Raw genomic sequence first — 288,358 nt, forward strand, 5'->3', positions numbered from 1 at the left:
TGCATAAAAGATGCAAACAAGATTTTAGATGACCTACTATATTATGAACCCCTTTCTGTGAATCCACTTACAGAAGATAAAAAGAACCTGATGGTCCTGCTGAAACAGGCCGAAGAGGACCAAGTTCGCTCTAAAAAAAGAGAGGGAATATATAACAGAGGACCACCCAAACACTGCATTTTTCTACCACCTACCAAAAGTTCACAAGGACATTACGAATCCACCAGGGAGACCCTTTATCTCTGGGATAATGTCACGGCTGAGGATGGGGGAAATCCTCAGCCGTGCGGTGATGGAAGATGTCCAGTCGCTACTCGCCAGGAACACAGAATTAGAGAGCAGGTCACCTCCTGTTGCGTCCCTAACGCTGACCCTGTCTCCTACCTGCATGGGCCGACCTTGATGGTAGGAGGACCCATGCGCAGGAACCTCGGATCCCTGACTTACCCTCCGACCGGTCCCTGGGCTAAGGAGCAGGGTAAGACAACCCACTCCTCCTAGGCACGGAGGAGCAGGAGTCTCACTGGCCAAGCAGCATGAAGAAGGGGGTACATAAACAGGACTATGGATAAGACAGGTGAACCAAACAGTTCCACACAAACCTGTCTCAGCCTTGCTGACTGGAACCCGTGCTAAGGAAAGGCTGTCCACACAGACAAAGGTAAACAGCACACACATGAAGACACACAGGGACCAGGACATCCATAGCTGCACAAAAACCAAAGACACAAGACATCAACAACACATCACGGTATTAGAACTTATGACCGGAAGGGTGGCCCTTACAAGAAGATGGAAATCACAGGAGGCTGCTACAGCAAAGCATGACTGAAGCAACCTCCTGAGCCATGCCAAAGTGAGAGGCTTTATAGGCCTAAGAGGCCACACCCAACGGTCAGACACACCCAGTGACATCACACACACTGGGAAGGGAGTTAACCCTTCCAGCACCACAGGAAAGGGAAAACACCAACTTAAAGGGAAAGTGTCCAACACAACAAACACACTGTGGTTGTTACCGCAGGCAACGACATGGGTGGCAACCGTGTCCTGGGAATCAGCCCCAAGGCCGGGACAGTGCCACCACATGTACACAACGACAAAGGTTGCCACGGGCAACCACAGTGCAGGAAAGGTGTCCGTGCACACCACACACTACACAGAGTGCACACAGACAAACGACAGTGCATACATACACGCACACAAACTCCAAAGGGACCGCACACATACCTGTTGTCCGCGGCAACCGCCCTTGAGGCAAACAACATCAAGCCTAAAGCTGCGGTTGAAACAACAACCCAAACCGCGGGCAACAGTATGCGGCTCCCAAGGAGTCACGGCCAAAACCGTGGCCGTGACAGATAAATTCATTAACCAGCAATCTTTCTCATTATGTGGACGTTTTCTTGCAAAAATACGTTATGAACCTTCCCTCTTACCTAAGAGACTCAGCACAACTTATCACTCTGTTGAAAGATATAAAATGGGAACCACAATATAGTTGGCTGACACTAGACGTGACAGACCTTTACTCCAATATTCCACACTTAGCAGGTATCAAAACTGCAAGTCATTACTTGGAAATCGACTGCCACCTTTCCCCTAAACATAAAAAGTTTATTTTGGATGCGATCCATTTTATCCTCTCACATAACGTGTTCTCATTTGAGGGAAAAATTTGCAGACAGCAGAAAGGGACCGCAATGGGGATGCGTTTCGCACCGAGCTTCACAAACCTGTACATGGGCCGTTTTGAAGATGAATTTGTCTACAACGACCACTGCTGGAAAGACAAGATCGTCTTTTATAAGCATTACATTGACGATCTGATCCTGATTTGGAAAGGCACCAATAAGGAGGCCCAGGCCTTTTTCTCTCTTACCTCAATACTAACACATGGAACCCCTCCTTTACAGCCAACGCGTCTGCATCATCTATCAAATATCTAGATCTGTCCTATACTCAGAAGACAAAACCATCAGGTCCAAGACATACTTCAAAAAGGTTGATGGTAAATAGCTGTCTCGACTAGAGAAGCGCCCACTACAAGAAATGGAAGGACAACATTCCATTTAGCCAGTTCAAAAGAATCAGAAGAAACTGTAGCGATAAGAGCGATTTTCTTTCCCAGAGTGAGATCTTACGTTCTAGATTAAAAAAAAAATATATACCCCAGAGGGATCATAGAAGACGCCTTTATGCGAGCAAGCAGCCAAAGCCAGGAGGAATGCCTGAACATCAAAGTGAAGGATAAACCTTTGGAAATGGAGAATACAAAAAAATACAAATCCTCTTTTATTACCACTTACAACACCAACCATGAGGCCCTAAGAACCATTCTAAAGAAACACTGGCACATACTAAAAAATTATTCGACCCTAAAAGAAATCATACCATCCAGACCACAGATTACCTTCAGGAGAGCAAAAACGCTATAGAATATTCTAGCACCAAGCAAACTGAAAAAGAAGTGTATTACAACCTCAACCAGTGTAAGATGCTACCCCAATTATGTTGGTAGTTACAAATGTAGCCATAATCTCTGCAAGTGTTGCACCAGCATTTCGAATCGAGTGCAGAACTTCAAGAGTAACATAACAGGAGAGGAATTTCCCATAAAAAGTTTTTTGAACTGCTCATCCTCATATATTGTTTATCTGCTGGAATGCGAATGTGTACTGCAGTATGTGGGCCTCACCATCCAGTCCCTCAGAGAGCGATTGAACAAACACCGGAGGAACATTATGCAGGAATACCTTAAGCACAGCATCTCTCAACATTTTCTCTCCACCCACAATAAGGATCCTTCCAAACTGACTATCACACCAATCGAATGTATCACTGAAACCTCCTCTGATACATTCAGAACGCTGCAAAAAAGAGAGATGTTCTGGATTTTCAAGCTACAGACCTTGGAACCCTATGGATTGAATGAGAGTCTAGAAAGCAAATGTTTCTGACACCCTCATACCATATCGAATACATCTTGGTCAACCCTCAACCCCGCCCCGCCTCGGACGCTCCTCCAATCAGCGTAGCTGGCTCCTCCCAACTACTCCTCCTTAAACAGTGCAGCAAGCGCCCGCTGAGTACAGTCAGCGTTCTCCACGTGTCGACGAAGAGCGCCCGTGCTAGCTATCCTGCTGACTAGCGTCCAGGTAACAACCTCTATCCATCTTATCTCTCCTACTCACCCGATCCACCAACAATAACCAGGTACCTAAGTCCAACCACTTATCAGTATCAGTTCCTTATATTCACACTTTTAATTTCACTAGTAACTGCATCTCAGAATCACAATCCCTCAGTATATTTCCATATTTTCATCCTTCTTCCCCCCAGGTAACACTTCTTCTAAAACAGTAAGATATTGGTCTGATATCCTGGGTATATATCCCTGTATGCTTTGGGCCTTCTCATTTGATTTTATACATTTATTAAAAAAATAATTATATATATATATATATATATATATATTAATACTCTCATTTATTATATAACCATTTCATTTATGTAAGGTTATTTGTTGACGATTATTATAAGTTTCTGTACCTTTGGAGCATATATTTATATTTATGTTTATATTTATTTTTATATACAGTGGATATAAAAAGTCTACACACCCCTGTTAAAATGTCAGGTTTCTGTGCTGTAAAAAAAATTAGACAAAGATAAATAATTTCAGAACTTTTTCCACCTTTAATGGGACCTATAAACTGTACCACTGTCACGAGAGTGTCAAGAGCCACGCCTGACTCCGTTATACCCGGGGTCAGGAAGTCGCAGCGGGTGGCTGCGCGCTCTATGTATAAAGATAGTGCTGTTTCTTAAAGGTAGCTTTCTGGGTTTGCCTTGCAACCCTTTTTGGCTCACTCAGGGATCCGTAGCTCCTTCTCCTCAGCTGTTTCTTGTCCAGCACTCCCAACCTCCTTATATTCCCCTCTCCCACTTCTCTGGTTGCCAGATATAGAGCTTCCTGCCTGGACTTCTATACTGACCCACTGGAGCTGTGTAGCTGAGATTCCTGGTTGTTCCAGAGCGTTACCCTCCGGATCCCTGTTGGGCTTCTGTTGTCTGCTGTTGTCGCCCACCTGGGATTATATGTTTTGTCTGTATTGTCTGTCCTCTCCTTGGTGTTTTCCTTTAGTGTTAGTGGTGCGGACTAGTGTTCCCACCGCCCTATTCACTACATAGGGCTCATCTTAGGGAAAGCCAGGGTTTAGGCACGTGATCGGCGTACGGGTGAGGAACCCATCTAGGGACGTCAGGGCAGTCAGGTGCCAGCCTCAAGGTGAGTTAGGGGTCACCACCTTTCCCTCTCCCTTGGACAGGGCCTTCCCTTTTCCCTCCCCTTGCGTCACGTATGTGATCGGCACGCCGGTCATGACAACCACTCAATTGAAAAACCAACTGAAATCTTTTAGGTGGAGGGAAGAAAACAAAAAAAACTAAAATAATGTGGTTGCATAAGTGTGCACACCCTCTTATAACTGGTGATGTAGCTGTGTTCATAATTAAGTAATCAAATTCAAAATCATGGTAAATAGGAGTCAGCATACACCTGCCATCATTTAAAGTGCCTCTGATTAACCCCAAATAAAGTTCAGCTGCTCTAGTTGGTCTTTCCTGAAATTTTCTTAGTCGCATCCCACAGCAAAAGCAATGGTCCACAGAGAGCTTCCAAAGCATCAGAGGGATCTCGTTGTTAAAAGGTATCAGTCAGGAGGAGGGTACAAAAGAATTTCCAAGGCATTAGATATACCATGGAACACAGTGAAGACAGTCATCATCAAGTGGAGAAAATATGGCACAACAGTGACATTACCAAGAACTGAAAGTCCCTCCAAAATTGATGAAAAGACGAGAAGAAAACTGGTCTGGGAGGCTACCAAGAGGCCTACAGCAACATTAAAGGAGCTGCAGGAATATCTGGCAAGTACTGGCTGTGTGGTACATGTGACAACAATCTCCCGTATTTTTCATTTGTCTGGGCTATGGGGTAGAGTGGCAAGACGAAAGCCTTTTCTTACGAAGAAAAACATCCAAGCCAGGCTACATTTTGAAAAAACACATCTGAAGTCTCCCAAAAGCATGTGGGAAAAGGAATTATGGTCTGATGAAACCAAGGTTGAACTTTTTGGCCATAATTCCAAAAGATATGTTTGGCGCAAAAACAACACTGCACATCACCAAAAGAACACCATACTGTAACAATCCTACAGGCTCACCTGAGTCAGAGGACCGCTGGCTGGAGGTAGGAGTGGAGCCCAGTGGCAAGGACCGCAGGCAGGTAGTAGGTAGGGACAAGCAGAAGAGTAGTCGGTAGGCAGGCGGTGGGTCAGGGCAGGCGGCAGTAAGCGTGGTCAGACAATCCGGATGGCAACGGTGGTAGCAGTTCAGTAGGTAGGGACAAGCAGAAGAGTAGTCGGTAGGCAATTCCTGGTCAGCAGTGGACTTTCAGTAGTAGCAGGAGCAGCAGATGAGGAGAAGCTTGATCAAGGCTCAGGAGCTCAATAATCAGCAAGCTAGAGTGCAAGGGGCTGGACTTATATAGGGAAGTACCAGGTGTGGGGAATCAAGGGTGATGAACAAGGCTTGGCAAGACTGAGGTTACAAAATAGGTTTCAGGGAGTAATGTCCAGAGAGGACGGTAGCCTAGTAAGCAGGGCTACCGCCTGGGATGTGGCTGGTCACGGGTTCGAATCCCGACAGTACTCCCCCCCTTCCAAGGTGACCTCCGGGCACCGCAGGGGCAGGCTTACCGGGGTGCCGTTGGTGGAACTCTTTTACCAGTCTGGGGGCGTGGACATTTTCTTCTGGCTCCCAGGAGTTATCCTCGGGAGGGTAACCCTCCCACCCAATTAGGTATTGTAGTCTTCCCCGGTGGATCCCGGAGTCGAGGATCTTTGCGACAACGTATTCTTCTTCACCCTGTACCCTCACGGGTGGTGGAGGGGGCGAGTGGCGGCCTGTGAAGGTGTTCTCCACGTATGGCTTGAGGAGTGAGCAATGGAAGACAGGGTGCACCCTAATGGAGTCCGGAAGGTCGAGCCGGAACGTGACCTCGTTGATTTGTGCGGTGATCCGAAACGGACCCATGTATCTTTGGGCCAACTTGGTGAGTTGGGTGATTGGTGCTATGACCTTGGAGAAGTTACGGATAAACTTCCGATAGAAGTTGGCGAAGCCAATGAATCTTTGTATCTCCTTCTCGTTTTTCGGAACGGGCCAGTTCATCACAGCTTGGACCTTCCCCGGGTCCATACTTAGGCCCTCTGGGGAGATGATGTATCCGAGGAACTGAGTGGTGGTTCGCTCAAACTCGCATTTCTCTAGCTTGATATAGAGAGAGTTCTGTCTGAGTCTCTGCAGTACCCTGCGGACGTGTTCGCGGTGCTGCTCGAGGTCTTCAGAGAAGATCAAGATGTCGTCCAGGTAAACGACTACAAACAGATCCAGCATGTCCCTGAGGACGTCGTTAATGAAGTGCTGGAAGGTGGCGGGAGCATTGCAGAGTCCGAAAGGCATGACCAGGTACTCGAAATGACCATAACGTGTCCGGAAGTCGGTCTTCCATTCGTCCCCAGGGCGGATTCGGACGAGGTTGTAGGCCCCTCGAAGGTCGAGTTTGGTGAAGATCTTCGCTTCCCGGAGTCTCTCAAGGAGTTCGGAAATCAGTGGGAGCGGGTACCGGTTTTTTACGGTTATGTCATTAAGCTTTCTGTAGTCTATGCAGGGACGCAGGGAGGAGTCTTTTTTCTCTACGAAGAAAAAGGGGGCTCCCGCGGGGGAGGTGGAGGGCCGGATGAACCCCTTCCTCAGGTCCTCGTCCAGGTACTCTTTCAGAGCCTTGAGTTCAGGCTCTGAGAGGGAGTAGATACTGCCAAAGGGTATTTCGGCCCCGGGCAACAGTTCTATAGGGCAGTCGTAGGGTCGTGTGGTGGCAGCTTGTCTGCGTTTTTCTTGTCGCAGACATCCTGGAACTTGCGGTATTGAGGGGGTAGCAGATCCTTGACGGATAGTTTTGAGATGGTGGTGTCTTCGGGTGGAAGGACGGGTTTGTGGGAGCAATTTAGCGTGCAGAACTCGGATGGGAATCGTATGCAGCGGGTTTCCCAGTCCACCGAGGGGTTGTGGGTGGCCAACCATGGGATGCCCAAGATCACTGGGAACTTCGGGGAGGCGATCAGAGAGAAGTGGATCTTTTCACGGTGATCTGGTTCTATGAGGAGTTGTAGTTCGGTGGTCTCGTGAGTGGCCGGCCCCGAGGAGAGTGGGGATCCGTCGACGGTTTCCAGGTCAACGGGGCTGCCTTCATTGTCGTGGAATGTTCTTTTCGTGGGCGAAGGTTAGGTCCATGAAGTTGCCTCCTGCCCCGGAGTCTAACATCGCTGAACAGGGGAGTTGTCGCCCCTCAATGTCGATGAGGATGGGGACGATGAAGTGGGATCCATGAGCCGCCGTGTTGTTATTTTCAGGGGCTGCTGGCGGGGTTGGAGTCTGTGGTTGCTCCTTTAGCTCCGTGACGGCAATAGTCTTTCGGATCTTATGAGGACATTTGATGGCAAAATGACCCGGCTCCCCACAGTAGAGGCAGAGGTTTTCGGCCAGCCTTCTCTCCTTCTCAGCTGTGGATAGAGACCTACGTAGAGCGTCGACCTGCATAGGTTCAGTTACTGACTGGGGGTCGCGCTGGGCGGTGGAAGAGAAGGAGTAAGTGGGTCTGTGGTCCGAGGACCAGAGTCTTTCTTTCTTCCTCTCGGAGAGTCTTTGATCTATCCGGATGCATAACTGAATGAAGTCATCCAGATCGTCCGGGGCCTCAACTCTGGCGAGTTCGTCCTTTATTAATTCTGACAGGCCTCGCCGGAATTGGCTTCTCTGTGCCGCTGGGTTCCAGGTGGTGTCCGTGACCCAACGGCAAAAACTCGGCGGTGTATTCGGCGACGGAGCGTCTCCCTTGCCGCAGACCATGTAGTCGCGCCTCGGCTGTCGCACAGCGGTTGGGGTCATCGAAGACTTGGCTCATGGCGGTGATGAAGTTGTTTAGGTTGTCCAGGAGCTGACTGTTAGTCTCCACGTATGGTGATGCCCATGCTAATGCTTCATCCGTCACGAGATTGACCACGAATAGCACCTTCTTTGAACAAGGCTTGGCAAGACAGAGGTTACAAAATAGGTTTCAGGGAGTAATGTCCAGAGAGGACGGTAGCCTAGTAAGCAGGGCTACCGCCTGGGATGTGGCTGGTCACGGGTTTGAATCCCGACACATACCCACAGTGAAGCATGGTGGTGACAGCATCATTCTTTGGGGCTGTTTTTCTTCAGCTGGAACTGGGTCCTTCGTTAAGCTAGAGGGAATTATGAACAGTTCCAAATACCAGTCAATATTGGCACAAAACCTTCAGGCTTCATGAGGAACTTCATCTTTCAGCATGACAACGACCCAAAGCATACATCCAAATCAACAAAGGAATGGCTTCACCAGAAGATTAAAGTTTTGGAATGGCCCAGCCAGAGCCCAGACCTGAATCCAATTGAAAATCTGTGGGGTGATCTGAAGAGGGCTGTGCACATGAGATGCCCTCGCAATCTAACAGATTTGGAGTGTTTTTGCAAAGAAGAGTGGGCAAATCTTGCCAAGTCAAAATGTGCCATGCTGATAAACTCATACCTAAAAAGACTGAGTGCTGTAATAAAATCAAAAGGTGCTTCAACAAAGTATTAGTTTAAGGGTGTGCACTTATGCAACCATATTATTTTATTTTTATATTTTTTCTTCCCTCTACCTAAAAGATTTCAGTCTGTTTTTCAATTGAGTTTTACAGTTTATAGGTCACATTAAAGGTGGAAAAGGTTCTGAAATGATTTATTTTTTTACAGCACGGAAACCTGACATTTTAACAGGGGTGTGTAGACTTTTTATATGAACTGTATATATATATATTTTATCGATACCAACACAATTTTTTTATGTATGTATAAAAAAGGCCCTCTTACGATAATTTATGATATATTTGTTCAGTTTTACCAACACCATCATGTTGCCACACTTTATACCATTTCTATATACAACTCACCTAAAGAATTATTAGGAACACCTGTTCTATTTCTCATTAATGCAATTATCTAGTCAACCAATCACATGGCAGTTGCTTCAATGCATTTAGGGGGGTGGTCCTGGTCAAGACAATCTCCTGAACTCCAAACTAAATGTCAGAATGGGAAAGAAAGGTGATTTAAGCAATTTTGAGCGTGGTATGGTTGTTGGTGCCAGACGGGCTGGTCTGAGTATTTCACAATCTGCTCAGTTACTGGGATTTTCACGCACAACCATTTCTAGGGTTTACAAAGAATGGTGTGAAAAGGGAAAAACATCCAGTATGCGGCAGTCCTGTGGGCAAAAATGCCTTGTGGATGCTAGAGGTCAGAGGAGAATGGGCCGACTGATTCAAGCTGATAGAAGAGCAACGTTGACTGAAATAACCACTCGTTACAACCGAGGTATGCAGCAAAGTATTTGTGAAGCCACAACACGCACAACCTTGAGGCGGATGGGCTACAACAGCAGAAGACCCCACCGGGTACCACTCATCTCCACTACAAATAGGAAAAAGAGGCTACAATTTGCACGAGCTCACCAAAATTGGACTGTTGAAGACTGGAAAAATGTTGCCTGGTCTGATGAGTCTCGATTTCTGTTGAGACATTCAAATGGTAGAGTCCGAATTTGGCGTAAACAGAATGAGAACATGTATCCATCCTCTGATGGCTACTTCCAGCAGGATAATGCACCATGTCACAAAGCTCGAATCATTTCAAATTGGTTTCTTGAACATGACAATGAGTTCACTGTACTAAAATGGCCCCCACAGTCACTAGGTCTCAACCCAATAGAGCATCTTTGGGATGTGGTGGAATGGGAGCTTCGTGCCCTGGATGTGCATCCCTCAAATCTCCATCAAGTGCAAGATGCTATTTTATCAATATGGGCCAATATTTCTAAAGAATGCTATCAGCACCTTGTTGAATCAATGCCACGTAGAATTAAGGCAGTTCTGAAGGCGAAGGGGGTCCAACACCGTATTAGTATGGTGTTCCTAATAATTCTTTAGGTGAGTGTATATATATATATATTATACTTTTTATATATATATATATATATATATATATATATCTCTATACCATATTTTATTTCCTTTTAGACTTGATAAAGGGGTCAGCGGTACCCCGAAACGCATTGTCATTGAATAAATTGAAATTTAACAACTGGTTGTGAAAGTGCGCCCTCTGTTGTCCACACTCTCAACTCATATGGTCCGACGTTTTTTATTTCAGTGGTCCGCACCTCCAAGAGTGAGAAGCGGCTACTTATGGGAGAGGTAAATTACCAACAAGCAAACACTTGAAGCAACGGGTGTAGCATTCACCAAAACACAGACACAATAAGATCCACAGTGAACTTGTCAATTTAACCCACGAGTTGCAAGTCTCTCCGATCTCCTGGTACCTGCCACGGGAACATCCGTGACACATGCAGAGCAAATAGAGCAATGAATAGGGAGATCTCTGGATCCATGTAAGGTACAGGGCTGCTTCTAACTTTGCTAGAAAGAGATTGTCATGTACTATAATATGTCTAATTTTCATTTTTTACATTAATCATGGGATAACCCCTCTACAAATCCAAACACTTCTACAGAACAACAGAATCTGTAGTGCTGGTGTAGCTTAAAAAGAATACATTATATATTATATTAGGAAATATCACATTTACTTTCCTGAACCATTGTGAACTCTAGGATCAACTAAAGCTCCAGAGCTTTGATACTTGAGAGACTTGAGGCATCTGCCACAGAGGACAGGAGGACTATAATTAACAGTAATTGGCTATTCATAGAGAATAAACTATATGGCAGAAAGAAAGTGCCTGTCAGCATCATTGAAAAACAGATTACCCTCAGTGAGTACCGTAATCAAGTAGATCTTAAGGGATCCAAAGGGTCACCACAGCTGTTAGATAAGATAAGCATCTTATTTTTTTAAAGGGTAACTGTCATTTTTTATTTTTTTTTGCTAGTTTATTAGAGCTAGGCATGTATACCCGAGTTAGTCTGTCAATGATTGTCAAAAGATCTGTAATTACCTTATAATAACAGCTTTCATTACTGTCCTCTGTCCCTTTCCACTGCTCCCTTAATAGACCGCTGCTAGGGCTTGTCTGTCCTCCTTTTAGTATAAACAGAAGACAAAGGGGCGGTCCTTCACACTGCATGCCTGCATTAGGCTTCAGAGTGAGGAGGTGTGTCTCTCAGTAATCTAATCTGATTGGCTGGCAGGGAGCTGCTGGCTACAGCAAGTGTGTATGGGAAGTGAGGGAAAGCAGTTTTGGCCTCAGAGAACTGGCAGAGGAGCCATCTTAAGAAGGTCCTTATATTGTAAATGTTTAAACAGCCGTAACTAGAAGGAAAAACTCAAGCAAAACAGTGGTATGTGAAGAAACTAAATATTGCTTTATGCATAATGCTGCTGTAGCAGTAACATATGCTAAAATAGATTTTTGAAAGTCCCCATTCCCTGTGCTGCTCCTGGTCCCCGCAACACTGATGCTGCTTCTCCCCGTGCCCGGATGAAAACATCCGGTGTCGGGGAGGGGGAGCAGCCAATGGCAGGTGGGGATGGGGACAAGGCTCCCTAGCATCACCCGCAATATTAGTCAGGCACGTCCCCATCTCCGCCTGGCATTGGCTGCTCTCCCCCGACACCGGATGTTTTTATCGGCGCATGGGGAGAAGAAGCAGCAGCGGTGTGGGGACTAGGAGCAGCGTAGGGAGCGGGTAGCCAGCGGGGGTAGTTTATGATATTGGATAACCCCTTTAAACCTCATTATTTTTGGATCTCACATATCTAGGTTCCTATTTTCTTTATAAATGTATTTTTATCATCACCATTCATTGTTATTATTAGAAAAGATAGTGTGGTAAGATGTACCGTAAAGTGCTGGAAGGGGTGTATATTTCACCCAGAATCCTCAGCTGGGTGAGGTAAATGAAATCCAGAAAGCTGCAGTGGTTTATAGCAAAGTAGTTTGCTGAGACAGGTTAGGTTTGATTCTGTTCTGGGCCGGATTTTATTGGACTGGTTGATAGGTGGAAGTGGGATCCACCAGTGCACACCCTTTTCTTTTGGCACAGCCATTTATCCTAGCCTGAAGTGATCTCAGGTGTGACTGCTGACCTGCTAGCTGTCTGAGCCTGATTACCCCGTGTAAACCTCGCTGTATTGGTGAGATAGAGGCGACCTGTCTAGGTAGAGCCCAGATGGGCAGGTGTTATTTTTATGTTTTTTTTGTGTTATGTGCTGCGGCTACAGCCAAGTGACTGTTAACTTGGATGTCACAAATTGAGTTTTGCAGAGGAACAAATAAAGAGCTATTTGGACTTTTAACCCCCTGAAGTCTGAAAGTCTGTCATTGTCGACCCCACCACAAGTCCACAATCCCTTACAATAGGTTTATTAGATTGTCATAAAGGTAAATTGATAACTTTATCTTCACATGTATGGTAGGCTTACAGAACACAAGTAAAATGCCTGACTATTTTTGCGGCTCTTGGGTTAATGCAAATTTACCATAAATAGATAGCAATAACGTGCAAGGTCTACTACAAGATGTGTGACACAGAGCATGTAATATGAGCAGGAAGCAGAATGCAAAGCTCAGGAGGTTACTTTACCTTGTGCTAATCTCATGGGAACTTTACTTACTGTTTGTGCAAACTTCAAAGAATATTTTATTCATAAACACAAGAAGCTTATGAAATATGCTAACACAATGATGACGTACTCATGTAGTCCTCATTGTAATGTTATAATGTAACATTGCATATCATATAGGCCTTCTGACAAAGTATTATATCCATAGCCATAGTGCAAAGAGATTAAAGGGGTTATCTGACTCTTTATAACTGATCACCTATCCTCTGGACCAGTTTAAAGGGTGAACTCCCATATAAATGAGAAGGTAGCATGCATGTCCGACGGCTGCTCCGTTCATTTCAATGGGCTCCATGGGGTATGGGGCCACTGTTCTCATGATCAATGGGGGTCCCACTAATCTAATAGCTTTATATAACTGGAATAACCCTTAGCAGACTTCAGGGCAAGTACCTTTTTTTGAACAAATTCTGGGTCTTTTGTTCTGTGGTCATAACAGGCTTTCTGATGTGCCTGAGCTCTTTGGAGGTTAGTCTTCAGAAACCCCATTAGCTCTTTAAGCTTCTCTCTAAATTTTAGAACTTACTTGGCCACAGGCACTTCATAGGTGGCAAATTTTCCATCCCAGTCTGCACGAACTAGCACTAGTGGTCCACAGACTCTATGACCATAGAGGAGTTGGAAAGGAGAGAACCCAGTGGATTCCTGTGGCACATCTTCATATGCAAACAGAAGATGTGGCAAATAACGCTCCCAGTCTTTATCCCAAGAATGCAGAAAGGTTCACAACTTGCTTTTCAGGGTACTACTGAATCTCTCACAGAGCCCATTTATCTTAGGGTGGTATACTGTAGTGTGTAACGATTTAAGCCCCCACCCTTTCCCAGAAGCTTGCAGAGGCTTGCATTCCCTGGTCAGTGAGAATCTCACTAGACAAGCCAACCAGAGAAAAATACTGAGCAGTGCATCTGCTGTTTTTTCTGCATCTATATAATGTCACTGCCTCTGGGTATCATATAGCATAATATACCACTGTAAAGATATATTGTTTCCCAGTCTTATTGGGTACAGCTAGTAGTCCTCTTATATTCACATCAGCTCTAAAAAAGCTAATTTATTATGGACATTGAGTGCATAGGACCTCTTAGATGGTTGCCTGGCTTCCCAACTCTGTGGAAGGAGTCCCAGTTGCAGCTTAACTCCTGTGACATCTTCCCCCAGAATCACCTTTCAGAACGTAACCCTTGAGTGAACTGTCCTTGTGGCCACGAACCCTTTGCCTTGCTTGACTTCTTTTGACTGAACACAAGGTAATTTCTGAGGACATCAGCAGGAAGTCCATCCATAACCACTCTTGGTAATCATGCCCGTTTCCCCAATCTCGTAGGATGTGAGCTACATAAATTGTTACTCTGGCATCACCTGCAACAATAATATAATATCCATCTTCTTATTTGGAATCACTTGCTCAGGTGGGACCAGATTGGAAAGTATGAATGTGGTGGTGGCCCTGGTATCAAGAAACCCCTCTGCGGTTTTGATTCCCACTACTACTGCGAACAAGTGATTTTGCCAAGTATCTTGAGCAGCCCTGCCAACTACTTATCTACTGTCATGAGACTTAATCCCATGGATATAGAGGGGACCAAGTGCTCACTGACATCCAGGGTCTCTGCTGGATGCTAAGATTGTTATCCTCCTGGCCACCTTCTAAGTTATTTTTGCTCGAAGCAAGCCACAGAGTGTCCCCCAGTGGCCTTGTCTTTGAGTGATAGATGGGGACATTGAACCTTGAAGTGACCATGTCTTCCACATCGGTAACACCTTTTTTCATGCCTAGTGTCCATAGATATTTTCTGCCTCTCTGGCATTGCTCAGTCCACAAACCAGTATTAATTCCTTGGCATCTGTAGGGCAGCTTTTCAGCAATTGCTCCAGTCCTCGGCAGTCTTAACTCCACAAGCCTCTTACCACCTATTTAGTTGGGTGAACATGTCTTGGTACAATCCAGTGACACTTTCACCTTGCTGACATTGTATGCTGCAGAATTTAATCCTGTAAGTCTCTGGGTGACAGAATAGTGATTTTAAAGTGTTTCCCTTACGTAATCATAGTTCTTTAGATGGTATTGAGCTATTTGATTATATGCATCCATTGTACTACTAGAAAGTTTACCTCATTGAATGCACCTCATCACGTAGGACAGGGATCAGCAACCTTCGGCACTCCAGCTGCTGTAAAACTACAACTCCCAGCATGCAAACATGCTCAGCTGTTCTTATAACTCATATAAAAGTGAATGGAGTATTCTGGGAGTTGTAGTATTCAGGTTGCTGATCCCTGACGTAGGATGTCTGCCAGAGTCGCTTTTGTGGCTCCAGGGCCCACAATTGGTCCTCTTTCCTCAGTCTCATCATACTGTGCTCAGCCATTCTCTTAAAGACACCCCTATCACTGCTACAAATCAAACAAAGCATGGATATGATCCAACATGCATTGCCTTAATGCACTGTGTTGCTGTGTGCCCAAGTTCCAGACATATAACAAAATCCTTAACAAAAAAATTGAATGGTTCCTTCGCTGTGGCTGATGATCCCACCACTGTCACCATAGAGGAACAGAAAAGGCTGTCAAGGCACACTACCAGACACCACCTTTTACTCACTTCTTGGCTGGGCCTATGCTTGCTTCTCCATGGGTCAATACAGAGGGATATCCCTAGACTACAGCAGGCTGTACAAAGATCAACACAGTACTCTGTTCTATGGGACCCCACCCTTACCTGCTGGGACTCCTACATATGCTGGAATATTCCCAATACAGCCAGGACGCCCGCCGATCAGCTGTTTGAAGAGGCTGCTGCACCCTGTGAGCATTTATGCCTCTTCCTAGGCCAGTGACGTCCCTGTACATTGGTCAAGTGTTCTAGGTGCAGCTCTTCCCTATTCAAGAGAAGATCATTGTTACTCTGTGGGGCACACAAAACGGGGACATTTTTCTGTGTAATTCACTATTACTGTCTGCAACACAACTTATGTTTGGGACACTACCCATTTGCCACCATTAGGTATGGGGCACTCTCTGAGACTAATGTTTTAAGGGTACTGTATGCATGTTAAACACTTTTTGGAAGGGTAATGATAGTTATGATAATATATCTAAAGTTGAGTAGTTAGGGACACTGTGCAACACAGCAGGTACAGCAATAGTTGAAAATAGGGCAGCAGAGGGCACAGAAGTGGGAGAAGCAACAGGTTGGGTAACTTGTGTAAATTGGAAAAAGATAGGGATCCTGCTGCAAACGTAAAGAGCAAAGGATGTCTGGGAAAGAATCTCTGCTGACAAAAGTCATGGCTTCAATATTTCTATCTGGTAGTCTAGGCCAAATGGAACAGATGGGAAACATGAATAACTACACTCAGAGAAGATGTCACCTGTGAGTCACTGAGATTCTTGGTAAAGTGCAGAGACCTGTATGGCCATAAGCTATTTCCTAAACAAATCGTGCAGGTCACACAGCTTTAGTGGTTACATCTATATGTATCAGTGGAGAAGTAGGAGTATAGTCCCTGCCGTCATTATTACCTCTACGCTGCGAGGTCGCGCAGCTTCTAAAATGCCCCCGCTCAGGGCCTCTGCAGGCCCGCTCACCACCACGGTCCCAGACTTCATGTAACAGTGTGTTCTTTTTTTCAAATTCTAGGGATGCCCAACCCGACAATGCACACAATTTTCACTGTTTGCATTGTCGTGGTGGGTGGCCGTAGAACTCAGAACAGCCATAAAAGCCATAGTGCCCACAGAGCTCTTAACATCCCAATGTTACCTACTGGTGCCTTCTTAGAGGCAAATGTGACAGTGTACTGTCTAAACCCCATGCACAGAGCCGGGTAGAAATGAGTGGGTAAAAGTCCAGTGTCTGGAGTCAGTAAGCTAGACTGAGCCCCAACCCATAACACTAACAATAACACCTAAACAAAACTCCTAAACCCTAACCATAACCCATAAAACCTAACCCCTAGTCATAACACTTAAACCCTAACCATAACCCCTAACCTAAATGAAGTGCTTAACCTATATATCTTAGAGCCATGTGACCATTGATGACATTGGACCAGTGATGTTACCCTCCTTTTACCCACTCCATTCTAGCTTCTGTTTAATTGTGTCTGTGATCAAGCCCCTTCCAACTCCAGTTCCTGCCCTCCAAGAATATCATCAGGAAATATTGTGAGCCGACAAAGCAGTATTTCCAGTGAAAGTGGGCGAGGGGAGTATGAGATTCCCAAGGGCCAAGCTAAGTTCTCATGTGGTTCAGAGAATTTTCATATTATAAACATGTAGGATACATTGTACTGTACAACATACAGTATAACCTGTACACAGTGCAGAGGTTATACTATATATTGTACGGCATGATGCAGGGGTTTTACTGCATATTGTACGGCATCGTGCAGGGGTTATACTGTATATTGTACAGCATGGTGCAGGGGATATACTGTATATTGTACGGCATGGTACAGGGGTTATACTGTATATTGTACAGCATGGTGCAGGGGTTATACTGTATATTGTACGGCATGGTGCAGGGGTTATACTGTATATTGTACAGCATGGTGTAGCTTCCATATATTCACTGTACAGTATACAGTAACCTCTGCACCATGCATACAATACAGTATAACCTCCCCAGCACCATGCTGTACAGTATACAGTATAATCCATTCACTATGCCATACAATGTATAGTATAACCCCTACATTGTGTAGAGGTTATACTGTACATTGTATGGCATGGTGTATGGATTATAATGTATATTATATAGCATGGTATAGGGGTTATACTGTATATTGTACGCTATGGTGTATTGATTATACTGTACAACATGGTGTAGTAGTTATACTGTATGATCTTTGACTGATATGACGATTATCTTATATTAGGTTTTCATATCACCCTGCTCAGCAGCTGCCAATGCTTGAGGGGACACTGCCTGCCGCCCACATGGGAGACAAAAGGACATCTGATACTCAGGCAGTGGGTTTTTTATTCATTAAATAGGTATTCTAGGTGTTTAATATTGATGACCTATCCTCAGAATAAGTCATCAATATCTGATCGATGGGGGTCCGACACCTGGTACCCCCGCAGATAACCTGTTTGAAGAAGTCGCAGAGGTCTAGTGAGTACACAGCCCCCTTCCAGCTTATCAAGCACAGCACCGTCCATTGGATAACAATTGTGCTTGGTATTGCAGCTCAGACCATTTCACTTGAATGGGACAGAGCCGCTCCTAACCCATGTGACTGATGAACATGACATCATTGGCCTAGGTAGGTTGCGGCCTCTTCAAGCAGCTGATCAGCGGGGGTGACGGGAGTCGCACGCCCACCAATTAGATATTGAGGGCCTATCCTGAGAATAGGCCATCAATATGTAAATCCCAGAAAACCACTTTAAAAGACTGATATCTATTTCAACATATGCTAACAAAAGTGATATTAATTAAATGAAACCCCTTTTCCTCCACTTAAAAAACTTCTCCTATGCCCTTGGTTTGAGACTCTTTTCTTCTTGTATCTGTGGGACTGACATTGCGCTTATTTGGCATGGTTGAACTACAAGTCTTAGCTGCTCTGTGGCCCCATTCACTGACGCTGCGTTATTGGGACAGTGCCAACTGCTACAATAACCAATAAATATATTGTTTAGGCTACTTTCACACTTGCGGTAGCCTTTTCCGTCAGGCTGCACATGCCGAGAGGCGGCCGGACCTCCGCCAGCATGGTGGACTTGCGGTAGCACGGATCCGCCTGCCGGAAAAGGCAAGTGTGAAAGCAGCCTTAGTTAGGTTGTTACATCTCATTGTCATGGCCAACAAATATATATATCCAATATATACAGGGGCGTAGCCATAGTAGAAGCAGAGGAAGTGGCTGCTACAGGGCCCGCCCAGGAGGAGCGCTGAAATATTTTATTGTCAGGGCCCCCTCTACAGTATTATACCATGACATTATATACAGTGACATGACATACAGTATATATGTGTAGGAAATGGATGGAGCAGCTGCCCGGCCTAGCTGTGAGGGTTGCATGGGAGGGGGGGTTGCTGAGAGGGTAGGAGGGGGACCCATTTAACAATTTGCAGTCAGTTCTAGTTATGTCACTGGATATATGCACTCATTTTTCACTAATAAGCGTCTCCACATTACCATTCCCATTTTTACTCATGTTCTACATTTGTCTATATTTAACCTTCTACAGTTGTGTTTTGTGGTAAGGTTCTGGCTCACTCACAAGAAACAGGAAGTGATTGCATTTAAAATAAACTCCATCATTTGCATTTGGACTTCAAAACATTTCTTGTCATCTGGTAAACCAGTGACTGTATCTGGCAAGTCACCATGTCTGCAGGACACCAAAACAGGAGACTCAAAGGTCACCAGAGGGTATAATACGGATAAAGGCACGTTAACATGGATGTAAAACGCAGCAGAAATTCATATAAATGCAGAATAAATTAATTACATGCCGATTTTCCCACGGATATCGCTGCAGATCATACCCGCTGCATTGCAAAGTGTGAAATCTGCAGCACAAATTTACAGGTCAATTTACAGTGAAGATTATTTTTATGAAGTTGATTACAGTTCTTAAAATGTACTGTACATGTGCAACAAATCTGCAATGGCAAATTCGCAGTGTTGACACCACATGTGAACATGCTCTGATTGTGATATCATTTTTTTTATTGTTTTGTGAGTTTATTCTGAAGCTATGCAAATACAATAGATGTTTGATAGGATCCATCAGCAATCTAATCTTGATAAGCAGGGGTGTAGTTATAGGGGTGCAGAAGTAGCAGACGCACGCAGATCTCTGCCACTGTACTCCCTGCTCTTTCTATGCTTAGGAGTCCCAAGGACGGTCATACTCAGTGATTGACAGCTGTCTTTGTATGCACAGTCATTCAGGGAAGGCTGTCAACCACTCCTAGGACTGTCAAGTGGACTCCTATGCGAAGAAAGAGTAATGATTTAAAGGGAACCTGACACATTAGCTGCCAGCAACATGTTATAAAGCAGGAGGAGCTGAGCAGATTGATATATAGTTTTATGAGAAAAGATTCAGTATAACCTATTCATTTAATTTGCCGCTAATTCTGGGCTTTGAAGGAGGCGGTCCTATCAGTGATTGACAGCTATCTTTGTACGCACAGTGACAGAGGAAGGACTGTCATCAATGATAGGGCTGTCTCCTTCAAAGCCCAGAATGAGCAGGAAATCACATGTATAAATGACATGTTTTACTGAATCTTTTCCCATAAACTATATATGAGCTCCTCCTGCTCTATAACAAGCTGCCTGTAGTTTGCATCACATTTTCATTGTTACAGGTTCCCTTTAAGGGCTCATGCACACAGCTCTAGTTTTGGTCCACATCCGATCTGCATTTTTTGTATCTGAAAAAATAGAACATGTCCTATTCCTGTCTACTTTGCGAAGGAAAGGACATTTTTGCAGGAGTAAAAAAAATAGTGTCATGCACATGGCCGGTATCCGTGTTTTTTGTGGACTGTAAAAATGGATATAGTTGTGCGCAGGAGGCCTTAATGAGTCAATTACAAGTTATACTGACTCTTACTTTAAGACTATGGGGGTCATTTATTAATCTGAAATACAGTTAGTTGCTCCGCAATCTGTGACTTTTTCCTGCTCATGCCACGTCTAAAAAAATGGGTGTGGCGTGGGCAGGGTAGGGGACGGTCCAACAGGCCCATCTCATTCATCATTTTCTATGCCTGTTTTAGGCGTAGAAAATGGCCAAAATTAAGACAGCAAGGAAGTTATGTAGAGGCTGGTGCCTCTTCATGACTTCAGCGATCCACCGCCAGCACTGGGGTTTTATTAAGTAATTATTAATAAATGACCCCCTATATATCTATTTGCTCCTTATTTGCTCAGCTCCTCCTGCTCTATACTATGTGGCATGTAGATCAAACACAATGCTTAATGTGGCAGGTTTCCGTTAAAGAGGATTTTAATATTGATTACCTATACTGAAGATTAATATTAAATGTAATACTTATATTAAATTTTGGAAATCTGATGTGTCACTTTATGTGGTAATAACTTTGGAAAACTTTTACTTATCCAAGCCATTATGAGAATGTTTTCTTGTGACACATTGTGGTTCGTAATAGTGGTAAAGTTGAGTCAATATAAATCACCTTTATATTTAAAAAAAAAAATCTAAATTTCCTGAAAATTTTGAAAAATTCACAATTTTCATAATCTGAATTTCTCTGCTTTTAAGGCAGATAGTCATACATTTCCCATATGTCTACTTTAGGTTGGCATCATTTTGTAAAAGTAATTTTATTTTTTAAAGGGGTATTCCCATCTTAGACAATGGGGGCATATCACTAGGATATGCCCCCATTATCTGATAGGTGCGGGTCCCACCGCTGGGACCCGCACCTATATCGAGAACAGAGCGGGGAGCGCTGTGGCTGGAGGACCCCAGATTTCCCGGGGTCCGTCCACCACCAAGCACTAATCTCCGCCTCTCCCATAGAAGTGAATGGGAGCGTGCCGCGCATGCATGGCCCATGCTCCCATTCATTTCTATGGGGCAGACGGCAATAGCCGAGCCAGCGCTCGGCTATTTTCGGCGGCCCCATAGAAATGAATGGAGAGCGGCTGTGCAAGCGCAGTGCGCTCTCTTTCACTTTCAGGGCTCCGTTCTAGATATAGGTGCGGGTCCCAGCGGTGAGACCCACACCTATAAGACAATGGGGGCATATCCTAGCGATATGCCCCCATTGTCTGAGATGAGAAAACCCTTTTAAGACATTAGAAGGCTTAGAATTTTAGAAGCAATTCTTAAAATGTTTATGAAAATTACCAAAACCCACTTTTTTAAGGACCAGTTCAGGTCTGAAGTCACTTTATGGGGCTTACATAGTAGGCACCACCCATAAATTACCCAATTTTAGAAAATACACCCCTCAAATTATTCAAAACTGATTTTACAAACTTTCTTAACCCTTTAGGTGTTTCACAAGAATGAAAGGAAAATGGAGCGGAAATTTCAAAATTTCACTTTTTTGGAAGATTTTCCATTTAAATCCATTATTTCCTGTAACAAAGCAAGGGTTAATGGCTAAACAAAACTCAATATCTATTACCCTGATTCTGCAGTTTACAGAAACATCCCACATGTGGTCGTAAACTGCTGTATGGGTACACAGCAGGACACAGAAAGACAGATTTTGCTAGACTGTTTTTTAGACACCATGTCCCAATTGAAGCCCCTCTGATGCACTCTACAGTAGAAACACCTAAAAAGTGACCCCCCTTTTGGAAACCACAGGATTTTATCGGTGCTACTTTGGGGTACATATGATTTTTGAGTGCTCGATATTATACTTTTTGTGAGGCAAGGTAACAAAAAAAAAAAGGCTGTTCTGGCACAGTTTTTATCTTTTGTATCTTACAATGTTCACCTGACAGGTTTGATCATGTGATATTTTTATAAAGGTTGTTATGGACGCGGCGATACCTAATATGTCAATTTTTTATTATTTTATTTCGGTTTTACACAATAAAATCATGTTTTTCTGTCTCAATTATGTGAAAGCTATATATTTTTTATTTTTTGGGTAATTGTCTCATGTAGGGGCTCATTTTTTGCGTAATGAGGTGAAAGTTTGATTGTTTCTATATTGGACTTTTTGATTATTGGCATTATCCTTTTTTATGTAAGATGACACAAAATAGCCTTTTTTGCATTTTTTTTTTACGGCATTCACCTTAGGGATTAAATCATGTGATATTTTTATAGAGCAGGTTGTTACAGACGCGGCAATACCTAATATGTCTATTTATTTTATTTTTTTTGGTTTTACACAATGAAAGCATTTTTTGAAAGTCATATTTTTTTATTTTTTGGCCAATTGTCTTATGTAGGGGCTAATTTTTTTTGGGATGAGGTGACTGGTACTAATTTGGGGTACATATGACTTTTTTGATAACTTTTTTTATAATATCTTGGGAAGTGAGGTAGGCAAAATTGCATTTCCATAATAGTTTTTCTTTTTTTTTATGGCATTCAACGTGCAGTAAAAGTAACATGATCTTTTTATAGATCAGGTCATTATGGACGTGGAGATACCAAACATGTGTAGTGCATTTTATTTTATTTTTTCATTTTTAACCGATTATAAATGTGTGGAGATAGGAAAAAGTTAGATTTTTTTTACTTTTTTCCCTTTTTTTAACGCTTTTTGTATCCAGACCAACCTGGTTCTTGAAGATCCAGTGGGTCTGATGACTGTACAATACATTGCAGTACACTGTATAGTGTACTGCAGTGTATTGTGAGTCACACTAAGACTGATCAGGCTCCTGCCTCTGTCAGGCTTAGATACCATGGCAAGCCGGGATGCCTGTGAAAGTGTCCGGTTGCCATGGTAACCATTGGGACGTTGCCAAAGCGCCGCAGCAGGCCAATGGGAGACAGAGGGACACTGCCACAGCAGGGCTGCAGCCCTCCCTCTGTAAACCCCTTAGGGACGCATGACGTACCGGTACGGCATGTTTCCCGAGTCCATAAGGACCCATAACGTACCGGTACATCATGGCTTTAAAATGCGATTGTGGCGCCGCGGGGGTTAATCGGAACGGGATGCCCGCTGAAATCATTCAGCGGGCATCCTGTCACAACGCCGGGGGGGTCATGTGACCCCCCGTATCGGTCGATCGCAGAAAACCGCAGGTCAATTCAGACCTGCAGTTTTCTGCATTTCCGGTCCATTTGGGTCTCCGGTGACCCGATGAACCGGAAAAAGACTGTGATCGGTGGTGTGATTACACACCACCAATCACAGTGCGAACATTTGGGAGAGGCGGTGCTGGCCGTGGTGCTGAATGCTGCTGTCCAGGGTGCTGATTGGTGCAGGGAGAGAGGCGCGAGATTCAAACTTCCAGCGCTCCTCTCTCCCCTCCTCTTCCTGTTCAGCACCTGCACCCTGCAGCACTGTCCTCACCAGGCTCCTGTGATCCCCCCCATCGGCACCCATCACCCTCCTGCACCCATCACCCTCCAGGTAGGTTAGGGTCAGTGAGGGAGAGGGACCGTTAGGCAGGGATAGAAGGGAAAAGTTAGTTAGGAAAAAAAATAAAAAAAACACTTTATCTAAACTTATTATTTTCTAGCTTTGAGACCCTAGACCCCCCCTGCCACTTGCCCCCCCCCCCCCCCACCACCACCAGCACTGACTGGCCGGCACTCTTAGCGTCTGGCCACTGTTAGCACATCGCCTGCCCCACCGCCCCACCGCTGATCAGCGTTGTACCGCTGATCAGCAACTTTGAACTTTTTTTTTTTTTTTTCTAACACTTTTTTGGGAGGACTTTTTAGTACGCGAACGCCCGTGCCCCAACACACACGCACATACAATAAAGTTTTATACGCACGCACATACACACGCACACACACATACCCATGGCCCGCCGGATGTTCTCGGTGGAGGAGGCATACACCCAGATTGCCTCCGACTCCGAGAGCCCCAGTAAGGATGAAGATGACCCCACGTTCCTCTTGTCATCCGCATCCTCCTCATCATCATCTGATGACGATGAGCCCCCAAGGCGGCGGAGACGCCGCCAGGCGGAGCCAGGGGCCCCACATGCTAGGGACCCTGTGGCCCACCCTAGTATAAGCCACCCTGGGGCTCGTACTGGTTTTTCCCGGCCCACCAAATAAGCCCACCGGAGCCCCCTGCTGGTGAACTTAGCTGGTGTCCCCCAGTGGATTTTGAGCCCGAGATTCCGGATTTTGTTGGCAATCCAGGAATCCTGATTCCCACAGTGGGGTTTACTGAAATGGACTTTAGTTTTTTTTTCAGTGACCCATTTGTGAATCTGATGGTGGAGCAGACTAACCTGTACGCCCAACAGTTCGTTGCTCAGCACCCGGGCTCCTTTTTGGCTAGACCCGGTGGCTGGACGCCGGTCAGTGCAGCCGAGATGAGAACATTTTGGGGCCTCGTGCTGCACATGGGTCTAGTGCAAAAACCCAGTGTCAGGCAATACTGGAGTGGGGATGTCCTCTACCAGACCCCACTCTACAGTATGGTCATGACACGTCCCCGGTTTGAGGCCATCCGGAAATGTCTGCATTATTCAGATAATGCAGCATGTCCCCCCCGAGGTGATCCTGCCTATGACCGTCTGTATAAGATACGGCCGGTCATCGATCACTTCGGGGCCAAATTTGAGCAGGCCTACGTACCTGGAAGGGAGGTCGCGGTTGATGAGTCTCTCGTTGCGTTCAAGGGGAGACTCAGTTTCCACCAATACATTCCCACTAAGTGGGCGAGGTATGGCGTGAAGCTGTACAAAATTTGTGAGAGTACCTCAGGGTACACTTACAAATTTCATGTGTACGAGGGGCGAGATTCCCGTATTCAACCCCCAGAATGTCCCCCCACTCTGTGTGTTAGCGGGAAACTAGTGTGGGACCTTATGTACCCACTGCTAGATAAGGGTTACCACTTGTACGTGGATAACTTTTATACTAGCATTCCCTTGTTCAGGTCCCTTACCGCCAGATCCACATTCGCTTGTGGGACCGTGCGGAAAAATCAGCGCGGCCTCCCTGCCCACCCCCTCCAGGTACCTATCCCCAGGGGTGAAACCCGTGCCCTTACTAGTGGAAACCTGTTGCTGGTCAGGTATAAGGACAAGAGGGATGTCCTTGTACTGTCCACAATCCACGGTAACAGCACCACCCCCGTCTCTGTGCGAGGTACCGCGGCAACGGTCCTCAAGCCCGATTGTGTCGTCGACTACAATCGGTATATGGGAGGAGTTGATCTCTCTGATCAAGTCCTCAAGCCATATAATGCCATGCGCAAAACCCGGGTATGGTACAAAAAAGTTGCGGTCTACTTGGTACAGGTTGCCTTGTACAACTCTTTTGTACTATCCCGAAGCGCTGGCAGCACAGGGACATTCCTCCAATTCTATGAGGCAGTCCTCAAGGACCTGATTTTTTCAGACCGGGAAAGAGCAGGCCGGAGTACCTTGGGAATTGGAGGCGCCCGGATCGTCCCTGGCCAACATTTTCCAGGTGTGGTCCCCCATACTGGAAAGAAGGGACGAACCCAAAAAAGATGCAGAGTGTGTCACAAGAGGGGGATACGGAAGGAAACCACCACTCAATGTGACACTTGCCCCGATCATCCGGGCCTCTGCGTTATCAATTGCTTCAGGGAGTATCACACTTCCATGGAGTACTAAATTTTTATAATCCCCAACAGTCCCCTAAAGAACATAAAAAACTACAGCTCTCTCAGACTTTGGAGACACGGAAACAATTTTTTTCCCCAAAAAATATTAGTTTTAGTGCAGGCATCCTCAAACTGCGGCCCTCCAGATGATGTAAAACTATAACTCCCAGCATGCCCAGACAACCTACAGCCATCAGCAGGGCATGGTGGGAATTGTAGTTTTACAACATCTGGAGGGCCGCAGTTTGAGGATGCCTGCTTAGTGTCTCTGTAGTGTCAGAGAGCCATACATATTGGGCATCGCCGTGTCCGTAAAAATCTTCTCTATAAAAATAACATGTAACCCCCCCCCGGATGAACAGCGTTTAAAAAAATAAAATAAATCGAATTTCTTACATTTTATGTCCATTTGCCATGAAGTCTTGTGGAAGACCTAAAGGGTTAACAAAGTTTGTAAAATCAGTTTTGAATACCTTGAGGGGTGTAGTTTCTAGAATGTGGTCATTTGTGGATGGTTTCTATTACGTAAGCCTCACAAAGTGACTTCAGACCTGAACTGGTCCATAAAAAGTGGGATTTGGAAAATTTCTGAAAAATTGAAAAATTTGTTTCTAAACTTCTAAGCTATGTAACATCCCCAAAAAATAAAATATCATTCCCAAAATGATACAAACATGAAGTAGACATATGGGGAATGTAAAGTCATCACAATTTTTGGCGGTATAACTATGTATTACAGAAGTAGAGAAACTGAAACTTTGAAATTTGCAAATTTTTCAAAATTTTTGGTAAATTTGGTATTTTTTGATGCAAAAAAATTTCCTTTTTTGACCCAATTTTAGCAGTGTCATGAAGTACAATATGTGACGAAAAAACAATCTCAGAACAGCCTTGGTAAGTAAAGGCATTTTAAAGTTATCAGCACTTAAAGTGACACTGGTCAGATTTGCAAAAAATGGCCAAGTCCTTAAGGTGAAATAGGGCTGAGTCCTTAAGGGGTTAAAGGATGCTATTTAGACATTACAATCTGTTGCCTGGTAACGTTGATTGAGGTATCCGCAACAAGCATTTTACTCATTCATGGAGCACATTTAGATGGGCAGATTATTGGGAACGCGTGGAACATCAGACCATATACTGTAAATCCAGCTTCAGTGTTTTCTGGTAAAGTACCCAGGACACTCTCATGGGGGCGCATTGTTTTAACTCAGTTATTTGTATTTTTTAAATGTAATAATAATATTTGGTATAATTTTTTTTAATATACTACAGTATAATCCAGAATAGAAAAAGACAGGAGGTTTACTTGTTAAGATAACAATTAATATTCTTTGTGGCACTGTGTTGTAAGGATATTTTTACATACATAATTAAGTACTGATTGGTTCTGTCCCCTTTAATTATTATGTCACCTTCTATATTCTGTGTAATGATATTTCTTGCAATTGTCACAAACTTCCCTGTCCGGGCTCCAGCAGCAAACTCTCCAACTTTGGCTTGACTGTGCCAGGAGAAACACGCTGCTAAGCCACGCCCCCTGGTGACAAGACAGCATCCTTAGCAACAGGATGCAATGTTCTTTCTCCCCACAGCGGGTGAGTGCTGGAGGAGACTAGTAGTGTGTTGATTGCTCAGCTGCTCTATTCCTGTGTGCTAGTGTTCTAACTAATGGAGCACCAAGTCATTATCTATAAAGTTCTGATCCTGGGACTCAGTGCTCTATTTAAACCCCTTCCTGGCCATGTAGTAGTGTCAGTGATAATCTCTGTGTTCCTGATTCCTGGTTCCTGTGCTTTTTGGACTGCTCACTCCTCTGACCCCGGCTTGTCTTCTGACCACTCTCTGTCTCTCGTTTGCCACTGCGTTTTCCGTCTTGTTCTGATCTTGGCTTGTCTTTTGACATCTCTCTGTCTCTCGTTTGGTACTGCATAGCCTATCTGGTTCTGATACATTTACAGACCACCCTGTTTTTGTGTTGTTTTTTCTATTGATGTTTGTTTGTCTCTGCACCTTAGTAGTATAGTGACTGTTGACCAGCTGTCTTACTACCTAGGGCTTGTACTGCAAGTAGGTAGGGAAAATCGGCTGGGTTCTAGGTCAGGGCTCACTGCTACCTACAGGCATTACAGTAATGTAGTGAGTTAAGGATAGTTAGATAACATAAAAAAAAAAAAACATTGTGCTGAGAAGGCCACATTCCTGAGTGATTACCTCAGAGACATGCGTGCTGCACACTGGACATCCTTAGGAGGAAGGGCTGAAAGGTATAAACCTGGTCCACAAAGACAGTTAATTGGAACTCCGCCGAGAACACCATCCAGGTGGGATGTTGTACAGTCACTATCCCTATCTCTTTTATGATTTTATGACCATAGGGTGTCAGTCATGTGCTACGACATAGCGACAGGAGCCCCCCCCACAATATTGTATTGTGTAGGCCATGTGATTGATTATTATTTTTCTGTATGTGATTTGTCTGTTTTACCTTAATTAAATCACACTTAGTAATTTTTTTTATCACTTTTCCTGTTTAGCCTATTTATTCTCAAATTGTTGAATTGAATTCACATTATAAAACAGGCACATACATGTAAAGCTTGGAAGAAAATGCTAATTAGGGTTTCTGACAATTGTTTCACCCTTTAAATTACAGAAAAATACAGCTTACCTAATCTTTTTTCCCCACAAATATAGTGGCACATAAAAGAACACCATTGGCCCTTTATCACCAATATTCAAAGCAAATACAGTACAAATCTAGAGGAAAAACTGGACATACATGTTAGATAGCTATTGGCTGAATGGTTGGAAATGCAAATTCCTCATCCATGTCTCCTCCAACATCTGCCGTTAGGTGAGAGTCAGGAAACTTCCATATACATTAGATGTTTGTCAGATCATCTATTATATAGACAGCTTAGGGAATCACAGATCTGACCAGTCACTTGTCAGCAAAGTCAGGATATCAAATAGAAGGTATTGTAATATCATCACAGAAAAAACTGAATTACCCCATAAAATTTAACCTTTAAAGGGAACCTGTCACCGGGATTTTGGGTATAGAGCTGAGGACGTGGGTTGCTAGATGGCCGCTAGCACATCTGCAATACCCAGTCCCCATAGCTCTGTGTGCTTTTATTGTGTAAAAAAAACGATTTGATACATATGCACATTAACCTGAGATGAGTCCTATATGTGAGATGAGTCAGGGACAGGACTCATCTCAGGTTAATTTGCATATGTATCAAATCGTTTTTTTTACACAATAAAGGCACACAGAGCTATGGGGACTGGGTATTGCGATGTGCTAGCGGCCATCTAGCAACCCATGTCCTCAGCTCTATACCCAAATTCCCGGTGACAGGTTCCCTTTAATTGTTGTTATAAAACTCCCAAAATGAAAACAACCCCCAGTAAAACACCCTACAGCAGTGATGGTGAACCTTTTAGAGACCGAGTGCCCAAACTGCAACCCTACCACCCACTTATTTATCGCAAAGTGCCAACACTGCAATGGCAATGAATACCAATATAGTATGTCTTCAATGTAATTTATCTATAATAACCTGCCTACATTCCATGCGCTGCCCGTGCCATTCATAGTGCGCCCTGCGCTGATGAATGGCAGGAAAAGTCTAAGGCATATTGGTACACCATAGACTTTTCCCAGGGCGCGGGTGCCCACAGAGAGGGCTCTGAGTGCCGCCTCTGGCACCCGTGCCATAGGTTCTCCACCACTGCCCTACAGTATCCCTACTCTTTCCCTGCCTAGGAGCGGAACTGCAGACCTGACGAGGGCGATCTCACTGTCTTCTTTGTTCTCCCTGTATTACTTTGATCTTACTTGGGTATCCGGGTAGAAGACATGGGGTCGTCTACAGGTGCAGGGAATGGTAAAAAAAAATATATAATCAGACTATGATGCTGATGCACAGTAGTTCAATCAGTCACTGTTAATACAGTAGAGGTTAGGTCAGTGGGACACTGTAGGAGATATTGAGATACCGTCTAACATTAAATCAAAGGCTATCACTAAGCCGAAACATTGCATCTGGGATAAATTCCAATTCTTTGGACGTGCTGTCTCCATTTTTTGTTTTTGTTTTTCCTCATTTTTAACATTAAATCAGTCATATGAGCGCCAGATCCTGTACATTGGTCAATAAGGATACTGTAGAAAATATGCTGTGATGGTATAGGCAGCTTAACATGCAGAGAACATGCAACTGGCATAATACATAACAAATGATACACAAATACAATATATTATAACATGTTACTGCCTTAAATCCTGTACAATATACTGTACAATAAAAAATAACAGATGTGTGTGTGAGAAAAAAGAGCTCTGCCTTTCTTCATAAATGGCACTGAGCTTCAATACTATTCTGTTGGTGCTTCCTCACATTGTGTTTTTATTTTTTGCCTAATCTACAGTGCTGCCCATAATTATTCATACACCAGGCAAATTTTGACTTAGTTACTTTTATTCAATCAGCAAGTAATTTTTTGACGGGAAATGACATACTGTAGGTGTCTCCCAAAAGATAATAAGACGATGTACAAGAGGCATTATTATGGGGAAAAAAAACATTTCTCAGCTTTTATTTACATTTGAGCAAAAAGTGTCCAGTTGGCGTAAAAAAGGAGAAGCCTTCAACCCAAAGAACACCATCCCCACTGTCAAACATGGTGGTGGGAACCTAATGCTTTGGGGGTGTTTTTCAGCCAATGGACCAGGGAACCTAATCACAGTAAATGGCACCATGAAAAAAGAGCAATACATGAGGATTCTCAACGACAACATCAGGCAGTCTGCAGAGAAACTTGGCCTTGGGCACCAGTGGACATTTCAGCATGACAATGACCCAAAACACACAGCAAAAGTGGTGAAGAAATGGTTAGCAGACAACGTTAACGTTTTGGAGTCCAGACTTGAATCCAATTGAGAATCTGTGGAGGGAGCTAATGATCAGGGTGATGGCAAGAAGACCCTCCAACCTGAAAGATTTGGAGTTCATTGCTAAAGATGAATGGGCAAAAATACCTGTGGAGACTTGCAAAAAGCTGGTCTGCAATTATGGGAAGCATTTGATTGCTGTAATAGCCAACAAAGGCTTTTCTATTCATTATTGAGAAGGGTAAATAATGTAAATAAAAGCTAAGAATTTTTTTTTCCCCCACAATAATGCATCTTGTACATCATCTTTATTATCTTTTGGGAGACACCTATGTCATTTCCCATCAAAATATTACTTGCTGGTTGATTAAAAGTAACTTTAAGTCAAAATTTGCCAGGGGTATGAATAATTATGGGCAGCACTGTATATGTGCATGCCATCTTTTTTGTACCTGCTTTGGGATTGCTAAACTTTTTAAATATGCATTCAACTTTATTGTTTCTAGTTCCATTTTGATGAGCTACAATACCAGAGACAGCCCATGGATGACAGTGGCACTGTTTCTGAGAAAAAGTGGAGTTATTTCTAATATCCAACCTCTTTAAATGTTATATTTTCCCATGTATTTATAGAAAATAGTTGAAACTAGTTGGTAGTATAAAAATAACAATTGTCTACTATCCCTTTTTCTATTCTCCATGCTTCAGGCTATAATAGCAGCTAATATATATTCGAAGTGTACCTGTATTTTCAGATAACTTTTCCAAATTCGCTGCCATATGAGTACATGAGTGATAGCACTCATTTTTCCCCTCTGAAGGCTACATCTATAATTCTCAGTCATCTCTGCGATGGTGTTTAGAGACTAGCTGGTATCATGTCTCCCCATAGACTACACACAGAGACAGGAGATTCTGCTTTTTCACTCAGATGCAGCATGATGAAATTTGATCTGAAAGCGAGAGAATGACCCAAACAATCTGTCTGAAAAGGTGGCGCAAATGGGAACATCTGAGGTTTCTATACTTTGTTCCAACATGCTCAAAAAAGGGTGGGGCTTAGCATAAAGAGGCCTAAAGGAGAAGAAAGTGAGTAGGGGGCAGGGCATTTTTGGCCATTTTGCACCAAAACTGCAGCACAATTCTGGTTTAAAAATCAGTTCCAAAATAAGCCAACCAATAGTTGGTATAGAGTCAGAGAAAAGTGTATATCCATGCACCAGATTTATCATCCAGCCTGAGCCTCTGTTATGAATGTGGTGCAGGTCTAGACAACCAGTCTAAGTTTACTCCATCTTTAGGGTTAGAAAATTTGGCTTAATGTTTATGAAGTGGGAGTAGAGGAAAAGAGCTGACATGAGGAGAATGGGACATTTTTCTGTGGTAAGATATACTGTATTGCAAAGTTTTTTATATTCACCTGTGCACCAAACCCAAGGGTATATTCAAACAACAGACTGTCTATGCAGAATTTGGAGAATATTCTGCAGTCATAATTTAAGTAATATTTATTAGGAAGATAGTGCATCTCTAGTACTCTGTTATTTGAGCCTTTGTGCTAAAATATATACAAATCCCTTAACCACATAAATCATCCTGTGTATTCTGAAGCTTCTCATTTCACATGTTCTTTTCTAAGATGTTATCATATTGAGTAAAAAGGATGACATTATAATGCTCCCTAGAAAATGCTTCTAAATTTCTGAAATGAAAGGCAGAAGTAGAGAAAAGAGAGGACTCCCAACCTTCAAATGAGTTAAACTGCCATGCTGTCCATTACATTCTTACTGGTACAAATAGAAAGATTATGCCAATTCAGTTGAGTCCTGCAGTCTGAATCGCACATTCTCAGCTAGAAAAACAGCAAGTTAAAGCTAATTTAATTCCAACCATAGGAGAGAAAAGTCAGCAATTGCTACCATACTGTTAAATTCAAGCTAGAAGCGTGGATCCTGAATGGTGTGCTAAACATGAATAATTATTGTCATCTGTGTTAAATGTCCAGCGAGATGTAATTAGGAGTAACATAAATGTAGTCAATCTACACAACTGACAACAATTTCAATCATATTTTCTCACCTGGAACCTCATTTGTTTTTTTCTGTTGCACAGATATCATCACATACTGATGTATAAGCCTCTTAACAGCTTTTATGAAATCCTTGAATCTATATAGGCCATGCTCATGTGCAGCATTTCAGGATTTTACAGCTAAGTTTCTATAGTTTAAAGATTTGAATTGTTAAAGAGATAGAAAGAATATGAATGCACTGTTAGTTTACAAAATTTAGCTATAACCGGAATTGGATTGTGAAGAGAGAAATATAAAGAAACATTTCGGCACACAAAAACTACCCTTAGTGAAATTAGCCATGATATGGGTGAATTTAGTATCATATTAATAAAGGCACCTTTGAATTTCATCTTTTTATAATCCAAATGTATTGTACTGTATCTGGAAAGTGGCTTGTTAAGATGCAACGTTGCAACATATTTATCTCCTGCTATGGCTGGCAATACACATTGACTTTGGATGCAACCAAAGATTGCTGTGAAGCTTTGCAGCTTCACAACATTATAGATGGTTGCACTGCTGGGGTAGTTGTCAAAGCAACTTACAAGTTGTGCTGCAACCCCATTCACTTCCATTATGTTGTTAGGCTGCTTTGCAACACAGCGAACTTTGATTATGCCAAAGTCGCTATATACAGTATCTCACAAAAGTGACCATACCCCTCACATTTTATTATATCTTTTCATGGGACACTTTAATACATTGTAAAGTAGTGTACAGCTGTATAACAGTGTAAATTTGGTGTGCCCTCAAAATAACTCAACACAGAGTCATTAATGTCTAAACCGCTGGCAACCAAATTGAGTACACCCCTAATTGAAAATGGCCAAATTGTGCCCAATTAGCCATTTTCCCTCTCCGGTGTCATGTGACTCATTAGTGTTACAAGGTCTCAGGTGTGAATGGGGAGCAGGTGTGTTAAATTTGGTGTTATCGCTCTCACACTCTCTCATACTGGTCACTGGAAGTTCAACATGGCACCTCATGGCAAAGCACTCTCTGAGGATCTGGAAAAAAGAATTGTTGCTATACATAAAGATGGCTTAGGCTATAAGAACATTGCCAACACCCTGAAACTGAGCTGCAGCACGGCGGCCAAGACCCAGGGGTGCACCACCAATGAAGCGAGGTGAGGAGATTGCCTCAAGCAGCACCAGGTAGGGGCAAGAGGGGGTAGCAGAAGGGGGATTATCTGTTTCTGCAGTACAGCATTGGGAAGCACAGTGGGAACAGTATGTGGCTCTGTATGTAATGTTTTCCAAGCATTTCTTTAGGGCTGGAGGGAAGGGGTTAGGTTAGGAAATTGGGGGGTTGGGTTTGCATTGGTTGGTTGGAATTGGGGGGGTTTGGGTTTCAGTTTTTGCTGCAGGTAGCAAAATGGCTAGGTGCACCCCTGCCAAGACCATACAGTGGTTTACCAAGACAGGTTCCACTCAGAACAGGCCTCGCCATGGTCGACCAAAGAAGTTGAGTGCAAGTGCTCAGCGTCATATCCAGAGGTTGTCTTTTCAAAATAAACGTATGAGTGCTGCCATCATTGCTTCAGAGGTTACACGGCTGGGGGGTCAGCCTGTCAGTGCTCAGACCATACGCCGCACACTGCATTAACTTGGTCTGCATGGCTGCCATCCTGTCACCGCCAGTTCTGTAAGAAGGTCTGGCAGACGTTCTTCTCTACCTCTTGTATGATGTTCTTTGTTTTGGTTTCACTTTCTCATCTCCTTTCCTTCTGCCAGGTGTCACTTATTTAGACTAATCGTCTTCCTTTATATTCCCTCCCATACTGCCTCACTTTGCGGTTTATACTACTTCATGGATGAATTGTTCACTGCTGGAGGCTGCTTCTGCTGTTTGCTCAGATAAGTCCTTTACTTTATTGTGTTTCCTTGCTGGCTTGATTCTAGGTGAACCTGACTCCGTCCGTATTAAGTGCAGGGAGCCGGTGGTCGTGTCCCCTCACTATTATAGGGTTTTCAGGTGTCACACAGACTTAGGTACGTGGGCATGCAATCGTCTACCATCGAGACCTTGCATGTGCATAGCAGTCAGGGAGAGCTCTTAGGGTTTTATAGGGCTCACCTAATAGCTCCTTAGTTTGGGATCAAGCCAGTCACTCGTTTATTCATAAGTTCCAGCTATCTGCAAACTTCACCCGTGACATTATAAACCGCCATAACCGTCTTAAGCATGGATCCGGTTTCAGCCTTGATTGACCGCATGCAAGGTCTTTAGCTGGAGGTAGCAGATCTCTGTAAAATTGTGTCTCAGTTTCAGGTGACCGGTTTTGCTGGCGATCATGGAGTTTGTTCCGAGCCTAAGATCTCGCTTCCGGATACGTTCTCCGGGGGTAGTGAGAATTTTGTTCGCTTTAGAGACTTGCAAACTCCATTTTCGCCTACTTCCCCATTCCTCTGGTGATGAGGAGCAGAGGGTGGGGATCATCTTCTTGCTGCTCAGGGATAACGCTCAGTCTTGGGCCTTTTCGCTGCCGGTGGGGGCACGGCCCCTCCGATCGGTGGATGAATTTTTTGTAGCCCTGGGTCAGATATATGATGACCTGGATCGTATTGCTCTGGCTGAATCTAAACTGCGTTTTTTATGCCAGGGTAAACACTCCGCAGAGATATATTGTTCTGAATTTCGGAGATGGGCAGCTGATACTGGTTGGAATGATGCTGCACTCCGAAGTCAATTTTGCCATGGTCTTTCGGAAAGATTGAAAGATGCATGAGAGACCAGCGTCGTTAGTCAGCCATGTCTCTAGCTGTTCGTATTGACAGGCGTCTTAGAGAGAGAGAGGAGACTACTCTTTCCTGTCATATTCAGCCTAAGGACAGTGGGGGTGTCTCATTCAGTGCGCAGGGGTCTCAGTCTGTCTCAATCCCCTCTGAGGAGGAGGCCATGCAGCTGGGTTTGCTTGCCTCTGATAGTAGAAGATTCAGCTCTCAGAGGAGGGTTTGTTTCTGTTGTGGGGGTATAAATCATTTAGCTAATGTTTGCCCCTCTAGGAGATTCATGAAGTTTTCTGAGGGTAATAAAAACAAAACAAAAAAAACCCTCTAAAACCTTTCCATTTGATACTATTGGCAAGGTTGATGCGGAAATTGAAGGTTTGCCGTTTGCTTGTAGTTCACGTTTTCTCCTACCTGCCAGGGTGGCGCTAGACAGCAAGAACATTGTTTGTGAGATTTTTGTAGATAGTGGAGCAGCTCTCAATCTCATTGATAATCAATTTGCAACAGCGCATGGTTTCCAGGTATGCACTTTGGAAAAGGATATACCTGTTTTTGCTATCGATTCCACTTCACTTTCTCAAAGATCGTTAAAGGGCATAGTTCACAATATCCGTTTGACTGTGGGTGACGCTCATGTTGAGGATATGTCATGTTTCGTCTTAAGCGGATTACCTACTCCTCTAGTGTTGGGGCTACCCTGGCTCACTAAATATAACCCCACCATTGATTGGCAAGCAAGGCAAATAAATGGTTGGAGTGAGTTTTGCAGAGAGAATTGCTTCACGGCATCTCTTTCAGAGGTTTCTACCAAGACTGTACCATCTTTTCCCTCTGAATTTTTGGATATGTTTTCCGAGAGTGGTGTCCAGGAGTTGCCCCCGCACTGGGAGTACGACTGCCCTATTAATCTCATCCCAGGAGCCAAGCTGCCAAAATCACGACTATACAATCTCTCCCAACCTGAAAGGGTCGCTATGCGTACTTATATCTCTGAGAGCCTGAGAAAGGGACACATCCGACCCTCGAAGTCACCTGTTGCCGCTGGTTTTTTTTTGTTAAGAAAAAAGATGCTTCTTTAAGACCATGTCTGGATTTCAGGGAGCTGAACCGTATCACGATTCGTGACCCATATCCGCTTCCTCTGATCCCGGACCTGTTTAACCAGATTGCTGGGGCTAAAGTTTTTTCTAAGTTGGATTTAAGAGGGGCATACAACCTAGTCAGGGTCAGGGAAGGGGACGAATGGAAGACTGCCTTCAATATCCCTGAGGGTCATTTCGAGAATTTGGTTATGCCCTTTGATTTGATGAATGCTCCGGCCGTCTTCCAACATTTTGTGAACAGCATTTTTTATCATTTAATGTGGAAATTTGTACTGATGTATCTAGATGACATTTAGATTTTTTCTCCTGATTTCAAGACTCATCGGGACCACCTATGTCAGGTCTTTCTGATTCTGCGGGAGAATAAATTGTACGACGCTAAACTGGAAAAATGTGTGTTTGCGGTTCCGGAGATTCAATTTCTTGGTTTTCTTCTCTCCGCTTCTGGTTTTCGGATGGACCCTGAGAAGGTCCGCGCTGTGCTTGATTGGGAGCTTCCTGAGAATCAGAAGGCGCTGATGCGGTTTTTGGGTTTTGCCGATTATTACAGAAAGTTCATTTTGAATTATTCCTCTGTTGTTAAGCCACTCACTGATATGACTAAAAAGGGAGTAGATTTTTCCTCGTGGTCGGTAGATGCGCTTAAAGCCTTTTCTAGTATTAAAGAGAGTTTTGCTTCCGCTCCCATTTTGGTACAACCTGATGTCTCTCTACCTTTTATTGTTGAGGTGGATGCTTCTGAAGTGGGTGTGGGTGCGGTCTTATCTCAGGGTCCCTCTCCTGCCAAATGGCGACCGTCTGCCTTTTTCTCAAGGAAACTATCCTCCGCAGAGAGAAATTACGATGTGGGAGATAGGGAAATGTTGGCCATCAAATTAGCTTTTGAGGAATGGCGCCATTGGTTAGAGGAAGCCAGACACCCTATTATTGTGTTTACCGACCATAAGAATCTGGCCTACTTGGAATCGGCCAAGCGTCTGAACCAGAGACAGGCCAGATGGTCTTTGTTCTTTTCTAGGTTTAATTTTGTTGTTACGTTCCGCCCTGGGATTAAAAATGTGAAGGCGGATGCCCTGTCACGTTGTTTTCTGGGAGGGGGGAACTTTGAAGACCCGGGTCCCATTTTGGCTGAAGGGGTGGTCGTCTCTGCTCTTTATCCTGATTTGGAGGTAGAGGTTCAGGCAGCCCAGGCAGAGGCTCCTGATCTTTGTCCTCCTGGGAGGTTGTTTGTGCCTCTCGCTTTACGACACAAGGTTTTTAAGGAGTACCACGATACTGTCCTTGCTGGGCACCCGGGGAGTAAAGCCACAGTGGATCTCATTGCTCGGAGATTCTGGTGGCCGGCTCTTCATAAGACGGTTGAGGATTTTGTGGCAGCCTGCGAGACCTGCGCTCATGCCAAGGTCCCTCATTCACGGCCATCGGGTTATCTCCTCCCGTTACCCATTCCTTCCCGTCCTTGGACGCATCTGTCCATGGACTTCATTACGGACCTACCTCGTTCCTCGGGGAAGACTGTGATTCTGGTGGTAGTGGACTATTTTAGCAAAATGGCACATTTCATTCCCTTTCCTGGGTTACCCAATGCTAAGACGCTGGCGCAAGCATTTGTTGATCATATTGTTAAATTGCATGGCATTCCTTCAGACATCGTTTCTGATAGGGGCACGCAATTTGTTTCCAGATTCTGGAAGGTCTTCTGTTCTCGCTTGGGGGTTCGGTTGTCGTTCTCTTCTGCTTTTCACCCGCAGTCGAATGGTCAGACCGAACGCGTCAATCAGAATCTGCGCTGTTTTGTGGCGGAGAATCAGGAGGATTGGTATTCTTTTTTGTTCCTTGCTGAGTTTGCTTTAAATAACCGTCGCCAGGAGTCCTCTGATAAGTCACAATTTTTTGGTGCATATGGGTTTCATCCGCAGTTTGGGACATTCTCTGGAGAGGGGTCTTCTGGTTTACCTGATGAGGAGAGATTTTCCTCGTCTTTGCCATTTATTTGGCAAAAGATTCAGGGTAATCTGAAGAGGATGAGTGAGAGATATAAGCGTGTGGCGGATAAGAGACGTGTGCCTGGTCCGGACCTGAATGTGGGTGATCTGGTGTGGTTGTCTGCAAAGAATATCAAACTGAAGGTTCCCTCCTGGAAGTTGGGTCCTAAGTTTATTGGGCCTTACAAGATCTTGTCCGTCATCAATCCCGTTGCCTTCCGTCTTGATCTTCCTCAGACTTGGAAGATCCATAATGTTTTTCACAAGTCCCTATTAAAACCTTATGTCCAACCCACTGTACCCTCCTCTTTGCCTCCTCCTCCGATTATTGTTGATGGTAATCTTGAATTTCAGGTCTCTAGGATTGTGGATTCTCGCATTATCCGCGGTTCTCTTCAGTACCTCGTTCATTGGGAGGGTTATGGTCCTGAGGAGAGGATGTGAGTCCCAGTGGCAGACATTAAGGCCACTCGTCTCATCAGGGCTTTCCATAGGTCTCATCCTGAGAAGGTGGGCTCTGAGTGTCCGGAGTCCACCCGTAGAGGGAGGGGTAGTGTCACCGCCAGTTCTGTGAGAAGGTCTGGCAGACGTTCTTCTCTACCTCTTGTATGATGTTCTTTGTTTTGGTTTCCCTTTCTCATCTCCTTTCCTTCTGCCAGGTGTCACTTATTTAGACTAATCGTCTTCCTTTATATTCCCTCCCATACTGCCTCACTTTACGGTTTATACTACTTCCTGGATGAAGTGTTCACTGCTGGAGGCTGCTTCTGCTGTTTGCTCAGATAAGTCCTTTACTTTATTGTGTTTTCGTGCTGGCTTGATTCTAGGTGACCCTGACTCCCTCCGTATTAAGTGCAGGGAGCCGGTGGTCGTGTCCCCTCACTATTATAGGGTTTTCAGGTGTCACTCAGTCTAGGTACGAGGGCATGCAATTTTCTATCATAAAGATCTTTGCATGGGCAAAGCAGTCAGGGAGAGCTCTAGGGGTTTTATAGGGCTCACCCATATGTTCCTTAGTTTGGGATCAAGTCAGTCGGATGTTTATTTATAACTTCCAGTTTTCTGCAACACCATCCGTGACATGGCCATGCAAAATATTGACACTGTGGGCACAATTTGGTGATTTTCACTTAGGGGTGTACTAACTTTTGTTGCCACCGGTTTAGACATTAACCTCTTGCGGACACAGGGCGTACCTGTACGTCCTGATGTCTGAGTCCTTAAGGTCCTGTGACCCCCCCCCCCCGTATCGGCGATCGCAGCAAACCGCAGGTCAATTCAGACCTGCGGTTTGCTGCGTTTCCGGGTCATTCTGGTCTCCGGTGACCCGATAACCCGGAATAGGATGGTGATCGGTGGTGTGATAATACACCACCAATCACCATCCTTAGATCCCGAGAGGTGGCGGTGACATCACCTCTCAGGATCGCTTCCTATTGGCTGGATGGGTGGGCGGGGGTTAACTACACCCAGTTCTGCTCTCCTCCTCCATATTGCTTCCGTGGAGAGAGGAGCGTCCGTCCACCTGAGCCCAGCACCTCTAGCACTTCCAGCACCTCCAGTACCCCCATGTGAGCCACTCAAAGTTCGCAGGGAAAGGTTAGATTAGGCAGGAATAGTTTTAGGGGGAAAAAAAAGTTTTATTTTTGGGCTTCACCCTGATCGGGTGACTGGGGTCCACAGCACACTCAGCTGTGCGACCCTAGACCTGCAGCTTGCCCCCCCACACATTTATTGGGGGCAAAGGCACTTTTTTTTCATTTTTTTTTTGTGCGTGCGCTTACTTTGGCCGCCCACTGTTAGCTCATCACTCACCCCACCGCTGATCAGCTTTGGACCGCTAATCAGCGAGTTTGAATCATTATTTTATTTTTTCAAATTTTTGAGGCTCTCATTTTTTTTATTTAGTTTTTTTTTTTTCTGTTAGGTTTAGGGTACTGAATGTGAACACCCGTTCCCCCACACACACACACGCACACTAAATAAAGTTTTACACACACACGCACACACGCACACACGCACGCACACACTCCCCTACGGCCCACCAGACGTTCTCGGCCGAGGAGGCATACACCCTGCTTGCCTCCGAATCCGAGAGCCCCAGTGATCACTTTTTGTGATGTAAAGTGACAAAAAAATGGCTTTTTTTGTCACCTTACATCACAAAAAGTACAGTCCTGATCAAAAGTTTAAGACCACTTGAAAAATGGCAAAAAATCATATTTAGCATGGCTGGATCTTAACAAGTTTCCAAGTAGAGCTTCAACATGCAACAAGAAGAAATGGGAGTGAGACAAAACATTTTTTGAGCATTCAATTTAATGAAAACAACGAATAAACTGAAACAGGCTGTTTTTCAGCTGATCCAAAGTTTAGGACCACATGCCTTTAAAATTCCAAATCTGTGCAAAGATGTGGATTCATTGTCATTTTCTGTCAGGTAGTCACACGTTGTGATGGCAAAGGCAAAAAACTCTCCCTTTTTGAACGTGGTCGGGTTGTTGAACTGCATAAGCAGGGTCTCTCACAGCGCGCCATCGCTGCTGAGGTGGGACGCAGTAAGACAGTCATTTGGAATTTCTTAAATGATCCTGAGGGTTATGGAACAAAAAAGTCAAGTGGAAGAACCAAAAAAATGTCCTCAGCACTGAGCCGGAGGATCCAATTGGCTGTCCGTCAAGACACTGGACGATCCTCGACTCAAATTAAGGCCCTTACTGGTGCTGACTGCAGCCCCATAACCATCAGACGGCATCTGAGACTGAAGGGCTTCAAAAACAAAAAACGTCTTCAAAGACCTCGTCTCCTTGAACGCCACAGAACTGCTCGTTTGGACATGGGATATTCAAAGGTGGAAGAAAGTTTTATTCTCTGATGAGAAAAAATGTAACCTTGATGGTCCTGATGGTTTCCAACGTTACTGGCATGACAAGCAGATTCCACCTGAGATGTTTTCTACGCGCCACAGTGGAGGGGGCGCCATAATGGTCTGGGGTGCTTTTTACTTCAGTGGAACAATGGAGCTTCAGGAAGTGCAGGGTTATGGGCTATGTCCAGATGTTGCAGAGAGCATTTATCATGACGGAGGGCCCTCGTCTGTGTGGTAACGACTGGGTTTTTCAACAGGACAAGGGACTTCTTCCAGGAGAACAACATCACTCTTTTGGCCCATCCTGCGTGTTCCCCTGATCTAAATCCAATTGAGAACCTTTGGGGATGGATGGCAAGGGAAGTTTACAAAAATGGACAACAGTTCCAGACAGTAGATGGCTTTCGTGCGGCCGTCTTCACCACTTGGAGAAATGTTTCCACTCGCCTCATGGAAACGCTTGCATCAAGCATGCCGAAACGAATTTTTGAAGTGATAAACAATAATGGCAGAGCTACTCGTTACTGAGTTCATGTTTGGAAGTTGGATTTCTGTTTTGGGGGGTTTATTTTTTTTTTGGAGATGTGGTCCTAAACTTTTGATTAGCTGAAAAACAGCCTGTTTCAGTTTATTCGTTGTTTTCATTAAATTGAATGCTCAAAAAAAGTTTTGTCTCACTCCCATTTCTTCTTGTTGCATGTTGAAGCTCTACTTGGAACCTTGTTAAGATCCAGCCATGCTAAATATTATTTTTTGCCATTTTTCAAGTGGTCTTAAACTGTTGATCAGGACTGTTTAATAGCAAGCGATCAAAAAGTCATATGCACCCCAAAATAGTGCCAATAAAACCGTCCTCTCATCCCGCAAAAAATGAGCCACTACTTAAGACAATAGGCTAAAAATAAAAAAAAACTGACTCTCAGACTATGAAGATACTAAAATGTTTTTTTTTTTGTTTAAAAAAGGATATTATAGTGTAAAACCTAAATAAATGTAAAACAGTAGACATATTAGGTATTGCCACGTCTGTAAGAATCTGCTCTATAAAAATAACATGACCTAACCCCTCAAATGAACACAGTCAAATTTTCAATTTTAAGCAATTTTTTCCGTTAACAAAGCAAGGGTTAACAGTCAAACAAAACTCTATATTTATTGCCCTGATTCTGTAGTTTTCAGAAACACGCCATATGTGGTCGTATAATGCTGTATGGCCAAACGGCAGGGTGCAGAAGGAAAGGAGCGCTATATGGTTTTTGGAACTCAGATTTTGCTGGACTGGTCTTTTGACACCATGTCCCATTTGAAGCCCCCCTGATGCACCCCTAGAGTAGAAACTCCATAAAAGTGACCCCATCTAATAAAATACACCCCTCAAGGTATTCAAAACTAATTTTACAAACTTTTTTAACCCTTTAGGTGTTCCACAAGAGCTATTGGCAAATGGAGATAACATTTCAGAATTTCAATTTTTTGTAACCTTGCCTCACAAAAATGTAATATAGAGCAACCAAAAATCAAAGGTAAAACCAACACTTGTTTCCCTATACTCACTGCGTAAGCGATCCAGTATCACCTTTAGCGGAACCAATCTTAAGATACATAGATCAAATTCAAAATAACAAATTATAACTCCATCACCAGTTGTAGTTCAAATAATAATCAATTTTATTGGTACTCACAGAGTTATAACCATTTCTGGCCTCACAGACATTAAGAACATTTAAAAATCCTAATCAGACTGCGGGTATATGACAATTAATGATACATTCATATAAAGTGCAAGTGCAACAGTATATATGGGAAAATATAATCAGTGCATACAAGTAATGTTCTCCTGTCCACATTGTGTAGTTACAGAATCAGACTTCCGATCCTGGATCCACCGGACATTAACATACATACTACCATAGTAAGGTAACATACACTGCTCAAAAAAATAAAGGGAACACAAAAATAACACATCCTAGATCTGAATTAATTAAATATTCTTCTGAAATACTTTGTTCTTTACATAGTTGAATGTGCTGACAACAAAATCACACAAAAGAAAAAAATGGAAATCAAATTTTTCAACCCATGGAGGTCTGTAGTTGGAGTCACACTCAAAATTAAAGTGGAAAAACACACTACAGGCTGATCCAACTTTGATGTAATGTCCTTAAAACAAGTCAAAATGAGGCTCAGTAATGTGTGTGGCCTCCACGTGCCTGTATGACCTCCCTACAACGCCTGTGCATGCTCCTGATGAGGTGGCGGACGGTCTCCTGAGGGATCTCCTCCCAGACCTGGACTAAAGCATCTGCCAACTCCTGGACAGTCTGTGGTGCAACGTGACGTTGGTGGATAGAGCGAGACATGATGTCCCAGATGTGCTCAATTGGATTCAGGTCTGGGGAACGGGCGGGCCAGTCCATAGCATCAATGCCTTCGTCTTGCAGGAACTGCTGACACACTCCAGCCACATGAGGTCTAGCATTGTCTTGCCTTAGGAGGAACCCAGGGCCAACCGCACCAGCATATGGTCTCACAAGGGGTCTGAGGATCTCATCTCGGTACCTAATGGCAGTCAGGCTACCTCTGGCGAGCACATGGAGGGCTGTGCGGCCCTCCAAAGAAATGCCACCCCACACCATTACTGACCTAATGCCAAACCGGTCATGCTGGAGGATGTTGCAGGCAGCAGAACGTTCTCCACGGCGTCTCCGGACTCTGTCACGTCTGTCACATGTGCTCAGTGTGAACCTGCTTTCATCTGTGAAGAGCACAGGGCGCCAGTGGCGAATTTGCCAATCTTGGTGTTTTCTGGCAAGTGCCAAACGTCCTGCACGGTGTTGGGCTGTAAGCACAACCCCCACCTGTGGACGTCGGGCCCTCATATCACCCTCATGGAGTCTGTTTCTGATCGTTTGAGCAGACACATGCACATTTGTGGCCTGATGGAGGTCATTTTGCAGGGCTCTGGCAGTGCTCCTCATGTTCCTCCTTGCACAAAGGCGGAGGTAGCGGTCCTGCTGCTGGGTTGTTGCCCTCCTACGGCCTCCTCCACGTCTCCTGATGTACTGGCCTGTCTCCTGGTAGCGCCTCCATGCTCTGGACACTACGCTGACAGACACAGCAAACCTTCTTGCCACAGCTCGCATTGATGTGCCATCCTGGATAAGCTGCACTACCTGAGCCACTTGTGTGGGTTGTAGACTCCGTCTCATGCTACCACTAGAGTGAAAGCACCGCCAGCATTCAAAAGTGACCAAAACATCAGCCAGGAAGCATAGGAACTGAGAAGTGGTCAGGTCACCACCTGCAGAACCACTCCTTTATTGGGGGTGTCTTGCTAATTGCCTATAATTTCCACCTGTTGTCTATCCCATTTGCACAACAGCATGTGAAATTGATTGTCACTCAGTGTTGCTTCCTAAGTGGACAGTTTGATTTCACAGAAGTGTGATTGACTTGGAGTTACATTGTGTTGTTTAAGTGTTCCCTTTATTTTTTTGAGCAGTGTATATCTAGCAGATAATCTAGCATACTGACCCAAAAATCTGCCACAACCCATCAGACTGTGCCCCGACGCGCGTTTCGCCGTCAGCTTTATCAAGGAGTAATGATATTGCGTACCTAGCCAGGTATATATGGCCACAAGAGTGGGCGGAGTTTAATACATTCAACCAATAAATGATGTTCAGACAAGTGATGGGACGGGCGATGTAAGTCCTCACCTGCATAAGTTTAAATTCCCGGTTTCGTATAATGTGGCGCACAAACCTCCACACACCGCTGGTGCCTGCATCCGCGGTCGCAGCGATGACGTAGGACGGCCGCGCTCCTTGGAGCACAGAGCGTCCCACAGAGCGTCCCACGTCAGAGCCCCGACAGCGCCAGCACCCTTTAGGTGTTCCACAAGAGCTATTGGCAAATGGAGATAACATTTCAGATTTTCAATTTTTTGTAACCTTGCCTCACAAAAATGTAATATAGAGCAACCAAAAATCATATGTACCCTAAAAATAGTCCCAACTAAACTGCCATCTTATCCTGTAGTTTCCAAAATGGGGTCACTTTTTTGGAGTTTCTACAATAGGGGTGCATCAGGGGTGCATCAGGGGGGCTTGCCAAAAAATTTTAATTATTAAATTTCATCTCCATTTGCCAATAACTCTTGTGGAACACCTAAACGGTTAACAAAGTTTATAAAATCAGTTTTGAATACCGTGAGGGGTGTAGTTTACAAAATGGGGTTACTTTTGTGGAGTTTCTACTCATGGGGTTCATTAGAGGGGCTTCAAATGGGACATGGTGTAAATAAACCAGTCCAGCAAAATCTGCCTTCCAGAAACCATATGTTGTTCCTTTCCTTCTGCACCATGCCGTGTGCTCGTACAGTAGTTTACGACCACATATGGGGTGTTTCTAAAAACTACAGAATCAGGGCAATAAATATTGAGTTTTGTTTGACTGTTAACCCTTGCTTTGTTACTGGAAAAAAATTGATTAAAATGGAAAATTTGGCCAAAAAATGTAAATTCTGAAATTTCATATCAATTTGCCAACAGGGATGGCCAGTTCGCAGTGTTCGCCAGCGAACACATGCGGACTGCCATCTTTAGTAAGGTTAGACTCACCCGGCCGGCGATGCACAGGTAAGCCCTTACCTGTGCCTGTGCTGCGAGCCGGTCTGAAATCAAATGCGCTCACCGGGAGCAGGCAGTTCCGAGAACAGCCCGATGAAGGCCCCCGGCGGCTGTTCTCGGAACTGCCTGCTCCCGTGAGCGCATTTAATTTCATACCAGCTCGCGGCACAGGTACAGGTAAGGGCTTACCTGTGCATCGCCGGCCGGGTGAGTCTAACCTTACTAAAGATGGCAGCCCGCATGTGTTCACTGGCGAACACTGCGAACTGGCCATCACTGTTTGCCAATAACTCTTGTGGAACACCTAAAAGGTTAACAAAGTTTGTAAAATCAGTTTTGAATACCTTGAGGGGTGTAGTTTCAAAAATAGGGTCACTTTTGTGGAGTTTCTACTCTAGGGGTTCATCAGGGGGGCTTCAAATGGGACATGGTGTAAATAAACCAGTCCAGCAAAATCTGCCTTCAAGAAACCATATGGTGTTCCTTTCCTTCTGCGCCCTGCCGTGTGCTCGTACAGTAGTTTATGACAACATATGGGGTGTTTCTATAAACTACAGAATCAGGGCAATAAATATTGAGTTTTGTTTGGCTATTAACCCTTGCTTTGTTACTGGAATTTTTTTGATTAAAATGGAAAATTTGCCAAAAAATTGAAATTATTAAATATATTTAATATTAAATTTCATCTCAATTTGCCAATAACTCTTGTGGTCACTTTTGTGAGATACTGTATATAACGACTTTGGAATAATCAAAGTTTGCTATGTTGCAAAGCAGCCTAACAACATAATGGAAGTGAATGGGGTTGCAGCACAACTTTTAAGTTGCTTTGACAACTACCCCAGCAGTGCAACCATCTATAATGTGGTGAAGCTGCAAAGCTTCACAGCAATCTTTGGTTGCATCCAAAGTCAATGTGTATTGCCAGCCATAGCAGGAGATACATATGTTGCAATGTTGCATCTTAACAAGCCACTTTCCAGATACAGTACAATACATTTGGATTATAAAAAGATTAAATTCAAAGGTGCCTTTATTAATATTAATATGATACTAAATACACCCATATCTTGGCTAATTTCACTAAGGGCAGTTTTTGTGTGCCTAAATGTTCCTTTATATTTCTCTCTTTACAGTGTATTAAAGTGTCATATCTTCAGTGTTGTCCCATGAAAAGATATAATAAAATATTTAAATATGTGAGCGGTGTATTTACTTTTGTAAGCTTTAGGCCTCTTCATCACATCAGTGAATCACGGATGTGTGCTATCTGTGTTGATTTTGATGTGTTTATTTAGAAGTCACTGATTTTTCCACTGCCCTACAGAGAACCATGGAGATATGTTCTACTTTGGTCCATGATGAGGACCAAAGATGTCCATTGAAGTCTATGGGTCCATAAAAACCACTGACACAATATGAATGGCATCCCTGTTCTGTCAGTTGTTTTAATGCATCATTGGTAGGAGATGCTCTTGAAACTAATTTTCAGCCTAGTAGTGCACGTCGAATACAGATGACATACAGAGGGGGAAAAATAGACACACAGACCAAACACTGATCCTTCAAGGACATCTTCAAGGGTGAACTGACCATCTTATCATGTATGTTATCACGGACACAGACTTGTGACAGAGGCCTTAAAGGGAGTCTGTCACCAGATTTTGACCTAATAGACCGCTTACATAGCGCTCTAGCATAGCAGTCTATGATTCTAATGGTACCTTTGATGTTTGCTTGTGAAGTTCCCCCAAGGCAAAAACGGACTTTTATTCATATGTAAATTAGGGCTCGCAAGTGCCCAGGGCGGCGCTCACCTCGTTGGAGCCCAGGCTGTTCTGCCTCTTTTCGTCATATCCCCGCCCCAGCCTCTTCCTCTGCCCGCCCCGCACTTCCTTTGCGTCCTCCTTCTCTGCAGCGAGATCCCGCGCCTGCGCTATCCATTGCTTGGCCGGGGCATGCGCACTGCGATGCCCATTGTGGGTGTCTCTGGTCCGCCTCCTCGCCGTTGTTTCTCGCCGTTGGCCGGCGCATGCGTAGTAGCTACTGTGATGCCGTGCCCACAATGGGCATCGCAGTGCGCATGCCCCGGCCAAGCAATGGATAGTGCAGGTGCGGGATCTCGCTGCAGAGAAGGAGGACGCAAAGGAAGAGCTAGGTGGGCAGAGGAAGAGGCTGGGGCAGGGATATGACGAAAAGAGGCAGAACAGCCTGGGCTCCAACGAGGTGAGCGCCGCCCTGGGCACTTGCGAGCCCTAATTTACATATGAATAAAAGTCCGTTTTTGCCTTGGGGGAACTTCACAAGCAAACATCAAAGGTACCATTAGAATCATAGACTGCTATGCTAGAGCGCTATGTAAGCGGTCTATAAGGTCACAATCTGGTGACAGACTCCCTTTAAGATGAAACTCTTTGTATTGTGGAAAAAATGTTTGTTAGTTCACACTTAATGCAATCTTTATGCATTGCAACAACCAAAGTCAGACCAGTACTTCTAAATATTGTGACAAAAAGGAGTTCCGGTGCACGCTATGCTTAATGGCTGGCCCTTTTGGACTAGAACTCCCACCCATCTGCCCAGGCCTTTTAATCAGAGTATAATATAGCTGGATTCTACATTATCCTGAAATTTTGTATGCCAAAAGCCCAGAAGAGGTAAGTCTGTTAGTGTAGGTCCCATCTGATTAAAATGTACACAAAAAACTTCTAATTTTCATATAGTAAGTTTAGCAGTAATGCAATTTATATTTTTTTCTTTTAATTGCCTTATTCTGACCCCTATAACTTTTCTGTAGTTGTATGTATGGAGCTGTGTGAGGACTCATTTTTTTGGTTGCGTCATCTGTACTTTTCATTGATACCATTTTGGGGTATGTATGACATTTTGATCACTTTTTATTAAATTTTTTGTGGAAGGTAAAGTGACAAAAAAAACGGGCATTTGGCCATTTTGACTTTTTTCTGTTTCGCCATTTGGCACATGGAATAAATATGTTAATATATTAATAGTATGGGCATTTTCAGACGCGGCGATGCCCATGATGTGTATTTTTTTTACATATTTTTAGTTACATTTTGGGTTTGATCTGAATTTTCATATATTTTTATTTTTTTTTATTTTTAGAAACATTTATTTTATTTTTTACACTCTTTTTACACTCTTCTCATAGATTTGACTCTTTTCAAGGCCTGGGCTGCAATGATTATGATGCTGGTTCTTAACAACCACTTACTTTTAGCTCATGAGTGACACACCGCTGAGATCAGCATTTCTGTCACTACTTTATACTGCCCTCAGTGAGGTCAGCATAAAGTTGATGACAGATTCCCTTTAATACATAGATACAAGTGATGACATTGCATTCCACAAAAAACACCAGACAAGGACTTAAAGAATCCATTCAAACAGAAGTGAATTAAAACCAATGTGATGCATAAAAAAACATATATGGGACATAATGTCAATAAAATTTCCTTACATATCACATTATAACCAACTAACCCCTTCTGGACATCTGCCGTACATATATATATGGCGTGCTGATCGGGTTGGTGAAGAAACTGCGCCTACTCGTTCAGCGGCAAGGGCATCTGCCGGCATCGGTGAAAACACAGATTACGATGCTTTAACCCCTTCTATGCCATGGTCAATGCTGCCCGCGGCCTGTATGGGGTTTGTGGAGGGAGGAGGCTCCCTCTCTGATCCCACTGGGTCCCTGCACTGCGGTGACAGGGACCCAATGGCTGCCATGACAGACCAATGCCTTCCACAGGCATCGGGGCCTGCCAGCTACGGAAGCCTATGAGACCAAACCCCCTGGCTGGTCTCTTAGGCACTGTAATACACTGACAGTCAATGCATTACATTATAGGATGTGTTGTAATGCATTGTAGAGGGGATCAGATCCCCAAAAGGCAAAAATAAAAAGTAAAAAAGGTAAAGAAAATTTAAAGATTCTAGCAAAAAAAAAGCACAATTTCTCCTCAAGCCATATACAATTTTTTAAAAAAAATACACATATGAGGCCATTTCCGTAATGACCAGCTCTATAAAAATATCACATGATCTACCCCATCAGATTGTCATAAAAAAAAATGGCACCAAAATAGCCATTTAAAAAAAAATCACTTTGCCTTACAAAAAGTGTAGTAGCGAGTGATTAAAAAGTACTATATACCCCAAAATAGTACCACTGAAAACATCACCTTATCCTGCAAAAAATCTCAGAAAATGGCAACACAAAAACGGATTTATTTTTTTCAAAAAAGCTTTTATTGTGTAAGAAAAAAAACAGACATATAAGTTATTGCCACGTTGGTAACAGCCAGCTGTATAATATCATGATCTACCCTGTGAGATGAATGCCATAAAAAAACTGTGTCAAAGAGGTAATACCAAGCGATCAAAAAGTACTATGTATCCCAAAATGGTACCAATGAAATATCAATATTGAGGTTTGTTTTGCTGTTAATCCTTGCTGCCTTACAGGGAAAAAATGGATTAAAATGTAAAACCTGCAGAAAAAGTAAAAATTTAGAAATTTTATTCTTGTGAAACATGTAAAGGGTTAACAAGGTTTGTAAAATCAGTTTTGCATAACCTGAGGTGTGTAGTTTCTAAAATGGGTAATTTATGGGTGGTTTGTACTATGTAAGCACCACAAAGTGACTTTTGGGGGGGGGGGGAGTGGATTTTGGAAATTCTCTTAAAAATGTGAAAAGTTGCTTCTAATTTTTTTAACGTCCAAGAATTTTTTTTTAAAATACAATGACACTTGCAAAATTATGCAAACATAATGTAGACATATGGGGAATGTTAATTAATAAGTATTTTATGAGGTATCACTATCTGTCTTAAAAGCAGAGAAATTCTAATTTAGAAAATAGCGTAATTTTCTACATTTTCTTTGTTTTTTTTATATATAAAGGTAATACATATCGACTCAAATTTACCTTTACCATAAAGTTCAATATGTTACAAAATACAATCTCAGAATGGCTGGGATAAGTAAAAGCATTCCAAAGTTATTAGCACATAAAGCGACAAATATGAGATTTGCAAAAATAGGCCTAGTCAGGAAGGTAAAAGCTGTCCAGGGGTCGAAGGGGTTAAAGTGGAATGGTAATTGATTTGCATAAAATAATAATAATATTATTATATCACCATATTTTATGCAACCCAGATGTAATAATAATATAAATCAATAATGTAGCATAATTTCTCGTTTTAAATTGAGGCCATAGGGTATGCGAGAGTGGCATGGAATGAGCCAGTAAGCCTCACGATTATGAAGCAACTGCTGTGTGTGTCACCACCTCGGGGGGGTTTGAAGACCCTCTCTAGGCCCATGAACTGCTTTAGTTGATCTATCATGTGCTTGAACAAAATGACCTGATGCATTAGATATATTCCTGTTTGAATTATTTTGTTTGGAAATATCATATAAATGTTCCAGGATTTTCTGGAGGTGGACCCTATGTAGCATTTCTGACTGTCCACACACACACGATCATGTATGTTATATATTCCGAATTACAACCAGGGCCGTCTTTGCCGCAGGGCAAAAGGGGCAGCTGCCCCGGGCCCAGTTGCTCATGGGGGCCCTGGCGGCTGGCCCAACTCGCGACTCTGACTCAGTCTCTATCTATATAATCTAATATGCAGAAGCGCTGCAAGCGCAGCACAGACAGTGTCTACTCATCACCAGTCACCACACAGATGTGACGTATAGACAACTTGAACTTACAGCGCCGAAGGCGAAGCACTTCGGCCCCCCGTCACTCACGTGGTAAAAGGGGGTGTGAGTGTCTTGTGTGAGTCATCACCGTCCGCAGCCTGGTGAAGCGCCACGGCGGAGCAGGCACCAGCAGGGACTAAGTCCCCGCCTCCGGTCCAGAGGCTAAAGGGATTGGCTGGCGGTGGTGAGTGAGTCACACACAGCCTCACGTGATGTGACCACTTACCAGATAAGAAGTCCAGACCAGTCTCAAGTAGTCGCTGACCTGACCTAGTGACCTACCTAATAGTACAGACTACACTGCCGCGCCAGGAGGGGAGGACAAGACTGAGGAGGAGGTAAGCAAAAAGCAGTGGCACGCTGCGCATAGGCATTATATATATATATATATATATATATATATATATATATATATATATATATATATATTGACTTTATTTTATATTTGAAGAAACCGGTCAGGACTCAGGTCACCAGATCCGACCATTCATAAATTTGTGGGGGATTATTATAGAGAGCCCCAGGCGACAAGGGCAGGGGTTGGGTTCTTCTCTCTGTCTGACTCTGCTGCTGAACTGTGGCCTGGGGCCATCACTTGCCACATTTACTAATCTTTGCTCAGGGGGGGCCCTCATGGTGTGGACTGGACTGGTCATTTTCACTAAGGAATAGTTTAACCATTTATGTGCAAAAGAGAAGATAAGAAGTCAGCTCCAATCAGATATCTGCACATAGACCAAGACTCTGGGTCTATGTGCAGATATCTGATTGGAGCTGACTTAGTGATCTCTTTTTTTCTTTTTTGCACATAAACGGTTAAACTATATTCCTTAGAAAAAATGACAAGTCCACACCATGAGGGCCCCCCCTGAGAAAAGATTAGTAAATGTGGCAGGTGGTGGCCCCAGGCCACAGTTCAGCAGACAGAGAGAACTCCTTTGTCTCCCATCTCTCTAATAATCCACCAGTAATTTAAATAACCCCATTAGTGGGGGATTATTATAGAGACGGGAGACAAAGGGGTTGGGTTCTCTCTGTCTGCTGAACTGTGGCCTGGGGCCACCACTTGCCACATTTACTAATCTTTGCTCAGGGGGGGCCCTCATGGTGTGGACTGGACTGGACTCTGGGTCTATGCAGATATCTGATTGGAGCTGACTTAGTGACCTCTTTTTTTCTCTTTTGCACATAAACGGTTAAACTATATTCCTTAGAAAAAATGACCAGTCCACACCATGTGGGTCTATATTTATGAGGGCCCCCCTGAGCAAAGATTAATAAATGTGGCCGGCCGGCCCCAGGCCACAGTTCAGCAGACAGAGAGAACCCAACTCGTTTAACCGTTTATGTTCAAAAGCGAAAAAAAGAGGTCACTAAGTCAGCTCCAATCAGATATCTCTGCACATGGACCAAGACTCTGGGTCTATGTGCAGATATCTGATTGGAGCTGACTTAGTGACCTCTTTTTTTCGCTTTTGAACATAAACGGTTAAACTATATTCCTTAGAAAAAAAATGACAAGTCCACACCATGAGGGCCCCCCCTGAGCAAAGGGTGACACCAGCCCTAGCAACGCCACTGCCTCTATCTGTAAGTCGCTGGAGTGCACGGCAGGCTCGCTATTCTGAAGGAAGTGGAACTGTGAACTGTCTGAACTCTGAACGGCTGTACAGTCGGTAGTGGCATGTGACACATGTGGCAATAATAATGTGTCTGGTAAAGACCTGTGTCATGTGTGATGTGCATCCCAATTATGCCATACATACGTGTACAGATACTGGTCCTGTACTCCTGCAGGGGTGTGGTGTGGACCACTCCTGAGACTGCATGTGCTTATGCCTCATGCACACGGCTGTTTGGGTCCGCATCCGTTGCTCCGTTCCTTGGCCCCGCCAAAAAAAATAGAACATGTCCTATTCTTGTCCGTTTTGCGGACAAGAATAGGCATGTCTACAATGGGATGCCCGTTCCGTTACGCAAATTGTGGAAGGCACACGTGCGGCTTATGTTTTTTGCGGACCGCAAAAAACGGCACAGTCGTGTGCATGAGGCCTTACAGTCCCTAAATAAATAATACTGCAGTGATTAGCAACCATACACTACTGCTGCTCAATGTGCACATATAATATGTTGTGGTGGAGGGCGTGATTGCATGCTAGGGTGTGGGAAGGCGGGATCCAGGGGGCCCAAGGAAATCCTTGCCCAGGGTCCAATCAATATTAAAGACGGCCCTGATTACAACTGATGTATGATTTGGGGGGTGGATAGTCTGTTACAACCTCCGGTTTACAGGCTGCCAGGCTTCCTAAAGGATAGCAGAGATGTTCTATGCAATGTGACTAATAAGCAATAGATTGAGGGCATGGTTTGGCGTACCTGCGATGTTTCTGCTCTATATGTATCTATACCACATGAAGTTGCTATGCAGGCCCTCACTTTTCAATTGCAAACATACAGGGATCATTTATTAAGACCGGCGTCTAATAACCCCTTGCGCTAGTGGTGGATCCGCTGAAGTTTGTAGAGGCACTGGCCTCTACATAACTTGGGTGCATCCACCACAGGTCTAAATGTAAGTTAGCTTTCTTGCTGTCTTAAATTTGGACCATTTTTTACACCTAAACCAGGCGAAGAAAATGATAAATGAGGCAGGCCTGCCAGCCCGTTCCCTTACCCGCCCACGCCAAGCCCCCTTTTTTAGATGTGTCGTGAGCGGTGAAAAGTCGCAGTTTGCAGTGCAAATAACCTTTGCACCTCAATCTGTGCCAGATAAATGTCAGAAAACTGAGTAAAAAACTAAGAGTAAATAACCCCCTAGTTCTTTTACACAACCCAGATTTATGTGAGGTTGCATTGTAGGTGGCTTCTTTATTATTAAATTATTTTTAGTTTGATGGGGTATTCTCTTTATAACAGGAGCGAGTGTCAATGGGGGCGAAATATTCACCCTCACTGACAAACCTCACTTTGGCTTTTTGGAAAGAATTGTTCCTTTACAACAGTGACAATCCATTTGGAGAGTGCATACTCTGGTATGGCAGATACCCATAGGCGTGCGCACGGGGTGTGCCGGGCGTGCCTGGGCACACCCTAATAGGTTCGTCACCTCCGTCTTTTATGCTTGCTGCTGCCGCCCGCCGCACTGTCAATTAATTTACAATACCTGGCTGTGGGCTGCCGGTGGGCGGCGGCTAGTATTCACATAGGGGGGCGGAGTCCCAGACCCGGCAGAGGCAGAGAGGGAACCGTACGGTGCGCGCTGTGCGGCGCAGGCTGAGTTGACGTCATGTCACGCTGCATCTGCGCGCCCCGTGTGCCTGCTAGCTGGTGAGGTGAGGGCATATTAAAAAAAAGAAGTATGTATCACCCCTGTCCCACAGTGCTACGCCTCCTCTGTTGTCCCCTGTATTAACCTGATACCCCTAAGTTATATAACATATCTGAGGGGTATCAGGGTATATTATACAGGGGGTAATATAACTAGGGGTATCAGGGTACATGAGGGGTAATATAACTGAGGAGGGCTAGGCTACTATCATACATTATACAGGGGTAATATAACTTATCTTACCTCTCACCCCTGTATTATGTCCCTCATAGCCCTCCTCAGTTATATTACCCCTGTATAATGTACCCTGATAGATACCCCTTAGTTATATTACCCCCAGTATAATGTCTCCTGATAGCCCTCCTAAGTTATATTACCCTGTATAATAATGTCCCCTGATACCCCTTAGTATTACCCCCTGTATAATGTCCATGATAGCCATCCTCCGTTATATTACCCCTGTATAACGTACCCTCATACCCCTCAGTTATATAATATAACTGAGGGGTATCAGGTTAAATTATACAGGGCGGGGTAATATAACTAAGGGGTATCAGTGTACATTATTATACAGGGGTAATATAACTAAGGGGAATCAGGGGACATTATTATACAGGGGTAATATAACTAAGGGGTATCAGGGAACATTATTATACAGGGGTAATATAACTGAGGAGGGCTATCAGGGGACATTATATAGGGGTAATATAACTTATATTACCCCTGTATAATGTCTTTGATAGCCCTCCTCAGTTATATTACACCTGTATAATGTCCTTGATAGCCCTCCTCAGTTATACTACCCCCTGTATAATTTACCGATACCCCTCAGTTATATTACCCCTTGTATAATGTCCCCTGATAGCCCTCCTCAGTCATATGTCATCCACAGGTCCCCCCATAACAGTGTGTCATCCACAGATCCCCCATAACAGTGTGTCATCCACAGATCCCCCATAACAATGTGTCATCCACAGATCCCCCATAACAATGTGTCATCCACAGATCCCCCATAACAGTACACCTGCGCACTGAGGAGAGACAGAAAGGAGGGGAAGATCCACAGAAGCAAGCAGAGGACGGCACAGCAGACGACTGAATAGCTTCTTTTGTAAGTAAATTATTTTATTATAGTGCTGAAACTGCTTTAAACTATAAAAAAAGTTTGAGAGTGTTTCTCTCTTTTTCAGGTCTGAAGCAATACCGAGGAAGAAAGGAAAACTCTTAAAAGCTTGTCTTTTAAGTATTAGGATAGTACAATAAAAAGGTATCCCTGCATACCGCAATACTCTTGTATTTAGTAATCTTATTTATATATACTTATTTCGTTTTTTTCAGTAGTATGATTAAGTGACTGTGGTATCTTATGTGCCCCCCCATATATTGTTCCTAGAGTCATCACTGCGCAGAGGCGGAGTCATGGCAACGCTAGGGTGGGGCCCGGCCTGTGTGTGTGTATATGATATATACAGGTGAAACTCGGAAAATTAGAATATCGTGCAAAAATCCATTTATTTCAGTAATGCAAATTAAAAGGAATTGCATTAATGCAGCTTAAAATTAGAATTTTGTGAAAAGGTTTAATATTCTAGGCTCAAAGTGTCACACTCTAGTCAGCTAATTAACCCATACCCCCTGAGCAAAGGGACCTGAGATTGTGACTCTGGGGTTTCATAAGCTGTAAGCCATAATCACCCAAATTATAACAAATAAAGGCTTGAAATATCTCACTTTGCATGTAATGAGTCTATCTCATATGTTAGTTTCACCTTTTAAGTTGCATTACTGAAATAAATTTACTTTGCACGATATTTTAATTTTTCGAGTTTCACCTGTATATATAGGCATACACACACACACACACACACACGTGCATGGGGCGTGTGTGTTTGTGCTTTAGGGTGCACACCCTAATGCAATAGGCTGTGCATGCCTATGCAGATACCTTGATGATCTGCTCTACGTGTGGAGTATTTGTAGAATATGTGTGGAGTGTTTGTAGAATATTTAAACAGCAATCCGTTTAATTTGCAATTCACCAACTATTATCATCCTACTGATGTCACGTTTTTAGATCTCAAATTAATGGTAGGGTGGGTGCGACAATTACGGTATATCCACCACCTTTCGCAAGCTAACAGCATGTAACATAGCCCTCCATGCTGACTGTTTCCACCCACAACATACTATTAAAGTAATACCTGCTAATTCGAGCCAAGAGAAACTGCAACTCATCACATGCATGTGAGGTGGAGACCAGTTACACCATTAGGAGATTATAAAAGTGGGGATATAAGAATTGGCAACTGTCAAGAGCCAGAAATATTGTAGCTAACAAGTCACAATCTGAATTATTACAAGAAAAATAAAGAAGATCGATGATATGAGGCCCACGGTAGTTTTACATTGTAATTTCATATTGATAGATGATGCTGTTGTGTATCATATTTTGAAAAAGGGCTATCAGGTGGTCTACAGACGCCAACCATCTCTTGGTAAATATCGTCTCACCCAGCCTATTCCCTCCCAGTAAAAGTCACAATAGATCTGTCATGTGGTTTAAACAGAAAGGTGTAGGGTCTGCCAGCTCTCAGAAATCCCACATAGGGTCCCCCTCGCCGCATCCTGGATATTTCCAACTAAAATCATTCAAACAGGAATATATCTAATGCATCAGGCCATTTTGTTCAAGCACATGACAGATCTACTAAAGCATCCAGAGTCATGGGCCTAGAGATGGTCTTCAAACCCCCCCGAGGTGGTGACTCACAGCAGTTGCTGCATAATCGTGAGGCTTACTGGATGTTTCCCTGCCACTCCCCGCATAACCCATGGTCTCAATTTAAAATAAGAAACTATGCTACATTATTGATTTCTATTATTATTACATCTGGGTTACATAGAATATGGTGATATAATAATAATATTTTATGCAAATCAATTACCATTCCACTTTAATGGATTATAATGTGATATGTCATATTATTGACATTATGTCTTTTATATGTTTTTATTTTCATCACATTGGTTTTAACTCCCTTCGATTTGTATGGATTCTTTAAGTCCTTGTCAGGTGTTTTTTGTGGAATGCAATGTCATCACTCGCATCTATGTATTAATTAATCTGATGATTGGTGAGGTATAGCTCCTATATGTACCCTGTTTTCCATGCATGTTATTCATGAGTAAGACTATATTCACATGACCGTATGAATGAGTCCGCATCCGTTCCGCAATTTTGCGGATCGGATGCGGACCCATTCATTTTTATGGGGCCGCAAAAGATGCGGACAGCACACAGTGAGCTGTCCGCATCTGTAGTTCTGTTCCGCAGCCCCGCAAAAAAAAAATATATAACATGTCCTATTCTTGTCTGCAATTGCGGACAAGAATAGGCATTTTCTATGATAGCGGCGGCATGTGCGGTCCGCAAACTGCGGAACGCACATGGGCCGGTATGTGTGTTTTGCGGATCCGCAAAACACCACGTTCATGTGAATGTAGCCTAAGACTGTGTGACAGTTGAAATACCTTTTAACACTTCAGTGCTGGATGACATTTTTACTGGATTACATCTTGCCGCCTGCACTGAACTTCTAATGTGATCAGCGTGCATCTGGTGTTTTACGGCCAACAAGCCTGAAGCAGCTTGCAGACTAGAAGATGTGTACATGTTGGGGCAGGGAGACAATGGCTCTCTGCTCCATCATAGTTTTAATGCAAAGACAGGTCCACTTTGCACCCAGCTGGTATCACAGGCTCCCTCATGTGCAATGATCCTCAACACTTGCCCAGATTTTCCTAGTGCTTATTCTGGGCCTGGGTCTATGGTAGTGGAGGGGTTAATGCCTGTTTGTCTTGTGGTCTACAGCAGTGTTTCTCAATGAACCTAAGCCAAGTACCTCCCAAGGCTATGATCATACACAGTGTTGTGCATTGACAACACAGTGTGAGAACATTGGGAATATTCCCCAGAGAAATTGCATGTAACCTCTGGTGTACATGAACCTTAGTCTGAGAACCTAACATCTAACATAGGAAAGGGGTATTACCCTTTCCTTGGTGATTATGGGCAGTTAAAGGGGTAATGCCTTTTTCCCTGTGGGCCTAAGGTAGTAGATAGGTTAAGGCCATTTCCTTGATAGTCTATGGTAGTGAAGGTGTTACTTGAGAAAAGCAGTGGCTTAAAAAGTAGAGTAACATCTCAAGACAGAAGTGTTAGGGTTTTTTCAGGATTTTGATATTAACCCCTTAGGGACACAGCTTTATTTCACCTTAAGGACCAGGCCATTTTTTGAAAATCTGACCAGTGTCACTTTATGTGGTGATAACTTTAAAACGCTTTGACTTATCCAGGCCATTCTGAGATTGTTTTTTCGTCACATATTGTACTTCATGACACTGGTAAAACTAAGTCAAAAAAATTCATTTTTATTTATAAAAAATACCAAATTTACCAAAATTTTTTTAAAAATTGCAAATTTCCAAGTTTCAATTTCTCTACTTCTATAATACATAGTAATACCTCCAAAAATAGTTATTACTTTACATTCCCCATATGTCTACTTCATGTTTGGATCAATTTGGGAATTATATTTTATTTTTGGGGGATGTTACAAGGCTTAGAAGTTTTGAAGCAAATCTTTAAATTTTTCAGAAATTTTCAAAAACCCACTTTTTAGGGACCAGTTCAGGTCTGAAGTCACTTTGTGAGGCTTACATAATAGAAACCACCCCTCAAGGTATTCAAAACTGATTTTACAAACGTTGTTAACCCTTTACGGTGTTCCACAAGAGTTAATGGCAAATGGTGATAAAATTTCAGAATTTAGATTTTTGGGCAAATTTTCCATTTTAATCCATTTTTTCCAGTAACAGAGCAAGGGTTAACAGCCATACAAAATGCTATATTTATTGCCCCAATTCTGTAGTTTGCAGAAACACCCCATATGTGGCCGTAAACTACTGTACGGGCACACAGTAGTGCGTAGAGGGAAAGGTGCGCCGTATGGTTTTTGGAAGGCAGATTTTGCTGGACTGTTTTTTTTACACCATGTCCCATTTGAAGCCCCCCTGATGCACCCCTAGAGTAGAAACTCCATAAAAGTGACCCCATCTAAGAAACTACACCCCTCAAGGTATTCAAAACTGATTTTACAAACGTCGTTAACCCTTTGTACGGGCACACAGCAGGGTGCAGAAGGAAAGGAATGCCATACGGTTTTGGAAGGCAGATTTTGCTGGACCGGTTTTTTTGACACCCTGTCCCATTTGAAGCCCCCCTGAGGCATCCCTAGAGTAGAAACTCCAAAAAAGTGACCCCATTTTAGAAACTACGGGATAGGGTGGCAGTATTGTTGGTACTAGTTTAGGGTACATATGATTTTTGGTTGCTCTATATTACACTTTTTGTGAGGCAAGGTAACAAGAAATAGCTGTTTTGGCACAGTTTTTATTTTTTGTTATTTACAACATTCATCTGACAGGTTAGATCATGTGATATTTTTATAGACCAGGTTGTCACGGATGCGGCGATACCTAATATGTATACAATTTTTTTATTTATGTAAGTTTTACACAATGATTTCATTTTTGAAAAAAAATCATGTTTTAGTGTCTCCATAGTCTGAGAGCCATAGTTTTTTCAGTTTTTGGGCGATTATCTTAAGTAGGGTCTCATTTTTTGCGGGATGAGATGATGGTTTTATTGGCACTATTTTGGGGTGTGTGTGACTTTTTGATCGCTTGCTATTACACTTTTTGTGATGTAAGGTGACAAAAAATAGCTTTTTTTACACCGTTTTTTTTTTTAACGGTATTCACCTGAGGGGTTAGGTTATGTGATATTTTTATAGAGCAGGTTATTACGGACGCGGCGATACCTAATATGTATACTTTTTTTTAATTTATGTAAGTTTTACACAATGATTTCATTTTTGAAACAAAAACAAAAAAATCATGTTTTAGTGTCTCCATATTCTGAGAGCCATAGTTTTTTCAGTTTTTGGGTGATTATCTTAGGTAGGGTCTCATTTTTTGTGGGATGAGGTGACGGTGATTGGTACTATTTTGGCGTACATACGACTTTTTTGATACCTTTTATTACCTTTTTTGGGAAGTAAGGTGGGCAAAATTTCAATTTCATCATAGTTTTTTATTTTTATGGCGTTCACCGTTCGGGTAAAGTAATGTGACCGTTTTATAGATCAGGTATTTACGGATGCGGTGATATCAAACATGTGTAGGGAATTTTTTTTTCATTTTTAATCAGTGATAAATGTGTTTTTTGATGTTTACTTTTTTTTTTGGGTGATGTGCAGTCCTGTCCCTGACTTATCTCACGTACAGGACACATCTCAGGTTAATTTGCATATGTATCAAATCGTTTTTTTTACACAATAAAAGCACACAGAGCTATGGGGACTGGGTATTGCGGATGTTCTAGCGGCCATCTAGCAGTCCATGTCCTCAGCTCTATACCCAAAATCCAGGTGACAGGTTCCCTTTAAAGATGTTGTGCGACATTGAAAAATTTGGCACAAATTGCAGCAGACTCCTTGAAAACTGACTTTCGAAATTCCCCTTATAATAAATCTTCCCCAAAATGTCTATTTCAATCGCAGTTAGCAATTATATAAAAGTAATATTTTGGAACACTCTTTCCTTGTTTCTCAATTTTAAGAAATTAAAGAAAAGCACTAAACCCTGCAGTTAGTACTTTTGTGACTGACCATAAAAAAAGGAGACGTATTCTTATAAGAGGTTAGGTGACACTCCAAGTTGTTGTTTTTTGTGGGTAGTAGGAGACGGTTTCCAGGCCGAGTAACAATAGTGCAAAATTACACTCCTGTACACAACCAGATTGCTTCAAGTGGCGTCATGTCTGTAGGGCAATAGCCCAGATCCTCACTGCGCCTTACAAACCAGGGCCACAGTGCCCACACATAGTGTGCCACAAGGGGCAATTGCTCCACTTCAGTCACTTCTACTGGGTTTTTGCCCTACTTAAATCTTCTCTTCTTCCCATCAGTGCGGCTCATCCATACTCTGAAGAAGGCAACCTGCCGAAAACGTTCAGTAATTTCATACTGGATACCCGCTTGATTAATAAATATAACACTTGAAGCAATCTAGTGGTGTACAGAACTTTAATTTTGCACTATTGACAAAAAAAGGTTGATGAAATCCCACTGAAATGTCACTCTTAGGCTACATGCACACGACCGTGGTGTGTTTTTTTGTCCGCAAATCGCGAATCCGCAAAACACGGATGGCGTCCGTGCGCATTCCGCAATTTGCGGAATGGCATGGACAGCCTTTAACCACCTCAGCCCCCATAGCTTAAACACCCTGAAAGACCAGGCCACTTTTTACACTTCTGACCTACACTACTTTGACCGTTTATTGCTCGGTCATGAAACTTACCACCCAAATGAATTTTACCTCCTTTTCTTCTCACTAATAGAGCTTTCATTTGGTGGTATTTCATTGCTGCTGACATTTTTACTTTTTTTGTTATTAATCGAAATTTAACGATTTTTTTGCAAAAAAATGACATTTTTCACTTTCACTTGTAAAATTTTGCAAAAAAAACGAGATCCATATATAAATTTTGCTCTAAATTTATTGTTCTACATGTCTTTGATAAAAAAAAATGTTTGGGTAAAAAAAAAAATGGTTTGGGTAAAAGTTATAGCGTTTACAAACTATGGTACAAAAATGTGAATTTCCGCTTTTTGAAGCAGCTCTGACTTTCTGAGCACCTGTCATGTTTCCTGAGGTTCTACAATGGCCAGACAGTACAAACACCCCACAAATGACCCCATTTCGGAAAGTAGACACCCTAAGGTATTCGCTGATGGGCATAGTGAGTTCATAGAACTTTTTATTTTTTGTCACAAGTTAGCGGAAAATGATGATTTTTTTTTTCTTTTTTTTTCTTACAAAGTCTCATATTCCACTAACTTGTGACAAAAAATAAAAACTTCCATGAACTCACTATGCCCATCAGCGAATACCTTGGGATGTCTTCTTTCCAAAATGGGGTCACTTGTGGGGTAGTTATACTGCCCTGGCATTCTAGGGGCCCAAATGTGTGGTAAGGAGTTTGAAATCAAATTCAGTAAAAAATGGCCGGTGAAATCCGAAAGGTGCTCGTTGGAATGTGGGCCCCTTTGCCCACCTAGGCTGCAAAAAAGTGTCACACATGTGGTATCTCCGTATTCAGGAGAAGTTGGGGAATGTCTTTTGGGGTGTCATTTTACATATACCCATGCTGGGTGAGATAAATATCTTGTTCAAATGCCAACTTTGTATAAAAAAAATGGTAAAAGTTGTCTTTTGCCAAGATATTTCTCTCACCCAGCATGGGTATATGTAAAATGACACCCCAAAACACATTCCCCAACTTCTCCTGAATACGGAGATACCAGATGTGTGACACTTTTTTGCAGCCTAGGTGGGCAAAGGGGCCCATATTCCAAAGAGCACCTTTCGGATTTCACTGGTTGCCCAGGGTTGCCCTTTCAATTTGGATTGTCGTGTCTGCGTGAATGGAGGAGAGCATGTAAACGTCACGCTTGTCTCTCCATTTCACCGCGAGCAGTTCTTCATTACACAAGGCAGCCCTCTCCCCCCTTGCAAGACGGGTGGTAACGAGCCGTTGGGGGAAGCCCACGCGACTAGTTCGCGCGGTGCCACAGGCGCAAATCCGTTCTAGAAACAAATGCCTAAAGAGGGCCACACTTGTGTAAAAATTGTCCACATAAAGATGGTACCCCTTGCCAAATAAGGGTGACACCAAGTCCCAGACTGTCTTCCCACTGCTCCCCAGGTAGTCAGGGCAACCGACCGGCTCCAGGGTCTGATCTTTTCCCTCATAGATCCGAAATTTGTGGGTATAGCCTGTGGCCCTTTCACAGAACTTATACAATTTGACCCCATACCGGGCACGCTTGCTTGGGATGTATTGTTTGAAGCCAAGGCGCCCGGTAAAATGTATTAGGGACTCGTCTACGCAGATGTTTTGCTCGGGGGTATACAAATCTGCAAATTTCTGGTTGAAATGGTCTATGAGGGGCCGAATTTTGTGGAGCCGGTCAAAAGCTGGGTGGCCTCTGGGACGGGAGGTGGTGTTGTCGCTAAAATGCAGAAAACGCAGGATGGTCTCAAATCGTGTCCTGGACATAGCAGCAGAGAACATGGGCATGTGATGAATTGGGTTCGTGGACCAATATGACCGCAATTCATGCTTTTTAGTTAGACCCATGTTGAGGAGAAGGCCCAGAAAAATTTTAAGTTCGGAAACTTGGACTGGTTTCCACCGGAAAGACTGGGCATAAGAGCTTCCCGGGTTGGCGGATATAAATTGTGTGGCATACCGATTTGTTTCTGCCACGACTAAGTCCAAGAGCTCCGCAGTCAAGAACAGCTCAAAAAATCCCAGGGCCGAACCGATATGAGCCGTCTCAACCCGAACTCCAGACTGGGCGGTGAAAGGGGGAACTAATGGTGCGGCTGAAGTTGGTGACTGCCAATCAGGGTTTGCCAGCACCTCAGGGATTCTAGGGGCTCTACGGGCCTGTCTGCGCGGTGGCTGCGACGGGGTAACTACTGCAAGTGCCACCGTACCAGCTTCAACTGCCCTTCTGGTGCTCGCCACGTCACCATGTTGTACGGCAGTGCTGGTACTAGGTCCAGGAAGGGCTGCGCTGCTGGTGTATGCCTCACCACGTGATCCGGCAGCGACAGCCCCACTCTGCTGCTCTTGAAACGGATCCTGCACAACCTGTGGTCTAGCGACACGGGGCCGGGTACGCCTGGTTCTATCAGGGACCTCCACCTCCTCATCCGAACTTTGGGTCAGAGAGCCACTGCTTTCTACAGGTTCATATTCTGACCCGCTAGATTCGTCAGATGAGGGTTCCCATTCCTCATCCGACTGGGTCAGAATCCTGTAGGCCTCTTCAGAAGAATACCCCCTGTTTGCCATTTGGACTGCTAAATTTAGGGGTATTCCCTGAGACTACCCAAGAAAAAAAGCAAACCTGTCTTACAAAGGGGAGGCTAGCGAAGTACCGGAGGCCGCTGCGGTTGATAAAAAATATCAAAACTGATTTTTTTTTATCGCCGCAGTGCGTGTAAAGTGATTGTGCAGTGATCAAAAAACAATTTTTTTTTTGTCACTGCGGCGGGGAAGGGTGTGGGTGAACGCACGTGTGGGCGACCGATCAGGCCTGATCGGGCAAACACTGCGTTTTGGGTGGAGGGCGAACTAAAGTGACACTAATACTATTATAGATCTGACCATGATCAGTTTTGATCACTTACAGATACTATAAAAGTACAAATGCTGATTAGCGATACGCTAATCAGCGAATCAGTGACTGCGGTGCGGTGGGCTGGGCGCTAACTGACGCTAAACTACCTAACCAAGGGGCCTAAACTATCCTAAAACCTAACAGCCAATACTAGCGGAAAAAAAAAGTGACAGTTTACACTGATCACTTTTTGTCTTTCACTAAGTGATTGACAGGGGGCGATCAAGGGGTTAATTTGGATGATGGGGGTGATGGAGGGTGATCTGGGGCTAAGGGTAGTGTTTGGTGGGTACACACAGTGAAGTCTGCTCCTCTACTGGATCCAACCGACGAAAAGGACCAGCAGAGGAGCAGAGAAGCCATATAACAGATCATATTTACTAATATGATCTGTTATCTGGCTTCTGATTTGATTTTTTGAAAATCGCCAGCCTGCCAGCCAATGATCGTGGCTGGCAGGCTGGTGACGAAATACTTCTTTAACTTTTGCCGGCCTGCGATGCGCATGCGCGGGCCGGCAATGCCCGAAATCTTGCGTCTCGCGAGAGGACGCACCGGCGCGTCCACCCAGAGAAACAGGACCGCCGCAAAGACGCAATCCTGCGTACGGCGGTCCTGAGGAGGTTAATATAACTGCCAATTCTTGTCTGCAAAGCGCGGACAAGAATAGGACGTTATATTTTTTTTGCGGGGCCATGGAACGGAGCAACGGATGCGGGAAGTGAATGGGTCCGCATCCGAGCCGCCAAAACTGCGGCTCGGATGCGGACAAAAACAACGGCCTTGTGCATGAGGCCTTAGCTTTATTTCAGAATGCATATCTACATAACAATGAGTAACTTTTCAGCCACATTGGGGGACTTTATCATTTAATTTGCAGCGGGTTTCTGCCATAAAAAAAAACTTGCTAATTTTGTTGCTCTCCCTTTTTGCACAAAAATTGGGGATTTTACACTGCTGTTGGTACTTTTGAGGAGTGAGTGGAAAACTGGGTGTAGTTAACACTGACTGCTATGTGTATGCCAGATACATCAATTGTGACTTTTTAAAAAGCCACAAAAAAGATGCAACATTGCTGCATTGTAGGGCTGGAGTAAAAAAAAAACATCTCCAGGCAAGTGTTATTTGTAAAAATGCACAAAATGTATCGATGTGCAACATTTGATAAAACTGTGCAAAAAATTAGATAAGCACTGACTTCAAATATTCCCCCCATCAGGGATGAGCAAAGAGAGATTCAGATGCAAGATCCTGCTCCTTTGGTTCCTCTTGCAGGAGCATTATGGAGTGCACGCTCTGTGTGTAACAAACTATCCTACATTCATGAACTTTTCATCTCTCAAAACCTTTCCTTTCTGGGTCTCACAGAAACATGTCTGACACCCTCTGACACCTCCTCCCCTGCTGCACTCTCTTATAGTGGGTTTCAATTCACTCACACCCCCTGCCCCGGCTGCAAACATGGTGGAGGAGTTGGTCTTCTCCTATCAGACACCTGCTCCTACAGCCCAACTCCACTGCCACCCTCCATTACGCTCACTTCATTTGAAATACTCTCTGTTCGCATCTACTCTCCCTCCAACCTTCAAGTAGCCGTCATTTACCGCCCCCCAGGCCCAGCCACCATCTTTCTTGACCACTTTAACACCTGGCTACTACACTTTCTTTCTGCTGACATCCCCACTATCATCATGGGTGACTTCAACATCCCTATTGACACCTGCCACTCGGCCGCCTCTAAACTCCTATCGCTGTCTTCCTCCTTCAGCCTATCACAGTGGTCTTCAGCTCCCACCCACAGAGATATTCACACTCTGGATCTTATCTTTACCCACCTCTGCTCCCTATCTAACCTTTCTAATTTGCCTCTCCCCCTATCTGACCACAACCTACTCACCTTCTCTTTATTGGTCTCTTCTACTGCTCCCCCGGTCCACACAGTAGCACACCCCCACAGGAACCTTAAACATCTCGACTTTCGCTTGCTTTCTGACTCTCTTCTCCCACTCTCTACCATCTGTTCCCTCCAAGACCCAGATGCTGCTACCACTCTATATAACACCACAATAAGTACAGCTCTGGACACTGTTCGCCCCCTCACACACAACAAAACCCGAAAAATTAACAGACAACCCTGGCACACCAACCTGACCAAAAAACTCAGACAAGCTTCCAGGGCTGCTGAGCGGCGATGGAAAAAATCCCATTCTAAAGATCATTTCACCGCATACAAGCAATCCCTCCCTTATATTCAAATCCTCACTCGCTGATGCAAAACAGGCCTACCTCTCATCTCTCATATCTTCCCTGTCTCACAGCCCTAAACAACTTTTTAACACTTTTAACTCCCTTCTCCGTCCCCAGCACCCCCACCCTCTCCTCTCTTCTAAGCTGAGGACTTTGCCAAATATTTCAAACAAAAGATAGTCAACATCAGAGAAAGCTTCACTACACAGTCCCCACAGACCCTCTACACAACTGCTCGGTCCTCTTCTCCTAAAACCCGCTTCTCCACCATTACAGAAGAAAAACTTTCCACTCTACTCTCCAAATCTCATCTGACCACCTGGGCACTTGACCCAATCTCATCCCACCTCATCCCTAACCTCACCACAGTGTTTATCCCAGCCCTAACTCATCTCTTCAACCTATCACTAACCTCTGGTGTCTTCCCCTCTGCTATTAAACATGCTACCATTACACCCATCCTCAAAAAGCCTTCACTTGACCCATCTTCCTTGTCCAGTTATCGCCCCATATCACTTCTTCCGTATGCCTCAAAGATACTTGAACAACATGTCCATTCTGAACTGTCCTCTCACCTCTCCTCCTGCTCCCTCTTTAACCGCCTACAATCTGGCTTCCGACCCCACCACTTGACTGAGACTGCCCTTACCAAAGTCACCAATGACCTACTAACAGCCAAAACCAAAAAACAATACTCTGTCCTCCTTCTCCTTGACATGTCCTCTGCCTTCGACACTGTTAACCACTCCCTTCTGTTGCAAACTCTCTCACTCTTGGCATCACTGACCTGGCCCTCTCCTGGATCACATCATACCTCACAGACCGGACGTTTAGCGTCTCACACTCCCGCACCACCTCCTCGTCTCATTCCCTCTCTGTTGGTGCCCCACAAGGCTCTGTCCTAGGATCCCTGCTCTTCTCTATCTACACTTTTGGCCTGGGACAGCTCATAGAGTCCCATGGCTTTTAGTATCACTCCTATGCTGACGACACACAAATCTACCTCTCTGGTCCAGACATCACCACCTTACTATCAAGAATCCCACAATGTCCATCTGCTATATCATCCTTCTTCACCTTTCGCTTTCTAAAACTTAACATGGATAAAACAGAATTCATCATCTTTCCCCCATCTTGCTCACCCCCCCCCCCCCCCCCCCAACAGACCTATCTATCACGATCAATGGCTGCATACTTTCCCCGGTCAACCAAGTCCGCTGCCTTGGAATGACCTTGGATTCTGCCCTTTCCTTCCGACCACACATCCAAGCCCTTTCCACCACCTGCCGCCTCCAACTCAAAAAACATCTCCCGCATCCGCGCTTTTCTTAACTTTGTTCTGTTTGGACCGCATGTCTGACGATTCCTGTTGCGGTTCTCTGCCTTTTGAACCAATTTTGGTTATGTTATTTATCTATCATCTCCTACAGCTTGCACATGCACTTTACTGTTTATTATACTCAGCTGTATAGATACAACTATACATCTAGAAAGAGCCACATTTGAGGGTTGATATTTTTGCCCTTTATTTATAATAGATAATATGCACTTGCACTTTTATATTTGATGCATTCATTTGCATTGTGGATACTCTTTTTAAGTGTATATTTTGTATAGGAGCGTCCTTATATACAGGCGCTTATACCTTTGGTCACTTACCTTATTACTCTGTCATACTGGATAAACTCTCCCAGGATTGTACTGCACTTTTTGCACTTGTTCGTCATCTCTTTGTATATGTTTTTAATTATATGCTCAATAAAATAATATTTTTTAGCTTAATAGTTCTCAGTGTTTCTTTATAGGTTATCTAGTTATCTTCTGAGTTAAGCTCTAGTTAGGGGCTTCATTGTTTTTCTACGCCATTCTTTATGTAACCTATTTCTGCACTAATTAGTGCAGCAACATGCAAGTCGCCCTGCAACCCTATTCAGTTCAATGGCTGCAGTGCTGCACAGCGATCCTTGGTTTCGCAAGTGTTGTGGATAACATCACTACAGGGAGTGCAGAATTATTAGGCAAGTTGTATTTTTGAGGATTAATTTTATTATTGAACAACAACCATGTTCTCAATGAACCCAAAAAACTCATTAATATCAAAGCTGAATATTTTTGGAAGTAGTTTTTAGTTTGTTTTTAGTTTTAGCTATTTTAGGGGGACATCTGTGTTTGCAGGTGACTATTACTGTGCATAATTATTAGGCAACTTAACAAAAAACAAATATATACCCATTTCAATTATTTATTTTTACCAGTGAAACCAATATAACATCTCAACATTCACAAATATACATTTCTGACATTCAAAAACAAAACAAAAACAAATCAGTTACCAATATAGCCACCTTTCTTTGCAAGGACACTCAAAAGCCTGCCATCCATGGATTCTGTCAGTGTTTTGATCTGTTCACCATCAACATTGCGTGCAGCAGCAACCACAGCCTCCCAGACACTGTTCAGAGAGGTGTACTGTTTTCCCTCCTTGTAAATCTCACATTTGATGATGGACCACAGGTTCTCAATGGGGTTCAGATCAGGTGAACAAGGAGGCCATGTCATTAGATTTTCTTCTTTTATACCCTTTCTTGCCAGCCACGCTGTGGAGTACTTGGACGCGTGTGATGGAGCATTGTCCTGCATGAAAATCATGTTTTTCTTGAAGGATGCAGACTTCTTCCTGTACCACTGCTTGAAGAAGGTGTCTTCCAGAAACTGGCAGTAGGACTGGGAGTTGAGCTTGACTCCATCCTCAACCCGAAAAGGCCCCACAAGCTCATCTTTGATGATACCAGCCCAAACCAGTACTCCACCTCTACCTTGCTGGCGTCTGAGTCGGACTGGAGCTCTCTGCCCTTTACCAATCCAGCCACGGGCCCATCCATCTGGCCCATCAAGACTCACTCTCATTTCATCAGTCCATAAAACCTTAGAAAAATCAGTCTTGAGATATTTCTTGGCCCAGTCTTGATGTTTCAGCTTGTGTGTCTTGTTCAGTGGTGGTCATCTTTCAGCCTTTCTTACCTTGGCCATGTCTCTGAGTATTGCACACCTTGTGCTTTTGGGCACTCCAGTGATGTTGCAGCTCTGAAATATGGCCAAACTGGTGGCAAGTGGCATCTTGGCAGCTGCACGCTTGACTTTTCTCAGTTCATGGGCAGTTATTTTGCGCCTTGGTTTTTCCACACGCTTCTTGCGACCCTGTTGACTATTTTGAATGAAACGCTTGATTATTCGATGATCACGCTTCAGAAGCTTTGCAATTTTAAGAGTGCTGCATCCCTCTGCAAGATATCTCACTATTTTTGACTTTTCTGAGCCTGTCAAGTCCTTCTTTTGACCCATTTTGCCAAAGGAAAGGAAGTTGCCTAATAATTATGCACACCTAATATAGGGTGTTGATGACATTAGACCACACCCCTTCTCATTACAGAGATGCACATCACCTAATATGCTTAATTGGTAGTAGGCTTTCGAGCCTATACAGCTTGGAGTAAGACAACATGCATAAAGAGGATGATGTGGTCAAAATACTCATTTGCCTAATAATTCTGCACGCAGTGTATGTATTCCCAGCCTTTGTTTGGCATAGCTAACCAATCTATTAATTACATGAACGGGCAATTATTTGAATGCCCACCATGTAATGCTAAATTTTCCATGCAATACCCCCTGCATCAAATTGTCCAGTCAGAAGTGGATACCCCTGGCAATAACATCTGATGGCAGGACCCTGGGTTCCTATTAAGGCTAGGGCAACATGGCAACATGAAATCTCAGGTTAGAAATGCTGCAAATGACAATGAGTTGTATAGTAACAATAGAAGTTGTGTGCAGTTATAACTTGACATGTAGCACTAGCCTCCATCTAACCAACTGTTACCTGAGCCACCACAATGCACTGTGCTGAGGGAACAGGAAACCATAGAATTCTGAATATATAAATTTATCTAATGGAGAAAAAACATCATTTAATTGTAAGTCAATTAACAAAAAGTAGAAAAAAAAACAACTATTTGCAAATGTCGATTTAAAGGGTTGTCCGGGTGTTTAATAATGATGACCTATCCTCAGAAATTCAGATTTTAGAAATAATGTAAGCCGTATATTGCATTATACTGTATTTTATGGAATATAAAGTATTTGTGTGAATCAGAGATTGAGACTGGTATGTGGGTGTAGCTCTGAAGGATATACACTTCATTAGTATGTATCTAGCTCCTTTGTCTTACTCTGATTCTCATAGATTTTGGAGTATACTGTATGTATGTAAGGTTTTCGGTTATTTTCTGTTAATTTATGTAACTATTTTTATTTTATTTGTCCTGGTATCATTTTATTATTCTGTTATATTGTAATATCTCAGATTTAATTATTTTTGAGATAGACACATTCCCCTCCAAGCCATTTTGGGGCAGTGTACTGTCTCTGTGGACGAGTTCCATTGGCATAGAAAGGGCAACAAATAATTGTCAACTATTCACTAAAACAAGAAGGTGTAGGGACTTGTCCAGTAGGTGATACAATAACCAGGTGGGCAGGAAGATGCTAGAAAATCCTAGAGATACAACATTCCAGCTGTTTCTATCTACCAATCAGAATAGGCCAAACCATATTCTAGAATAGGGCTGCAGTAAACGATTATTTTAGAAATCGAGTATTCCATCGATTATTTTTTATGATTAATCGAGTAATCTAATAAGAAAACATGAATTAATAGACGGTTTTCCTTTATAAAAACTTATTAGACCCCCTGCCATCAGTCCCCAACACCCTTCCCCCCTGTGCGATCAGCCCAAGCGCATCAGGTCCCCCCAGTGCCATCAGCTCCATTCCCCCAGTGCCTTCAGCTCTTCCTCACCCTAATGCCACCAGCTGCCCTCCTCAGTGTGATCAGCTGCCACCCCAGTGCCATCAGCTGTCACCCCAGTCCCACCAGCTGCCACCAGCTTTCCCCCTAGTGCCACCAGCTTGCCCCCTAGTGCCACCAGCTTGCCCCCCAGTGCCCCCAGTGTCAACTGCCACCAGCTTGCCCCCCAGTGCCACCAGCTTGCGCCACCAACTGCCCCCCAGTGCCACCAACTGCCCCCCAGTGCCACCATCTCCCCCTCCTAGCCATGGCCCCAGCGACAGTGCTTACCTTTCCTGTAGAGGCGCCGCTACACAGCTCCTCCATCTTCTTCTCTGCGTGCTGCATTGACGTCCTGACTTCACACAGCGTCGGGTCATAGTGCGCGCTTACGTGCACTATGACCTGACGATGTGTCAGGAAGAAAGTGTGGTGCGGGCCGGCGGGTGACCTCGGAGCGGTAAGTAATAGCAAGTGCTTCACTCCCGCTCTGTGGTCACATGACACAAACGAATCCTCGATGCAAAAAAACCAATTTGTGTCGAATTACTCATTAAATCGAGTAATCGTTTCAGCCCTATTCTAGAAGATTCTAGAACTGGCTTTTAAACATAGTTACATAGTTGATACGGTTGAAAAAAGACATAAGTCCATCAAGTTTAACCAAGGGATAGGTGGGGACTCGAAGCCCAGAAGGAAATGAAACTGTGATTTCTACACATTTTTATAAGCATTAATGTTGTTTACTTTTAAGAATTCATCTAAACCCTTTTTAAAACTGTCCACTGTTCCTGCTGTGACCATGTCCTGAGGAAGTCTATTCCACAGATTCACAGTTCTTACAGTAAAGAAGCCTAAGACGTCTCTTCTCAAGACTATTAATTCATTTCTTTTCATCTTTTTTTATAACTAAGACCCTCCATGCCCCTTATCAGTTTAGTTGCTCTCCTCTGTACTTTTCCAGCTGCAGTGCGTCCTTTTTATGGACTGGTGCTCAGAACGGAACTGCATATTCCAGATGAGGCTGTAACGCACCTAGTTGATCAGTTAGGATCTCAACTGCGGAAGCAATGGACATGCACTATTATCCCACTGCCCTTGTTCTTGGCTGTGGGATTCGCGGTTACTCAGTATGTACCCCAGGCGTCTCTCTCAGTCTTGGGCGGAGAGTTTGGGGTAACAAAATCATTTACTGCTATCCATCTATTTAGTATTACTGCTGGAGAGGAAGGTCTCCCAGTATTACAGGAGTCACAAGTTAGTATAAGCTTGTGCACAGTTCAGAGTTAGTATCTAGTATGCAATAGGTTCAGGGTTAGTATATAGCATGTCCTCAGTTTAGTATATTGTATGCCATAGGTTCAGAGCATGTCCACAGTTTAGTATATAGTATGCAGTAGGTTCAGAACATGTCCACAGTTTAGTATATAGTATGCAGTAGGTTCAGAGTTAGTATAGCATGTCCACAGTTTAGTATATAGTATGCAGTAGGTTCAGAGTTAGTATAGCATGTCCACAGTTTAGTATATAGTATGCAGTAGGTTCAGAGCATGTCCACAGTTTAGTATATAGTATGCAGTAGGTTCAGAGTTAGTATAGCATGTCCACAGTTTAGTATATAGTATGCAGTAGGTTCAGAGCATGTCCACAGTTTAGTATATAGTATGCAGTAGGTTCAGAGTTAGTATAGCATGTCCACAGTTTAGTATATAGTATGCAGTAGGTTCAGAGTTAGTATAGCATGTCCACAGTTTAGTATATAGTATGCAGTAGGTTCAGAGTTAGTATAGCATGTCCACAGTTTAGTATATAGTATGCAGTAGGTTCAGAGCATGTCCACAGTTTAGTATATAGTATGCAGTAGGTTCAGAGTTAGTATAGCATGTCCACAGTTTAGTATATAGTATGCAGTAGGTTCAGAGCATGTCCACAGTTTAGTATATAGTATGCAGTAGGTTCAGAGTTGGTTTGGGAGTATCGTCTCACACCAGTCAGGAACCACCCCACTCAGAGTTCCAGGACATTAATCAGAGCAGGTAACAGGCATATACTTGCGGTTAGTTGGTCCTGGCTAGGAAGCCAGCAGTGGGGAAGCCAGTAGCAAGAAGGTAGACAGTCCTTCACGCTGTTGTTAGGGATCCAGGTCTGGATATGTGGACAGAGTCCTCAGATGCAGTGGAGTTAGCAGGGTGCACACTCCATTAGTGGAACACCCTGCTTAGCACCTGTCTTCTATTTAAGGGCCGGACGGTAAGTGGGCGGAGTCACAGGAGGGCCCAGCAGCCACTGCGTTCCACGCTGGAGCGCAAGCCAGCGTAACAACACAGGCGGTCGCTGCGTTCCACGCTGGAACGCAAGCCAGCGTATCATCGCAGACGGCCGGTGCATTCCACGCTGGAGCACAAGTCAGCATATCGTCACAGGGAGCCGCTGTGATCCAGGCTGTACTGTTACAGAGGCCATACCGCTTTGTAAAGTGGTATTATTACATCCCTGCCCCGCGAGTCCATGCCTCGTTTAATGCATGACAATATCCTGGTAGCCTTAGAAGCCACTGATTGACATTGTATGCTGTTATTTAATCTACAATCTACAAGGAAACCAAATGTAGATTATTACTACCAAGATACATAACTTTACATTTATCCACATTAAACCTCATTTGCCAAGTTGATGCCCAATCACTCAGAGTGTTCAAGTCAGCTTGTAGTTTTTGGATATCTTCCATAGACTGCACAGTACTACATAGCTTAGTGTCATCTGCAAAAATAGAAACGGTGCTATTAATCCCATCCTCAATATCATTAATAAATAAATTCAATAATAGAGGACCCTGCACTGAATCTTGGGGTACAACACTTATAACCAGGGACTATTCAGAATAGGACACAGTTCCTCAGTTTTTAACCCAATTACAAACGATACTTTCTAAGCCTATAGACCTTACTTTACCCATTAAACATCTATGAGGGACAGTATCAAAAGCCTTTGCAAAATCCAAGAACACTACATCCACAGCCGCCCCTCTGTCCAGGCTACTACTCGACTCCTCATAAAAACTAATCAGGTTAGTTTGACAACATCTGTCTTTGGTAAACCCATGCTGGTTATCACTTATGATATTAACAGTCACATACTGCTGTATATAGTCCCTTAAGAGTCCTTCAAATATTTTTTCCCACAACAGAAGCTAAACTAACTGGTCTATAATTACCTGTGGAGGACCTAGATCCCTTTTTGAATATGGTGTGGGGGGTGTTTAGCTCTATCTCCAGGGTCTCAGTCACAGAATTCTCGCTGACAACCGTGTTGATTGTCCAAACAGTGCATTTATTTTTGACACCAGCACCAACAAACACGGTACAAAATGAAAACCTGCCCGTCGGGCTCTACCTAAACATATAACAAATCCCTGACTCACCTATACAGAGCGCAGTTCACACACTGTCTCTGGTGCGGCTTTCTGAGCCAGTAGTCTACCAGCCCCCAGGCTGTAGCACGGTCAGTCCAGACTATCTCCCAGCCTCATGGTCTCTCAGCCTTGTCTAGCTGAGACCACACTCACAGAGCCTCCAGCAGGACTGGGTTTCACAAAAACTTTGTCTCCTTCCCCAGACTGGGAGCCACACCCAAGTCCAGCAACAGGATTAAATACCATCCCTGGACATGGGCATATTCCAAAATCCTGGACTGGAGCATGGGGAACAGGCACCCACCCAACACATTGCCTGTTCCCAGTAAAAGCCCGCCCCGGATTAGCTGGAGCCAGCTAAGCTAACTGTCTTGGTGTCCACCAACTAACTTGGTGGCCACCTATATCTAGGGCCTTTACTCCACCAAGGCCGGGCCCCTTGGTGACATGCTCCTGGTGCACACAACACCCCTTTTTCATGCTTCCCCGGGACTTTACTGCACCCATCACTATTCACATTGCCACAATGGGCACCACATTTGCCTTACACCTGCCCTAGAGAATCTCAAAAAATTATTAACTGGGGCACAGCAATGACTGAACTGATTTCTTTGAGAACTTGGGTGTAATCCATCTGGACGTGGAGCCCTGTTCATATTTACCTTATTTAACTTAGACCATGGACCATATCTACAGTTAGGAATATATTGCTGGATGTACAGCCTTGGCACCACCGATATCAGCTCCTTTCTCTTCTTTTGTATATACAGAGCTAAAATACCAATTTTGCCTTTTCCTTTTTTTTTTTCCCTTATCTTTAATAAGTGACTACCTCCCTTTGCTCTTTTAAAATTCAGTGTTTTTGCTCTCCCAGCCAGAGTTTGTTTTGCTTCTTATAGTTCAGGGGGAATATAATTATATTGTGGTCACTATTAACAAGTGTTTCACGAACAGTAACATTTCCAACAAGCTCTGTATCATTAGAAATTACCAGATCCAAAGGTTCCAAGTGGTACCTTGGAACCGAACCTGAGTTCGGGAAATGTTTTTGTTACAGTAGAAATGGATTTATGAAGTTATTATGCAAAGTCTCACAAGACTTAGCAAAGTAATATCTTCGGCTCATCAGAGCCATTACATTCTAATACTGTACGGAGCTCCTGCTCCGTACAGTATTCAAAGTAATATGCGAATCGACTTCGGATGAAACATCCGAAGTCGATTCGCTCATCCCTAGCCACCACCTTTTCTATTAACCCTGTCTTTGCTAAATAGTGTAAAACCCTGAATATTAATAGCCCAGTCGTGAGAAGAGTCCAGCCATGTCTCAGCCACACAAACTACAGCTATTTGTTCCTCTAGTACCATAGACTCCATTTCCCCCATGTTGCTTGCTAGACTTCTGGCATTTGTGAACATCAATTTTAAATTACTATTTAAATTTCCCACATTCATTTCCCAGAAAGTGAATATCTGGGATTTTTTGGGGACCTTGGATGATATTGTTGGTTTGTGACAGCTCCATGTTACTTACTACCAGCTCTGTTTTTCATGGGTGTCCACAAAATCCCCACTGTCCCCTTCTATATCCCACTGTCTATCTACACTACCCACCCCTTATTAGTATGATCCCCCTCCCCCCAGATCCTAGTTCAAAAGCTCCTCCAGCTGTTTAACCATTCCCCCCCCCAGAGTAGCTGCACCCTCCCCATTAAGGTGCAGTCCATGCCTACTGTATAGCCTTTAGCCAACAGAGAAGCTAGCCCAGTTCTCCATGAACCCCAACCCTTTCTTTCTGCACCAGCCTTTGAGCTACTCTGTCTAGTGATGCTCATGGCACTGCTGGTTGTATTTCTGAAAACACCACCTTCTTTCCTAGTTTCCAAAAATCATTTTTAAGGGCCTTCCATCTCCCCTGACTTTGTTATTGGTGCCAATGTGTACCATGACCACCAGGTCTTCCCTAGCAATCTATCTATCCCAGGGATGCTCAACCTGCGGCCATCCAGCTGTTGCAAAACTGCAACTCCCAGCATGTCCCAATAGCTGTAGGCTGTCCAGGCATGCTGAGAGTTGTAGTTCTGCAACAGCTGGAGTGCCGCAGGTTTGGCATCCCTGATCTATCCGAACCGCAAGGTCAACAGGATTTTTTGTGAAATTAAGAGCTGTTCGTTATTCTGCAATAATGAACCCCTTTTTTACTAACATACCAGGACTGTGGGCCCCTGGCTCCCATGACATCTGCTTGGCAGCCCACGTGCGGACCATCAGGGGACAGAGAGAACCACTACTTCAGGTGAGCATCAGCTGTGTAACACAGAAGGCACCGAACAGGAGGGTCTTAATGCTCATTTTAATTTCTGTTAGGCTAGTGTCATGCCCCACTCTGACGATGTGCGGAGGTCGGCCAGGATTGCAGCAAAAGTTTAGTGTTTGTTTTGGAGTCGTGCTGGATCAGGTGCACTGGGTGGAGTCATTAGTTTAAATAGCTCCTCTGCCCAGTGCCATGAGCGGATTATATTCATTATTGTGATCTTGGAAGCTAGGAAGGAAGGTTGGCTGTCTGCTCCAGCTCAGGAAGATAAGTGTTGTTTCTAGTTGGTTGTTTTGTGTCATCTTTCCCATCCAGGTTCTGTGCGAGCAGGCTGCTCCTATTTCCCACTTCACCATCTCAGGGAATTCAGGGTTTTGTCAGCCCAGGCACGGGAACATCTCAGATCTACCTTCAAGATCTGTAGATGGGCTGAGCAGTGCAGAGAAAGAGGTCAGGGATTAGCTAGGAGGTGACCCTTCCCTGTCTCTCGCACAGAGCCTGGTTGGTTTGTTATCTGTCATACTGAGTGCACGCCCGCCGTGACATTATAATCCGCCATACTGTGACTGCCATCACTCAGCGCTTTTGTGATGGCGTCAATTGATGCACTGGTTGACCGCATGCAGGATTTATCCCTAGAGGTTGCGGATCTGCGTGGTACGGTCACACAGTGTCAGAGGTTTCTGGCATCAGGTACAGGTCAAATTGGTGGGGAGCCTAAAGTCGCTCTTCCCGACAGATTTACAGGGAGTACGGATGATTTTTTCCGCTTTAAAGAGTCATGCAAATTGTACTTTCGACTGCGTCCATTTTCATCAGGTAATGAGGATCAGAGGGTTGGTATCATCATGTCTCTGCTTAAAGGGGACGCTCAATCCTGGGCTTTTTCTCTGCCGCCCGGTTCTCTGGCTCTCCGGTCAGTGGAGGAATTTTTCCAAGCCCTGGGATTGATTTACGATGACCCAGATCGGGTCTCGATGGCAGAATCGAAATTGCGTAACTTACTGCAGGGTGAACATACTGCAGAGGGCTACTGTACAGAGTTTAGGAGGTGGGCTACTGAGTCGGGGTGGAACGACCCCGCGTTACGTAGTCAGTTTTGTCAGGGGTTATCTGAAAGGTTGAAGGATGCCCTGGCTTTTCATGAGTATCCGGATACTTTAGAGAATGCAATGTCTTTGGCTATACGGTTGGATAGACGTATCTGAGAGAGGGGTAAGGGTCCCTCCGTGCAGGAGATCCCTCCTGCGTGTGGTTTTGTTTCTTCTTCTGCCCAGGGTGATATTGCTTATAACTCTGGAGTAGCGGAGGAACCCATGCAATTGGGTCAGATTTCTTGCCATTCTGATAGTAGAGACTTTAGGAAATTGCACAAACTATGTTACTTTTGTGGAAAGAGGGGTCATTTTATTTTTTCTTGTCCTCATGTTAAATCACAGGTGGAAGAGAAAAGGAAAAAAGAAAAAAAAAAACTCCCTCACACTTGGTTGTATGAATGGTGTGGTGGAGCAGACAGGTATGCAAGCTCCCTGCAGTTCCCGTTTTCTCCTTTCAGCTATGGTGGCGCTAGAGTCAAAAAATGTGTTTGTTGATGTATTCCTTGATTGTGGTGCTGGGGTAAACCTAATTGACTTTCTTTTTCTTCAAGGCCTGGGACTAAGTACTTGCACGTTAGAGAACGAGATTCGTGTTTTTGCAATTGATTCTTCCCCTCTTTCTCAAAGGAGTCTCACTCACATTGTTCATGGTATTCATTTAAGGGTGGGTGATTCACATGCTGAAATTATTTCTTGTTTTGTCATGAAGGATTTGCCAGCTCCTATAGTTTTGGGGTTGCCATGGTTGATTAGACATAACCCAATTATAGACTGGCAAGCGAAACAAATCATTGGTTGGAGCGAGTTTTGTTCGGACAATTGTCTTGTCACATCTATTTCTGAAGTGTCCATTACGGCTTTACCTCCGTATCTCTTGGATTTTGTGGATGTTTTTTCGGAGGGTGGGGCTCAGGAATTGCCCCCTCATCGGGACTATGATTGTCCAGTTAATCTCATTCCTGGCGCCAAGTTGCCAAAGTCTCGGCTTCACAACCTCTCTCAACCCGAAAGAGAGGTCATGCGAAAGTATGTCGCCGAGAGTTTGGCAAAGGGTCATATTAGACCATCTAAGTCTCCAGTGGCAGTAGGTTTGTTCTTTGTGAAGAAAAAAGATGGATCACTGAGACCGTGTTTGGATTTCCGGGAGTTGAACCGTATTACAGTCCGGGATCCATATCCCCTGCCCTTGATCTCTGATCTTTTTGATCAGATTGTTGGAGCCAAGGTGTTCTCCAAGTTGGATTTGAGAGGAGCCTACAATCTGATCAGGATCAAGGAGGGGGATGAGTGGAAAACGGCCTTCAATATGCACGAGGGTCATTTTGAAAACCTGGTGATGACTTTTGGGTTGACGAACGCGCCAGCAGTATTTCAGCGATTCGTCAATGAAATTTTTCATCACTTGGTGGGGAGGTTCGTAGTAGTTTACCTGGATGACATTTTAATTTATTCTCCTGATCTGAAGACCCATCAGGATCATGTGAGACAGGCTTTGACGATCCTTCGGGAGCATAAGTTGTATGCCAAATTGGAGAAATGTTTGTTTGCGGTGCAAGAGCTTCCGTTCTTGGGATACATGCTTTCTGATTCGGGTTTTCGTATGGACCCCGAAAAGGTCCGGGCGGTTCTGGAGTGGGACCGACCAGAGAATCAGAAAGCTTTGATGCGGTTTTTGGGGTTTACAAATTATTATAGGAAATTTATTTCGAATTATTCTACCCTAGTAAAACCTCTTACTGATATGACCAAGAAGGGCGCCGATGTCTCTGTCTGGTCGGATGAGGCGTTGCAGGCCTTTTCGGCTGTTAAGGAGCGTTTTGCGTCCGCTCCCATTCTGGTGCAGCCGGATGTGTCTCAACCATTCGTAGTGGAGGTTGATGCATCAGAGGTGGGGGTTGGGGCGGTACTGTCACAGGGTTCATCTCCTGGCAAGTGGGTCCCGTGTGCCTTCTTCTCCAAGAAGCTCTCGGTTGCCGAGAGGAATTATGATGTTGGAGATAGAGAGTTGTTGGCTATCAAGTTAGCCTTTGAGGAATGGCGCCACTGGTTGGAGGGGGCGTCTCACCCCGTTACGGTGTATACTGACCATAAGAATTTGGCTTACCTGCAATCTGCCAAGCGTCTGAACCCTAGGCAGGCCAGATGGTCACTTTTTTTTACCAGGTTCAATTTCGTGGTTACCTTTCGCCCAGGGGTCAAGAACATCAAGGCTGATGCCTTGTCTCGCAGCTTCCCTGGGGGAGGTGATTCAGAAGATCCAGCGCCGATTTTGGCGGATGGAGTGGTGGTCTCCGCTCTGTACCCTGAATTGGAGATGGAGGTGTTGGGAGCTCAGGAGGGGGCTCCTGGTTCGTGTCCCCCAGGGAGGTTGTTTGTTCCTGAGGGCCTACGATACAAGGTGTTTAAGGAACATCACGATACTGTTCTCGCTGGACATCCTGGTGGTAAGTCCACCTGTGATCTGGTGTCCCGGAGGTTCTGGTGGCCAGGTTTGCGTAAGAGTATTGAGAATTACGTGGCAGCTTGTCGGTCGGTCTAAGGTTGCTCATACTCGACCGCCTGGTTCACTTCTTCCATTGTCTATTCCATCTCGTCCTTGGACACATTTGTCCATGGACTTTATTACGGACCTACCGAGTTCCTCCGGGAGAACAGTGATTTTGCTGGTAGTCGATCGTTTCAGTAAAATGGCTCACTTTATACCACTAACAAGTCTGCCTAACGCTAAGACTCTTGCGCAGATTTTTGTGGATAATATTGTTAAATTGCACGGTATTCCTTCGGATATTGTCTCTGATAGGAGCACGCAGTTAGTCTCCAGGTTTTGGAGGGCGTTCTGCTCTCGACTTGGCATTCAACTTTCTTTCTCGTCGGCTTTTCATCCACAGTCGAATGGTCAGACGGAGCGTACCAATCAAAACCTGGAGACCTACTTGAGATGCTTTGTGGCTGAGAATCAGGAGGACTGGTCCTCGTTCTTGCCCTTAGCAGAATTTGCATTGAATAACCGTAGGCAGGAGTCCACGGGTAAGTCGCCATTTTTTGGCGCATACGGTTTCCATCCTCAGTTTGGTACCTTTTCTGGGTCTGGTTCCTCCGGGATGCCAGAGGAGGAGAGATTCTCTTCTGCCTTATCCTCTATCTGGCGGGGGATTCAAGGGAATTTGGAGAGGATGGGTGAGAGGTATAAACGAATGGCTGACAGGAGACGTGTGACTGGTCCGGACCTGTGTGTGGGTGATTTGGTGTGGTTGTCCACTAGGAATATCAAGTTGAGAATGCCATCTTGGAAACTGAGTCCAAGATTTGTTGGTCCATATAAGATTTCTGCTGTGATAAATCCTGTGGCATTTCGACTTGATCTGCCGCAGACTTGGAGGATCCACGATGTCTTCCACAAGTCTTTACTAAAAAAATATGTTAAACCGGTGGTACCATCGCCATTGCCTCCTCCTCCTGTTCTGGTCGAGGGAAACTTGGAGTTCGAGATCTCCAGGATTCTCGACTCGAGAGTTCTGCGGGGTTCCCTCCAGTACCTGGTTCACTGGAGGGGATACGGTCCTGAGGAGAGGATGTGGGTTCCGGCGTCAGATGTCAACGCCAGCCGTCTGGTGAGGGCCTTTCATAGGTCCCATCCGGATAAGGTTGGTCCAGGGTGTCCGGAGGTCACCAGTAGAGGGGGGGAGTACTGTCATGCCCCACTCTGACGATGTGCGGAGGTCGGCCAGGATTGCAGCACGAGTTTAGTGTTTGTTTTGGAGTCGTGCTGGATCCGCCCCTCATCAGGTGCACTGGGGGGAGTCATTAGTTTAAATAGCTCCTCTGCCCAGTGCCCTGAGCGGATTATATTCATTATTGTGATCTTGGAAGCTAGGAAGGAAGGTTGGCTGTCTGCTCCAGCTCAGGAAGATAAGTGTTGTTTCTAGTTGGTTGTTTTGTGTCATCTTTCCCATCCAGGTTCTGTGCGAGCAGGCTGCTCCTATTTCCCACTTCACCATCTCAGGGAATTCAGGGTTTTGTCAGCCCAGGCACGGGGACATCTCAGATCTACCTTCAAGATCTGTAGATGGGCTGAGCAGCGCAGAGAAAGAGGTCAGGGATTAGCTAGGAGGTGACCCTTCCCTGTCTCTCGCCCAGAGCCTGGTTGGATTGTTATCTGTCATACTGAGTGCACGCCTGCCGTGACAGCTAGTGGTAGATGTGCCAATGTTATTACGAAGTGTGCGCCTCTTAATAATTATGGTACATTTCGGTGCCATCTGTGTGCCAGAACTGAAATCTATTCCAGCTAGGATCTGGTGTAGGTTTTACAAATAATTTTTGTTTTCTGCAATAAATTATAATAATTTTTCAAGCCTCGTAAGACTGGCTCTGCAAACTTCACTCTCCATGAAAAGTGGTGTGGAAATTGGCTCTGCTTGGCTTTCCAGCACACGGTGTGCAGAATCATAAAATGTATTTTAGATCCGTACTCTGCACATTGGGAAAGCGAAGCAGAGCCCATGAAACCCGAAGGTGCAGATCGTTCTGAGAACCGCTCCTGCATCTCTTTAGTTTCAGCAAAAGTTTAATCAAGGACAACTTAAAGGAGTTGTGCAGGCTATTTATATTGATGACCTATCCTCTGGATAAGTCATCAATACTGATTGGTGGGGTTTCGACAACCGGGACCACCGACGATGAGCTGTTTGAAGAGGAGGCGGTGTTCCATGCGAGAGCAGCCTCTTGTTTATTACACTGCCTGTTGTTTCGGAAGTTTTGCGGGTGCAGTGTAATGGCAAGTACTCACTCCATTCAATTGAATGGAGCGAGTACTTGTAATTACACTACGCCACCGCTGCAAGGGAGAAGACGTGCAGTGTAATGAAGAGAAAGCGGTGCTCACATGGAGGACTGCCTCCTTTTCAAACAGCTGATTGGCAGGATTGCTGGGTATCAGACCACCGCCGATCAGATATTGATAACTTATCCAGAGGATAGTTCAAAAATAGTCGATGGCAGCATATCCTTCAAGGGTTCTTTATTCACAAAGGATCCATAAAAATGTACAAAAATGCCAAAGAAAAATGCAACGTTTTGACTACATGGTAGTCTTTCTCATGCATGCTTCAGAAAGACTACCATGTAGTCGAAACGTTGCATTTTTCTTTGGCACTTTTGTACATTTTTATAGACCCTTTTAAGAAAGACTACCATGTAGTCGAAACGTTGCATTTTTCTTTGGCACTTTTTTACATTTTTATGGACCCTTTGTGAATAAAGAACCCTTGAAGGATGTGCTGCCATTGACTATTTTTGGAGTATCTAAGTAGCAACCATAGTAGATCTAAGGTTGCAGAGTGGCTGGTGCATTCCTGGGGAAGTCTATATGGTACGTTAGTGCTACTTTCCACTTGTGCTTTTTCTGTTATCCAGAGGATAGGTCATCAATATAAATGGCCTTCACAATTCCTGAGAGCATATACATTCTATCACAAGTGGTCCATAAGTGCAGATTTCAGCAATGTCTGCTGGCACACATTCTGTAGGGAGTGTCCTCTCGGAAGAGTTGCTCCCTGAACAGGACACATAGATTGAAGTCCATATGTGTAGTTGAGTAGGCAACCTTGCCTTTATAATACCTTTAAAGGGGCTTCCAGGATTAGAAAAACATGTCTGCTTTATACCAAAAACAGCATCACACCTGTCCACGGGTTGTTATTGCAGCTCATGCAAGATAAAGCGATCCAGCACTCTAGCTTTTTTATAAAATTCACAGGCGTTATTGAATAAAGCAGGAGCTAGAGTGCTGGATTGCTTTATCTTGCATGTTCACTAGCTGCTCTCTTGGTTTTCCGTGCACCTAGCAGTCTGTGTGAAGCAACAGAGGTGAGCTAAACTTTTCTTTAGAGCTTGTTATTGCAGATCAGCTCTACTGAAGTGAATAGGACTGAGATGTTATACCAAAACCTATGGACAGGTGTGGTGCTGTTTTTGAAGAAAACAGCCATATTTTCTAGTGCTGGAGAACCCATTTAAAAAGAACATTAAATTATATTAACATTAAAGGAGCTGCATGAATTTCAAAGGACAGCTAATCAAAAAATATACTGGAGGGCACCACCAACACAGGTACCGGAAAGGGTGATATCTGCATGCCTATATAGCAATAACTCTCAAATACAAGTATAGGTCAAAAATGTATGCACACCAATGAATAAAAAAAACGTAATTAGACTTACTGGTAATTCCATTTCCTTGAATCCACCATGACGGCCACAATGAGAGATGACCCTTGACCTCTGAGGGGGCAGGAATATACAGAGAGCGTTTAAATTGCCCCCACCCCTCTTCTCTCTCAGTGCTTTTACAAATTACCAAGGAAAGGAAGGGAATATACAGTCAGGTCCATAAATATTGGGACATCGACACAATTCTAACATTTTGGGCTCTATACACCACCACAATGGATTTGAAATGAAACGAACAAGATGTGCTTTATCTGCAGACTGTCAGCTTTAATTTGAGGGTATTTACATCCAAATCAGGTGAACAGTGTAGGAATTACAACAGTTTGCATATGTGCCTTCCAGTTGTTAAGGGACCAAAAGTAATGGGACATAATAATCATAAATCAAACTTTCACTTTTTAATACTTGGTTGCAAATCCTTTGCAGTCAATTACAGCCTGAAGTCTGGAACGGATAGACATCACCAGACGCTGGGTTTCATCCCTGGTGATGCTCTGCCAGGTCTCTACTGCAACTGTCTTCAGTTCCTGCTTGTTCTTGGGGCATTTTCCCTTCAGTTTTGTCTTCAGCAAGTGAAATGCATGCTCAATCGGATTCAGGTCAGGTGATTGACTTGGCCATTGCATAACATTCCACTTCTTTCCCTTAAAAAACTCTTTGGTTGCTTTTGCAGTATGCTTTGGGTCATTGTCCATCTGCACTGTGAAGCGCCGTCCAATGAGTTCTGAAGCATTTGGCTGAATATGAGCAGATAATATTGCCCGAAACACTTTAGAATTCATCCTGCTGCTTTTGTCAGCAGTCACATCATCAATAAATACAAGAGGACCAGTTCCATTAGCAGCCATACATGCCCACGCCATGACACTACCACCACCATGCTTCACTGATGAGGTGGTATGCTTAGGATCATGAGCAGTTCCTTTCCTTCTCCATACTCTTCTCTTCCCATCACTCTGGTACAAATTGATCTTGGTCTCATCTGTCCATAGGATGTTGTTCCAGAACTGTGAAGGCTTTTTTAGATGTCGTTTGGCAAACTAATCTGGCCTTCCTGTTTTTGAGGCTGACCAATGGTTTACATCTTGTGGTGAACCCTCTGTATTCACTCTGGTGAAGTCTTCTCTTGATTGTTGACTTTGACACACATATACCTACCTCCTGGAAAGTGTTCTTGATCTGGCCAACTGTTGTGAAGGGTGTTTTCTTCACCAGGGAAAGAATTCTTCGGTCATCCACCTCAGTCGTTTTCCGTGGTCTTCCGGGTCTTTTGGTGTTGCTGAGCTCACCAGTGTGTTCCTTCATTTTAATAATGTTTGAAACAGTTGTTTTGGCCATGCCTAATGTTTTTGCTATCTCTCTGATGGGTTTATTTTGTTTTTTCAGCCTAATGATGGCTTGCTTCACTGATAGTGACAGCTCTTTGGATCTCATCTTGAGACCTTTTATCTGCTCATTGTAATTGGGATAATGAGGGAATAACACACACATGGCCATGTAACAGCTGAAAAGGCAAATGTCCCATTACTTTTGGTCCTTTAACAAGTGGGATGCACATATGCAAACTGTTGTAATTCCTACACCGTTCACCTGATTTCGATGTAAATACCCTCAAATTAAAGCTGACAGTCTGCAGTTAAAGCACATCTTGTTCATTTAATTTCAAATACATTGTGGTGGTGTATAGAGCCAAAAATGTTAGAATTGTGTCGATGTCCCAATATTTATGGACCCGACTGTATATGGGCCATCATGGTGGATTCAAGGAAACTGAATTACCAGTAAGTCTAACTAGCAGCACTCAATGGTGGATCTGATCCATCGGGCTATCGATATCTTGGAAAGCTTCCTTCCTTTGTTTCTGCGTCCAAACTGAACTAAAAGGTTGTTGTCTTTCCTGAAATCCTTAGATGCTTCTAAATATTGTAAGATGGTGTTCCTTACATCAAGGATCTGTATCTTCCCTTTGACCTCGTCCTCTGGGGAGCTGGTAAGTGATGGTGAAACAATTTCCTGGTCACGGTGAAAATTTGATACCACCTTTGTGAGGAATCTTGGATCTAGCCTTAACACTATTCGGTCCTCAAAAATTCTAAGACAGGGATGCTCAACCTTCGGCCCTCCAGCTGTTGCAAAACTACAACTCCCAGCATTCCCTAATAGCTGTAAGCTGTGCAGGCATGCTGGGAATTGTAATTTTGTAACCGCTGTAGGGCCGCAGGTTGGGCATCCCTGTTCTAAGATATGGCTCTCTACACTCTGCCTGAATTTCACCTAACCGTCTAGCAGAAGTGATGGCTATCAAGAAGGCAGTTTTGAAGGACAGGTGTTTGATAGAGATTTCGAATAATGGGAAAAAGGGGGGTCTAGTTAACCCTTCTATTACTGTGTTAAGATCCCACTGAGGAATCCTAGACCTCAAGGTCGGTCTTAATCTAGAGGCAGCTTTAATGAATCTCCTTATCCATCTGTGTTCTGCAAGACTTGTATCGTAAAAGGTGCTCAAAGCCGATATTTGGACCTTAACCACCTCAGCCCCCCTAGCTTAAACACCCTTAATGACCAGGCCACTTTTTACACTTCTGACCTACACTACTTTAACCGTTTATTGCTCGGTCATGCAACTTACCACCCAAATGAATTTTACCTCCTTTTCTTCTCACTAATAGAGCTTTCATTTGGTGGTATTTCGTTGCTGCTGACATTTTTACTTTTTTTGTTATTAATCAAAATTTTACGATTTTTTTGCAAAAAAATGACATTTTTCACTTTCAGTTGTAAAATTTTGCAAAAAAAACGACATCCATATATAAATTTTTCTCAAAATTTATTGTTCTACATGTCTTTGATGAAAAAAAAATGTTTGGGTAAAAAAAAAAAAATGGTTTGGGTAAAAGTTATAGCGTTTACAAACTATGGTACAAAAATGTGAATTTCCGCTTTTTGAAGCAGCTCTGACTTTCTGAGCACCTGTCATGTTTCCTGAGGTTCTACAATGGCCAGACAGTACAAACACCCCACAAATGACAACATTTCGGAAAATAGACACCCTAAGGTATTCGCTGATGGGCATAGTGAGTTCATAGAACTTTTTATTTTTTGTCACAAGTTAGTGGAAAATGATGATTTTTTTTTTTTCTTACAGTCTCATATTCCACTAACTTGTGACAGAAAATAAAAACTTCTATGAACTCACTATGTTCATCAGCGAATACCTTGGGGTGTCTTCTTTCCAAAATGGGGTCACTTGTGGGGTAGTTATACTGCCCTGGCATTCTAGGGGCCCAAATGTGTAGTAAGTAGTTTGAAATCAAAATGTGTAAAAAATGGCGGGTGAAATCCGAAAGGTGCTCTTTGGAATGTGGGCCCCTTTGCCCACCTAGGCTGCAAAAAAGTGTCACACATCTGGTATCTCCGTACTCGGGAGAAGTTGGGCAATGTGTTTTGGGGTGTCATTTTACATATACCCATGCTGGGTGAGATAAATATCTTGGTCAAATGCCAACTTTGTATAAAAAAAATGGTAAAAGTTGTCTTTTGCCAAGATATTTCTCTCACCCAGCATGGGTATATGTAAAATGACACCCCAAAACACATTGCCCAACTTCTCCTGAGTACGGAGATACCACATGTGTGACACTTTTTTGCAGCCTAGGTGGGCAAAGGGGCCCACATTCCAAAGAGCACCTTTCGGATTTCACCCGCCATTTTTTACAAATTTTGATTTCAAACCACTTACCACACATTTGGGCCCCTAGAATGCCAGGGCAGTATAACTACCCCACAAGTGACCCCATTTTGGAAAGAAGACACCCCAAGGTATTCCGTGAGGGGCATGGCGAGTTCCTAGAATTTTTTTATTTTTTGTCACAAGTTAGCGGAAAATGAGACTTTGTAAGAAAAAAAATAAAATTAATCATTTTCCGCTAACTTGTGACAAAAAATTTAAAATTCTAGGAACTCGCCATGCCCCTCACGGAATGCCTTGGGGTGTCTTCTTTCCAAAATGGGGTCACTTGTGGGGTAGTTATACTGCCCTGGCATTCTAGGGGCCCTAATGTGTGGTAAGTAGGTAAATGACCTGTGAAATCCAAAAGGTGCTCTTTGGAATGTGGGCCCCTTTGCCCACCTAGGCAGCAAAAAAGTGTCACACATGTGGTATCGCCGTATTCAGGAGAAGTTGGGCAATGTGTTTTGGGGTGTCTTTTTACATATACTCATGCTGAGTGAGAGAAATATCTCGGCAAAAGACAACTTTTCCCATTTTTTATACAAAGTTGGCATTTGACCAAGATATTTATCTCACCCAGCATGGGTATATGTAAAATGACACCCCAAAACACATTGCCCAACTTCTCCTGAGTACGGCGGTACCAGATGTGTGACACTTTTTTGCAGCCTAGATGCGCAAAGGGGCCCACATTCATTTTATGAGGGCATTTTTAGACATTTGGATCCCAGACTTCTTCTCACGCTTTAGGGCCTCTAGAATGCCAGGGCAGTATAAATACCCCACATGTGACCCCATTTTGGAAAGAAGACACCCCAAGAAATTCAATGAGGGGCATGGCGAGTTCATAGAAATATTTTTTTTTGGCACAAGTTAGCGGAAATTTATTTTTTTCTCACAAAGTCTCCCTTTCCGCTAACTTGGGACAAAAATTTCAATCTTTCATGGACTCAATATGCCCCTCACGGAATACCTTGGGGTGTCTTTCCGAAATGGGGTCACATGTGGGGTATTTATACTGCCCTGGCATTCTAGGGGCCCTAAAGCGTGAGAAGAAGTCTGGAATATAAATGTCTAAACATTTTTACGCATTTGGATTCCGTGAGGGGTATGGTGGTGAGATTTTATTTTTTGACACAAGTTAGTGGAATATGAGACTTTGTAAGAAAAAAAATAATAATTTCCGCTAACTTGGGCCAAATAAATGTCTGAATGGAGCCTTACAGGGGGGTGATCAATGACAGTGGGGTGATCAATGACAGGGGGGTGATCAGGGAGTCTATATGGGGTGATCACCCCCGTCATTGATCACCCCCCTGTAAGGCTCCATTCAGACGTCCGTATGTGTTTTGCGGATCTGATCCATGTATCAGTGGATCCGTAAAAATCATACGGACGTCTGAATGGAGCCTTACAAGGGGGTGATCAATGACAGGGGGGTGATCAGGGAGTCTATATGGGGTGATCACCCCCCTGTAAGGTTCCATTCAGACGCCTGTATGTGTTTTGCGGATCCGATCCATGTATCCGTGGATCTGTAAAAAACATACGGACATCTGAATGCAGCCTTACAGGGGGGTGATCAATGACAGGGGGGTGATCAATGACAGGGGGGTGATCAGGGAGTCTATATGGGGTGATCACCCCCGTCATTGATCACTCCCCTGTAAGGCTCCATTCAGACGTCCGTATGTGTTTTGCGGATCCGATCCATGTATCAGTGGATCCGTAAAAATCATACGGACGTCTGAATGGAGCCTTACAGGGGGGTGATCAATGACAGGGGGGTGATCAGGGAGTCTATATGGGGTGATCAAGGGTGATCAGGGGTTAATAAGTGACAGGGGGGGGTGTAGTGTAGTGTGGTGTTTGGTGCTACATATTACTGAGCTACCTGTGTCCTCTGGTGGTCGATCCAAGCAAAAGGGACCACCAGAGGACCAGGTAGCAGGTATATTAGACGCTGTTATCAGAACAGCGTCTAATATACCTGTTAGGGGTTAAAAAAAATCGCATCTCCAGCCTGCCAGCGAACGATCGCCGCTGGCAGGCTGGAGATCCACTCGCTTACCTTCCGATCCTGTGAACGCGAGCGCCTGTGTGCGCGCGTTCACAGGAAATCTCGCGTCTCGCGAGAGGACGCGTATATGCGTCCAGGAGGAATGAATCAACCACCTCCAGGACGCGTCGCTGCGTTCGGCGGTCCGGAGGTGGTTAAGGATGCTAGGCCTCAGGCCCAGTTTTAACCCATTTTGCTAAAAATCTAGTATTCTATTAATGGGAGGAGAAGAGGTGTCCAGATGTTTTTCTCCTAGCCAGCTGCAGAATCTCTTCCAGACTTTAAGATAAATGGCTGATGTGACTCTTTTTCTACTTGCTTTAAGAGTAAGAATTACTCTGTCTGAAAGACCTTGTCTTCTGAGCGATTCACTCTCAGGATCCAGACAGCCAGATTGTAGATCTGAGGATCTGGATGACTTATTGGCCCCTGAGAAAGGATGTCTTCCTAGAGGGGTATTCTCCAAGGTTCTTCCAATGCCAACTGTCTCAGGGCTGAGAACCAGCTTCTCTTCGGCCAGTGAGGAGCTAATAAAATTACTGTTGATGTTTCCTTCTGTATTTTCTGTATTACGCGAGGAATCAGCAAAAAAGGTGGAAATGCGTAGACCAGGCCCTAGTTCCATCTTATTGACAGGGCATCCACGGTCCATGGTCTGTCTCTCTGATTTAACGAACAGAATTGATGGATATGAGCATTTTTCCTGGAGGCAAACAGGTTTATTTCTGGTAGTCCCCACCTGGAGATGATTTCCTGAAATATTTCCAGGTTTAATGTCCATTCTCCAGGATATAATGTCCTTTGGCTTAAAGGGATTCTGTCATTGCATTTTAGGCCTATAACCTAAACATATGGCCAGGTCCGTCCACATAGCATGAATCCGAAACTGTACTTATTAAATGTGCCTGTGGCTCTATTAGTACATAAAACAGGTTTTTATAACCTGTCATTCACCTACCTAAGGTGCCCAAGGGGACGTCGCTTCATACAGGGTGCCCGGCTGCAGCCATCTCCGTCTGGTGCCCAGCGCCGCCTTCCCACTAGAAACCACTAGGTAGGTGAATGACAGGTTATAAAAATGTTATGTTTTATGTGCTAATAGAGCCACAGGCACATTTAATAAGTACAGTTTCGGATTCATGCTATTTGGACGGACCTGGCCATATGTTTAGGTTATAGGCCTAAAATGTCATGACAGAATCCCTTTAAGAAGTCCGCCTCTAGGTTTTCTGACCCCTTTAGGTGGACCGTCGTTAAGGAGAGAACGTTCTTTTCTGCCCAGGAGAATATTCTTCTTGCTACTTCCACCAGCGGGTTGGATCTTGTGCCGCCCTGATGTTTCAGGTATGCCACCATTGTGATATTGTCCGAAAGGACTTCCAGATGTTTGTTTTTTAATAGTTCCTGAGCGTTTATGAGAGTCATAAGGACTGCATACAGTTCTCTGTAATTTAAAGATCTTTCCTTCATGCTGTCTGACTAGTCTCCCTGGAAAAACTGGCTGCCTACCTTTGCACCCCAACCTGAAGCGCTGGCGTCGGTTACGATCTGAACCTCTGGGATCCTGAGCCATTCTATACCCTGAAGCAGATTTTTCCCTTCTCTCCACCAGTCTAGGTCCATACTGACTGAAGGGGGCACCTGTATTATCCTGTCTAGGGATGACTGTTTTCTGTTCCATTTTTTTAAGATCCATGCCTGCATGACTCTTATGTGGGTCTGACTAGATGGAACTGAATTTATGCAGGAGGTTAAGTTCCCTAACAGGCTCATCGCCTTCCGAATGGAACACCTGTGAGTGTTCTAAAAGCGTCCTACCTTGTCTCTGAGGGCCTTTACTTTATCCTGGGGTAGATAGGTTCTCTGGGATACAGAATATAACTCTACACCTAGGAACCTTATTTTTGTAGATGGGGTGAGTGTGGATTTTTTAAGATTTATTACCCATCCCAGACTTGAAAGAGTACTTCTAAATTCTTCTGTGGCCCAGGAGGTTTCTTCTCTTGAGCTGCCAATTATTAGGAAGTCGTCCAGATATGGAATGATATTGTTTCCTTTCCTGCGTAGGAAAACGATCATCTCCACCACTAACTTGGTGAATGTTCTTGGACCAATGAGATACCGAAGGGGAGAGCTACATACTGAAAGTGGTGGAGGAATCCCCTGAGGTCTCTTACCGCAAACCTTAAATACTTCTGGGAGGCCTGATGAATCGGCATGTGATAGTAGGCGTCCTTTAGATCTACTGATGTCATAAAGGCACCTTTTGGAATCAGCGGAATTGTAGAGGCAATTGACTCCATTTTGAACCTCTTGTACACAATAGATCTGTTTAAAGGTTTTAGATTTATTATTGTGCAGTAGGTGTTGTCGGGTTTTTTGACTAAAAAGAGACTTGAGTAAAACCCCTTTCCCTTTTCGGAGTCTGGTACTTCTATGACTACCCCTGATGTGATTAAGTCTTGAATCCCCTGCCAGATCTTTGCTTGTATTCCCGTGTTGTGGGTTGTAACTAGTGTTGATCAAGCACCAAAGTGCTCAGGTGTTTGGGTCGAACACCTCAGGATGCTCGGGTGCTCTACCGAGCACCAGAGCACAATGGAAGTCAATGGGAGAACCCGAGCATTAAACCAGGCACCCCCTGCTCTGAAGAGGGGAGGAGGGTGTCTGGTTCATAGGAAAAGGTCAGAAATGGATGAAAACACCAAAATGGTTCGGGAACAGCATGGGGAGGATGTCTGGATGCATCTTGGACTCCCAGGTCGCTGCTGGGAACGATGTTGTCCGAGTAGTACGCCACTGTAAGATGCTCACCTGTCTCGCACTCCGGTGTGACCAAAAAGGGTCCTCGTGTAGCTGTGGGACAGGTTACGCGTGTCTCCACTGATACACCAGCTACGACCCCTTTGTGAACCAATGCGAGGATGCGTTCGCATGTGCGCTGGAGGGGAAGACCGCATGGCTTTCGGGGACAGCTTGGCTGGGCTAGTGGCAGTGCGCTGCGGCCGAGCTTGTCTCCAGTGCCTATTGCGGATTCCATTCCGGTGTCTGTCGACGTGCTCGCGCACTCTCGCAGAGCCTGTCGTGCATGCGCGTGTACGTTCGAAAACGGGTTCGCAAGGGGATACGCGGTTGCGGTTACGTGCTTCTTATGCGCTTCGCCGACCGGTGAAGGGAATAGCACCTGGCTGCAAGTTCAAAGTAGATTAGGGGGGCCGGCATTGGTCTAATTGACTAATGACCGACCAAAGCCTTGTACACAGGTGTAGGGCAGGATCATGACCTATGGGGAGTGGACACTTGGCACCCTGGGATTTGTTAGCAGGCACATAAAATGTGGCCTTCCAGGTCGGTCAGTGCCAACTGCTATCCTTTCTTATTCAGGTGCAGGTCAGTACTGCTAGCTAATGACTGAAGATTGCTGGGACTCCATCCATTCCAGTGGGACCCAGGACTTTCTGTGACGCATCCGTTTACCTGGCAAGTTGCACAGAGACTTATGCACGGATCAGGACTACTCCTGGCTTTCCTTCGTTTTTTGTTTGCCTGATATTTGCCCAGTGAAGTTTATCTGGACTTTGTTTATTTTGTTAATAAACCCCTTTGACTTCATCCTCACTGGTCTGTTTCGTTGGTGCCTTGCATTACAGCCACTTTTACAGACTGACAATAATACGCACAAAAAGATAAAATCGATTTTAGAGGAAAAATTGTTAGGAAACATTCTTTTCTGTATATTTACTTGTATATAAAGTGCAAGTGCTGCCAAAAATTACAAGGAAGAGGCACTCCGATACAACCTGTATATCACATAATGGAGGGCCTCATTCACATTGTGGTACAATTGTTCAGGTAGTGGGACTCCAACACTCATAAAGCCTATGCACTAAGTGAAAGGGCTGCCAAAAATTACAAGGAACTGGCACTCCAATACACCCTTTATTACACATAAAGGAGGGCATCATACATACCCTTGAAAAATTATGATTGATGGCCTGCTGGTGACCCACAAAAACATCTGCTGCAGAGCTGACAATCTAAAACATTAGGGGTGAGAGTTTGCTGCAGAGCTGACTCTCTAAAACATTAGGGGCAAGTGCCTGCTGATGATCTGAGCATCGAAAAAATTATGAGCGAGTGCCTGCTGCTGAGCTCACCATTGAAAAAATAATGGGCGAGTGCCTGCTGCTTAGCTACCCATTGAAAAAATTATGGGCGAGGGCCTGCTGGTGAGCTGACCCTGTAAAACATTATGGTTGAGGGCCTGCTGGTGAGCTGACCCTCAAAAACATTATATGCAAGGGCCTGCTGGTGAGCTGACCCTCTAAAAGATTGTAGGTGAAGGCCTGCTGTTGAGCTGACCCTTTAAAACATTATGGTTGAGGGCCTGCTGGTGAGCTGTCCCTCAAAAACATTATATGCGAGGGCCTGTAGGTGAGCTGACCCTCTACAACACTAGGAGCGAGGCCAGACTAATAAGCATGTTTATATGATGGAAGAGGAGGAGGAGGAGGAGGAGGAGGAGGAGGAGGAGGAGGAGGAGGAGAAAAGGAAGATTGAACCATTTGTGGTGTAAGGGATGCATGGGAATACAGTGTATTCAGTACATTATAAAAAAAACACATTTAAAGTGCCTTTATGTTCAGCCGCTTTCCTCTGGTGGAGTAGAGAAGTCAGGGGCAATCCAGGCCTTGTTAATTTTTTATAAGAGTCAACCTGTCAGCATTTTCAGTTGACAGGCGGATGTGCTTTTTAGTTATTATGCCCCGAGCAGCACTACCCGCTCTGACAAAACGCTGGCGGCAGGGCAGGCACAGAGGGATCACTGAGGACGCTGACACGGTCTGCTACGTACTCCTTCACCATCTTCCAAAATGTTTCCCTCCTTGTGACACTAGTCCGCGCATTAGGGTGAGGGTGCTGGCGCGTTGTCATGAAACTGTCCCAGGCTTTGGAGAGTGTTGCCCTGCCTCTGTTGGAACTGCTGTGTGTTCCCCTCGTCTCACCTCCTCGGTTGCCCGAGGAACTACGTACTCTGCTGCCAGCTTTATCAGCTGGACATTTTTGGAGGAATTTTTCCACAAGGACCTTCTGGTATTGCACCATTTTGCTCGTCCTCTCCACCACAGGAATGAGAGATGAGAAGTTCTCTTTGTAGCGGGGGTCGAGAAGGGTGAACAACCAGTAATCGCTGTTGTCCAAAATGCATAACACACATAAGTCACGGGAAAGGCAGCCCAACATAAAGTCAGCCATGTGTGCCAGAGTCCCAACAGGCAAGACTTCGCTGTCATCATCAGGAGGATGACTCTCAATCTCCTCATCCTTTTCCTTCTCTTCTGCCCATCCACGCTGAACAGATGGAATTAAACTTCCATGGGTACCACCCTCTGTAGCGGAGGCAACCGTCTCCTGCTCCTCATCATCCAATTTGCGCTGAGAAGATGAACTGAGGGTGAACTGGCTATCACCCTGTGTAATATCTTCCCCCATTTCCACCTCTTCCACATGCAAAGCGTCAGCCTTAATTGTGAGCAGCGAGCATTTGAGTAGACACAGAAGTGGGATGGATCGAAATAAAAAAAAAACAGGGGGTCTTGGCCTGCCAGACTTTGAGAAGTACCGAGATGCAGCGACCATATCCAGAATTCTAGAATGGAACATTAGACCAATAAGGAAACCATGGGTAGACCTGGAGGAGAGTTGTGCGTGTTGCCCGCTCAACCAGGTCACATGGAAGACTGCTTATAATAGTGATTTATACAAAGATACTAAAAGGTCTCCCTACACGTTCCATACACTTAAAATCTGGCAGGGAAAACAAAAAAGGCCAAAATAACGACTCCTGATCCTGGAAACCTTCCACTCCTCACATTAATACCCAAAAGACTTAGATCTATTAGGAATAAATTGCTAAACTGGAAATCAGGGAATGATACCACTTTGAAAGATGTTCTAACTGGGGAGAACCTTATGGACTGGGACTCATGTAAGAACTCGAATTTAATTCCTAAATTAACGAAAAAGGAACACTCAAAACTATACAAACATGTCTCAACACTAAATACTAAAGTTAATCAGCTTTCACACTTCAAAGGTATTACCAGACTGATATTGGCAAAAAGTCCTTCCCCTCATTGTATCTCCACCATTTACTCAATACTTAATGAAGGAAACCTCCCACCACCATATATTGACAGTTGGGTAAAAGAACTAGGTAAACCTTTCAACGAAAGGGAAAAGGAAATGATTTTGATCTCATCTATTCCTAAGGTCACTTCAGTGAGGTTACAAGAATCGCACTATAAGCTGTTATCTAGATGGTACAGAACACCGGTACTTTTAAATAGGATTAATAGCAACATACCTGCGAAATGTTGAAGGTGTGAGGGTCAAGAGGGTTCCCTTTCCCATATCTGGGTACAATGCGACAAAATTGTACCATTATGGGAGAAATTTAACCTTATTCTGTCCGAAATTTACAACTATCCTATTAAACTAGATAGAGAGATGATTTTACTAGGCCTGGCAAAACAAGATAACCGCATAATGAGAGATAGACTTTTCCCCTTTCTAGTTATTACCCTTAAAGCCCTAATACCTAAATACTGGATGAGTACCGACATCCCGACTATCAAAGAATGGCTCTCAGAAATCAACCTGATAAACAGCTTTGAAAGAATTAAATGGTCCGCTATAGGTAATTACAAAAAATACCTCGAAATTTGGTCAAAATGGAACAATTTCATTTCTTCAGAGAAAATTAATGTATACCTAGACTGACGGGGCAACGTTAGTAAAGGTTATTTGCTACCTGAAATTAATTTACATGTGACATTTTTCTTTGTTCTTTTTTTTGTTTTTTGTTACTGGCTTGTGTTCGTTAACATGCTCTTCCTTTCCCCCCTCCCTCCTACCTTCACCTATCCCTCCTTCATACCCCTTTCACCATGGATAAGCAGACAACATCCGTCATATTTCTAGTAGACGGAGGAATAAGAAGATCAGCACACAAGCCTACAAGTATTAAGAGCCTCCTTTGTATTTTAGCTGTTCATCTTGCCTTAAATACTGCCAAGCAGTTTAAAGCTTTATTGAATATTTGAATGAAAATCATTTTGTAAATCTTTACTCTGGATAACATGCTTCTCCATTGTTATGTTATTAAAACATTGTTCATGGGGAAAAAAAAAAATAATAATTTAAATAAACTTAAATTTATAAGAAGTGGGATGGTGACGCTGATAATAGCGTTATTGCCGCTCACCTTCTGTGTTGATTCCTCAAAGTTTCTTAAAACCTCACAGAGGTCAGACATCCATGCCCACTCCTTGCTTGTGAAGAGTGGAAGCTGACAGGAAAGGCGACGACCATGTTGCAGCTGGTATTCCACTACTGCCGTCTGCTGCTCACAAAGCCTGGCCAACATGTGGAACGTTGAGTTCAAGCGCGTGCTCACGTCGCACAACAGTCGGTGAGCTGGCAATTGTAAGCGCTGCTGCAGCGTTGACAGACCGGCGGAAGCTGTCGATGACTTGCGGAAATGGGCACACACGTGGCGCACCTTCAACAGTAGCTCTGGAAAATTGGGGTGGGTTTTGAGAAACTGCCGAACCACTAAGTTGAAGACGTGGGATAGGCATGGGATGTGTGCGAGCTTGCCGAGCTCCAAAGCTGTCACCAAGTTACGGACATTATCAGACACAACCATGCCTGGTTCTAGGTTGAGTGGCAAGAGCCACAGCTCAGTCTGGTCTCTTATCCCCTGCCACACCTAAGCAGATCAGCTTAAGCACGGCCTGTTGACGCTTCCCCACTGCAGTACTACACTGCTTCCAGCTACCGACTGATGGCTGACTGGTGATAATTCTGAGGTGAAAGTGGAGGAGGAGGCAGAGGAGGAGAAGTGGGGGTTGATGCCCACTAGCACTAGCATAGATGGTGGCAGAAACCCTGATGGAATTAGGGCCCGCAATCCTTGGCATCGGTAGCACCTGTGCTATCCGAGGGTACGACTCTCTCCCAGCCTCCACAACGTTCACCCAGTGTGCCGTCAGGGAAATGTAGGGTCCCTGGCCGAAAGCACTTGTCCATGTCTCAGTGGTTAAGTGGACCTTCCCAGTAACTGCATTGGTCAGGGCACGGGTGATGTTAAGGGACACATGCTGGTGTAAGGGGGCATGGCACACCATGAAAAATAGTGGTGGCTGGGGAACGAGGGATGGCCGCCGACATCATGCGGAAGGCCTTGTCCACAAGCCTAAATGGCAACATTAATTAAATTAAACACTTTCCAGTAATTGTGAAAGTTAGTGCTATGGCCTGTGGGTGGGTGGCTGGGTATTTGCCCTTGCGTTCAAATGCCTGGGGTAAGGACATTTTTACGCTGCGCTGGGACACGGGAGTGGATGAGGTCGCTGATGGTGCTTGCGAAGGTCTAGGTGCAGGTTTGGAGGCATCCAGGCCTGCGCCTTCGAAAGGGGATTGGCCAGCACGTAACACAGGGGAAGAGGAGGCAGTGGTGTGACCCGCAGACACAGATTGTCGACCCAGGCGTTCGGCCCACCTATTACGGTGCTTTGATGCTATGTGGCGGATCATGCTGGTGGTGGTGAGGTTGCTAGTGTTCACGCCCCCTGCTCATTTTTGTATGGCACAGGTTGCAAATTACAATTCTTTTGTTGTCCACACTTTCCTCAAAAAAGCGCCAGACTGAGGAACACCTACCCCTTGGCAAGGGAGATTTCTGCAAGGGTTTGCTCCGGGGAACAGTTGCAGGCCTGTCTGGTGTGGCCCGCCTTCTGCCTTTTGCCACCCCACTGCCTCTTCCAGTCTATTGCGGTACTGCAGGTCCCTCCCCCACTGTACTGATGTCATCGCTCGGCTTGGGTCAGGGACTTCATCATCCACCACCTCCTCTTCCACTTCTTCACTCTGCTCATCCTCCTGACTTGTTGACCTAACAACCTCAGTTATTGACAACTGTGTCTCATCCTCATCATCAACCTTTTGAGACACTAATTGCCGTTGACCTATTGGCAACTGTGTCTCATCATCATCATCCACCTCGTGAAACACTAATTACCGTTACCCACCGTCATCTACTTGTGACTGTGGATGCTCAAGAGTTTGGGAATCATGGCATAAGATCTCATGTCACTCTTCAAGCTGGCTTGTCGAGAGGCCCAAATGAAGGAATGGCGCTGAAGAGAGCTCCTCGGAATATCCGAGTGTGGGATCACTTGTTTGGCAAGACTCTCCATGGTGGGAGGAAGGAGGATCAGGGTAAGAATTTGTTACCGCCAGCTCTCTGAGAGGCTCTGGCAGACATTCTTTTGTACCTCTTGCATGATGTTCTTTGTTTTGGTTTCACTTTGTCATCTCTTTTCCTTCTCCCAGCTGTCATCTATTTGCACTGATTGCCTCCCTTTATATTCCCTCCCATACTGCCTCACTTTGCGGTTTATACTACTTCCTGGATTGTGTTCACTGCTAGATGCTGCAACTGCTGGTTCCTCAGATAAGTCTTTTCCTTTATTTGTGTTTCCGTTCTGGCTTGATTCTAGGTGACCCTGACTCCCTCCGTATTAAGTGCAGGGAGCCGATGGTCGTGTCCCCTCACTATTATAGGGTTTTCAGGTGTCACACAGTCTAGGTACGAGGGCATGCAATTATCTATCATAAAGATCTTTGCATGGGCAGAGCAGTCAGGGAGAGCTCTAGGGGTTTTATAGGGCTCACCCATATGTTCCTTAGTTTGGGATCAAGTCAGTCGGATGTTTATATATAACTTCCAGTATTCTGCAACACCATCCGTGACATTATAAACCACCAAAACCGTCTTAAGCATGGATCCGGTTTCAGCCTTGATTGACTGCATGCAGGGTCTTTCACTGGAGGTAGCAGATCTCCGCAAAACTGTGTCTCCACAAAACTGTGTCTCCGCAAAACTGTGTCTGGTTCTGCTTGCATTCATGGAGTTTGTTCCGAGCTTAAGATCTCGCTTCCGGATACGTTCTCCGGGGGTAGTGAGAATTTTGTTCATTTTAGAGAGGCTTGCAAACTCCATTTTTGCCTACTTCCCCATTCCTCTGGTGATGAGGAGCAGAGGGTGGGGATCATCATCTCGCTGCTCAGGGATAACGCTCAGTCTTGGGCCTTGCCGCTGCCGGTGGGGGCACGGCCCCTCCGATCAGTGGATGAACTTTTTGTAGCCCTGGGGCAGATATATGATGACCCGGATCGTATTGCTCTGGCTGAATCTAAACTGCGTCTTTTATGCCAGGGTAAACAGTCCGCAGATATATATTGCTCAGAATTTCGGAGATGGGCAGCTGATACTGGTTGGAATGATGCTGCACTCCGAAGTCAATTTTGCCATAGTCTTTCGGAGGGATTGAAAGATGCATTTGCCTTTCATGAGAGACCTGCCTCGTTGGAGTCTGCCATGTCTCGAGCTGTTCGTATTGACAGGCGTTTTAGAGAGAGAGGAGAGATCACTCCTTCCTGTCATATTCAGTCCAAGGACAGTGGGGCGGTCTCATTCAGTGCGCAGGGGCCTCAGTCTCTCTCAATCCCCTCTGAGCAGGAGGCCATGCAGCTGGGTTTGCTTGCCTCTGACAGTAGAGGATTCAGCTCTCAGAGGAGGGTTTGTTTCTGTTGTGGAGGTATAAATCATTTGGCAAATGTTTGCCCCTCTAGGAGATTCAGGGAGTTTTCGGAGGGTAATAAAGAAACAAAAAGAAAAAACCCCTCTAAAAACTTTCCATCTGTTACTATTGGCAAGGTTGATGCGGAAATTGAAAGTTTGCCGTTTGCTTGTAGTTCCCGTTTTGTCCTACCTGCCAGGGTGGCGCTAGATAGCAAGAACATTGTTTGTGAGATATTTGTAGATAGTGTAGCAGCTGTCAATCTCATTGATAATCAATTTGCTATAACACATGGTTTCCAGATATGCACTTTGGAAAAGGATATACCTGTTTTTTGCTATCGATTCCGCTCCACTTTCTCAAAAATCGTTAAAGGGCATAGTTCACAATATCCGTTTGACTGTGGGTGATGCTCATGTTGAGGATATGTCATGTTTCGTCCTAAGCGGATTATCTACTCCTCTAATGTTGGGGCTACCCTGGCTCACTAAACATAACCCCACCATTGATTGGCAAGCAAGGCAAATAAATGGTTGGAGTGACTTTTGCAGAGAGAATTGCCTCACGGCGTCTCTTTCAGAGGTTTCTACCAAGACTGTACCATCTTTTCTCTCTGAATTTTCGGATGTGTTTTCAGAGAGTGGTGTCCAGGAGCTGCCCCCTCACCGGTAGTACGATTGCCCTATTAATCTCATCCCAGGCACCAAGCTGCCAAAATCATGTTTATACAATCTCTCCCAACCTGAAAGGGTTGCTATGCGTACTTATATCTCTGAGAGCCTGAGAAAGGGACACATCCGACCCTCGAAGTCACCTGTTGCCGCTGTTTTTTTTTTTTTTTGTTAAGAAAAAAGATGGTTCTTTAAGACCATGTCTGGATTTCAGGGAGCTGAACTGTATCACAATTCGTGACCCTTATCCGCTTCCTCTGATCCCGGACCTGTTTAACCAGATTGTTGGGGCTAAAGTTTTTTCTAAGTTGGATTTAAGAGGGGCATACAACCTAGTCAGGGTCAGGGAAGGGGACGAATGGAAGACGGCCTTCAATACCCCTGAGGGCCATTTCAAGAATTTGGTTATGCCCTTTGGTTTGATGAATGCTCCAGCCGTCTTCCAACATTTTGTGAACAGCATTTTTTATCATTTAATGGGGAAATTTGTACTGGTGTATCTAGATGAAATTTTTCTCCTGATTTCAAAACTCATAGGGACAAACTACGTCAGGTCTTGCTCATTCTGCGGGAGAATAAATTGTACGCTAAACTGAAAAAATGTGTGTTTGCGGTTCCAGAAATTCAATTTCTGGGTTTTCTTCTCTCCGCTTCTGGTTTTCGCATGGACCCTGAGAAGGTCCGCGCTGTGCTTGATTGGGAGCTTCCTGAGAATCAGAAGGCGCTGATGCGGTTTTTGGGTTTTGCCAATTACAGGAAGTTAATTTTGAATTATTCCTCTGTTGTTAAGCCACTCACTGATATGACTAAAAAGGGGGTAGATTTTTCCTCCTGGTCGGTAGATGCGCTTAAGGCCTTTTCTAGTATCAAAGAGAGTTTTGCTTCCGCTCCCATCTTGGTACAACCTGATGAGTCTCTGCCTTTCATTGTTGAGGTGGACGCTTCTGAGGTGGGTGTGGGTGCGGTCTTGTCTCAGGGTCCCTCTCCTGCCAAATGGCGACCGTGTGCCTTTTTCTCAAGGAAACTCTCCTCCGCAGAGAGAAATTACGATGTGGGAGATAGTGAGTTGTTGGCCATCAAATTAGCTTTTGAGGAATGTCGCCATTGGCTAGAGGGAGCCAGACACCCTATTATCGTGTTTACCGACCATAAGAATCTGGCCTACTTGGAATCAGCCAAGCGTCTGAACCCGAGACAGGCCAGATGGTCTTTATTCTTTTCTAGGTTTAATTTTGTTGTCACGTTCCGCCCTGGGGATAAACATGTGGTGGCTGATGCCCTGTCACGTTGTTTTCTGGGAGGGGGGAACTTTGAAGACCCGGGTCCCATTTTGGCTGAAGGGGTGGTCGTCTCTGCTCTTTATCCTGATTTGAAGGCAGAGGTTCAGGCAGCCCAGGCAGAGGCTCCTGATCTTTGTCCTCCTGGGAGGTTGTTTGTGCCTCTCGCTTTACGACACAAGGTTTTTAAGGAGCACCACGATACTGTCCTTGCTGGGCACCCAGGGAGTAGAGCCACAGTGGATCTCATTGCTCTGAGATTCTGGTGGCCGGCTCTTCGTAAGACGGTTGAGGGTTTTGTGGCAGCCTGCGAGACCTGCGCTCGTGCCTAGTTCCCTCATTCACGGCCATCAGGTTCTCTCCTCCCGTTACCCATTCCTTCCCGTTCTTGGACGCATCTGTCCATGGGCTTCATTACGGACCTGCCTCGTTCCTCGGGGAAGACTGTGATTCTGATAGTAGTGGACCGTTTTAGCAAAATGGCGCATTTCATTCCCTTTCCTGGGTTACCCAATGCTAAAACGCTGGCGCAAGCATTTGTTGATCACATTGTCAAACTGCATGGCATTCCTTCAGACATAGTTTCTGATAGGGGCACGCAGTTTGTTTCCAGATTCTGGAAGGCTTTCTGTTCTCGCTTGGGGGTTCGATTGTCGTTCTCTTCTGCTTTTCACCCGCAGTCGAATGGCCAGACCGAGCGCGTCAATCAGAATCTGGAGACATATCTGCGCTGTTTTGTGGCAGAGAATCAGGAGGATTGGTGTTCTTTTTTGTCCCTTGCTGAGTTTGCTTTAAATAACTGTCGCCAGGATTCCTCGGATAAGTCACCATTTTTTGGTGCATATGGGTTTCATCCGCAGTTTGGGACATTCTCTGGAGAGGGGTCTTCTGGTTTACCTGATGAGGAGAGATTTTCCTCGTCTGTCATTTATTTGGCAAAAGATTCAGGTTAATCTGAAGAGGATGAGTGAGAAATATAAGCGTGTGGCGGATAAGAGACGTGTGCCTGGTCCAGACCTGAATGTGGGTGATCTGGTGTGGTTGTCTACAAAGAATATCAAACTGAAGGTTCCCTCCTGGAAGTTGGGTCCTAAGTTTATTGGGCCTTACAATATCTTGTCCATCATCAATCCCGTTGCCTTCCGTCTTGATCTTCCTCAGACTTGGAAGATCCATAATGTTTTTCACAGGTCCCTATTAAAACCGTATGTCCAACCCACTGTACCCTGTTCTTTGCCTCCTCCTCCGATTGTTGTTGATGGTAATCTTGAATTTCAGGTCTCTAGGATTGTGGATTCTCGCATTATCCGCGGTTCTCTCCAGTATCTCGTTCATTGGGAGGGTTATGGTCCTGAGGAGAGGATGTGGGTCCCAGTGGCGGACATTAAGACCACTCGTCTTATCAGGGCTTTCCATAGGTCTCATCCTGAGAAGGTGGGCTCTGAGTGTCTGGAGTCCACTCGTAGAGGGACGGTACTGTCACCGCCAGCTCTCTGAGAAGCTGTGGCAGACGTTCTTCTGTACCTCTTGCATGATGTTCTTTGTTTTGGTTTCACTTTGTCATCTCTTTTCCTTCTCCCAGCTGTCATCTATTTGCACTGATATCCTCCCTTTATATTCCCTCCCATACTGCCTCACTTTGCGGTTTATACTACTTCCTGGATTGTGTTCACTGCTAGATGCTGCAACTGCTGGTTCCTCAGATAAGTCTTTTCCTTTATTTGTGTTTCCGTTCTGGCTTGATTCTAGGTGACCCTGACTCCCTCCGTATTAAGTGCAGGGAGCCAGTGGTCGTGTCCCCTCACTATTATAGGGTTTTTAGGTGTCACACAGTCTAGGTACGAGGGCATGCAATTATCTATCATAAAGATCTTTGCATGGGCAGAGCAGTCAGGGAGAGCTCTAGGGGTTTTATAGGGCTCACCCATATGTTCCTTAGTTTGGGATCAAGTCAGTCGGATGTTTATTTATAACTTCCAGTTTTCTGCAACACCATCCGTGACAGAATTGTGTTGACCAGACTCTTGGCTACTGAGACTGGACTTGGTGGAAGACAGGGTGGTGCTTAACCGACTGGAAGCATTATCTGTTGCAATCCAACCGACCACCTCGTAGCACTGCTCTGACTTTGAGAGTGTTGTCCTGCGCCGCCCTGCAAACTGGGACATGAAGCTAGGTATCGTGGATGATTGTTTTTCTTGTGCTCTGGCAGCAGGCACAGTTTTAACGCGCCCAGGGCCACGGCCTCTGCGTGCACCATCAGCATCACGGCCACTTCCCTGTTCCTTACTGCTCGCCTTCTTCATATTAAATGTTATATATGCTTGAAAGTATGTCAAAAGTAAAGTAGCGTAGGATTTGTAAGTGTATGTGCAAAGAAAATAAAAAAAGGTATTTGGGATGTTGAAACGTCACACAGGAGATATACCGCAGATAATGTCGCTGATGTCAGCAGTGGCTAATAAAAAAATTACAGGGAATGTCAGCAGTGGCTAATAAATTACAGGGAATGTCACAGGTATTTGGGATGTGGAAACGTTACACAGGATAAATACAGCAAATAATGTCGCTGATGTCACCAGCGGCTAATAAAAAATTACAGGGAATGTCACAGGTATTTGGGATGTATAAAACGTCACACAGGAGATATACCGCAGATAATGTCAATGGTGTCACCAGCGGCTAATAAAAAATTACAGGGAATGTCACAGGTATTTGGGATGTGGAAACGTTACACAGGAGATTTACCCCAGGTAATGTCACTGTCCGCAGCAGACACCGTCTATGGAAAAAGTACACTGGATGTCACTGATATTTTTTGGATGTGTACATGTTACACAGGAGATGTAGCGCAGCTAATGTCACTGTCCGCTTCGGACACCGTCTACGGAAAAAGTACACTGGATGTCACAGATATTTTTGGGATGCACACACGTTACACAGGAGATGTAGCGCAGATAATGTCGCTGTCTGCAGCGGCCTAACTATTGCATGCTATTTAGCGCAGGATGCGCTAAAAATAGATATTGCTGCCAAACACTATTGCTGCTCCATAAAACAACTTTTGGGTCTATAAAGTTTTAGCAATTTAGCGCAGGTTGCGCTAAAAATATATATTGCTGCTGTCACACACAACAATAGTCCTTAAAAGGACTTTTAGGTCTCTGACAAGTTTTTCAACTTAAATTTTTTTTTTCACTCCCTACACTATCTTTCCCTTCTTCAGCACAGCTCTCCTTGACTAACACTAAGCAGAACACGTGTCATCGGGTGCTATATAGCACCCGATGACGCGTTCCGGCCAGCCAATCATTGTAATGCCAGTAACCAACAGTGCTATGGCATTACAGTGAAGGGCAGTACTTACCTGCACATTTATCGGCTGCGTAGCAGCCAACAAACGTGCGGGGAGGAGACTCGAGCATTGCGCTTGAGCATGCTCGATCAACACTAGTTGTAACTATAAATCTTTCTGGAGGTGTTGAAAAAAAATTATATTCTGTATTCCTGGGCTATGATGTTTAGAGCCCATGGATTTGACTAGAGGTGGGACGAATCAAAATTTTTTAGAATCCGAAAAGGTTCTCGAATATATTGAATCTTTCGAATCTCGAATCCTCTACATAAGAATTGTGTGAACGGTGTAAGAAACAAATTGATCCAAACACTTATGGGGGGGGGGGATATGTGGATTACACTGCTATGGGGGGGATCTGTGGATGGCACTGTTATGGGGGGGATCTGTGGATGGCACTGTTATATGGGGGATCTGTGGATGGCACTGTTATATGGGGGATCTGAGGATCGCACTGTTATGGGGGATCTGTGGATGGCACTGTTATGGGGGATCTGTGGATGGCACTGTTATGGGGGATCTCTGAATGGTACTGTGATGGGGGGGATCTGTGGATGACACATATATAGCATCTTATGCTATGTGCCATCCACAGATCCCCCCCATAACAGTGTCCTTGCAGTGTGAATGACCCCCAATACAGGAGCTGGGGGCCGGCATCTGGATTAGGAATGACAGTGGGGACCGGTGCAGTCCCTGTATTCTATTCCACCGGCCCTGTTTACTGTTGTATAATCTTATCTAACCTGTAGGCATTGTTAAAATATAATAATCATTTGTAATCCAGCTCTATTGCTTACAACTAAGTTCCATAGCAGAGAGGAGGGAGGAGGTAGGCAGGAGGCAGGCCGGGAGGACGAGCGGGCGACGCGTCGCTCACTAAGTCACGCTCCACCTCCCCCCACCTGCCGGCCCATAGAATCAAAGAGACGCCGCACTACACAGCTCACGCGCGTGGAAGAAAGACCACTGTAGAAGAAAGGAGCGCAGACCCCAGCATGAGCCGGAGCGAGCGCCCACGTTGCCCCCGCTGACCAGCCTTAGCCCCTTCCGGGGGATGATGTACGTAAATTACTGCTAATCTTCACCTCCCCACAGGGAGGACTCTCTCTGCATGCTAACCCCGTAGGGGCAGGAAAAACACTGAGACGGAGGAGGGGTAGGGGCAATTTAAAGTATAACTGTCGTATATTTTTTTTTGGAGTATTGGATTGTGGTGATTAATATCTCCTTGATGGCCCTATTTCAACTTTTCACTGTGTATTCAATTACCCCTTAATTCCACAGTTTTGTTCACTGTACTGCCTACTTTTACCTGTGCTTAAAATAGGGTTGCTAGGCATGGTCCGTCCTTCATAGAAGGACAGAGGACACTGCGTGCAAGGTCAGATTACTGACAGCCAGGGACTGTAAGTAAATGATTAAAGCCAGGTCCTCCCCAGCAGCTGATAACAGTGCCTGGGCTGTGTGCACTTCTCCCTGTCCCTGCGCTTGGCAGACGCTCCCTCACTCAGCAGAGCTGGAGAAGTAGAGCTGAAGAAGCGCAGACCAGGGAAGGGAGATCTGCCGTCTGCTCAGTGTATAAATGAAAGCAACATGTGGTAAGAGGACCCCTTTGTGCTGCAGGAGATTAACCCTTTAGGGGGAGGGCTCTGGTTACTGACACTTTTGGGGGGCTATTGTTACTGGTTAGTGAGGGCAGACGGGATTAGCCTCAGGGTGAGGGCAGTGGCGGCCATCTTAACTGAATAGTGAAATTGCAGTTTTATGCAGACTGGTTGCTAAGGGCTGAATCTTATTAACCACCTCCGGACCGCTGTACGCACAGACGCGTCCTGGAGGTGGTTGATTCATTCCGCCTGGACGCATATACGCGTCATCTCGCGAGACGCGAGATTTCCTGTGAACGCGCGCACACAGGCGCGCGCGCTCACAGGAACGGAAGGTAAGAGAGTTGATCTCCAGCCTGCCAGCGGCGATCGTTCGCTGGCAGGCTGGAGATGTGTTTTTTTTTAACCCTAACAGGTATATTAGACGCTGTTTTGATAACAGCGTCTAATATACCTGCTACCTGGTCCTCTGGTGGTCCCCTTTGTTTGGATCGACCACCAGAGGACACAGGTAGCTCAGTAAAGTCCCACCAAGCACCACTACACTACACTACACCCCCCCCCCGTCACTTATTAACCCCTTATTCACCCTTGATCCCCCCTGATCACCCCATATAGACTCCCTGATCACCCCCCTGTCATTGATTACCCCCCTGTCATTGATCAACCCCCTGTAAAGCTCCATTCAGACGTCCGCATGATTTTTACGGATCCACTGATAGATGGATCGGATCCGCAAAACGCATCCGGACGTCTGAATGAAGCCTTACAGGGGCGTGATCAATGACTGTGGTTATCACCCCATATAGACTCCCTGATCACCCCCCTGTCATTGATTACACCCCTGTCATTGATTACCCCCCTGTAAAGCTCCATTCAGACGTCCGCATGATTTTTACGGATCCACTGATAGATGGATCCGATCAGCAAAACGCATCCGGACGTCTGAATGAAGCTTTACAGGGGCATGATCAATGACTGTGGTGATCACCCCATATAGACTCCCTGATCACCCCCCTGTAAAGCTCCATTCAGATGTCCGCATGATTTTTACGGATGCACTGATAGATGGATCCGATCCGCAAAACGCATCCGGACGTCTGAATGAAGCTTTACAGGGGCATGATCAATGACTGTGGTGATCACCCCATATAGACTCCCTGATCACCCCCCTGTAAAGCTCCATTCAGATGTCCGCATGATTTTTACGGATGCACTGATAGATGGATCCGATCCGCAAAACGCATCCGGACGTCTGAATGAAGCTTTACAGGGGCATGATCAATGACTGTGGTGATCACCCCATATAGACTCCCTGATCACCCCCCTGTAAAGCTCCATTCAGATGTCCGCATGATTTTTACGGATGCACTGATAGATGGATCCGATCCGCAAAACGCATCCGGACGTCTGAATGGAGCTTTACAGGGGCATGATCAATGACTGTGGTGATCACCCCATATAGACTCCCTGATCACCCCCCTGTAAAGCTCCATTCAGATGTCCGCATGATTTTTACGGATGCACTGATAGATGGATCCGATCCGCAAAACGCATCCGGACGTCTGAATGAAGCTTTACAGGGGCATGATCAATGACTGTGGTGATCACCCCATATAGACTCCCTGATCACCCCCCTGTAAAGCTCCATTCAGATGTCCGCATGATTTTTACGGATGCACTGATAGATGGATCCGATCCGCAAAACGCATCCGGACGTCTGAATGAAGCTTTACAGGGGCATGATCAATGACTGTGGTGATCACCCCATATAGACTCCCTGATCACCCCCCTGTAAAGCTCCATTCAGATGTCCGCATGATTTTTACGGATGCACTGATAGATGGATCCGATCCGCAAAACGCATCCGGACGTCTGAATGAAGCCTTACAGGGGCGTGATCAATGACTGTGGTTATTACCCCATATAGACTCCCTGATCACCCCCCTATCATTGATTACACCCCTGTCATTGATCACCCCCCTGTAAAGCTCCATTCAGATGTCCGCATGATTTTTACGGATGCACTGATAGATGGATCGGATCCGCAAAACGCATCCGGACGTCTGAATGAAGCCTTACAGGGGCGTGATCAATGACTGTGGTGATCACCCCATATAGACTCCCTGATCACCCCCCTGTCATTGATTACACCCCTGTCATTGATCACCCCCCTGTAAAGCTCCATTCAGATGTCCGCATGATTTTTACGGATGCACTGATAGATGGATCGGATCCGCAAAACGCATCCGGACGTCTGAATGAAGCCTTACAGGGGCATGATCAATGACTGTGGTGATCACCCCATATAGACTCCCTGATCACCCCCCTGTCATTGATTACCCCCCTGTCATTGATTACCCCCCTGTAAAGCTCCATTCAGACGTCCGCATGATTTTTACGGATCCACTGATAGATGGATCGGATCCGCAAAACGCATCCGGACGTCTGAATGAAGCCTTACAGGGGCATGATCAATGACTGTGGTGATCACCCCATATAGACTCCCTGATCACCCCCCTGTCATTGGTTACCCCCCTGTAAAGCTCCATTCAGATGTCCGCATGATTTTTACGGATGCACTGATAGATGGATCGGATCCGCAAAACGCATACGGACGTCTGAATGAAGCCTTACATGGGCGTGATCAATGACTGTGGTTATCACCCCATATAGACTCCCTGATCACCCCCCTGTCATTGATCAACCCCCTGTCATTGATCACCCCCCCCTGTCATTGATCACCCCCCTGTCATTGATCACCACCCCTGTCATTGATCACCCCCCTGTAAGGCTCCATTCAGACATTTTTTTGGCCCAAGTTAGCGGAATTTTTATTTTTTTTTCTTACAAAGTCTCATATTCCACTAACTTGTGTCAAAAAATAAAATCTCACATGAACTCACCATACCCCTCACGGAATCCAAATGCGTAAAATTTTTTAGACATGTATATTCCAGACTTCTTCTCACGCTTTAGGGCCCCTAGAATGCCAGGGCAGTATAAATACCCCACATGTGACCCCATTTCGGAAAGAAGACACCCCCAGGTATTCCGTGAGGGGCATATTGAGTCCATGAAAGATTGAAATTTTTGTCCCAAGTTAGCGGAACGGGAGACTTTGTGAGAAAAAAATAAAAAATATCAATTTCCGCTAACTTGTGCCAAAAAAAAAAATTTCTATGAACTCGCCATGCCCCTCATTGAATACCTTGGGGTGTCTTCTTTCCAAAATGGGGTCACATGTGGGGTATTTATACTGCCCTGGCATTCTAGGGGCCCCAAAGCGTGAGAAGAAGTCTGGTATCCAAATGTCTAAAAATGCCCTCCTAAAAGGAATTTGGGCACCTTTGCGCATCTAGGCTGCAAAAAAGTGTCACACATCTGGTATCGCCGTACTCAGGAGAAGTTGGGGAATGTGTTTTGGGGTGTCATTTTACATATACCCATGCTGGGTGAGAGAAATATCTTGGTCAAATGCCAACTTTGTATAAAAAAATGGGAAAAGTTGTCTTTTGCCAAGATATTTCTCTCACCCAGCAAGGGTATATGTAAAATGACACCCCAAAACACATTCCCCAACTTCTCCTGAATACAGCGATACCACATGTGTGACACTTTTTTGCAGCCTAGGTGGGCAAAGGGGCCCATATTCCAAAGAGCACCTTTAGGATTTCACAGGTCATTTACCTACCTAACACACATTAGGGCCCCTGGAAAATGCCAGGGCAGTATAACTACCACACAAGTGACCCCATTTTGGAAAGAAGACACCCCAAGGTATTCCGTGAGGGGCATGGCGAGTTCCTAGAATTTTTTATTTTTTGTCATAAGTTAGTGGAAAATGCTGATTTTTTTTTTAATTTTTTTTTTTTATACAAAGTCTCATATTCCACTAACTTGTGACAAAAAATAAAAACTTCCATGAACTCACTATGCCCATCAGCGAATACCTTGGGGTCTCTTCTTTCCAAAATGGGGTCACTTGTGGGGTAGTTATACTGCCCTGGCATTCTAGGGGCCCAAATGTGTGGTAAGGAGTTTGAAATCAAATTCTGTAAAAAATGACCTGTGAAATCCGAAAGGTGCTCTTTGGAATATGGGCCCCTTTGCCCACCTAGGCTGCAAAAAAGTGTCACACATCTGGTATTGCCGTACTCAGGAGAAGGTGGGGAATGTGTTTTGGGGTGTCATTTTACATATACCCCTGCTGGGTGAGAGAAATATCTTGGCAAACGACAACTTTTCCCATTTTTTTATACAAAGTTGGCATTTGACCAAGATATTTATCTCACCCAGCATGGGTATATGTAAAAAGACACCCCAAAACACATTCCTCAACTTCTCCTGAATACAGAGATACCAGATGTGTGACACTTTTTTGCAGCCTAGGTGGGCAAAGGGGCCCATATTCCAAAGAGCACCTTTCGGATTTCACAGGTCAATTTTTACAGAATTTGATTTCAAACTCCTTACCACACATTTGGGCCCCTAGAATGCCAGGGCAGTATAACTACCCCACAAGTGACCCCATTTTGGAAAGAAGAGACCCCAAGGTATTCGCTGATGGGCATAGTGAGTTCATGGAAGTTTTAATTTTTTGTCACAAGTTAGTGGAATATGAGACTTTGTATGAAAAAAAAAAAAAAAAAAAAAAAATCATCATTTTCCACTAACTTGTGACAAAAAATAAAAAATTCTAGGAACTCGCCATGCCCCTCACGGAATACCTTGGGGTGTCTTCTTTCCAAAATGGGGTCACTTGTGGGGTAGTTATACTGCCCTGGCATTCTAGGGGCCCAAATGTGTGGTAAGGAGTTTGAAATCAAATTCAGTAAAAAATGACGAGTGAAATCCGAAAGGTGCTCTTTGGAATATGGGCCCCTTTGCCCACCTAGGCTGCAAAAAAGTGTCACACATCTGGTATCTCCGTACTCAGGAGAAGGTGGGGAATGTGTTTTGGGGTGTCATTTTATATATACCCATGCTGGGTGAGAGAAATATCTTGGCAAAAGACAACTTTTCCCATTTTTTTATACAAAGTTGTCATTTGACCAAGATATTTATCTCACCCAGCATGGGTATATGTAAAAAGACACCCCAAAACACATTCCTCAACTTCTCCTGAGTACGGGGATACCAGATGTGTGACACTTTTTTGCAGCCTAGGTGGGCAAAGGGGCCCATATTCCAAAGAGCACCTTTCGGATTTCACAGGTCATTTTTTACTGAATTTGATTTCAAACTCCTTACCACACATTTGGGCCCCTAGAATGCCAGGGCAGTATAACTACCCCACAAGTGACCCCATTTTGGAAAGAAGAGACCCCAAGGTATTCGCTGACGGGCATAGTGAGTTCATGGAAGTTTTTATTTTTTGTCACAAGTTAGTGGAATATGAGACTTTGTAAGAAAAAAAAAAATAAAAAAAAAAATCATCATTTTCCGCTAACTTGTGACAAAAAATAAAAAGTTCTATGAACTCACTATGCCCATCAGCGAATACCTTAGGGTGTGTACTTTCAGAAATGGGGTCATTTGTGGGGTGTTTGTACTGTCTGGGCATTGTAGAACCTCAGGAAACATGACAGGTGCTCAGAAAGTCAGAGCTGCTTCAAAAAGCGGAAATTCACATTTTTGTACCATAGTTTGTAAACGCTATAACTTTTACCCAAACCATTTTTTTTCTACCCAAACATTTTTTTTTTATCAAAGACATGTAGAACTATAAATTTAGAGCAAAATTTCTATATGGATGTCGTTTTTTTTGCAAAATTTTACAACTGAAAGTGAAAAATGTCATTTTTTTGCAAAAAAATCGTTAAATTTCGATTAATAACAAAAAAAGTAAAAATGTCAGCAGCAATGAAATACCACCAAATGAAAGCTCTATTAGTGAGAAGAAAAGGAGGTAAAATTCATTTGGGTGGTAAGTTGCATGACCGAGCAATAAACGGTGAAAGTAGTGTAGGTCAGAAGTGTAAAAAGTGGCCTGGTCTTTCAGGGTGTTTAAGCACTGGGGGCTGAGGTGGTTAAATATGGGGTAAGTCAGTCTAATAGTAACTGATTCTGGAATATCATGTTATTAGTAACTACATATATGAAAATTTAAATTAGGGTCTAAGTGTGACAGTTATCCTTTAAACTCTCTCTGTATATTCCTGCCCCTACAAAGATCAAGGGTCATCTGTCATTGTGGCCGTCATGGTGGATTAAATGGAAATATTAGTTTATTGGATGACTTTAAAAACACTACAAGGGAACCGGAGGGCTCCAAACAATGTAGGAGTATCTCTACCCACAGCACAGTTCATAATACCAAGTAACCCAAGTCAATATATTGAATAACCAGACAGTGATAAAGTGCTAACAATCAATGAAAAATCAAAAGATAATGATTTATAATAACAGAAAAAACATGATGTGACATCACATGTACAAAGTGCCAATGCAGACAAATATAATCACTTCAATGATATACTAGACTATCATACAAACTGTAATAGTGATCAAAGTTCAGAAGAACCTCTTTCTCAATGCCTTGAGACTATGCCACACGTGTATCGCCACCATCAGTTGTGAGCAGCTTCATCAGGGGTCAAGGACTTCAAAGAACTTGATTCCATAAATGCAAAATAACTTTCTGTATTTTGGACATGTTTGCAATTGGATAGGTTGACAAGATGAAAACCATTTTTACAAAAGAAATCCCAAACCCATCTAAACTCATAGAAATACAAAAAAATTCCTGAAACAATACTGCCAGGATTCATAGAGAAAGTCCTGTTCTCCCGCCCTCACACAGCTAGTTGACCGACAGTGTCTCTTATATGAGTTTGTACTGTATATCAGGTGAGCTGGACTCACAGTCTTACCATCAGTCCTGGCAGCATTTAAAGAGCCTTTTACATAAAAATACTAAACCAAGCTGTAAAGCATAAACATACTAAACACCAAGCTGTATAGTGTAATTTTATTAAATAATAATAATAAATAATAATAAGATAATAATTATATTAATTTACAAGGACATTTTATGTCAGCACTCCCATCAACTGGGTATAACACCACTACTCCTACAGTCCTGCTTTGTACATATCAGAATACTGCCAGGTGTGAAAGAGAATTCTGGATTTCCCATTCAATAGCAAATCATATGCATCCTCTGTTTGAAAACACCTTCACAGTTGATTCAGTTCAATGAAATCTGTGATAAGAGGGTCAGTGACTCATCTGTGAATATTCCCATGAAGAATTCCTGTTAGGTCCGTTTTTTTTACTCTGTTCCATGGACACTGCACAGCTGAAAATACATTTTCAGAAATCCTATAAATGGTCTGTGAAACACAGACAAAATACGGATGGCTAGACCCATAGACTATACTGGGAGCGATGGATCCATAAACACAGACAAAAATAGTCCATGCTTCCGTGTGAAAACCATGGACCATCCTAAAACACGGATGTGTGACTACACACATTAAAATGAATGGGTACATGTGCTGTTTGTGGAGAACACGGACACCAAGCGTCCGTGAAATCACTAAAATGTGAATAAAGCCTAAGATTGTGGATCTCATACATTTATTAGAGAAGCAAATACCTTCCTTTGACACACCGAATCCAATACAATGAATGGAACGTAAACCAAGTTTAAACTCAAAATACTCCAGTGATAAACAGGTTAACATAACACTTTGTTTTAAAAATGTCAGATTCTGGCAGCAATAGATAAAGACACCTGCAAAGACCTGACACATAATTGGGAAGTGGGAGGACTTTAAATCGAACATCCTGTGGTTCTCGCATGCTGCGAGAAAGTATTTAAACAGATGTTAAGCTCCAAAATGCAATCTCTGATGATAGCTGCTTTTGAAATGTTATTATCCTTTATGGTCTATTTCATTTATGCTGAATAAATACGATTTTTGTGTCTCTGTAATTTATTTACCTCCTGTTACCTCTTTTGCTATATTTTAATTTGATTGACTAGTTTTACCAGGTGGACAACTACCACTGTTGTCAATCTGTCAACTGAGGCTCTGTGGATCCAACATTCAAACACCCTGTACCATAGAAATTACATAGACTTATGTTTTTTCTAAATGATACATCCCATGCTGTGGTACACATTTACTCTAATGGTCCTTTTAGATGGACCATTGTTTCAGGCCATTATCGAGAATGAATCAAACGTTCCCGATAATTGCCTGATGGTCTGCATAAATGTAAGCTGCATTTACATGCAGCAATCACCTCCGCTGTATGGTAACAAGCGATCACTACGGCAATCTCTTGCCCCTACAAAGAATCATTGTGTCTGTTCATACAGGACAATCTGCTGCACAGAAGCAATGAGTTTTGGCGTTGGCTGAATGACACAATCACCCAATGAATGAGCAATTGGTCTTTCATCGGGTGATCGCTGGCACTTTTACACAGGTCAACTATCACGAACAACGCTCGTCCCAGATAATTGGTCCAATGATCAGTCGGTGTAAAAGGACATTTAGGGGGTCACTTATGAAAAAAAAGCCACTTTTTGGCATATTTTAGGCACAGATTTTGTTACAAATGGGGTTTTGTGACAAAATTTGCACCTTTTCCCAGCTCACACCATTTTTCCGAGGTGGTGGAAAAAGGGGCGTTGTGTGGGCAGGGAAGAGGGCGGGCCAGCCGTCTCATTTACAATTTTCTATGCCGCTTTATGGAGTGGAAAATGGTCTTAAACTATGTCAGCAAAGGAGCTGGCATAGTATATACCATGTCACAAGGCCGATGGAAACAAGCCCCAAAGTTATGTAGTTGCCCGTGCCTCTACATAACTTAGGCGCATCTGCCACCAGCGCAGGGGTATTAAGATCAGTGTATAAATGTCCGGTCTTAATAAATGACCCCCTTAGTGTTTCAATATAATTATTATTGGTATCGAATTGTATAGGGTTACTGCTAACAACATCCACTAAGGTGCTGGGAGTAATACAAGCATAAAAGACATTACAACATTAAGGGTACCTTAATATGTAGCGGATTATAGTGCACTTTTTCAGTGTGGATTTTCGTGCATAAAATCCGAAGCATAATACAGTACCTGCAAAGTGAATGAGATTGAAAAAAAAATTTGCAAGCAGAAATTGACCAGTATTTTTTATATCGTTTTAGAGCAGATTTCAAGCAGATTTTCTGCATACAAATCTGCACCGTGTACAGGTTACCCTAGTAACACACAAAGAACAAATGACTGCAAGGAAATGTATTATTGTTATCATGTAGAATCTGACCTGTAATTGACTAAAATGTGTTTTATATCAATTATTATAACAGTATTGTTGTAGCTTCATTGACATTATCACCATAAATACATAGTGTCAACCCCTCTAATAATATTATACAACAATGTAAAACAGGGTAATTAAAACAACTATAAAAAATTTTTTAAAAAGATTTAAATGGACTTTAAAAAGTCCTTGTGACACTATTTACCAACAATGCAGATATACACAACAACCATCTAAGGCTACTTTCACATTAGCGTTTTCCATTCCGCTATTGAGATCCGTCATAGGAACGCTAGTGTGAAAGTAGCCTAATGTGTAAGGAGGCCTCCTCCTGACTTTCCCCTGCTAGGAAATGTTGGATTTCAGCATTTCCAATTATTTTGTTGTCGAGAGATAAGCTGCCAATGGAGGAGTCTGGCAGCAGCTTACTCCACTCTACCTATTGAGATCAGCTGAGCATGCATGTGTATAGGCTTTTTTTTATGGGGGAGGGAGGGCACAGGAATACCCTAATGTGTATGACCAGCCCATGTGTCTTTATACATTAAGATACACCTGGTCAATATCTATTCAGTCAGACACATACCAGTCTAAATTGATGTGTGCAAGTGGTTTCATCTGCCAGAAAACTGATCTGACGTGCTAAAAAAATCCGCCTGCAGGTGTGGCAATTGAACGATATCGGAACCATATCCGAAGGATATCTCATTATCGGATATCAAACAGTTCTACAAAATACCAGGGTGTGTAAATAGCCAAGTGACAGCAATTTCAACATCTCTAGGATCGGCCTGATTGCTGAGAAATCTTTGTACGTAAATGTGCACACACAGATCAACCCTACTTAAAGTGATACTGACATGATCTTTAAGCCTCATTTAGAGGGTTGTAATGTGAGCGCATTTTAGCTTTCATATTACAGCTGCAAATCTAGGCCTAACCACAGGTCTAATAATCCAAACTAATAGTGTCATAGGGATCTGTAATGCTGTAAGCTCCGTTCATTAGACCAGTGGTCAGACCAGGATTTTCGACTTTAATATGAACATTAAAATGTGCACACATTATAGTGCATAAATGATCGTGGATGAGCAGTATATTTAATGGCATGGACAAATCTGATTCTACGAGATAAGGAAAGGCCTTTTTAAATCTCACTTTTTGACAGGACATAACCCCATCCATGGTTCTAAACTGAGGCTTTGCTAGGATCTAAGAAGATCAGGTGCATAGGCCCCCAGTAGAGCTGGGTGATATTACATTAAAGGGGTTCTCCGGGAATTAAGAAAAGGAAAATACTTAAATATTACTTTATTTTTAATCTATTCCCAAATACCTTTCATTAGTTATAACGGCTAATTTTGTCTAGGGAGCAATCATCAGGGGAAATAAAATGGCCGCCATCCTATTAGTACACACAAAACCTGTCCTAATCACACAGCAGGACAAGTTTCTTCACAACACTGAGCTAAAAAGCTGCCTCATCCTCCTCTCTGTACTTCATGTCTCCTCATGAACTCCATTCCTATGGAGATTCAGCTGAAGTGAAGAGCTTATTATCTGTATTTAGGATCATAATACCTGACAAGTAGGAGAGGAGGATAGGCAGCTCTTTAGTTCAGTGTTGTTTAGTAACTCATCCTGCTGTGTGATTAGGACAGGTTTGGTGTGTGCTAATATGATGGCGGCCATTTTATTTCTCCTGATGATTGTTCCCCAGACAAAACAAATCATTATACTGTAACTAATGAAAGGTATTTGGGAATATATTTATAGAAAAGTAATATTATTAATAATAAGTATTCTCTTTTTCTTAATTCCCGGAGAACCCCTTGAAGGGGATATTCTGGATTCCTGGATCCGATGCCCTATCCTGATTATAGGTAATTAATTTCAGATTGGTGGAGGTCCAACGCTCGGCACACACATCAATCAGCTTTTTGAAAGGGCTGCAGTGCTATTGTGAGAGCTACGTTCTCTTCAGTGTTTACCTGCAGGCTGTCTCCCTTGCAGGGGCAGTGCAATGTAATTACAACTGTTCATCCCATTCAAGTAAATGGGAGAGGAATCTGTAGTTATACTGCACCACCACTACAATGTAAACGGCGCGCAGGTAAACATTGAAGAGAACACAGCTATTTACCTATTTTAAAGAGCCTCTGTCAGCATGATCAACCCTATCAAACCTGTCATACTGTCTGGTAGGGTTTATTATGCTGATTAAAACGATAGCCTCTCTTTTATCTCTATGTTAAAGAGCTGCAGCGATATCTGCATTTTTATTCATATGCAAATGAGAAAGTTCAAGTACTAGGGGGCCAGACTGAGTCCTTGGAGCATTGCTTTTGCAACTTTATTTACATTTGACCCTCTAATACGTGTTGAGACGTATAATTTGGTTATTTACAAATGGTCACTAGGACCAATTATTGTCTCTGGATTAACCCTTATTATTAAAGTACTAAAAATTAACATTTATTACTTGTCCTTAAAAATGCCTAACTTAGAACTAACTCGATTAAAATTATCAGCCATGTATGCCTTGTTACTGAATAATGATCTGAGTATTGCAGTAGACCACTGGGGGGCAGTCTTCACTGGTGGCTGCCTAACTGTCTCCACTGTCTCCCCACGGCTCCTGCCGTACTTAGTTTGGTGCTCACTGTTTGCTTCACAGTACGCTGCCTACTAGCAGTGAGTACCCTCCTAGTGTTCACTTGTATATGTTATAGTATAGAAACTTATAGTTTGGCATGTCTTGGCTGGCTAAAATATCCCACATGTATCACTTTCTGCCCCCGACATGTTTCGCCAAACACTTGGCGTCTTCAGGGGTATGGGCAGTGGAGTGTGTTGGGGGCGGGACCGGAGAAATGTTCCCACTCACCTCATGGAAACGCTTGCATCAAGCATGCCGAAACAAATTTTTGAAGTGATAAACAATAACGGCGGAGCTACTCATTACTGAGTTCATGTTTGGAAGTTGGATTTCTGTTTTGAGGGGGGGGGGGGGTTTAGTTTTTTTTTGAAGGTGTGGTCCTAAACTTTTGATCAGCTGAAGCCTGTTTCAGTTTATTCGTTGTTTTCATTAAATTGAATGCTCAAAAAATGTTTTGTCTCACTCCCATTTCTTCTTGTTGCATGTTGAAGCTCTACTTGGCACCTGGTTAAGATCCAGCCATGCTAAATATGATTTTTTGGCATTTTTCATGTGGTCTTAAACTTTTGATGAGGACTGTACTATGTTGCTATATATACACACACACACTCCCACAAAAGCTCCCCCCCAAACAACAAATTTAAAGGGATTCTGTCATCAAGATTTTCGATATGGAGCTGTTCATATCATCCTCTCAGTCTCCATTATCTAATTAAAAATATACTAGTTTTACCCCCACCTGTCCTTTCATTTTGGATAAAAATCGGTTTTATTAATATGCTAATTACCTTACTAACATGCCCAAGGGGCTGTCCCTCCGGCCGTTTGTGCCCAGCCGCGCCCCTTATCTCGTAGCCCAGCGCCGCCCCACTGCTAATTATACACTCCTCTCATCGCTGATGGTGCACCGTAATCTCGCGCATGCGCCCTAAATCCACTGGTCAGCGCCCGCCGGCGAAGTGCGCAAACAGCTGGCGCATGCGCGCTTCGTTCGCTGAGGCTGCTGCCAGGACACCGCGCGGGCGCTGACCAGTGGATTTAGGGCGCATGCGCGAGATTACGGCGCACCATCGGCGATGGTGAGGAGTTCATAATTAGCAGTGGGTCGGCGTTGGGCTACAAGATAAGGGGCGTGGCTGGGCACAAATGGCCGGAGGAACAGCCCCTTGGGCACGCTAGTAAGGTAATTAGCATATTAATAAAACCGATTTTTATCCAAAATGAAAAGGACAGGTGGGGGTAAAACTAGTATATTTTTAATTAGATAATGGAGACTGAGAGGATGATACGAACAGCTCCATATCGAAAATCTTGATGACAGAATCCCTTTAACACCTTAATGACCTATGCTTATTTGCAATCAGACTGTCAGGGATCGAGCCGGGAGACTCCGGCGTCCTAGGCTGTAGCCTTGCTCATTAGACCACAGAGCTTCCTGGACAGTTTCTGCTACTTTTTGAACCACCTCCTTGACCTGAATTTTCCTGCTTTTGGTTTGACCAATCAGATCTGTGTACGCCCTATTTAAGGAAGACCATGTCACTTCCTCCCTTGCCAGATTATTGAGCTATCTCAGCCGTAGTCTTGCTTCAGCCTCTCAGTATTTGTCTGCTAACCTGCTCGTGTACCAAACTCTGCCTCCGACTACTCTCCTGCCTCATCCTAAATCCTTGTACCTGCCATCCCGTGTACCGACCCAGGACTGCTTGACTACTCTCTTGCCTTCCTCGTTCTTCGGCACTCATCTACCATGTGGACCTTACCGGGTCCATTGAGCCACCGCCATTCCTGCATATCGGGATCATTCATCCATTCCGTTTCCGTGCTCCCCAGTTCCTGTGTCGCTGCCATTGGACTCCTTCCCCTCTTCGAATAACCTCTACAAGCAATTGTGCAGGTAACCATAACACAGACAATAGCAAGAACCTGTCTAACAAATTCCTTACCTGTTTTGAAGCACAGTGTCTGAGTATCCACCAAAAACACAGCTGAAGTTCTGCTGTTTTGAAGCAGTGTCTGAGTATCCACCAAAAACACAGCTAGTTAGGAACATAGAAAGAATAAAAAAATAACTCGGACAACCCCTTTAATGGTCCCGGGTTATAAGTGGTGTAGCCCAAGGTTCAGTGCTGGTCCCCTATTATTTAAATTATTAATGATAACAAGGGTGGGATTAATAGCACCATTTCTATTTTTATAGATGACATCAAGCTATGTAGTACTGTGGAATATGTCTATGGAAACAGTCTATGGAAGATGTCCAAAAACTACAAGCTGTGATTGGGCATCAACTTGGCAAATAAGGTTCAATGTGAATAAATGTAAAGTTATGCATATTGGTAGTAATAATCTCCGTGCATCATATGTCCTAGGGGATATAACACTGGGAGAGTCACTTATAGAGATGGATTTGGGTGAATATGCAGTTCAGTTCTGGGCACCAGTCCACAGAAAGGATGCCTTGGCACTGGAGAGAGTACAAAGGAGAGTGACTAAACTGATAAGAGGCATGGATGGTCTTAGTTATGAGGAAAGATTAAAATAATTAAATGTATTTAGTCTTGAGAAGAGATGTCTAAGGGGGGAAATAATTAACCTATATAAATATATATATGGCTACTTTTACACTGGCGCTTTGGATTCCGTTTGTGAGATCCGTTTCAGGGCTCTTACAAGCGGTCCAAAACTGATCAGTTTTGCCCTAATGCATTCTAAATGGATAAGGATCTGTTCAGAATGAATCAGTTTTGCTCCGTTCTGCTCTGGAGGCGGACACTAAAACGCTGCTTGCAGCGTTTTGGTGTCCGTCTGACGATGCAGAGGCAAACTGATTCGTCCTGACACATAATGTAAGTCAATGGGAACGGATCCGTTTGCACTGACACAATGCAAAACGGATCCGCCCCCCCATTGACTTTCAATGGCGTTCAAGAAGGATCCGTTTGGCCAATGTTAAAGATAATACAAATGGATCCGTTTTGAACGGATGCATGCGGTTGTATTATCGGTGCGGATCCGTATGTGCAGATCCATGACGGATCCGCACCAAATGCGAGTGTAAAAATAGCCATACAAAAATATGCTGGAAAGCTGTTCCATGTAAAATCCCCTCAGAAGCGTCAAGGCTTATTTACTGTATTAACTGTGAATCTGTCGAATAGATTACCTCTGGACATGGTCACAGCAGGAACAGTGGACAGTTTTAAAAAGGGCTTAAAGGGGTTGTCCGAGTTATTTTTTTGTTCTTTGTATGTTTCTAACTAGGCAAATATAAGGACTTTACAATTCACTTAATTTATCTCCAGTTGCTGCTTTCTCAGATTTCACTGAGGGTCACATGACCTGTGATGTCAGCTTCTCTCCCTGCTCTGAGGAGAAGAGAGCAGAAATGTGTCTGTACACAGGGGCGTAGCTAAAGGCTCATGGGCCCTGGTGCAAGATTTCAGCTTGGGCCCCCCTTCCCTCAGTGCTACGCCCCTGTCTGTACACGAGATGTCACTGTGCTGGCCACACCCCTCTGCACTGCCATCTGCTCTCTCCCTGGATTCTTAACCCCTTCAGCAGCACAGACTCAGGGCTGAAGGCTTTACTGAGTAGCTGCAGGCAGTGAGGAGACAAATGCTGGGCACAGGAGGTGACAGACTAGAGGAGTTCTGCAGAGCATTGCACAAGAACAGGTAGGGAAAATATCCTGTGTGTATCAGCAGTGTAATTGTACAGCTGGGACTTGTAGTCCTACACATACAACATGCTGCTGAGTCTCCCAGCTGTCAGGCATGTCACTCAGGGCAGCAGTGTTATTCTCTCCCTTTGCAGAGCAGGAGGAGGGGCACATATTTATGAGGAAAACCTCAGAGATTGTTGTTATTGCAGGTAAACAAAGGGCCAGAAGAGAACCAGGGAAATGATGAAATATATATTTAAAAAAATTGCCTAAAACTTGCTTATCTTAGTTATATACTGCTGCCCATCAGATTTACAGTGCTATATATATTTTTGCCATAACTTCGACAACCCCTTTAAATCCAGAGGAAAAAAAAGCTGTCTAGTTTGAGAGCTGTACTTATACAAACAACGCGAGTTTATGAGCGTTCGCATGTTTGATTTCCAGTGTGTGTTTGTATTAAGTGTGTGACTTTAGATTACGTGACTTGAGATTCAGGGACTTTAGGAGGGGACTACAGTAAGTTAAATTCTTATCACTGCACTATATTGTATTTTTTCTCTTTTCTAGCGTAATCCCCATTTAGTATGTGTTCCATTGTTGACAACGCAGTCCAGTGCACATATTGTCTAATGTATGCAGTCCTGGAACAGCCGTTTGAGGGTGCATATCTTTGTTCAAAATGTGAGCAAATTGCCTGTTTGGAATCGCACATCGTGTATACAACCGGGCGTGTTTCAACACTGAGAAGCGTTGACTATAGGGAAAAAGAGTTTGCTGCTCACTGAGCAAGCACTCTATGGGGTAGATGTGGAGGAGAGTGGTAGTGAAGAGGCTCAGGTAAGTGAGGTAGGTAGCTGGATAACAGTTAGAAAGCGGGGTAGAGGGAAGAGTGCCAGGGAGGCTAGCTCTGATCTGACACACCCCAACAAGTTTGCAAGGTTGGCAGAAGAGGAGGATGTCAGTTCAGGGAGAGCACTGCTGCAGCCGGACACTTCCTCTATCAGTCAGGAGAATGTCAGCTCCTGTAAGCAGGGTACCAGGAGACCAAGGCAGGCCATACAGGTGCTGGTAGTGGGAAACTCAAGTATTAGGGGCTCATAAACATCATAGTAAGCAGCACTACATACCCCACCATAGGGAAAAGTACAATTGCATCCAGTACCAATAATCAAGGTCCAAACGTGGTGCTCGCAGATCGAGATCCAGGCTAAGGGTCCCTTAGTATAGCACAAATTAAAAGAATCCGCAGCACTCTTCCATTTTGCAAAAAAATCTGGTGTATTTATTTAGCTAAGCAGCATACAATTGCCACGTTTCGACTTATAATAGTCTTTATCAATGATAAAGTTCAACTATTAGGGGTACAGATAGGGCGATCTGCCACAAAGACTGGGATCGTGGAACGGAGTGTTGTCTTCCTGGCGCTCAAATTCGACACATCGCAAATCGGGTTGACAGATTACTGGGAGGGGGTGGAGAAGATCCAGCAGTCATGGTCCATATCAGAACCAATGACAAAGTTAGGCTACTTTCACACTTGCGTTTGGGGTTCCGCTTGTGAGATTAGTTTGAGGGCTCTCACAAGCGGCCCCGAACGGATCCTTTCATCCCCAATGCATTCTGAATGGATAAGGATCCATTCAGAATGCATCAGTTTGGCTCCGTTCCGCCTCCATTCCGCTCTGTAAGCGGACACCAAAACGCTGCTTGCAGCATTTTGGTGTCCGCCTGGCCGTGCGGAGCCAAACGGATCCGTCCAGACTTACAATGCAAGTCAATGGGGACGGATCCGTTTGACGTTGACACAATATGGTGCAATTGCAAACGGATCCGTCCCCCATTGACTTTCAATGTAAAGTCAGGACGGATCATTCCGACTAACAATTAGGCTTAGACTTTTTTTTTACATAGAATACAGACGGATCCGTTCTGAACGGATACCATCGTTTGCATTATAGGTGCGGATCAGTCTGTGCAGATAACAGGCGGATCCTCACCGAACGCAAGTGTGAAAGTAGCCTTAGAGGTAGGTGGAGCATCCATAAAAATTATTTTAGGGATTTAGGTCAAAAGCTTAGAACAAGGACCTCAAATGTAGTGTTTTCCAAAATACTACCTGTACCACGAGCCACACAAGAAAGGCAGTGGGAGAATAGGGAGGTTGACAAGGGGCTCAAGAACTGGTGTAGGAAGAAGGGGTTTGGGTTCCTGGAGAACTGGGCCAACTTCTCTGTCAACTACGGGCTCTATCGTAGGGATGGGCTGCACCTCAATGGGGAAGGGGCAGCTGTGTTGGGGGAGAAGATGGCTAGAAGGTTGAAGGAGTGTTTAAACTAGGGACTGGGGGGTAGGTTAATTACGTTATAGGATGGAAAGATAGTGCAGATAGAGACTAGGGGCGAGGTAATGGGACTGGGGGAGAAATGGAAGAAGGGACTAGAACAGTTCAGAAGGAAAGGTGTAGGGTAAAAATATACATAAACCTCTTAATTGTATGTATACTACTGCCAGAAGCCTGACTAATAAAACTGGGGAACTGGAATTAGTGATGTGTGAGGAGGACTATGATAATGCAGGAATAACTGAGACATGGCTGGATGATAGCTATGACTGGGCAGTTAATGTACAGGGTTACAGTCTGTTTAGAAGGGATCGCCAAAACCGGAGAGGGGTCTGCCTTTATGTAAAGTCCTGTCTAAAGCCCACAGTCAGAGAAGATATAAGTGAGGGACATGAACATGTGGAGTCACTGTGGGTAGAAATACATGGAGGCAAAATCAATAATAAAATACTAATAGGAGTTTACTATAAACCACCTAATATACCAGAGTCCACAGAAAATCTACTACTAAACGAGATAGACAAGGCGGCAAATCATAATGAGGTGGTTATTATGGGGGACTTCAACTACCCAGATATAGACTGGGAAACTAAAACCTGTGGATCTCATAAAAGAAACAGGTTCTTGGCAATAACCAAAGACAATTACCTTTTCCAACTGGTTCAGGACCCGACTAGAGGGACGGCCATACTGGACTTAGTATTAACCAATAGACCTGACAGAACAACATATGTGCAGGTTTGGGGACACCTGGGAAATAGTGACCATAAAGTAATAACCTTCCAATTGTCATTCAAAAGAGCGTTTCTTCAGGGAGGAACAAAAATACCAAACTTCAAAAAAGCAAAATTTAGCCAACTAAGAGAGGCCATAGGCCTAGCTAACTGGGAGAAAGTCCTCAAAAATAAAAATACAGCCACAAAATGGGATATTTTTAAAAGCATCCTAAAATCTCATTGTGAGAGGTACATACCTTATGGGAATAAAAGGTTAAGGAACAAAAAGAAACCAATGTGGATAAATAGAACTGTAAAGAAAGCAATAAATGACAAAAATAAAGCATTTAAAATCACTACAACAGGAGGGTAGCACGGAAGCATTGAAAAACTATAAGGAAAAAAAATAGAATATGTAAAAAAAACAAATAAAAGCAGCCACACTAGAGACAGAGAGATTAAATTGCCAAAGAGAGTAAAACTAACCCTAAAATGTTCGTCAATTATTTAAATGGTAAAAAGTATAAATCTGAAGGTATCGGCCCTTTACAGAGTAATGAGGGGGGAGTTGCATAGAGCGATGAGGAGAAAGCAAAGCTATTAAATATTTTTTTCTCCATTGTTGTGGGCAAGTCCACTTTCACACTCGCGTTTCACACTCACAAGCGCTCCAAAATGGATCAGTTTGCATTCTAATGCATTCTGAATGGAAAAGGATCCGCTCAGAATGCATCAGTTCAGTCTCCATTCCTCTTTGGAGATGGACACCAAAATGCTGCGTCTGATGAAACTGAGCCAAACGGATCCGTCCTGGCACACAATGTAAGTCAATGGGGACGGATCCGTTTTCACTGACACAATCTGGCACAAAAGAAAACGGATCCGTCCTCCATTGGCTTTCAATGGTGTTCAAGACTTGGCTATGTTAAAGATAATACAAACGGATCTGTTCTGAACGGATGCAGACGGTTGTATTATATGAATGGATCTGCCCAAAACGAGAGTGTGAAAGTAGACTAAACTGTTTGAATGTTTTCTAAGAGATGCTATCTTGAAGTACCTCAAGGAAAATAAGAAAATAACGCCATATCAGCATGGCTTCGTGATTGGTCATATCAAACTAATTTAATCAGTTTCTATGAGGAGGTAAGTTCTAGACTTGACAGCGGCGAATCAATGGATGTAGTATATCTGGACTTCTCCAAAGCATTTGACACTGTACCACATAAAAGGTTAGTATATAAAATGAGAATGCTCGGACTGGGAGAAAACGTCTGTATGTGGGTAAGTAACTGGCTCAATGATAGAAAACAGAGGGTGGTTATTAACGGTACACACTCAGATTGGGTCACTGTCACTAGTGGAGTACCTCAGGGGTTAATATTGGGCCCTATTCTCTTCATTATATTTATTAATGATCTTGTAGAAGGCTTGCACAGTAATATATCAATTTTTGCAGATGACACTAAACTGTGTAAAGTAATTGACACTGAAGAGAACAGTATACTACTACAGAGGGATCTGGATAGATTGGAGGCTTGGGCAGATAAGTGGCAGATGAGGTTTAACACTGACAAATGTAAGGTTATGTACATGGGAAGGAATAATGCAAGTCACCCGTACATACTAAATGGTAAAACACTAGGTAACACTGACATGGAAAAGGACCTAGGAATTTTAGTGAACAGCAAACTAAGCTGTAAAAACCAGTGTCAGGCAGCTGCTGCCAAGGACAATAAGAAAATGGGTTGCATCAAAAGGGGCATAGATGCCCGTGATGACAACATAGTCCTACCATAAAACACTAGTCAGACAACACATGGAGTACTGTGTACAAAAGTGTACTAAAGTAATTACTGGAATCAAAATTTGGTTATTCACTTTTGAAAAAAGAAGACTGAGGTGAGATCTAATACCTATGTATAAATATATCAGGGGTCAGTACAGAGATCTCTCCCATCATCTATTTATCCCCAGGACTGTGACGAGGGGACATGGAGGAAAGAAGGTTTCTACACAAACATAGAAAAGGATTGTTTACGGTAAGAGCAGTGAGACTATGGAACTCTCTGCCTGAGGAGGTGGTGATGGTAAGTTCACTTAAAGAGTTCAGGAGGGGCCTGGATGTATTTCTGGAGCGTAATAATATTACAGGCTATAGCTACTAGAGAGGGGTCGTTGATCCAGGGAGTTATTCTATATTTTTTTTTTGCATTCCTCTGGATCAACTTGCAGGATAACACGCTGAACTGGATGGACAGATGTCTTTTTTTGGCCTTATAAACTATGTTACTAAATGACATTAATGCTTATGAAAATGGTCTCACTCCACTTTTTCTAAATTAGTGTCCCCACCTATCCCTTGGTTGAACTCAATGGACTGATGTCTTTTTTCAACAGTATTAATACACATTACATAAACTATGTTTTTGTGGCATTTTTTTTTTCAAATGTTTACTTTTCCAGGAGCATGCTGCTATTTGAAAAAAAGCAACATGACGTCATGATAAAAACCAACTACAATTTTATTTAAAAAAAAACTGCATAAAACACCTTTTCTAATATGATAAATTTTTTCATAGTGGACACTTTTTCAAACTAAAAGTGAAATAATTTTTTTTTAATCCGACACAGAAAAATTGTGATGTTCAACATTTTTCAAATTTATTTTGGACAATTAATGTCTTTCATGTTCCATCTTCATGTTGGAAATCATGGGTGTGGAGGGAACGATGTGGCATAGTCATGAAATCTAAGTTGGAAGATTCCGTAAACTTCTGATAAAGATATAAAGTAAACCGTCACAGAAATTTAAGAAAAGGTTGTAAAGAAGGCAACAAGCGCCTTCCAACAACTTTGAAAACTATTAGCTCCTTCCAACAACTTTAACAACGATAAGTACCTTGAAACAAATTTAAAAACTACAAGCACCTTAATAAATTCACAGCCTGATGAACGTTTAAAAATAAAAAACAAAACCTTTATTTAAAGTCTGTTTAAAGGGGGGCAAAAAGCCTATATGTCACAGTCTGTGACCATCAGGCAACCAGTCTCAAAAATGCACAGAGAAGGGTAATAAATAAATCCTCTGTACAGTTGAGGGACTGGGCTAGAAGTCTGGCTTGCTAGCTGGTAGTTGCTAATAAGTTGCAAGTCAGAAATAAGGGCACAGTAATCAGTGTGGATGGACACTAGTGTGTGTGTGTGTGTAGCAAGTGACCCTATTAGATGTATATACAGGTGTGGTTGTACCACCTGGTTCATAGGTCGCGTGATGCTAGGTAAGGTTGGTCGCACTATTCAGGAACATCTACCTACTTATCTGTCACAAGTGTGAAATAACTACAAGCACCTTGCAACAACTTTGAAAATGATTAGCACATTCCAACAACTTTGAAAACTACAAGCGCCATCCAACAACTTTGAAAACTAAAAGTGTCTTCCAACAACTCTGAAAACTATAGGCACCCTCCAACAACTTGGAAAACTATAGGCGACCCCCAACAACTTGGAAAACTATAAGCGCCCCGAACTTGAAAAACTATAAGTGCCCACCAACAACTTGGAAGACTATAAGTGCCCCCCAACAACTTGGAAGACTATAAGAGCCTTCCAACAACTTGGAAAACTATAAGAGCCTTCCAACAACTTGGAAAACTATAAGTGCCCCCCAACAACTTGGAAAACTATAAGTGCCCCCCAACAACTTGGAAAACTATAAGTGCCCCCCAACAACTTGGAAAACTATAAGTGCCCCCCAACAACTTGGAAAACTATAAGCGCCTTCCAACAACTTAGAAAACTATAAGCGCCTTCCAACAACTTGGAAAACTATTGGGGTCATTTGTCAAATTGGTGTAAAGTAGAACTGGCTTAGTTGCCCATACCAACCAATCAGATTCCACCTTTTATTTTTGACAACTCCCTTGGAAAATGAAAGGTGGAATTTGATTGGTTGCTATGGGCCAGTCTTTCAACAACTTTAAAAATGATTACCATCTTCCAACAAGTTTGAAAACTATAAGTGCCCTCCAACAAGTTTGAAACCTACAACCGCCTTTCAACAACTTTGAAAATGTTTAGCACCTTCCAACTTTGAAAACGATTAGCGCCTTCCAACAACTTTGAAAACTATAAGCGTCTTCCAACTTGGAAAACTATAAGCGCCCTCCAACAACTTGGAAAACTACACTGCTCAAAAAAATAAAGGGAACACTTAAACAACACAATGTAACTCCAAGTCAATCACACTTCTGTGAAATCAAACTGTCCACTTAGGAAGCAACACTGAGTGACAATCAATTTCACATGCTGTTATGCAAATGGGATAGACAACAGGTGGAAATTATAGGCAATTAGCAAGACACCCCCAATAAAGGAGTGGTTCTGCAGGTGGTGACCACTTCTCAGTTCCTATGCTTCCTGGCTGATGTTTTGGTCACTTTTGAATGCTGGCGGTGCTTTCACTCTAGTGGTAGCATGAGACGGAGTCTACAACCCACACAAGTGGCTCAGGTAGTGCAGCTTATCCAGGATGGCACATCAATGCGAGCTGTGGCAAGAAGGTTTGCTGTGTCTGTCAGCGTAGTGTCCAGAGCATGGAGGCGCTACCAGGAGACAGGCCAGTACATCAGGAGACGTGGAGGAGGCCGTAGGAGGGCAACAACCCAGCAGCAGGACCGCTACCTCCGACTTTGTGCAAGGAGGAACAGGAGAAGCACTGCCAGAGCCCTCCAAAATGACCTCCAGCAGGCCACAAATGTGCATGTGTCTGCTCAAACGGTCAGAAACAGACTCCATGAGGGTGATATGAGGGCCCGACGTCCACAGGTGGGGGTTGGGCTTACAGCCCAAGACCGTGCAGGACGTTTGGCATTTGACAGAGAACACCAAGATTGGCAAATTCGCCACTGGCGCCCTGTGCTCTTCACAGATGAAAGCAGGTTCACACTGAGCACATGTGACAGACGTGACAGAGTCTGGAGACGCCGTGAAGAACGTTCTGCTGCCTGCAACATCCTCCAGCATGACCGGTTTGGCATTGGGTCAGTAATGGTGCGGGATGGCATTTCTTTGGAGGGCCGCACAGCCCTCCATATGTTCGCCAGAGGTAGCCTGACTGCCATTAGGTACCGATATGAGATCCTCAGACCCCTTGTGAGACCATATGCTGGTGCGTTGGCCCTGGGTTCCTCCTAATGCAAGACAATGCTAGACCTCATGTGGCTGGAGTGTGTCAGCAGTTCCTGCAAGATGAAGGCATTGATGCTATGGACTGGCCCGCCCATTCCCCAGACCTGAATCCAATTGAGCACATCTGGGACATCACGTCTCGCTCTATCCACCAACGTCACGTTGCACCACAGACTTATTTTTTTGAGCAGTGTATAAGCGCCCTCCAACAACTTGGAAAACTATAAGCGCCTTTCAACAACTTGGAAAACTATTGGGGTCATTTGTCAAACTGGTGTAAAGTAGAACTGGCTTAGTTGCCCATACCAACCAATCAGATTCCACCTTTTATTTTTGACAACTCCCTTGGAAAATAAAAGGTGGAATTTGATTGGTTGCTATGGGCCAGTCTTCCAACAACTTTAAAAATGATTACCATCATCCAACAAGTTTGAAACCTACAAGCGCCTTTCAACAACTTTGAAAATGTTTAGCGCCCTCCAACAACTTTGAAAATGTTTAGCGCCCTCCAACAACTTTGAAAATGTTTAGCGCCCTCCAACAACTTTGAAAATGTTTAGCGCCCTCCAACAACTTTGAAAATGTTTAGCGCCCTCCAACAACTTTGAAAACTACAAGCGCCATCCAACAACTTTGAAAACTACAAGCGCCCTCCAACAACTTTGAAAACTACAAGCGCCATCCAACAACTTTGAAAACTACAAGCGCCCTCCAACAACTTTGAAAACTACAAGCGCCCTCCAACAATTTTGAAAACTACAAGTGCCCTCCAACAACTTTGAAAACTATAAGCGTCTTCCAACTTTGAAAACTACAAGCGCCTTCCAACAACTCTGAAAACCATTAGCGTCTTCGAACTTTGAAAACAAGCACCTTCCGACAACTTTGAAAACTGCAAGCGCCCTCCAACAACTTTGAAAACTGCAAGCGCCCTCCAACAACTTTGAAAACTGCAAGCGCCCTCCAACAACTTTGAAAACTGCAAGCGCCCTCCAACAACTTTGAAAACTGCAAGCGCCCTCCAACAACTTGGAAAATTACAAGCACCTTCCAACAACTTTGAAAACTACAAGCGCCCTCCAACAACTGTGAAAATCATTAGCGCCTTCCAACAACTTTAAAAAGTACAAGCGCCTTCCAACAACTTTGAAAACTGCAAGCGCCCTCCAACAATTTTGAAAACTATAAGCGCCCTCCAACAATTTTGAAAACTATAAGCGCCCTCCAACAACTTTAAAAAGTACAAGCGCCTTCAAATAACTTGGAAGACTATTAGCGCCTTTCAAAAACAATCACCAACAAATTCAAAATAGTTTCCCAGTAAAATCTATCTAAAAGTAATGCATTGTGTGTGTGCTGGGAGCAGTGTCCCAGGCTGCTTCTTCCAGCTGGTGCCCTATCATGGCGTTCTGGCAGTCTGTGGGCTCCACATGGGGCTGTGCACTCCCCTTTCCATCGCACTGCGCCTCCAGCCTACAAATGGCGCTGTGCCGGGGCAGGACGGCACATGCTCCCCGGCCTGCGCGCCTCCAGCACACAAACAGCCTTGTCCGACCTACCATTACCCAGCATTCACCGCAGCGAGTTCACGCGAACTCCCCGTTAGCAGCCCCAGCGCGGTTTGCAAGCGCGTTATCTTCCAAGCTGCCCGAGCCATTGTGCCCTGCTGGCCGCCATAGCTACCACGGTAAGCCTGCTTTCATTCCATCCCCGCTGCAGCCGCCCGTCTCCGTGGCCGTGGCTCTAGGCCTCCGCTGGAGTCGCCGAGCTTAGGCACATCGCAGGGGGAGGTGGGTAAAGACCAGAGATGGTTTGCCGACCAGCGACTATGTCGGACGCCATCTTTGGTGAGCCGTGCCTGTTGTTGCCGCTGCCTGTACACACAAGGCTGTGTGTGGGGAGAGATTATTAAGCGTCACACGGACGAATTTCCTGTCATTAAATTGACGTGCGTTATGTGTGGCGGCCGCCGCCGCTCGCCCTCCGAGCTGTCCGTGGTGGTGCTGCCGCCACACAAAAGGAGGATGGTGGCTGGCAGCGGAAGGCGAGGAGCTCCCCTCCCAGGCTCTGCTGTGTGCGCTACCTGCGCCTCTTGTTGACTGCTTCTTAATAAGTCGCAGCTCATCTGCTGCCAGCTACTGTACATAATAATAGTAGTAATGCGTGATTTATACAATCTCAGTTGCTGAGGAGATGTGGAGTCACAGTCCCTCCCTCCAGTCACAGCAGACTCGGGAGCACAGGGAGGTGGCACCGTGCCACATCAGGCTAAAGGAAAGTGCCAACCTGTCAGCTTAATCTTCTCCCACTTTACAGCAGATACTGGAATACCTGTTATATTCTGTGCAAGTGTTACAAAACTATTAAAGGATGTTTCCTCATCGTTCTGAACAATTTATTCCATGTATTTCACCTTTACCGGATAATAAATGTCTCTTGTTTGCACCCACCAGTTATCGTTTTCCACTTAGTGATACCTCTAGAAGACCACCTCTTTAAGAAGACCACCTTTATCCAGACCAGACAGGTTTTCAGTTCCACCATATATTATACATATTGGCTATCTTCCTCGAGAAGACCACCTTTTTCCAGACCAGACAGGTTTTCAGTTCCACCATATATTATACATATTGGCTATCTTCCTCGAGAAGACCACCTTTTTCCAGACCACACAGGTTTTCATTTCCACCATATATTATACATATTGGCTATCTTCCTCAAGAAGACCACCTTTTTCCAGACCACACAGGTTTTCAGTTCCACCATATATTATACATATATATGCTATCTTCCTCAAGAAGACCACCTTTTTCCAGACCACACAGGTTTTCAGTTCCACCATATATTATACATATACATACCCCATTATCTAGACCCAATTTTCGAACAAAATTTCTCTTCCACCATATATTATACATAGTGGCCATCTCCCTCAAAAGCCATGCCCCGTATCCAGACCCAATTTTCGAACAAAATTTCTCTTCCACCATATATTATACATAGTGGCCATCTCCCTCAAAAGCCATGCCCCGTATCCAGACCCAATTTTCGAACAAAATCTTTGTTTTACCATATTATACATATTGGCCATCTTCCTCGAGAAGACCACCCCCTTATCTAGACCCAATTTTTTTAAATTAAAATTTCTCTTCCACCATATAAAAGACCACCCCCTTATTCAGACCAGGCAGGTTTTCAGTTCCACCATATGTTATACATGGTGGCCATCTTCCCTGAAGACCACCCTTTAATCCAGACCTGATTTTTCTATAAGGCCATGTTCACATTTCCGGCAGAGAGCAGCCTGTCAGATTTCACCGAATCTGGCAATGCTGGATTCTTTACTTCACTGCTGGATTCCCATTGACTGCAATGATGCCTGGCAGTGATCTGGACACTTAACGGCATAAATGCCATATTTCAGACGGAGAAAAAACGTTGCATGCTATGGGTTTTGGTCTGGCCAACTGCCGGCATTTGTGCCAGATCAGGCAGCTGGAACAGCTTGACCAAAATGTGAACGCAGCCTCACAAATTTTTAGTTCCACCATATATTATACGTAGTGGCCATCATCCTCGAGAAGACCACCCCCTTAGGGTCCATTCACACGTCCGTATGTGTTTTGCGGATCCGCAAAGCACTGACCGGCAATGTGCGTTCGGACCGCACATCGCGACACTCTCATAGAAAATGCCTTTTTTTTGTCCGCAATTGCAGACATGTTCTATTTTTTGGGGGATCCGCAAATGTGGATGCGGACATCACATTCCGGCCCCATTGAAAATGAATGGGTCCGCACCTGTTCTGCAAAATTGTGGAACGGATGCGGACCCATTTTGCGGACGTGTGAATGGACCCTTATTCAGAGCCAATTTTTCCAACAAATTCTCTTCCACCATATATTATGCATACTGGCTATATTATTTGAGAAGACCCCCTTCCCCCCTCTAAGAACATCACTTTTCCATGTAGTTTTAGTTTTCTTTAAGGGCTTCACAGGGAATTTATAAAAAGTTAAATATTACTTTATTATAAATATATTCCCAAATACCTTTCATTAGTTATAATGGCTCATTTTGTATGGGGAGCAATCAGAGGAAATAAAAGGGCCGCCGTCCTATTAGTACACACAAAACCTGTCCTAATCTCACAGAGGACAAGTTACTTCACAACAATGAGGTAAAAAGCGACCTCATCCTCCTATCTGCTTTACTTGTCAGGGATTATGATCCTGAATACAGTTTAATATGATCTTCAGCTGAGTCTCTGTAGGAATGGAGCTCATGAGGTGACAGGGAGGACGGACAGGACAGATTGGGTGAGATTTATCAAGACTGGTTTAGTTGCCCATAGCAACCAATCAGATCAATCACCAGTTTGGAATTTCCCCCCCACTGTGGTAATGTGGGGCTGTGGTAATGGAGACTGCATTCAAGTGCGCTCAATACACCCAGCCTCCTCTCTGTACTTCATGTCTCCTCATGAGCTCCATTCCTACAGATTCAGCCAAAGATCATATTAAACTGTATTCAGGATCATAATCCCTGACAAGCAGAGCAGGGGGGGGAGATGAGGCAGCTGTGTAGCTGTACCCTTAAAGAGCTGAACCCGGACATAGCCCCATTTTCACCCAGGCAGCCCCCCCTGACTTGAGCATCGGAGCATGAAAGATGCTCTCCTTTGCCCTGCACTAAATTGCGCAGGGAAAAGGCATTTTCAGGAGTTCCAGTGACGAACCGGGCTCTCCATGGGGCTGCCAGGAAGCCCGGTGACGTCACCGGCACTGATGGGCGGGCTTTAGCGCTGCCCTAGTCAGTAAAACACTAAAGCACGCCCATCAGAGCCGGTGACATCACCGAACACACTGCCGGGCGTAAGCTTCCGCCCGGCAGTGTGGTATTGTAAACAAAAGAGCCCTTGCCCTGCGCTATCCAGCGCAGGGCAAAAGAGAGCATCGGAGCATGAGATGCTCTGATGCGAACATCAGGGGTGTTGCCTGGGTGCAAATATGGGGATGTCCAGGTTCAGCTCTGAACCCAGACAACCCCTTTCAGTTTGGTATTCCCGGAAAACCCCTTTAAAGTGTAACTCATATATTAGTTTTTTATTTGCTAGTTTATTAGAGCTAGGCATGTATACCTGACTTAGTCTTTCAATGATTGTCAAAAGATCTGTAATTACCTTATAATAACAGCTTTCATTAAAGTCCCCTGTCCCTTTCCACTGCTCCCTTAAGACAGTTGCTATGGCTTGTCTGTCTCTGGCTAGGAGGACAGAGGGGCGGTCCTTCTCACTGCATGCCTGCATTAGGCTTCAGAGTGAGGAGGCGTGTCTCTCAGTAATCCAATCTGATTGGCTGGCAGGGAGCTGCTGGCTACAGCAAGTGTATATGGGAAGTGAGGGAAAGCAGTTTTTGCCTCAGAGAACTGGCAGAGGAGCCATCTTGAGAAGATCCTCATATTGTAAATGTTTAAACGGCCTTTACTAAGAGAAAAGTGGTATGTGAAGAAACTAAAGATTGCTTTATGCATAATGCTGCTGCTGCAGTAACATGCTAAAATTGTTTGTTTTTTTTAAATTAAAAAATGAGTTATCCTTTAAAGAGGTTTCACTGTACTCATTACCCAATAATGTAAAAGGACAAGAAAAAGTGAGAGGACCACAGCTCAAGTAATATGTCGGAACATCGGCCACTTTTAATGCTAGTGGTGTATAAGAAGGCAGCTCACCTTACAGAATGTAGTAATGTGCATATTATCCACTACTGGGTACCATGTAAGGTGACTGCCAAGCCAGATGTCCTCACATGCTGGTCTCCATAGGGAATCTGGGATCCATGGTACACTGTGAATTTAGGAAATGGAAAGTGATGTCTATCGTGGTGTTGTCTCTGGACTGGACACATTTGTCTCAGGCTTGGAATATTGGTCTAGAGACAAATATTAAAGGGGTTATCCAATACTATAAACTGCCCCCCCCCAATAGGCTGGGCTCCTCACAGGGAATATACTTACCCTGCCTCCTGTGCCGCTCCTGTTCCCCCACCACTGCTGCTGCTTCTCCCCGTGCGCCAATGAAAACATTTGGGGCGGGCGGGGTGGAGAGGGGAGCAGGCAGAGGCTAGCCTCCCTAGGGTAACCCGCGATGCTAGGAAGGCTCGTCCCCATCCCCGCCTGCCATAGGCTGCTCCCCCTCCCCCCCCGGATGTTTTCATCGGTGCACGGGGTGAAGCAGCAGTCGCAGTGTGGGGACCAGGAGTGGCACAGGAAGTGGGGTAAATAGATTCCCTGTGAGGGGCCTGGCATATGGGGGGGCAGTTTATAGTATTGGATAACCCCTTTTAAGAATCAGCTGAGTCATTATTCAAGCCTGAGAGGAATTTGCTCCTCCCAGAGCTGACATTACCATGATAGATGTCATTGACATTAACATTCAGGCTAGGACTTTACATCAGTTTTATATTTTTCACCACAGGCTCCCATGACTTCTAACTGGTGTGTGGTGGCATTGAACTCCACAACAATTTCAGCCCTTTCTGGTGTAGATAAGCTTCTGGTCTGCTAGTGGTGTTGGCAAAAATAATGCTGCATGCAGGAATTTGCCAGCCGTCGGGGCCGGACTGGGACTGGCATTTTAAAACGGACAGGCCCACTTCCTGTGTGGTGCACTCCACCCCCAGTGGATGGACATTACATTCAGAGCTATCACACATACAGGAGTATACAGCACTACATTACATCCAGTGATGCCTCCTCTAAAAGCAGACCGCCATGATGACATCTTTCAGCTACATCTTGTTTCTGCAGAGTTCATCACACTCAATGAGAGTTCGCTCATTTGGAGCTTTCTCTCCTCTCTTTGTGGGCATGTGACTAGTGATTGGCTTGACACAGTTCAATAACTTCTCTATCATGGCTGATGCAGACAGGGAAGGCAGCGGGCTTGGTTAATGAACTGAGCGAGATAGCCAGCCATCTTCAGGATAGGTGTCTAATGTTTTATGGTCAGATCTAGAAACTGGCAGACAAGCCGACCCTCCTACAGCATATTTGGGAAATTGGACACCTTAGTGACATCTGACGTGTCACTTTATGTGGTAATAACCTTTGGATGCTTTTACTTATCCAAGCCATTCTGAGACTGGTTTCTTGTGACACACTGTACTTTATGTTAATGGTAAATTTGAGTTTATATAAACCACCTTTATTTATAAAATCAAGTAGTAATTTTCAGAATTAGAATTTCTCTGCTTTTAAGGCAGATAATGATACCTTACAAAATAGTTATTACTTTACATTTCCCATATTTCTACTTTATGTTGACATCGTTTTGAAAATGTCATTTACATTTCTTAAGACATTAAAAGGCTTTGAATTTTGTGAAGGCTTAGATTTTTGTTAACGCTTTAGTTGTTCCACAAGAATTAAAGGAAAATGGAGATTACATTTCTAAATTTCACTTTTTTGGCAGATTTTCCATTTTATCTATTGTTTCCTGTAACACAGCAAGGGTTAACAGCCAAACTAAACTCAATATCTATTACCCTGATTCTGCAGTTTACATAACCACCCCATATGTGGCTGTCGACTGCTGTATGGGCACACGGCAGAGCACGTAATGGCTTTTGGAGGGCAGATTTCACTGGAATCATTTTCAGGCGCTGTGTCGCATTTGAAGTTACTCTGAGGTACCCCACATTGGAAACCCCTAAAAAGTGACCCCATTTTGGAAACTACAGTACACGCCTCCCCAAGGAATTTTTCAAGGGTGTAGTGAGCACACAGGACAGGTAAGATGATTTTTTATTTTAGTCTGATGGGGGTACTGATGGGCTAATCTGAGGCGCTGTGTCACATTTGAAGTTGTCCTGAGGTGGACACCCCTCAAAAAGTGACCCCATTTTGGAAACTACACCCCCTCAAGTATTTATCTAGGGGTGTAATAAGAAGTTTATTAGTTTACGGTATTCAGGGAATAATGAGAATTTACTTTTACATTTTGGAGTTTGTCTTATTTTCCAAATTGTAATTGGTTGATTAATATAATTAAATGTGGAGTGTTAAAAAACAGTGGATTGCATAATAAATAAAAAATGGCCAAAGGTGCAAAGAAGGACTAAAAAAATGTAAATTATTTATATTAATAATCTAGGGAAATATGGTAACACTGCTTAATGCAAAGTCCAGGCGTATCTGGACAGGTGTCACATTGATATATTATATGGTATCCTGCCGTATCCCATTCTTGTAACATCTCTTTTGGGCTTTGTGGTTTTTTTGTTAGTTTTTTGTAGTAGGGGGAAACAAACCTCTGATGGCAAATGTTACTCTGGGATAATTCTGCTGGCATGAGTAGATGACGCTATCCCGCTGCTATCCTCGCGCTGTTCTCCAAATATAACATTTTTAATGATTTGATTCCGAAATTCAAGATATGTTCCTTGGTTCCCTGCTTTTCGGAACATGACAAATGAATTATATAGGGCTACTTACATGAGGTGGGCTGCAAGTTTCTTATACCAAATGCGGGATTTCCTGACCGCCCTGTAGGGCTGCAGCATTTGGTCTGCAAGGTCCACCCCACCCATATATTTATTGTAATCCTGTATGCAGACATGCTTACAGACGCAGGTATTTGTGCCGCGCACAGGAATAAGGCGTCTAATGTATAGATGTAATTATGAGGACATCTTTTATGACTCGAAATTTTACAAGTAGGATTTCCCCATTGCAAAGGCCCTTTATTTCCCCAGACTTCAATTTTTGTTTGACAAAAGGCTAGGGCAGGCCTCTTTGATTGCGGCGTATAGTGCCACATGCCGCTTTCTTTCTGACTGAAAGGTGCCTGACGTACAAGTTTACCTGCCACATTGAGGGAAGGGGTGCATTCAGCAGGGTAAAATTGGGTATCTTTGCTGTCATACACTCTAAATTTATAGGTGTGGCCAGATTCCCTCTCACAGAGCTTATACATTTTTAGGCCAAATTGTGCTCTCTTCGGGTACTTTCACACTAGGTTTAAACTTATCCGCTATAGAGTTCCGTCCTAGGGGCTCAATACCAGAAAAAAACTGATCAATTTTATCCTAATGCATTCTCAATGGAGAGCAATCCATTCAGAATGCATCAGGATGTCTTCAGTTCAGTCACTGTATGGTTTTTGGACAGAGAAAATACAGCAGCTTGCGGTAGGCTTTTTAAGGTGTTTTTTGGAGCTGATCTTGAGGCAGAAAAGTGCCCAAAAACTCTGTGAACTGGCGTGTTTTTTTATCTTGTTATCCATTGTGAAGTAGGATCTGCACTCTTTGGATGCTGTTTGTCTTTCTTTGGTTTGAAGATCTTCGTTTTTATTTTAATTTTGCAGTCCATCTCCAGAGTATTGGCTGTAGCAGAGAAATAACTGATTGTGATTACCGGTAGTGCTGTTGAGTGAGGCAAAGCAACGGAAATCGGTCCAAAGTTTAAGAAGACTTAGATTCTAAACTAATCCGAATTTCCTTTTTGAGGACAGTGCACTGTGGACTCCTTTAGGTGCCCAATTGCCAATGATGACAGTCAGGTGGGAGCACATGTTGCGAGAGGTCAGGGATGTGCGCAGGAGACGGGTGAGGGTGACAAAAGTGACTTGCAAACATATGTAGATGATGTATCCAATCACACGTGGGAGCTGAGTGAAGAGGGGGCATCGTCATCATCAGGGGGTGAGGTTGGCAGGGTGCAAGCAGTGGGAGATCTGGAGCCAAATGCGGGAGGGGTACTCTGCTAGTCAGGAGACTACCTGTGAGGAGCACACTGGCAGTGCAAGGGTTCATAAAAGCAGCGGCAAGCAGCCATCACGTAGTGGTGGAGGGAAAATTCAATACTCGACAGTGTGGGAATATTTCACGCAGTCGCTGGGGGACATTAGCGTGGCTCTATGCAGGATGTGTGGGCAGAAGGTGAGGTGCGGCCAGTGTGCTAATGTTGGCACGGTTGCCCTGTGTCAACACCTGGAGCATCATGAAATAAAGAGGCGTGGAAAAACCATGCCACTCATTTAGTCTTACACCCTGATACAGCAACCACTGCATCTCCCACCGTCCTGTACCCCATCTCCAGCAGTCAGGGCTTGTCAACATCAGCAGCAGGAAGTTGTCTTTCCTTCATATCTAATTCAGTGTCTTCTATTGCTCCAGATGCTCCTCCTCCTAGTCACTTATTTTGACAGCAATCGCTCACTGAGGCAATTGCAAAAAGAGTAAGACAACAGTATGCATGCACTAATCTTGTGGTGCAGAAGAGCAACTTGCACCTGGCCAAGTTGCTGGTACTACAGTCCCTCTATTTCCATGTAGTTGACTCTGCACATTTCAGAGAATTGATGGCATGTGCCCACGCAAGTTGGAGAATCCTAAGCCGACATTACCTTTCTCAAAAAGCTATATCAGTCCTACACATGTATGTTCAGCAGAAGGTTGGGCCACTCTATGGGCATCTCTGTGTCTGGTAGAGTTCATGGAGTGGCTGGGTTTGGAGTGGCTCCAATGCTACATTAGGTGTTCCGGACACCGTCGAGGTGTCGCCATGTGTTGCTGCTTTCCGGAAGCGATGGTAAGACGTGGTGCACCCCAATGGGAATTAAGTCCATAGTGTCAGCGTCTGCAGGTAACCAGTGTACTTCTTTACTGGAGGAATTTAGGTGCACAACAATACAGGCGAGGCTTCTCCAGTCTTTTCCCTGGCAGAAGAAGGGTTTGATGCTGAGGAAAGGCCCGAGCTAGCTATCCCTCTTTCTCTCACAAGGCTGATACCCTGGCCAAAGGCTGGAGGCCCACGGTCTGTGTCTTAGTAGTCCGGCTGGCTCCTTGGTCACAGGGCTGGTGACCCATGGTGTGGTGCTCAGCGTCCCCATCTCAGCATCTTTTTCTGGTCACTCATGCAGATGGCAGTCTTCCCCTCCAAGAACTGGTCCCTAACTGCAGAAGACTAGGGGCTCTGACTGCTCTCTTTATATAAAATTTCTAGCTAGACTGGAACCTTCTAGTAAGAGGGGTGGAGTGGATTAACTCAGCACAAACAATTACCAAGCTACCACTTCCACTTACATAAGAGCTTCAATGACATTCAATAGCAAAAACACAGCAGTTTTTTCCCGCCAAAAACAAGTTTCCAGACATAACAGAGCTAAACCAGACATTCAAAAGGTCTGTCTGGTTTTGGTGGTAAACAAGTCTGGCTTTTCCCCTCCAAAACCTGCTCTTCGACTTAACAGCAACCCTGCTCCAGGGCATTACATTCACACTAGCGCTGACGTATGGAGTTGTAACTATGGACAAGGACCATATATGTCATTCACAGCCCACTGGGTAAAATTCGTTCCAGCCTAGGCACACGAGCAACTTAGCCAGGTAATGGCAATGCCTACTTGTCATTATGGGATTTCTGTACCAATGTCCTACTCTGTCTCCTCATCCTCCACCTTGTCCTCACCCTCCCCTCTAGGCACAGTTCACAGTAGTCCTCCATCATATCACCTATGCAAACCTAGGCGTTGTCATGCAGTTCTGCACCTTGTCAGTGTGGGCGAATGGAGCCACACTGGGGAGGATCTGCTCCGCGTCATCAATAAAGAAATCGAATACTGGCTGTCTTCTCCCTAACTGAAGATAGGAACCATGGTTACTGATTACGGGAAGAACATTTTGTCTGCGCTACATCAGGAAGGGCTTATCTATATGCCCTGCATGGCGCACATCTTTAATCTGGTTGTCATTCAGTTCCTTAAGTCTTTCACTGAATTGCAAGAGTTGTTAAAATTGTCTAGGAAACTGTGCATGCTCTTCAGCCACACTTACCGTGCAAAACACGCCCCCTTGAGCTGCAAAGGCAAAATGCTGTTTTCCAACATTGCCTGAAATGCGACGTTTCCACCCATTGGAACTCCACGCTCCATATATTAGACAGCCTGGATGAGCAGAGGAGGGCGATCAATGATTTCTTAATGCAGCAGACAGGTTTACTCCCCAGTGTAATTTCCATCTTAGCCAGTGGCAGCTCATGCATGACACATGCTGTTTGCTCAGGCCCTTTGAGGAGGCCACTTTATTTGTCAGTCGGCAGAACTACAGGATGAATGACGTCATTCCACTCCTTCACATCCTGGAGAGGATGCTGAGAAATACGATTGGCGAGGGGACAGAAGTCGTGGCACCTACATCTCGCAGCCACCTGAGCTCTGAGGAGGAGGATATAAATGCCCAGGAATTTTATACACACCTAGCTGGTTAGTCTGCCCAAGGGACAGGAGAGCATGACAAAGACAACGCAGATGATGCTGACAGACCGTGGCAGTATGCAGTGGAGATGGAGGCAGAGAGAAACTCGCCTTTCCTCCAAAAATGTTGAGAAACTAACCTTCATAAAAATCAGGCATGGATCAACCCGAATTTCCAGACAACGGTGCCTGATGCCACTAATGATCATACTGTAGTGTGCTAGCACACTGGAATATTTTGCCAAATGAGCCGTTACTTCTGGTCACGTGTTGCTGCCACCATTCTCATGCTGCCACCCAATTTACTTTTAGTTTTGTTGCATTATCTCCCCAAAAATTGGAATAGAAAGTAATATACACCCCAAAATGGTATCAGTAAAAAGTACAGATCACCCTGCAAAAAGTGAGCCCTCACAAAGCTTTGTAGACTTAAAGGGGTTTTCCGAGATATTTATACTGATGACTAGGGATGAGCGAATCAACTTCGGATGAAACATCAGAAGTCGATTCGCATAAAACTTTGTTCCAATACTGTACGGAGCAGGAGCTCCGTACAGTATTAGAATGTATTGGCTCCGATGAGCCGACGTTATTGCTTTGCGAAGTTTCTCGAGACTTCGGGTGGTAATTAAATAAATTAGTTCGGGAAAAGTTTTTTTACAGTACAAATTAATTTATGAAGTTATTACCTGAAGTCTCACGCAATAACTTTGGCTCATCGGAGCCAATACATTCTAATACTGTACGGAGCTCCTGCTCCGTACAGTATTGGAACAACGTTTTATGCTAATCGACTTCGGATGGTGACACAAAAACAGGATTTTTTTTTTTTTTTTTATGCTTTGTGCAAAAGTGGTAAAGCTTAAAAAAAAAAAAAAAAGCCTTTATAAAATTGGTGTCTCTGTAATCGTACGGACCAGAATATAGATAACGTGTCATTTTTGTCATGTTCGCCCCCAATAACAAATCCCAAAAAGCAATGGCAGAGTTGCCACCTTATCTGTATCCTGCTTCCCAAAAAGCTAACTAAGAAGTGATCAAAAAGTTGTGTATGTACCTAATAAAAGAACCAATGATAAAGTTCTGTGGAGGGAAAATAAAATGTATGGTTGTCAAAAAAAGGCTGTACTGGTGTCCAGAGGCTGATCAATAGCAACATGGCGCCCGTAAACCATTACACAGAAATCTGACCTCCAAAAACCATATGGCGCTCCTTCTCTTCTGATCTCTGCCGTGTGCCCATACAGCAGTTTATGATTACATATGGGGTGTTTCTGTAAACGGCAGAATCGGGGTAATAAATACAGATGTTTGTTTGGCTGTTAACCCTTTCTGCCTCCTGTATAACAGAAACAGGACGGATCCATTATGCTTGCCATAGACTTCTGTTATGAAGGAATGCCTCTAAAAGCATTTTGTTATGCATTCCGTCATGGAATTGCGTTATGGTCTGTGGTAACTAAATCCATAACGCTTCCATAATTCAGCATATACCCGAACTTCAAAACTTGAAGTTTGCTTATCACTAATTAAATTGTAATATCTGCAAAAAAATAAAATTTGGAAATTTTACTCAATTTTCCTTTAATTCTTGTGAAAGAGATAAACGTTGTTAACCCTTTATAAAATCAGTTTTGAATAACTTGCGGAGTGTAGTTTTTAAAATGGGGTCATTTATGGGTGGTTTCTACTATGTAAGACCGACAAAGTGACTTCAAATCTTAATTGTTCCTTTTTAAAAAAGTGGATTTTGGAAATTTCTTTAAATATTTCTAAATTTGCTTCTAAAAATCTAAGCCTTCTAACATCCTTGAAAAATGACATTCAGAAAATGATGCACTTATAAAGTAAACATATGGTGAATGTTAATTAATAACTACTTTGAGATATCACTATCCATCTTAAAAGCAGAGAAATTCTAATTTAGAAAATTAGAGAATTTTTCCAAATTTTCTGTAAATTTAGCATTCTTTTTTTTTGTAAATAAAGGTAAAACATATATACTTGAATTAACCTTGCACATAAAGTATATTGTATCACGAGAACATTCTCAGAATCGCTTGGATAAATAAAAGCTTTCCAAAGTTATTACCACATAATGTGACACATGTTAGATTTGCAAAAATAGGCTCGGTCAAGAAGGCGAAAACTGGCTGTGCCTTGAAGGGGCTACAGGGGTTGTCTCGCATTATACACTGCTGGTTCCCAGGGGTTGTGGCCACTGCTGTAGTGCAAATACGAGTTGGCCAGGCCGTAGTTGCTGCGCATGTGTGTCTATGCATGGCACGGTCCTGGCCACCAGAGAGACTGGCTCCTTTCCTTATAATGTGCAAGCACGAAATCCACTGCTGGATTGCAGGGGGGTCATAACCCCTGGAAATGAAAAGTGTATAATGTGATGGAAAAATGAATCCAGCCAGCAAAGGAGACAATATGGACACTCACAATACATTAGTAAGTGGCTTGTGTTAAATTTGTCTGCATGATAAATGATATTTGCTGAAGTGAGACAACTGCTTTAAAGTTATTTATGTTCTGTCTTGTGATGTTTCATCCATCCATTCATTGACTTTTGTAGTATAAGCTAGGGCTGTATGTCATCTACCATGAGTTATGGTGGCCATTCCCCAAATTCCATGTTTCCCTATGGAAAAATCCTCACCTTGTTATCCTTACAAAACAAGCGTGCACAGTAGAGCCCTGGACTAAATGGAATGGAATGTACTTTCTTGACAGGACAAATAGTGAAGCATACTGCAGAACCTCCATGGCCTATGTTGGCCTAGAAATCCATTATCTACAAATGTTTTTAAAAAATGGTAAAATATTTAATTCTGCAGAGTTACTCGGTAGAATTGTTAACTGTTTCATTGTGTTTGTTTTTTAGTGAATGATGGCCGAATTGTTAATGGAATGTGAAGAAGAAGAGCTTGAACCGTGGCAGCAAAGATCTAAAGCAATTGTCATTGATGATGAAGATGACGATGAACCAATTTTTGTACGAGAGATTAGCGTTTCTAAAACAACCAATACAAGTAAGGCTTCTCTCTGCATCTCCTCTCTCTTATTCCAGTTACATAAGTATTTGTAGAAAACAGAGCACAAGAAGTGGATTCTTATGGTGGGTAGGTGAGAGGGACACTGCAACTAACGCTCATCAGCTTCTCTTTTCAAAAGCTGTGATAGTTTAAAGATGGCATTTCATCCTGTTTGGTAGCATACACATAGATGTAAAGATGGATAGATATAGCACAATTCATGTTCATTAACCACTTAATTTCTTTAAATATATATATCCACAAAGTCAAAAAGTAGAGGCAGCACTTCAAAAATTAATGAACCCGCTTTTTTATTTTTTATCTACAGAGCTGTATGAGGGCTTGTTTTTTGGAACACACTGTAGTTTTTATTGGTACAATTTTTGGGGTACATGCAACTTTTTGATAAATTATTAAACTTTTTTTGGTTTTTTTCTTAAAACATTAATCCTTATGAAACAAAAAAGGACCGCCATAAAATCTAACATTATTTACACAAGATTGACTGTGTAATTGCAAGTTTTTATTGTCTTAACCATTACGGTGTTCAGAGCACAGGAACATTTTCGTATTATACAGCTGGCATCCGCCATTGATGGAGCGGGCTCACCGCAGCAACCTGCTCCATTTAATTCCCTGCTCATAATGCCGTAAATGTATGGTACTATACGTTAAAGGGTTAATGGGAGGCATATGGTGTTAATTTTAAACCTCCATGTGTCTCATATTAATACTAAGTGACACCATAATTAACCGCATGTTGCGCATTACATGATGGGGTCACTTGCTTTCATTGTGAGGCACATGGAGGTATTACTGTAACAAGATCCTGGGCCTCACATTAATACAGGCACACAGCATAAAGCACATACCTGTAAAACTGTATGAAACCTCCTGCAGCAAGATCTTTCTGGATCCTGATAAGTTAAAGGACCTTTGATGTCATTACCATCTGACCAGTAACAAGTGAATGTTATTGGTCACATGGCGATGACATCATAAAAGGTCCTTTAACTTATCAGGATCCAGGACCGCGGTGAGTGGCTCTCTCTCATGTCCTCGTATTGCCCACTGCCAACAGTCCCCCATCAAGCTACTATGTTATTTCATTGGCAGTGGCTGGCCGCATTGCAGTGATGAGGAAGGGACGTTTTCCTTCCTCCTCCACTGTGCCACTGCTTAAGAGAACACGGTGTGCACTGAGCTTTGCGTGCGCCATGTTCTCTTATAATAAAAGATACAAAGGGTGGGTTCACGTTTGCTGCCTCCATTTAATGTATACGTAAAAAAAATAAGATACAAAAATGCAGCACACCATGTTCTTGTATCCTGCACAGTTCGGTAAAAAAAACTTTTTTTGTAATGGTTAAAAAAAATGTATCCTTTTTTTTAATTATTATAATTTTTCTTTTTTCTTTTTTTACAATGGAACTGGTGAACAGATGCCACTGTATGGCATTAGTCTGAGGCATCCATTTAAGGCAGGGGTGCACAACCTTTTTTGGTCTGGGGGCCGCATTGTCACATCGGTCTATTTCAAGGGTCCGCAAATAAAATAAATGTCATCAGCGCTCATTTGCATTGGCCTTTTACACAAACCAGTGCAAAGTGACTGTGGAGGAATGATCACTATCACAGTCATTCCTCCTTCATTTAGTTATATTGATAATTGATAGCCCATTCCTGATTACACAGGGAGATGTGCTGCAGATAATCGTACATCTTTCATCCTGATAAAATATGCAAATCAGCACCAAAGAGTTAAACTTACCTGCTCCCCACTACTCTGGTCCTCCGAACTGTCCTTGAGCTGTTTACGCCTGGCAGTGCATGGACATGGTCACATTCACCTCTCCAGCCAATGACTGGCTTCCGCGGTAATGTGGCCACAAGCAGCATATAACCACTGAAGCCAGTCATTGACTGGAGCGGTGTATGGGACCATGGACATGCGCTGCCAGGTGTAAACAGCATGGGAACCAGAAAATGGAGGCAGCGGGGGCAGTGCAGAGGACCGGAGCCTCATGGAGCAGCTAATTATGAATCTTCTATTTCAGGGGCCATGCTGCAGGAACTTGTTAAAAAATAGCGAAGTGGAGACATTTCCTTCCATCCTGCCTCCTATTCATAAATCAGTGCTTTCCTCTACTGCAGAGGACAGAGCTCACTGGTTATTGCGGCTCCTCTTCATCTCCGGGTCCGGCGTCTCGCTCCCCTGTCTTCTCCGGCCCGTGCTGCACTGTCACCTGAAAGCGTTTAGCGTCAGGTCATAGTGCGCTTACTACGTCCTGACGCTGTACGGGATCAGGACAGTGCAGCACGGGCCCCATCAAAGAAGACCAGGGGTTGAGTATCGGAAGCGCTTGCTGTGCTTCTTCCCCGCTCCCGACACCTGATGCATACTAGTGCGCGCTTCCATAATGGAAAAAAATAACTGAAAGACCTTTTGGGAGACAATGGGAGACTTTTTTTTTTGTACTTTTTCCACTGTAACTGGAGCTTCCAAAGAAGCCCCAGTTACAGGGAAACAAGCCTGCTCGGGGTGCTTTGTATTAGGACAGAGCTGATCAGGATCTACTGACCCTACTGTTTTTTGTATACGTTAACCGCTTTACGTCCGCCCATAGGATATAAACGTCCTATGGGTGGACGTCTATTTCTGAACGGACGTTCCAGAACGTCTTTTCAGAAAGTGCAGCTGCACGCTAATCGTGCAGCTGCTGATCGGGTTGCCCGCTGTCAGTGACAGCAGGGCAACCCTAAAACAAGGCAGGGACAGTGCCCAGGTGTCCCTGCCTTCTAGATCGCTGCAGACACAGCGCTCACCGAGCTGTGCGCTTCCTGTTCCCGGCCTGGCAGTCATGTGACCGCCGTGACCGGAGTGTGCAGGAGCTGTGTGAGGTCTCTCAGAGACCTCGATCAGCCCTGCTCTGAGGCTGTACAGCGCTGGATTGCTGCTGTACAGCCTCTCTAGGGGTGTATTTGTCCTGTAACTGGGGCTACTATGTCAGCCCCAGTTACAGGAGAAATCAACAGTGAAAAAAAAAAAAAAAAAAAAAAAAGTGAAGCAAATGTCCCCCAGAGGTCTTGTATGACCTTATGGGGGACGAAAAGTGTAAAATAAAAAAATAAAAATAAATGGTTGAAAATAAAAAAATAAAAAAAAAGTTTCACATGTAAAAAAAAAAAAGCCCCCAAGTAAGGAATGAAAAAAAAAAGTTAAAAATAGAAAAAATAAAAAAAGTATACATATTAGGTATTGCCGCGTCCGTAAAAACCAGCTCTATAAAAATATCACATGACCTAACCCCTCGGGTGAACACCGTAAAAAAAAATAAAGAAAAACTGTGTCAAAACAAGCAATTTTTGTCACCTTGCATCACAAAAGGTGCAAAACCAAGTGATCAAAAACGCGTATGTCCCACAAAATAGTACCAATAAAACAGTCACCTCATCCCGCAAAAAATGAGCCCCTACATAAGAAAATCTCTCAAAAAATAAAAAAACTATAGCTCTAAAAATAAAAATAAATAAATAGAAACTGTGCTAAAACAACCAATTTTTGGGTCACCTTGCCCCATAAAGTGTTATAATGAATGATCAAAAAATCATATGTACCCAAAAATAGTACTAATAAAACTGGCACCTTATCCCCTAGTTTCCAAAATGGGGTCACTTCTTGGGAGTTTCTACTGTAAGGCCCCCTGCACACGATCAGGATTGCGTACGGATTTTCCGCGCGGAAAATCCGCACCGTAGGTCATGTCCATTGTATTCTATGAGAATTTGAAATTCTCAATGCACACGATGCGGATTTTTTCGCGCGGATTTTGACCTGCGGTGCGGATTTTAAAATCCGCGACATGTCAATTATTTTTTTTTTTCCTGACCGGATTTTCTTCATTCACTTAGTAAAATCCGCATGTGAAAAATCCGCACCGAAACCGCACGCAAATCTGCATGCAAATCTGCACCAATTGATGCGGATTGACCGCACAGATTTGCCTGCGAACACCTGCGGATTTCAGTGCGGATGCTCCGCACATGAATCCTGAACGTGTGCATGTACCCTATGGGTGCATCAGGGGCTTCAAATGGGACATGGCATCTAAAAACCATGTGGAGTTCCTTTTCTTCTGCGCCCTGCCGTGTGCCCATACAGCAGTTTATGACCACATGTGGGGTGTTTCTGTAAACCGCAGAATCTGGGTAATAAATATTGAGTTTTGTTTGGCTGTTAACCATCGATGTGTTAAAGAAAAAAATTGATTACAATGGAAAATCTGCCAAAAAAGTGAAATTTAAAAATTTGATCTCCATTTTCCTTTAATTCTTGTGGAACGCCTAAAGGGTTAACAAAGTTTGTAAAATCGGTTTTGAATACCTTGAGGGGTGTAGTTTCTACAATGGGGTCATTTATGGGGGTATCCACTATGTAGGCCCCACAAAGTGACTTCAGACCTGAACTGGTCCTTAAAAAGTGGGTTTTGGCAATTTTCCTAAAAATTTGAAGAATTGCTTCTAAACTTCTAAGCCTTCTAACGTCCTAAAAAAATAAAATGACATTTCCAAAATGATGCCAACATAAAGTAGACATATGGGGAATGTTAAATAATAAATATTTTATGAGGTATCACTTTCTGTTTTAAAAGCAGAGAAATAGAAATTTAGAAAATTGCGAATTTTTCAAATTTTTGGGTAAATTTGGGATTTTTTCATAAATAAAGGTGAAATATTTTGACTCAAATTTATGACTATCATGAAGTACAATGTGTCACGAGAAAACAATCTCTGAATGACTTGGATAAATAAAGGCGTTCCAAAGTTATTACCACATAAAGTGAGATATGTCAGTTTTGCAAAATTTGGCCTGGTCAGGAAGGGGGCAAATGGCCCAGATGGCAGGTGGTTAAAAAGATGGGAAAAACGTGATGTTAACCCACCCTAAGCTGTGCAATATCACAACTTATTATCCCAAAAAATGCCAATTCCAGTATCGTATCGAACCAGGTATCAAAGTATCAAAGAACTATGAAGACTTCGATACCCGATGCAACCCTACTGTGTTTAGACCACCAAAAACAAAAAAGCAAATCGGACACTGCAAAACTGAATTACATGAATTAGAAAATTGAGTTACCGTATATTAATATAATTTAAATCTGCTTTGTGTTTTCTCCTTGCTGGAAGAAAACGAAGCATAAATGCAGTTACGTTGTTGACCTCATTAGACGTCATGTCCCGCAACAATTGGTTGTGACCTCTTTATAAGAGATGCAACTTGGAGCTGATCAGGTGATTCCCTCATTTTATATCCTTACTCCCAGTAATTAGGCTGTTTAGTGTTATTAAGACATCTAAAAGGGGATCAAAGTCTGGAAATTAGCAATCCATAATTAAAAAAATAAAAGACCTGTTATTTGTATAAATGTGTATTGTTTTACATTTTCGTCTGTGTCGAATAAGTTGTTACATAGCTGCAACCGTTTTCAGGTTATAATTCCAGTTACTAAGAAATAACAACATTTCTCTTAGTTTTGGAAGCTAATTTATCTGAACCTTTTCCTTTGTCATTATGAAAAATGATACCACTCAAAAGGCACATCCAGGCAATGACATGGACAGGTTTACCAAAGGGAAATACTGGGAAATATTTACAATGGAAATTACATTTCTATTTAAACAAAATGTACACAGCATGCAAGGTTCCTGTTATTTACTTACTTTTGTGAAAGGTCATTATACTAAACATATCGGTATACAGAGTATTGAGGTAATGTCCTGTCAGATAAAGGTCTCATTACATCTGTAGGTACTTAAAGGAGTTGTGCAGAAATGTGGGGGGTGGCCAACCCCCTCCATACACTTGGCTGACCTTATAAAGGAAAGATGACTTACCTGCTTCCCGGCACCAGCTCCACGCTTCTTCTCCTCCAGGCCTGCAAGGCTCCACTGGGCTCCTTTAATGTCAACATCCGGTTTGGAATCACCGCAGCCAATCATTGGCCGCTTTGGTGACCGGCTCCCCTTGCATCATGTGACAATTTGTCATAGCATAAGGGGAGCGGATTACCACCGCAGCGAAGTGATTGGCTGCAGCAAAGTCAAACCGGATGTTGACATTGAGGGAGCCCAGCGGAGCCTCGCAGGCCTAGAGGAGAAGGGTCTGGGAGCCAGTTCCAGGAAGCAGGTAAGTCATCTTTTCCTTTACAAGTCCAGCCAAGTGGAAGGGTTTGCCAAACCCCCACCCATTCTTGCACAACTCCTTTAAACACTTACAGATGGAAAGAGACCCATATCTGACAAGACATTACCACAATACTCTGTCATACTGAAGATCTGGTCATGACACAAACATTCCACATCCATCAGGAAAGGAGTATGGACATATACACGTATTAAAATTTGTTTGTTCAGATTATCTGAAGGTCTAGTTTTTTGGTGCATTTCCACCTCAAATTCAACTTCAAAAAATACCTCAAAACAGCCTCCAATTCCTTTCAATGAGAAGCAGCACTTGCTTTTTCCCCCCCACATGGACAAAAGAAGCGTGGAAAAAAAGAAGCAGCGCGTCTTATCTTGGGGTAGAATCCACGCTGAATCTCCCATAAAAATGAATGGGAAGCATTGAAAAAAGCTCTGTGTAAGGCCTCATGCACACGACCGTTGTGTGCATCCGTGTCCGTTGTTCCATTTTCCGTGATTTTCTACGGACCCATTGACTTTCAATGGGTCCGTTGAAAACTCGGAAAATGCACCGTTGTTCGTCCGTGATCCGTGTTTCCTGTCCGTCAAGTCAATGGGTCCGTGAAAAAACACGGATGCACACAAGATTGTGATCCGTGTCCGTAGGCTACTTTCACACAGACAGATCCGTCTGCATAAAAGCTTTTTTAGATCTGAGTTTTCACTTTGTGAAAACTCAGATCCGACAGTATATTCTAACACAGAGGCGTTCCCATAGTGATGGGGACGCTTCAAGTTAGAATATACTAAGAACTGTGTACATGACTGCCCCCTGCTGCCTGGCAGCATCCGATCTCTTACAGGGGGCTGTGATCCGCACAATTAACCCCCCTCCCTCCCCAGTTTAATTCATTGGTGGCCAGTGCGGCCCCCCCTCCCTCCCCTGTATTACATTCATTGGTGGCCAGTGCGGCCCCCCCTCTCCCCCTAATTAAAAATCCCCCCCCCCCCCCCCCCCCCCCCCAATCATTGGTGGCAGCGGAGAGTTCCGATCGGAGTCCAAGTTTAATTGCTGGGACTCCGATCGGTAACCATGGCAACCAGGACGCTACTGCAGTCCTGGCTGCCATGGTTACGTAGCAATTTTAGAAGCATTATACTTACCTGCGCTGTCTGTGACCGGCCGGGCGCTCCTCCTACTGGTAAGTGACAGGTCTGTGCTATAAGCAATGCGCAGCACAGACCTGTCACTTACCAGTAGGAGGAGCGCCCGGCCGGCCACAGACAGTAGGAGGTCTGCCCCCTGCTGCCTGGCAGCACCTGATCTCCTACAGGGGGCTATGATACGCACAATTAACCCCTCAGGTGCGGCACCTGAGGGGTTAATTGTGCAGATCACAGCCCCCTGTAAGAGATCGGGTGCTGCCAGGCAGCAGGGGGCAGTCATGTACACAGTTCTTAGTATATTCTAACTTGAAGCGTCCCCATCACTATGGGAACGCCTCTGTGTTAGAATATACTGTCTGATCTGAGTTTTCACGATATAACTCAAATCCGATGGTATATTTTAACATAGAGGCGTTCCCATGGTGATGGGGACGCTTCAAGTTAAAATATACCATCGGAGTGGAGAAAACTCCAATCCGATGGTATAATAGGGACTCCTGCCTTTACATTGAAAGTCAATAGGGAACGGATCCGTTTGCAATTGCACCATATTGTGTCAACGTCAAGCGGATCCGTCCCCATTGACTTGTATTGTAAGTCAGGACGGATCCGTTTGGCTCTTCGCGGCCAGGCGGACACCAAAACGACTTTTTCCTTCAAGTCCGTGGATCCTCCAAAAATCAAGGAAGACCCACGGAAGAAAAAACTGACACGGAACCCATTTTTACGGACCGCAAAAAAAAACGGTCGTGTGCATGAGGCCTAAGTCCAGTTTATTTATTTATTTTTTACGTTTTTTGCGCATTTTTTGCTGCAGATCTGCGGCAAAAACCTCAAGCTGAAAATGCAGCTTTGTATGAAAGTAAACACCCATTGGTTAAAAAAACATGCATAAAAAAGATGTGAAAAACCACTTGAAAAAAAATAAAAATTTAAAAACGTGCTGATAAAAAAAAAAAAAACATGCATGGATTCCGCACTGATTTATATATTTTTTTTTTCCCTTTGTTGTGAATCTGACTGAATCCTAGCAGCATGTGAACATGGCCTGGGAGTTGAGTGCATTTGTGGTGTCTCCTCTTCAGGCTCCCATCTTCCATTTCTACACATGGTGTAGGACAGTTTATTTGGTCTTTATTGGTTTCAAATATTGACTCGTCACATGTAAATCTTCTATTTAATTATTCTTGGGTTTGTAATCTCCAAACTTGAAAGGGGTTTTGCAAGAATGTCAGAAGGGACATATCGCATGTAATCGAGAGAAAGTGTAGGATGTGTTCTGAGATATTTCTTTTTTGTACATGTGGTATATCTGAACTGTATACTAATCCTAGTTTTAATCTCATTAGTAGTGCACCCTACATTCTGCAGTTTACAGTGCAAGCTATGGCATATGTAGTATTACAGTACAGATTTTAAAAATACAATTAGTCGCAGTCGAGTGGGTATTTTTCATCGCCCTCATATATCCACAACAAACACATCTTGCATACCCGCATTTGTAGCTGCCTGTGTATTGAAGCCATATTGAGATGTTGAGATTTAGGTTTAGCAGAAAAAAAGCTGGTAGATTTGTGAAAATTCCACACTATAATTAGTGACAAACACAAATGGTTTGTCCTTAATAGGTTTTTTTCTTTTTTGGCGTTCGTAAAGACTCTCTCAGTTTACTAGCGGCAATGAGAAAACGATTCCAAGGGCCCCTTCTCTGTGTACACATGACATATATACATGTTCACTTTTAAGTAATTTTATCATTACACATTCAGGACTTATCGGTAAAGTTTACTAGTATATCTGATGGTTATTGGTTCCAAGAAAAGCTCAAAATTATCTTCTGTTAGGCCTTAAAGGGGTTCTGCACTTTGTTTAAACTGATGATCTATCCTCTGGATAGCTTATCAGCATCTGATCGGCGGGGGTCCGACACCTGGGACCCCGCCGATCAGCTGTTTGAGAAGGCAGCGGCACTCCAGTTTACAGCTGGCCGAGTGACGTCACGACTAGTATCAACTGGCCTGGGCGGGGCTAAGCTCCATTCAAAGGGAATGCCGGTCAGATGCTGATGATCTATCCAGAGGATAGATAATCAGTTTAAACAAAGTACAGAACCCCTTTAAGGGCCCTTTACACAGGCCGAGAATCCTGCAGATAATAGCTAATGAACATTCATAGGAATGCTCATTAGCGATTAAATGGTGGTGTAAATGTGCCGCCGATGAACGAGCAAAATGCTCATTCATAAGGTAATAGATCATTCATGCGATCACAAAAATCATTGTATGCTATGTAATCCCGATCTGCTGCCGGCAAACAAGAAGTCATTATGGATACAAGTGATGGCATTAGTGATTACTCCTCCTCATACTGTGGAGGAGATCGCTGCATTTAAATAAAGCAGACTCCTCCGCTGACGAGCAGGCGATTGTTCCCGACAAATGCCTGCTGGACCTTTTAGAAGACCTGTTTTATAAGGTCTCCTTATTAGGGATCGACCGATATTGATTTTTTAGGGCCGATACCGATAATTTGTGAACTTTCAGGCCGATAGCTGATAATTTATACCGATATTCTGGGAATTTTCATTTTTGAGAAAAAAATAAATTTCCTACACAAATCTGCTGAAAATTAATATGTTTATTGTTAACGTGTATTATTATATTTTTTTTTTTGTAAATTCATTTATACTTAATATTTTTGTTGTTTTTTTTTTTTTACTAACTTTTAGCCCCCTTAGGGACTAGAACCCTTGTCCCATTCACCCTGATAGATCTCTATCAGGGTGAATAGGATCTCACACTGTCCCTGCTGCTCTGTGCTTTGTGCACACAGCAGCAGGGAGCTGAACATGGCAGCCAGGGCTTCAATAGCGTCCTGGCTGCCATGGTAACCGATCGGAGCCCCAGGATTACACTGCTGGGGCTCCGATCGGAGGAGCAGGGGAGAGGGGATCCTGTGGCCACTGCCACCAATGATTAATACTGGGTGGTGGGGCGCACTGCGCCACCAATGTTTTTACTATTGGGATTGGGATGGGGGGCGCACTGCGCCACCAATAATTAATACTGGGGGGCTTGGGGCGCACTGCGCCACCAATGTTTTTACTATTGGGGTGGGGGGCGCACTGTGCCACCAATAATTAATATTGGGGGGGGGGGGGGCGCACTGCGCCACCAATGAAGATAAGTCTCTCAATCATTCATATACAGGAGGCGGGAGCTGGCTGCAGAATCACATAGCCGGCTCCCGACCTCTATGAGCGGTAGCTGCGATCCGGGGCACCTAAGGGGTTAACTACCGCAGATCACAGCTAGTACAGCTCATAGAGGTCGGGAGCCGGCTATGTGATTCTGCAGCCAGCTCCCGCCTCCTGTATATGAATTAATGAAAGACTTATCTTCATTGGTGGCGCAGCGGCCACAGCCCCTCCCCTCCTCTTATCTTCTCTCCTCTCATTGGCGGCAGCAGCAGCACAGGGGGAGGGAGACACTGCTTCCTTCTCCCTTGTGCTGCGGAGGGAACACGGAGAGCGCTGAGAGCAGCGCGATCTGTGTTCCCAATACGTTATCGCTATATCGACAAAATAGATGCCGAGACCGATAACGGTCAAAATCCTCAATATCGGCCGATAATATCGGTAGAACCGATAATCGGTCGATCCCTACTCCCTATTGTGTCAGAGCTTGAGCCCACTGCAGGATACTCTTCTAGTCCAACAGTGATCTAGGGTATCCACAATTCTGTAATCTTAGTGAAATATGTTCAGCCTCACAAGAAAATATTACCCGTATTTTTCGCCCTATAAGACGCACCGGCCCATAAGACGCACCTAGGTTTTTAAGGAGGAAAATAAGAAAAAAAATATTTTTAACCAAAAAGGTGTGCTTTTGGTGGGTTTTGAACTAATTGTGGTCTGTGGATGGCGCACTGTTATGGGGGATCTGTGGGTGACGCACTGTTATGGGGGATCTGTGGGTGGCTCTTATTGGGGTCTCTGGATGGCACTGTTATGGGGATCTGTGTATGACAGTTATGGGGGGGGGATCTGTGGATGACACATATATAGCATCTTATGCTATGTGTCATCCACAGATCCCCTCCATAACAGTGTCCCTATAGTGTGAATGACCCTCAATACAGGGGGTGGGGGTCGCATCTGCTTTTATAATGACAGCGGGGCCCGTGCAGTGACTGTATTCTACTACACGGGCCCCGCTCACTGTATATAATCGTATCTGTAATAGTTAATTGTTATTTTTCATAATCGGGTAATCAGCGCCTGTATACTTACAACTACAAGCGCTCGGTAGCAGAGAGGAGGGAGGAGGCAGGCCGGGAGGACGGGCGCTGGCAGCGTGAGTCACTACATCATGCGCCCATGCCGCCTGCTTCATTCCTCCCTCTCAGCTGATACACCCGCCGCGCCCCATCGCGACGGGTGTATCATTGATCATTGAAAATTCGGCAAAATGCAGCATTCGCCCCATAAGACGCACAGCTATTTCCCCCCCACTTCTGGGGGGGGGGGGGGGGAGTGCGTCTTATAGGGCGAATAATACGGTAAGTTGCTCAAGTAAATTTCTCAAGCAGTATGTTTAGGATCACATGGGAAGGGTGACATGATGTGGCAAACAGTGTTGTATTGCCTGACATCTTTTTGCTGCAGGTGACATTATTACCCCAGCCAGAGGATCACCTGGCAATGTCAAATCAAGAAAATACATTCTGGATGTATTATGGGATACAGAAAACAAAGTTCATTGCGGTTTAAAAATACATCAAATTCCGGTATGGCCGCTACATCACCTGAATGAATTTGCACTTCTTGTAAGGCTAGTTTCACACTAGAGGTAAATTCTTCCGGCATACTGTTAAGCGCAGCGGTTTTCTTCCAGCCGATTCTCTACATATTTGCCGGGGTGTGACAGGATCTCCGCTGGTCCCCATTATAGTTAATGGGGGCGGACGGCAATACTGTAGATTCCACGAATGCCGGAATACAGACAGATCCAGCAGGGAACAGTCAGCCGGATGTACAAGCGGTTGTGTGAAACTATCTGATAAGATTAAGACTAGAATTAGGAAACAAATTTCAGATGTTCTGTAAAAAACAGAAATGTCTCAGAAACCAACTTACACTTTAAGTTGATACACGGAGACGATGTATCGTTGTTGATAGTTCAAGGGGTGGAATGGGTTAATGGACCTGTGATTATAGAAGAAAGCTCCTGAACAGGGAGACTTTCTGGATGTTTGTTAGGGTACTTTCACACTAGCGTTAGCAGTTCTGTTGCCGGATTCGGAAATCCGTATGCAAATGGTTATCATTTGGATCCGGATCAGTCTGACAAATGCTTTGAAATACTGGATCCGTCTCTCCGGTGTCACCCGGAAAAACGGATCCGGTATTTATTTTTTTCACATTTTGCATGCATGCGCAGACCGGAAAACCGGATCCGTCAATGCGTTAATTTCCTGAACACTTGGTACCGGAACCGGCATTAATACATTTCAATCCGGCAAGTGTTCCAGAATTTTGTCCGGAGGATAAAAACGCAGCATGCTGCGGTATTTTCCCTGGCCAAATACCGTAAAATGGACGGAGCAGAAGACATCCTGATGCATACTGAACGGATTGCTCTCCATTCAGAATGCATTAGGATATAACTGATCAGTTTTTTTTCCGGTATTGAGCCCCTGTGACGGAACTCAATACTGGAAAAGTTTAAAGCTAGTGTGAAAGTAGCCTAAAAAACCTGTGTTCCTAATGGTATGACGAGAAAGCATTACTAAGTATTTGTCTTTTCTATACTGACACATCTTGAGTTTTGTCTTGTACTGTGGCTACAGATACTCTTTTGAATGAAAATCTGGCAGGGTTATCTTAGCAGTTTTCAATTATTTCTTAATTATGTTTAACACATGCCACACATTTTCTGGATTTCTGCAGCTATATATTTTTGTCTCTTGTGCATTGCATTCCCATGAGTAAGGATCAGTGTATCTAGATCTGAAACGCGTAGGGTGCTTTGTCTGTCCTGTTGTCCCCAGGATGCCTTCATTTGTAGCAGATTTTGTTGCAGAAAAATTCCTGCAAAGTATCATCCAGAAGTAAGAAAATGAGTCCTGTATGAAATAAGAAAAAAACATGTAAAGGGCTAATTTGCAAAGGGGAACCAATACAAGCAAAGGGAAATGATTTTTTGCTTCTTGGGATTTTGGTGGGATTTGTTTCTGTTTTTGTTGTTTAAAATAAAAATAAAATTAGCCTGCAACATGTTATGTGTCTGTGTGTATACACTGCCGTACAAAAGCTAAAGGCATAGCTGGTAGTGCCCCAGAATGACTACCAACCACTAGCTGCTATCCTCTGCAATGTATGACCTCATTCACACAGTGCAGTTTTGGCCAGTCTTTTGCAGCATTGATTGTAAGCTAATACCAGGAATGAATCTTGCCCAAGGGAAATGGGATGAATAGATTTATTTGTTTTCTTCTTCTTTGCATCTATCCCTAATTTTGGCTTTAAAATGATGATGTGCACTGATGTGTGCATAGGCCTTGCAGAGAATGATTGTGTAACCGGTTGAACATGGTCATACTCTCATGTCATGTTTTATCTATTTCTTGTAACTATGCTAGCAATTGGCATACAGAGCGGGAAAATATACCGGGGGCCACAGCGGGCGAACTGAGCGGTGCCCAGTAATAATAGTAAGTGCAGTGAGATCCCTGGGTGCCGCTCTACATATCCTGATAGTTCGTTTACAATGTTTGGACCCATGAAAGACCCTCTACTATCATCGGTGGTGCAGTGCGCCCGCCCCTCTCTCTTCTTATTGGCAGCAGCAGCACAGGGGGGAGGGAGAGACTGACTTCTTCTCCCCAGTGCTGCTGAGGGAACATGAGCGCACTGACAGCAGTGCGCTCCATGTTCTCTGATGCTAGGCTCTGCAGTAGGGCAGCCTAGTATCGATAAATGTCAAATCCCGGTATCGTATCGATACCGGGACAAAAGTATTGATTGGGTATCGATATTTTGATACCCGCAACAAGGGCTGTGGAGTCGGTAGATAAATGGTCCGACTCAGACTCCTCAGTTTTTGGTACTTCCGACTCCTCTGTATTTAATATGCAAATGTATTTTATACATTCCTTGAAGGAAAGAAAGGCAACATACATGTCATTACCACAGAACTACTGGCTAGGAGCCGCTGCCTTCTCCTTTGTGTGCTGATCTTCTGCTGAAGATAGGGCAGTGGGGGGATCCAGGAAGGGGCATTTATTTTAAAACATGATTTCCCTAGTAGAATCCTATAGTCATGTTTAAAGTTTAAGCTAACAATCTGAGTTTACAAGTTTTTATAGCCTTCGCTGAATGACTGCAGTTTTTCAAATGGTTTACAGCTTCAGTCTTGAACTATTGACTATCCGTTCCCGTCACTTAGACAAGTGTCTCTAGTCCTGCAAAAAACATATTCACTTGATCAGTTATCAGTGAGAGGCTAGGTTAACCATGGGCGTTGCGTTCCCTGTAACAGCGGAACACAACACAATGGAAAGTATAAGTATTGCCGCTCCTTAACTGTGCGTTGCGTGCCATATAGTGAAGCATATGAAAAGCATGCTTCTTCATGGTCACTTAACGTGTTCGTTTTGCGGTAACGTGACGCACTGCATGCATTGGCCTTTATTCTTACAGTAGAGAAGTACCGTATTTTTTGCAAAAGTGGGGGAAAAATAGCAGTGCGTCTTAAGGGGGGTGAACGCTGCGACCATCCGGTGAATAGGCTGAGAGGGAGGAGGGGCTGGGGGCCGGCATCTGTTTCTGTAATGGCAGCGGGGCCCGGTGCAGTCACTGTATTCTACTACACCGGGCCCCCGCTCACTGTAGTATACGGTAATCATATCTTACTTGTGGGTATTGTTAAAGTATTCCAATCATCTTAAATCTAGCGCTGTACTACTTACTACTAACTTCTTGGCAGTCAGGAGGCCGGGTGGGCGCTCGTAGCGTAGCTCACTACTTCACGCGCCTGCTCCGCCCACTTTATGAATCAAGCAGGCATCGGGCCCCGCTGCCATTACAGAAACAGATGATGGCCCCCATTCACTACACAGGGACACTGTTATGGGGGGGATCTGTGGATGACACATAAGATAAGATGCTATATATGTGTCATCCACAGATGCCCCCACAATGATCCCCCATAACAGTGCCATCCACATATGCCCCCATAACAGTGCCATCCACATATGCCCCCATAACAGTGCCACCCACAGATGCCCCCATAACAGTGCCACCCACAGATGCCCCCATAACAGTGCCACCCACAGATGCCCCCATAACAGTGCCACCCACAGATGCCCCCATAATAGTGTCATCCACAGACCACCATTAGTTCAATACCTGGCAACAACCCTAGTCCTTAGGGGATGGCAAAGTGCACGCCATCCTCTGAGTGACGTTCCTGTATCCAGCTGTAATCCTGTTGCTCTCATTGAGCCCGGCATTGGATACATTATTTCTGTCCAGGGGTTTGATCCTTGCAGGCATCTGTGTTATGGTGGCACAGTACATACCACATATAACTCATTGCTTTATGCGCTCTATGATGCCCGTTTCTCATCCTATGGATTAGGCTGCATTCACACGTCCGTGGTGTGTTGCATACCCTCGAATTGCGGGTCCGCAACACACCAGCCCGTCACCCCCATAGAAATGCCTATTCTTGTCCGCAAGCTGCGGACAAGAATAGGACATGCTCTATCTTTTTGCTGAGTTGCGGACCTAAAGATCGGGGCCGCGCACCGCAAATGCGGATGCTGACAGCACACTGTGTGCTGTCCGCATCCATTCCGTCCCCATAGAGAATGAATGGGTCCGCACCCATTCCGCAAAATTGCGGAACGGATGCGGACCCATTTTGTGGACGTGTGAATGGAGCTTTAGAGGTATTATCTTTTAGTGTGTTCACCTGACTGACAATTAACAGGTTTTACCTATGCAGTCACTGTGAACCACACATGACCTTATAGTCAGCCTACTACATATGATGTTCTTTTGGTCATACACCCTTTTGTGTATTATTAATACAGACGACTAACTTTTGTTAATTTAGTCTTAACGTCCTAAATTATATTAGCTTTATGCCTAAGAAGGTTCCCAAATTATGAGTAAGGCCTCATGCACCCGATTATAGCAGGTCCATGTTCGTATTGTGGCCCGCAAACAGCAGGTCTGCAATATATGGGCATCGGCTGTGTGCACACTGTAACACAGACTGCAATTTGCATTCCACTGCGCGGCCGACACAAGGTCGTATGCATGAGGCCTAAAGTTATGGTAGAGCCCAATAAGGTAAACCTGTGGTTTATACCAAATGTATTATTTTCCACACATTTACAAGTACCCCAAACAGTTTAGAAAAGTGTGAAGAGAAAGGAGATGGCTAAGAGGATTTCTAAAATGTTCCAGTTGTTTTTATTAAACGTTTGAAAATTATTGGTGTACATGTCAGCCAGAGTATTCCTGACAGAAGTGTTAATCAGCTGCCTCAGGTGAGAAATACTAGATCTCTTGGGATTAGGGCTGCAGCTATCGACTATTCTATCGATGAACCCAATGATTAATTGAGTACTCTAAAAACAAAAAACTTATTAAAAGAACGCTTTTCTTTATAAAAACTGATCAGCTGCCCCCCTAGTGCATTCAGCTGCTCCTCAGTGCCACCAGCTTGCCACCCCAGTGCCCCCAGCCCCCCCCCCCCCGTATATATACACACACACAGTAGTTTAGTATATTGCCATTTTTAGCAGTTTGTTCTTTAGTCCAAATATATTTACTTGAATGTGATTAATTTTAACAGACAAGGCAAGTGAAGGTCAACGTGGTTCATTTCAACAGACGGAGAATGGTGTGCCTAACAGAGGTAATTTATATTCTTAAATATTTAGAATTATTCTAATACTATAAAGTGAATGTAACTTTTTATCGATTTGTTTCCTATTCTGTAGGAAGCAGTACATTTCCGGCGTCAAACAACCACTACAAATCTCCTACTGCAACACACAACGTAACTCAGCCGGTCACTCCTATATTCCAACCAGTTACTAGACCAGTAACTAGTTCTGCAATTGTTCATCAACCACTGCCAAGACCTGTAGGCACGCAAGAGCCTTTGAGGAGACCAGCAACTGGAAGTATGCCAGCACAGCACCTGCCTAGGACACCAGTCATGCAAAATGTCTGTAGACCTCAGACATTTGTTCCAAACCCTCTTCCAGTATGTAGAAACCCTACAGTTACTTCAGTGTCTCATCCAACGATTCGACCTGTTGCCAACAACACTGCACAGCCATTAATGCTAAATCAGGTAAATGCCAATAGCTTCCTTTAAGTTGTCAATGAAACTAGTTTGATGCAAACAACTGTTTTGAGTCTTCAAGCAACTAAGCGCTAAGTATATACACTACTCACAAAAAGTTAGGGATATTTGGCTGGTGGGTGAAATTTCAGGATGAACCTAAAATGCCCTCTAACCTTTACAGGTGAACTTTATGTGACCTCCAAACTTTGGAATGCACATGTCCAACTGTACAATGTTTCAATACTGTTTTCACAATTTGCTGTTCTCTAACGAGGAGCTGAAAGGGGTTGTCCGAGATTGGGGACATTGCTATAATCGTACAAGTGCAGCATATACATTACATACAAGCAGGTAGTACCTTGGGCACAGATTTCTGAAGCCCCGTTTTCATCTTTCAAATTCATGGCCGGAAGTTACTGTTTTCTTCTCCTCATTGACGTACCGGGTCCCTTGCAGGCGAGCAAAGCTTCCTCTTCCGCTGCTCAAGGAGCTTTAGAATGAATGGAGGTAAATATAGATGAGGGGCAGAGTTACAGCGGCTGGCCGTCATCCCGCTAAAGCCCCACCCCTTGACATCCTGCTAAGCCCCGCCCCTCCGTCCGGTGACGTCATCTGGCAAGGAGCTTTAGAATGAATGGAGGTGAATATTGAGGGGGCGGAGTTACAGCAGAACAGAAAGACAGCTCTAACCACCTGATGCTGCGCTGCCCCAGGACCCACAGGGCAGTGCAGCCAGAAGTTAGGGAAAGATAAACAGATATATAAACAATGAGTAGGGGACCGTTGGAGCCACATAGAAGTGGCAAAAATAGCAGAAAATATATGGAGGCCTTTATTTAGATGTACATTGTGAGTAAACATGTTCTTTTTTTTTTTTTAAACATTTTGGTCCCGGACAACCCCTTTAACAGCAAAATTCACAGCAGGTGTTTAATCCATGAATTGCCCAATAAATTTCCTCGTTCAATTAGAATTGGTATTTAAACAGTCCTCCTCATCATGATGTTCACATTTTGACATCATAAGACCAAGATGACACCTAACAATTGATCAACAGTACCTCACCATTGCTTGGTGTCAAGCAGGAGGTTCTCAGATGGAACTGGCCACTGGGCTTAGAGTGTCATCAGCAGGTTGCAACAGAGATGCAGAGAGACTAGAAGAGTCACAGAAAGGCATAGAAGTGGACGTCCTTTGTCCACATCCCACATTGATGACCACTTCATTGTTTACAATGCCCTGCGGAACCGGATGATGAAGGCCAAACAACTCCAGGCACATTTAAGGGAGGTGAGAGGCACCCAAGTGTTAGACCATTTGAAACCATTTACATCAGCGTCGTCTGCATGCTAGATGACCTGCAAGGGTACCTGACCAAACCACCAGGCACAGGCGTCATAGTCTTGCATGGGCCAAGAAGCATCTACACTGGACAAGGGACCAATGGACCTCAGTGCTGTTCACTGATTAAAGTAGATTCACGCTGAGCAGAAATGATGGCCGCCAACGATGTTGGAGACGTCAAGGAGAGCGCTATGCATCAGCCTTTTGTGGTGTTAGTGTGGGCAGGTGTCTAGTCAATACAGAACTGCCCTACACTTTGTGAATGGTACAGTGACAAGCCCATACTACTTGAATAACATAATTATTCCAGTCATTGTGCCTCTGCATGAACAGCACAGGTCTAATTTCATCTTCATGGAACAGCTGCTGGAGACTGGGGTACCTCAAATAGAGTGCTTGTTTGAAATGAGGAAATCCCCATTGCATACTTCTACTTAAATGCCCATACTTTCATTCTATAAATTCACTGTAGCGTGAACTTTTTACTTTTTCCATAAATTTCACCCAAAAGCTAAATATCCCTAACTTTTTGTGAGTAGTGTATATGTATGTTTTGTTCTCACTAAAACTCTGATATAACTTTGCTAAAGTGTTGGTTTAAATTTCATTTATTTGCCCTTTAATCCCATTTTAAACGGTTACTGTTATATTTTTTTTATGTAATTGGATTGGTCTGACTAAGTTTACCTTAGTTCCCTAGTTAATACTTATGTATAGGTATTGAATTACCTAGTAATTGCAGCATGTTCTTTCCGCCCCCAGGCATTTCAGTGGTGCGGCTAAAACAGCCTTGCTAGGTGTCCTCCGTCTCCTATCTTCTATATACAGAAGACGGAGGACGTAGTAGTGGGCAGTCCCAAACGCTGCGTGCGCGCTCCCGTCGGACCGGGATAGTGGCGATATTTGCGATAAAAATTTGCAATTAGAATATTCACGATCAACTACTCAAGAGGAAGAGGGCATGTTTAAGTCTGGAGAAAGCAGATTGGTTGGGGTGAGGCTGCGCGTTCCTGAGAGGAGCCGAATGAATTCTGGGTAGTTAGGGAGGGAGGTCAGCCTCAGGGTAAGGGTCCATTCACACGTCCGTTTTTTCTTTCCTGATCTGTTCCGTTTTTTCAGGAACAGATCAGGACCAGATCTGGACCCATTCATTTTCAATGGGTCCTGAAAAAAATCGGACAGCACAATGTGTGCTGTCCGTTTCCGTTGTTCCGTTCCGCATGTCCGTTTAAATATAAAACATGTCCTATTCTTGTCCTGAAAAATCGGATCCTGGACCAATACAAAGTCAATGGATCCGCAAAAAACGGAAGACATTCGTATGTCATTACGTATGTCATCCGTTTTATGCGGATTCCGTTCCTGGAAATTAGGCTTCCTCCCCAGTATTAAATGTGCCCCCCTCCCTCTATATTCATTGGTGGCCAGTGCGGCAGTGCGGATTCCCAGTAAGTTTTCTACAGATCTGATTTTTCACTTCGTGAAAAACTCAGATCCGACAGTATATTCTAACACAGAGGCGTTCCCATGGTGATGGGGACGCTTCTAGTTAGAATATACTGAGAACGGTGTACATGACTGCCCCCTGCTGCCTGGCAGCACCCGATCTCTTACAGGGGGCTGTGATCTGCACAATTAACCCCTCAGGTGCTGCGCCTGAGGGGTTAATTGTGCAAATCATAGCCCCCTATAAGAGATCAGGGGCTGCCAGGCAGCAGGGGGCAGACCCCCCTCCCTCCCCAGTATTGTGCCCAGTGCGGCCTCACCTCTCCCTCTTCCCCCCATCATCGGTGGTCAGTGCGTATTCCCAGTATTAATAAATGTGCCCAGTGCGGTCTCACCTCTCCCCCCCCCCCCCCCCATCATCGGTGCCCAGTGCGGATTCACAGTAATAATAAATGTGCCCAGTGCGGCCTCACCTCTCTTCTAAACCCCCCCCCCCCCCCATCATCGGTGGCCAGTGCGGATTCCAAGTATTAATAAATGTGCCCAGTGCGGTCTCACCTCTCCCCCCCCCCCATCATCGGTGCCCAGTGCGGATTCCCAGTAATAATAAATGTGCCCAGTGCGGCCTCACCTCTCCCCCCTTCCCCCCCCCCCATCATCGGTGCCCAGTGCGGATTCCCAGTAATAATAAATGTGCCCAGTGCGGTCTCACCTCTCCCCCCCCCCCCCCCATCATCGGTGGCAGTGCGGATTCCCAGTATTAATAAATGTGCCCAGTGCGGTCTCGCCTCTCCCCCCCCCCCCCCATCATTGGTGGCAGCGGAGAGTACCGATCGGAGTCCCAGTTTAAATCGCTGGGGCTCCGATCGGTTACCATGGCAGCCAAGACGCTATTGCAGTCTTGGCTGCCATGGTTACTTAGCAATAAATACAAGCATTATACTTACCTGCGACTGCGAGCTGCGATGTGTGTCCGGCCGGGAGCTCCTTCTACTTGTTAGTGACAGGTCTGTGCTAAAAGCAATGCGCCGCACAGACCTTTCACTTACAAGTAGGAGGAGCTCCCGGCCGGTCAGACATCGCAGCTCGCAGTCGCAGGTAAGTATAATGCTTGTATTTATTGCTAAGTAACCATGGCAGCCAAGACTGCAATAGCGTCTTTGCTGCCATGGTAACCGATCGGAGCCCCAGCGATTTAAACTGGGACTCCGATCGGCACTCTCCGCTGCCACCAATGATGGGGGGGGAGAGGTGAGACCGCACTGGGCACATTTATTAATACTGGGAATCCGCACTGACCACCGATGATGGGGGGGGGGGGGGGGGAGAGGTGAGACCGCACTGGGCACATTTATTAATACTGGGAATCCGCACTGGCCACCGATGATGGGGGGGGGGGGGGGGGGGAGAGGTGAGGCCGCACTGGGCACATTTAATACTGGGGAGGGGGGTCTGCCCCCTCCTGCCTGGCAGCACCTGATCTCTCACAGGGGGCTATGATTCGCACAATAATTGTGCGGATCACAGCCCCCTGTAAGAGATCGGGTGCTGCCAGGCAGCAGGGGGCAGTCATGGACACCGTTCTCAGTATATTCTAACTAGAAGCGTCCCCATTACCATGGGAACGCCTCTGTGTTAGAATATACTGTCGGATTTGAGTTTTCACATGTTTCCGTTTTTTGCGGATCCGCCAAAAACGGATGACATACGGAAACATTTTCAGGAACAACGGATCCGCAAAAAACGGACCGAAAATCGGGATGTAGAAAAATACGGATGTGTGAATGTAGCCTTAGGGCATCGTCGGCCATCTTGAGAAGATAGTCAGAAAGAAGTCTTGTGAGGAGCGGTTGCTATGGACGGAATCTTATTTAGTGGTATGTGAACACAATAATTAGTGATTATGGATTTATAATTTCGTTGTATAATTAAAGAAGGCAATTTATATAGAAGCCGTAAGAGGAAATATCCAGTCAAAATGATTGCCTGATATTTTATAGATGCGTGTGTGAAGATAACATTCCTAAGCCACCACTAATTTGCTAAATTAAATCTTGGAGTCTGATTTAAAGGGGTATACCCATCATTTGCTATAAAATGAAGACCAATAGAGACACCACCTCAGAGATTCATGCCAGCCGCAACAACAAAGGGGCAGAATTAAAAAAATTTATTTATTTTTTTAAAAGGGAAGATTAAAAAAAGTTTACAATGACTTTAATTGCAGTGATGTTTTCTATTGAAATTTTTTTATGTTCATGTGTACAATTTTTTCCCCCCAGGGTTACATCATTAACTCTCCCCAGGTTTCCTCTAGTAATTGTAATGTAATGTATACATTGCGGCCAAGCACAGCATTAACACAGTACCAGAATGTGCAAACATTCACTGCATCAGGTATGGAATCCTTTTCATTATTTTACAGTTTATTTTAGGGTTTTATGTAATCCTATAAAACTTCTATTTTTCATTTATTTATACAGCAAAATTGCTCATTATTTAGTGTTAATTGCATGGTTTCATTGAGTATTTAGCGCTCTAGAGATTATATATACCTTCATAGTCATTTTTGTTTGGTGCTAATGCATCTAAAATGTAAATAGGTATTGAGCGAACGTTTCCTCTTATTTTGTGTACACAGGTTCTATGCAAACTTGTCATGGTAACGGACATAAAAAAAAAAATGAAGTCGGATTATGCATTTTTCCATTAGCCTCCTACTGGTCAGACTACACTGGGTTTGTTTGTTGTCTGTTACCATGGAGATGCATGGCTCTGCATAGAGCAGCCAACTCAAAACATTAGGAAATTTTCCTTTAAAACCTAGCCCAAGGTTACTTATTTTTTCATACATTAGGACAAAATAAAATTGGTTGTGAAGGCATATCTAGCCTTTAATAAGCACAAGTAATCCATTTTTCAACTTGACGTTTGTGTTACTACATTGTTACACGTTGCTTTTCATCTGTACTGCATAAGGAGGGACTTGTAACTTCACATAATGAATACTATCAGGTGTACTGTATGCGTGGACTGTATTTTACTTATATAAAATGTAAAAACGGTTCTATTACCATGGCTCTGTTCATGTTTGTTCTGATGGGTTCAAGTTTTAGAGGATGCATGATGCATATGGTAGATCTCTGCTGCCAGCAGTGTCTATGGAAACCTAATGTAATGGAACCCTTGCATCAGCATGAATAAAGCCTAAGATGTGTTGTTTCAGTATTCTATAAAATACATGCTGCCTGGTGTGTTTCAGGCTTGTTTCAGCCTTTAAAGGGATTGTGCAGGGGTTGATGACCCATCCTCAGCAGTCCCGTCAATCAGCTGTTTGAAGAAGAGGCGGCACACTGTTTGAATGCTACTTCCTCTTAATTACACTGCCCATAGTCTTGTAAGCGAGTGTGATCACAAGTACTTGATCCATTCACTTGAATTACAGTACGCTGCCGCTGCAAGGGGCGGTGACGCTTAGTGTAATGAAGAGGAAGCAGCTCTCGCTTAGAGCACCGCCTTCTCTTTAAATAGCTGATTAGTGGGGGTTCTGGTGAGTTGTCAGACCCTCACCGATTACATATTGATGACCTATCCTGAGGAGTGATCATCAATATAAAACCTCTGCACGACCACTTTAAGGCTAGTTTCACACTAGCGGCAAGAACCTCCGGCAAGCTGTTCCGGCTGGTTAACAGCCTGTCGGATCCGTGCTGCCGCTAGTGCACGTGTGCCCCCGGACTACAAGGGCGGGCCGAGAGGTTGGCTGGAATAAAAGTATGACATGTTTAAAGAAAGCTACACACTAGATACATGTAAAGTTGTAAATCCACTGATTGATTAGCGTGGGACACATTGATTATTAATCTGGGCCCTTTAGCATCCTTCCACAATACATTTAATTGTACATATCTTTCCATTCGATAAAGATTTGTTAGCCTTTTTTGTAGGCTATAGGTTTGAAGCAAAGTTTATGTCAAACATTCCTTATGACTAAGTGGTTTGTGGTAAATGTAGTATTATATGTTTGTTACAGGAATTTCTGCTCCATTAGTCCGGCCACTGCAACCATTACCCCAATTCCGCCCTGTTTCAGCTCCAGCAAGGACGGCACCCACTTTTATTCCTAGACCTACTCCTCCTGCCCCATCGATGACACAAAACGTCAACAACCTAGGACCAGGACTTCACCAACCTTTACTACTGCATTCCCAGAAAGCCCAGCAAACTAGATTTTTGCAAAATTCAGCAGGTATCAGAATGGACTTTAAAACGTGAAATGTAATTGATTTTCCCAGGATCTGAGCCCACGTTGCCCCTAATGTTGCATAACAGGAACAGAAATACCAATGTACTTTTTATAAGGGCGAAAATAGGTCTGATGAAGCACATCTATCATTTAAAGCAAAAATATTAATTTAGTCATTCTGGTACTGTACTGTATCTAATTCTCATATTTTAACTCTTTTTGACTATATGCCATAAGATTATGATCTGTGCGGTTCTGACCTCTGGGACACCTCCCCTTGATAAGAACCAAGTTAATGGGACTGTGTTGACATTCCCTGCACAGTGGTTGGTCCGTAGTTGTGTCGCTGTGCAGAAAATCTTTGAAGGAACTGCTCCTTCACTCTGAGGGTTGATGTCAGACCTACATTACCAGTAAGTTACTGCATATCCTAGCAGTATCTCATGACCTAGGGTATACTGCCTATTTTATACCTTGTCTTGTATAAGTTTATGGAATAAAAATAACTTTTCAGTCTTCATATGGTTTAGGATGCTGTATGGATGAATGAGGAATTTTCTTTATGAAAAATGTGAAAAAAGTTGCATTTTTTTATATTTAAAGCAATCACTGGACGAAATGAAAATGTATTAGTGGAAAAACGGCCTTCTCCTGTTGACTTGACTAATGACTCTCCAAAAAAGACCAAAACCAATGAGAATATGACAGATACAAGACCAGTTGCAGTATCTACTACAGCATCCATCCCAATGTCTTCAACTACTTTACCACAGAATTCTCCTGCTAAAGGTATTTTAAAATGTCCATTTATATGTTCTTTGCTAAGGGTACTTTCACACTTGCTGCAGAGTGATCCGGCAAGCAGTTCCGTCGCCAGAACTGCCTGCTGGATCCGGCAATCTCCATGCAAATGGACACCATTTGTAGATCCGGATCTGTCTCACAAATGCATTGCAAGAGCGGATCCGTCTGTCCGTTTGTCATACGGACAAACTGATCCGTTTCTATTTTATTTTTTTCAAATTTTTAAAGGTCTGCGCATGCGCAGACCAGAAGGGCGGATCCGGCATTGCGGTATTTTTAATGCCGGATCCAGCACTAATACATTTCAATGTAAATTAATGCTGGATCCGGCATTCCGGCAAGTGTTTAGGAATTTTGGACGGAGATAAAACCTCAGCATGAAAAGTCAAAAAGACTGAACTGAACACCTCCTGATGCATCCTGAACGGATTTCTCTCCATTCAGAATGCATGGGGATAAAACTGATCAGTTCTTTTCCGGTATTGAGCCCCGAGGAAGGAACTCAGTGCGGGAAAAGAAAAACGCTAGTGGGAAAGTACCCTAAGACGATGGTTAACGGCTGTTTTGTCTTCCTGTATTAGGTACTAATGCAGTTACAACTCCAACAAAAAATGGAACACCATTCCCTCGAGCATGTCCAAAGTGCAACATACACTTCAACCTTTTGGAACCTATGAAAAAACACATGACGGTAATAAGGCTTGCTGTGTGTTGCAAGCAATCAGATATTTAAGAAAGAAAGGATATGTGAAAATAATGTATTTTCTAGTCAGAGTTTTATAAACCTGTTATAAATTGTGGCATGCTAGTAATATTTGAGTTTCATTGGAAAGTTCATATCTATAATACTGAAGTGTGTCAGAATATGTCACCAGTGGGGGTTTGTATTGTGTGCCCCTCACTCTCTAATTTAGAAAACGTTGTTATTCACGGACCAGCTAAGGCATATTCTGACATCTCTCAGTAACAGGGCAGAAGAACTACCAACTAAGGGCTCATGCACATGAACGTATTTTCTTTCCGCTTCCGTTCCGGTTTTTTTTGCGGACCGTATGTGGAACCATTCACTTCAATGGGTCCGCAAAAACAACGAAAAGTACTCCATGTGCATTCCATTGCCGTTCCGCAAAAAAGTAGTGCATGTTTTATTATTGTCCGCAAATCACGGTCCGAGGCCCCATTCAAGTCAATGGGTCAGCAAAAAATACGGAACGCACACGGAACACATCCGTATGTCATCCATATTTCATCCGTATTTTGCGGATCCATACTGTAGAAATGCTATGCCCAGCCCATATTGCTCATGTGTTTGGTGATTAATAAGCTACTGTTTCCGATCCGCAAAAAACAGATCACATACGAAAACCATACAGATATGTTTTGTGGAATAACGGAACAGAAGAGGACTTATATCAGAGAAAAAAAAAAAACTCAGATACGGAACAACGGATCCATGAAAAACGGACCGCAAAACAACGGTCGTGTGCATGAGCCCTAATACACAGTAACATAGTTTGTAAGGCAGAAAAAAGACACCCGTCCATCCAGTTCAGCCTGTTATCTTGCAAGTTGATCCAGAGGAAGGCAAAAGACCCCCATGAGATAGAAGCCGAATTTCCTCATTTTAAGGCCGAATGCACACGGCCATAGCAACCAATGACGCCGTGCGCTCCTGCTCTCAGCAGGATGCCAGGCCGGGATACCACGGACCGCTCATGGCTGTGTTCCACGGCCGTGTGCATTCGGCCTAAGGGAGATTTCAGTTATCAGAGTAACTTCCTGGATCAACGACCCTTCTCCAGTATTCCAGTAACTATAACCTGTAATGTTATTATCCTCCAAAAATACATCCAGGTCCAATTCACCATCACCACCTCCTCAGGCAGAGAGTTCCGTTGTCGTCATAATCCAGTAATCAATAAATTATTATGACCCTATAGGTGGACATACACTGCAATTATTTATTCAATTTAGACTATTTACATTTAGCAATTAAACTAAAAAGTACATTTTTATGTATGAGTGTCCAAGCGATCTATGCGGCCCATTCGAGTTCCTCCATACCTAACTCTATGGACCTTGCTTTGTGCACAAGGGCACAGTCATGCTGGAGCTGGAAAAGGGCAAAATACTGTCTTTTGATACTGTAGCATTGACATTACCCTTCACTGGAAATGGCTTAAAGATGGAGAAACTGCCCTGTACGAATAAGGGCCTATGCCCAGCTTAAGGCCGTTTTCACACAAGCATATGCAGGACGTATTATCTGTCCTTATTACTTTAATTTGTCAGTGCCTGACTGTGGGTTTGATCGACCCAAACTCACACTATCATAGATCCCTATGATGCTGTGAGTTTGGGTCAGTTAAACCTAGTCTTGCCATGACACACTTGAGTAATATGGACTGATAATACGTCCAACATATGCTCATGTGAATCCGCTTATAGAAAGTTGATCATAATAGGCACTTATATTCTTTGTTAACCAAATCTAAAACAATTGTACACAACATAACTATTTTTTACTTTATTTGTATGGTTTAATCCTATTATCGAAATCCTTAGATAAAGAGATGTTGTGGTTCCGTAGAGGCAGGGAACAGTTAAATTGGATAATTATTGAACCATGATCTGTGATTCTTGTGGGGAGGAGGGGGCTGCAATCTGTACTTCTTTGAGAATCTTGACAAATTAGTAGGACTGGGTGAAGGATAACGCTGCTTATTTGTACAAAGTTATTTAGCACCTCCCATTTTTTACATTTAGACAAACTAGAAAATACAGTTTTATCACCTCCACACGGTGGTTTGCAAATCAGATTTTTGAATGTTTTTTTCCCCCTAAAGTCTGGGACTATTTACATTTATTTATTTTTCCTCCTCGCGTTCCAGTATCCATAACTTATTTTTTTATTCACGTAGCCATATGAGGGCTTATTTTTTGCTGAACAAATGCATTTTTAACATCACCATTTAATTTACCATGTCTTGCATTGGAAAACGGGGAAAAAACTATTTTTGTGGTACAGTTGAAAAAATAACTTTTTGGTGTTCATAATGCACTAAGAATGACATGACATCCTTATTCTGCAGCTCACTTTTACTTAAAATAAAAACCTTTGTAAGGGATCAGCTCTCTTTCGGGGGTCATTCTCACAGATATCTTCAGGACACCAAGTTTAAGATCCAAACACGGTGCTTTATTGCGGCACATCCGCATAAACATAAACAATAATACAAAATAATAAACACTCGCCCGTCCAAGCTCTAACTAAACATACTGTAATATTCCTCACTCACCTAAGTCCCTGTTCACACCCTGTGAACACATGCGGCTTTCTCAGCCAATGTCCCACAGCCTCCTGGCTGTACAGAGCACAGTACGCCCACTGTCTCCAGTCCAGTGTCTCAGCACACATGGGGGAATAGTGGTCTCTCAGCCCTCCTGGCTTGGACCACACAGAGCCTCCAGGCCTCTGTCCACAGGCAACACACTCCCCCCTTGCTGACACCCTGGGAGGTGCCTTATGCCAACCTGAGTACCTCCAGCTGGTCTCACCTGTGGTGGAATAGGGGTGTGGACCGCACTATCCACCCCTTCCTTGCCTCTAACCTGTGTGAGACCTGTCACTTTCTCACACCTTACAGTATGTACTAATTTTTGATCACTGTTATTCATTTTTTTATTTTTTATTTTTGGCAGTCACTACGCATGACATTTTTTAAAGTATTTTAATAGTCCATTGTTTAGATTTTATTTATTGTTTTGTTTATTTTTTTATATGCAAAATTGGGAAAGGGGGGTGATTTTAATATTTTGGTGTTTTTTTATATTCCTTAACTTTTTTTTTTTTTACATTTTTATTTAATAATTATTAGCCCCGTTAGGTGACTAGAACCTGGGATCTTTTGATCTCTTGTCCTATTCACCATAATAGAGTTCTATTAGGGTGAATAGGATTTTGACATGCTCCCTGCTGAGCTGTGCCTCATGTACAGCTTAGCAGGGAGGTTACTACGACAGCCCGGGAAGCCTCAGCAGGCCCCAGGCTATCATGGTACGTCAACACGGCCGGGTGCCTGCTGGATCATACAGCCAGCACCCACCGCGTATGGAGCGGGCTTACTGTAGCAACCTGTTCCTTACAATTGCAGGCGCATAAAGCCGCACATGTACAGCATTATGCGTTAAGGAGTTAAATGTACTGTCAGAAAATGAATTAGATTTTTATTAAAGTACATTTTATTTTATTTTTTTAGATTTAAAAAAAAAAAATTATATACATTTATGTGATGATTTATGTAAAATAAAAATCTTTCCAGATTCCAATTATCATACTGGCCACTGGAGCTGACACAGTAGGCTTTCATTTCCTGTTTTCTATAGCTCAATTTTCTGCTTTGATGTATAGACTGGAATAGTATGAGCAGAGTCATCTCATCATTAGAGTGTGGGCAAGTTTATGACAGCTCTGTTGTACTGCTGGAGGCCAAACTAAGGCTCCATTCACATGCGGATCCGCAACACACCTGCCCGACACCCCTAATGTCCACAAGCTGCGGATAAGAATAGGACATGTTCTATCTTTTGCGGAGCTGCGGACCCGAAGATCGGGGCCGCGCTCCGCAGATGCGGACAGCACACTGTGTGCTGTCCGCATCCATTCCGTCCCCATAGAAAATGAATGGGTCCGCACCCGTTCCGCAAAATTGCGGAACGGATGCGGACCCATTTGCGGACGTGTGAATGGAGCCTAAGGCAGGATAGCAACACAGGTAAGGCATAAGGCTGTATGCTCTGAAGGCATAGCCTTAGAATAGGCCATAAATATCAGATTGGTGGGGCCTGCCTTTTATTACCTCGGTGACTTAACCTCTTCATGAACAAAGACAAAACTGTATGTCACCGGTGTGAGAGGTTATAGAATGGAATAACAAGCTGATCCTGCTTAATACTCAGCAGGTGGGTGGCAGCTTTTGTTATTCTTCTGACACTCGACAACTCTGATCCCGGTCATTTAATTCCTCAGATTCTGCAGTCAGTAGTGACTGATCATAGCCTCTGTGGTGACATTGCGGGATTCCATCTGTTGCTATGGCAGCTTGGGGCCTTGTGAAGCCTCCCAGGCTTGCCGTAGCAGCGCATGGAATGGGATAACAAGCTGATTCCACTCCATATTCAGCAGGTCCAAGATGTGATTTTTCAGAATGTGCAGTCAGTAGAGACTGATTGGAGCCCCTGTGGTGAAATAGAGAAATTCAAATCAGTTGTTATAGCAGCTTGCGGGCTTGTGAAGGCTCCGAGGCCTGCAATAACATACTGCCTGTTTAAAGCACATCTATCAGCCTGATTAACCCTAGTAAACCAGACCTACTGCCTGGTAGGGTGATTATTCTGAGTGCAACAACAACAACAGCAGCAAACAGAGGTGTCATTTTTTGGAAAATGTGTACTTTTATTTTTGTGTTAATGAGGTGCTCAGGAGACCAAGGTGCTGGCCTAGCTTCTTGGAGCACCGCTTCACATACTTCTCTCCCTCAATCCCCCTCTCGCACTGATTGAAATTAAAATTAGGCTACTTTCACACCTGCGTTCGGGTGTCCGCTCGTGAGCTCCATTTGAAGGGGCTCACAAGCGGCCCCGAACGCAACCGTCCAGCCCTAATGCATTCTCAGTGGATGCGGATCCGCTGAGAATGCATCAGTCTGCCAGCGTTCAGCCTCCGCTCCGCTCAGCGAGCGGACACCTGAACGCTGCTTGCAGCGTTCGGGTGTCCGCCTGGCCGTGCGGAGGCAAGTGGATCCGTCCAGACTTACAATGTAAGTCAATGGGGACGGATCCGTTTGAGGATGACACTATATGGCTCAATCTTCAAACGGATCCGTCCCCCATTGACTTTCAATGTAAAGTCTGGACGGATCCGTTCAGGCTACTTTCACACTTAGAAATTTTTCTAAGTTATAATGCAGACGGATCCGTTCTGAACGGATGCAAACGTCTGCATTATAGGAGCGGATCCGGGCTAGTGTGAAAGTAGCCTTATTAGTAGGGATCGGTTTTTACCGATATTATCGGCCGATATTCAGGGTTTTGAAAGTTATCGGTATCGGCATCTATTTTGCCGATATTCCGATAACGAATCGGGAACACGGATCGTGCTGCTGTCAGCGCGATCCGTGTTCCTTCAGCAGCACAGGGGAGAAGGAAGCAGTGTCTCCCTCCCCCTGTGCCGCTGCCACCAATGAGAGGAGGGGGGACAAGAGGAGGGGAGGGGCTGTGGCCACTGCGCCACCAATGAAGATAACTCTCTCATTAATTCATATACAGGAGGCGGGAGCTGGCTGCAGAATCACATAGCCGGCTCCCGACCTCTATGACAAGTAGCTGCAATCTGCGGTAGTTAACCCCTGAGGGGTTAACTGCCACGGATCGCAGCTACTTATCATAGAGGTCGGGAGCCGGCTATGTGATTCTGCAGCCAGCTCCCGCCCCCCAAACCCCAGTATTCAAAACATTGGTGGCGCAGTGCGCCCCCCCCCCCCCCACCCAAGCCCTCCAGTATTAATCATTGGTGGCAGTGGCCACAGGGTCCCCTCTCCCCTCCTCAGTGGCAGTTCCCATCGGAGCCCCAGCAGTGTATACCTGGGGCTCCGATCGGTTACCATGGCAGCCAGGACGCTATTGAAGCCCTGGCTGCCATAGTTAGCTCCCTGCTGCCGTGTGCACAGAGCACAGAGCAGCAGGGAGAGCGTGAGATCCTATTCACCCTGATAGAGCTCTATCAGGGTGAATAGGACAAGGGTTCTAGTCCCTAAAGGGGCTAAAAGTTAGTAAAAAAAAAAAACACCAAAATAAACCTACACGTTAACAATAAACATATTCATTTTCAGCAGATTTGTGTAGGAATTTATATTTATATTTTTTTCAAGAATGAAAATTCACAGAATATCGGTATAAATTATCGGCTATCGGCCTGAAAGTTCACAGATTATCGGTATCGGCGCTAAAAAATCAATATCGGTCGATCCCTAATTATTAGTAACAAAATATTACTAATAAAAAAAACTAGCGCTCACTCCACATCAAATAAGCCCTCGCACTCGCACAGTTTTTTAAATGGAACAGAAATATTAAAAAGTTATTGGTGTCAGAATATGGTGATGCAAAACCAAACTTTATTTCAAAGGTTTTAATCTATTAAAAGGAGCAAAAGAATAAAAACAAAATAAATTTGGTATCACTGTAACCCTACTGACCCGCAGAAAAAAGCTATGTCATTTTTAGTGCACAGTGAATGCTGTAATAACACCCCCCACCCCCAAAAAAATGTATGGCAAGTTAAATGATGGAATAAAGAAAAAACACAACTTGCCCCACAAAAAAAAGTAAACAAGCCCTCCTCTAGCTTTGTGAACAGAAAAAAAAAATCACTTTGGAAGGTGGGGACAAAAAAAAAAATGGATGAGGTTTACGGGGCTGCAGAACCCAAGCAGGAGTCCCATGTCATCTTCATTATTTACCAGGCAGAGTGCCATACTTTTGGTGGTGGCTGTGCCTGGTATCACACTTCACTGCCGTTCATTTGAAACTACAATACAGCTACTACCAAAAGTATGGCACTGTACCTGGTAAACTATGAAGCAGTTGCTGATAGGAGACCAACCCCCACAAATCTGACATTAATGGGCTGTTTTAAGGATATGTCATAAATAATGTATTCCTAGAAACCCCATTTCAATCTAATTAGTTACATAGTTGTTAAGGTCGGAAAATGACAAAAGTCCATAAAGTCCAACCTGTAATCCTGCTATATCGATCCACGAAACAAATCCCTGGAACAATGTCCATCTTCCTTTTAAAAAGGGAAAGGGTGTGTAGAACAAGATTTCTATACATTGTCATAACCCTCAATGTTATTTTGAATTAAAAAGTCATCTAAACCTTTTTTTAAGTCATCTACTGTATTTGCTGTGACCAGCTCTTGCGGCAGGCTATTCCAGAGATTCACAGCCCGTACTGTAAAGAATGCTTGTCGCCTCTTATGATTGATTCTTTTTTTCTCCAGGCGTAGTGAGTGGCCCCTTTGTTTTTTGCTTTACCACAGAATAGCTTTCCTTGATATTAGGGATCATTCACAAGACCATAGACCAGTGATGAACCTTTTACAGACTGAGTGCCCAAACTGCATGCCAATACTCACCTTTTTATTTCAAAGTGCCAACATGGCAATTTAACCTGAATACCGATATAGTATATCTTCCATGTACGTAATCATTTAGCTATAATAGCCTGCCTACATTCAGTGCGCTGCCTGCGCTGTTCATAGTGCGCCCTGCGCTGATGAATGGTAGGAAAAGCCTAAGGCATATTGGTACACCATAGACTTTTTTTTTTTCCAGGGTGCGGGTGCCCACAGAGAGGACTCTGAGTGCCACCTCTTGCACCACTGCCATAGACCATCCGTGCCCGTGCTGCGTGCCGCAAATTGGGGTTCACAATGCACGGGCACCGGACGTGTGAATCCTGTATTGTGGCGAGGACCCATTGACTTGAAGGGTCCACGATCTGCAATATACGACTAAAGATAGGACCTAAAAGCCGACCAAAGTGCTTTGTAGTGCTTCCGTGGGCTTCTGATCCGTGTCTCCACTCCTCGCTGAACGGGAGATTCATGAAGATTCACACGGTCTGTGCCCGTATATTGCGGACTCGCTGTTTGTCATCCGCAATATGGTCATGGACTGCTTACAGTTGTGTGACTGAGCCCTTAATGAAACTAACATTAAATACTCGAGTCACTTCTTTTAAGAAAAGATGGCAGTTCAGAAGAAAAGTTCCAGTCATCAAATGGAGAAAATAGCTCTGTTTTTATAGCATAAAGTACATCTACTTAGATTTTTATTTTTTTGGGGGTGTGAGTGTGTGTGTATATAGATAGATATATATCTCTATCAGGATTCATTTCTGATCCCTTAAACCTCCCATTTCTTCTTATATTGCAGTATTGTTGTCCAGAGAAAATGCAATTTATTTTCCGTGGAGTAACAAACCCTGATGCTTCTAAACTACGAAACACAATGGAAGATCATGAAAAAGGAAAATTGATCATGCTTGTTAGCGACTTTTATTATGGATGTTATTCTGGAGATTATCAGCTGGTACAGCAGGAGGAGAAGACTCACAACACTTTCAAGTGTTTCAGCTGCCAAAAAGTTCTCAAAAACAATATAAAGTAAGTGAATAGTTTCCAAGCCTGCTACAGGTTCATGGGCTTATTATGTGATATTTGCTCGCTTTATGTTTGAATGATTAAGTTCAAAGTCCACATTTAGAAGGACCTGATCAAGAAGAGTTATCCCAATGTGCATCAGTATCTTTAGTGCATGTCCCAGTGTGATGTTTTGCCTGCAAACCTATAAGGCCTCTTTCACACGAGCGTTGCGGATTGGCTCCGGATGTGTTTCCAGTGAAACTCGCACCATTTTGCAAGCAAGTTCAGTCAGTTTTGTCTGCGATTGCGTTCAGTTTTTTCCGTGCAGGTGCAATGCGTTTTGATGCGTTTTTCACACGCGTGATAAAAAAACTGAATGTTTACAAACAACATTTCCTAGCAACCATCAGAGAAAAACGCATCACATCCACACTTGCTTGCGGATGCAATGCGTTTTTCACTAAAGCCCCATTCACTTCTATGGGGCCAGGGCTGCGTGAAAAATGCAGAATATAGAACATGCTGCGTTTTTCACGCAACGCAGAACTGATGCTTGAAAAAAAATGCTCATGTACACAGACCCATTGAAATGAATGGGTCCAGATTCAGTGTGGGTGCTATGCGTTCATGTCACGCATCGCACCCGTGCGGATAACTCGCTTGTGTGAAAGGGACCTAATAGTTGTGCAAACTTTTCGTTGCTAAGTGTGCAATCATTTTTGTAAAATACTTTTTTCTTTTCCTTGCAAAAGTATGCAATGATATAAAAATGAAGACATTTTAGTCACATTACACTAGTGCTGAGAAATATTAATTGTATGTAGTATTATAAATACTTTTTTATTTTAACCCTTTAGTGACTAGGCAAATTAGGGCCTCAAAGACCAACTTATTTTTATTTCAGCAGCCATAAATTAATTTTTTGATTGTTGTGAGTTTGTGTGGCCTTGTTTTATGAGTGAGAGGACACATGTTCAGAACAGCAGCAGCATCCAGCCGCTGTTCCCAGCAGTGCCTCTTCGCGATCAAGCTCACATACTGCAAACTTGAGAAAGGGCCCATGCACCCCGAACCGTGTCGTCAATAAAAGAACAATACTTCATCTGTGCCTCGGGTCCCGTCTTGCGCCTACTGACTATCCATCGAGAGACGTGGCAGATACCGTACTGCTGCTCATTCCTGTGCAATTCTTCTTCCCACTTGGCCACTGCCACAGGGGTTCCAGTTAGCATCGGCTGCAATGACCCTCCACCGCTACAAAGCCTTCACAGACACCTCATCCTAGTGCCTCAAATAGTGCCCCAGACAGAGTACGCCAAAAAGCTGATACTGTGGCAGTATAGTAATAGTGCTGCCAAAAGTCCCACAAATAGTAATAGTTCTCTCCCAGAGTGCCCTTATTAGTGATAATAGTGTCTCCTACAGTTCCCACAATAGGAGTGCCCCTGTTAGGGACTGTTCACATCTGCATTGAAGACTTCTGTCACACATTCTGTCAAAAAGACTGGACAAAAAAGTCCCGCAAAAAAAAATACAGGGTCGTGTTCGTCTTTTGTTATTCTACTCCTCTAATAGAGCAGAACAACGGAAATATATAGCGGTGGTCTGAACTTGCCCTAATGCCCCATACACACGACTGTATCTGTTTTACAATCTGCAAATTACTGAAGCAGTGAAGCTACCTCTTAGGCCTCATGCACACGACCGTATTTTGTTTCCGTGTCCGTTCCGTTTTTTTGGCGGATAGGATGCGGACCCATTCATTTCAATGTGTGCTGTCCGCATCAGTATGTCCGTTCCGTTGCTCCACAAAAAAAATAGTGCATGTCCTATTTTTTTCTAGTTTGCGGACAAGGATAGGCATTATTACAATGGATCCGCAAAAAAACCGGATGCCATACGGTCGTGTGCATGTAGCCTTACGCTTACCCTAACTTACCTCTAAGGAATAAAAGTTCTAGCCACGATAAAAACATGGACTCCTTTTTTTTATTTTTTTTATTGATTCTTGGACAATGAAGCCTTTGGGCTGTCAGCTGCTTCATTGTCTATACATTGTGTGTCCTTTACCTATGGATCTTAAGAAGAATCAATAAGAGTTGTTTTTTTTTTTTTTTTATCTGGTGGCTGGAACTTATTTTCCTTCTGCGGTTCTTCTGGTGCTCTGGACCACTTCTGTGCCCTGGATTATCTGCTAGAGCAGGCTGTGAATTGGTTGATTTTATAACTTACATCTAGCCCTCTTAAAATCACGTGATCTCTGGTTCATATATATTGCTAAAGTATGATTCGTCAAAGCCCTCAATGAACTAGTCTCCACAGAGGGTAGAATCTATGGCATATTGGTGACCTTACCATATAAGGATAGTGTAGACCTCCGTTGTTGGTTTCTCCACGTCAATGGCAGTGTACAAGTTTTTGTAAGTCCCCTAAACCTACTGATTATGGCCATATATAGTAATAATGGCAACAATGCTGACAGATGTATATTGTTTTGTATCTGTTGGTTAAGGGGCACAATGTCCTCGCTCATAAGTTACCCCCTGTGTTTAGTGAGTTGTCTTCAACCAGAAATGAAAGTCGCCTCGGCTACACTGTCATCCAGATTAATTACATTTCACGGCTATGTTTCGGGACTACAGATGAATAATTGTATTTTTGCTGTGATAAAGGCTACTATTTGATTGTGCTGTTTTGATTGAATAACTTCTGCTTTCTAAATCAGCAAAAAAAGACCTTGTGATCATCTTCATTAGGGAGACAGGTTTGTCTCAAGACCTCTGCTTGGCAGAGAAGGTCATAGTTCTTCAGCATAGAGAAGCTGAAATGGCAGAATGCGAAGCTGCAGAATGGCTTAAGTCTACAAAGGGCATAGTCTGCAAGCTAAAATGAACAGACTTGCCTTTGCTAGTATCATTAAGGAAAACAAAAGCTTTGTGTAATTGCAGGCATTAAAATCGCTATTACGTACACTTAGAAACAAACTTGCAGGTTGAAGCACAGGCAATTTGTCTTGCAAGCAGCAGGAAACTAATGTATGTAGTCAAGACATATCAGTCATGACTTTTTGGCTGCAGTAAGTCTTTTTTCCCTTGTGAAACAGCACAGGACCGTAATGGGTAATTTTGACAAGAATTTTAGTTTACTAGGATTTGTTTGGGGCCTCTATTTGTTTGGGTTACCTGGAATATTGAATATACCCTACAAGAAAATTATTCTATGTCTTGTCAATTAAAACCAAATTGTAATTGTAATTTTTTTGAACTGTATTATGATAACTATATTCATCTTTGCTTACCTAGGTTAAATTATAAAAACATATTTATTTCCTGTAATGGGGTATTCCAGGATTTGACAATTGAAGGCTGGAATTAAAGTAAAAAGGAGTAGTACTACAGTAGCCACCTCTGTCCACTACCCAATGGGCACCACTGTGTAGTTTCAGAGCTGGAGCTACCCCAAAACAGATGATCTTGGGGGATGCCGAGCTCCTGGGGATCAGATATTGATGGCCTACCCTGAGGAAAATCCTGGAATACCCCTTTAAGCTGTTGCAGTTATAAGTGTCTTAAATAGTATTGTTTAAAAGCAGCTATACTTTTCCAAACCTTTCTATACACTTACGGTAAATATTCTTCCATGTCTTCAAGTGTAAATCTGTGATGCAATTAATACCTGTTTGCATTTCAGCCATGTACAAATGAATTGTGTGCCCAGAATAATGATACCACAGTAGATTACTAATGTATTTGCAGTTCCTTGTCTGCCATTTCTAGAGGTATGTAAGTAAACAGTGGATAGTCTTAACTACCAGTATGCTATGACTAAGGGCACTCCAGTGCCTGAAATGCGTAAGAGGTTATTCTTTGTCCTGTTTCAATTTTATGGAGGTTATTTAACTCCTAAGGACTGAGCCTATTTTCATTTTTGCATTTTTTTTTTTTCCTTCCCACATTCTAATAGTCATAACTTTTTTAATTTTTCCGTTCACATAGCCATACGAGGACTTGTTGTTTTTTGTGGGATAAGATGCATTTTTTAAACATTCCTTTTTGTGGTAAAATTGAAAAAGAAAACAAAAAAACACAAGGTTTTTGGGTTTTGACATTATATAGTTCAATGTACGCTTAAAATTACATGACGTCCTTATTCTTCAGCTCAATAATATTATGGCGATACTAAACTTCTATAGTTTTTATTTTGTTTCATTACTTAAAAAAAATTAAAACCTTTGAAAAAAATCCCCCAAAATTTTGCATCGCCATTTTCTGATAGTCATAAGTTTTTTTTTATATTTCGGTCTACACAGCTGTATGAGATCTTGTTTTTTGCGGGACAGACTGTAGTTTTTAGTGGTATTATTTTTGTGGTGCATACAACATTTTGATCACTGTTATTCAATTCTTTGGGGGGACAAGGTGACTTTTGTGTTTTTCATTTTGTTCCATTACGGCGTTCACTACGCAGGAAAAATTCTAAAAATATTTTCGGATACGGCAATACCTGATATGTTTATATTTCTATTGTTTATATATTTTTATATGTAAAATTGGGACAGGGCGCTGATTTAAAGTTTGATCCCTTGTCCCATTCACCTTAATAGAGATCTATTAGGGTGAATGACATTCTGCCGCACACCCTGCTGAGCTGTGCCTCTTGCACAGCTTAGCAGTAAGCTTACCATGACAGGTCTGGGAAGCTTTAGCAGCTCCCAGGCTGTAATAGTAACCAATCAGAGCCCCACAATTTCACTTCGGGGCTCTGATCAGAATGCACTTAACAGGTGCCGCAATTGCTTTTGAACGCAGCATCTAAAGGATTAAATGACAGGATTTGGCGTAATCGCCGGTCCACGTCATTGCAGCCGGGTGCCCGCAGCAGCCCGCTCCATACAATTCCAGGCACATAATGCTGCACAGGGGTTTATAAAGCCTGAAGTTCTTATCCTATGAAATGCTGGATTTCTGTTTCTAAACAATGATAGTAGTCAAAGTCGTTAATTTTAAATTATAGTGTTTGTGCATGTTCATATTTATTTTTGGGAACTTGGCTTATACAGACTTATATGAACTTATAATGTAAATCTAGTTTTTCAGTTTTCAGTTTTTTAGAGATCAATAGATATATTGTTGATAATTTTTGCAGTTGTTTCACCATATAATTTTATCAACAATGCACCTGTTTTTGCTTGTGTATGATAGATTCATGAACCACATGAAACATCACTTGGAGCTTGAGAAGCAGAGTACCGAAAGTTGGGAAAACCACACCACCTGCCACCACTGTTACCGCCAATTCTCTACTCCCTTCCAACTGCAATGCCACATTGAGAGTTCTCACACATTAATTGAATTGACAAGTAAGACCTCACAGAAGCTCCTCTCATATGTGTGTTCTAGTTTGGAAATAGATGATAGATAATGAACAAAATATTCAGTGTCATTCAAGTCTTTAATATCTTTTTATGTTTGTTTGTTTTTTCTTTATCTTTAATATAGCTGATAATTATATCCTTATTTTTTGTTTAATACATTAGAAATCTGTGGGAACAAATTGCAGTGCTAACTTTTTTGTAAAAGTGCTACTCAAACTGTTATTCTGGCATCTATAGTGAGGCACACCCAGTTCTTGCTGCCCAAGTGTTTCATTTTTAACAGGACAGAGCCTCTGTCTCAGGACATGCCAATTCTGCCTAAGCAGAGGCGGTCTAAGGGTCCATTCACACATCCGCAAAATGGTTCTGCATCAGTTCTGCAATTTTGCGGAATAGGTGCGGACCCATTCATTTTCATGAAAATGCACTTCCGTTAGGAGGCCCCGCAATAAAATAGAACATGTCCTATTCTTGTCCGCAGACACGGACAAGAAAAGGCATTTCTATTAGAGTGCTGGCCATGTGCAGTCCGCAAAATGCAGAACGCACACGACCGGTGTTCGTGTTTTGCGGATCCGCAATTTGTGGACCGCAAAACAGTTGCGGACGTGTGAATGGACCCTAACAATGATTGCTTCTTGCAGGAAAACATTGACCTGTAAAGATTGGCACAGGAAGTTACAAGTGTGCAAAAGGCACATTTATAAATTCCTTCAGAAGAGGCAGGGGCATGGAAAGGTAAGTGTTGTGCTGACTATGGGGCACTGTTGCTAAGAAATATATGTCCCTAATTTTAAATACTGTGGAGGTCAAAAAAGATACTTTTGGAAAGCCATGTTGTGTAAACTGTGTACTATGCTAAGATCCTACCCCAAGTGCTTTGGACCTTGAATGTGGAGTAGAGGCTACTATGTATTTTTTTCCCCCAGTGATGTGGTGTACCTCCATAAGGGTTTGTATCATATCTGTTCTATATAGAAGAACATTTGTGAGCAAACAGTGCTTCCCTTCAGTTTGATGTAGCAGTGAGACACTGAATCACAATTTGGGATAAACATTCTACTCTTTCAAGCCTACACAACTACACACTGTGATAGTTAATCAAATCCATGGAACTTACCATCCATATACACAAAAACAGAGAAAATGTATCACTTTATAATGTCTCCTAAAAAAACATTGGACACTCTTGCAAGCCTACACGACTACACACTGTGACAGTTAAACCAATCCATGTAATTTATCATTCACATACACAAAAAACTGAAAATGTGTCACCCTATAATGGCTCATAGAAAAACAAGCAAGGAAACCTCAGACTTGCATGTTGACTATTTGTGCACAATATACAGCTTCCCTGCATTAATGTAGGAAGAACATGTATTTGGCCAAACTTTCAGTCTTTTGAGTATAGCCTTACCTTGGGTTTGCCTATTCAAAATGTGAAGCAGTTGGAAGTTGTATGCACTGGATGTTCCTCACATTTGAATTAAAGGGGTTTCCTAGGAATTAAGAAAATAAAAATACCCCGGTACTTAAATATTACTTTATTATAAATATATTCCCAAATACCTTTAATTAGTTATAATGGCTCGTTTTGTTTAGGGAGCAATCATTGGGAGAAATAAAATGGCCGCTATCCTATTAGTACACACTAAACCTCTCCTAATCACACAGCAGGACAAGTTACTTCACAACACTGAGCTAAAGAGCTGCCTCATCCTTTTCTCCTACTTGTCAGGGATTATGATCCCAAATACAGATAATAAGATCTTCAGCTGAATCTCTGTAGGAATGGAGTTCATGAGAAGATATGAGGTACAGGGAGGATGGACAGGACAGACTGTGGTAATATGGGGCTGTGGTAATGGAGACTGCATACAAGTGCTGCTGCTCATTAGCCAAATCCCTACCTCCTCTCTGTACTTAATGTCTCCTCATGAACTCCATTCCTACAGAGATTCAGCTGAAGATCTTATCTATATTCAGGATCATAATCCCTGACAAGTAGAGCAGAGAGGAGGATGAGGCAGCTCTTTAGCTCAGTGTTGTGAAGTAACTTGCCCTTCTGTGTGATTAGGACAGGTTTTGTTTGTACTAATAGGATTGTGGCCAATTTATTTCTCCTAATGATTGCTCCCTAGACAAAACGAGCCATTATAACTAATGAAAGGTATTTGGGAATATATTTATAATAAAGTAATATTTATGTATTTAAATTTTCTTAATTCCCGCAGAACCCCTTTAAGGCTTGCAGTATATTGATCACTTATGATGCATGTATGTTTGAAGTTTCTGTGACATTCTTCAACTGTTTCTTGTCCTGCACACCTCCACTGGGGAAACGGATAAGGGCTCATGCACGCGGCTGTAGTCGTTTTTGCGGTCGACAAAACACAAGATACCGGCCGTGTGCATTCTGCATTTTGTGGAATGGAATGTCCAACCCATAATTGAACAGTCTTATCCTTGTCCATGATACGGACAAGAATAGGACGTTTTATTTTTTTTACAGGTGCTGCGGAATGGACATTTAGATGCGAACAGCACACACTGTGCTGTCTGCATCTTTTCCGGCCCAATTTAAGTGAATGGGTCCGCGTTCGACCCTCAAACGTGGATCGGATGTGGACAAAAAAATACGTTAGTGTGCATGAGCCCTAACTGTTATTTCAGCTGAATAGAAAGTATTAAAAATCACTGAACGATGTGTTGGTATGTATCTAAAAATATATCAAATTTCACTGCCGGTATAGATAATAAAAATAATAAATATTTATTCTGGATTCTTTAATTAAAATCTTTTGATGGGCAGCTTTTTATGTTAAAGAAGCACTCCTTCAAAAATGTTTATTCTCTGACTTGTTAGAAAGGTACATGATGTAATCTGTGGTGAATGTAATCTTCTTACCAGTGACTGTATTTGTGAGTTATAACCTCTCTTATGATCCTCAGATGTGTCATGTGACTGACTCTCCAAATAACACAGCATCTTATGTGTGGACAGGAAGTCAGTTTCTCTATGTATTTCTATGGGAGCCTCAGTGTCAGTCTCATAGGAATGAATAGAGAAGTAACTGACTTCCTGTCCTGGGTCAGTTGGAGATCAAAGTGTTGGTCACATGACACAGCTGAGGATCAGAAGGGAGATAATAATGCACAAATACAGTCACTGGTAAGATGATTACCTTCATTACAGTTTACATTATGTACCTGTGATTCTTTCAACATTAGAATTTAGAATTTTTGGTGATTTTGTTTTAATTTCCCTTATCACTCTCTGTAATAAAAAATAAAAAAAACTATCCTAATTGAGCTTAAAATCCTGCAGGCCTAATATAATATGTTATGACTTTCTGTTCTGTACGGATTACATTTCAGCAGTCATCTTATCACAGGCAGAATTATAATGACAGATATCGCCTTTATATAGATAACACAGGATTCACCATTCATTATAGATGAAGGTCACAGTTTTTCTATTCCCTCCCTGTACAATGACCTTTCCACAGGTCACAGATCATGCCTATGAAACTCTCCCACAGATGTCGACAAGTCATCTCTTGTATATTGTGCTATGGCCCATGGTGGCTGCTGTAAAGTGTATCTCAAAATGCTGTTAAAGGGGTTGTCTGAGATTTTGATATCCACAGCATAGGTCATTAGTATCAGATCGACAGGGGTCTGCCTCCCGGCACCCCCTCCAATCGGCTGTTTGAAAAAGCCTCAGCGCTCCAGTGAGTGCTGCAGCCTCTAAATAGTCAAGTGATGTCATGTTCATTGGTTACATGGCCTAGGCTCAGCTAAGTCCCATTTAAATGAATAAGGCTGAAGTGCAATTCCAAGCATAGCGACTATAAAATGTACGGCGCTGTGAGGAGGCCACAGCACTCACTGGAGCACCGCAGCCTCCTCAAACAGCTGATTGTGGGGATGCTGGGTGTTGGACCCCTGCCAGTCTGATATTGACCTATCCTGAGGATAGGTCATCAATATTAAACATCCAGAAAAGCCCTTTAACAGCAGCTCAGGCACAATGGCAGCCCCAATTAACTTTACATAGAAAATAGAATTTAAAAATCTGCAATCCGAAAATAAAAATGTATTAGAAACATATAGGTCACTATCTGATTTTAATTGGCAGAAAAAATTAGGTGTGACAGTCCCTTTAATTAGTTTTGTGAAAACTAATAAAAAGAGATCTAGTGAAATGCACAGCTCACTTATAAATGTCAAAAGTATCATTTCTAGCAAACTATCTTTAATTTAACAAAATAATTTTGTTTTTGTTGCAGCCATTTGCAAGATCTGTGAATTATCATTTGATTCTGAACAGATTCTTTTACAACATATGAAAGACAGTCATAAACCAGGGGAGATGCCATATGTTTGTCAGGTAATGACTATAAAATGTTGACTAGATAGCTACTGCTAGAGGTACATACTGTATAGGCCCCATTCACATCACACTCCTATAGAAAGATACTTTTTTCCTAAGGGTACTTTCACACTTGCGGCAGAGGATTCCGTCGCCTGAACTGCCTGCCGGCAATCCGGACGCTAACTGATGGCATTTGTCCGACAGATCCGGATGACATGCATTGAAATACTGGATCCGTCTCTCCGGTATGATCTGGAAAAACTGATCCGGTATTAATTTTTTTGCATTTTTAAAGGTCTGTGCATGCGCAAGCGATCAGTATTTTTGGCCGGAGAGGAAACTGCAGCAAGAGGGACTGAACTGATGCATCCTGAACGGATTGCTCTCCATTCAGAATGCATTAGGATAAAACTGATCAGTTTTTTCCCGGTATTAAGCTCCTGTGACGGAACTCAATACCGGAAAACCAAAAAGCTAGTGTGAAAGTACCCTAAAGATTATGCAGGAAAAAGATATAAAATGCTGAATACTTTAAGCTTGCATATGTGAGACACTCTTAGCGTTGATTTGCAGTTATGGCTTTTTGTACTTCTGCATCCAGCTTTAACCTCTTCCCGCATCCAATTTGTAGAATTATGCCCTAGCTGACTATACCACGTGCAGCCAGGGTGTAAATCTAAAGGTCCCTTTACACGGGACGACAGAGCAGCAGATTGTCGGGAAGGAAGTGTTCCTTCCCGACAATCTGCTGCTCACTGGTGGAGGAGACCTCTGCATTTACATGCAACGATCTCCTCCACAGTATGGGGAGGAGCGATCACTAATGTCATCACTTTTTCCCATAATGACTCGTATGCCGGCAGCAGATTATCTGTACACACCACAATCTGCTGCCGGTAAACGACTATATTTGTGTGCGCATAAATGATTCAATTACCCAATGAATGAGCGTTTCCCTCATTCATCGGGTAATCAGCGGCTCATTTACATCCCTAGATTATCTTTTGGAATATTGGTCCATGTAAAGGGCCTTTTATTCTTTCCATAAATGGCAAATTGTGCTGCACAGTGACTGCCACAAAAGAGATAGGGCTGACATAATAACAAGTCGTCTGTACTCAGATGAGAGCAAAAATGACTGATAATCGCACTGCTCAAAATATATAATACTTGGACAACAAAAAAAAGGAAACTTCCTAATTTTTCTGGCGTTATAGCAAATACATATTTTGGGCAAAGTACATGGTATCACTATACATAGAACAGTTAGAAGATTGTACTTTGCTATAAACCAGTTTTGGTTAAAGCAATTGTATTAAATAAGAAAAAAAGAGGAATATGCTTTTTTACTATTTGGTAATGTTTCTCTACATAAAACTATTAAAATTAATACCAGTTTACTTTTGTTACCAAAGCCCCATATTAAAGGAAACAATATTTAAATAAAGCAAAAAAATATATATATATATTCACCTTTAGAAGATGCCTTTCCAGAAGGTGAAATTTTGCTGTGGGCATTCAGGCATCTGAAAGGTTAAAAGGACTGTAACAATTCAGTGACCCACATCAAAATAAGCAAAAAGGGGGCAAATACTTTGATAAATTTGTGCCAGTATGATACATTGTTGCAATATACAGTTTCCTGTGCAATAAAAAAAAATGCACAAGCTTTGCAATTATCAAACACTAATAATGTATCCCAATGTATTTTCAGGGTCTAGAAAAATAAAAAAAATCATGGTCTTTTACCACCGCAGTAGGTGCCACTTTTTGTTAATATTGTTTTCCTTTCCTGTAGGTGTGCAATTACAGGTCTTCAATCTTTGTTGATGTGGATAATCATTTTAGAAATACTCATGAGAACACCAAAAGTTTGTTGTGTCCATTCTGTCTGAAAGTTATCAAGTCTGGAACGCCTTATATGCAGCATTATATGAAACACCAGGTTAGTCATATTCAGTGGGTTATGAGTATAATATTAAATATTATAATAACTTTTAGCAGCGCAAATATTAGTGAAAAAAATGGCTGTAGTCTCCTCCCATAAACATGATGCGCATATGAGCACAATTTGTGTTCTTGTATCCAAAATATTCTGATCCTTACATTCAAATGTTTCTCTATTTCAGAATAAGGGGGTGTATAGATGTACTAAGTGCAGACTGCAGTTTTTGACTTGCAAAGAGAAAATGGATCATAAAACTCAGCATCACAGGACATTCAAGAAGCCGACACAATTAGAAGGTCTTCCTCCAGGAACAAAGGTGTGTTGAGAGAAATTTTTACCACATGACAGAATAGGTGAGCTCAGGCCATACGCAGCCATTCAAATACATACTTTTAGGGTACTTTCACACTTGCGTTAAACTTTTCCGTTATTTAGTTCCGTCCTAGGGGCTCAATACTGGAAAAAACTGATCAGGTTTATCCTAATGCATTCTGAATGGAGAGCAATACGTTCAGTATGCATCAGGATGTCTTCAGTTCAGTCACTGTACGGTTTTTGGACGGAGAAAGTATTTTCTCTGTCCAAAATTCCAGAACACTTGCCGGAATGCCAGATTCGGCATTATTTTCCTTTGAAATGCACTAATGCCGGTTCCGGCCTCAAGTGTTCCGGAAAAACAGAACTGCAGACCTTTTAAAAATGTGAAAAATATAAATACCGGATCCGTTTTTCTGGATGACAACCGGAGCGACGGATCCGTCTACAAATGCTGTCCGTTTGCATGCAGATTTCATGCAGGCAACTAAATTATTACCCATAAACAATGCTGCTATTGAGGACAATTGCAGTAGTGATCGCTTGTACTCATACTGTGGAGGAGACCGCTGCATGTAAATGCAGCGCTTCACCTCCTCTGAACAAGCATTGGCTGCTTCTATGAGCGTGTATACCTGCCTTTAGTTACCTGGAAAATCTGCTGCTGCTACTCCACTCTGGTCCTCTCACCAGTTTTTGTTACTTTCCTACAGATATGACATTGGTAGCTACCCACACGAGCAGTCCAATCAGTCAGTGGACCGTGCAGATAGTCACAATGTCTTCATTGAAAGACAGCCACAGAAACCAGTGTGAGCAGTGTGCTAGAGCTGTGGGGGGAATTTCCCTGATGAAGTGAAGAAATCCCCAGCAGCCTCTAATGACTCTTATTCAATCTTGCATTATTAGAGTATTATACAATCTTCAGGATGCGTTTCACCTGATACACAGGTAGTATATACCGATAACTATGGAACACATACAGGTGCCGCCAGACATGGCGCGAATGAAAGTAAACATGAAAATAAACAATGCGTAAAGGATACAGCGTAACTCTGCAATCGTGACAAGTGATACAGGATCATATTAACGTTGTGGAGAAGAAGAAATGGTATACATTTATCAGCGGAGAGCTCAGTCAAGTAAATGTAGAATCTCATAGTCTACTTCAAACTGTTTAGGCTGTGTGGTATCCAGTGTATGGATCTAATAGGCTTAAGCAATGATTTTTTTATATCACCTCCCCTTCTTGGTTGTTGAATCTGCTCCACATTCTGAAATTTGAGCTGTGAAATTGAATGTTTGTTGTTGTGAAAGTGATGGGGTATTGGTAAGAGTAGATTACCCATCCAAATCGTCGATTTACTGATAAAATCTTTGAAGAGCCTCTGTCAGCATGATCAACCCTATTAAACCAGGCCTATTGCTTGGTAAGGTTTATCATGCAGAGTAAAACTATATTTCTTTTCTATCTTAAATGGTTGCTGACAAATGTGTGCTTTTATTTTATTGCAAATCAGGCAGTTGGACCACTGCTACGCCCATCGATGCTCAGTACACTCCCTCTCCACTTTGATTGACAGGGCTAGATTCCTTGCAAATATAATTGTAAATCATTGGTGTTCAAGCAAATCATACATTCTGCTAGGAATGCATAGTTTTGCTTATACTTGCTTGCCAGCGCTCATTGGTGGTAGTGGACCATCTGCAAAGGGAAGCGAGTGCTATGTGGAGTCAAGAGTCAAGTACTTTGCAGTCCTCCCAACAGCTGTGCTTCTCGGCTGTGTGTGGAGACGCTGGCGCCTTTACTCCTGGGTGGACCGACACGCCATCGGCTTTACTCACAGCCGAGGAGAGCAGCTTCTGGGAGTATTCCAAGGTAAGTATTCTGTTGTCTCCACACAGCGCTTGCTTCCCTCTGCAGAGGCTTCACTGCCACCAAGGAGAGCTGACTATCAAAGATAATGCATTAAGCATTATAAAAATCATGCATTCCTAGTGGAAAGCATGATTTGCTTGAACACACTGCCGCCAATGATTTACAGTAATTTACAACTATAGATTGGTATTCTTTTTGTTACAAATCAGAGGAGGAATTTTAAATTCTTCAACCAAGGGGTAAGATTTTTGTAAAATAGGCCAATGTTTTTTGATGATCTGGGCAATTTTAACATTAGGATGAAATTTGTGGGTAAATGCTATACGTGGGCCTGTTTCTGTGACATTACAGGGGTTAACAAGTTCCGCCCTGGCGAGAGTATCTACTTCTATGGAATATGTCCATTTCCTCCGTCCTTTTCTCGTACTGTGTGGGATCTGAGAGGAAATGTGATTTAGGAATAGCTCTTTTTGTAGCACTCTCATAGTGTCAAATACTATTCCTGTCAGTATTCTTTCTGAATAAACCAGTTTGATGTATTCCTTCCTCATCTTTCCATGTTGTGATGTCCAAGAAGTTCACACTGTGTTGGTTATAGGTTATGGTAAATTTCAGACCATGATGTGCCTTATTCAAGGATTCAAAAATGTCCCAAGGGTCTCAAGTGGCCATGCCCATATGCAGAGTATGTCCTCGATATATCTCCACCTGATTTATGCAAACTGTTGAAACTGCACATCTTTGTAAGCATATTGATTTTCAAATGAAGACTAATTCATTTGCATAGGGCGGGGACCAAGTTTGAGCCCATCGTGGTCCACCTTGAATTTTTCAACATCTTTTTGCATTACACGCACAAACTTAAATGTATTTTATGTGATAGACCAACATAAAGTAGCAAGTATGTGTGAAGTAAAAATAAAATGATAGAGGTTTTTGAATTTTTTCAATAAATTAAAATCTGCAAAGTGTGAGATGAATTTATATTCAGTCCCCATGAGTCAATACTTTGTAGGACCGTCTTTCGGTGTAATTACAGCTGCAAGTCTTTTGGGGTATGTCTCTACCAGCTTTGCACATCTAGAGGCTGAAATTTTTGCCCATTCTTCTTTGCAAAATAGCTCAAGCTCAGTTAGATTGGATGGAGAGCAATTCTCAAATCTTGCCTAGGGTTGGGCGATATCAAAAATATTCCCACGATACCTATATTAAGATTTTTTTTGCGATAGAGATATATATCGCGATAAATGTCTATTTAGAAGAAGAAAAAAAACACTTGGGGCCACAAGGAGATATTATACAGTATGGGGAGGTGGGCCACAACGCAACATTATACTTTATGGGGACTGCAAAGAGACATTATACTGTATGGGGGCAACAAGGAAACATACTGTATGGGGCTACAGGGAGACATTGTACTGTATGGGGCCACAGGGAGACATTGTACTGTATGGGGCAGCAGGCTACAAGGTGACATTACAATGTATGGGGCGGTGGGCCACAAGGAGACGTTATACTGTATGGGGGCCACAAGGAGACATTATACTGTATGGGGCAGCCACAAGGAGACATTATACTTCATGGGGCGGCTGGGGCCAAGGTGACATTTTACTTCATTGGGCGGCTGGGGCCAAGGATACTTTATACTGCATGCTGTCATGCTTGTTAATTGATGTACACTATTTTGGGGGCACTCAGGCTGGCACTGTCATGCTTGTGCTCTGGCTGCTTTGCAGGACATGACCAATAGCTGTGGATGGGCTTTATGTGAAAAACGCTCTCTAAAAAAAACAAAAAGGGGAAAAAATAACAGACCTCACATAAAACCAAAGTGACTTGCACGGCAGTTTGTTAGAACTGTATTGAAAAAACAACAGACTGAAAGGGCACTCAAAATATTCAGACGTAGTATGGAGTAAAAGGATAACAAAAATTATTCAAAACTGTGTCCGCAGGTTTGTGCTCGCCCCCTCCCTCCAGTGCACGTACAGCTGCGTCCAGCTCCGCGCTTGGGATATTTTTTTTATATCCTAACCCTGCTTTACACTTCTCCACAACTTTACCCCTGACCTGTCTGGCGTGTTCCTTGGTTTTCATGATGCTGTTTGATCACTAATGTTCTCTAACAAACCTCTGAGTAGAGATGACCAGTTCGCAGTGTTCCCCTCTGGGGGCCGTTCTCGGAACAGCCTGCTCCCGGAGACCGCATTTCATTTCAGACCGGCTCGCGCACATAGCACAGGTCAGGACTTACCTGTGCCTCCCCGGACTTGTCAGTTAAGATGGCAGATCGCATGTGTTCGCTGGCGAACACTCTGAACTGGCCATCACTGCCTCTGAGGCCTTCACAGAACAGCTGTAGTTATACTGAGAATAATCTACACATAAGGTTGACTCGATTTACTAATTACGGTAGGTGACTTCTGAAGGCAATTGGTCGCATTGGATTTAAATGCACAACACACTTCCGATTTTTATTTATTAAACATTTTGAAAACTATGTATCATTTTCTTTTTCACTTCACACATATTTATCACTTTGTGTTGGTCTATCTAGCGCATAAAATCACAATGAAATACATTTAAGTTTGTGGGTGTAATGTGAAAAAAATGTGGAATACTGCATGAATACTTTTTCAAGGCACTGTTTGTGTCACCAAACAGAAAATTATTTTCATATAGTACATAAGGGTGTATAGAATAATTACTGATTTGTAGCAAATCAGAAAAAGATGCTATCCATTCCTAGTGGTCGTGTATAAACTGATTACGCTAATTGTTACCAACCAGCTATTTCCCACCTCTTATGATCACTGAAAAAATTCGATATATCCAGTAGAAAGGATTTGGTATTCTTCACCAGTGGTTTCAGTGCTTTTTCCAGCTGATGAGGATAGTATAGAATTCATGGAGGCTACTATAAGGCGTCCAGGGAGATCAATAAGAGATTAATGCACAGGAAGGATGTAAAACGCTGAGCAAGTGTACATCTTTTTAGCAATCACTTTCAAATCTGAGTTAGTCCAATGATTTCATAATTTTTTTTTAATAGAACACACAGGATTGTTTTCCAAAACCTTATATATGGCATTCTCTGAGAGTTGACACAATGCTTCAGTCAAATATTTATCACAGTCCAGCTACAGACCCTCCTTTGTCTGCAGTTTTTATTATTAATTCCTCATCCTCCACTAGTGAATGTGTGACTCGTCTCTAATCAGATGTCATATTACTGTTTGTGTTTTCTTAGTTACAGTATGTACAAATGCCTCCACAGGACGATTGTTTTTAGGGGGAATAAAGGTGCTCAAATTCTCCAGTTGCAGGAGGTCAGACCCTTCATTGGTGCCAAAAATGTCTGCTGTCACCCGTATGTGATCTGTAGTTACCTGCATATATTACCTATGTTCCACAGTGTGTGTCAGTTAAAAAATGCTTGGACGGGACAAAACGCGTCCTGAAGATTGTATAATACTCTATGTTATAAAGCAAGAATGAATAAGATTTGCGGCTGCTGGGGATTTCTTCACTTGCAACATGGGATTTTCCTAGCCCCATGTAGCAAACATATTATAGTCGGGTGCCGACCAGAACTCTAATTGCTAAAACTTATCACATTTCCTGATCATCCATGATTCCAGATTTCTGAATGGCACAGGCAAACACTTTAATTAGTAAAAGTAGACTGAAATCAGTGGTTAACCTCTCCACTGAAATGAAATGTTGGGATTCATTCCTTCCTTAAAGGGGTTATCCGGGAATTACTATTGATGACCTATCCTCTGGATAAGTCCTCAATATAAGATCGGCGGGGGCCTGACTCCGAGGACCCACGCCGATCAGCTCTGGTGAACAGCGGCTCCCTGAAGGAGCTGATCGGCAGGAGGTGCTGGGACTCTGACCCCTGCCTTCCCTGAGGATAGGTCATCATTATATTTAGCCAGATAACCTCTTTAAATGAGTATACAAGATCCTTGACTTAAGTGACTCTTCAGAAATATCTGATTGATATGTCTACATTTAAACATGTATAACAGTAAGGTCATATATATGTAAAATATTTTTGTTTATAACTTTAGGTCACAATTCGAGCGTCTGTTGGAGCTCTTTCAACTCCAGTTTCTTCCCCCACTTCCTCTAGTCCCAGAAATCCACCTACAACTCACGTTAACCCTCCTCAGATACCTCCTCAGATACCTCCTCAGATACCTCCTTACAAACTACCCCAGCCACCTCCAAAAATGCAAACTATAAGCCCTAAAAATAATCTGAATCCAACAACTAAAAAACATGCACATTCTTCAAAAATCAAGTCTTCTCCAAAGAAGCCTACGACTCCAAACACCACAAGAAGAATTAAAACGATCAATTCAGCTCTGAAAGACCTAAGGTAACTTCGCTACCATAGTATCAAAAACATAGGGTTTGTGTTAAGTGTTATACATATGCCATGATTTTGGGATTTTATGAATTGGATAATACAATAGAATTGCCCCACAGTATGAAGAATTACAATTCAGAATAGCTAATTCGTTGGTCTAGACTCGAACATGTAATTTGTTTGAATCCCCAAACTATTAGATACAGTTTTGTAATTTGTTTGATTTAGAACTGCTTCTGAAAATAGTAAAGGAGTGATACGTGCTGCTCCAAGAATAGTATAGAGAAGTGTGAAAGGGATTAAAATAAGAGCTAGGAAAAAGTGCCTTCATTGTCTAGTAGTCTATCATAATGTCAGCCTTTCAACAATGTTTCCTTTGTTGCTGTTTAATGCACCTACTTTTGTATTGCTCTAATGGTGTGTGTACATCTCCCTTTGTCTGCTAGAACACTAGTTCTCATTCCTCATTCTCTATTGATTCGATTAGGGGGAAAAATGAAAATGAATTATTTCAATTTTAAATTCCCATCTCATAAAGTGATGGCATAGACGTCTGTAACGCTTTGTATGCGGCAGTAACACTTACAAGATTATTCTACCAGTACAACAGATTCAGAGTCACATGTGAAGTGGTGATGTGGCAGTGATTATTTTTAGTTTGTGATCCAAAGATGATCATATAGATTTAGAAGATGTGGGGTGAACTCTGTTTATGATGGGAAGGATTCCCATAAACCAGATAAACAGATCCAAAGATTCTCCAATTTGCTCCTCCAAAGATCCCTGGCAATCATCATGGTGCAAAGATCCCTGGCAATCATTTACGTGATCCTTTCAGCTCTGAAAAGTGGATTCTTATTGGTTGCTATGGGCAATTAAGCCAGTTTCCCATTGCACCAGTTTGGATAAATATCCCTATCGTCTTTTATTGATTACAGGAATGGTTGGTTTTCAAGGTTCAGTTCAAGAAGCATCATGTAGAATACATGTAGACAATCTTTCTTATGTGAGACACTTCAAATTTTCGATAACTGCCGTGAGATTTCATTCCGACTAGCCCTTCCTCTCAGTCACTCATGTGGTGATGACAGGAGGCAAGGAAATGGTGCCTATAGCATCTGTACATTTAGGGGCAATATTTATTGTGTTAGACACTTCAAATTTGCACCTATCTTCTACATGATCTACCTTGAATGGCAGACCTTGGAAACTGATCATTTGTGGAAACAACAAAACATATTCTCTTCTGAAGAGCAAATTGGAGAGTGGTTTGGATCTATTTATCTGGTTTACAGGAATCCTCTCCTTCAAACAGTACCTCCCATCATACACAGTGCACCCCCATAATTTGTTTTGCATACAAAGGTGATCATAGTGACATAGTTTAGTATGCATGCTTCATGTCCGTTAGTATTTTTGTCCCCTCACTAAGGCCTCATGCACACGACCGTGCAAACCGCGGATCTGCAAAATCCAATTATCAGCAGTGTATGCAGCATTTTTCTGGCTATTTGAACTGAGCTGGCTATTTATGTCCACAAAATGGACAAGAATAGGTCATGTTCTGTAATTTGTGAAACAGCCAACGGTTGACGTGTGTGCTGTCTACATTTTTTTCAGACCCATAGAAATGAATGGGTCTGTGTGCGATCTGCATGCGGACTAAAACTATGGTCGTGTGCAGGAGGCCTTAATCCGTGTCTGGAAAAGCTGTTAAAGAATATCTGTGGTGATGTTCAGACAAGCTACACAAGCCAAAAATAAATATTTTCATGAGTGAAGATTGCTGGCACCTGATGGGTGGTCCCTTTATGTGCAGTGCTCCTGGCCGTCTGCATTGAATAATCTGAACCTCTCCCATGTACTCTTGACCGGTCTCCTGAATGTACACTAGTGCTGTTACTAAAAACTAAAGAAAGGGGTTCAGGAGCATTCAATGCAGAGAGCCCGGAACACTGAACCTGAAATGGCCGTCCAGAGGGAAACTGCCTGTAAAGCCTCCAGTTAATTGCATTTATATGCAGTGGCTTTACAGGCCAAAGAAACATTGTTTTAGAGTCATGAGAGAGGATAATTAAGTGTAGAACAGTCTTTTAACATTGTGCTTGTGTAAACCAGGATTAGTAAGAGGCCCTTAAAGGGATTGTCTGAGATAATAAAAAATCTTGGACAAACCCTAGCATGGTTTAAAAAAAAAAAGATAATCTACCGTATATTCACCCCTTATCTCCAGTGCAGCAGCAGTGACCTGTCTGGATACAGTACACGACTGCTGTGACCAATCACTGTCCTCAGCAATCTGCTGCCAGGTAAATTGATTGGTTGCAGCTGTCATGTGTCTTATCACAGCACGTGTGACATGTCGAGTGATGTGCAGGTATATGGAATGTCAGTGCTGCAGCCAGTAAGTGTCCTCAGTGGTAGATTGCTAAGGACATTGGCTGCAGCGGTCATGTGCTATCTTCAGGCACGTCGCTACTGCTGTTTGTAAACAAGCAGCAGCAGGAGAACCAGACCAATGCCACAGAGAATGACACTGGAGACTGGTGACTATATATATATTTTTTTATTTGAGATTTTTAATGATCCCTGCCAATTAGTTTTTTTAAAATATATTGTGGTGTTCAGTAAACACTGTATCACTTGATTTTAATAAAATAAAAATGTCTGGAGTAACGCACAGCTTTTTTTTCAACAATTTTGATGAATAAAAATGCTTCTCTCCAGTGTAATTTTAACCTTTTAAACCTTTCTCTTTTTTACTCCCTTTATCTGCCTTTTGCCACTTTCAGATGAGGGAGTGTCACGCTCCGGACTCGCAGTGCAGCTCCGTCCTGAACGTTCAGCAATGCCGGGGGTCGCATAGCATTATATTGATTTATTATAATAATGCTGTCAGTGTTATCCAATACATTCCAGAACTGTAAGGGATACACAACATCATAAATCAATATAATGCTATGTGATCCCCGGCAGTGCTGGAAGTTCAGGACGGGAACTGCGCTGCTAGTCCGGAGCGTGACACTCACTTGTCTGAAAGCGGCCTTTTTCATGAAACAATTAGGCAGCTATATCTCCCAGAAGTGCAATATTAACCCCTTCCTCCCCTGCATAGACAATAGTCCCTCACTCACAGCACCAGAGATTTCACTATAGTATGTATGTCACATCCCCCATTTATTTTCCCCACTGTCTACTCTAGAGAGAGATATAACTATATATTTCTATGAATTTAGACATAGAAATGAGTGAATGAAAGGTGTCTAGGCCGCATCACCTGCTTCAATATGAAATTCCAATGGTAGCACTTACAGGAAGAAGAGAGCAGGCAAACTACTGAGCATGTTAGTCCACCACTTAATGCAGATGATGAATGAGAATTTTGACCATGGGGGCACTACTAGAGAGGAAAATGTACATAGAAAACCCTACAATATTTTTATTCCATGTATATTGTGATAATACTGCATTTGAAATGCCTTGTTAATTGGATAAACCTTTTGAATACTTGTTTAACTGTGCTCTTTGTATTTGACTAGGGTTATCCCAGGAATACATAACTGCGTCGAGTGTCACCGTCAAGTGGTAGATTTCGATGGTCATTTTCACATGTATATGCACTGCAGCAAATGCAAGTTCAGTACCAGCTGTAATAAAGCGTATACAAACCATGTAATGAGGTAAGGGGGTGGTGCAGAAATTTCTGAAATAAATGTCAGAAAACTTACCATGCATGGCATGCAAAATGTGTCGGTGCTTGGATTCTTCTTTCAGGATGATAGAGTAAATGGTAAGATCCATACTTTACCTTCATACTTAAAAACAGTCTTTTGTTCTCTTCATGTAGATATCATGGCAAGAATTCCAGCAAACGTTCCAAGGTTTCTAAGAAGGGCCCCAATGACAAGAGGTATGAAAGATTTAAAGTGGAATTCTCGCAATATATTTCTGATGAGATAAAATTTGTAGGCTTCTCTCACACCTGCTAAGTAATACGTGCCAGAAAGTGAATGTCGACCTTTTAAAACCATGCCATATTGGAGGTCTGTATCAGAGAAGGGAATGAAGCTCCAGAGTGCTACAAATATATTAATAAAGGTGTATTCCCACACACATCTAGTACCTATCCACAATATAGGTTATGAATGTTAGGTCGCTGGGGGACCCCCACCAATCTCTTGAATGGGGGACCAAAGTGCCTTCTTCCTAATCTGCAGTGATTGAGTTTCTTTTTTTTGGGGTTTTCTGAGTATTCTCCGGATAGGTCATCAGTATTTGATCGGTGGGGGTCCGATTCTCTACACCCCTGCTGATTAGCTGCTTGAAGAGGCCATGGCCTCGTTGCAGCTTACCCTAGACAAGTGATGTCACATTCATCAGACACATGGTCTAGGTGCAGCTCAGTCCCATTCAAGTGAATGGGGCTGAGATGTAATACCTAGTACAACCGCTATCCAACGGACAGAACTGTGCTTGGAGGACAGAACTGTGCTTGGAGCACAGACACCTCTTAAAAACAGCTGATTGGGAGTCAGACAACTACCGAGCAGATAGTGATGACCTATTCATAGGTCATCGTAAAAAAAAAACACTCGGAAAACTCCTTTAATACAAATCTATGGGGATATATGTAACGGCATGAGAGGAACAGGAAAATCTGGTGCCCCATACTAGTCTGAGGAGAGTCAGCAGTGAGCCCCCAGCGAGACTAACATTTGCACATTTCCTGCGGCTAGGAGATAAATGTTTCTAGGAAAAACCCTACACCTCATATTTTTGGACCTAGAAAATAATAATGGAATACGATTGGAGGCACACTTTAATGGCTGTTTTTGATTGTGGGGTAATAAAAAGAATTTGCTTTCTTTTATAATCTGTATAATCTGTTTTAACAACTTGTCATATGTTTGCTCTATTAGGCGTATAACCGTGGTGTGCCTGAACTGTGATTTCCTGACTGACGTTTCTGGTTTGGATGACATGGCCAAACATTTGAGTGAAAATCCTGCTCATTCATGCCAAGTGGTCACAGAAAATGGTAAGAACAGATTGTCTTGTGTGTTCCTCATTCATTTTGTAGCCCTTTTCTCATCCATCTTTATTATTTTAATCGTTGGTATTGTAAATAGTGGCATTTTTTTTTTTTTTAAGTGAATTCATATTTTTTTTTTCTTTTGATCTCAGTTTCCATACTTTCCTCAACTCATGACGGAGACATGTCTATGTAAGTTAGACTTTTACTTACTGCCCTTAAACTACCATAACGTTAGAGTTTGGCTTCTAGGTATAGCATATAGTTTTGTGCAGCATAGCGCTTCATTTATTTTTTATAAAATGTTAAGAACTTGTTTCCGTTTTGTCATACATCTAAAAGTCTGAAATATATCTATAGAAAGTGGTTTTCCCACAAATGACTTTTCTCACCTATCCACAGGATAGGTGATATGTGTGTGGTTCCTGTTTACTAACTTTGTCAGCCCCATTTGAATGGGACACGCCACTGAAGATTCACAGTCATCTGTTCAGGTCTAATCGGATGATTATTTTGGGTTTGCTAGTTTTCTGCATAGTTCTTCCCATTGATTGACGGATGGTACTTGTACTTTTTCTAATCATTTGACCTGAGGGTCAGCGGCGTGTAGGTGAGGTCACCACAGCAGTGATATTCATTTGTAGTATAGTTCATCAGAGGCTTTCTGTCATTGTGCAAAAAGCGTAGCAAAGGCAGGGAACTCATCATGGTGCGGCAGGTTGGAGTCATGAGGAATACACAGTCCGGCAGACAGTAGCTTCCACACAGTGCTTGGCAGATTATTTTCTTTAAAGCGAACCTTTCACCTGGATTTCACTTAATAAACTATCAAAAGTACCTTATAGATCATCCTCATTGTGTTAGCACACAGTCTTGTCCCGCTTTTCTGTCATGTATATGCATGGAAAAATCGCCTTATAAAGTACTCTTCTACTGTGACTTGTGGAGCTGGAGAAGTCAAGGGGGTAGCCCTTCCCTCACTCCAGGCTGTAACTCCCCTGCCCTAACCCCGCCTCTATGCAGTCTAATTGACACCCGGCTCAGTATCGCTGACTGCCTGCACCTGTACGATACTCCGGCTCCTGAGGGCAACAGCCTCAATAGTGTCACTAGGCATGCGCCGAGCCCAGTGACATAATCAGATCGCTGTTGCCCTCAGGAGCCGGAGTATCGTACAGGCACAGGCAGTCAGCGATACTGCGGCTGCGCGAAATTTCAAAGGGCAAGAAAGGAGGACGCAAGGATCGTGGGGTGAATAAATTACATGACGTAGCGGAGGGGGCGGCGCCGTTCGGCAAGGATGCGGGAGTAAATTTATTTCTGAGGAGGCGTGCTGGGCTTGGAAGAAAGGCCGGCTGGGCACTGCAGGTGGTAGCAGCCGCATCCTCCTATCCTAAAGACGCCCCCTCCGCATGCTGATTGACAGGGCCAGCGGACGGGATCTTTCTCTGCTGGCCCTGTTTGCATTCAAAATCTGGCGCCTGCGCCGTACCTGTCTTCAGTCGGCGCAGGCGCACTGAGAGGCGGACGCTCGCTCGGTCGCTCCTTCCTCAATGCGCCTGCGCCGGGTGTAGATGTGACGTCATCGGCGCAGGCGCATTGAGGATGGAGCGACCGAGCGAGCGTCCGCCTCTCAGTGCGCCTGCGCTGACTGAAGACAGGTACGGCGCAGGCACCAGATTTTGAATGCAAACAGGGCCAGCAGAGAAAGATCCCATCTGCTGGCCCTGTCAATCAGCATGCGGAGGGGGCGTCTTTAGGATAGGAGGATGCGGCCGCTACCAGCAAGTAGCCGCCCTACTTGCTGGTAGCAAGGTAATTTGCATATTTTAAAAGTAAGTTTTTAACAGAATCTGCTAAACGAAAATGATTAATTAGAGTATGTATGCATAAATCGCATTATAGGGATTATAAGTAACCAAAAAAAAAAAAAACTGTTTAGTGGGGTGACAGAAGCCCTTTAACAGAGCAGAGGGGATTTATTCCTCTTCAAAAAATGTTAATGGATAGATAGATGGATGTTCAGTTATTTGGAGAAAATAATAGATGAGCTGCCATGAATTGTAGATCTGTTAACATTGCATTACATAGATGGAAGTTATCCAGAAAAATGTTAGGTGGTAGTTGTGTCATTTATTACTGAATATTGGAATGTATGCTGTGTAGGTATGCATTTGTGATGCCTTTTAGTGATCAAGGTTGTTTCTTTGGTGCTTACAGTTGTAACAGATTAGTGTGTAGATCTGCTGTGTTAAAGTACACTGGCCTATTTCTCTTTTTCTTATGCTTTTAGCTGATATGCAATCTGGTAATAAGTTGCATTCTTCCATAAGTATAGGCACAAACACTATCCTACTTATGTTGAACCCAAATAATCACATAGCACTTAATCTCTTTCACTAGGTGAGATGATTACGAAGGCAGAAACCTCACAAATATATTGGCCAAGTATGCTAAATGTTGCAGAAGTGAACATTTTCATGAATCATTTAGGCCATGATAAATAACCTCACAAGACAGGTGGCTAGATACAACTCGGTTCAGCACATAAAAGTGCCTTCATTGCTACCGCAACTAAATATTTTTTTCCCAGGTATATCTAAAACCAAGAGAGGTCCTTGTTAAAGGTTAGCTGGCTTCTAGAACTGATGACTTTACTGAACGCTCATCTCAGACAATCACCTTAACGGTGTGTCATGAATAAATATATCATAGTGCTTCAAGGCTGGCTTGGTACAGTAATTATTGGAGATTGAGGTTTATGCATAATTTACACACTGTATGGTCTATAAAGATTTTCTATAGCAGTGTAAGCTTGATGGAAAACAAAGATCTAAACAGCCAATAGTTAACCTTATTTTTATATATATATATATATATATATATATATATATATATATATATATATACACACACTCACCTAAAGAATGGGAAAGAAAGGTGATTTAAGCTATTTTGAGCGTGGCATGGTTGTTGGTGCCAGACGGGCCGGTCTGAGTATTTCACAATCTTCTCAGTTACTGGGATTTTCACGCACAACCATTTCTAGGGTTTACAAAGAATGGTGTGAAAAAGGGAAAACCATCCAGTATGCGGCAGTCCTGTGGGCAAAAATGCCTTGTGAATTCTAGAGGTCAGAGGAGAATGGGCCGACTGATTCAAGCTGATAGAAGAGCAACGTTGACTGAAATAACCACTCGTTACAACCGAGGTATGCAGCAAAGCATTGGTGAAGCCACAACACGCACAACCTTAAGGCGGATGGGCTACAACAGCAGAAGACCCCACCGGGTACCACTCATCTCCACTACACATAGGAAAAAGAGGCTACAATTTGCACGAGCTCACCAAAATTGGACTGTTGAAGACTGGAAAAATGTTGCCTGGTCTGATGAGTCTCGATTTCTGTTGAGACATTCAAATGGTAGAGTCCGAATTTGGCGTAAACAGAATGAGAACATGTATCCATCCTCTGATGGCTACTTCCAGCAGGATAATGCACCATGTCACAAAGCTCGAATCATTTCAAATTGGTTTCTTGAACATGACAATGAGTTCACTGTACTAAAATGGCCCCCACAGTCACCAGATCTCAACCCAATAGAGCATCTTTGGGATGTGGTGGAACGGGAGCTTCGTGCCCTGGATGTGCATCCCTCAAATCTCCATCAACTGCAAGATGCTATCCTATCAATATGGGCCAACATTTCTAAAGAATGCTATCAGCACCTTGTTGAATCAATGCCACGTAGAATTAAGGCAGTTCTGAAGGCAAAAGGGGGTCCAACACCGTATTAGTATGGTGTTCCTAATAATTCTTTAGGTGAGTGTATATATATAAACTTTTCTTTAATTGAAGTTTTTATAATTGTTATCAGAGATTACACAATACACATACAAATAATCCCATCATACAGAAATAAAACAAACACCCTACCCCCCCGAGAATCCGCCAGCCATTTATATATGTGGTCATGCAATCATAATGGTACCTACATGTTGATTGTGAAGTGAACCATTAGGCTACTTTCACACTTGCGTTCGGAGCGGATCCGTCTGGTGTCTGCACAGACGGATCCGTTCCTATAATGCAAACGATGGGATCCGTTCAGAACGGATACGTCTGCATTATATTTCAGAAAAAATTTAAGTGTAAAAGTTAGTCAGACGGATCTGTTCAGACTTTGCATTGAAAGTCAATGGGGGACGGATCCATTTGAAATTGCACCATATTGTGTCAACGTCTTACATTGTAAGTCTGGACGGATCCGTTTGGCTCCGCACGGCCAGGCGGACACCCGAACGCTGCAAGCTGCGTTCGGGTGTCCGCCTGCTGAGCAGAACGGAGGCCAAACAGTGCCAGACTGATGCATTCTGAGCGGATCCGCATCCACTCAGAATACATTGGGGCTGTACGGATCAGTTCGGGGCCGCTTGTGAGAGCCTTCAAACGGAGCTCACAAGCAGAACCCCGAACGAAAATCCACAAAACCATGACCCTGCAACCACACGACTGGTCTTGCATTTATGTTTTTAAATGCGTATTTTCTTTCAGTTTTATTATGCTTTATGCATCTTGCGTCATAAACTACTTTTTAAAAGTTTAACCTTTCAATCTGCACCTTTCAAACTATCACTTTCTTTTAATATTTCTTGCCTTGCTGCTATTTTAATGTACTGCTGGTTGCCTACTACCCTTAGAAACAAATTATACTCTAGATTGACACTGTATAGCGGATCAAGGGAGATTTAATGGCTGCTAAAATTTCCCTATGTATTGTGTAATTATATTTTATTGATTGATTTTGCTACATGTATGGGAGTACAATGCAGTGCAACCAAGTATGTACAAATAACTTGTTAGCATGCGTCATATTTCTGGTTGTGCAGTTTTATTTTGGTTCCTAAGTGTGCTTTATCATTGTAAGCAACTGTATAAACTAAGACATTTTATGGTTGGCAATTATTTATTATGCACTTTATATTGAAGTGTAATTGCACCTGAAAATTGAATGTAAATGGTATTGTTGGATGTATCTTTCTTTCTAGAGCAAGACTTCAATTTGCAATAGAACGGAAGAAAATCCTTGGACAGGTATGGAAATATTTTTCTCATTGTTATCGTTATATTCTAGTGTATAGCCAAGCATGCATTTATGTTGCATTTTGTAAACTGTACATGCTAGTATTTTAATGGACATTGCTCATGAAATGTCCTCCTCCATGGATGACACGTTTTATTTATTTTACTCATTTTATATAGCACTAGCATATTCTACAGCACTGTACAGAGTGTGAGCCCCAATGCGGACAGGGAGCAATGAACTCCAAATTAACCACAAGGATACCCACAAAAACAGGGAAAGCATACAAATTCTGTGCAGATGTTGTCCTAGCTTGGATTCTGACCCAGGACCCCAGCACTGCAAGGCACCAGTGGTAATTACTGAGCCACCATGCTCAAAAATAAAGTTAAATGTAAATGAATGTCAAAAGCAGAATGCTTACAAAAGGGCTACGTTTTTTAACCCCTTAACGCATAATGCCGTACATGTACGACATTATGCGCCCACAATTTGTATGGAACAGACTGCTGCGGTGAGCCCGCTCCATGTGCCGGCTGTGACATATAGCCACCGAACCCCGTCACAGTGAACGTCGTGATGTCAAAACCCCAAAAACATTGGCGAAATGGTGTTTTTTTTTGTTTGTTTTTTATTTTCAATTTTACTCCACAAAGATTTTTTTTTTTTCCTGTTTTCAAATACAAGATATGTTAAATTAAGTGGCGGCATAAATACATCTTTTCCTGCAAAAAATAAGCTCTCATATGGCTATGTGAACAGAAAAATAAAAGTTATGGTTGTTGGAACGTGGGGAGGAAAAATAAAAAATTTCAAAATGAAAATAGGCCTGGTCTTTAACCCTTGGGATACCGGACGTTTTTTGTTGTCCTTTTTCTTCCCTATCTTCCTTGAGCCATAACTTTTTTATTTTATTTTTTACCATTCACATAGCTGTATGAGTACTTTTTTTGCGGGACAAATTGTATTTTCTAATGCCACCATTTAATATGGCATACAATGTAGTGGGAAGCGGGAAAAAATTCCAAATGGTGTGGAATTGGAAAGAAACAAAATTCCTCTACCGTTTTACGGGTTTTGTTCCCACGCCGTTTTATTTGCGGTAAAACTGACCTGTGCCCTTCATTCTCTGGATCAGTACAATTACAAAGATACCACATATGTATAGGTTTTTTTTTTTTTTACATCACCATATTCTGACCCCCATAACTTTTTTATAGTTTTATCTACTGAGCTGTTTGGGGGCTAATTTTTTTGCGGGACAATCTGTAGTTTTTATTGATACAATTTTGGAGTGTGTGTGACTTTTTGATCAAATTTTTTTGCGTAAGAGAAACATTGAAAAGATTGCAAATTGGCAGTTTTTACCCTTTTTTCCGTTACGCCATTTCGATCATGGTGATACCCATATTGTTTATATTTTTGGTTATTTATGTATAGGAGAGGGGGGTGATTTAAACTTTTATATATTTTTTTTTATAGTATTTTACTTTTTTTATGATTTTGAAGCTCGTATTTCAGCCTATAAAATCCATTTATTTTTATTTTTTTTATTCTGAACAATCATGGATTTTTTAGATCCATTAATTGTTCAGAATTGCTAATTTTTTATGTTGGCCTGCTGGCCAAAATAAGAATTGCAGCTTCAATACCCTTGGTCTCTTCAGCAAGACCCAGCTCATTGAAATCAATTAACGGCATCCTCATTGGCCACAGAGGACGACAGTAAGAAGCCCGGAAGCGTGAGCTTTCGGGGTTTTCACCCTTTAGATGCCGTGATCTCACTTCAATGACCGTGATTGCCATTATTGCCGTTCGCGGTCATTAGCCACGGGTCCCTGCTGTTTGAAACCGGCCATGACGCTCGCTGCACGTGTGAACAGGCACCTTTTTTGCCCATCGCTCGAGCGCCGTACATATCCTTTTTTTTTCTTTCTTTTTTTTTCTAATTGTATTGAAGAGACTACTGAAAACTGATGTGTACAGACCAAGTAGTGCCACTTATTATTAGTCTTGGTGAAAACTGCAAGATTTTAGGATTAAAAAAAAACAACTAATTTGTGACATGGAAAATTAAAAATCCCTTCACCAAAAATTTATTCAAAATATGTTTAATCCCTTAATGACATGCGCCGTGTATGTCTCTTCACCTCCCAATTTTTTTTTTTATAAAAAGTTATATAAATTCCAGAATGATTTCAATAAAACTAAAGATTGACTCTCAAAAAATTAGCCATCACACAGCTGCTTTGATGGAAATATAAAAAATCCATGGGGATCAGAATATGGATAGGCATAGAAGAAAATCTGTTACTTTTTTTCAAAGTTGTTATTTTTGTAAGTATTAAAATGCAAGAAAAGCTACATAAATGTGTTATCACTGTCATTTGAATGAAGGGAACGGACATTTATACCGCATATTGAAGGCTGTAAAAACGAAACCCATAAAACTATGACAGAATTGTTTTTTTTTCTTGCCAGCTTCCCACTACATCTTATGCAATAGAAGTCCTGCAAAAAAACAAGCCCTCAAATGTAAGCAAAAAAAATTAAAAGTTATGATTCCAGGAAGGCAGGGCATAAAAAACTAAAATGGAAATCAGTCCTTAAGGGGTTAACATAAAAACTTGATTTAAACAATAGGTCATTTTCTTATGACTCATTCCCTTTAAGAATGACTCAATGGAAATGAAGACTGTCCTGTGAAATTATTTAATTGATTTAGATAAATAAGTACAAGCACAGCAAATTCATTCATCATACCTTTCTGTCTTACAAGTTTTAATTTTTTTAAATATATTTCTGCAAAACTATTGACTTGGTTACTTTGACCCCAACTAGTACATGTTTTATTTCAGGAGTATGATTTGATAACTTTTTTTTTTTTTTTAAAGGATAACTCATATTTTCATTAAAAAATAATAATTTCAGCATATGTTACTGCTGCAGCAGCATTATGCATAAAGAAATCTTTAGTTTCTTCACTTACCACTGTTTTCCTTGAGTTTTCCCCTTAGTTACGACTGTTTTGAATCCTACATTATGAGGATCTTCTCAAGATGGCTCCTCTGACAGTTCTCTGAGGCCAAAACTGCATTCCCTCAGGTCACATATAAACTTGCTGTAGCCAGCAGCTTCTTGCCAGCCAATCAGATTGGATTACTGAAAGACACGCCTCCTCACTCTGAAGCCTAATGCAGGCATGCAGTGTGAAGGACCGCCCCTCTGTCCTCCTAGCCGGAGACAGATGAGCCCTAGCAACGGTCTTTTACGGGAGCAGTGGAAAGTGACAGGAGACATTAAATGAAAGCCGTTATTATAAGGTAATTACAGCTCTTTTGACAATTATTGACAGACTAACTCAGGTATACATGCCTCGCTCTAATAAACTAGCAAATAAAAAAAATATGACAGTTATCCTTTAAGGAGTTTATCTTTATGAATGCCCATAATGCAGGAATGCGAGTCTAAAGTGCTTCCTCTGTGCAGATACAACAGTTCTTAATACTAAATCTTCCTAATTTTGCTGATTTCTCCAGTTTCAATACATTTGCAAAGCTTAGTGGACAATTACATAGGAATGGCAAAGTGGTGGAACCAGATGTCAACTTGTAAGGTGTGTTGTCCAGACAGTACATAGAGATGTTTGGTTTTTCATGACTAGAGAATTTCATGCCACTGGCCATCACAAAATCAAAACATTTCCTGGAACCAAATTAACAATCCCTCAAACCATATCCGAACCCAGATGTAATTCTGTGTATACATAACAAACAATGCAATAACAGGGAGAGAGGACAATGCAATATAGTAACCTATTAGTGACCAGTACTGCGCTTGTTGGTGGATGGCACTTGTACAGTCTGATATCCTGACACGCTAGGGAGGCTCGTCCCCATCACTGCCTGTTATTGGCAGGCCCCTCCCCCCCCCCCCCCCCCAATGCCGGATGTTTTCATCCACGCATGGGGAGAAGCAGCGGCGGCTGTGCATGCTTCAGAAGCAACGCGGGTGCTGGGGAGCGAGGTAAGTACATTGTGTGTGAAGGGCCCTGGCATATGTGGGGCATTTCCGGGGTCAGATCGCCACTTTAATATTAAATATAATATTTTATTTAATCAATACACAAAAATCTAATAAAACATTAAAAACAAGTGTCAAAGGGGAGTCCAGGCTGTATAAGTATGGTTTATAGTAGAATATCAAGTAATTAGATCTCGCCTAACAGTACACCTAATATAAATAAATGTAGACATACTCCAGGATATAGTACAATGTGTCACATATGTTCAATTAAGTATATAACAGTGACAACTAATAAGAAAAGCTATGCATATATTCAGTAACAATAAATTGCACTATTAGTATCCTGAACATTTTTTTTTCAGTCACATTCTATACAAATCGGACAGAAAAGAAATTATGGAAGTATTCTTCTCTAAAGACATTCCAGTAAAAGCTCGTACTGTTTTGCTAACCTAATTTTAACACAGAGGTCCGAAAATTCAAGTAGTCTGTCAGCTGAAAGTTTGTAAATCCTGCAATTTGACATATAGGTATACAAAGGGTAAAGTGCATGTGCCAATATGCAACTAGCAATACTGATCAAAGTAGCACACTGCAATGATGTATTAAAAATAAACACCATCTTGAAAATACCATCTTACAAAATACTAATAGTACACGTTACATACATAAAAAATAACCAGTTCCAACCAATAAATAGACATAATACAGACCCAAATCTGACACACATGGATACCTCAACACGTGTTTCACGTTGCTTTCTCGTATTCTTATATTTTTTTTATGTATGTACACTACCTTGTACTATTTTTATTTAGCATTCCTTGCAATTTGAGATTCTTACCCTTTTAGGCACTTACCTTGTGGATGGTGCCCTTTTGAGTTTTTTTTTTTTACAAATTGTCGTTTCAATAAAGATTTTTTTTATTTTTTATATATACATCATATAGGTATACAAATTAAAAAATTCCCCTTCCCAATTAATCTCTATCCACTTTCTAATCTAAACATTTTCATTGAAGGGGTTTTCCAGACTCCTGATGTTGGTGACCTTTCAGTAGTTAGGTCATCAATGTCTAAGTGGTGGGAGTCCGGCACCCTGCACCCCCTGCTGAACACAGTGAGAGAGCTGGAAGCAGATAGCTCCATTCCCGTGAAATGGAGCTGGGCTACAGTAACCTGGCACAGCCAATACACTTTGACTTGAGCTGTGCTTCTGGGTCAGTTCAAAGTGGTGGTTCCGGCGGCTGTAGATAACAACTGATCATGGGAGTGACGGGCTCAGGCCCCCAATAATCAGATATTGATGAGGATAGATTATGAATATCTGGAGCCTGGAAAACCCTTTTAACCTCTTGGGGACACATGACGTACGTCATGTGTAATTCCTTTTATCGGCGGGCGGTGATCGGAACTGGGTGCCTGCTCAAATCATTAAGCAGGCACCCTGGGACAATGGGGGGGGGGGGGTGTCCTGTGACCCCCCCCCCGTATCGGCGATCGCGGCAAACCGCAGGTCAATTCAGTCTCTGTGGACCCGATAACACGGAACAGGATGGTGATCGGTGGTGGACATCACCTCTCAGGATCGCTTCTGATTGGCTGCAGGGGCGGGCAGGCGGTTTAAATTATTGCGCTGCATCGATCTCCAGAGCCAGCACCCCCCTTCCTGCCCAGCACCCCCCTTCTGACCCTCCACAGTGCCAAAAGATATTTTGGGACAGGTTAGGTTAGGCAGGGATATTCAAGGAAAGTTAGTGGGGGGGGGGACTTTTTTGTTGCATCACCCTAATTGGGTGTCTGGGGTCCACAGCACAGCTGTGTGACCCTAGAACCCCCCCAGGGGTGCTGCAGATTGCCCCCCACACACACATACACTCACCTAAAGAATTATTAGGAACACCTGTTCTATTTCTCATTAATGCAATTATCTAGTCAACCAATCACATGGCAGTTGCTTCGATGCATTTAGGGGTGTGGTCCTGGTCAAGACAATCTCCTGAACTCCAAACTGAATGTCAGAATGGGAAAGAAAGGTGATTTAAGCAATTTTGAGCGTGGCATGGTTGTTGGTGCCAGACGGGCCGGTCTGAGTATTTCACAATCTGCTCAGTTACTGGGATTTTCACGCACAACCATTTCTAGGGTTTACAAAGAATGGTGTGAAAAGGGAAAAACATCCAGTATGTCGCAGTCCTGTGGGCAAAAATGCCTTGTGGATGGTAAAGGTCAGAGGAGAATGGGCCGACTGATTCAAGCTGATAGAAGAGCAACGTTGACTGAAATAACCACTCGTTACAACCGAGGTATGCAGCAAAGCATTTGTGAAGCCACAACACGCACAACCTTGAGGCGGATGGGCTACAGCAGCAGAAGACCCCACCGGGTACCACTCATCTCCACTACAAATAGGAAAAATAGGCTACAATTTGCACGAGCTCAACAAAATTGGACTGTTGAAGACTGGAAAAATGTTGCCTGGTCTGATGAGTCTCGATTTCTGTTGAGACATTCAAATGGTAGAGTCCGAATTTGGCGTAAACAGAATGAGAACATGTATCCATCCTCTGATGGCTACTTCCAGCAGGATAATGCACCATGTCACAAAGCTCGAATCATTTCAAATTGGTTTCTTGAACATGACAATGAGTTCACTGTACTAAAATGGCCCCCACAGTCACCAGATCTCAACCCAATAGAGCATCTTTGGGATGTGGTGGAACGGGAGCTTCGTGCCCTGGATGTGCATCCCTCAAATCTCCATCAACTGCAAGATGCTATCCTATCAATATGGGCCAACATTTCTAAAGAATGCTATCAGCACCTTGTTGAATCAATGCCACGTAGAATTAAGGCAGTTCTGAAGGCAAAAGGGGGTCCAACACCGTATTAGTATGGTGTTCCTAATAATTCTTTAGGTGAGTGTACATACACACACATTTTTGGGGGGGCGCAAGCATTTTTTATTTTTTATTTTTTTTCTGCGTACACTGACTGTGGTCGGCACTCTTAGCGTCCGGCCACTGCTAGCGCATCACACACCCCACCGCTGATCAGCTTCGGACGGCTGATCATCGAGTTTGAATTTTTTTAATATATTTTTTCTGTTAGTTTTAGGGCAAAGTCCGCGAACACCCGTGCCCCCACACACAAGCACACCGAATAAAGATTTCCACGCACACACACACACACACACCCCTATGGCCCGCCGGATGTTCTTGGCCGAGGAGGCATACGCCCAGCTTGCCTCCGACTCCGAAAGCCCCAGTGAGGACGAGGATGACCCCACTTTTGTCATCTGCGTCCCCCTCATCATCTAACGATGATGAGCCCCCAAGGCGGCGGAGACAGGGGACCGCCATGGTAGGGACCCTGTGGCCCACACTAGTGTGAGCAGCTCTGGGGCTCGTACTAGTTTTCCAGCCCACCAGTTAAGTCCACCGGAGCCCCCTACTGGTGAACTTGTCTGGTGTACCCCAGAGCATATTGAGCCTGCGATTCCTGATTTTGTTGGCCAAGCAGGAATCCAGATTCCCACAGTGGGCTTCACTGAATATGACTATTTTAGTCTTTTTTTTCAGTGACCACTTTTGAATCTGATGGTGGAGCAAATGAACCTGTACGCCCAACAGTTCATTGCTCAACACCCGGGCTCCTTTTTGTCTAGGGCCGGTGGCTGGACTCCGGTCAGTGCAGCCGAGATGAGGAAGTTTTGGGGCCTCGTGCTGCACATGGGCCTAGTCAAAAAAACAGTGTCAGGCATTACTGGAGTGGGGACGTCCTCTACCAGACCCCACTTTACAGTACGGCCATGACACGCTCCCGGTTTGAGACCATCCGGAAATGCCTGCATTATGCAGATAATGCCTATAACCGCCTGTACAAAATCAGGCCGGTCATCGATCACTTTGGGGCCAAATTTTTGGAGGCCTATGTACTTGGAAGGGAGGTCGCGATTGATGAGTCTCTCATTGCTTTCAAGGGCAGACTCCTTTTCTGCCAGTATGTTCCCTCTAAGCGGGCGAGGTATGGCGTGAAGCTGTACAAACTTTGTGAGAGTACCTCAGGGTACACTTACAAGTTTCGTATGTACTAGGGGCGAGATTCCCGTATTGAACCCCCAGAATGTCCCCCCAAACTTGTGTGGGACCTTATGCACCCACTGCTAGATAAGGGTTACCACCTTTACGTGGATAACTTTTATACTAGTATCCCCTTGTTCCAGTCCCTCGCTGCCAGATCCACGTCCTCTTGTGGGACCGTGCGGAAAAATCTACGCGGCCTCTCTACCCACCCCCTCCAGGTACCTATCCCCAGGGGTGAGACCTGTGCCCTTACCAGTGGAAACCTGTTGCTGGTCAGCTATAAGGACAAGAGGGATGTCCTTGTACTGTCCACAATTCACGGTAACGGCATCACTCCTGTCCCTGTGCGAGATACCGCGGCAACGGTCCTCAAGCCCGATTGTATCGTCGACTACAATCGGTATATGGGAGGAGTTGATCTCTCTGATCAAGTCCTCAAGCCATATAATGCCATGCGCAAAACCCAGGCATGGTACAAAAAATTTGCGGTCTACTTGGTACAGGTTGCCTTGTACAACTCTTTTGTGCTGTCCCGGAGCGCTGGCAACACAGGGAAATTCCTGCAGTTTTATGAGGCAGTCCTCAAGGCCCTGATCTTTTCTGACCGGGAAAGAGCAGGCCGGAGTACCTTGGGAACGGGAGGCGTCCGGATAGTCCCTGGCCAACACATTCCAGGTGTGATCCCCCATATTGGAAAGAAGGGACGGTCCCAAAAAAGGTGCAGAGTGTGTCACAGGAGGGGGATACCAAAGGACACCACCACTCAGTGTAACACGTGCCCCGATCATCCGGGCCTCTGCATTATTTGTTGCTTCAGGGAGTACCACTCTTCCATGGAGTACTAAATTTATAATCCCCTTCCCCAATTTTAATTCACTAAAGACACTAAAACAAAAAATTCTTATTTTTTTAAAATATTATTTTGTAAAACTGAAATAAATAAAAAGTAGACATATTGGGTATTGCCGCATCCGTAAGAATCTGCTCTATAAAAATACCCCATGACCTAACCCCTCAGATGAACACGGTGAAAAAAAGAAAAAAAAAAAAAAACGGTTCAAAAAAAGGTAATTTTTTTTGTCACCTTACATCACAAATAGTGTAATAGCAAGCGATCAAAAAGTCATATGGCCCCCCCCCCCCAAATAGTGCCAATAAAACAGTCCTCTCATCCCGCAAAAAATGAGCCCCTACCTAAGTTAATCGGCTAAAAACAAAAAAAAACTGACTCTTAGACTATGGAGATACTAAAATGTTTTTTTTTTTTGTTTAGAAAAGGATAATATAGTGTAAAACCTAAATAAATAAAAAAAAAGTAGACCTATTAGGTATCGCCGCGTCCGTAAGAATCTGCTCTATAAAAATACCCCGTGACCCTCAGATGAACACAGTAAAAAAAATAAACTGTGCCAAAACAGTTATTTTTGGGCAAATTTTCCATTTTAAACAGTTTTTTCCAGTAACAAAGCAAGGGTTAACAGCCAAACAAAACTTAATATTTATTACCCTGATTCTGCAGTTTACATTCCTTGCGTTCCTTTCCCTCTACGCCCTGCCGTTTGGTCATACAGCAGTTTACGACCACATATGGGGGGTTTCTGCAAACTACAGAATCGGGGCAATAAATATAGAGTTTTTCTTGGCTGTTAACCCTTGCTTTGTTACTGGAAAAAATGGATTAAAATTGAAAATTTGCCAAAAAATTGAAATTCTGAAATTTTATCTCTATTTGCCATTAACTCCTGTGGAACACCTAAAGGGTTAACGACATTTGTAAAATCAGTTTTGAATACCTTGAAGGGGTCATTTTTTGGGTGGTTTCTATTATGTAAGCCTCACAAAGTGACTTCAGACCTGAACTGGTCCTTAAAAAGTGGGTTTTTGAAAATTTCAGAAAAATTTCAAGATTTGCTTCTAAACTTCTAAGCTTTGTAACGTCCCCAAAAAATAAAATGTCATTTCCAAAATGATCCAAACATGAAGTAGACATATGGGGAATGTAAAATAATAACTATTTTTGGAGGTATTACTATCTATTATAAAACTAGAGATATCGAAATTTGGAAATTAGCAAATTTTTAAACATTTTTGGTAAATTTGGCATTTTTTTATAAATAAAAATGACTTTTTTTTACTCTATTTTACCAGTGTCATGAAGTACAATATGTGACGAAAATACAATCTCAGAATGGCCTGGATAAGTAAAAGCGTTTTAAAGTTATTCACACATAAAGTGACACTGGTCAGATTTGCAAAAAATGGGCTGGTCCTTAAGGTAAAAATGAGTCCGGTCCATAAGGGGTTAAGCAGGGCAACAAAGCAGGGTAAATTACTATGATTGCTGTTTGTTTCATAAGCTATGTAGTAAACAGTTTGTTCCTTAGACATTCGTTGAGCTGTTTTATATGAATATAATATTTTCTGATTATGATCTTAATATCTGCAGGAGGAAAAACCTGGCTCACATGTTGATGCTGCAGCAGATGAAAGGTACTTCTGATTATGTTCTTGTTATTGAACTTTTAATGTGGTATTGCAGCTGTAGTGTCTTGTAGTGTTATTCAGTTTTAACTAGTTATTAGAAGGATTTAGGATTTCCCTATTGCTCAAGGATTAGATGTGTTCAACATCCATAATACTACTAAATTTACTGACAGTAAAAAGCCGAATTACTTAATTGTCCAGTGTGATTTACATACAGAAAGCACTTTTTGTATATTTTAAAGTGCATCTTCTAAATTGTTTTACTGCAGAGATTATATATTTCATATATACACAACAAAATAGTTACATTTTGTGGACATTTTAAAAGATGGCTTCATGGGAGAACTGAGATCCCCCCACAAATACACACACCCTCTGATCTATAGAATGAAGAGCTTGTAGAACTAATCAGAACATCAGAAGAGCAAATGTTTATCAGACAAATCAAAGCACATCATCTATTTACATTGCCACAAATATACATGACTGTAGCAGCATACAACGTGTAGGCCATACTGTGCACCACAACCACACAGGGTGAAAATGAAAGGGCATACAGAGTCCAAATAACAGAGCCTCAGCAGGGGGAAAGGAAAAAACAACTTTACAGTACTCTATGGCTCTGTTATCTGCATCATGTAGGGCTATGTACACCCTAAATAAGAGTATATCAAACTTTGAATAACACAGCCATACAGTTCATTAATTATTAAAAATAAAATGAATTGGTCATATTAGCCACAAATAATTGTGTGCATATATCCGTTTCATAAAATTGGCACATGCCAAGTTTTGGCACACTATTACACCAGGATCAAGACACTAACTCCTTAATTAAACACCAAGGACCGGTTATATATTCGCTTACTGAGACAAAGAAGGTCAGGCATACACTTGTTCATTTGTCCAGACCCTTGCAGACTTAGTGTCCATTCACACAATCGTTTATTTCGGGTCATAACCGTTATGCAATTTAGTGGATCAGATGCAGACTTGTTTATTTCAATTGTACCGTAAAAGATGCGGACAGCACGGTGTGTATGTCTGTTCCGTGGCGCCACAAAAAAGTTAGAACATGTCCTATTGTCTGCAAATACAGGCATTTATCATGGAGACGAATGTTCCATTCCACAAAATGCGAAAGGCACGTGGCTTGTATACGTGTTTTGCGGATCTGCAATTTGCGGTCTGCAAAAATGCATAAGGTAGTGTGAATGAGCCCCAAGTGCTCATGCACACAGCAGTTGCCGTTTTTACAATCCGTATATTGCGGATCCGCAAAACACGGACACAGGCCATGTGTGTTCTGCATTTTATGGAATGTCCTGCCCTGTATAGAGCTGTCCTGTCCTTGTCTGTAAAACAGACAAGAATAGGACATGTTCTGTTTTTTGCGGGGCCGCGGAACGAGCATATGGATGCGGATAGCACATATTATTCCCTGCTTCAAACAGCACATTCTCATATAATCTTCTCTTGTCACCACCACTCATCTCTCCCAGCAATATCTTATCCTGCAGCATGACTCTTCCTACTCATAGCATTATCTAATTTCAGTACCAGTGCTCCCTCAGTACACCATCTCACCTCTCCCCTTGCAGCACCGCTCACCCTCCTCACAGTATCATCCCTCTATTCCCTACTGCGCTACTTTATTCTCCCCTCCCTCCACCTTACAGCACCGCTCCCCACTCTATCCCTCCATACAGCACAGTCACGTCCTCACCCCCCCTGGAACTATCCTACCATCTTTGTGCTGGCAGCCCTACTACTTTTTACTATGTTGCAGGAGCCTTACACAACTCTTACCGTTCTTGCAGAAACACAGGTCGTAATTCCATAAAGAGAATTATTCTCATGAAAAGTGCAGTTTAATCTACCAGCAGAATGTTATAAAGAAGGAGCTGAGCAGATTGATATATAGTTTTGTGACAGGACCATCTCCTTGACTGGTAAAGTCCAGAATGGGGTAGGATTTTAGATGAACAAAATGCAAGTCACAACACAACTATTCAACACAGATTACACTGCATCTTCAATGTAACAGGTTCCTTTTAAGGCAGGCTCTTGGTGGTGGATATTATCCTACCAACCCACATTTAATCTTATGATATGATATGACATGTGACAGGCAGCACTGAATAACAAAATGTGATTTATTTTTTTTAAGAAAAAAATTATTTTGTGCAGAAAATTACATTCATTTCAACAATGCTTATGTATTTTTTATTCACTAGGAACTTTGTCATAGTTGGGGGTAGAAATCAGCAAAACAATCCACCAGATTGTAGAATTGCCAGCAACCATTTGTAATGCGCTTTCCACAAAGGCCTCAAAGTGCAGCCCATAGAATACACTGGGTGAATGATTTTGCCTATAATTCTCATACATTTACCAAAAGCAAAGCCTCAAATCTGTCTGACTGATTTGGCAAATAAATCCTAATGGCAGACAAACTGCATACTTATTCGCAAATGTGTAAACCTTGAATGAGGCAAGTGGTGCATTAACTTCTTGTAGGAATATGTTGTCACATATCCAGTAGTTACGGCCAAATAATTTAATTACAGTATAAATACTTATATGTAGTTTATTATCATGCTTTTAGGATGAGGCCAGCGACCGGGAGATTCTCCTGTAATCCGTGCATCCAGTGAGATTCTAAACATAGGCCAAGCCTCTTAATCAGCCTATGGAAATGAACAGACTGACTAATCTCCTCCAAATCACATTTAGCTCAACACCGGCAAATGTATTTCATCACAAGAGTCTCCAGTGCTATGTGTGTGGGGCACATTTACCTTTTATAAATGTTAATATCTAGAAGATAAGATGGTAAACCAACTAAACAGCACTCTATACAGCATATAACCTAATTATATCCTCTACCATGGAATGATCTAATAGGAACATTTGAAGGGCACCTTAAAAGATACACAAGTGTAAAGAAATTATTATTTTTTTTTTTTTTATTTTTTTTTTAACATTACACACCGTTCTGTAAGTTTACAGTCTTCTTTAGGGTATGACATTTTTTGCAGATTTTTCTTTTAAGCATTTTTGTAAACAAATAAATAAATCTCTCTGAAAATCCATAGAGGTCCCTCCTGTAGCTCTTACTTCTGTTTAATTTTTTTCAACTGATTTAGTCCAAAGAATGTGTGTGGCATTTTGTGTTTAGATATTTCATTGCACTCTATGGAAATATTGTCAGCAGGCAGTACTGAAAAGTAGCACTAGAAGTGAAAGGAAGAACTGAATTGTGTTGAAAGGAAGCTTTCCTCAAATGTAGCTTTTACGTAATCCAACATGCTTCAGGAAAAAAGTACAGGAGTATTTTTATTTTATAACAGGTGATGGTTTAGAGTTTTCTCTTTTTAGTTCATACTTGCTTTTTTTACTATTTCAGCAAGGAAGATGAGTGCACACCAGAGGCTACAAAGAATGAAGACAATTCACGTGGAAGCAATATGACCTCTCCAGGCCATACAAGTAACACACACATTGCATCTGTGAAGCAGGTAAATGCAGCCATAGAAACGCCAGGCAGCTGCTCTCCAAAATCAGAAGAAGGCGCTGAACTGATAGACTCGTATAATAAAGATGACTGTGATATTGTACAAGAGAAGGTGTCCTTAGAAATGACTAGTACAGAACCAAGCAGACATGCAGATAGCAAAAAAATGACAACAGAGAAAGCTGAACTGTGTCCAGAGCTGAATGAAGATCATCCAGATTCAGATCTTGCTAGTGACAATGTTGGGTTTGAGCAGTATTTATGGAAACAAGCCCCAGATTCTGTGAGTTCTGACATCAGTGAACCAAGCAGCATTCATCTGGATCCATTAACTCCTTCAGAGGTGTTAGAGCATGAAGCTACAGAAATCCTACAGAAAGGGGCTATTGTTGCATCGCAGAAAGGTCGAAAAGAAGAACAAGCTGAAGAAACCTAAGACGGTAGCACAAGTATTTCTGCAGTGGTGACAAGGAAAGAATAACGTGAAGCAGGTTTTTAAATTGCAAGAAGAGTTGGAGACATTCCTATAGAAGCACTAGCTTACTAAGTCCGGTCGTAGATGAATGGGCTATTTTCCAGGTGACTGCCACAAAGCAGTATTGTGCTGTGAAAGCAAGACAAGGAAGCATAAAGGACTGTTGTTTTTAGAAGTACTTTTAACATCAGTGTTATCACTGCATTTTATAGGGCAGCTAAGCAGTATTGAAAACATGTTGGTATAATATGTTTTAAGTTGGCTAGGACAGAATAGAAGCATTCTTTAAGCTTGAGTCATACGTCAAATGTAACAGAAATAATTCTTTTGTATACCATTCTTCTTTTTTTTTTTTAAAGAAAAGTATCAAGCTTTACAAGGTGGATTTCATGTAAAAGATTATTTTTTTTTTTTTGGTTTGGCAAAGTCATCATTGCCATTTTTAAAAAGGTTTTTATTAGTTAGAAAAAACTATGCACCCGAACAGGTGTAATCCTGCCAGCCTACTCTTATCTTGTTTTAAACTTTCAATGAAAGTGCAAAAATACATTATTGACATGTTTTTTTGTATATAGTTATAAATATATACATATATGTATGTAGGAAACATTCATACTGGAGTTGTAAATTCTTTGGAATATGGAACATAACGACCAAGTATTATACTCTAATTCAGAGCACATAAGCTCAAGATAGCATCTAGTTGTCAAAATGACAGGATGAACCTCACTTTTAATACCCTGAACATTTTTGCCTTTTGCAATAAAATGTCATTCATGGTAAATAATAGGAATTACACTGTTTGTGACCTTGCTGTGAACATCTGAGCAACTCACTATACATAGGTCTGAAGCAGCCAAGAAACTTCTGACAAAAGAAGACTAAGGATTAGCGACCTTGATACATAAGTGTAAGGTTCTTGACGCCCGTTATTTGTGTAAATAACAATGCTTAAAGTGAAGCTCCACTTTGGATGTGATTTCAAGATCTCTTAAAATGATTGCTTGTGTTATGTAATTATTGAAATCATTTCTTAGCTGTGCCTGTAGTATTGTAATGGATCAGAGGGCAACCGTAGACCCCAGCACATTTATCATTTACGTCAGTTTTGACGCTTATGAGGACTGAAATCTACACCAGCTATGAACTGGCGTAGATTTCAGTTTAGGTGCACGGACTGCCAGAGGATGCGCCTAATTTATGATGAGGCCTGCACTGCATCATAAATTAAGAGCATCCTCCTGCCGCGCAGGGGATATCAAAATCTGGCACGAAACGCCGGTCTTTGATATATTCCCCCCAAAAACTTTATTGACGTAATGGCAACCTATTGCACAGAGCTTTTACAATCATGATGAAGATAATATACTGTAGAACTACAGTCCAATACTGAAAGCAGACATCCTACCATGATTCTTCTATTAAGACCTTACAAAGTATTCTTTGCAGTGCCTCCAATGTGCAGCTTCACTGTAAGACGCAAGATAGAGAGGCACCTGCTGCTTAAATAGAATGAGAAGGACTGACACTTGATTGATGTGTTTAGTGTGTATGCATATTCTCACTATAGTTTGCTTCTCAATACTAGCCAATGCCATTAACGTTAATCTACCAGTCGATAGGTTTAAGAATATTTCATTTTGTTAATTTTTTTTTAATGGATATTTTAAAGTAGGGTTGTTTGCTGTAAAAAGAAAATCATTCTTTTAATAAATGTTTCCAACAATGCCTTGTCTTCATGAGTATTTATTTTTCTACATGAAAACGACAGTAAAATCTGAAATTATACAAATTTTGGTCTTTAATCGTTTATTTAAACCCTCTCAATATGCTGTCAATTCAAAGTGAAACATCATGGGAACTGCCCAACCACCACCTTGCCCAAACAGATCAGTTGCCTTTTATACAGCAAAGGTTAAAGGAGTTGTCAGGGTTCAGAGCTAAACCCGTGCATACCCAATATTTCCCTCCAGACAGGCCCTGTGATATGTTACGCTGCTAGGTGGAGGCTTCCGATGCCCTAGCCCTAAACTTGTTACTGTTGTGCATGGCAGCCGTAATAAAGCTGTGACTGGATGAGAGGAAACATACACACTTGTCGGAGATGCATATCTAGTTTTTAAATGCAGGGGTTTGGAATAGTAACAGGAAGAAGTTTGATATGACAAAAGTGAGAATGAGGGGGGGGGGAAAGGGGCTACATTTGTGAAGTGGAAACATCAGAAAAAGGCTTGAGTTATGTGCTGGGCTGCACTCCTGTCGTAAATCTAAAAGTGCAGCCAGAAGAGCAGGTGCTCCTGTAAGTTTTATTCTGTTCTGGGGCTTTGCAAAAGAGTCTTCAAGCATCTCATGGTTGCTTAGCCTACAATGCTTTCAGCCACCCTTTTAAAGGAAATGTGTCATGAAAAAGTTTCTGTCAGTTGAAATAAGATAGTAACACATACTGTATCCTTTTTTTGTAATCTGTTTTTATTTTCTGACTACAGATTTTTTTAAATTCCATTTACTGAACATTATGGCGGCGGCTGTCTTGCCTGATCTGTTCTTAACAACATTTAGAAAGTATTAAAAAAAATTGCTTTACGACAGCTCCATGGGCCATAGACACAATGGTCAGGAGGGGACCTCACTGACTTCTGTGGGAGAGTTTTCTAGGTATGTTATGTGACCTGTGCAGAGATCATTGGTGATATCATTACAGGCAGCATTAGAATGACAGCTAAGCAGATAACCTCCGTAAAGTGATCTGTGCAGACCAAAAAGTGGCGCCTATTATTAGGCTTAGTGGCCAGTGTGAAAACTGCAGGATTATATAGTTTTTGTTTAACCCGACCAGCACCGTAGCTTGGCACCTGCTCGCAAGCAGAAAGGACACCATAGACGCTGGGTGCCTGCTGTTTTAAACTAATGGAACAGTGGTAAAGCTGATTGGGGACTTTCAACCCTTCAGATGCCATGGTCAAGTGTGACCACAGTATCCGAACAAGCAAAAACCCGGAAGCGGGCGCTTCTGCATGTGCTCTGGCTCTCCCGGCGAGGATCGGGGGAGACAGATGCAGTGTGCGGCCGCTTCTATCCTCCTGAATGAACAGAAGCTTCCGCACATTAGTTCCTATGGAGCCCCTGCCTGTTGGAAGCAATCTGATTGCTTCTTATAGTTAAGAGTGTAAAAAAAAATATAATAATAAAGTTTTTAAAATAAGAAAATTTATAAAAATATAAAAATTCTAATCATTTCCCCCCCCTTTCCCCAAAATGTAAATAAAAAATATGTAAACAATAAAAAAAAAATACACAATATTGGCATTGCTGCATGCAAAAACGCCCAAACTATCAAATATAAAAATATTTATCCCATACGGCGAAACGAAAAAAAAAAGTCAAAATGGCCAATTCAACTTTTTTTTGTAGCTTCAGCTCCCACAAAAAAAAAAAAAAGTAATCAAAAAGTCATACACACCCCAAAGTGGTATCAATGAAATGTACAGATCGCCCCACAAAAAATTAGCCCTCACACATAACTACAAAAAAAGTTATAGGGATCAGAATATGGTAACTAAAAGAAAAGAAATAGTTCATGTTTTTTTTTTTTTATTTGTTTGTTTTTTCCAGTATTAATTCCCCCAAAATATACATACGTGGTATTGCTGTAATAGTACTGACCTAGAGAATTAAAGTAACCGGTCTGATTTACAATATAGGGAACGCCATAAAAACAAAACCTATAAAACTGTTGCAGAATTGCGTTGTTTTTTTTCTAATTTCACCCCATTTAGAATTTTTTTTTTCAGCTCCCCACTACATCATATGCAATATTAAATGGTGGAATTAGAAATTGCAACTTGTCCCACAAAAAATAAACCCTCATACGGCTATATGAATGGAAAAATAAAAAACTTTATGGCCCCAGTACAGGCATAACAAAGCTATCTGAAAACTCCTCTAATGACATTGGGGTAGCGACTATATGGGAACTCCTCTGCAATGAAGGGGGCAGAGTAGTAGACCAAATTTCATAAAGGAATATGTTAAAACATCCTTAAATGTATCAGGTAACAGTTAACCCAACTTCACTGTTCGTGAACATATTCATAAGTGTCAACAACACATTGCAAAAGTGTCTTCTGCATGAAATATACACAGAGACCTGAATTTTTCCATAAGGTGTTCCTGGTTCTAGACCTTCACTCTCTCCACATTCCTTATTTAAGTGTGTAAGGAAGAGGTGAAGGCTACATGATCCATTCATAATGTAAACTGATGTCAAGTTGAAAAAAAATATGTTTATCATGATGTTTTTGAAAGAACATGTCTCTAATAAATTCTCAGTATATGAGAAGTGTGGGGGGAAGGGGGGCATAAAAAGTCCCATACTGAGGCAAATAGGTCCCACTAAGTGTCCACACATTGGTAGTTCTGTAGAGCATACTACAAAGCTGAACTCTACAGTAGCATGTGTCGGAGCTGAATTAAAATATCCCTCTAGGACCAGAGTCTTTTCCACAAACCTCTCCAGGTCTAACAGGAATTTCTTCAGGAAAGCAATTAGGCTACTACTGGCTGGGGAAACAGGCAAATGCCCTCAAAGATGATGTTATTTGTCCTTCACTGTCTCAGCATATTTTAGTCTCTAAACCTCATCTAATGTGTTAACTAAGAGAACAATGAAAATCATGAAAATGCTGGATCTATGAAATGACAGACACTAACAGTGCCTGACAGACTCCATTGACTAACCATAATGGAGCCTCCAACGCAAATGTTAACCCAACCTACATACATTTTTTCTGTAACTAATTGGAACTATCATTCATGAGAACAGTCAGTGGACAATAAGGTAACTTCTGGCTGACAGAAAGTTGTTCCTTTGGTCGGTAATTTATTAGACATTATTTTGTGATATTCATTGTCTAACGGGTATCGGAAGGAAAGCGGTTGGGTATTTTATATCCAAGATCAGGTATAGACAGAATAGGAACAGTGTAAAATATAGGAACTTTATCAATATTTTTTTAGTGTTGTGCAACCCCCTTCCTCTTCCTGAATGCTAGCAGTACATCCCCCACTGGACCGCACTGTATTTCCTTAACAAAGGGTGAAATAAGACAAAAAATTGTAGCTCTGGGTAGATTCTTGCAGCTTTAAGCATAGATAAGGAAAACTGGTAGAGGGACAAACTCTATGAAATGCCCTTCAAAAAAATCTCCCAAATTACAAATGACTCCTCTAGCATAGAAGGGCCAAATACAAAAATAAACAAGTCGTTATAACCCTAGGCATAGAAATCATCGCAAAAAAACATACAAAATGAATCACACCTGAGAAACAATAGAAAAATAAACCTATTGTCCAGAGTCCACTGTTTTTTGGCGCTGCAGGATCTATAGAAGTAGGCCACTTTCACCACAAACAATCACTGCAAGCTGGCCACGTTGCCTCTCTTCCTTCTGGTTTCCTCCTCCTGTAATCTCTGAGACAAAACAGAGAAGATCCAAGATAGTGAAGTACTGCAACACTAGGTTCAGCCAAGGATATTTATTTACACTTACAGGATATTATATAAAACATGCATGTAATAACCAGATGTCCTGGCAAGCCCGACCCAGGTTTTGCCACACTTTTTCAAGGGCCTTCAACTGTATCACCTTCCTCAGTATGGTGATAGGGCAGTATTTAATGCTGCACTGTGGTATTTGGTTTTGCTGTGGCGGTATTTTGTGCTGCACTACGGTATTGCTTGACCAGTCTACTTCTGTTAATTTGCACTTGCCTACAACATTGGGCCACTTTTTAGGTTTTTTTTGTTTAGTTTTTTTAATTTTAAGTAGTGTATTTTTGTATATGATTATTTTTGTATAATTCACTATCAAAATCAGAGCTATAGTGAGACTACTGATTTTAGGACCAATGGAGGCAACAGCAGCTGTATTATAGCAGAAACGATAAGGAGGTTAATGTAAGTTTTCCATCTGGCAGCTGTGCACCGATCCTGCAGCTGCACAATTCTCCAAAGCACTGACTACACTGTGTACTAACCATTCTGAGAGAGTCTTTGCTCTTGGTCAAGTAACACTACAGAAAACACCTCTGTAATATGACACCCAATGGAGCATGCCATAATTTATTTTCTGTTGGATGCAAAAACCTTTGTACATAATCAGAAGAATATGGAGGTACAGTAGAGCCCCATAGATGGCAGTGGGTGCCATATTACTACTTCATACAGGTTGGAGGTTGTATGGAGCGATTATCCACCCATAACAACAGTTCTGAAGGCAATAGTCATTGTATCAAAGTGCAAAGGCAGAAACGGGACACGCCGGTGAATAGACTCTGCTCTCTTCATTGTGTATCTGTACAATATAGACTTTTTCACTTAGCTCTACCTTGTAAAAAAAAAAAAATTAAAATGGGAACCAAAATTTATATGCACTGATTTCATTGGACAAAAGTAACCAGTCGCATTAAGCTGCTAATGTTTTGTATATAAAGCAGATGAAAGCAGGGGAGAAAAACAGTTAAATGTAAATGCTTCATCCTCCAGGAGTTTCATTTAATTGCTGTTGCCTGCAAGCTACAATAAAGCTAATGCATCTAGTCACATAAAATACTACTGACTTCTTTTTTTTTCTTTTTGGAGGGGTTATTTACTATTCTAATGCTTATTTCTTAGAGGCCAAGAATGTAAATGACATCCACATGGATAATGGCAGCATAATGTGTTTGCTTTTCAATTTAGACTGCTTCATTCTATAGCTACAAACAAAACCAAGGCTTGCGTTCTGCAGGCTCACATGGGGCTTTGAGCACCGTTATCTGAGCTCTTGCATTTGCTCATTGTCTTCATTCCTAATATTAAAGAGAAACTGTCCCCAAAAACAAGTTATAGAACAGGAGGAGCTAAACAGAGGTTCAGGAAAACTTCTAATACATTTAAATCTCATTTTTTCGGTGAATGTCAAATCCCGGTATCCAATCGATACCGGTGCAAAAGTAATGATTGGGTATCGATAATTCGATACCCGGTGCAACCCTAGTGCTATGTGACCTAGGCCTCATGTGGAACGGCACGGACAGCCATTGATATAACTGCCTATTCTTGTCCGCAAAACGGACAAGAATAGAACAGGTTATATTTTTTTTGCGGATCACGGAATGAAGCAACGGATGCGGACAGTACACTGAGTGCTGTCTGCATCTTTTGCAGCCCCATTGAAGTGAATGGGTCCGCATCCAAGCCGCAAAAACTGCGGCTTGGATGCGGGCCAAAACAACGGTCGTGTGCATGAGGCCTAACGCCGATATTCATGTTTATTCATGTGCGTTTCTTTTTAAGCTGGCCACTCACATAAGATAACTGTCAGTTGACCAATAATTTTATCTTCCGATAGAACATGTATGGTCAACTTAGCCATAGTTATAACTTTTCATTGACATGCATGTATTTTATTAATATTAGGCCAATGTTGTGACCTTGTGCTAAAATAAAGTCAAGTTTCTCACCAGAATGTTTGAACCCTTAACCAATTTATTGAAAACGAAAATCTAAAACCTTGGAGGATTTTGTGGCAGAAAATTCTGCAAATTAAAATCTGTTCCATTCATTAGAATTGGGCAGCAAGCACATGGATTTCTGCAAGCTCCATTAAGGTAAATGTAACAGATTTTCAGTCACAGAATTTTCTGCCACAAAATCTGCCACGTGTGAAAGAACCCTTAAAGAGAACCTGTCACCGGGATTTTGTGTATAGAGCTGAGGACATGGGTTGCTAGATGGCCGCTAGCACATCCACAATACCCAGTCCCCATAGCTCTGTGTGCTTTTATTGTGTAAAAAAAACGATTTGATGCATATGCAAATTAACCTGAGATGAGTCAGGAACAGGACTCCTCTCACGTTAATTTGCATATGTATTAAATCTGGGTTTTTTTACACACTAAAAGCACACAGAGCTATGGGAACTGGGTATTGCGGACGTGCTAGCGACCATCTAGCAACCCATGTCCTCAGCTCTATACACAAAATCCCGGTGACAGGTTCCCTTTAAGGGTTCCTTCACACGTGGCAAATTTTGTGGCAGAAAATTCTGTGACTGAAAATCTGTTACATTTACCTTAATGGAGCTTGCAGAAATCCATGTGCTTGCTGCCCAATTCTAATGAATGGAACAGATTTTCATTTGCAGAATTTTCTGCCACAAAATCCTCCAAGGTTTTAGATTTTCGTTTTCAATAAATTGGTTAAGGGTTCAAGCATTCTGGTGAGAAACTTGACTTTATTTTAGCACAAGGTCACAACATTGGCCTAATATTAATAAAATACATGCATGTCAATGAAAAGTTATAACTATGGCTAAGTTGACCATACATGTTCTATCGGAAGATAAAATTATTGGTCAACTGACAGTTATCTTATGTGAGTGGCCAGCTTAAAAAGAAACGCACATGAATAAACATGAATATCGGGGTTAGGCCTCATGCACACGACCGTTGTTTTGGCCCGCATCCAAGCCGCAGTTTTTGCATTTACCTTAATGGAGCTTGCAGAAATCCATGTGCTTGCTGCCCAATTCAAATGAATGGAACAGATTTTCATTTGCAGAATTTTCTGCCACAAAATCTGCCGCGTGTGAAGGCTCCCTAAGTATTCAGACCCTTTACTCCGTACTTAGTTTATGCACATTTGGAAGTGATTACAGCCTCCAGTCTTCTTGAGTATGATACCACAAGGTTTGCACACACTAAGATTCAGGAATTTTCTTCCATTCCTCTATGCAGATCCTCTCAAGCTCTGTCAAGTTGGATGGGGACTGTCGATGGACAGATATTTTCACGTTTCTCCACAGATATTCAATTGGGTTCAAGTGATGGCTCTGGTTGAACCACTCAAGGACATTCACAGTTGACCCTAAGCCACTCCTATATTGTCTTGGCTGTGTGTTTTGGGTCATTGTCTTGTTGGAAGGTGGACCTTCAATCCAGTCTGAGGTCCATAATACTCTGGATCAGGTTTTCATTAAGAATATCTTTGTACTTTTGCTCCTGTTGCAGAGTAGGATTGCTGGGTGCAGCAGAGTCAATTCACATCAGATGTTGTGGAGTAACAGGAATTGGCTTTATTGGAATATGCGTACAATAACAGAAGGTCACCTTACATGAGGAATGTCACAGACAGGAAAAAGAAATCAGTGAGATCACCTCAATGTACAGGAAATAGAAATGCATAGAGAGTGATGCATTATTAACAGTGACATCTAGTGTTATAACTATGAATTGCAGTCAATCCAGCAATAGACTAAGCTGTAAGTTGTTGTATCTCCAACACCCCTTCTCAACGGCTAAGGCTTAGTCCGTTAAACCCATCTTCTCTGTAAGCCTTGAGTGTCTTTCAGCGGTCAGGGTCTTTGTAAGGATACCTGCTGTCATATCCTCAGTCGGGCAATAAAGTAACTCAAGAAGTCCCTGTTCTTGAAGATCCCTAAGAAAGTGGAACTTCACATCAATGTGCTTGGTTCTCGAGTTAACTCTTTCCATCTGCGCAAGTGCAAGGCATCCTTGATTGTCCTCAAAGATTTTTGTTGGTCCTAACTGTGGTTGACCCAAGTCTGTTAACAGTTGTCTCAGCCATATAACTTCTTGGCTTGTCTGCGCTGCTGCAACGTACTATGCTTCAGTAGAAGATAGTGTAACCAAGAGCTGCTTTCTGCTAGTCCAACTGATAGCACCTCCTGACAGAAGAAATAAGTAGCCACTGGTAGATTTTCTGTCGCTGGTGCCTCCGGCCAGTTAGCATCCACATATCCTGTTAAGGTGCTTTTATCACTCGCTGGTAACTTTAGCTTGTAGTGCAAAGTCCCTTTAAGGTAGCGAATTATTCACTTTACAGCACTCCAGTCCATCTGACTTGGAATTAAAACCTTTCTGCATAGGATTCCAATAGTTGCTGCAATGTCGGGTCTTGTAGCAGTGGTAAGGTACAGCAATTTTCCTATTGCTTTCCTGTACTGAGTATTAGTTGGTAACGGGGTATCTTAGCTGTTCATCTCCTTCAGGTAGTTGGTTTCCATGGGAGACTTTACTGGTTTGGCATCTTCCATTCCAAATGTTTCAATTATTTCTTGTATTTTGTGTCTTTGGTTCAGGCGAAAGCTACCATCTTCCTCTCTTTCAATCTGAATGCCGAGGTAATTCTTTATGTTGCCAAGATCTTTGGTCTCAAAGTGGTGATTTAGGGTTTGCAGTATTTCTGCTTCATCCCCTTCTTGCTCAAAACAAATCAGGATATCATCCACATAAATAACCATATAGATCAATCTGTTTGCCAATTTCTTTGTGTATAAGCAGGGGTCTGCTTTACTCCTTTAAAAGTCCTGATGTGTAAGCACTTCATTTATTTTTATATTCCATGCTCTGGCTGCTTGCTTTAGACGCTTCACAGATAAGAGTCCTCCTTCTAGCAGGGCCGGTACAAGGCAGGGGCCGAAGGAGCGGGTGCCCTGGGCGCTACAAGGAGGGGGGCGCAGCAGGGTCGGACTGGCCTGCCGGGATACCGGGAAATTTCCCGGTGGGCCGGCAAGCCTGAGTGCCGCAAGGCCGCGGCCCTGGTGACAAGTGGGGGCGGCCGGCGGCAGGGCAGAGCAGGAGATGAGCGCTTCCATTGCGGAAGCGCTCATCTCCATAGTCATCTGTATTGCCGTCCTGAGGACGGCAATACAGATGCCTGCGCTGCGGCAGAGGAGGGAGAGGTGTGTCCCCTCCTGTTCCTCTGATAGGCTGCCGGCCTAGTGCTGGCAGCCTATCAGAGGCCGGTGCAGGCGGCGCGATGACGTCATCACGTCGCCTGACTGCCGTATAGCGGAGGACACAGACGGAAGAGGCGGCCTGCATCGCATCACATTGCTGGAGGTAAGTATAAGTTTTTTTTATTATTTTTTTTATTTATATAGGTACAATACTGGGCTGGGCTGGCACATAAGGGGGGACTACTGGGCTGGCACATGATAAGGGGGGACTACTGGGCTGGGCTGGCACATGATAAGGGGGGCTACTGGGCTGGCACATGATAAGGGGGGACTACTGGGCTGGGCTGGCACATAAGAGGGGCTACTGGGCTGGCACATGATAAGGGGGGACTACTGGGCTGGCACATGATAAGGGGGGCTACTGGCACATGATAAGGGGGGCTACTGGCACATGATAAGGGGGGCTACTGGCACATGATAAGGGGGGCTACTGGCCCATAAGGGGGCTACTGGCACATAAGGGGGGCTATTGGCACATAAGGGGGGCTACTGGCCCATAAGGGGGCTATTGGCAATAAGGGGGGCTACTGGCACATGATATGGGGGGCTACTGGCACATGATATGGGGGCACTCTGGCTACTGGCACATGATATGGGGGCACTCTGGCTACTGGCACATGATATGGGGGGGGGGGCTCTGGCTACTGGCACATGATATGGGGGCACTCTGGCTACTGGCACATGATATGGGGGCACTCTGGCTACTGGCACATGATATGGGGGGGGCTCTGGCTACTGGCACATGATATGGGGGCATCTATGGGGGCACATCTTACTGCAGATTATTTAGGGGCATCTACTGAGGCTAAAAAGAAGATATTTTATATGGGGGGCTCTGTATAGGGGCATTTTATACTGGGACACATTATGGTGGGTACTATGGGGAAGGGGGGAGCACTATGGGGGTCATCTATGGGGGCACTGAGAAGGGGTATTTTATGTTGGCACATTATGGGAACATTAGCTCAACTGGGGGCATTACAAAGGGGTATGTTTTGCATATTATAAGGAGAATTATTACTACTGGGGGGGGGGCATTATGGTGGGCTTTATTACTCCCCCATGGTATGACCCCCTAGTAGCAGCACCAGCCTCTCCCTGCTCTGCTATTCCTCTGCCCCTTCTCCAAATCCTTATTATGAAATCTTTCTCATTAGGATAAAGCACAACATCAGCTCCGCCGAGCCCCCGGCCAAAGTGTTGAAGTGGCGTCCGAGATCCCCAAGGGCCAAGTCAAGTAACTGTAAGTTTTTATGGGGGTTCTACAAAAGAGCTATCGTGGGGCAAAGTTCATATTCGTGTTTACACACGTGTTTTAAAATGAATACTTTCAAAGTCCCACAGTCCTTTGTTCTATTGCTTTAAGTATATTCTTGTTTTGAAACAACATTGATTCTTTCTTAAAAACGGGGGGGGGGGGGGGGGGCGCAGTTTGCCATCTTCGCCCTGGGCACCAAATGGCCTTGTCCCAGCCCTGCCTTCTAGATCAGGAACATAAAGCACATTTTTCATTGGTATGGCTAAATTGTGTCCCGCATCATCAGGGCATACAAGGGTTCCATGCCCATATCCTTCTACATGTATTTTACTTCCTTCTGCAAGGTAAATAGTTTCTTTGTTATTCAGATCTTATTCAGATCAAGTTCTGTGAAAAAAAATTCAATCACTCGTCATGTGACTGGTTGCCCCCGAGTCGATGCACCAGCCTTGATACTTATGGTTGTCTGTCGCTTTAAATGTGGCGTTCCAGTTTCCTTCCGATGGATCAGAGATTGTGGCTTTGACCTTTTGTTTAGTATAAGAGGAACGCTATCTTATTTGCTCTGCTTTCCATATAGTAAAGTCTTTCTTTATGTGTCCCTGTTTGTGGCATCTAAAACGCACCCTGATCTCTTTCCTGTGTAACCTTGCGTCTGTAGCTTTAAGAGCGGTTCTGGTGTCGGTTTCTGTGGAGTCATGCACTAATTCTTTTCTTCTTTGATACTCATCTATGAGCCTGATTTTTTACAAATGTTAGTGTCAGATCTGTCTCAGGCCGTGTCTTCAGCGCATTGATCAATGCAGTATATGTATCGGGTAAACTGTACAACATGGCGTTTATATGCTCCTGCATGTCCTGTTCTACTGCCTCATTTTGTAAAGTTTTCGCAGTAGAAACAACTTGCTGTTTAAACTGGATCTTTCATGCAGTCTTTTCAGTACATCCCACATGCATTTTGCTGTGCCCTCGTGTGTAGGTGAATGAGCTGATCATCCTCCACTAGTAAGCTTATGGTGGCCCGTGCCTGTCTGGTTTTTCTTGTCCCAGTCTTGATCATTGTCCTGTGGCCTCTCTGTGGTGGTAACCTCCCACAAGTCATCTCTGGATAATAGCATTTCCACTTTAAACTTCCATAGCTAATAATTGTCATTGTTCAGCTTGGCCTCTGAGAGTTTAACCTCTGAGTTTCTGGCCATTCCCCCTCCTTTATATATGAACAGTCTTATTTGTCTACAGGAGATGTCTCTGGAAAGCTTCCTTATGTCGATCTCCGCATCAGCCACACTGTCTTCCGTTCTAGGCTTTCATCTGCCTGGGCCGCGCCTGGTCACTTGGCTTTATCCGGTCACTGGGCCCATAACCTGTTGCAGAGTAGGATTGCTGGGTGCAGTGGAGTCAATTCAGATCAGACATTGTGGAGTAAGAGGAACTGGCTTTTATTGGAACATGCGTGCAATAACAGAAGGTCACCTTACATGGGGAATGTCACAGACAGGAAAAAGGAATCAGTGAGATCACCTCAATGTACAGGAAATACAACACATCATAGAAATGCATAGAGATACTACAAGTGATGCATTAGTAACAGTGAGATCTAGTGTTATAACTATGAACTGCAGTCAATCCAGCAATAGACTAAGCTGGAAGTTGTTGCATCTCCAACAGCTCCATTCAGAGTTCCTTCAACCCTGACCAGTCTCCCTGTCCCAGGCGCTGAAAAACACCCCACAGCATGATGCTGTCACCACCAAGCTTCCCTGTAGGGATAATATTGGGTAGGTGATGAGCATTTCCTCAAGACATGATGTTTAGAATTGATGCCAAAAAGTTTTATCAGACCAGAGAATCTTGTTTCCCACAGTCTGAGAGTCATTTAGGTGCATTTGCAAACTCCAGGTAGGCTTTCATGTGTCTTTTAATGAGGAAAGGCTTCTGCCCGGCCACTCTGCCAAAAAACTCAGATTGGAGAAGTGCTGACCTTCTGGAAGTTTCTCCTATCTGCACCGAGGATTGGAGCTCAGCCAAAGTAACTATTGGGTTCTTGGTCACCTCCTTTACCAAGGCTCTTCTGTACCTTTCTCCAGATTTGTACCTCCACACAATCTGGTCTTTGAGCTTTACAGGCATTTCTTTCCTCCACATGGCTTGCTTTTTGCTGTAATATGTATTGTCAGCTGTGAGACTTTATGGGTATGTATTTTTAATACATTTGCAAAAATTTCTAAAATTCTTAGCATCATTTATGAAACTGGTGTAAATTAGAACTGGCCCATAGCAAATAATCAGATTCCACTTTTCATTTTGGACAGCTCCTTTGGAAAATGAAAGGTGGAATCTGATTGGTCGCTATGGGCAACTAAGCCAGTTCTACTTTACACCAGTTTGTTTTCATCTGTTTTAATTTTCTCATTATGAAGTACTGAGTGCAGATTGATGGGGGAAAACTTGTGTTTCTTTTATTTTTATTTTAGCACACTATAGGAAAAAGCATTGTTGTATGTGCTCTCCCGAGGTCCCAGCAACCAGAGAGGCCTGCTCTTTTTCCTATAGTGTGCAAGCACCACCACTGCTGCTGGATTGCACCACCACCGCTGCTGCTGTTCGAAACTCCTGGAAGCGTGCAGTGTCTAATGTGTCTACATGATTTTTTCCACACTGGGCCACGCCTCTGACTCCGCCCAAAACATAACTATTTACCTAATCCTAACCAGTCCTCTTAATGCCCCCACACAGTATTTATTTCCCCTTTTTTCCACCACACAGTATTTATGCCCACGCAGAATTATGCCCAGCCGTGACCCTAGTAATATGCCCGGTTATGTGCCCCCTCATGGAATTATTCCCAGCTATTCCAACAGTAATATGCCCTGTTTTGTGCCCCCCAGTAATATTTCCAGCTGTGCCCCCAGTAATATGCCGAGCTGGGCCCCCAGTAGTATGTCCAGTTATGTGCCCCCAGTAATATGCCCAGCTGTGCCCCCAGTAGTATTCCCAACTGTTCCCCCAGTAGTATGTCCAGTTATGTGCCCCTCACAGAAAGTTTAAAAAAAATAAACACCACATACTTACCTTGTTCCTAGCAGCAACAGCACCAGGACATTGGCTGCTCTGGTCTGTGGAGGAGGTGGAGCCGAGGCTGACTGCTGCCAGCCCAGACCCCGCACAGACAAGTGGTGTGGAGAGCCAACAGGGGGCAGCAATGATGAAGCAGGGAGCTGATGCTGGCTCTCTGCTTCATCATAATACACAGGCAGCTGCCAGAAAGCGGCACATAGTTCCTCTGTACCGGGACAGCCACTGCAATCCGGGAGTGTCCCACCGTATCCGGGACAGTTGGGAGGTATGCTTTGTGTATATAGCTCCATTCACAGAAATGCTTGTCTCATTACTTCTAAGCAGCATATGGTTTTGGAAAAGAGAGAAAACAGCCATTAGTTGTGGTAATGCCTCGGGGTTGTAAGATAAGGCTAGTGTAGTACTCTGAAATGCAGGATTTAGGTCCATGTGCCATATGTCTCAGATTTAAACAATAGATAATGCCTACATTATGCAGCATGAGTATAATGTGCTGGATTCTACTAATACTGTTGGAAAGCTTAGGCTATGGCCACTAATGCTTTACAGTAAAAAGTGTTGAAGTACACTACATAAAGCTGTCAAATGTCTGAGGTCAACAGCTTTATACCCTACTATATAGTTATACCCCTTTCACTTGGGAGAAGTGCATTACTGCTGTCTTTCAATATAAATAGATTAAGTACATGCAGTGAGCAGAGTTCTGTTCTATGATGTTTGGATGGTATTCAAAATGAAAGCAAAATTTGATATATGATGCCCAGTATACGAACATATCAAATTATTAGATCAATGCAATTTGTAAATTAGAGGTAAAAAAAAACTAATAAGTCTGATACAATTGACAGCTATGATCCTGTTCATGATATTCCCTAAATATAGTGACAGCTAGAGGTGTATACCTTGCATCTGATTTATCAGGATATAAGATTATAGCTAACATTTTAGGACAATATTTAAACTGCTTTCTAGACACACAGATATTTGTAAATGTATATATCTTTCTACCAAGGATGCATCACAGAGAAAATTGCTATAGTTTACAATATAATGGATGTATGGCGAAGGGATCTATTTCTAGTATTTATTTATTTCACGTACTTATATAGTGATGACATATTCCGCAGTGCATTACAGACATTATAATCCCTTGCTGTCCCCACTTCGGTTTCTACCCACACTCCAGAGTACCCGGAGGAAACCCACGCAAACATGGGGAGAACATACAATCTCCAAGCAGATGTTGTCATTGGTCAGAACCTATGATTCCAGAGCTGCAAGGCACTAGTGTTAACCACTGAGCCACCGTGCTGCCCAATAGTAGGCACAAGAAGCCTGTGTGTAGGCAAAGGTTCTCTGGGATAACGCTGAATTTTGGTTCTGGACTAGAGTAGTCTCCATTCAATTGTCCTATACATGTTGTAGTTCCATGCTCTAAGCATGCATGGTGACAATGATACCAATGTGGCTACAACATATGTGGAGAAACTACCAGGGAAGTAGGTATAGCAACTAGTAATAGTAATCTGAGAAATGTGAAAAGTTACTGGCTGATGTACATGATGGATGGAGAGTGAGAACTTTAGCAAGAAACCCAGCAAATGAGTAAAACATCACACAGAACACATTGGAGACTAGAATTATCATTTCCATTTATTAACTCAATTGGTAATGTTAGGAGTAGGGTCGAATTCCATATTTTGCTATTATGTCCCATGATTACTTGCCATGCTTCTTATCCAGTCTGATATGCAACAGATTACAGAGTTTTCAAGAACAAACCTATTACTACAAATATTTCTGCCAGTCTTCCTAAAATATTTTCTCTAAATGGTGTGAGTATTCAAGGAAAGGAGAAAAAGGACTGTTTTCCATAGCAGTTCGAACCTATCGATGAAAAACTTTACCTTTATTGTCTCAATAAGGGGGCCTTCACACGCAGCAGATTTTGTTGCAGGGTTGGTTTAGCATTAAGCACATGGATTTCTGTTAGGCCTAGTTCACACGAACGTTTTTTTTGCGAGTGTACGGGCCGTTTTTTTGTGTTCCGTATACGGTCCGTATACGGATCCATTCATTTCAATGGTTCCGCAAAAAAACTGAATGTGTTCCGTATGCATTCCATTTCCGTATTTCCATTTTTCCGTTCCGTTGAAAGATAGAGCTTGTCCTATATTTGGCCGTAAATCACGGGTCGTGGCTCCATTCAAGTCAATGGGTCCGCAAAAAAAACGGAACACATACGGAAATGCATCCGTATATCTTCCGTTTCCGTTCCGTTTTTTCTGAACCATCCATTGAAAATGTTATGGCCAGACCAATTTTTTCTATGTAATTACTGTATACTGTACATGGCATACGGAAAAACGGAACGGAAAGGAAACGGAAACACAACGGAACTCAAAAACGGAACAACGGATCCGTGAAAAACGGACCGCAAAAAACAATAAAAGCCATACGGTCGTGTGAACGTGGCCTAACTTCCATTCAGGTGAATTGAACTGATTTTCAGTTGCTGAAATTTTCGGCAAAAAATGAACTAAAAATCGGCCACACGCGAAGGCTCCCTTCAAAATATAGGACAATAACATAATAAGTGTGACATAAAATAATTTATCAGTCTGATGCACATAACTAGTAACTGGCTTGGTGTGCTAAAATCTAGGTAAAGGCTAATAGGACCCTGTGCATGTGAAAATTTACAAGATAGACATAATATACAATAATAACCTGCATTAAAGCATCATGGAAAAATGCCAAAATTGAGATGTCAGGTTAAACAAAACATAGGGGCACATTTATTAAGACTGGCGTTTTAGACACTGATCTTAATAATGCCCTGCACTGGCAGTTGATCCACCGAAGTTATGTAGGCACCGACCTCTACATAACTTGGCGGATCCACCGCCGCTTCCTAGCTGTCTTACATTTAGACCGTTTTCTACACCTTCCCCGCACACGCCATGCACAATTTTTTTTTAGACCTGGCGTGAGCGGGGAGAAGTCGCAGATTGTGGCTTAATAAATGACCCCTATAGTTTCTTTATTTACCCTCTACTTGTACCTACCGGTATTAGGGCTTATTCACACATCAGTAACATATGAATGTGGAAAACATGGACAGCACACAAATCCATTGGTTTTAATGTGTTTATTCACACAACTTCATGTCTCCACTGACTGTGGGTCTTTGGAAAAACAACAGAAACGTGCACTACTTTGGTCCGTGGTGTGGACCAAACAGGCCCACTAGGTGTATTTGTCAGATGTGTTCTCTGACTATTGGTAGGAGATGATCTGGAAATCCCCTTTCCTAGCTAGCAGTGCATGTAGAAAATGGATGTAACGTGGAGGGCAAAAAACAGACGAACCAAAAAAGGACCCTTCACGGACATATTCAGTGATGAAACACTACCCATTTTTAAAATAATTGACATGGACATGTAAATAAGGTCTGTTAGGGCATGGGCCCAATAAATCTTCTGGTACTCTGGTGGGCAAGCTGGATCATTACATTCTGAAATAATTGCTTTGAATCTGGCCTGGATAGTAGTTCTTCATGTTTGTGTTAAACTTTATTTCTTTGCACATTCATCACGTTTCTATTAGCACAGTCATTTTCTTCATAGACCCTTTGACACGTTGTATTGTAACAGAGCTTCATTTTTCTGACACAGAGCTCCACATTCCCTACATTACCACAGTTAGCAGTAGTTTAATGCATACTGTGATATCATTGAGCTCAATGTAAAAACTGTTTTCCGTAAACCGAAAGGCTTCTTCAACGGTGGCTGAAACAGTACCTTTTTTTTTTTTTCTCTCTCTATGGTTATTTGGGAGATTTGGAGATCAGAAACATGATGTTCTCAGCCTTATGAAGACATATTATGTAATTAGTTAATCAGCATATAATGATATATACTGATGTTTAAAAGGGTATTCCCATCTTAGACATTTATGGCATATTCACATGATATACCATAAATGAATACATGCAAGTACCACCTCTGAGACCTATACCTATCTCCAGAAAGTGGGTCCCTGACCCCTATCATGCCTGTTGAAGCAGCCACTGGCCAGAGATAATGGGGAGGTGGTCACACATGTGAAACTCTCTCTATTCACTTCTATGGGAAACAGCGAAGGACACTTGCTTGGCTGTTTCCATAACTCCCATATAAGTGAATGGCAGCCCCTCTCCCGGACGTGGAACTCCTATCAGATTTAAGGCATACACTGCAGTGCCCAACTTTCCCCTCACAGGGTGTTAGTAAACAAGTATACAATAGAGTGAATACATAAATGAAGTATGAAAAATGCATAATAAAAGAGGTGGGGGTGGAGTGACTCCTATAGACGTATCAATGAGTCTGGAAACAGAAAGTAAAGTACCCCAATAGTCTAAGTGAGGCTCTTATTAGGACGTAAAGACAGATTGTAGACCACTTACATTTAAGTAAGTTACCCAAGGCTGCCAAATTTTCAAAATGCCCTCCATAATGTCTGTTCCGATTACCAAAATTTTCTCAGAAGTGATAATTTTGGTCACCCTAGTTTTGGGAACTGATAGGTTGGGAGACTTCCATTTAGCTGCAATATGAGTACCAACTGTCGTGCAGATGAACTGTTGTGGGTTTGAGTAGTGTAACCAGAGGCGTAGCTATAAGGGTTGCAGAGGTAGCAGTCTCTACCGGGTCCAGGAGCCTGAGGGGGCCCAAAGACCCTTGTGCTGCATAAAAAGACACCAGTATTATAGAAAGGGCATGCTGGTCAAGTTACACCTCTGGCTGGAGGGAAGGGGTTAGGTCAAGAATTTGGCAAGGTGGGGGGGGGGGGGGGCACCATTTCAATTTTTGCCTCAGGCAGCCCAAAGGCTATGTGCTTCCCTGCTCCTGGCCACAACGCACTGAGGGAAGGGGGGCCCAAGCCAAACTCTTGCACCAGGGCCCATGAACCTTTAGCTACGCCGCTAACTGAAAAATAGAGAAAACAAGGCATCAGTTACATTTGATATTAAAATGGTGACACGAGGCCAGTAAGAGGCCACTATGGGACAAGTCCACCATGTATGCAGCATCTGGTTTTGGATTCCTTTTAAACCAGAGAGGGGAAGCTGTTGGAAAGAAATGATGGATCCTGATTGGAACCAAATATGTTGTATGGAGGATTGATTTTGTAATCATAGTACAGCAATGTTGCCTGTGCGGTAAAGAGAGCTGAATACCAAGCTCTTGTTCCCATTTGATAATAAAAGAGAGTTTAGTATATTTTGGAGGTTGGGTCATTATTGAATATACTATCACAGAGAAAATAATGACTTTTCGTATAAAACTTAACTTTTACTTCTAGATATTAAAATAATACCCCACAATGTATACAATAATTGATAACGTATTGTGCCACATAAGAAGAGCAGAGCCTTACTTTGGACGTGGTCAAGAATAGTATCATCCAAGTAATTAAAGATGCAACAACTTACAGTTTTGAAGACCAATGGCTTGGATGCTTTGGCAAACGAGAAGTGAGGTTGGGGGTGGGAGAGTCTTTCCCTGATGAATCCCTCAAAATACTACCCCTGCCTAAAGTCAGAGCACCCGCCCCGAAAGGGGCGACCGCACCTCTCGATGGCTATGCCCTCACTGTCACCTACTGAGACCCTGCCAAGGTGTGATGAATGCTTGTCCCGACGCATTTCCCCAGTGTCATGCGAGCTGGTTCATCAGGGGACCAAAGATAAATAATCCAGTAGGCATCAATGATACTGGCAGCATGGTAATGGCATCCTGATGTAGTAAGGCAGTAAGCATTCATCACACCTTGGCAGGGTCACAGTAGGTGACAGCAAGGGCTTAGCCATCGAGAGGTGGGGTCGCCCCTTTCGGGGGGTGCTCTGCCTTTAGGCAGGGGTAGTATTTTGAGGGATTCATCAGGGAAAGACAACCCCCCCCCCCCCTCTCCTGACCTCACTTCTCGTTTGCCAAAGCATCAAAGTCCTTGGTCTTCAAAACTGTAAGTTGTTGCATTTTTAATTTCTTGGATGATACTATCCTTGACCACGTCCAAAGTAAGGCTCTGCTCTTCTTATGTGGCACAATACGTTATCAATTATTGTATACATTGTGGGGTATTATTTTAATATCTAGAAGTAAAAGTTAAGTTTTATACGAAAAGTCATTATTTTCTCTGTGATAGTTATTTCTGTACTTTTCAACGCTATAGATTTTTGTCAGTGATAGTCATTATTGAATATAGGCTGGATATGTGACCTAGGCCCAAGGGAAACATTGGCACGTAAGCTCAACATCCTTCTTTTGATATCATTTTGCATGTGTTAAAAAATTTGCAGTTAAACATTTTATTACCATGAAGCATTTAACATGACTTTTCTTCTCCCTAGTAGAACATAAACCAATACACTTTAGAACTGTGTCATTCTCCACAAGGAAATTGTGCTGCAAAGCAGAATGTTCTAGAATTAAAAAAAACACAAAATATTGTAAATATTCTTAATTACTGTGCCATCTTCAGCAAATTAAAGGGCGAAGATAACAAGACTAGATTCAATGCTATGTTTTGCCTTTCTCCGGCGAACAGTTGCTGAGAATACTGTAATCAAAAGGCTTATGAGTGGCAGGAGGGTTGGTTTCTTGGCAAGATGGAGGCCTTTGTTATAATAATGCCAATATGTCTTCAGGAGCCTGACTTTAACAACCAGGAGATATACAATCTATGTTGGAAATCTGCCTGTAAATCGCCTGTTTAACAGTTCGCTTGTGAAAATTGTATGCAGGCAAACACATATTGGGAGTTAAACATTTCCCGCATAATCAAAAAAGGGAAAAAAATCATAATAAAAACATAATATGTTCTTCTAATTGCTTTATGAAATATTGAGCTAATCTGAAAAAACTGGAGGCCTTTACAAACTTGCTTAATATTGCATAGGGCAGTATAGTTAAAAAAACAACTGCCTTGATCAAATGCAATGTACCACTTAATCTTGGCTGTGCTGGCTTGTTACCGCGCGCTGTAAACATCTGGCACAGCATTTTTCTCTCTTGCACCTGCAAGTGTAAGAACGCACATAAACAAAAAAAAAAAAGGGAAATTAAATCTTGAGCAGAGGCTGAGGAAAAAAAGAAACAGCCACAAAGCTCAAGGGAGCAGTGTGACAAGTACTGAGCAGTAAACAAGCTTGAGAGGGATTTAATTCTTGTGACAAGTGCCAGTGGTGGCTTCCCACATGGACCGAGCATATGTACGCATTTCAACAGAGGAAATCGGAGGGTTTCATTCAAACAATTGAGAACAACACATTTTGGGGGGGGAAGATCTCTTCCGCCTGGACATTTGCTTTAGCGCTGATGTACTCGCTTCTGCAAGTGCTTTGTCAGTTTCATTAAGGTAAAGCTTATCAAGGGCACGGGGCTATTCCAGATATGCCACAAGAGAAGAAGAAATTTGCTTTGTTCATCTTTGCTTGTCATTTTCTATAAAGATATGTTGCGCAGGAATCAAATAAGTAATGTCTCTTAATAAAAGCTGTCTGCTGTGTTCAGTGATGATCACCAGTATTTTCGCCCCCTAGTACATTCCAATTTAAAAATAGCTGCTTAGAGAAGTCACTTAACAGCTCAGCTGCAGAAGAGTGGCGAAAATGTTCTAGGGCCACAGCTCAGCCATTGTCATTTGTGTTATGTAGCTCAGAGCGTGTAACCCTATATGTGCTAAACGTACTTACAGATCACAGCACGGCTCCAGTCTTTACCTCCTGTACCGCTAACTATGGAAAAAGGCAAATCAACCAAAATTGTTATTTAACAAGTTTAAGAAGATACAAATTGGGTACAAATATAAACTTGAATATTTACCCCCTTGGATATCGGAGGTTTTTTCATTTTAATTTTTCTTCCCGGAGCCATAACTTTTATTTTTCTGTTCGCATAGCCATATGATTGCTTGTTTTTTGTGGGACACTTTGTACTTTCTACACCATTTAATATGGCATGCAATGTAGGTGGAAATTGGATGCAAATGGGGTGGAATTGGGAAAAAAATGCAATTCCATCAGTTTTACAGTTTTTTTCCTTATGTGGCAAAACTGACCTGTGCCCTTCATTCTCTGGGTCAGTGTGATTACAAAGATACCCCATATGTGTAGGTTTTTTGTGTTTTAATACTGCAAAAATAATAAAAACTTTGAAAATGTTTTTTTTTTTTTATTTTTTTTTTACATTGTCATATTCTGACCCCCATAACTTTTTTTTATAGTTATGTTTACTGAGCTGTGTGGGAGCTCATTTTTTGCGGGATGATCTGTAGTCTTTATTGATACCAGTTTGGAGTGTGTGCATTTTTGTATCACATTTTATTCAGTTGTTTTGGCTAAGAGAAGCAATGAAAAAATTGACAATTGGCCATTTTGATTTTTTTTTTTTCGTTACGTCATTCGACGTATGGGATAAATATTTTTATATTTTAATAGTATGGGTGTTTTCGGACACAGTGATGCCCATGTTATTTATATTTTTTATTGTTTTTGTTTTTAGAGAGTTTCTGTCTTAGAATTTTCAGTATTAAACTGCCTGACATTAGCGATGTGCTAATGTCAGCTGCACCTAACTCTGCTATTCTAACGATTATCCGTGTCCCCGTTACTGTAGAATTCTTACTTTTATAATATGTAAATGAGCCTCGAGGAGCAGGGGGGACATAGCTCCTGCACCTAGAGGCTCCCGTCTCCCACCTCAAGTCACGCCTTCCAAGTGTTGATTGACAGGGCCAGGCATCGTTCGCATCCTTCTGCCTGCCCTGTGCCCTGGGAAAATCTTGTGCCATTCGGTATTCTGCGCAGGCGCGGTGAGGGAAGGACGCTCGCAGGCTGCCAGCTTCCTCACCGCGCCTGCGCAGAATACTGAACGGTGCGAGATTTCCCCAGGGCACAGGGCAGGAAGAAGGATGCGAAAGATGCCTGGCTCTGTCAATCAACACTTGGAAGGCGTGACTTGAGGTGGGAGACGGGAGCCTCTAGGTGCAGGAGCAACGTCCCCCTGCTCCTAGAGGCTTATTTACATATTATAAAAATAAGAATTCTACAGTAACGGGGGCGGATAATCATTAGAATAGCAGAGTTAGGTGCAGCTGACATTAGCACATCGCTAATGTCAGCCAGTTTAATACTGAAAATTCTAGTGACAGAAACCCTTTAATTGTAGGGAAAAGGGGTGATTTAAATTTTTATATTTCTGAACTTTTTTCTTTTTTCTTGCTCCTCTAGGAGGCTAGAATATGCAATTACAGCTTATACTGTATTTCCATAAAATTACAGTATAAGCTGAATTTGCTGATATCCTATGTTGGCCTGCCACATGCAGGGCAACATAGGAACTGCAGCTCTAATAGGCTGGGTCTCTTCAGAGAGACTCATCGTATTAGAACGAAGGACAGGCTTCCCCGATCGCCGGAAGGGGGAGCTGGTCTTAACTCAGAAGTGCGCACTTCTGGGGTTTTCGCTATTTAGATGCCATGGTTGTTCCTGACCATGGCATCTAAAGGGTTAAATGCCTGCCATCTGCATTATTGCAGGTCACAGACAGATTTAGGGTACTTTCACACTTGCGGCAGGACGGATCCGACATGCTGTTCACCACGTCGGATCCGTCCTGCGGCTATTTCGCCGTGCCGCCGGACCGCCGCTCCGTCCCCATTGACTATAATGGGGACGGGGCGGAGCTCTGGCGCAGCACGACGGTGCACGGCGAAAGGCCGCCGGACTAAAATTACTGCATGTCAGGCTTTTTAGTCCGGCGGCTTTCGCCGTGCTGCGCCGGAGCTCCGCCCCCGTCCCCATTATAGTCAATTGGGATGGAGCGGGGGTCCGGCGGCACGGCGAGATAGCCGCAGGACGGATCCGACATGGTGAACAGCATGTCGGATGCGTCCTGCCGCAAGTGTGAAAGTAGCTAAACTTCGTTCTTAACAACATTTAGAAAGCATTAAGAAAATTGCCCCATGGACTATAGACACAATAGTCAGAAGGGTGCCTCATTGACTTCTATGGTAGAGTTTTCTAGGGATGCTCTGTGACCTGTACAGAGGTCATTGTACAAGGAAAGAATAGATTAAGGTTTGGCAATCACCTACTGTGGATGGTGGATCCTGTCTTATCGATACACAGAGGTGATATCATTACAGGCATGATTAGAATGACAGATCGGGTGACTGCAGTAAAGTGATCTCTATAGACCAAGAAGTGGCGCCTATTATTAGGCTTAGTGGACAGTGCAAAAACGGCAGAATTTTAATTATTTTTATTTTTTTAAATATAGACATGGAAAATTCAAAATAACAGCAAATATTCTTTACAAATGTTTTTAAAATGTGTTAACACAACATATTCTGCAGTGCTTTATAATGAGAAGAAATAGTAATGGTAAAAAAAAATGACAAAAACAAATGAATTAAAGCAAAGAATTTTCCTTTGCACCCATAGTCATGAGAATAAAGCAGTTTAATTAACTGTCAACAAATGCTGCAAGAGCTCCAAGGGCTTTTAGATATGCAGAAAGCCAGTTTTATATTGAAATATTTATCTGTAAATGTTTGTTATTTTATAACTTCTGGTTTCCTCTTATTTCAGAATTTGACATTAGTTTTTGAGTTGAATGTGATTCCCGATTAGAGTTGAATGTGGGTTACTAGAGACAATAGGTTGGGGACCTGTGATGTAGGTGATAAACCAAATCATGTAAATGTCACAGTATGTATGTCACATATACACAAGCTAAACCTGACACATTCTAAAAAATTACACCCATAGTCTCCTCTTGGTAACATTTCTGCAAACTACTAGTGGAAATTGCTTAACCCTTTCTTTACTGTCCACCAATAGCAGCAAAGAATACAAACAGTAGGAAAATGGGAAACATAGTGATAGACCACTCCCATACCAAGTCCCAGTATAATAGTCAGCACCTCCCCATACAATTCCTCTTTCTTTGGAGATGCGACACCGAACCAGTAAACGGGAACCAAAGAACAGTCCAGAACACTGTATAACCAACCATCCCGAAATCCAGCCAGATAGTTGTCAGGAACCAACTGTGAACTGGGACTAAACCATCAACGGGTGACGAAGTGTCAACAACAGGGAATCCATCACAGCCTCATCCATAGATCTCCAGTCAACGTGGTGAAGTCTTGGGAAGAAGCGAGGGTCTCTATATAGCACGAACAGCGCAGAATCCACCTGTGAAGATATAAAAACAGGAGCCCAAAAATTAAAGTGGTACTTAAACCAACTGTGCCTGCCCAGACATAATGTATTTATAGAATCGAAACAACACGGTGCCCATAATGTCAGACAAAGAACCACCAGGCAAACATGGCTTTAACGTTTAACAGTTCCGATGCACATACTAGGCCATATCATGCAGAGCTCAATGTAATACTTACCAACCTGAGATATAAAAACAACAGGTGGGGAATAATATGATAGAAAATGAATAGGGTGGGACAATACTCGCCTCTGTGTCTTTCATAAAATCATGACTTTTCGTCATGAAATAGCAAAAATTATGTAATTTTTTGTCAAGACACGGAGGCTCATATTGTAAGTTTAAAGCTGATCAATAACAGAAGAGAAAACCTGTGGCGGAGGTCGAAAGTAAAATTCTCTGAAGGTGGATTTGCGGGACCAATTTGCCATCCTCATCAGGTCTTCCAGACGTGCTCCCATGGACGTGGATGATGCCCCTCATGCATTGTGAGCGCTAAATATGGAATACACGCCGGCCAGTGACATCACCCATTTCACCCAACGAGCCAAGGTAGTGCTGGACATCGGGGCGAAGGGTTGACTAATCGAGAGAAAGAGCTGAGGGGACAAGGCTGAATGATGGGCCTTCGTCCGAAGTTCATATTCACTCAAACAGGTCACTGGGCACAAAGCCGGGGAAGTTGGAAAACTCGGATACGAGACCAAACGTATAGCCGTCTTAGTGCGTCTAGAGATGTTAAAGGTCACTCCATCCGGAGTGAAAGACTTTGCATCATAGTCCAGGGCCTGTACATCTGAGACCCGTTTGCAGGAAATGAGGCAGAACAGGGAAACCAATTTGGCCGACAGCTGTCGCAGGGTGAGGTCCAAATTAGGAGGCCAGGAAGTGAACAGCGACAAGACGCAGCAAACGTCCCATGTAGCTGAGTATCGAGGTCTGGGGGGACGCGATAGACGTGAACCCCGAAGTAAGCGGCACACCAAGGGATGTTGGCCTGCTGGACAGCCGTCAAAACCCTGGTGAGCCGAAGAGATGGCTGATCTAAACAGGTTAATCGTGCGGTACGTTCAACCAGCCTCGAATAACGAAGTGAGGAACTGGAGTATCGCTGTTACAGGTGCTGAAACGGGATCCAAGTCCCGAGCCAAGCACCAGCCAGACCAAGCTCTCCAGGCTGCCCCATATGATCGTCTAGTGCCGGGAGCCCATGCGTCAGCCAGGAGGCGTCGAGTTGTGTCCGAAACTCCTTGGATTTCCCAGGGGTCCCCGAAATCCTCCATGCGAGTAGCAGCTACAACCTGTCCAGTAGGAGGGGGTGTCGTTGGCCCAATGGGCCCAGCAGAAGATCCTGGTAGGCTGGCAGAAGTCTGGGTACATCTATCGCCAGTTCCAGGAGCTGTGGGAACCAAGATTGGGTCCCCCAGAATGGGGTCAGCAGGACCAAGTCGGTCAAGAAGCCCAGACTGCCACCGTCACCTGCAAAGATTTGTTGTACTTACAACAGTATCTCTGATAAAACGCATAAAACAATGGTATGCACACTTCGGTATCGCCCGAACCGGGTTTCGCTGCGTGACAGCGAAGTCGCTCCTGACGAAGCATGACAGCGAAACCCGGGTCAGGCGATACCGAAGTGTGCATACTATTGTTTTATGCGTTTTATCAGAGATACTGTTGTAAGTACAATAAATCTTTGCAGGTGACGGTGGCAGTCTGGGCTTCACTATTGTTGCGACCTTTAATTACCCACAGGAGTGTTGGAGAGAGGAGGGATCCTCGGGTATACCCCTTGCAGATCTTTCCCCGTGCCTTTTGTAACCCGTACCAAGAAGGGAGGAGGTGTATCAAGCAGTGCGGTTTTCCACTTTCTTGATTTACTTGCTTCTGTGATCTTCCCACATCGCATTGAAAACCTGCAGCGCAAGATTACAGATATAGATACGTATACTAGTGACTTTTTTTACTGTGAAGGACCAAGTCGGCCATCTGGCGACGTACTTGAAGTAAAACCCGAGGGATCATGGCAAAAGGAGGGAAGGCGTAAAGGGGCGAGCCGGTCCAGTCTTGCAGGAAGGTGGCCACTGCTTCTGCGGCTGGGTCTGGGCGCCAGCTGTAGAACCGAGGTACCTGGGCGTTGAGCCGGGAAGCAAATAGGTCGATGGCAAAAGGTCCCTAGAGAGACGAGATAGTGGAGAACGTCTTTACATCCAATTTCCAATCGCTGCTGTCCGATAGATAGAGTGAGCTCCAATCTGCATGGGTGTTGTGGAGACCAGGAAGGTATTCCGCCTGGACGATCAGATTCCTGATTAGACAATAGGCCCAGAAGCGGGCCAGCATCGACGAACACGTGCCGCCCATGTGATTGACATAGCGAACTGCTGAGATGTTGTCCATGCGCAGTCTGATGCACGCACTGGCAGTCTCGTTCGTGATGCTCCGTAACGCGAAGGAGCCAGCCAGGAGTTCCAGGGCATTGATGTGGAGACAGGATTTGTCTTCTGACCAGCGTCCCCCGGTAGTTACCCCGTTGCAGTGGGCCCCCCAACTGTGGAGATTGCGTCTGAATCTACAATAAACTCCGGTTGGGAACTGAAGATGGCCTTGCCATTCCAAGCGGATAGGTTGTGGATCCACCAGGTCAGTTCATCTCTGGTTTCCGAATCCAGGGAGACCATGTCTGCATATGATGCCCCATTGTGAAGATGTGCGATCTTCAGACGTTGGAGGGCACGGTAATGGAGAGGGGCTGGAAACACCATCTGGATCGAGAAGGACAGTAGGTAGATGATTCGTGCCAGGTGACGCAGCAACAGCTGGGGGGGGGGGGCGTTAAGGTGCAGCGTAGTTCCTTGCAGATGGAGTGTATCTTGGCCGGAAGGAGGCTGAGAGATTCCGCTTCTGAGTCCACGGTGAACCCGAGGAACTCCATGCTTTGGGAGGGGGACAGGCAGGATTTTTCCCAATTGAGGAGGAAACCCAGGTGAGAGAGGAGATCCATCATCCACCATAGGTGTTTCAGGAGGACCGAGCAGTCCTGTGCCATGAGGAGGATGTCATCCAAATAGACTATCAGTCGTACTCCTCGACTGCGTAACCAAGCCATGGCAGGGCGCATCAATTTGGTGAAGCACCACGGAGAGTCCGAAAGGGAGGCATGTGAAGCGCCAAGTGTCGCCTTTCCAGAGAAAGTGTAGTACGTCCCTGGACGTCTCGGTCACTGGGACCATCAAGTATGCGTTCTTGAGGTCCAATTTTGCCATCCAGTCTACCTGAAGGAGTAAATTCCGCAGGAGATGAATGCCCTCTATCTTGAAGTGGCGGTAGCCCACTAGAGTTCAGGGCCCAGAGGTTGATAACTGGGCGCATTTGCCCGCATTTCTTTTCTACAAGGAAGAAAGCTCCTCGTCTATTAAGGTGCGGTCTGTCCTTGATAGTACAATAGGGTGAGGGGGAGGAATATGACACCGGGTGTCGACCAACTCTATGTGAAACCCCCTCACTGTGGACAGAAGCCAGGCATCTGAGGTGATGTCCAACCAGGCTTGGAAAAAATTACGGAGTCTGCCCCCTACACGGGTATTGGAAAAAATATGAGGTAGATGTAATCTTACCATAAGGGCGTCTGGAACCGGGGTTCCCTCTGAAACCTCTGGAGCGCTATGGTCTTCCACGAGAGGGGAAGAAAAGGGGACTGTTGTCTCGCCTCCTGGTAAGGTGGTCTTTGGTTGTAGGAGCCTCGTCCCAATCCTCAGGCGTGGTAATTACACCGGCCGGACAGACGGCTCCTGACACTGCCGACCCCTGACACTGCCGACCCTGGTAGAGACCTGCCCCTGAAATACCCTCTTCATAGAGGATTGAGCCTTGTACTGTAAAAGCACCTACAAAGCGCCCAGATCCTTTATAAAGGATTCCCCAAACAAAAGGCCCTGGGCGTCTTTGCCCGCCTCAGTGAGGGCGAGGTTAGCCAGTTTTGGCTCGATTTTAAAGAGAATGGCTTTACGCAGCTCTATAGACAGGGATGTATTTACACTGCCTGCTATGAAGATCACCCTCTGTACCCAGCCACGGAGTTCTTCTGGGTCGATCTGCCTATTTTCGGCTCTGGATAGTTCGGCCAGGTTAAACAATTTGGCCAAAGGACCAAAAATGGCCAGGAGTTTGTCCTGGCATGAATTTAGTGCTGAATTCAGACCCTTGCAGGGATTCCATCCCATCTTGGAAAGAAACTGGGTCATTTTTGGATCCACAATGGGGGTCTCACAGAATTTACTGGGAACCAGGGGTCTAGGATATTCTGCCCCAAGTTTATTGCGCGCCGCCTTGCTAAGGGGGCGCCATACCGAGGTCTCAAGGTACTTAGCTACATGGTCCGCTGGGAGCCATTCTGCTGACCTCGGGTGATGGAGAGCATCCGGGTCAAACATAGGTTCCCCAGATGGATCTATGAGGGCTGAACCCGCAGTAGAGGGGAAGTCGCCATGAGAGTCCAAACCTGATGGGGCAGGGGCAAAGGGGTCAGTGTCCTGACCGTCATTCTCATCATTGGAGTCACGTATGGTCTCAGCATCAGCCTCCTCACCAGACCTGATTTCAGACTCGGAGTCACTCTCTTGCGTGACATAGGCACGTTGTCCTGGGTGGAAATAGTCACGCCAGTCATATTGTTTCTGGAGGCAGTAGGGCTTAAGTGCCTGGATTGGGCCGTAGTTTCACTTGGGATATCCCTTGTAGGGCTTAACGCAGAACGCGGTAAGCTCGTCGGCATGGCCGAGCCCTTTGCGGCCAAAGGGTGGGGCAGTAAGGCATGAGAAATAGGGTGGCAGGCACTTTGGATTTGGCCATAATAAAATTGCTGCGAGATATATCCCTGCTGCAGGGATTAGAGCTAAAACTAAAAGAACAGGATAGCACAGGCTAGCAGGAGTTAATCACCCCAGACTAGCTACCTATTTAAGGGTAAAGTTAGGGAGCTCACCAGGGCTTTACGCAGCTCTATAGATAGGAAGAGGACACGAGGAATAGCGAGAGATTGAAGACAGGATGCTAGAAAATGGTCGTCAGAATCTCGTAAGGTTTGCGGAAAATATCTAAAATTCAAAAATAACTAGATGAAGCGATAAAGGAACAGAAGAAAATGCCGGCCGTGCGAAGAAAATAGTCGAACGCGGTAAGGCGAACAAGGCTGTAAGTCAGAGAAACTGACGAAAGGAGAAGGTTATGTGAAGAGTAGCCGGACGGCAAGAGAAAAAACAGGCGCAATGGCGCCAAAAGACAGGAGAAGGAGCAATGGAGTAACAGCTAGCCTGAGAAGAAAAGACAAACAGAGAAAATATAAGAGATAGAGATAAAAATACCCAAGGTGGTCTGGGACCCTGGAGACAACGATAACATACCCAAGATAAAATCCACAATCGGAAAAGTATAGGAACATAAATATATGGACAATAAATTAGACATGTACTGATCTGTTTGGTAGCAGCAAAGAAAGAGGAATTGTATGGGGAGTAGTGATGAGCGGCAGGGGCAATATTCGAATTCGCAATATTTCGCGAATATTCGCCATATATTCGAAAATTCGCGAATTCATGATCTCCAGGCATTATTTTCTTGATTGCGAAAATTCGCATAAAATTCGCCTAAAATTTTCGCATAAAAATTCGCATGGACTGGTATTTTAAAAAAAATCAAATTTTCGCTATTACGAATATATTTAGCGATATTCTAAATATTCGCGAATTCTCGAAGTGCCGATATTCGCGATTAAAATTCGCAATTCGAATATTCGTGATCAACACTAATGGGGAGGTGCTGACTATTATACTGGGACTTGGTATGGGAGTGGTATATCACTATGGTTACCATTTTCCTACTGTTTGTATCTTTTCTGCTATTGGTGGACAGTAAAGAAAGGGTTAAGCAATATGAGCCTCCGTGTCTTGACATAAAATTTAGAGTGGTGGATGGGACTGCGGCATTGCAGTTTGCAAAACCTTAAAAAAAAAAACCAATATACACAATATGTACACAATATGGCATCACTGTAAGTAATTCTGCCAGAAATTTGTTGAGTAATGAAGGCTGAAAATGCACCATTTGCTAAATTCATTGTGAATCCAATTTTTGTTGTGGATTTGCATATTATATAACTGACATAGAACTGATAGAACAATTTAATTTGGGGAGAGAAAAACTAAAATATCTTGAAAACAAAATGACAACATTTAAAAGGCTGTGATAGTGCCAATGACTATTAACTCAGAGGCTCTGTGTTATATGGGAATTTGGCAAGAAGGTAAAACAGCATTGTAATCCTGCTACAGGACATGTGTAAGGTATGTGTCTAGTTGGCAACAAATAGAAGACATTGAAGTCTATAGGCACTTTTGAAATGAAAACAAAATCTTTTTACATATGTGATTGGTTACCTTGAGTGAAAATGTAAAGAAGTTGCACTAAGTTTCAGTTCACAATCTTTATTCCTTCATTCATTTTTAGACCCCAATATATTGTGTACAACTTTCTCCTAATTTCAGACTTTTCTATATACAGTGGAGGAAATAATTATTTGACCCCTCACTGATTTTGTAAGTTTGTCCAATGACAAAGAAATGAAAAGTCTCAGAACAGTATCATTTCAATGGTAGGTTTATTGTAACAGTGGCAGATAGCACATCAAAAGGAAAATCGAAAAAATAACTTTAAATAAAAGATAGCAACTGATTTGCATTTCATTGAGTGAAATAAGTATTTGAACCCTCTAACAAAAAAAGACTTAATACTTGGTGGAAAAACCCTTGTTTGCAAGCACAGAGGTCAAACGTTTCTTGTAATTGATGACCAAGTTTGCGCACATTTTAGGAGGAATGTTGGTCCACTCCTCTTTGCAGATCATCTCTAAATCCCTAAGGTTTCGAGGCTGTCTCTGTGCAACTCTGAGCTTGAGCTCCCTCCATAGGTTTTCGATTGGATTAAGGTCCGGAGACTGACTAGGCCACTCCATGACCTTAATGTGCTTCTTCTTGAGCCACTCCTTTGTTGCCTTTGCTGTATGTTTTGGGTCATTGTCATGCTGGAACACCCATCCACGACCCATTTTCAGTTTCCTGGCAGAGGGAAGGAGGTTGTCGCTCAGGATTTCACGATACATGGCTCCGTCCATTTTCCCGTTTATGCGAATAAGTTGTCCTGTGCCCTTAGCAGAAAAACACCCCCAAAGCAAAATGTTTCCACCCCCATGCTTGACGGTGGGGACGGTGTTTTGGGGGTCATAGGCAGCATTTTTCTTCCTCCAAACACAGCGAGTTGAGTTAATGCCAAAGAGCTCTATTTTGGTCTCATCAGACCACAGCACCTTCTCCCAGTCACTCTCTGAATCATTCAGGTGTTCATTGGCAAACTTCAGACGGGCCTGCACATGTGCCTTCCTGAGCAGGGGGACCTTGCGAGCCCTGCAGGATTTTAATCCATTGCGGTGTAATGTGTTTCCAATGGTTTTCTTGGTGACTGTGGTCCCTGCTAATTTGAGGTCATTAACTAACTCCTCCCGTGTAGTTCTAGGATGCTTTTTCACCTTTCTCAGAACCATTGACACCCCACGAGGTGAGATCTTGCGTGGAGCCCCAGAGCGAGGTCGATTGATGGTCATTTTGTGCTCCTTCCATTTTCGAACAATCGCACCAACAGTTGTCACCTTCTCTCCCAGCTTCTTGCTAATGGTTTTGTAGCCCATTCCAGCCTTGTGCAGGTCTACAATTTTGTCTCTGACATCCTTGGACAGCTCTTTGGTCTTTCCCATGTTGGAGAGTTTGGAGTCTGCTTGATTGATTGATTCTGTGGACAGGTGTCTTTTATACAGGTGACTAGTTAAGACAGGTGTCCTTAATGAGGGTGACTAATTGAGTAGAAGTGTCTAACCACTCTGTGGGAGCCAGAACTCTTAATGGTTGGTAGGGGTTCAAATACTTATTTCACTCAATGAAATGCAAATCAGTTGCTATCTTTTATTTAAAGTTATTTTTTCGATTTTCCTTTTGATGTGCTATCTGCCACTGTTACAATAAACCTACCATTGAAATGATACTGTTCTGAGACTTTTCATTTCTTTGTCATTGGACAAACTTACAAAATCAGTGAGGGGTCAAATAATTATTTCCTCCACTGTATGTGCATCTCCTTCCCAGTAATCTCTGCTGGATCTGTATGTCCAGGATGCTGCTGCCTTCCCCCTGTAAACTGCTTTGTGTGCTTTCCTCCCTAGCTACAGGCGGTGTGAGCTTGGATACTCTCCCCTTCTCCAGACTCATCTTCTGTACAATCTCTTGTTTCTATAATCAAGGTTTACTGGAATCTGCTCTATACTCTATAACGGTTATGGATGTGCTGCAGTACATAGAATTGTATTCAGAGATTGAAGAAGTGAATTAAAAGGCCAAGAGTTGCTCATGTGCTGACTTCGTATCAGTCTTTAAAGAGGTTGTGCAGGCCATACATATTGATGACCTATTGTCAGGATCGGCAGGGGTTCTGGGTGTCAGATCCCCGCCGATCAGCTGTTTGAACAGGAGGCGGCGCTCTGTGCGAGTACTGCTTTCTGTTTATTACACTGCCCATCATCTTGGAAGTTTCAGTGTTGCAGTGCACTGACAAGTACTCGCTCCATTCACATGTAATGAACAGGAAATAGTGCTCCTCCTCCTCTTCAGCTGCTGATCAGCTGTTAACATGTATGGCCTGCACAACCCCTTTAAGCACTTGCATAATGCTGTCAATGTAATGCAATAGATTCCAGGTCTCTCAGGGACACACAGTATTATAAATCATTATTAGTGTTGAGCGAAGTTTACAAAAATTCGATTCAGCAGCTTTGCGGAATTTCTTTGTTAAAAAGCGCATTTCTTTATAAGTAGCAGACGCAGTGATGGGAAATGGTGAAACCTCACTTGGTGCGTGATGACATCATACGTCGCTGTGCACGAGATTTTGGACGGGATCTTCAATCAAGATGACCACTGTGGTCTATTTAAGCTCAAATGAATAAGGTATGTTTTCTTTTAACGCCATTTCATGGAAAATTGATTCATTACCATGAAGCACGAGAAAATTTGGCTTAACGGCAAATGGAATTTTGTCTGAAATTCTGATCAAAATCTACTTTGATTGGCTCAACCCTAAATATAATGCTGTGCAATCCTGTCACAGGAGCAGAGTTCAGAACGGGACCGCTCACTGCCACACGCAGTCGTCTGTGTCTGGCCTATGGCTGGTTATACTGTGCAATTTTCATGACTGTTTGTTTTCCTGAGCAGATGTAACAATAATATTTCTGTTAAATGCACAAAAAAGATTAATGATTAATACAATTTTGCTCACCTAAACCAACATAACAAATGTCATTAGCGCTGTACAATATATTTGCCTGCCAGGTTGAAAGAACTGTAACTGGTGGTGGGTGTGGACCCACTGTGCTAACTAACTAATTGACTCTGGGCTAAACCTAAGAGCATTGTCTTGGTGGTTCCCTGGAATTCACCCTTTAACCCATATACAAGGATCTGGACTTCGCCGCAGGGTACCGGCCAGGCCGCTACCTCCTGGAGTAGTCCTGGTGTAGTTGGCTGCTGACCCACGGGGGTCAGAAACACCGGTGCGAGGCACCAAGGACACAGGTAAAAAGCATAGTCTGAACACAATCTATAGTCAGGGCGTATTCCAAATAGCAATTCCAAAGTCGGGGCAGGCAGAGTACGTGTGTAGTCCAGGTCACAGTTCCAAGGTTGAGGCTGTTGGCAAAGAGCAGAATCGGTAAACAGGCAAGGTACGGTACAGGGGTATTCAGACAACAGATCACATTCGCTGGTTACTAGAGACTAGACAACCTAAAAGCTCAGGCAAGGAGGTGGAACCACAACCCAGCTAAATAAGAAGGTTGATCAGCTCCTTAATTAACAGCTGGGCTGAGAGCTCAAGGGAAGGATTAACTGGTACAGTGCTGAAGGACAGTTCACTGAGCACAAGTCCCAGTTGACAGAGGGAGAGTATGGCGACATCCCCACCTGCCGGGGGCAGCAAGACAGCGGCAGGCACGGACCACAGCATGACAAGTACCATCATTGGTTCAACATGATGCAGACTGACCATGAAAGTAATTCCCTTGATGATCTTTACAAAATCTCTATAAAATGTCTATTATTGCAAATACCATTCAGTCATCTCTGGCTTCAAAAACTGTATTGTGCAAAACTATATACCGTATTTTCCGGCATATAAGACGACTGGGCGCATAAGATGACCCCCAACTTTTCCATTTAAAATATAGGGTTTGGGCTATACTCGCCGTATGAGACTACCCCTGCCTGCCCAGCCCTCCCTGTCTCCAAGACGATCTTCTCGTCCAGGGAACTGACCATGGCAGCCAGGGCTTCAGTAGCATCCTGGCTGCCATGGTAACTGATCGGAGCCCAACAATTACACTGGGTTAAATGAAATACCCAGAATCTCATTGTTGTAATAAAAAATATACTGTACTATTGTTAACCCTACCTGTGGTTTACCGTATTTATTGCAAAAAAGCTATTTTATAGATATGCAAATTACCAGTACCTTTGTGCCCAAGGAACTGTCCCTCCGCCGTTTTGTGCCCAGCCACGCCCCAAATCCTGGATCCCAGTGCCACCCCTCTCTTAATTTATTGCACTTTGTTTTTTTTATCTTCTGCAACTGCTCATAATCTAGCGCATGCACAGTTAGTTGGCGCTGTCTCCTCTATTCCCTCCGCCCTCATAGCAAGAACAACTCCAACTAAAAGCGCATGCGCGAGATTACAAGCAGCTTCAGAAGATAAAAAACCGGAAGTGCAGTAAATAAATTAAGAGAGGGGCGGCGCTGGGATCCAGAATTTGGGCCGCGGCTGGGCACAAAACTGCGACAGACCCTTGGGCACAAAGTTACCGTTACTGGTAATTTGTATATCTATAAAATCTTTTTTTTTTTGCAATAAATAAATCAATCACAGGCCCCTTTTCCGCCCCTCTCTCATCATTGGTGGCAGTGGGCAGCACAGGGGGGAGGGAGGGACTGCTTCCTTCTCCCCTGTGCTGCCTTATACCCTCGTATAAGACAACCCCCGACGTTTCTAGTGTTAGAAAGTCGTCTTATATGCCGTATATATAAACGAAAAAGAAAAAAGCAGCACACAAAATAAACGGGTGCAAAAATCCTCCTAGGGACCTGTGACCAAGATCCCAAATTGTATAGAGAACGAAAAGAAGGCAGCACTCCAGGTAAACTTGAAAAAAGTGGACGGTTTATTCACTCATTCAGCGACGTTTCAGCTCTCTCAATGGAGCCTTTTTCCAGCTGAGTAACATGTGCAAAATTACATATATAAATAGTGCAAGTAATTACCAAAATACAAATTGGTACATCATATAATAAAGTGCAAATGCATACATATTACAGTCATATTGCAGATACAATTAATATAGTGTCATGATGCAGTGAAATAACAATGTAAATAAAGTCATAAAAATTCATAATGTGATATCTCCGATGTACAATCTTCAAAATACCATAATTATCAATCAAGCATGTGAAGGTGAACAAGAGTGTATAACATAATAGAGCAATCAAAATTTTTAAAAACCTTTGAATGAAACACTTGCGGCTGAATAGGTATGGTGGAATCTGTTGGCGTCCGGAAAAGACAACGGCGCATGCGCCGCTTCATCTGCTATCGCGAGAATCACAAAGATAATGTGTGGTATAGCAACCACAGCTAAAATGGCCGCTTGAGACTTTTTCTCTAGGGCGCATGCGCATGCCAGTAATCACGCCCATAGGAGTTTGACAGACACTTGTGCAGTGTCAGAGCGCCGCAGTGTATAGCAGAAAGCTGATCCATATATCGGAGGCCGGCAAATCAACATCGGTCGCCAATAGGATATCTGTTTCAGCAGGACAATACGGTTTTCACACCGTTAGTATCCCGCTGCCCAGAATGACAGCCAATCCGCTCCATGTCCCTTACAGCTGCACAATAGATGTCCACTGTGAATCAACGGAAGGGACACGGACAAAACTGCATCGGGGCTCATCATATTATTAACAGTGAATATGTCAGTGCCAACCGTCTATACAGGTGCCGCTCAAGTCCCAAAAGGGGCTGGAGCCGTACATATAATAGACAGGGGCTGACCTCAAACACTAATTGTACATGTAACAGAAAATAATTGAACGAGGGATCGCCAACATAGTTCCTCCAGTATTCGCCTTACGTGAACATTCATACTTTTATGCTTCAATATAATATCCTATGAGGAAAAAGAAAAAATGGTTAATATATAGCACATGTTGTTTTCCATAAACGCCATCAAACTTGGAGATAGCATACATAAAATCAATAACTAGACGACTCTAAATTCCACATTTAGACCTTTAGGCCTTAAAGTGCCAAGTGTATAGATCCAATACAGCTCACGTTTTTTCAATAATTTTATCCGATCACCACCTCGCCTTGAAGGAGATATTTGTTCTAGAATTCTGAAGCGTAAGTCATCTTGTGTGTGTTTGGCTTCAGTGAAATGTTTGGACACTGGGAGATCCAATTTTTGCTTTCTAATCGAATATCGATGTTGATTGAGGCGAGTTTTGACATCCCAGGGTTAAGATCAAACAATATTTAACCTGTGATTCTTCTTATGTCATCTACATGTTGGTATGCCCGTGTGGTCTCCTATATGTAGGGGAGACCACATGGGATGTCAAAACTCGCCTCAATCAACATCGATATTCGATTAGAAAGCAAAAATTGGATCTCCCAGTGTCCAAACATTTCACTGAAGCCAAACACACACAAGATGACTTACGCTTCAGAATTCTAGAACAAATATCTCCTTCAAGGCGAGGTGGTGATCGGATAAAATTATTGAAAAAACGTGAGCTGTATTGGATCTATACACTTGGCACTTTAAGGCCTAAAGGTCTAAATGTGGAATTTAGAGTCGTCTAGTTATTGATTTTATGTATGCTATCTCCAAGTTTGATGGCGTTTATGGAAAACAACATGTGCTATATATTAACCATTTTTTCTTTTTCCTCATAGGATATTATATTGAAGCATAAAAGTATGAATGTTCACGTAAGGCGAATACTGGAGGAACTATGTTGGCGATCCCTCGTTCAATTATTTTCTGTTACATGTACAATTAGTGTTTGAGGTCAGCCCCTGTCTATTATATGTACGGCTCCAGCCCCTTTTGGGACTTGAGCGGCACCTGTATAGACGGTTGGCACTGACATATTCACTGTTAATAATATGATGAGCCCCGATGCAGTTTTGTCCGTGTCCCTTCCGTTGATTCACAGTGGACATCTATTGTGCAGCTGTAAGGGACATGGAGCGGATTGGCTGTCATTCTGGGCAGCGGGATACTAACGGTGTGAAAACCGTATTGTCCTGCTGAAACAGATATCCTATTGGCGACCGATGTTGATTCGCCGGCCTCCGATATATGGATCAGCTTTCTGCTATACACTGTGGCGCTCTGACACTGCACAAGTGTCTGTCAAACTCCTATGGGCGTGATTACTGGCATGCGCATGCGCCCTAGAGAAAAAGTCTCAAGCGGCCATTTTAGCTGTGGTTGCTATACCACACATTATCTTTGTGATTCTCGCGATAGCAGATGAAGCGGCGCATGCGCCGTTGTCTTTTCCGGACGCCAACAGATTCCACCATACCTATTCAGCCGCAAGTGTTTCATTCAAAGGTTTTTAAAAATTTTGATTGCTCTATTATGTTATACACTCTTGTTCACCTTCACATGCTTGATTGATAATTATGGTATTTTGAAGATTGTACATCGGAGATATCACATTATGAATTTTTATGACTTTATTTACATTGTTATTTCACTGCATCATGACACTATATTAATTGTATCTGCAATATGACTGTAATTTGTATGCATTTGCACTTTATTATATGATGTACCAATTTGTATTTTGGTAATTACTTGCACTATTTATATATGTAATTTTGCACATGTTACTCAGCTGGAAAAAGGCTCCATTGAGAGAGCTGAAACGTCGCTGAATGAGTGAATAAACCGTCCACTTTTTTCAAGTTTACCTGGAGTGCTGCCTTCTTTTCGTTCTCTATATATATATATATGTATGTATGTATCATAATGTATGTAGGGACTGAATCATTTGAAGATTGTGAAAACTACTGCATGTGTGACAAAGCTCTCTGTCTATTACACTGAACAGGTAAAATGCAAAACTCAATTTTTTTTATCCTTCAAATTATTCTGGTGATTAAACATTTATTTGTATCTTGTAAAATTTAATGAAGCCATATTTTAGCACAATCCATACACCAGACAGCTCAAAATATATCCAACTCACAATTATTTTTAATAGGTTCTACTATATAGCTTTTACTGCAGAACTTTACCTGAGTGCTCCCCTGAGAGAATGCCTTTTCAGGAAATATAGGGAATAAAAAAAGATATTTACGTTCAGTGCTGGCTAGATAATAAACACATAGCAATCCAGGATCAAGTCAAACAAGCTGTACATTTGGACAGCAAGAATGTGAAGAATAAAATAGCTGAGATTTTCATAAAGTTGAGTTGTTGGATTCATTTAAGCCACTGAGCTTCCAGAAGACATGGTCCCATGCTGTATTTAGACACAAGATCTGAAAACTCAATGTGGTCCGATAACGACAGAATCCATGAAACAATGCCTGGAAATAAAGGTAGGAAAAAGAACGATAAGAGAGATAGACTGTGGATATGTAATACAGTTCTACTGGACTACTGTCAAGACACAGTTGATCCAGCAGCAGGCTTGCTTACCGGATAAAGTACTTATTTGCGGAAATGCAGGGTCTCAATGAATGCTAATGTGTCTGGAAAGGGTGTTAATTCAGCGGGAAATAAGGAATGTCTGAAAATAGGATAAAAAGCAGCACACAGAGCAGTAAGTAGGAGAAACAGGTTTAAATGCAAATACAAGTTAAATTGCACATCGCCCTGTAAAGCTGCATTCTGCTTTACATTTTCCCAAGTCCTCCTGCTCTGCAAATTGCAAATCATGGGCACTGAAATTGAATTCCATTCTGCCTTTTGAACATTATTTTTTTTCTGGCAAGCCAAATACATAAAGAAAGGATAAGCAAATCAGTCCATGCAAGCCGTCATCTAAAGAGAGAGAAAATAGCACTGATACGCCGTTCTCTGAGCCTCAGTCCATTAATTTCCAGTCCGTGTGGAACCACAAACCTCACATTAGTAACCTGCGAGATTTGTTTAAGACTTTAGCCTTCATATTCCCAGATGGGTGTTTTAATGTTGACAGCTGTTATAATTCTCAAAGTGGAGCTTAGGATCGGTATAACCCTCCGAACAGACACCTGTAATGTGATTCATTTGTTTTCTCTGCTGTTCCCTATGCTCATTTAAAAGTAATTTGCATCTCTTGCCATATTGTAGTCTGAACCCTTCTGGTGCTGGAGAGGACTGGTATCTGCAGAGTCCTTTGGAGCACATAATGATAGAGACTGTACTGCATCAATAATACCACTTAAATCAGTGCTCTCAACCCTTAGACATGTCACAAAAAAAAACCTGAAGACTGGCAGCCAAAGCTGGTTAAATTTACTCATGGCTCACAGCCACGGCCTTTTTGTGTCTAGTGGTTGCTCACGTGTATTTCCATGTATTTTCCCATTAGATGGGAGTCCTGGAAGTATAACCAGCACCCATCAGACATTTATGACATAAAAGTTTCAGTTGGTAACAACCCTTAAGTTTTATCTTCGGCCCTTGGGATTGGATCAGTCTCACACCATGGCCCCTACCAGAAAAGGTTGTGCGCCCCTGGTCTTGTCTATTAGGTGGCTTACTTTGTGGCAATTTGGCACATAGTGGTGCATCTATAGGGCCCATGTATTTTTCTGTCCACATCCGTTCTGTAATTTTGGGGATCGGACGCGGACCCATTTATTTCAATGGGGCCGCAAAAGGTAGAGATAGCACACTGTGTGCTGTCCGTAAACTTCCATTCTGCGGTCCAACAAAAAAAGATAGAACACGTCCTATTCTTGTCCCTTTTCTTGACCCTGCAAAATGCGGAACACACATAGGCGGTATCCATGTTTTGTGGATCTGCAATTTGCGGTCCATAAAAACATATACGGTCGTGTGAATGGACCCTTAGCCATGTCCCTTTTTGTTAAGCCACACCCCTTGTTGAGTGAATAATAATAATTTTTAAAAAAAGCACCTAAAACAATTAATGTGACCCACGGCCAATATGACAGAATTCTGGTGAATTTGAGCCAATATATTCCTTTGGACTGTAGCTCAAAAGTTTAAATCAGTAAGTAGTACTACAAAAAGTCTTGGTGTAGTCAGCATGGAAACTGGACCCAAATATGAAGACATTTCCACTTTATGATCGATTCTTACTTTTGGATTTAAAAAAAATCTTACTGTATGAACCTGTCTTTGTTAAACCATTTTCTTGTGAAAGTCGGATAAATGGTTGCAGGTGCTCAGTTACTAGACACTGAGAATTATGCTGGGACCTTATAATTCCTGTCTATGGAAACAGAACTACTCATTTGTCAGTGTAACATTTTTTATCCCTTGTGGTTTTCTGAAGTATGGAATGAAAGTAAGATGGAAAAACAATTCCCAAGTGACTGGTTTAGTATGCAGTAAGTAGTACAGTACTTTGCTGCCACCTCCAGTTGTACTGATATCGTGTTACCTAGCAAAGCTGTTTTGTACTCTCAAAATATCTAAAATTAAAAATATTCTTAAAATGAATAGCTGGTTATTGGGTACCCCGACTGATCTAGAAATGGTTATATTTCAGGGGTGGCCAGCTGATCACCCTTTTGGAGACACATTGATGGCTAGCTGTCACTCAGCACATAGATGTATGTACCACCCTAACCTTAAAGAGGACCTTTCACCGATTATTACACTATGAACTAACTATACAGACATGTAGAGCGGCGCCCGGGGATCTCACTGCACTTACTATTATCCCCAGGCGCCGCTCCGTTCTCCTGCTATGTCCTCCGGTATCTCCGTTCACTAAGTTATGGTAGGCGGAGTCTGCCCTTGTTCTGCTCTAGCGCTGGCCAATCGCATTGCAGAGCTCACAGCCTGGGAGAAAATAACCTCCCAGGCTGTGAGCTCTGCAATGCGATTGGCCAGCGCTAGAGCAGAACAAGGGCAGACTCCGCCTACCATAACTTAGTGACTGGAATCTCCGCCTACTATAACTTACTGAGCGAAGATACTGGAGGGCATAGCAGGAGAACGGAGCGGCGCCCGGGGATAATAGTAAGTTATACTATTATACTACTCCTCTCCCAAAATTAATCTGAATCAAAGCACCAAAAATTCAGATGCAACTCAGATTTTTCCAAAATTTTTATTGATTCTGATTCATTTAGAGTCAATTCATTAAATCTATATTCATATGGCATTTTTAATAGTTTATACGATGGAAGTATCCATACTAATAAGCCAGCCATAATACCCCTTGACCTTGTCTCTTCCTGTGCCAATTCTCTTCTGCACTAGTACAGAGGGCACTTGGGGCAGAATGGGTCACAGAGGTGTTGCACTGAATCAAGTGTCTGGCATATGTTTGGTTTTCCAGGAGTATTGTATGGTCACCCTGACTACAATTAGATATATAGTAATACATAAGATGTCAACATTTGCCCTGAATATAAAGGAAGTGACAAAAATGACCATAAATTTGTAATTATTTATTTGTGATTGCCACTAACTTGCTGAAAATTAGAACAAGGCAACAGTTGTTGGAAGCACATCATCATTTTTATGAAGGGTTAGCCAACTGGTTGCCTTCAGGCATCTCGTTGTGAGCTCCAGGGACCTTGGAAGTTTCCATAGACACTATGAGACAAGATAATATTTTAATTGGACCTGGCACAAGGACGCTCATTTACAATACATGAAATGTTTGCACAACACAGATTTGCAGTAACAGTGTTATCCATCATAGTAAATAGATGAACACCAGAGCTGGTCAATGGTTAAACCTTTCTGCAAAGTAAACAGGAGAATTATTAAGACACAGGACAGTGATTTTTGGTTCTTAAGACAGTTTGTGGATTAATGGGGCACTTTCCCTTATCATCCTTTCTTCCATACCGCTCCCAGCTACGAACAAAATGCTGACAGAGTCAGCACTTCCAGGGCGTGATCCTGGGTCCTCAGCACAATGTTTAAGAGCCTTATCCTCATAATGAATTACTTTTTTAATGATACTTCTGCAAACATATGGCGAGCGGAAATGTTGAACAAACAAGATTGTTTCTATTAAGTGATGGCTCCTTTTAACTCTTTATTCCACTGACTATTGCACATTTACAGCTACTCACCTGGTGAATTATTCAAGGTTTTATATATTTGTTGCAAGAGATTTGCCGTCACTTTCCTCGCTGCTTATGCTCAAGTAAATTATGTTCCAATTAAATAGTTGTTAAAAATTTAACAGTATAATGCAGTTATCTTCTAGACATATGGTAAGCCTAAAAGTAACATAAAAGTCAATATGCATCACTTTGACCCTAGATGATCACTGGTGCATAGTCCTACTACATACTACTTGTTATGACCAACAAATGAATGGATCAACGTGGCCACCACATGATGACTGTATAATATATAGGGGGAGAAGAAGCAGGGCGGTGGTGATATATAGCCCCAACTGTAAAACCGGCACTTAAATAGAGCCACCACAAGCATTCACAGATCCATTGAGATGCATAATAATGTATATACATTTGCATGCTCCTTTGTATCACTATAAAGTAATTTCAAGCTGATTTTTTTTCCCTGTGCTTATTACTAAGTATTTATAGATAGCACTTGATAGGCAGTCTATTAATTTCCTTTAGTCCCTGTCCCAGTGGGATACTAATGTGTCTGTGTCTAGAATCTGTCTAAAAAGTGGGGCAAATTGGTACAATTTGGGGCAGTTAGGGTCTCTACTCTTCTATCTTGCTGAACAAGGAGTAGGGCTTCACAACGAAAGATGCACCATTGCACCATATTTCACCAAAATTCTGCCGTAAAATTCTGTCTCAAAGTAAGCAAACCAATTGTCGGTATAGAGTCAGAGAAAAGTGTCTCTCCTCATTCATCATCCGGCCTGAGCCCCTGTGATAAATCTGGGGCAGGTCTAGACAGCAGGTCTAAGATTACACCATCTACAAGATTAGTAAATCTGGGCCAAAGGATAGGACAAAGCTTTCTAGAATAAAGTATAAGGGTATAATGATGTTCAGATTTTTTTGTAGAAATTTCTGCAACTGTCTTATTCATCTGAATGAGGCTTGCAGAAATCCATGTGCTAGCTGCAGAGACAAACCCATTCTCATGTATTGAACAAAAATTCTGCATCACTTTGCTGCTTGTAAATATACCCTTTGGGCTTTTTAACTATTCCAAAAAGTGGTCAAATTCTAGAAGCGATTGCCCTGTAATATTATACTTGCACACCATGAAAAACAGACGTAAAATCAGTGTACACAATTGGAAACTGCTATGACCCTGTAAACACCGACTGATGGCGCCCTCTTCTGTAATGTTCTTAGAACTGCATTTCTAAGCTTTGTCACATTCTATATTCATATACATTCCTCGATATTCAAATTGCAACATGCAGAATGACAATTCATAATCTTATGCAAATCAAGGAAGTAAAAGGTGCTGCTAAGACTTGCAGATGATCACATTATCAACCACCTAGATCCAATCTGTGACATGTGGAAAGGGCATAAAAGTCAGATTGTAAGCAAAGCATTTTAGCCACATGAAACCTCAAAAATCAGATCAAGTCATGTAGGATGATGCCTCCGGTTCATTGAGGGACAGACTCTTTGAACTGAGAGACCTTGGTACATCGCTACGTGCATAGGCAGAGATGTCAGCACTATTCAACGTTGCTTGTTCCAGCGGCTGGGAGAATGATGAACTGTAAGGACAGCAAGAGATGCACAGAGATGAACCTCTGCACGGATGGACCATCTGATTAGAAAAATGGTGTGTAGTAATCTATTGTGTGCAAGTGAAATTGGATGTCACATCCCAAGCCTAGGGTGGCAAACGGTGTCTACACAAACCATCAGAAGGATTTTGCACGACAATGGGCCACAAGCCAGACATCCACCTACAGATGTTCCATTAACCTTATGCCACCGCTCTCAAAGACTATCATGGTGTACAGTGGAGGAGGCTGGAATGGAGGTAGCTGGACCCCTCTAGTCTTCATTTCAGGAGCGCGAACAGCTCGGCATTACATTGATTTGGTCATGGAACCAGTGGTATGGCCATTTCTCCAAAGTGTCCCAGGAGCTGTTATTCAACATGACAACACAGGCTGCATGTTGCTTGTGCTACTGTGAGCAGCCTGCATTGCCTAAACGTGCTACCATGCTCTGCAGCATCTCCAGACTTGTCTACGGTCAAGCACATTTGGGATGTGATTGGTAGGCAATAGCATACATAGAGAGCTGCCAAAATCAGATCTTGATGATTTTCAAGTTCTTTGAGCGTGAAAGAACATTCCTCAGACATAGAAACATAGAATGTGTCGGCAGATAAGAACCATTTGGCCCATCTAGTCTGCCCAATATACTGAGTACTATGGATAGCCCCTGGCCCTATCTTATATGAAGGATGGCCTTATGCCTATCCCATGCATGCGTAAACTCCTTCACTGTATTTGCAGCTACCACTTCTGCAGGAAGGCTATTCCATGCATCCACTACTCTCTCAGTAAAGTAATACTTCCTGATATTACTTTTAAACCTTTACCCCTCTAATTTAAAACTATGTCCTCTTGTAGCAGTTTTTCTTCTTTTAAATATTCTCTCCTCTTTTACCTTGTTGATTCCCTTTATGTATTTAAAAGTTTCTATCATATCCCCTCTGTCTCGTCTTTCTTCCAAGCTATACATGTTAAGGTCCTTTAATCTTTCCTGGTAAGTTTTATCCTGCAATCCATGTACCAGTTTAGTAGCTCTTCTCTGAACTCTCTCCAAAGTATCAATATCCTTCTGGAGATATGGTCTCCAGTACTGAGCACAATACTCCAAATGAGGTCTCACTAGTGCTCTGTAGAGGGGCATGAGCACCTCCCTCTTTCTACTGGTAATTCCTCTCCCTATACACCCAAGCATTCTGCTAGCATTTCCTGCTGCTCTATGACATTGTCTGCCTACCTTTAAGTCTTCTGAAATAATGACCCCTAAATCCTCTAGTTTTCCTAAATCCTTTTCCATTTGGTGTATCCCTCCAGGAACATCAACCCTGTTACAAATCTTTGTGTCATCAGCAAAAAGACACACCTTACCATCGAGGCCTTCTGCAATTTCGCTGATAAAGATATTAAACAATATGGGTCCCAGAACAGATCCCTGAGGTACCCCACTGGTAACAAGACCTTGGTCTGAATATACTCCATTGACTACTACCCTCTGTTGTCTGTCCCTCAGCCACTGCCTAATCCATTCAACAATATGGGAGTCCAAGCCCAAAGACTGCAATTTATTGATAAGCCTTCTGTGTGGGAAAGTATCGAAAGCCTTACTGAAGTCTAGATAAGCGATGTCTACTGCACCTCCGCCATCTATTGTTTTAGTCACCCAATCAAAAAAATCAATAAGATTAGTTTGACATGATCTCCCTGAAGTAAACCCATGCTGTTTTTCATCTTTCAATCCATGGGATTTTAGATATTCCCCAATCCTCTCCTTAAGTATGGTTTCCATTAATTTCCCCACTATTGATGTCAGGCTTACTGGCCTATAGTTGCCCGATTCCTCCCTACTACCTTTCTTGTGAATCGGCACAACATTTGCTAATTTCCAATCTTCTGGGACGACTCCTGTTGCCAGTGATTGGTTAAATAAATCTGTTAATGGTTTTGCTAGTTCACCGCTGAGCTCTTTTAATAGCTTTGGGTGTATCCCATCAGGCCCCTGTGACTTATTTGTATTGATTTTAGACAACCATTAATAATTGATTGCATGCCAAAGCGTGCTTTAGCATGCTATCAATGAGGTTATTAATGGTTGCTGAGGATGCGCAATAGCCAAAATGCATGTATTTCTGCATGTGGCGCTCATACTCGATATTGAAAGAATTGAGATGTTTTGAATATTTTGTTTCCATCTTTTTTGCATTGGCCACTCCCTTACCTCAGTCTTGTTTGCTGTAACCAATATGTTGTTCACTTAGGATGCATTCAAATCAACGTTTAGCTGCCCGTTCTTCTGATCCATCAGCAGGAGAGAGAGAAAAAAGAAAAGTCTGCAAAAAAAATGAATCCTATTGCATCAATTATGCTTAGAATTGCGTAGGATCAGTTTTTTTTTACAGGATCCTGTAAAAAAAGGATCCTGTTTCATTAGTTGTCATCCGTTTGAACTATTTTTGTCTGAGATCCGTTTTCTAGACAAAAAAAAGTACTGCATGCAGGACTATTTTTGGGCCAAAAAAACGGATCTCAGAAGAACGGAAAGCTAAACAGTGATGTGACTGAACCCTTACTGGTGTGTTTTCAGTCGTTGTTGTGTTGAAACATTTTAAGGGCATTTCTTCTTCAACATAGGGCAACATGATCTCTTCAAGTAGTTTGATTATTCAAACTGATCCGTGATAAATAGACCCAACACCATGTTATGAGAAACATCCCCATATCATGACTTACATGCTTTACTGTCTTCACAGTGTACTGTGGCTTAAATTCAGCTTTTGGGGGTCATCTAACATACTGTCTGAAGCAACTAGACCCAAAAGGTTTGCCGTCATGAGTCCACAAAATGTTGCACTATTTCTCTTTTGACTAGTCAATGTGCTCCTTGGCAAATTTTATCCTATTCAGGACTCATCTTTTGTTCAACAACGAGACTTTACGGTGAGTTCTTGCTGGTGACTTGGCTTCATATTGTCTTCTGTTTGTAGCAGTATTCACAGGTAACTTCAGATCTTAGATCTTTCTGGAGGTGATCATTGGATTAGCCTTTGACATTTCACCTATTTTTTGATCCCTGCTTCCTTCTGCGTCTTACAAGTTTTGGTTGCCACTAGCTGTGCAGCCCATAATTTGCTGCACTTTTCTATATGGTTTTTCCTTTTCCAATCAACTTTTTATAAGTGTGTTCTTCATCAGAACTTTGTCTGGAATGACCCATGTTCCTCAGTATTACAGAAGGAAATGCACTATAAGACTGGGTTCACACGGGCGTTGCGGGAAAATATGGGGGTGCGTTGCGGGAATATGAGCGATTTTTCCCCACGAGTGCAAAGCGTTTTGCACGTGCGTGAGAAAAATCGGCATGTTTGGTACCCAGACCCGAACCCGGACTTCTTCACAGAAGTTCGGGTTTGGGTTCTGTATTCTGTACATGGTTATAAGGGAAAATAATATAATTCTTTAATACAGAATGCTTAGTAGAAGGTTAATTGAGGGTTAAAAATAAATAAAATTAACTCACCTCCTCCAATTGATCACATAGCTGCCGGTCTCCTGTTCTTTCTTCAGGACCTGTCAAAGGACCTGTGGTAACGTCACTGAGCTCATCACATGGTCCATCACCCCCACCGATCAGATACTTATCTCTTATCTATATAATCAGTTACACTCCCACCAATCAGATACTTATCCCCTATCCTATTTTCTAAGTAGTCGAATTTGACTATGTTTGTTGATAACTATTTTGGGGCAGAAATACAGCAATTAGCAAGGTTCTGTTTTTCTCTTCAGTTATGTTGTTTATAGCTTTAATTTTAAAATAAAAAGGTAACATTTGCTAATTAGAGTCATGTAGCTTTTGCAATTACTGCCTGCAGACATCAAGGGACCTTATTTGTTAAATGCTTGCGGATTGCTTTGCAACTAAGTAAAGTAACACAACTTTAATGTGTCAAGAAGGCAGCAGTTCTAATTTGCAGGACAGAAGAAGGAATTAATTGAAATAAATCCACACAAGACAACACACATTGGGCTTTCAAGCTATCTACAACCTAAAAGAACACTGTGGGAAAAACTGACACATACAGTCATTATAAAAAGTCTACACACCCCTGTTAAAATGTCAGGTTTCTGTGCTGTAAAAAAAATGAGGCAAAGAAAAATAATTTCAGAACTTTTTCCACCTTTAATGTGACCTATAATCTGTACCACTCAATTGAAAAACAAACTGAAATCTTATTGGTGGAGGGAAGAAAACAAAAAAAACCTTAAATAATGTGGTTACATACAGTTGTGTTCAAAATTATTCAACCCCCACTGAAATTGAGTGTTTTGGCCAGTTTGACATTGATTTTGATCATTTCAGTCATCTTGTTTACAATTAAATCAAAGAGGCCCTTGTAAGTCAGACAAATATAACATAACATCTATAATAAAATAACCACAAATGTATTTTCTGTGCTCACATCATTATCAGTTTTATTCAACCCCCAAGTGACATTCAATCTTAGTACTTAGTACAACATCCTTTTCCAGTTATAACAGCTTTTAAACGTGAAGCATAGCTTGACACAAGTGTCTTGCAGCGATCTACGGGTATCTTCGCCCATTCTTCATGGGCAAAAGCCTCCAGTTCAGTCACATTCTTAGGCTTGCGTGCTGCAACTGCTTTCTTTAAGTCCCACCAGAGGTTCTCAATCGGATTTAAGTCTGGTGACTGCGATGGCCACTTCAAAATGTTCCCGCCTTTAATCTGCAACCATGCTCTAGTGGACTTGGAGGTATGCTTGGGATCATTGTCCTGTTGAAAGGTCCAACGTCTCCCAAGCCTCAGGTTTGTGACGGACTGCATCACATTTTCATCCAATATCTCCTGGTACTGAAGAGAATTCATGGTACCTTGCACACGCTGAAGCTTCCCTGTACCTGTAGAAGCAAAACAGCCCCAAAGCATGATTGACCCCCCACCATACTTCACAGTAGGCAAGGTGTTCTTTTCTTCATAGGCCTTGTTCTTCCTCCTCCAAACATAGCGTTGATCCATGGGCCCAAACAGTTCTAATTTTGTTTCATCAGTCCACAGAACACTTTTGTGGTTTGTCCACATGACTTTTGGCATACTGCAGTCGACTCTTCTTATCCTTTGGAGACAGCAAGGGGGTGCGCCTGGGAGTTCTGGCATGGAGGCCTTCATTACGCAGTGTGCGCCTTATTGTCTGAGCTGAAACTTCAGTACCCACATCTGACAAATCTTTTTTCAGTTCCTCAGCAGTCACATGGGGACTTTTCTCCACTTTGCGCTTCAGGTAGCGCACAGCAGTCGAAGTCAGCATCTTCTTTCTGCCACGACCAGGTAGCGTTTCAACAGTGCCCTTTGCCTTGAATTTGCGAATGATGCTTCCTATGGTGTCTCTTGGTATGTTTAACATCTTTGCAATCTTCTTATAGCCATTGCCCTTCCTGTGAAGAGAAATCACCTCTTCTCTTGTCTTCCTGGACCATTCTCTTGACTTCACCATGTTTGTAAACACACCAGTAAATGTCTAGAAGGAGCTGAGGATCACAGTCCTTTTAAATCTGCCTAATTGGTTATTATGCTTGATTGCTGCTCCTTGACATCCACAGGTGTTTTCAATACCTGATCGAAAACACTTGAATGAACCTCTGTTCTTAAGAGTGGAAGTCTTTAAGGGGTTGAATAATTGTGTCAATGAAGAAATCACAAAAAAACATTTAATACTGTATTACAAAAACAATTGATGTCATTTTAGTTGCATTTGGTTCTTTAACCCCTTAAGGACACAGCCTTTTTACACCTTAGGACCAGGCCATTTTTTGCAAATCTGACCAGAGTCCCTTTAAGTGCTGATAACTTTAAAACGCTTTGACTTATCCAGGCCGTTCTGAGATTGTTTTTTCGTCACATATTGTACTTCATGACACTGGTAAAATGAAGTCAAAATTTTTTTTTTTTTTGCACCAAAAAATACCTAATTTAACAAAAATTTGGAAAAATTTAGCAAATTTCAAAGTTTCAGTTTCTCTACTTCTGTAATACATAGTAATACCCCCAAAAATTGTGATAACTTTACATTCCCCATATGTCTACTTCATGTGTGAATTGTTTTGGGAATGATATTTTATTTTTTGGGGATGTTATAAGGCTTAGAAGTTTAGAAGCAAATCTTGAAATTTTTCAGAAATTTACAAAAACTAAATTTTTAGGGACCAGTTCAGGTCTGAAGTCACTTTGCGAGGCTTACATAATAGAAACCACCCAAAAATGACCCCATCTAAGAAACTACACCCCTCAAGGTATTCAAAACTGATTTTACATACATCGTTAACCCTTTAGGTGTTGCACAAGAGTTATTGGCAAATGGGGATGAAATTTGTGAATTTCATTTTTTTGTCTAATTTTCCATTTTAACCCATTTTTTCCACTAACAAAGCAAGGGTTAACAGCCAAACAAGACTGTATCTTTATTGCCCTGACTCTGCCGTTTACAGAAACACCCAATATGTGGCCGTAAACTACTGTACGGCCACACAGCGGGGCGTAGAGTGAAAGGTGCACCGTTTGGTTTTTGGAGGGCAGATTTTTATGGACTGGTTTATTTACACCATGTCCCATTTGAAGCCCCCTGATGCACCCCTAGAGTAGAAACTCCCTAAAAGTGACCCCATCTAAGAAACTACACCCCTCAAGGTATTCAAAACTGATTTTACATACGTCGTTAACCCTTTAGGTGTTGCACAAGAGTTATTGGCAAATGGGGATGAAATTTGAGAATTTCATTTTTTTGTCTAATTTTCCATTTTAACCCATTTTTTCCACTAACAAAGCAAGGGTTAACAGCCAAACAAGACTGTATCTTTATTGCCCTGACTCTGCCGTTTACAGAAACACCCAATATGTGGCCGTAAACTACTGTACGGCCACACAGCGGGGCGTAGAGTGAAAGGTGCGCCGTTTGGTTTTTGGAGGGCTGATTTTTATGGACTGGTTTATTTACACCATGTCCCATTTGAAGCCCCCTGATGCACCCCTAGAGTAGAAACTCCCTAAAAGTGACCCCATCTAAGAAACTACACCCCTCAAGGTATTCAAAACTGATTTTACATACGTCGTTAACCCTTTAGGTGTTGCACAAGAGTTATTGGCAAATGGGGATGAAATTTGAGAATTTCATTTTTTTGTCTAATTTTCCATTTTAACCCATTTTTTCCACTAACAAAGCAAGGGTTAACAGCCAAACAAGACTGTATCTTTATTGCCCTGACTCTGCCGTTTACAGAAACACCCAATATGTGGCCGTAAACTACTGTACGGCCACACAGCGGGGCGTAGAGTGAAAGGTGCGCCGTTTGGTTTTTGGAGGGCTGATTTTTATGGACTGGTTTATTTACACCATGTCCCATTTGAAGCCCCCTGATGCACCCCTAGAGTAGAAACTCCCTAAAAGTGACCCCATCTAAGAAACTACACCCCTCAAGGTATTCAAAACTGATTTTACATACGTCGTTAACCCTTTAGGTGTTGCACAAGAGTTATTGGCAAATGGGGATGAAATTTGAGAATTTCATTTTTTTGTCTAATTTTCCATTTTAACCCATTTTTTCCACTAACAAAGCAAGGGTTAACAGCCAAACAAGACTGTATCTTTATTGCCCTGACTCTGCCGTTTACAGAAACACCCAATATGTGGCCGTAAACTACTGTACGGCCACACAGCGGGGCGTAGAGTGAAAGGTGCGCCGTTTGGTTTTTGGAGGGCTGATTTTTATGGACCGGTTTATTTACACCGTGTCCTGTTTCAACCCCCCTGGAGTAGAAACTCCCTAAAAGTGACCCCATCTAAGAAACTACACCCCTCAAGGTATTCAAAACTGATTTTACATACGTCGTTAACCCTTTAGGTGTTGCACAAGAGTTATTGGCAAATGGGGATGAAATTTGAAAATTTCATTTTTTTGCCAAATTTTCCATTTTAACCCATTTTTTCCACTAACAAAGCAAGGGTTAACAGCCAAACAAGACTGTATCTTTATTGCCCTGACTCTGCCGTTTACAGAAACACCCAATATGTGGCCGTAAACTACTGTACGGCCACACAGCGGGGCGTAGAGTGAAAGGTGCGCCGTTTGGTTTTTGGAGGGCTGATTTTTATGGACCGGTTTATTTACACCGTGTCCTGTTTCAACCCCCCTGGAGTAGAAACTCCCTAAAAGTGACCCCATTTTGGAAACTAGGGGATAAGGTGGCATTTTTTGGGGGACTATTTTTAGGGTACATATGATTTTTGGTTGCTCTATATTACATTTTTGTGAGGCAAGGTTACCAAAAATTGAAATTCTGAAATTTCATCTCCATTTGCCATTAACTGTTGAGGAACACCTAAAGGGTTAATAAAGTTTGTATAATCAGTTTTGAATACCTTGAGGGGTGTAGTTTCTTAGATGGGGTCACTTTTAGGGAGTTTTTACTCTAGGGGGGCATCAGGGGGTCTTCAAAAGGGACATGGTGTCAATAAAAAAGGCCATCAAAATCGGCCTTCCAGAAACCATGTCGGTCCTTTCCTTTTGCGGCCTCCCTTTTACTGATACAGCAGTTTACGACCACAAATGTGGCATTTCTGTAAACTGCAGTATCAGGGTAATAAATTTTAACTTTTGTTTGGTTGTTAACCCTCGTTTTGTTACCGGAAAAAACGGATTGAAATGGAAAAGTGCCAAAAATTGCGTTTTTGGCACCGTTTTTTTTTTTTTTTTTAACCGTGTTAATCTGGGGGGTTAGGTCATGGGATATTTTTATAGAGGAGATTCTTACGGACGTGGCGATACCTAATAAGTCTACTTTTTTTTTACAATTATTTAGGTTTTTGACTATATTATCCTTTTTGATACAAAAAGAAAATTTTTGGATCTCTAAAGTCTAGGTGTCATTTTTTTATTTATTTTTTATCCGATTATCTTATGTGGGGGCTCATTTTTTGCAGGACGAGCGGACGGTTTTATTGGCACTATTTTGGGGGCTATATGACTTTTTTATCGCTTGCTATTAAATTTTTTGTTATGTTTGGTGACAAAAAATAATCGTTTTTTGCACTTTTTTTTTTTTTTTTTTTGACCGTGTTAATCTGGGGGGTTGGATCATGGGGTATTTTTATCGAGGAGATTCTTACGAACGCGGCGATACCTAATAAGTCTACTTTTTTTCCTTTTTTTTAGGTTTTAGACTATATTATCCTTATTGATACAAAAAAAATTTTTTGTATCTCTAAAGTCTAGGTGTCATTTTTTTTTTTTTTTTTTATCTGATTATCTTATGTGGGGGCTCATTTTTTGCGGGACGAGCGGACGGTTTTATTGGCACTATTTTGGGGGCTATATGACTTTATGATCGCTTGCTATTAAACTTTTTGTTATGTAAGGTGACAAAAAAAAATCTTTTTTTGCACCTTTTTTTTTTTTTTTTCTTGACCGTGTTAATCTGGGGGGTTAGGTCATGGGGTATTTTTATAGAGGAGATTATTACCGACGCGGCAATACCTAACATGTCTACTTTTAATAAATTATTTTCATTTTTTTGGGTGTCTCAAGTCTGAGAACCAGTTTTTTTTTCCGATGTCAGTGCTAAATTGGGATATAAATTTAGTACTCCATGGAAGTGTGATACTCCCTGAAGCAACCAATAATGCAGAGGCCCGGATGATCGGGGCACGTGTCACATTGAGTAGTGGTGTCCTTCCGTATCCCCCTCCTGTGACACACTCTGCACCTTTTTTGGGTTCGTCCCTTCTTTCCAGTATGGGGGACCACACCTGGAAAGTGTTGGCCAGGGACGATCCGGGCACCTACAGTTCCCGAGGTACTCCGGCCTGCTCTTTCCCGGTCCGAAAAGATCAGGGCCATGAGGACTGCCTCATAGAACTGCAGGAATGTCCCTGTGCTGCCAGCGCTTCGGGATAGTACAAAAGAGTTGTACATGGCAACCTGCACCAAGTAGACCGCAACTTTTTTGTACCATGTCCGGGTTTTGCGCATGGCGTTATATGGCTTGAGGACTTGATCCGAGAGATCAACTCCTCCCATATACCGATTGTAGGCGACGATACAATCGGGCTTGAGGACCGTTGCCGCGGTACCTCGCACAGGGACAGGGGTGATGCCGTTACCATGAATTGTGGACAGCATAAGGACATCCCTCTTGTCCTTATACCTGACCAGCAACAGGTTTCCAGTGGTAAGGGCACGGGTCTCACCCCTGGGGATAGGTACCTGGAGGGGGAGGGCAGGGAGGCCGCGTTGATTTTTCCGCACGGTCCCACAAGCGAACGTGGATCTGGCGGCAAGGGACTGGAACAAGGGGATACTGGTATAAAAGTTATCCACGTACAGGTGGTAACCCTTATCCAGCAGTGGGTACATAAGGTCCCACACAAGTTTCCCGGTAACACCCAGAGTGGGGGGACATTCTGGTGGTTGAATCCGGGAATCTCGCCCCTCGTATATACGAAATTTGTAAGTGTACCCTGAGGTACTCTCACAAATTTTGTATAGCTTTACGCCATACCTCGCCCGCTTGGAGGGCACATACTGGCGGAAAATGAGTCTCCCCTTGAACGCAATGAGAGACTCATCAACTGCGACCTCCCTTCCAGGTACATAGGCCTCCATGAATTTGGCCCCAAAGTGATCGATGACCGGCCGTATCTTATACAGACGGTCATGGGCAGGATCACCTCGGGGTGGACATGCTGCATTATCGGAATAATGCAGACATTTCCGGATGGCCTCAAACCGGGAGCGTGTCATGGCTGTACTGTAAAGTGGGGTCTGGTATAGGACGTTCCCACTCCAGTACAGCCTGACACTGGGTTTCTTGACCAGGCCCATATGCAGCACGAGGCCCCAAAATGTCCTCATTTCGGCTGCACTGACCGGCGTCCAGCCACCGGGCCTGGCCAAAAAGGAGCCCGGGTGTTGAGCGACGAACTGTTGGGCGTACAGATTCGTCTGCTCCACCATCAGATTTACCAGTGGGTCACTGAAAAAATGACAAAAAAAGTCATATTCAGTGTAGCCCACTGTGGAAATCTGGATTCCTGATTGGCCTACAAAATCAGGAATCACAGGCTCGTATCGCTCTGGGCTACACCAGACAAGTTCACCGGCAGGGGGCTCCGGTGGATTTAACTGGTGGGCCGGGAAACCAGTACGAGCCCCAGAGCTGCTCGTACCAGGCTGGGCCACAGGGTCCCTAACATGGCGGTCCCCTTGCTCCGCCTGGCGGCGTCTCCGCCGCCTTGGGGGCTCATCATCATCGCTAGATGATGAGGAGGATGCGGATGACAACAGGAATGTGGGGTCATCCTCATCCTCACTGGGACTCTCGGAGTCAGAGGCAAGCTGGGCGTATGCCTCCTCAGCCGAGAACGTCCGGCGGGCCATAGGGGAGTGTGTGTCTGCGTGTATATGTGCGTGTGTGTAACTCTTTATTTTGTGTGCGTGTGTGTGGGGGCACGGGTGTTCGCGGACTTAACCCTAAAACTAACAGAAAAAAAAAAAAACAACTAACTAAAAAAAGGCCAAAAAATGTGAAAAAAAAAAAGCAAAACCGCTGATCAACCGTCCGAAGTTGATCAGCGGTGAGGTGTGCGATGCGCTAACAGCGGCCGGACACTAAGTGCCGGCCACAGTCAGCGTACACCAAAAAAGAAAAAAAAAAAAGAAAAAAATGCACCCCAAAAAAGGTGGGGGGGGGGGGAAGTGGCAGCACCCCTGGGGGGTCTAGGGTCACACACTGTGCTGTGGACCCCAGACAGGGTGATGCAATAAAAGTTCAGAAACTAACTTTCCCTTTTTTTTCCCTGCCTAAACCAAACTTTCCCTGTGCTGTCCCTATGTACCTGATGGGGGGTGCTGGGGCACAGATCGGGTCCTGGGGGCACAGATCGGGTCCTGGGGTGCTGGCAGAGACACGTGCAGGCAGCTCCTCTCTCCTCCGGCTCCGGAACACAAAAGGAGGAGGAGAGGAGCGCCTGCCTCTTTTGAATTTGCCGCCGGACCGCCCACAGACCAATCAGAAAGCGATCCTGAGTGGTGATGTCACCATCACCACTCAGGATCGCTGGATGGTGATTGGTGGAGTGAAATCACACCACCATCACCATCCTGTTCCGGGTTATCGGGTCTTCAGAGACCCGAATATCCCGGAAACGCAGAAAACCGCAGGTCTGAATTGACCTGCGGTTTTCTGCGATCGCCGACATGGGGGGGTCACAGGACCCCCCGACGCATTTGCCCCAGGTGCCTGCTCGATGATTTGAGCAGGCACCGGGTTCCGATCACCGCCGGCCGAGCGGCAGTGATCGGAACCATTCATGACGTACCGGTACGTCATGTGTCCTTAAGTACCAGGACATCATGACGTACCGGTACGTCATGTGTCCTTAAGAGGTTAAAAAGTCCTTGTAAGATTTCATTCTGAACACAATTACAAATGTACACTAAATTCCCTAAAACCCTTTACAGCATTGGGGGTTGAATAATTTTGAACACAACTGTAAGTGTGCACACCCTCTTATAACTGGGGATGTAGCTGTGTTCAGAATTAAGCAATCACATTCAAAAGCATGTTAAATTGGAGTCAGCATACAACTGCCATCATTTAAAGTGCCTCTGATTAACCCCAAATAAAGTTCAGCTACTCTAGATGGTCTTTCCTGAAATTTTCTTAGTCGCATCCCACAGCAAAAGCCATGGTCCACAGAGAGCTTCCAAAGCATCAGAGGGATCTCATTGTTAAAAGGTACCAGTCAGGAGAAGGGTACAAAAGAATTTCCAAGGAAGACAGTGAAGACAGTCATCATCAAGTGGAGAAAATATGGCACAACAGTGACATTACCAAGAACTGGTCTAGGGGGCTACCAAGAGGCCTACAGCAACATTAAAGGAGCTGCAGGAATATCTGGCATGTACTGGCTGTGTGGTACATGTGGCAACAAGGTCCCGTATTCTTCATATGTCTGGGCTATGGAGTAGAGTGGCAAGACGAAAGCCTTTTCTTACGAAGAAAAACATCCAAGCCAGGCTACATTTTGCAAAGTAGTAGGAAGTCTCCCAAAAGCATGTGGGAAAAGGTGTTATGGTCTGATGAAACCAAGGTTGAACTTTTTGACCATAATTCCAAAAGATATGTTTGGCGCAAAAACAACACTGCACATCACCAAAAGAATACCATACCCACAGTGAAGCATGGTGGTGGCAGCATCATGCTTTGGGGCTGTTTTTCTTCAGCTGGAATTGGGGCCTTAGTTAAGCTAGAGGGAATTATGAGCAGTTCCCAATACCAGTCAATATTGGCACAAAACCTTCAGGCTTCTGCTAGAAAGCTGAACATGAAGAGGAACTTCATCTTTCAGCATGACAACAACCCAAAGCATACATCCAAATCAACAAAGGAATAGCTTCACCAGAAGAAGATTAAAGTTTTGGAATGGCCCAGCCAGAGTCCAGACCTGAATCCGATTGAAAATCTGTGGGGTGATCTGAAGAGGGCTGTGCACAGGAGACGCCCTCGCAATCTGACAGATTTTGAGTGTTTTTGCAAAGATGAGTGGGCAAATCTTGCCAAGTCAAAATGTGCCATGCTGATAGACTCATATCCATGCTGTAATAAAATCAAAAGGTGCGTCAACAAAGTATTTTTTTATTTTTATTTAACAACTTTATTAGTATACAAAGGAGTAAGAATACACAAATCAAAATTAGCATTTAGTTATAGTTAGCTTACTCCATTTTCTCCCCTAATCCCATTTTTAACCCCCACCCCCCCACCCTCACCTGCGATGCATCCACTGTCCTCCCTCCCCCTCCCCCCTCAAACAGAGTAGGGGGAAGGGAAGAGAGAAGAGTAGGAGGAACAAAAAAAGAGAAGAAAAAAAAAAAGTAGCACATTGTTAAATTCAGCATAAGAGCCCATCAGAACTTCCAACCTTCCCATATCTTATTCCATTTTTCTAATCCGTCTCTGTGCTTGTACAGAATCCGTTCATAGTTTTTGATCTTATTAACCAGATTTATCCAGTTATTTACTTCTGGAGTATGGCGTGCAAACCAACTTCGACTGATCAGTAATCTGGCCAGTAGTAGTATTCTACCCAGTAGAATCTTTTGGTATTTATGGATAGTTAATGTGGACAGATCATTCAGTAAAAACAATTGTGGGTCAAGAGATATACGTATTTTTAATCTGTGGGTAAGGAGATTTTTAATACCATTCCAGTATGCTACAAGACCTGGGCAAAGCCACATCATGTGCAGATAGTCCGCTCCTCCATTATCACAGCGAGGGCACTTGGAGGTATCTCTTAATCCACATTTGTTTAACCAAGTGGGAGTAACGTACAATCTATGGTAAATATTAAACTGTGTTAGAACGTGATTAAAATTGTGAGAAAGTACATCTGGATTAGTAAATATACCCCCCCCCCACCCCACCAGCTTTATATTTGGACAGTCCATCTCCCAGGCCATTTGTCCTGGTGATTGTGTCTCGGAAAAACGTGACTTAATTAGTAGTTTATATATATTTGAAATCTTCCTTCCTAGTGATATCTTCCCTAACCATTCATTTAATGGAGATAAAGTATCTATTTCCAATAATGATTTATCATCCAAGCTAGAAAGTGCCGACCGAAGCTGGAAGTACCTAAACCATGAGAGGTTCTGTACACTATGTGATAGTTCCGCAAAAGTCTTAATTTCTTTATTCTTAACAACCTGTGCCACATATAAAATCCCATTCTTTTGCCAGAATTGATCAGTTGCTATACCATCTAAGGTCTGTAAGTGCTTATTGTGCCGAAGAGGCATGTATATAAGTGATCCCTTTACCCCCAACCATCCTCTAGTGATAGCCCACATTTTCAGAAGTGATTTTATAGTCTCTTTATAGCCCAACTCTTTATTAATCATTAGCCCGGATTCTAACAACATAAATATATTGTTGTGCGTGGAGGCTCTTACTAGGCTGCTCAGAGCTGTACTATTTGGCCATTCATTGCACGTCCATAACTGAGCTGCCATAAAGTAGCCTTTGAAGTATGGGAGATTTAGGCCCCCACACTCCAGAGGCTTAAATAGATATTCTAGTTTGAGTCTCACTCGTTTTCTTCCCCAGACTAAGTCATTAATTATTCTTTCCAAAAGTTTTAAATATTTGTCCTCTATCCAAATGGGTATATTTCTAAGAACATAGAGAAGTTGAGGTAGAATTACCATCTTAACCAGCGAGACTCGATCAGCTCTGGATAAAGGGAGTCTCAACCAGATCCCTACTTTTGCCCTGGTTTTCGTTATCAATGGAATCAGATTGAGTTCTACAAGGTTTTCAACCTTGGGGGATATCGCCATGCCCAGATATTGAAAGGTGTCGACAACGTCTAGCTGAGTTAGAAGGGGCTTTTTTTGCGGCAGAGGATCTATTGGCATCAGGGTTGTCTTTAACGAATTTATATCTAGGCCTGATACCTCACCAAATAGTTTAACCAAACGAATAATTCTTGGAACATTTATTTCTGTATCATCTATTAAAAAAAAAGGACATCGTCCGCATATAGGGAAATACGGTCTTGCTCTCTTAATGTTCCAAACCCTTTGATTTGAGCATCTTGCCTAATGGCCAACGCCAGGGGCTCAATATAAAAATCGAATAGAAGGGGAGATAATGGACACCCCTGGCGGGTACCTCTCTTTAGATCAAAACTGGTAGTGAGGCTCCCATTAAGACTCAACTTAGCTGT

General features: G+C 43.1%; 1 protein-coding gene and 1 long non-coding RNA gene across 2 annotated transcripts; one reads left to right on the plus strand and one right to left on the minus strand.

Annotated features, from left to right (window-relative positions):
* Nucleotides 1–15,530: 15,530 nt before the first annotated feature.
* On the minus strand, nt 15,531–134,740 carry LOC120985772. The gene is made up of 3 exons (XR_005775577.1): nt 134,606–134,740; nt 118,208–118,283; nt 15,531–15,656 (listed from the first exon to the last, which is right to left on the minus strand). It is a non-coding gene; the product is annotated as an uncharacterized LOC120985772 (long non-coding RNA).
* On the plus strand, nt 134,013–226,938 carry ZNF280D (zinc finger protein 280D). The gene is made up of 21 exons (XM_040413908.1): nt 134,013–134,733; nt 148,187–148,334; nt 165,560–165,622; nt 165,708–166,066; nt 171,133–171,247; nt 172,884–173,099; nt 173,700–173,885; nt 174,482–174,591; nt 182,903–183,132; nt 188,313–188,470; nt 192,781–192,881; nt 194,665–194,811; nt 194,996–195,130; nt 201,088–201,398; nt 204,929–205,069; nt 205,237–205,299; nt 206,309–206,427; nt 206,574–206,613; nt 211,471–211,516; nt 222,063–222,106; nt 225,510–226,938. The coding sequence occupies exons 2-21, from the start codon at nt 148,190–148,192 to the stop codon at nt 226,051–226,053; spliced, it is 3,273 nt and encodes a 1,090-aa protein (XP_040269842.1). The 5' UTR covers nt 134,013–134,733; nt 148,187–148,189; the 3' UTR covers nt 226,054–226,938.
* Nucleotides 226,939–288,358: the final 61,420 nt, after the last annotated feature.

This window comes from Bufo bufo, chromosome 1 (genome assembly GCF_905171765.1).
Source record: "Bufo bufo chromosome 1, aBufBuf1.1, whole genome shotgun sequence".
NCBI classification, from domain to species: Eukaryota; Metazoa; Chordata; class Amphibia; order Anura; family Bufonidae; genus Bufo; species Bufo bufo.

Coding starts and splice junctions, on each gene's coding strand:
- ZNF280D (XM_040413908.1), top strand. CDS start 148,190: ATGATGGCCGAATTGTTAATGGAATGTGAAGAAGAAGAGCTTGAACCG. Junction 148,335..165,559: donor TTCTAAAACAACCAATACAA/GTAAGGCTTCTC, acceptor TAATTTTAACAG/ACAAGGCAAGTGAAGGTCAA. Junction 173,886..174,481: donor ACAGAATTCTCCTGCTAAAG/GTATTTTAAAAT, acceptor TTCCTGTATTAG/GTACTAATGCAGTTACAACT.